This window comes from Notamacropus eugenii, chromosome 1 (genome assembly GCF_028372415.1).
Source record: "Notamacropus eugenii isolate mMacEug1 chromosome 1, mMacEug1.pri_v2, whole genome shotgun sequence".
Taxonomy (NCBI): Eukaryota; Metazoa; Chordata; class Mammalia; order Diprotodontia; family Macropodidae; genus Notamacropus; species Notamacropus eugenii.
The window spans coordinates 536426786-536715143 of NC_092872.1; the positions used below are offsets into that span (position 1 = coordinate 536426786).

Genomic DNA, 288358 nt, shown 5'->3' on the forward strand with positions numbered 1-288358 from the left:
AAGTAGGCTACAATTTCTGATTGGCGTAGTGTTTCTTTTAGTAATTTATTTTTTATTTAAATTTGGTTACAAAGACAAAAACAATCTCTCCCCACCCTCCTTTTTCTTGAAGTGATTATTTCAAATGCTATTAGAAGTGCCTCATGCAGATTTGGTAACCATGACAAAAAAGTAAGGTTGAAGTTTACAAATCAGAGCGACACATACAAAAAGATTCTGAGAGACAAACAAAAAAGGAAAAGAAAAGAATTGTAGAAGAGGAGAAAGGAAAGATTTTATCTGAGAGCAAATAAGAAATATTAATAAAGGAAACATGGTCTAAATAAGGCAAAGACAATTTGATGACTATGAAAACAGGATATACTCTCCATCCATAGAGGTGGGGTGGCAGAAGGCAGAAGGGTAGGGCAAGAAACTGGATTATTAGCTTTTAAACATAAATATTTTTAAAATTGCATGAAATTTGCTGAATTAATTCCCTAGAGAACACATTATAATATGACCTATTTAGGGGAACTACAGTTACAAAATGATCCAGAACTCCACGTTTCTCTCCATCATGCTTTCCTATAGTGCTAATTGAATAGCTGTACCATTTCAAGCATGGATTTTCAAACTATCAGCATCAGCATCTGGCTTGGGGCATTTTCTAACTTTGAACCTTCCTCTCGGATTGCCTAAATCAGCAACTGACCAGATCTGAGCATCAGGCTCAAAAATATCCCTTATATTTTACTGAGAACAATATGTGTGTGTATGTATGTATGTATAAATAAGCACTTGAAAATTACTGTGGGATGTGGGTTGAAAAGGAGAAGAATTCTAAAACTCTCCACAACTCTTTGCCAAGTGTTGGTGCCATGCAGCTTCTAGAAAACAGCCTGAAACGTTGACAGTGGTTGGCCTTTTAGCATGTTGGACTCAGCTGTAGTAATTTGGTGTGTTCTTAGAAAGCAGTACATGTTTCTATTTATTGTTTTTGTTCAGTTGTGTCCAACTCTTCATGAACCTTTTCTTGAAAAGATACTGGAATGGTTTGCCATTTTCTTCTCCAGCTCACTTTACAGAGGAAGAAACTGAGGCAAACAGGATTAAGTGATCTGGGGCAAGATCACACAACTGGGAAATATGAGGTTGAATCTGAACTCAGGTCTTCTAACTGTGTCATACAATCTGGATAGTAAGCAGTCTTCATCTACTTTCCCCTTATTGTATGATTTGTCTAAGCTTTTCTCAGAGGTTATATATAGACCTTATCCAAGAGGTTCTGCAGTACTACATGACTTCATTTCACCTGCAAATAGAAGTACTAGTCTCTTCTTTGTTTATTTTATAGGACTATAGTTTTAGACCCAGAAAGGAAATCAGAGGTCATTTAGTACAACCACTCACCCTCAATTTTACAGATAAAGAAACTGAGGACCAGAGAGGTTTGCTCACTAGGTTATAGGATTATAAATTCAGGACTCTTGCCACTGAATCACAGTACCTTTCTTCGTTTTTGTTTCATTGTTATCACTAACATATATAGCATTATACCAAACAGTGGTGAAGAAAGTAGGTAGCACTGCTTCACTTATTCTCTTATTGGAAAATAGTCTCATTTCCCCGTATTTTAAATAATTTTAGATTTTGGTATTAGATGTTTTTGATTATATTAAGGAAAATATTTTATTCTTATACTTCTTAGCACTTTTAATAAATGAGAGCTACATTCTGTTGAATAATTTTTCTTTATCTATTGACATGATTATGTGATTTTCATCATTTTGTTATTAAGACCCTAGGGATATTAATATTGTGAGTAATTATGTTTATAGTTTTCCTAATATCGAAAACTGATATTCCTTTTATCAATTTAATCTGGTCATATTGAATAATTTTAGGAATAATCTATGGCAATATTTTTGTTGATATTTTATTAAATGTTTTCATATCAATATTACTTAGTGATTTTTTATCTTTTTCATCTCTTCCTGATTTGGATAACAGAATTATATTTACCCTAGAGAAGAAATTTGGCAAGGATTCTTCTTTTTCTATTTTTTTAGCGGTACGTATAATATAGGATTTATTTGTTCTCTAAATGTTTGTTAGAACTTACTTGCAATTATCTGGACTGAAACATTTTCTTTGGGAATTAATGTATGTGCTAACTGATTATTCTTTCTGCAACCAGCGATTTAAACTGCATTCTATGATTTTTTTATAAATAGATGGTTTATGTCTTGTAAGCATTCATTTTATTTAAGCTTTCAGTCAGTCAACAATGACTAAAATATAATATCTATATTAATAATATTTATATATCATTAATAATTATTATATAATAATATCTATATTAATTCTAATATAGATATAATAATTCAATCCATGGTTGCTGATAAGATCATCAAGAGCTTTAATGTAGAAAGAAAGGTGAGTGGTCATGATATAGATGAAGAACACACGAAGCATTCTAAGAAGAGGTTAGATAGATAGATAGAAGAGACCAGTGTCATGAAAACCTAGAGAAGAGTTAGTATTCAAAAAAAGGTGATCATTGATGTCAAAGAGTGCAGAGACGTCAAGAAGGATCAAGACTTGGAGCAAGTCATTAGATATGGCAATTACTAGATCATTGGTAACTTTTTAGAGAGAGTAGGGTAATGTTAGAGCAAGGAGGAAGGAAAGTTCAAGCTCTTCTCATCCACAAAGGAAGAACATCAGGCAATTTCTTCAAAATTGAGGGGAATAGCCACCCTACCATACTGTTTCCTTATGAATTGATATTTCTGGTAGTAATACTCAAAAGAAAGTGGCCCTTCATAAAACTAATACAGAATAAAACAAATGAGGAATAAAGTAATGATGGAGGGAGAAATAAGTGAGATTGGCAAAGGCACTAATAGAAGGTTGGGATGAAAGATAGAATAAACTTTTGTTTTTTAGGAGCCTTGCCCCCTATAAAGTAAATAAAACAATTAAAGAGTAAACATGTAAGTAGTTAGCCCAAAAAGGTGAGAGTAGAGTTCAGAATTATTTAGATGAGGAAAGAAATAAGTAAAAGGACAAAATAAATCAACATTTATTGATGACGAGCATCACATACTAATGCTGATAAAATATAATAGGGATTATTAAGTTTTTTGCAAGAAGTATCTCTGATAAAGTTCTCTTTTCTCAAATCTATAGTGTATTGAGTCAAATTTATAAAGATAGAAGTTATTCCCCAATTGATAATGTTCAAAGGATATGAACAGGCGGTTTTCAGACAAAGAAATCAAAGCTATCTGTAATCATCTGGAAAATGCTCTAATCGCTATTGGTTAAAAGAATGCAAATTAAAACAACTTGGAAGTACCACCTCACACCTATCATATTGGCTAATATGACAAAAAAGAAAAATGATGGATGTTGGAGGGGATGTGGAAAAAGTGGAACACTAATGAACTCTTGGTGGAGCTATGAACTGATCCAATTATACTGGAGAGCTATTTGTAACTATGCCCAAAGGGTAACCTTCGATCCAGCAATACCCTTACTGGGTCTATATCCCAAAGACATTAAAAAAGGGGGAAAAGAACCTTTTTGTACAAAATATTTATAGCAGCTCTTTTTGCGATGGCTAAGAATTGGAAATTGAAGGGATGCCCATCCCAGATGGGGAATGGGGATATACGATTGTATTAATGGAATATTATTGTGCTGTAAGAAATGACAAACAGGATGATTTCAGAAAAACCTGGAAAGACTTTCATGAATTGATACATACTGAAGTGAACACAACCAGGGGAACATTTTACACATTAACAGCAATGTTGTTTTGTGAAGAACTGTGAATGACTTAGCTTTTCTCAGCAATACAATGATCCAAGACAATCCCAAAGGATTAACGATGAATCATGCTATCTGCCTACAGAGGAAGAACTGATATTGTTTGACTACAGACTGAAGCATGCTATTTTTCACTTTTCCATTATTTTTTTATTTGACTCTTCTTGTAGAAACTTATTCAGATGGAAATGTTTTATATGATTACACATGTATAACCTATATCTGATTGCTTACCATCTTGGGGTGGGTAGAAGAGAGGGAGGAACAGAATTTGGAACTCAAAACTTTAAAAATTGTTAAATTGTTTTTAACATGTAATGGGGGAAAATAAAATATTAAAAAATTTTAAAATGTAATAGAGATATGGTACATGTGCAGAATGTCTCTGATACCTCCCCACATGGAGAAGGTAAGGACCTTGCTTGTTACTTCCAGTAGAGTTGTGATGATGGGCAATGGAAGTGCCTTGGTGGAACTATTGGGCATACATCAACATTTTGTAGCTACTTCTGTGGTGACAATGAAACTCTTTGATTGGTCAGGCCTTTTCAGCGTTAGCCCCTTCCCTTCCTCACCCTTTCTGAGGAAGCACTCACTGCAACCTGTACAGAGAGTGGAGTTTGTGAACTTTTGAGAAGCTAGAGATTTCTTCTAGAGGCCCTGGAGGTCCAAGGAATATGATGCTGGGGCCTAGAGCCAAGAAAACCTGAGTTAAAAACCAGCCCTAGATATCTTCTAGCTGTGTAACCCTGACCAAGTCACTTAACCTCTGTTTGCCTCAGATTCCTATAAAATGAGCATAATACTAGCACCTACTCCGCAGGGTTGTTTTGTGGATCAAATTAGATGATATTTGTAAAAAGTGCTTAGCACAGTGCCTGGCCGCTATATAGAAGCTTGTTCCCTTCTCTTCAACATTCCAGAGTTTAGGTTTATAGTGAGTATACAGCATCAGTGTACCTGAGGAGGGGGGGAAGGGTGTCAATCTTCCCTCACCATCCCAGATTTCTAGAGTCTAGGTTTGCAGTCAGCAACAATATAGATGTCAGGAAGAGCAAGGAGTAACATTTAGGAGTGACCTTTAAGATCCCAGACTAGAAGTAGCTGAGGCAAAGACTTATCCAGCAGTGATGCAGCCACTGGATGTGAACTTGGTGGGACTAATGTTATGTAGGAACGGAAGTCTAGCTCAGAATGAACACTACATCCATTGAGAGGTTGTTCAGGAAGCCCAGAAGAGTAGAGGACCCGATAGATATGTTTCACTGAGTGAACTGTAATGAGAGGACGTCATGAGACTATATAAGGAGCTATGGGGCATGTGAATTCCCCCTCCGTGTGCGCTCCATACATGGGGCCCTCATATTAGTTATTCATTCTTTCTATTAATGGCAGATAGTTCTACTCTAAGATTTTGAAGAAATGTTCTAATGTTACTATACTATTCAGTGCCTTTTCTTTAAATGAATTCTATCTTCAAGTTGATTACTGAAAAATTAAAAATTCTTTGGGGGCTTGAGAAGCTAGTTTTAGAGTGAAAATCCACAAAGTACATTGAACCTGGGGTTGTCATCCTCCAATCCAACGTGTGAGTTTTAATTGAGGGGGTAGTTTCAAGGGGTATTATAAATGGAAATAACAATGATATAAAAGAAAAAGTCGTCAATGAATTATCTTTTTTTTTTCAAAAATAACAATTAGGTTTCAGCTCAATAGTTGTTTTTTTTTTTTATTTCACTCATCTCTTTTTTTTATTTTCAAAATATTTACTTTTACCCTTGTTTTGAAACTGCTAGTTTGTTGAAATTCTAGCTGTTTTATTTGTATTCTAAATGTATTAGTCTCTTTTCTATTGCACTCTGCTGTCACTGCTAACATTTATGAACTTAAATGGAAGAGAGAAATTAAAGACTTTCTGTTCTATTCTCATGCTGATCTTGAGTATTTTAGAAGTAGCCCAAAATAAATTATGTTGTGAATAAGGAAAAAGTAATCAAAGTTAAAAATATAAAGCTCAGCAGTAGTAGGCTCCTAATAATTCTATCTGTTAGGTCATCTTTTAGAGAAACCAGAATGTTGGAGTTTATGCAGAATGTTGTATAATATCATTCAAAGTACCTGATTTTCATTTTATAATTCAGCTACTGAACAGTATGTGGCTCAAAATATGGACTAGTCACTGAGAAGTGCACTGAGACAGAACTGATGCCATTTTTGCAAACAAGCTAAAATATGTTCAGAAACAACTGAGTCATAAAAGTGCCTGTGGATATTTTATGTCATTCTACTAATGGTTGTAGAACTAATTCATTCTATGCATGTTAATTCTTATGGCAAAGACCTGAAAGTTACATTATTTTATTTGGAGTGAACACACATGGTTGAGATAAGGGATAATATTGATTTTAATTACTACTTACAACACCTAGGTCTTTCAAGGCTATGTTTCTACACTTTGGTAATCTAAATAAAGCAATAAAATGCAGAATTGAACTGAAAGACCTTGTAAATACGTAAAGGCTATCTGACCAAGGAAGAGAAGTCAAACCATCTACTTTCTCATTCTGCTTACCTGGGGTTCTCTTAACACAGCCAATCTTCACAGTATTTTTTTTTTTAATTGCTATGTCATCCAGTTAAGTCAGATAGAACTTTGAGATAACTAAAATATCCAGATCTTTTTCACAAGAGTAATTTTCTAGCTGCAGTTCTTCCTATCTGTAATGTTAAGGAAATTTGAAGATCTTCCCTGCCCCTTAATACACCCATATGAACTGCTTTGAGCTTTGGCCCAGCCCACAGCTTGAGTCACATGTAGTCTATTGTGGGAGGAGCTCTCTGAACAGATGAAGGAGGAAGAAAGAGTGAGGCAGAGCTGAGAGAGAGCAAGGCAGAGTGTAAGTTAGTGTAAGTGAGAGAGGGAGGAATTTTGCCTGTTTGTGGGGAGCCCTCATGGAGGGAAGACTTAGGGATATTGGTGCTCCCTGGATTGATGGTGTGTATGAACTTAGTGGAATTGCTTTCTGGTATCTAAATAAATATCTTGGTTTCATCTTTGAGGAAGAGAGTTATTTATATTTTGTTGGTTGTTGTTGTGTTCGTCCTTCATTCTCGAAGAGGACCATGACGTCAAGATGATGACATGACTTGCAGTTGACTTTGATTTGAATGAGGGAGGGCCGTGCAAGGTCACTAACCTCACTTTCTCCTCCTGAGCCATCTGGGTTCAGTGGCCTCAGGATGGCTGGAGATGGTCCAGGATGCAATGTGAGACAATTTACCCTGGAAATAGACATGCATATTCATAGTGACTGGAGTCAGGAGGACCTGAGTTCCAATCCAGCCTCAGATATTTGCTATGTGACCCTAAGTAAGTCACTTAACCTTTATTTGCCTCAGTTTCTTCAACTATAAAGTGTGGCTCATGATACCCACCTCCCAGGTTGTTGTGAGGATCAAATGAGATAATAATCATAAAGTGCTTGTCAGAGTGCCTGGCATATAGTAAGTGCTTTATAATATTAACTATTACTCATACAAGAGGATCATGAGTGGGTCATGTGCCTTTGTCTTCCCCAAAATGGAAATAAATATACCTGCATGTATCCACACTCTCCCTCCCTATGTCTACTAGGTGACGAATAGCTTACATGTTAAAGATAGCTGGCCCATGTTCAGAGTGCGGTTTGTGGCTGTGGGTAAATAAAGTCCTTAAGAATCAAATTCATGACCTTGATCTCATTGGCACAGTGCTTTAAACACTTCAACTAGCTCAGCAGAGAAGCTCCCAAATGTGAAGGATGGAGCTTTTGTACTCAGGGAGGGGTTGCATTCATAACAGGCAGACCAGTATTTAATCTGTTTAAAAAAGATAAAAGCTTCCTTCTGCTCACATTTACTGAGCCCCATACTGGGCCAGACAATGAAAGCATGGTTTAGTCTGAAGACTCCACAGGGTTTCCTACTAAAGGATTCTTCCACGTAGGAATCAGGTAACCAACATAAAAGAGGTCTTTGTTTGCAAATCTCTCTTATAGAAAAGAGTAAGAGATAATTTTTCTGGGACCCCCTGCCGAAATTAGTTTGATAAATTCTTTGTGGTTCCTCTTTAGGAAATGGATTTAGAATAAAAGAATGTCACAGAAGGAAAGGACTTTTGGGATCATCTATTTCAACCCTACCATTTTAAGGAAAAGTAAACTGAGCCCAAAGAGGTAAGTGACCAACTGATCGTCACAGTATGTTATAGGCAAAGGTGGGACTGAAGTATGAGACTCTTGGCTTCTAATTCAATCCAATTGTCTTTCCATCATACCACACTGTCTCTCTTGAATAGACTTTCAGGAGGAGCTCTTTCCTAATTGATTCCTCACGCTACTGACAGATTTATTTATCTCCCTAGTTATGTAACAACACATCATCTTCATTTCTGAGAGATATAGCTCACAAGAGATAGCAGATGACTAATGACGTATGTAAAATGCTTTACGTGTGTCTTAACTGGACAGGGATTCAGGAAGACTCGAGTTTGAGTACTGCCTCAGACGCTTACTAGCTATGTGACTCTGGTCCAGTCATTTAATCCTTCAGAGTTCATTTTTCCTCATTTGCAAAGTATAGATAGTCCTACCTTTTTCACAGGACTGATAGGGGTTCAAATGACATAATGGCTATTTTAAATCACATCGCAGTACCATATAAATGTCATTTTAAAGTATTATCTGTTTCAAAGGCATTTTATTTCTCTTTTTAAGGAGCAGTCTCTTTTTTCTAAAGCTATTTTATTTTTATTTTCAACATTTACTTTTTTAAGTGTTAAATTTTTCCCCCCTTCCTCTCTCCTCCCTTTCCAAGATGGCCTGCAATCTGATATAGGCTTTACATATATAGTCCTATTAAACATATTCTCACATTGGTCATGTTGTATAGAATAATTATCATGAACAGGAGAAACCATGAGAAAGAAAAGACAAGACAAAACAGCAACAAAAAGAAAATAGTTTGCTTCACTCTGCATTCAGACTCCATAGTTCTTTTTCTGGATGTGGATGGGATTTTCCATCATGAATCCTCTGGAACTGTTTCAGGTCCTTGCATTGCTGAGAAGGACTGAGTCTATCAAAATCAGTCATCGCAGACTGTGACTGTTACTGTGTACAATGTTCTCCTGGTTCTGCTCATTTCACTCAGCATCAGTTTCATGTAAGTCTTTCCAGGTTTTTCTGAAGTCTGCCTGTTCATCATTTCTTATGGCCCATTAGCATTTCATTACATTCATATACCACAGCTTGTTCAGCCATTCCCCAATTGATGGGCATCCCCTCAGTTTCCAATTCTTGGCCCCCACAAAGAGAAAGCTATAAATATTTTTGTACATGTGGGGCCTTTTCCCAGTTTTATGATCTCTTTGGGAAAAAGCCCTTCAAGTGGTATTGCTGGGTTAAAGGGTAGCCCATTTTTATAGCCCTTTGGATATAATTCCAAATTGCTCTCCAGAATGGTTGGATGAGCTCACAGCTCCACCAATAATGTAGATTAGTGTTCCAACTTTCCCACATCTTCTCCAACAGTTGTCATTTTCCTGTTTTGTCATGTTAGCCAAACTAGGTGTGATGTAATACCTCAGAGTTGTTTTGATTTGCAATCTCTTTTAATAATATAGAAACCTGACCTGGGTTTGAATTTTATCTGTGGTTTTTATTGACATACACAAGTTCTCTTTGAGAATGTCTCCAAGTTTCAGTTCTCTTACTCATAGATTAAATAATGATAATAACTGTAATACTTACTTCACAGGGTGTTTGTTAGGTATATTGATGCAGCCCATGCTGGTAATGGAGTTAACTCTCCCAATCCACGCTTGTACAGATGGGTTGGGTCCCCAGAGTAAGGCAACATCTCAGGATTTGAGGAAACTACTAAGGGGTAGTTTCTATAACAATACCATTTTTGGGCTCTTATCTGATGTGTAATTCCAATAATGTCTCCCCAATGTAATCTAACCAGTGACTAATAACAACTGTAATGGCTAACATTATAAAGCAGTTACCATGTGCCAGGCACTGTGCTAAGCACTTTACAATTATTTCACTTAATTCTTGCATTGACCTTGAAAGCTAGGTATTATTATTATCTCTAATTTATAGATAATGAAATGAAGGCAAACAAAGTTAAGTGACTTGCCCAGGGTCACACAGGAAGTATCTGAGACTGAATTTGAACTCAAGCCTTTCTGACTCCAGGCACTACACTCTATCCATTGTGTCACTTAGCTGAGCCCAAACAATTAGACTCCAATATCATTTTGATCAGTTGATCTCTTCTCAATATCATTAATAGCCAGTTGACATCAAGTAGCTTTTACAAGGAATACTTGCTAAGAAGACAGAGCAACAAGTACAAAACTGCGGGCATACTCTACCCTCTAAGCTTTAGTCTCCGGGGAGAGTAGATACAATGAAAAATGATTGCTCCAAAAAAGACTCTGCTACGGACTCCCATGGCTGGACCTCTGGTGGTACTTTTGACCTTTTGAAATTCACAGGGTCATTCCATTTTTTATCCCCTTCTACCTGGATCAGAGAAGAAGAAGCACAACAGAGAAAAACAAAAAAATATAAAACAAAACAGAACAAAAACCAACATTGCTGTGCTTTCAAGGTCAAGTGGTTTTCTTGCTTGAAAGCAGATTGAAAAGAGAGAGAAGCTAAATTCGTCTATTGGAGTCCTTTGTATATAACCTCACTGGTTCAGCAGTCAATTAAAAAGCTTTTTGTCATGATAAAATAACCAGTCATTGAGTACTTTATATACTGTGAATTGACGATAGGAGTGTTCCATTATGTATCATTATGCATCTCTTGAAGTAAGCTCACCAAGCTAGGTGGCAGAGTTGAATGGGATTTTGGACTAGGAGTTAGGAAGATTCGAGTTCAAATCCAGCCTCATACACTTGCTGGATATATGACTCTGGGCAAGTCCCTTAACTTTTCTGTGCCTCAGTTTTTCATCTTTAAAATGGGGTACTTGCCAGGGTTGTTGTGAAGATAAAGTGAGTTGGTATTTGTGGAATCTCTTTTCAACTTTTATTGCTGTGCAAACACTATTGTTATTATTGTGAGTCTATACTCAGATTGCCAGCTGGCAGAGCATACTTCAGGGACTAGATGCTCATTGTTCAGTCCCTTCCTCCCTTATTTCCATTAAGCACTTTGCAAATTCTAAAACTATGAACATCAGCTATTACTATCATCCCAATTGCATTAATATTCTTTTTACTTAAAATATATTGCACTAATTGTTTTAAATTACTTACTGTGAGGTAGACTAAGCTCTATGAGGATGGGGAATTATTTTTTGGCTGTCTAGTGCCTAGTGCATAGTAAACACATCTTGTATGTAGCAGACGTTTAAGTCAATTCAAATAAATATCTATTAAGCATGCACTATATGCCAGGCATTGTGCTAAGTCATGAGAATACAAATATACCAGACAGTAGGAGAGAAGGTGGGGGGAGGGGGGAAGGAAGCCAGTGAGTCTCTGCCCTCAAGACAGCTAAGCATTGCAGTGGAGAGAGCACAAGGTCCTGACTCAGGAAGACCTTAGATCCAATGCAGTCTCCCTGGGCAATTTCCTCGTCTGTAAAGTGAGGATCATACTATCACTGACCCCCCAGGGTTGTGGTGAAGGTCAAATGAGATAATGATTGTAAAGTGCTTAGCGCAGGGACTGGCACATAGTAAGAATTATATCAATGTTAGCTCTGACTATTACTATTACATTTTAATGGGGGCAGACAACACGTCGAAGGTCACTGAAAAGTGTGCGGAGGAGAGGAGCGTACTCTGCATAAGGGCATTGGAGAGAAAATTCACAGAGCCAGAAAGGCAGCCTCGAGAGGAATGAAGAAATATTTTCAATTACCAATTTACTGAACAGAATATAATTAATGGTCATGCAGTAGCTATGACCGGTTAGTTTCCTACTGAAGTAGCAATGAGATCCCCTTATGAAACTGGTCCAGTTTCTTTTCTGTTTCGATCACTGCACAATCCTCATTCACAATATCTAATAAATGCTTTCGAGTATGCAAGGTCAACAGAGAGAATCAAACCAGATACAATCAACAGCCAGTCTTTTCGACTTGCAGTGGTTTATTCATTTGAAGTTGTATTTCCAGGGTTCTGCCACTTTTAGAACTATTTAGATACCTTGATAAATGAGTGGAAAAAGCGTTTATTAAGTGCAAGTTTCAGAGCGATCAAAATAGAAAAGATAGTGAACATTTAATGAGTGGCTATGATATGCCAGGTACTGTACCAAGCCATAGGTATAGAAAGAAAGGAAAAGACAGGCCCTGCTCTCAAGGAGCTCAGTCTGACATGCAAACAATGAAATAAATGTGAAATAATCAGCAGAGAAGAGTCAGTAGAATTAAGGGAGATCAGGTAAGGTTTCCAAAAGAAATTAAGATTTTAGCTGAAACTTGAAAGAAACTAGTAGATAGAAAATGAGGAGAAAGCATTCCAGGCATAAGGGATAGACAGTGAAAAGGCCTGGATTTAGGAGAAAAGTGTGTGTGTGTGTGTAAAGACTTGAAGCAGGGAGACCAGCCATCAGGTTATTCTAACAATCCAGATGTGAAATGAAGATACGCTGCATCACTTGGGGGCCACGTCACAGGAAAGAAGGGAGTGGATGTGAGAGATGTTAATGAAGGCAAATTAATAGATGAAGTAGAACGATGACAACAGTAATAATAACAATTAATATTTACGTAGCACTCCAGGGCATGCAGAGTGCTTCTTGACATCAACTCATCTGCACATGTTAAAATGAAAGCTTAGAGAGCTTAAATCCCATGCTCAGAGTTACCCAGCTGGTAAGCATCAGAGCTGAGCTATCAGGAAACTGAGGTTTCCTGATTTCAAGTCCAGTGCTCTTTCCATTGGAGTTCTACTTTAATTGGACTCTCCTTATATAAAAAACAGATGATGTTTTTTTTCATTGGTTGGACCAATGTGGTTTCCTGTATTAAGTATTTGCCAGTTGATGGCTGAATAACTGATGACACCGAGAACAGTAGATCTGATCTGAATGTGGAACAACCGAAATCATTAGTCAGGAACTAATCCGTTATTGGCACTTGACCATAAGGAGTAGCCTTCATAGGTCTTTGTCTCTGTTTCCTAATCACACCCCATTTACTACTTTTTTCCCCTTAGCCCCCACAGGTACACACAGGAATGCAGTGAGAACACCCATCCATGTACAGTTTATGAAGATTAAGATCATACTATGGAAATACCATGGTCAGAGACCACAAACTAAATTTCCTCCCTGCCCTCAGACAAGTGTCAGGCAAGGTCCTTATGATTATGGCCTGCCAACAGCTTTGTTTTTCAACATATTTTATTTCTGTTGGGACTCTAGACTTGACTGGCTTTCCAAATAGCACTTATGGTGGAAGTCCAAAGACTTTCCCCCAAGGGAACAAACAATTGGCAGAGACTAGAAGTAGTTTGATAAATATTTTCATGTTTCAGATGTCAGAATTTACCAGAATATTGAAGAGAATTTCCTTTTTGTTCCGCCTGGTTACATCAGAAGGACTGAACAAACCTGTAGTATTTTTATATATATGTATATTTTTTAGTCCTGGGCTTCTCTGAAAGAAATTTTCAAATATTTTAATCTTGAGGATTATGTGGTTATTTTTCAAGGTTAAGTTTTTGACCAGGTCCATAATGAAGCTAAAACAAAACAAAACAAAAAACCTCAAAACCAGAACCCCCCCCCCCCAAAACTCAAACTCACTAATGAACTACTTTGGAATTCAAATAAATGAGGGTTTTTATTATTTCTTATCCAAGGTCTGCTTGTTCCCTCAACAGAATTGATAATTAAGGATCATAGATTTCGTATTGCATAATACCTCAGAGATCATTTATTCCATTCCTTTCCTTTTAAAGATGAGGAAACTGAGGTCAAGCGAGAATAATTGACTTGCTCAAGGCCACATGGATGATTATCAGAGGTAAAATTTGAACCCTGGTCCTTTGTTGAGGACCCAGATCTTCTGATTCAATATCCAGTTCACTTTTCATTATGCCAGAGTTCCATGTCTTCCTTTTGTTTTATAAGAGAGAACTGCTTCCCTCTTTTCATAGTATTTTTATTATTTTTCTCAATGTTTAGAAGAAACCTGTAGCTGATACTTTCTCTGACATTAGTGAATCAGTCATTTTTCCTTTTCTTTCTCTTTTTCCCCTCCTTTCTTATTGTCCATTTTGCAGATGAAGAAACTGAGGCTCAAAGAAGTTTTAGTTACTCTCATTGAGAGTTACTCCCGATAATGATGAGATATTGAATTTGAACTTTGGGTCTGTTCCTGATGACTGTAGCACACTGCTTCCTTCCTCAAAGTAGGTCTCCATTTATAGTTTCCCTTCCATAGATTTTAAAAGAGAAAGAACCTACATTACCTTGAACATTGTAGGTGCAAAATACATGTATTATATGAGCAAAGAGATTTTTGCATACAAACTTCTAATCCAAAAATAATTTAATTCAATACTTTATTTTTAGATTGGAAGTTTGTATAAGAAGTCTTTTTGTTTATACATACTTTGTATATTTCATTTTGAAATATGGTATGCTTCTGGTTTGGTGGATAGAATAGACTTGGAGCTATCGTGTCCTGATTGCTGATTTCCTTCTGTTCCTACAGAGAAGTAAAAAAATCTCTACCTATTGTGCCTATCCTACAGTAAAAGTTGCTGTTCCCTCTTCCTGACCCAGTCATGTTAATTGTTCAACCAGTATTGCCATTGCAAACAAGTCAGGGGTATGAACAAACTGAATGAGCCCATCATCATTGTGACCTTGTGCAGAAAGTACTGACTTCGGGTTCAAGTCATGTCTCCAACACATACTAGCACTGTGATCCTGGGAAATTCACTTAGCCTTTCAGTGCAACTCTAAGATTATGACTTGCATCAGAGAAAATTTGCAATTAAGAAATCACAACTACATAGGCAGAATCATAGAACAGCTTCATTCCTTCTTAGTCTCTCCCTCCAAAGAATGAGAGAAAGGACTGAGTAAAGTACAGAAGAGGATCCTGAGAGGAATGCTGCAGAGAGGATTCTTATTCTGATATGGGTAGGAGTACAAGATCACTGGGTTTACTTCTAACCCTGAGATTCCATAAAGATGTAAATCCAATGATTAAACCAAAATATTATACTTTTCACTTTCATCTTTAATGATCTAGGATTTATCTTTTTTTTTAGTATTGTACAGTACAGTACAGTAATACATTTCAGTATTGCATATTGCAATCTGACTCAGGTTTAAATAGGGCATACAAATAGATTTCCAAAAGACTAGAAGGTATACAAAGTTAGCTTTGAGCCCACTTATTTATCACCACCATTCTTATCTGAGATGGACTTGAGCTGAAGAAGAGGAGGGAGGGATGGTTGCCTTTGGTAAATTGTACAGTTATTTGAATTTTTCCCAAGCTTATTTTTGAAAAGAAAATCCAACCTTTTAACACTAATATTTTTCCAGTGATGATGCACCATAATAAGTTGTGGAATATGTTAGTCTCAGAGAATCAAAGAATTTGAAAGTAGGTCAGGAACTTGTGGCCGATATGGTCCAATCTGTGCCTGAAGATAATAACCACTAAAATACACCCAAGAAATAGTCTCCAAGTAGTTTCCCCAAGGCAGAGGACCCATTACCTCCCAAAGTTGCCCCTTTCATATTTGGACAGCCCTAATTGTTTTCCAGAGATCAAGCCTCAATTTTCCCTTTTGCAACTTTCATTTATTGCCCTTTAGTAGCAGAGTTAGTCTAATCACTCCTCTAGATGACAGCCCTTTAAATACTTGTACACAATTATTGTTTCCCTCCTGAGTATTCTCTTCTCCAGGCTAAACATGCCCAGTTTCTTCAACCTATATTAAAGTGTCATGGACTCATAAAAAAAGAAAAAAAAAGGAGTCACCTAGAGAAAGTGAGTAATAACCTTTAGGCAATTCATATGATAGACATGCACTACTAAGAGAACTTGAGAAAAGCCTATTTATGTTGGGAAGTATTTATTAAGAACCTACTTTGTTCCAAGCATTGTGCTAGGAAAACAAAAACAAAACCATCCATGTACTCAGGGGCTTACATTTGATTGGATTTCTGGGAAGCATGGACAAGAGTCACACTTCAGGCAGACATGGGTAAGTTATGATCTGAATCAGTGGAAGGATATCCACATAAATGAGACCACAGAACCATCTGAGTCTTGATGCATTCTACATCCCTAGATTTAAGCAGATATTTTGACTCTTCTTTAAAAACCATCAGTATCTCATCCCCACTAGGCTTCTTCATTTCAGATGAATACATTATTTTCCCCATACTCTAAGGACTTCCCAAAAGTGGATGGACAATTATTACTATTACTCTTAACACAACAGTTTTCCTTCCCCTTTGCCTTCTCTTTCTTCTTCGGTACTTTTTTTTCTTCCTCCTCCTTTTTGTCCTCTTCCTTCTCTTCTTCCTTACATTATAGACATATAAACTTTTTGGTCCTATAAGATTATTATAATAATAGATTATATTTATTTCACTTTTTTTAGTTACAAAATACATGTCATTCAGTGTTGTTCCTAAAAGTGACTTTTCCTTCCCTTGCTTCCTAGAAAAAAAACCAGATAAAATGTCCTGAAACTGAATTATTTAACACATTCTTATGTAGGTGCTTTTACTTTAAGGTAAAACTCAAACGTTTAAAAAGTCTGTTTAAAATATCTTCCCACCTTGGCTAACAAAAACTTACTTTTATCAAATCTTACCTCGGAAGGTTATTTACCTGCATCAGAGTGAAAGGAATCAAGGCTAAAATTATTTTATATTAATTAACTTTCTACACAACGTGAACACCAAAATTTGTGTATTGGAAATTACAGAGAAGTCTCTGCCCTTTATTATATGGACTGAAATGCACGTATTTGCAACCGACTGGGGAAAAGGTTAAGCTTATTATTCAATTAAAATCCTAAGTTTATTCTACAATTCATTTTTAAAGATCTTTCTTTTTAATTCAAATTCATTTCCTGCCTTCTTCTTTCCTCCATACTGGGTTATAACAGGCCTATTTATATCCTAGGGAAGGAAAACACTCCACTGGAGGCAGGAAAACTAAGTTAAGAAAGAATAGGAGGAAGTGTGCTGGCCATTTAGCCAAACAATCTTTAATACATTGAGCTTAAAAGCTAGCAGCTTTACTGTACTGACTTGGAGTAAACAAATTGTATTTTTTCTTTCCCCATTTTTTAACGGGATTTGGATAATGGAGGTGATAAAAGTAATCAAAGTGAGAGAATAAGTTTCTAAGCATTTAGACATCCCAGAAAGAACCTCAAGCTGAAGAAAACTACAGGGAAATTGAGGCAGAACACCAAATCACCACGTCTTCAGGTTAAGGTAAGTGTTATGTCAGTTTCTTCATATCTTTGTGTGCATTATGGAACCTGATGACAGAAAACTCATGAGCTTCAGTCTCTATCACTAGATGTTATCTTGTATGAATTATTGAGATGATTTAGAAATAACTCCATTTTGTCTACTTTGACTCTAACCACAGGAGATTTCAAATTGAACAGATGTTGTTCTTTAACTAAGATAACTTTATCTGTATACATTTTTCTTGTCTTAGGTTCTAGTGCTAAAGGAGATGTTCTAATTCAATTAATGTATTTTTTTCCTAAAGTCGTCTTCCCAAAATTTGTCTTCCCTCACAGAATTGAAAACATCAGATTTTAAAGCTTTGTAATTATTATTTCGATAAATAAGGGTCCCAATAACTATACAATAGATGAGCAAGTCAGGGCTGTTTTGGTTGGCAAAAGTCCTATGTACAATTTAAATTTCATGAAATATTAAATGCACATGTAGATTACTAGATACATAATGATGTTACCTTTTTCCTTCTTATATACTCATCTGGAGATAAAGGGAAGCATGAAATTTTAAAAAGCATATGAAAATTTATGCCAAACACTCTCCAAAAGAAGATAATGAAATGTGACAATTGTTGAAATTTGAACCATAAATGTGACTCCAAAGAAAGATCATATTTTGTAAGAAGAAGAAAGGTGGAGAAAGAGTAAATTCAATTCTAGAGCAGTAGACACCACCCACAAGTACTTGGAAAACTTTAAGGGACATTTCCAGATTCTTTAGACTTTCCTCAATATTAAACAAGTACATTTGTTTACATAATGCTCTCTATATTACATCTGCTACTGATAATATTCACATAGGTTCCTTTGGAATAACTTGATTAATGTTCCTTTCAGTGACTCCCAAAGGACTTGGTAGCTTTTGTAAAGTCTTACTGCTGGATAAAGGCAAGGAAGAGGAGAAGGAAATGTATGTGTGTTTTTCTTTCAGCTTATCCTGGTATGAGACTGGTATGTTTAGAATCTGTTGCACTGAAGATAGCCAAGTTGGAGGTCTAAGGAGACACAAAGCAGGGCTGAGCCAGCCTGCTTCTAATGCTTCAAGTTGATTGCTACTGCTTCCATCCCTGCCTCAGCTCATTCCCTAGGCACACTTTTTTCGCTCTGGTTTTAAAAAAAAATCATTTGTCTTCCTTTATTTCTGAAGAGAGCATTTTATAGTGTTTGTGTGTCCTACATGTGTCCTGATCGGTTTACACTCACATATTTTGTGCATTTTGAAGTTATTTGAAGTGGTACTTTTTTTTCTGTTTCTGCCTCCTAGATTTTATTAATAATATAAAGAAAAGCTTGTGATTTCTGTGGTAATTATTTTGTATCCTGCTACTCTATTGAAGCTATTGTTTTGATTAATTTCATCATTGAAACTCTGGGGTTCTCTAAGTAAACCACTGTAGAGCTAGAAGACAAATTTTTGCCTTTTTACTCAGGCTTATTCTGTCAATTTCTTTTTCTTGTCTTAGTGCTATTGACAGCAACCACTTCAAGTATTCTTTCAAAAGCAGCATAGGCAATGGAGATCTTTTGCTTCGTGTTTGATCTTAGTGGAAAAGCTTCTGAAACTTATGTGTCTACCTCATGCAAAGCATATTCTAGGTTATTGGGATGCAAAGATAAAATGACTAACAGTCTGCTGTCAAAGAACTTATATTCTCCTTGGGGGTGGAGGTGGGGGTACAACATGGTAGTCAGATATCATGCATGCATGATATTTCCAGTTTCTACTTTCTTTGTAGTTCTTGACTTTATGACAATTCTATTTCCAAAGACTAGACCACCATAGCCATTTTCATAGAAGTTGTGGCAGATTTGGGATATTTTCCTTTATTAGGGAGGGTGAGGATATTTCTTAGTTCAAAATGTGGAAGAAAATGAAAATGAAATTAACTGACAAGCAATGGGCCCAAGAAATAAAGCATATGATGTTTTAGTATTTCTGGAAAAACAAACCAAAACATTATTATGTTACCTCAGAGACAAGAGTAATTTGGAGTTGATTTTCTTAACTTCCAGAGACTGAGCTCTGAAATAATATGATTTATTATCATAGCACATTGACTCTAATGTTGTAGGCATTTGGTTGCGATGGTACTGATTTCTGTAACATTTATTCATGTTATACTGATGTTCGAAATGTTCTCTTGTTTGTGTTTAGATGCTTTCTGTAGGGTAAGAACAATGATTTAATGTGATCAAAATGGTTGAAATTATGAATAAAAGTATATCACTTGATATATTTATTCCAAGGATACCTTTTGGAGTCAGTCTTATTCAATAGTCTTTTACCACCAGCTTTCTGTACAACCCTAGATCCTTCCGTACGATTTGTTCTCCAGTACTTTAGGCTATAATGAGAGACAACAACATGTAAACAGCTATATACAAACAAGCTATGTGTAGGTTAATTTGAAATAATCAACAGAGGGAAGATGCTACAGTTAAGGAGATTAGAAAAGATTTCTGGTAGAAGGTGGGATTTTAGTTGAAACTTGAAGGAAACCAGGGGAGTTAGAAAACAGAGATGAACAGGGAGAGTTATGGGAATAGGAAAGAACAAGCAAAAATGCTTACAAGAGGGAGATAGAGCATCTAATGTGAGGAATTGAAGAGGCCAGTGTCACTGGATTTGCAGAGGTGTATGGGGTACAGTGGTATAAGAAGCAAGAGGACTAGAAAGGTCGGAAGGGCCAGGTATTTTGACATTGTTGTTAAGTTGTTTCAGTCGTGTCCAGCTTTTTGCAACTCCATTTGGGGTTTTCTTGGCAATGATACTGGAGTGATTTGCCATTTTCTTCTCCATCCTATTTTACAGATGAGGAACTGAGGCAAACAGGGCTAAGTGACTTGCCCACGGTCACCAAGCTAGTGAGTTTCTGAGGCCAGGTATAGAGTGTTTTAAAAGACAAACTACATTTTATATTTGATACTGGAAGGTAAAGGAGGGGACATTCACTAAGTGCCTGTCATCTGCCAAACACTGTGCCAGGAAGCCACTGGAATTGATTGATTGTTGGGGTCACATGATCAAATTCGTACTTAGGAAAGATTGGTTTGACATATGAGCAGAGGATGGACTGGAGAAGGGAGGGACTTGAGGCAGGGAGGCCAAGCAGCAGGCTATTGTAATAGTCTAGGTATGAGGGGATGAGGGCCTGACGCAGGGTGGTAGCAATGTCAGATGACCCTAGACCATATCAGAATCTAAGAATGTAAAAAATAGGAGAGACTTCATTTTTAAAATGTGGAAACTAGGGCTTTGAGAAGTTTTAAGACTTGCTTAGGATCACTTAATCAGTGGCTGGAAGGAGATTCAAATCTAAGTCTTCTGACTCCTACATCTAGTGCTCCTCCCACTATACCATATTGTGTCCACAGGCACTATATATAGTTCAATAGTTTTTTACATTTCACAGGTGTTTTGTCTGCTAGTAAAGGCATGTCTTATCACCTTTTTTTATCCCTCAGTGCCTAGCAAATAGGTGTTGAATAAATGTGGAATCTGAATCACCTGAAATTCTGGCCTGGGGATACTAGGAGGAAAAAAACCACAGTCCCTGACTAGTTGGGAAAGAGCTCATCTGCACCTGTCTTTCCTCTATTCTTTTCTGTAGTTTGGCCTTCATTCTTGAAGAGGGCCTCACCTTGGGAAGTTGATATCATGACTTGCAAGTGAATTGGATTTAAGTGAGACAGGGCTATGCAAATTCACCAACTTTACTCTCTCCTCTGGAGCCATCTGTAATGTAAATATCTTCCCTGCCCATTAATGGGCCTCAGGTGAAGCCCTTTAAGGGAAGCTCGATTAGCAGAGGCTTATTTTGTAGGAAGTCCCACACTTTTTGTTAATTAATGGAGTACTAGGTCAGATGGGTCCTGGTGCCCTCTGGCTCTGAAAAGTGTATATATACTCTGAGGTGAGGTTTGCTTTGGGGGCCTACTCTTTGGAAGAAGATTCATGTGCCAGGTGAGACTCTGGGTAGCTGTTAAGGATGCTCCCAGTTCTGAAAACCCAGATGTTGGTGTTTCTCTGGTGACTGTATGTATGTAATGGTCAGACAGTTGGATCTGTCTGCTGAGTGTGATCTATGTATTACTTACGGTCAGACAGAAGCCCTGTCTGTTGGTCTTTATTTCTCTGCTTATATTTTCTCTGTTGATATATGTGATTAAATAAGATTGTTGACCCCTCAAAAGCTGCTTTCCTTTTAAAAAAGCAGATCTTAGAACCTGTGCTAGCAGGCCATCCTGGATATGTTACTTGCTGCTACACCATCTCAGTCCAATGGCAAGATAAAGATCAGGACTTTGTTTGAAAGACATATGACTCTCTTGGAGTGGTCATTCCATCCCTCCAAAGAAAATTGTGATGTTTCTGCAACTCCTTGTGGACAATATTCCAAGCATAGCTGTCAGTCAGTTGGCCAACAAGATTTATTAAGCATTTATTGTTACTAGGCATTGTGTTGTGGTAAGGTTACAAAAATGCAGTAATTTCCCTCCAAGAACTCACATTCTAATGTTGTGGGTTTTTTTTCACACCCCGCATTCCATCCTGATGATTTCTCTTAGTTTACTCACTTTTAATTTAATAAAGCTTGTCCTTAGACAACAAACAGTCCATTGCTGGTCTTGGACTTAGAACTTTTCTAGCCTGCTAGGACTTAGTTTGCCTTCATTGGCTTTATTTTTGAGAGCTCAGCATCAACTCTATGCCATGTTGATGCTCAGAGGAGATACAAAAGAAGTGGTGCTTTCTCCCTTCCTTTTTGTAACCTACTGAGTGGGTGGCTCTTTCTGGTTCAGTCACTAATTTTCAGTAAAGCCTCACAGTCACAGGGTCAAGTAAGGAACTGTTGAGTCATCCTAAAGCAGTGCTGAGCCAGAGAACATGACCAGTTTCATTGACCCCTTTATGGTTGTATTAAGTTCTTAGAGAGTGTTATAGATAATACGTGCTATAGAACATGCAGAGGAAGGAGAAGTCATTGGGAGGGTGGTGTGATTAGTGAACCAATGTGTAATGGAGGATGAGTAGAAGTTAGAAAAGCCAAGAAGGTTGGGTTGTCATTTCTAGGGAGGTGGGATTCAGTAAACAAAGACATGAGTGCATGTAGCTCATTCTGGGGAGCAGAACTAGCTCAATTTGACTAGAATTGATTATGCATGAGATCATTGTAAAAAATGAAGTTGGAGACATAGTTTGGCATCAAATTGGGAAGGTCCTAGATTGCTAGGTTCAGCAGTGTGGACCTTTTCCTATAGGCAGAGAAGTAATAAGATTAGAGTGGAATTATAAAAAGATTAACATAGACATAAGTGTATATGCTAACTCTAGTGTTGGCCAGCTCAGTAACAGTGGGCAGAATGAATTAGAAGAATAAGTTTGTTAAGTAGCAAGCATAGTTTTTAAGTTATGGTGATGAGGACCTAGATAAGGGCGCAGAAAATAGCTAAGTATTGATGTAGGAGATGCTATAAAGGAAAAGTAAATGGAATTGGTACACATTATAGACATGTAAATCTCACCTTGACACATTAGAAAAAAATACCCTATTAATAAACAGTGCTGACCAAAAGCTTCCTTAAGAGATTGAAAGCCCCCCATCACTGAAGGGTCTTTAAGCTGAGGTTGGATGACTGTTTTTTACTCATGGGGTTGTAAAAGGAATTTCTGATCAAGCACAGATTAGATTATATCACAGGATCATAGATTTGGAACTGAAAAGGACCTTAGAAGACTTTGATTCCAAAACCTTATTTTATAGATAAGGAAACAAGCTCCAGAAGTAGAATGGCTTACCCATGGCCACATGTGCAATCCTGCACTCTGTCCAGTTTACCATGTCTCTCAGATCCCTTCAAAAGTTGAGAATCAATCAACAAGTCAACACTGTGCTAAGCTCTGGGGATACAAAGAAAAAGCAAAAACATCCCTGACCTCAAGGAGCTTACATTCTAGGCTAGGACTTGCTAGCTGATTATATTAGGATGTTGAGTAAGATGAAGAAATAAAAAATGATTCTAAATTTTAGATCATAGTGACTAGGACAGAAGAGTTTCCAGCAATAAAAATGGGGAGGTATATAAGGGATATTGCTTTTCAGAAAAGACAGTAAGTTCAGTTTTGATTTGTGATAACCAGTGAGCATCCAAGGGGGAGCACTCTATAGGCAGAAATGTAAAACTGAAGTACAGGTTAAAGATTAGTAGTAGAGACATAAGTTCAGAAATTAAACGGACAAAATCTCAAGGCCAAATACATAAACATTTAGTTTAGTTACCAAGAATTTATCATTATTATTTACATAAAATGTGGCCATGTTTGGAGGAGGGAAGGTGAAAATGGATCCATTATAGGAGACAGAGAAAGAGAAGTTCAGGAAGTAGTAGGGCAAGACAATATGATGTGTCATGGAAAGCAAGAGAAGAAACAGATTCAAGAAACCAAAAAGGGATAGTGGTGGTAGCGCTCAGTAACATCAGATACTGTGGAGAGGACAAAGAAGGTGGGGATTCAGAAAAGGTCATTGGATTCTGAGACATAACATTAGTGTAGTATCATATATTGATGGTGGTACAAGCTAGAAAGGCATACAGTGGGCACGAGTAGGCTGCAGCATATTGCCAGCTAACAATTACTTGAGAGACATCTGAGAAATATGTGACTGTCAGGTAGTCATATGGCAAGGGCAAGGAAGTTTGTGCTTTTCACTGGTATCCACACAATGTTGAGAAAACTTAAGGTAGACTTCCAGCATATTTGATCATCCTGGTAAAAGATTTCGAGAAACAGCATGGAATAATGGCCAGAGTAGCCATTGGCCCCATTGGCCCCATGCCTGGGCATCAAAAGATGTGGGCTATATATGCTTTCTGACTGTGTGACTCTAAGAAAGTCACCTAATTTCTATATTTCACTTTTTCATCTGTAAAATGTGGATAACTATAATACCTACTCCAAAGGTTTCTTGTGAGGATAAAATGAGATAATATAGGTAAAATATTTTGCAAATGTAAAAGATTTATACACATTTTATTTAATATTATGTAATATAAACCAGTATTAAATATTTTTATTATTTATGGAAGGACAAGGGCAAGGATTATGCAAAATGAGGGGACATGAGTTGATTGTGATATACATTATAGGAGAAAAATACTCACATTTAAACTATCAGAGTAAGAATATAAGTGACAAGATGTTGCAGGGTTGAGCACTCTCCAGAACAGAGGGTTCTGGGAACTGACAACTCTGTGATGTGCGCTGGTGGAAAGAGGCCTGCCTTACGAATCAGGAGACTCAGGGCCTAAATTATAGTCTTCAAATTTTGGGCAAGCACTTAAGATTTCTGGGTCTCAGTTTCCACTTCTATAGAACAATCAGAGGAAGGAGAAGTCATTAGGAGGTGGACTAGTCTCTAAGGTCCCTTCTAGCTCCAGAATTCTGTGATCAAGTGTATTCATCAAATGCTTCTGCACCATAATATTCAAAATGGAAGCCTGAAGTTATTAAAGCTTAGAGTTAAAAAGGACTTGGCCTAAAATCTAGAACATAGGCAGCCTTTGAAATAAGCAATTCCAGATTGAAAATGAAATAAAAAATCACTACGTATATTTCTATATCTTCAGATATCCATAAATATATATCAGTCCTAAATACTGAGAAACAATATGGTATACTAGATAGATAGCTGGCCTCCAAGTCAGAAAGACCTGGGGTTTAAAATATAACTCTGAAACATATTGGCTCTGGGACCACTTGACAACTCATTTAGCTTTTAAATCTTCAAGGCAATCAAAAATCGCATCAGTGAGAGTTAGGCTAGAAAGAGGGTTAGGGAACTGCATTGGTAGAGGAAATCCCTTCACTTGGATGGACAGGTAGTTCATAAAGACAGATAGAGCCAATATACTAGTTATGAGATAGTTTGCCACAAAAGACAATGTAGCCCATCAAAAGATACACATAGGTATCTTGGTGGTATAGTACATAGAGTTGGAGTTATAGGCCTGAGTTTGAATCCTGCTTCAGACACTTACTAGCTGTATCACTTGGGCAAGTTACTTTGCCTCAGTTTCCATATCTGTAAAAATGCTATGTAAATGTTAACTATTATTATACTTAATATTTTCAACGTGATTATTCCTTTTGCTAACACACATTGAAGCCTCTTTGAGCTTTAAAAGATGATCTCCAAGAATCATTGTGGCTTAGAAAGCTGTGCAATGATTAGAAGGCTAGACCTGGCATCAGGAAGATCTGAGTTCAGATCAAATCTCAGGTACTTAATAGCTATATGATCCTGGCAAGTCACTTAGCCTGTCAACTACAATTTCCTCATCGATAAAATGGGTAAAATAGTACCTGCCTCCCCAAAGTTTTGTGAAGATAAATTGAGATATTTGTAAAGCTCTTTGTAAACCTTCAAAGAACCATATAAATGTTATCATCATCATCACCATCATCATTATGAATTATTATCTGCTGGTCATCCTGGTATTGAGCCTGTCTGAAGTTATCCAGGCTTGTCCTCAGACAGCAATCTCTGAACTCACATTCAAAGTTTTTCCAGCTTGCACTCCATTGGCAGAGCCTTCAGGAACACAAAGTGACTTTCATACCGTGATAAGACACTGCAAAAAAAACTTTTGAAAATATTCATATATACATTGTACATGAACAGATGTATACATGTGTATATATATGCATATTATATATATATATGTGTATGCATGTATGTATGTCTTTATAAGTGGACCTATGATTTCACCAGTGTGTAGAATTCCTGGCGAGGAACTTCTTCTCTCAATGTATATTGGCACTTGCTGTGATATTCAGTCTTAAGAGAATTGCCTGGGAGACTGAGACTTAATTTGTAAAGATGCAGCGACATTTGTGAATTGCTTAGTTTTCCTCCACACTACAAAACCTCTCATCTCCTTTTCCTTCCCTCTATTTTCCGAAGACAAGGTAGCTAATGTTTTTAGCCTTGCTAAGGCTACATACTCTTTCTACTTTCCCATACTCCCTAGCTTGATTGTTCATTGTATCATTGCCCACATACACATGAATATCTTTGTTCTTTCTTAATTCTCCAATTTTTAAAGACCATTTTCATTTTCTCCTTTGCTGATCTTTCTCCTTCCTTCTAAATCTGTGTTCCCAAAGACTGTTTCCTCTACCCCATTCTCTTCTTTTTCCATTCTCTTCCTTTGTAATCTTATCTACTTCCATGATTTTCCAAGATCATCTCTATGCAGATGATTCCCACTTCTATATATCCAGGCTAATGTCTTCTCTGAGTTTCAGTTTTCAGTGGCCTTCTGAACATATCCATCTGAATATTTCATCAGCATCTTAAGACTTGACATGTGCCTATCTCATCCCTCTACTCAACTTTCCTATTTTTCTTGATGATTAAATCCTAATGACCAAATCTCCAACGCTGGTGTTATTTTTGATTCTTCCTTTGTCTCCAACAATTACATCCTATAAATTGCCAGGTCCTGTCAATTATCTTCTCATAATAGCTCTCAAATTTCTTCCCTCTCATCTCTTGAGATTGTAGCCAGGTTTTGATTATTATGAGTAAAGAATCCCTTGAAGTAGTCATATCAATTCAAATTCACATTGTTTGAAATTTTATTATATACAATATGGCAATTAGTTCCATCTCAATGGAAATACACAGTGCAAACTCTTATAATGCAGACACTCCTAATCAAGTGTGACTAATCTAAATCCAAGACTTTTCTTACTTTTCTCCAACCTCCTAGCTGAGCTCCTGCTTTCTAGCTTCTTCTCTTTCCCATCTCTTCTTCACATAGCTTCTGACATAATCTTGTGTCTTTACCCTGTTTGGTCTTTACCCTGTTTGGGAATCTTCAGTGACTTCCCACAGCTGAATTGACAAAATGCCTAGTATCTACGTTGTCTACAATCTAGCTCCTGCCTACTTTATTAGCTTTCGTTTGATTCTCCTTCGCACAATCATGTTCCAGCCCAACTGTAATAACCGGCCATTCCCCAGAATCATGCAGCTCTCTACTGCCTCCAAAAGCACACCTTCCTTCTACATCTCTAACTGTTTAAATCTTTCTCTTTCTTCAAGGCCCATCTCATGCCACTTCATACTTGAAGTCTACCTTAGTCTCCCCCTTCTTGTCTATCTTCTAGCACTTTGTCTGCCTCTCACTCACCTTTCTCATATTCTTCCTTGTACCATGCTTACACATTCATCTTTTCTCTCTCTTGTTGAGTTGTACTCTTCTGGAGTGTAGGGACTGTGGGACTCTCCATTATGCTGACGCTAGTGCCTATGGGGCACAATGCCTTGACCATGCTACAGACTTAGTAAATGTTCATAAATTGAAATGAAATGCCCTTCTGATTCCATGTTCTCTCTACCTCTCTCGTTTGTTCCTAAATATTCCAGTCATTGATTGTTTAGTAGAACATAGACTCCATGAGGGAAGAAATGGTTTAATTTTTCCTTTTGTATTCCCAGTGCCCAGTATAGTACCTGGCATATATTAGGTGCTTAATAATGGTTATAAAATTGAATGTAATTGCTATGGTCAGTGATTAGAAGACAGTTATTATTGTGGGGGTCCCACATATTAGCAAGCGTAAAGAATTAAGGAAATGTTGCAGTTTGGGATTTTGTGCTAAAAATTTTTTTCACAAGTGGGCAAAGAGCCATGAAAATGGCTTTTTCCTCTTGTTTTTTTTTGTTTTGTTTTTTTTGGTGTCTCCTCAATTTATTCACACAGGAGATAGAAATGAACCAATAAAATCATCCACTATAATACTTTTCCCTGCCTGCCCTCTTGTGGGAGCATCAGTTATCACTCTTACAGCCAGATGGCAAGCTATGGAAGACCAGAGAATAAAAAGTTAGATTTCTCAGCAATTCTCAGATGGTAGAACTGGCCCTGGGATATATCAGAATTTAGCATCCTTGCTTCTTGGGTACTTGTTTGGTGTGTTTCATATGTTTTATACAATTATTTTTTTTCAAGTAAACAGTTTGGATATTGATTGTATTAAGGCGATTCTGAAAACATTTCTTTAGACTCATGGGTACCCCTACAACTGACTTCCCCTGAATGAAGGTCAGCAAATGGTATACTATAGATAGACAATCTACTAATCAGCAAGAGCTTATTAAGCACCTACTGTGTGCCAGGCACTGTGCTAGGTGCTAGGCATATAAAGACCAAAAGTGAAACAGTCTCTTCCCTCAAGAAATTTATATTTTCTCTAGGAAAACATCATGTGCAGACTAGTAAAAACAAATACGTACATACATACATACATAAAAATATATGTATGCATATATACATACACATGCATGTCAGTGCGCACACACACAAGCATAAAGATTCAGTACAATTTTGAAGCAGGGGGAGTGGGTAGAGGGAAATCAAGAAATGCTTTGTGCAGGAGGTGGCACATGATCTGAGGTTTGAAGGAAACTAATATTCATAAGCAGTAGATGAGGAAGTGTATTTCAGGAATGGGAGTCAGGCTCTTCAAAGGCAGGGAGACAGCAGATGGAATGTCACGTATGAGGAGCAGTAAGTAGACCAGCTTAGCTGGGCCATTTATTATTTAATAGCTAACATTCATACAGTGCTTTCTGGAATTAAAAGCTTTCCACACACCATTCTTTCATTTGATCTTCGCAACAACCCCGAGAGGTAGATACGATTATATTATTCCCACTTTGTATAGGAAGAAATTGAGACTAAGAAATATTCAGTGACTTGCCTGTGGAGACACAACAAAGTGTCTGAAGCAGAATTTCAAGCCAGGCCTTCCCGACTTCCAGTTCAGCATTGTAGTCTCTATGCCGTGTAACTGTTAGATCTATTTTAGGATTCAGCTTAAACTTTCCAGTAATTTTAAAAATGACTGATGAAAGATCAGTAATTGGAATGAGGTTCATTTTTGTTCCCTGCTGTCTTCCTGAGTGCTTATTCAAAGTGTAATTATTAAGCGTACATTTTAATGGCTTTCATTAGCAGAATTCTGCACTCTTCCTCCAAATGTTTTTCCAATGATTGTCACGTAATTATTTCAAAGTATATGATTTATTTTTGAGTCCAATGTGGAAAGCCAAGCCCCAGTGGGTGCTCTAATTTCTTGTTTAGGTGGCTGACAATAATATATTCTTGTGCTAATGTTGCCCCTAATAAATCATCTTCTGCATCTTTGCCCAACAAAACACTACATCCTGTTTGTGACAGAATATTTCGTTGTAATGGAAAAGATTATGATGGTTCTAGAAAGTGCTATGACTTCACTGTATCCACAAGCAACAGGAAACAAAGAGAGCCTTTTTTTTTCATGTAATTGTTTTAATAATAATCTACAATTGGAGGAAATGAATGGCAGAAAACAATTATGGGCAGACAAGATGGTCAGTAAATGAGATTGGGAAATGCATTTGAGCTGGCCTCAGCTTTGTTCATTCAAAGGTTTCGAGCATTCCCCAGATACTGTTGTTTCGCTCTTAATCTCACTCTAAATCACTATTGTTTTCACCAAGCAGTTGAACCATTCCTTGTTGGCAGGGATGTTTCCCAATGTGTTTTGAGTTTGGTCACATGGCTACATTGCATTAGGGATTTGAAATTGAACTTTTGATTTGATATTTATTATTGACTTTAAAGGTCATCGAACAGACTTCTCCATGCACATTACTGAAAATAACAACATTTTGCAATATCTTTTTTTTTTAACCCCATTAAATGGCTTACTATTGGATTAAAGCATTGGAAAGGAATGGATTTTATCCTTCCTGCCCTGCTCAATTAAAACTACTTTTTAACTGCAGCCATGTTTCTATGACTTGAGAAATTATTCTTTTTCTCCTTATGACATCAGCAACTAATTAAAAAGCATTGAAAGTTAGGAATTAAAAAGGCAGAATGGCATAGAAGAAAAACTTCTTGATTTAGCAGAGAACTTGGGTTCAAATCTTCCCACTCACTACGTTTGTGACGCTGAGCAAGTCAAGCTTTTGGTCAGTAAAATGAGAAAGTTGGACAAACAACCTCTATTTTCCCTTTCAGCTCTAAATCTATGAGTCTGTGATCTATGATTCAATAAAAGAGCTAACTTCCCTGCCGAATAATGAGTATAATTAGTGAAAATAAAGATTTTAAAACGATGAACACATTATAGGGAGATGGTGTAATATAGAAATATTCTCAATGGTATCTAGGCATAGATTCCTACAAAAATTAGACTATACGTAGCTAATTTTTCACTAAATGATGTATTCAGTCCAATATTTATTATATATCTATAACATGTAGGCAAAAGGAAGCTTGGCATAGTGGACGGAGAGCCAGCCACTGAGACAGTATGGTCTGTGCTTAAGTATGGCCTCCTGAAATATGCTGACTGTGGGACTCTGAGCACATCACTCTAAAACAAGAGATCTCCAAGCTGCTGTCTCATTGGTAGAGGGAGTTCCCTCACTAGGAATCCTTTATAACAGTGAAATCACATTTGAAAACAGAATGGGGCACTGGATGAGGTGCTGGACATACAGAAACACAAAGTCTTCTTAGGAGACGTATGTGCTCACACATCTGAGTAACTGCAAGATGATTTCATGAAGGATAGCTATTAGAATGGGGAGGTTTGGGATGGGCTTCATGCAGGAAATCATTCCTGAGTGTGCTCTGAAGGAAGCTAGAAATTCCATCAGGTCAAGTAGACATCATGGAGGAGCTTGAAGCTTAATGAGTCATAAAAAGCTAGTTTTAAACCCAACCTGGACACCTTTGTTCCTATAGGTAATGTAGCAATCAGCAAGGATGGATTCATTAAGAGTCCTTTGTCAGGGGAAAGAGGCACCTTAATGCCTACTACAGTATTTGCTTGGTCATTTTCTCTCCTTTTCTCATTTGGGAATGAGTTGTACACCAAATATCGAATATTGACTCCCATTCTGTGTTGTACTGGTAATTACCATAGTGGTACCCTAGAATGAACTGAACTAGCATTATAGATCTCTGAGTTGTGAGATAGCAAAGCATAATAGATACTGAGTAGAGTAGATAGAATGCTGGATTTATGTCAGGAAGACTCAAGCACAAATTTCCCTCTCAGACATTTATTAGCTGTGTGACCCCAGGCTGCTTATTTAACCTCTATGGGCTTCAGTTTTCTCATCTATGAAATGAAGATAATAATAGTATATTCCTTATATGGGTGTTATGAAATAGAGGGCCATTATTTTATCATGAATTTATTTATCTGAGTCCTTAGTTTTTCAAAAAATAAAATGTAAGTTTCTGGAAGGTAGGAACCATTTTTCCCCCACTATTGGTTACTCTGTGTGTGTATTTGTGCGTATGCATCCTACAGCTTATAACAATAAAGAACACAGTAGATATCTTAAAGAACACATGCTGAATTGGACTGAAATAATGTGCACAAAAGAGTTTTGTTACTATTAGTGAAAACATTGACTAGTAAATGCCAGGACTACAAGTTCAGAAGCCAAAGGAAAGTGAATAGTTGGCAAATGTCCAGGTTCTGTGAACAGCCAAGTTGTCAGGTCCAACATCATTATTGTTTGTATGGGTGATTTAGGCTAAAAACAAAGATATCCCAGAAATGATTTTTTTAAATCTAGAGACATTGCTTGATCCCATTAGCTGCTTAGTTCCTTATGTCAAAAAAAAATCACCAAATTACTTTGTGTTTACTTTTTATATCCCTATATGTGTATGAGGAGGCAGCTAGGTGGCTCAGTAGATAGAGTGCTAGGACTGGAGTCAGGAAGACCTGAGTTCAAATCTGACCTCTGACACTTACTAGCTGTGTGACACTAGGCAAGTCATTTAACCCTGCTTGCCTCAGTTTCCTCATCTGTAAAATGAACTGGAGAAGGAAATGGCAAACCCCTCCAGTATCTTTGCCAAGAAAACCTCATGATTTGGCATGCTATGGTCCACAGGGTCATGAAGAGTTGGACACAAATGACTGTAAAACACAACAAAAGAAGTGTCATGCGTGACCTGCTCTGATGGAATGTAAGCTCCTGAAGGGCAGATGATATTTTATTTTTGCTCTTGTGTCCCCCGTGCCAGCAAAGTACTTGATGTGGGCATTAAATAAATTCTTGTTGTGACAGATTGACCACTTGGTTATAGATTTGCCATGATGTTTTTAGTTGGAGTCTCAGGACTGGTGAATTGTCTGTCAAATATTTTAAATGATTTTACAGAGAGTAGCAAATGGCTTCAGTGTCAAAGGAATGTGGATTTAGAGCTAGAAGGACTCATCTCTTCTGACCCTCCCATTTGACACTGCAGGAACCAGAATCAGAGAGGTCCAACATCTTCTTGCTCAAGGTTACGCAGGTATTTCATGTCAGAGTTAGAATCTGAACCTAGCTTCTCCAATTCCAAATCCAATATTCCTTCTGCAAGCTCTTAAAATTTATGATTAAAGAAGTCTTGAATCTTAAAGAAGAGCAGAGGACTGCTCCCCTCCAAAAAATCCTAGCATTGTGACTTTTCTGCTGATGTCATTCATGCGAGACTGAACATTCTTCACTGTCTTCTGTATAAGAAGTGTGCTACAATGATTTCCTATGATTCTTCTGCCCTGGGGCCTCTCATGCAGATCAGATGGGAATGGTGAAGCTTGCCCTGTGAACTACCAAATGGTGAGCTATAAAAAGAAAGGCAGTGGAATTGGGCAGGACCAAAATACACAGGAGGTTCAATTTGCCATGGTCTACCAACTTGACCCTTTGATTGTCTGGGACCTAGAAATATTAATCTCTGGAGTCATTTTAAAGGAGTTGTGACAAATTGGAATGGCCACTTTTTTCCAGCCCTTCTTTCTTTACTATTTTAGAAATAGTCTCATAGGGTCTGGCCATGAAATTACATTGAAAGCAATAAGAGAATTACAATATCAAAATAACAATCAAATAAATTGAAGATTCAAAGAATGCATCTATGAGCAACCTTCCCCACAAATCCTTCACAAATAGACTGTATTCTGTTTGGACCTCAGAACATATTCTTCCATAGAAATATTGTTAAAGAATGATGGTTAGGTTTCCCATTTTAGGTTATATTCTCAGGAGGCTATAATACTGCTGAAATACTACATATTTGCAAAGGAGTATAGGAGAAAACACTGAGCAATAAAATAAACCAGAAAAGAAATCAGGCAGAGTATCGGAAATTTGAAGAGGGAGGTCACACATTTCTCTTACTCTTTGGTTATGTTGAATATTTGTAAATGAGATAATCATAATTCAAGGGCAAGAAATATTTATTGGGTTCCAAATTCTAGCCTAGATTTTGATATTAAATATTGTTCTTTCTTCTCTCTTCTCCCCCAAACTACCATCTCCTTCTTGGATCCAGTCTTTTGTCTGATAACTTGCTCCCATAATTATTCTCATTCTCCCCAAACAATCAATCAGCCTGCTTTTGAGTGTCTACTGTGTTTCTGGTACTGGTCTAGGTGCTGAAATATCAAGATCAAAATGGAACACTTCTTGCCCTCAAGAAGCTTACATTACTGGGGAGATGTTTTAGTATCTTCCATCTCTCCATTTCTACTGGCTCTTTTCCTTCTACCATCAATACATTATTTTTCATCACATATGCATGTATGTATGTATTTATGCATATATATGCACATATGTATGTATCTATATGCCATTCATCAAAGCCTTATGTGACCTTTCTGCACCATTTGGCATCTGTCCTTTTCTCTTTTCCTCTTTAAAAATTGACAAACTTTTCAAATACATTTTGCATGAAATCTATCTCAGTTTCTTCGTTGTGAATTCTATAATAACCTTTTATGATCTCACTTTTTCTCCCCTGTTCTTCTGAAAATCCATTTTCTTAATCAGGAATCATCAAATCCACTAGCTATTTCTCTGGGCTTCTCTTTGTTTTTATTCATTATTTGATACTTTTAATCATTTGAAATAGTCTACTGCCTTGCTTCTGTCTCTATCACCAGATCTTTATTTCTACCTCAGACCTCTTTTCTGAACTCCAGTTCCATACTAGGGTATAGTGACTGAGACTTTGTTCCATTGTACTGAAATTTGGAGAGTGCTGACAGGACTTAGACTTCTTCAGTTTGGAATTTAGAGAGAATTTATTTTTCAGATCTGTGATTTCATTAGTGCAGAGATCTCCCAATGAGTAACAATGCAGATAAATGATTTCTCTAAAATTTGTAATCTTGGAGAATGAGTTACCCAGGATCATATATCTATATGCCAGAGTCAGTCTTTTCAACTCTAAGGCCAGTTATCCACTTACACCATGCTTCCTCTTTATCAAGAATAATTGTTCAAAATAAGTACAGACTTTCTCTGTACTCTTTTCTATGATACTTCCTCTTCCCTACTATGGGTTTACACCCAAGTGAATTTCCTAGTGCTCTTGCCTCACCCTGGCAGGGTATGTGTTTCAGAGGGAGAGACTTTGTAATATCCTATGTTAGCATAGCTCTGTGTCTTTATCTAAGATCCCCTGCCAGAATGTGGGAATGGAAAAGCAAATGGTAGGACTGATTGAGGATTGAGAATTGACATGATAGACACAAGGTTGAAGAAAATCCAGTGTATTAATGTCAGTTTTGTTGAAATGGCTTGCCATGCAGTCCTAGAATCACAAAATTGATCTCACCACTGTGTATTTGGTTGTACTCTACTCCACCCACCTGGAATGTCCTCCTTCCTCCTAGTCCAACTTCATCCAATTCAAAATTCATGTTGACAACCCAGTGAATTCTATACATTCTCCTTTAACTATATCCATCTGTTAAGTGTTAGCTTGTAAAATCAAAGAAACATAGAAGAATAACCAGCATTTTTATAAGTGTTTATGTAAGTTATCTCATTTGGTCCTCACAATGATCCTGTGAAGTAGGTGCTATTCTAAGCACTATTTTACATCTGAGGGAACTGAGGCAGACAGAGGTCAAGCAACTTGCCCAAGGCCACGTAGCTAAGAAATGTCTGAGACTATATTTCAACTGACATCTTCCTGACTCTGGGCCCAGGGCTTTATCCACTAAACCACCTAACCTATCTAATCATAAATTTAGAACTGAAAGGGATCTCAGAGATCATTTAGTCCAATGCTGTCCCCTCCTCTAATATCAGGAAACTGAGGTCCAGAGAAAAAAATGATTTGTCCAAGTTCAAGTTTTCAAAGGTAGTAAATTGCAACCCTAAGTCTCCTGACTCCAAATGCAACATTCCTTCCACTATACACATGGCTGGATTATGGAAGTCCTTGAACACGTGAAAAGGGAGTTTGAACTCTATTCTGGATGCAATAAGAACTCCAGGAAGGTTTTAAGTAGAGAAGAAGGTACATGAATAGATCTATGTGCTAAGGCTAAAGGGTGAATCTATTGTGTGAAAGCTAAATTTTAGGGAAGAGATAATAAAGATGAGAGTATTTTTCAGTAGGCTATTTAGGTAGTGCAAGTGGGTGGTAATGGTGTTGTGTATTTGGATAGAGTTGGTTCTCCACTTCTTTCCATCCTAATTAATGGAAACACAGTAAGTAGGGGGCAGATAACAGAAGTAGTGAGGCAGCAATATGTTAAACTAACGGTAAAAATAATCCTATTCCTTGTTATCTGTTTTCCAAGTATGAAGCAGTGTTCCTAGGTAGAATTAGAGGAACGGTTTTCCAATAGATGGCCAAACCGACCATTTCCGTGGCAAGCTTCGCTCCCACTTGTCTTTCTAAGCTTATTACACATCATCCTGTTTTTATGTACATGATCAGCCAAAGCACCTTTCTTGCTATTCGTTACATATTAATCAGCCTCTCACCATATGTCTTTTCCAGTGCTATCCCTATGTCTGAAATGCATTCTTTCCTCACCTTCAGTTGGTTAGAGTCCTTACTTTCAATTCAAATATTTCCTTTTTCTTGGAGTTTTGGTCCTGATCCTCCTAGAAATTACCTCCCTCTCCTCCCTTCCCAATTATCTTGTATTTATTCTGTACAACTCACATAGTCCACAATATCTAGTTAGTCCTAGACCATGTTTTCCATGTTGTTCAATCATCAACTCTGGCTATCTTCTTGCTATCCACTTCTTATTAAATCAGTTCTGCCATTGCTACAAAAAGAATATATCAATCAAATCACCTATAGATACACTCACCAACCCCTGATTCCCAGATGAAAACACCATTCCCTGGCTACCATTCCCTTTTATGTTGTCTTAAAGGTAGAACTGATTTAATTTTGTATTTGTAGTACTGATCCCTACCACAGGATCGGGCAAATATTATGGACTTAATTTACTATTTTTTGATTGGTTGGTTTGATGTAAAAACAATTTCTAATCTGTTTGCTGAGTGAATGAATGATGCTGAGAATCATCCCTGTCCCTTTTTCTCTCCCAACTGCCATAAGTGCCTGAAATCCCATGATCAGAAATACATTCCTTACTAGCCATTTTCTTTTGAAATATCACCAGATTTCATAGTAGGAAGATATTTTTAGACATGGGACCATTTGGGCCATATGTGAAGAAGGTCTTTAACAATATATCTGACATGTTCAAAAACTGGAAACCAAAGGGATGCCCATTAATTGAGGAGTGACTGAATAAATTGTGGAATATGAATGTAATGGAATACCATTGTGCTTTAATAAGAAATGACGAACAAGAAGACTTCAGAGAGGCCTGAAAGGACTTATATGAACTGATGCTGAGTGAAAGGAGCAGAACCAGGAGAGCTTTGTACACAGCAACAACCATAGTGTGTGAGGAATTTTTCTGGTAGACTTGGTGCTTCATTGAAATGCAAGGACTTAAAAAATTCCCAGTGGACTCTTGAGGCAAAATGCCTTCCACATCCAGAGAAAAACTATGGAATTGGATCACAGAATAAAGCAGACCATTTTCTTTTGTATTATGTTTTGTTTTATTTTATGATTTTCCCATTCATTTCTATTCTTCTATGCAACACGACTAAGGTGAAAATGTATTTAATAGGAATGTATGTGCAGAACCTATATAAAATTGTATGATGTCTCAGGGAGGGAGTGGGGAGTGAGGGGGGAAGGGGAGAGGAAGGGAGGGGAAAAAAATCTAAGGTATATGGAAATGATTGTAGAACACTGAAAACAAATTAAATAATTTAATAAAAAAAAACAAACAACCAACCCAATATGCCTGACAGTAGTCACATAGCCTTTGTGTGAAAGTCTCAAGTGAGGGAAGACTCACTGCCTCACGAGGTGGGAGGCAGGGCATTCTACTTTTTTTATACAGTTCTAACTGTTAGGGACTTGACCCCTGACATCAGGCCAAAATTTGCCTGTCTTTTCACTCATTACTCCCCTCACCGGCTCCTCCTGGAGCCAAGGAGAACAAATAACAGGGATGTTCTGAAGAAGAGTAGTATGTTAAGCTATTATACTTTATATCTCGGTTTGAATGAGTTTTCTGTCAGTCTTATGCTGAAAAGATAGGGAGCAGGGTACTGAGGAAATAGGTCTTTGATGGAGTAGAGCTTAGACAGGCCTTGGTGGAACACCAAGACTTTGGGTAACCATTCCAGATAACAATGCCAAGGGACTTGATTTTCCCTTAGTTGTTAGAGGATACGTACTTATTCCTAAGTGCTGGAATCAGGAAGATTCATTTTCCTGAGTTCAAATCCAGCCTCAGTCGCTTCCTAGCTGTGTAATCCAGGAGCAATATGGAATATAAACAAGTCACTCAACCCTGTTTGCCTCAGTTTCTTCATCTGTAAAATGAACTGGAGAAGGAAATGGCAAACCACTCCTGTATCTTTGCCAAGAAAATTCCAAATGAGGTTATGAAGAGTCAGACACAACTGAAAAAAAAACCCCACTGAATAACAACAAAACACATTTCTCTAAAACATAAAGTAAAAGTGGCACCTCTACCCTGTCTCCAATGTGCTCTCCGAGGGAGCTAGCAGCCTGCATGGAAACAGCTACCAACCCTGATTCTTTCCCCAAGTGTTGTGTGAGTGGAGCAGGTGTCAGAACAAATGAAGAAATGCTTTTAGTACACTGTTGGGGGGAACGTTCATTCGTGCCTCCCTTCTCCACACCTGGCAGGAGCAGGGAACAGAGAAGTTGTGTTAGGAGAGAAACATTGTTTTCCTTTCCTACCTCCCTCCCTCCGTTCCTCTTTGTGTGGCTCTTTTCCTCCCCTGTCCTGTATTCATCAGCAGAGTATTACCTTTCATATGTTGAGATGAGCGTGGTCTCTGACTGGAAAAGCCTCAAGAAACATCTCAAACAACTGACATTTTGTTAGCTAGGAATCCAAGAAAGTGCTCCTGATGAAACTGGCATTGCCTTCATTACGTTCTATTTACACTTAGGAATGTTTTGTAATTGGAAGCTAGAGATGCTCTCCTAACCCATTCGGGCAGAACGGATACTGCAAAACTGCCCATTTGGAAAAACCAATCATTCAATTTACAGGATCATAGATTTAGAGCTGAAAGGGACCTTAGAGGTCCAGTACAATTCTCTCATCTTAAGGATGTAGAAACTATTTCCTAGAGATGTTAAGTGACTTCCCCTGGATCACACAACTAGTAAGAATCCAACTCTTATAGATTCCAAATCTAGTGATTGATCCACTGCACCCAGTTACTTTTAAAGTGGCATAGGAGGATGCAAGTAATCCTTTTCAACAAGATAAGCAATTATGAAAGGCCTCCTTTGTGCCAGTAGCTGGACTAGGCCCTGGGGATACCAAAGACTAATCAAGTAGCATTGGACACAGTTGTTAAAACACAAGCACTAAGCAAGCAAATCAGTTTGGCTGAAATGAGTACGTCATAGGGAATAATAATATGGATAGTCACTCTGGAAAAGATAAGTTACAATCCAGTTGTGAAGGAACTGAAATGACCCAAAGTGGGAATTTATATTTTTTCTTTGAGGGAATAGAGAGCCAGTGAATCTTCTCCAAAAGAGCAGTGATATGGCCAGATCTGTGCTTTATAAAGATCAATTTGGCATCCTTTCTCCCAAGGAAAAATGAAAGGGCCTTGTGCTGTGCTGATTTGATATCTACTGGAGTCCCCACCACAGGCCCCTTTGTGGAAATAAGCATTTTCCTGAAGACCTTTTTAGTTATCATACCTGTTATTAAGAGCTCTAGCGTCCAGGAAGGGAGACACTAGTTATGGAGAGCCATGAGACGAGGGCTCAGTGAAAGCATTCTTTTTTGAAATGATAGGAAAAATTGCTTAAATGTTGTAATTCATTTTTTGGTCACTTGAAAATAAGTAACATAGCATAGAAGGAAAAACAGACTGGATGACATAAGCATTGACAGTTTTTGGGAATGCAGGACATTTGGGAATGTTCTGGCAAGGACATTAAAGGATATGATTCATGGGAAAAAAAACTTTTATGGTTTTTAACTCAACTGGCTATTTTGTATTCTGGAAAATACTTTTTGTTCAGATTTTCTTGCAAAGGGCCACTGAATGAATGCAAATGAAACACTCAGCTTTCTGGTTCCATGAGATGTTGGTTTGAAGGACATATACTAAAATGTGTAAAACACTTATTGACATTTGGTTGGAAATGTCTTGATACTTAGGCTAGAAGGAACAGCTGGAGAAAAGTAGCCTATCAGTAAGCCACCACACGGCAGGTTTAATTGTTTCCTAGTTCATCAACCAACAACATTCCCTGCAAATCTGACCCAGCACCTGCCAAAGCAGTAGAGTGCTGGGTGAATTGTGCCAAATGTAGCCACCACTCTGAGTGGTCGATTCGAACTTCCTTCCTTCGGAGTCTGAGCAAAATCTTCATTTCTGGGAACAACCTTCCATCTATTTCCTAGAAAAGATTGAATTGAATTTTGAGTAGTTTTTCATATAACATGGAAGAAGAATGGGCAAATCACATAGTCTTGCCTGGTTTGACTTCCTTTAGATTTCCTAGAAAAAAATTTAACTTTCCTGGGTGAATTAGAACTTATCACCAATACCTGAAGCCTTCAGAGGAGAAAGGAAAGGACCAGTCCAATTGCTGGTCTTCCCATGTTCCTCTCTTTTGACTGGAAATTCGAATTCAATTCCAAGGAATCACCTTCCTTAGTTGTTAAGTCTCTATGCTTCCTCTAATTTATTGTCATGATTTTGTCATTAAATTGTCATTATTTATCTGTTTAAATTTATCTTCCCCTCATAGAATCTCAAGGAAGAGATAGTCTAAATTTATTTGGCACTTACTATGTGCTAAGTGCAAGTGATCCAAAAGTCACTAAAGGTAGTCCTTGTCCTCATAGAACTCACAAGATAATAAAACAAAGTTTCTGCCTCACAGCAGAGAGGTTGGGGATTTACTAGGACAGACTATTGTATATATCGTCAGACATAGTCTTATAGCTATTTCAGATATTGGTACTTAATTGTTTTCTTGATTTTAGTAGGAAAAAAAGGTTGGACTTATAGTCCGAAAGGCCTAACTTCAAATCCTACTACGTCTGTGATCATCTACAAGTCAATTAATGTCCCTCAGGCAGTTTCTTTATCTATAAAAGGGGGATAATAATAGCCACCTCTCCTCATAGTGGTGTGAGGATCAGATGAGGTAGTATATGTAAAACACTTTGCAAGCCTTAAAACTTTATAAATATTAGCTGTTGGGCATTATTCCATGAATGCGGAGACTGGGTTTGTATTTACTAGCAGGTACTTAGTAAATGCATGTTGAATGAAATCAAACATTGTTATTTAATTATAGATGAGGCGGCTTTAGCAGCTAGGTGGTACAGTAGAGGGTGGGCCTAGAGTGAGGAAGACCTGAGTTCAAAACTGGCCTCAGACACGCCCTAGCTGTGTGACCCTGGGCAAGTCACTGAAGCCTGTTTGCCTCAGTTTTCTCATCTGTAGAATGGGCTGGAGAGGGAAATGGCAAACCGCTCCAGTATCTTTGCTAAGAAAAACCCAAATGAGATCGTGAAGAGTTGGATGTGACTGAAAAAACTGAATAACAACAAGTAGTTTATCCACGTGCCATTTTCAAAATGTTCGTATTCTTGACTTAAACTACTTAGTCTCAATAACAAGTTTTGAAAATTGGCCCTTTCCCCATAGAACAGAGAAGAAGGTGACGCATCTAAATGGAAAAGCCTTTGAAGAGCTTAGGCAGTCCTCCTCTAATTCTGCTTCTCTGCACAAAAACAGTAGTTGGAAGATTTTTCCGTTTCCTATGCAACTTGTACCCAGTAGAACAAGGATGAGAAAGTGGGGCTGGTTCTGAGTGGCCCATTTTGTGTTCTGTGGGCTCATTCCAAAAGTAATTGTATCACTTCTCCACCATGTTCTTCCATACCAGGGAATGATTTTCTTCTAGGTTTGGCAAAACTTAAAGAATTAGCGCCTGTTTAAGAAGATTACAGACATCAAGCAAAGCAATATTTCAGCAGAACTTGTCCTTTTCTTCCATTGTAGTTACTTGGTTTCTATGGAATCAGAACACGGTGGAAGTTATGGCCCCAGGGGCAAGTTTTAAAAATAAGTTTTTTTAAAAAAAATGTTTGCGTCTTCAGTTTCCTTTCAACAGAAGAATCAAATGGGACAATTGTTGGGCTATTTATAGAAGGTGTTTTAAATACATTGGGAACAATTGAGGAATAGTTTGTCTGCCAAAGGCATCCATGCTTTGTTTCCTATATCTGGTACAAGGGTCATGGGATCACAGGGTCATCGCTTCAGGGTTGGAAGGAAGCTTAAAGGTCATCTAGTCCAATCTTCTCATTTTACAGGTGAAGAAACTGAGTTGCTGAGCTGTATCAGGTGATAGAGTTTGTGCCCCAAGAGTTCCCTACGATTATGGAATCATAGGATGAGACCTCCCCCTTCTGCCTCTCCCCCTCTCCCCTGCCCTGCAAAAAATTAAAAATTAAAAAATATATATATATGTATGTATCCCTATAGAAAAATCTGCTCTAGTGGAAGTCATGGGAAAACATTTTCTGAGTCACTGCTCTAAGACCTCAAAACTAAACTCCTCTTGCCAACCCTGGCTCTACTCAAGTCTCTCCTCTAGTGATTCCTGTAATTGCAATGTTCTTCTTCAATTATTTTGAATTCCTTCTGCGTATATTTGATATGTCCTACTTCTGACCTGAAGTGGTTATGTGACCCTAGGCAAGTCACTTAACATCTTAGTACCCCTTTCAAATCTAAGAAGACATTATATAGAGAAGGTACCAGTCTACATTGTTGGAAGCAATTTCTTGACCAAGATTTTAAATGAAATCTCAGGCCCTGTCCTGCCCCCTCCCTGCCTTCTTCCTCTTTCATTCCACATGCAGCCAGCTAGGTGCAGTGCACAGAGTATCCATGCCTCGGGTCAGGAAGACTCATTTTCCTGAATTCAGATCTGGCCTCAAACACTTCCTAGCTGTGTGACCCTGGACAAGTCACTTAACCTGTTTGCCTCAGTTTCATCACCTGTGAAATGAGTAAGAGAAGGAAATAGCAAACCACTCTAGTATTTTTGCCAAGAAAACTGCATATGGGGTCACAAAGAATCATACACAATTGAAAATGACTGAACTGAAATGTTTATATAAAAATATATGCAGATAAATTTTTATTATATATGTGTATATTATATATAGCTATTAGGTGTATGTGGATATAATATTTACTTAAGAGAATATATGTCATTTCCTCCCAGTGGAATATAAGATCCTTGAGGGCAGGTACTATTTAATTTTTCTGTCACTATCACCAGCAGCTTCACACAGTAGCTGATACAGAGAGCAGCTAAGTAGTGCAGTGAATGGAGTGCTGTACATGGAGTCAGGAAGATGTGAGTTCAACTCTGGCCTTAGATATTTACTAGTTGTATGACCCTAAGCAAGTCATTTGAATTCTGTCTGCTTAAGTCCCCTTTTCTGAAAATAGGAATAAGAATAACTCTTGGGAATAACTACTCCTAAGGATTCTTGAGAAGATTTAAAAATGAAATATTTGTAAAGAGGTTTGCAAACATTAGGCACTAGATAAATTCTAGCTATTGTTATTATTATATGATTAAGAAATGCTTAATGAGATGGATAAAAAGGCTCAGATTGGAACTAGATCAGCAGTCAGGATTTTGTTTGGTTAGCATTGTATTTTAAGCCACAAACACCCTCCCCCCCACTCCTCGCTCTCAGCAGCTAGGTGGTTCAGTGGATAGAGGTCAGGAAGTTCAAATCCAGCCTCAGACACTTACTAGCTATGTGACTCTGGCCAAGTCACTTAACCCTGTTTGCCTTAGTCCCTCATCTGTAAATGAGCTGGAGAAGGAAATGGCAAACTCCTCCAGCATCTTTGCCAAAACAAATGGGGTCATGAAGAGTGAGACATGACTGAAGTGACTGAATAGCAGGAACCCAACTTCTCTCCATACCATGACATTTCTTCAGGTAATCCAATGGCGTGTAGATTTTGGACTATTGCGGATTTAAATGGGTAGATCAGACAGCAGCACAGAAGCAGATGGAATGATCCTTTCTCTCACCGATGAAATTCCATCTGTTTTTATTGTAGTATGAGTCTTTGATTCAAATCCTGGGATGTATAGAAGCCTTGACAGGTCAGTAATTGATTCTATGGGTGGAATTATCTTTAAAGTGAATAAGATTTTTGGGTCATGCACTTATCCTTTACGATTAGGTAATTGTTGGGAACAAAAACAAAGCCCCAACTCTAAACCTGGAACAAAATAATTTATTCTGGTTACAGGAAGTGATTGTTAGTGTTCAACTTTAATTACACGAAAGAAAAGTTAAAATAGCCTATTGATTGAGAAGTTCAGAAGTTTAGCAACATTTTGTTTTGTTTTCATTCTACCATATTTACTTAGAAATTTCCTCTGCCACATTTTCCCCATACACATTGTGAGAAAAATTGAAAAAAAAATAATGCTGCCTTGAATAAATCTTTCCCAACCACCCTGTATCCTATTTTTCCCCCTTTTGCCTTCCCTACTAAACAACTGGGACCCAGTTAGTTCAAACAATGAATCTCCTGAAAAGTTCTCATTATTCAAATTCTCACTGCATGTTTCCATTGGATTGGAACCAATTGCCATATTTTACATAATTGTAACTTGAAATAGTGTGAATTCAATATATCCAAACACTTCAGGGGATTCATTATGCACACTAATTGGAACCTAGTAATACATTCTGCCCTAGCACTATGCATGGAACACAGTAGGAACTTAATGAGTATTTGTGTAATTAAATTGAAGCCAGGAAGAAGTGAATAATAAACCTGAAACTTGAAAGAAAATGAAATCCTAATGTAAGCATCATCCTCCAATTTTCCCTCTCTCTCTGTCCTTTAAAAACATAGATCCTAAAACAGACTTTACATAGATTTTTACTATATACAACACTTTTCAAGAACTTGAAGAATTTTTGAAGGAAAAGAGTAATTTTAGATGATATTTCAGTTAATTTCACCACTACTATCTCTAAATTTTGTAAAAATGGAGATGACTCTTCAAGTAAACACAGTAACTAGGGCATTTGGTAATGGTAAATGTTACTTTTTATATTCGAATTCAGCATTGGCTAGGGTATGTTTAAAAGGACCTAAGTTAAGGTTGTGTTGTAATTGAAGAGATGAAGGTGAGAAATGAAAAAGGAAAGAAATCAAGAGAAAAATCAAATTTTCAAAGATCAAATTCAACCAATATTGCAGGGATATATTTCAGAGCAAAGGAGAGAGGAGACACCAAAGGAATACTGATGTACTGCCTATCTGACATCTGGATTGACCTTCCTCATGTTTAGGAATGCGATACATTCTTCCATTTGGTTCTGCCAAGAGAGGAAGCAAAAGGGCATTAGATAATTCCAGAGTTTGTTGCTGACCCAGAAAGGGCTTCTTTTACTCTTCCTCCTAGTTTCATTTCCAGAAGGCTTTTAATTTACCAATGGATCGTACTTCTGAGGTCATACCTTATTGTCTCAATCAATAAGCATTGCTGATGGTTCAGTGGTTAGTTAAATAAGGAGCCAGAAATGTTATCATTATTGTTCAATTGTGTCTGACTTTCTGTGACCCCATTTGAAGTTTTCTTGACAGAGAAAATGGAGTGGTTTACCATTTCTTTCTCCAGCCCATTTTTGCAGATGAGGAAACTGAGGCCAATAGGGTTAAAATGACTTTCACAGGGTCACACAGCTAGTAACTGTCTGAGATGAGATTTGAACTCAGGTCTTCCTGATACCAGGCCCAGTGCTCTACTACTTTTTTTTTTTCTTGGATCACTCTTCAGATTTCTTTGCAATTGAATAGCACAGAATAGCAAAGTACTCTCACAGAGTCATCACTTCTTGTAAGCTAGTAAGTACCAAATGAGTGTGAAGTGATATCACTATCATTCCTTAAGTCATTAAAAAAAAAAAAATAAACTGAAGAACCTTCTCTTCCAGATGTTTCCCTCACTTTTGCTGTATTCCTTAGGGAACTACTACCTATGGACTGCTTATTCAAAATGCTCTGTTCTGATCTAGTCTGAGATGTATGCAACCTGTGTTTGAAAGCCAGCAATGTCATTTAATAGCTGTGTGACCTCAAGCAAGTTACTTAACTTCTGACTAGCTTCCTCAAACCAAGGGGTTTGGACCAGAAGATCTCTAAGATTCCTTCCAGCTTGGATGCTCTATGACTATATGATTGGTATCTCATAGACTTCAGTGTCCTAGTTGAGAACTGAACTTGAATAGAAAAAAATTAAGTCTCAGATGTTTTCAAAGCTGTTAAATTATGAAATTCCCTTTGTCCAACTCCCAGAAAACTAGGAAGAACTTTCTACTCCATTGTCCTTGTTGGTTTCTTCTCAAGTTTTTCTGTTAGGAGGAAGACCTGATGTTCCTAAAGGGATTTCCAGTACATCTCTATTTCTCTGAATATATAGGTTAGGTAGCTCAGTTTGCTCTCCCAGGGTTTTGTATTTAATTCTTTTTATAAAAGTATATTTTGTTTTTGATAAAATAGATGTTTCCCAACATACACTGAAACAAACAGCTTAATAAAGAACATTCCCTGAAAAAAAAAGTCAGGCAATTGCTTGCTAACAGAAAGGAAGAATGTATCTTCATTTTGGCAGCATGGTATGACACTGACCATTGCATTTGACAGAATTCTGTTGCCTTTCCATGTTGACTTTATTGCCATGGTTGCAGTTAGAGTTACTGTGTTTTGGTTTCTGCTATGTTTCCTTTATTTTGCATAAGTTCGTATATTTTCCCTATAAGCTTTTCTGAACTTTTCACGTGTGCCATTCCTTAAGGCACAGGTGTCATCTGGACCATAATCTTTTGAGTCATGCCAAGCACTGGGCATATGTTTTGGTTCCCGATTTTTGTCATCATTAATAATGCTTCTTTTCTTCCTGTCAATATTTTTATTATTCCCAATAGTAAAATCTCTGGACCAAAGAAAATGAAGACATTAATGGCTTTTCTTGATAAGTTTTAAGTTATCTTCCAGAATAGTTACCCCAAATCACAATACCAGCAATGAATTAATTAGTGCACCTTCTCCTGCCGCTCCAGCATGAATTCTCCCCCTATCTTTAAGCATCTTTGCTTGTCTGATGCATATGAGGTGATACCCAAAGGTTGTTTTCAAATTCGCTTCTCCATTTATTAGTGATTTAAAAAATTTTAGGTAGTTATTGATTGTATTTCTTCCTTTAAAATTAAATTTAGGTAGGTGATGCAGTAGATAAAATGCTGAATAAGAGTCAGGAAGACCCCCATTCAAATCCTGCCTCAAGTACTTAGCTGTGTGACCCTGGGCAAATGACTTAAATCCATCTGTCTCAGTTTTGTCATCTATAAAAAAAAATAATCGCATTCGCCTTCCAAGGTTGTTGCGAGGGTCAAGTGAAATAATAATTTTAAGGTGCTTTGCACACCTCAAAGTACTGTATAAATTAGATCTTAGAACTTTGGCAGAAGATATTTGTGTTCATTACTTACTTGCTTTGTTGTCTGATATGGATTCATTGAACACATATGCATGTAGTTCCTACTATATAGAATACCTTTACTATTCTTGGTTAAGCCCATGAATAGTAAATGGAATTGTATATCTGATACTAAAGACATATTATACATGTCCAGTTATTTCAAATTATCACTAGATCAGTTTCTTTTTGATGGATCTTGAACATTTATGCATGAGCCAAAACACCTGCGTAGAAAGTTGATGACATGGCATTTTTATAGGACTCTCATGCCTGTTACTCATGTTGTACTCCAGGCACGAGATCAGTCTTATGTGTTCAGATAGTATTGCTGCATTTCTTTATTGGCACCGCTAATCATTGTCCTGAAAATATGGATTTTGTTTGTTTTCTGTATTTTCTGGAACATTCTCTCCTCGATCAAATGGTAGAAATTTTTTGTTTAGATTTGTTTTAATTGTGATTATTAATTCAACTTTGAAGGAATCAATTGCCCTTTGTAGGCCTCATTTCATCTGATTCCTATCTAGTTGTATTTAGTTATAATTTCTTTTCTTTCTAGTAATATTTTGCCTATGCTTTTTTCACATTTTCTTACTGTCCATAGTAAGTGAACAATCGGTTTATCTTCCAAATTTTATTACTATTATTATTACATGGTTCATATTAAGAGAATAGGACTGGAAAAAGTAATAGACCCTTCTGACTGAGTACATTATAAATTCATGCTATCTAACTTCAAAAGGGCCTGCATTGATGCATGGCAATATTTTTGTTTCTCCTTATCCGATTCTTTATCTCACACACCTTAGAATTTATTTGAAACATCCTCTTCTTTCCTTAAGCCTTCCACAGATCCCCCTTCTAATTTAGCAGAGGACCTCATCTCCTACTTTGGTGATAGGTGGGTGGCTCAGTGGATAGAGTACTGGGCCTGAAGACAGGAAGACATCTTCCTGAGTTCACATCCGGCCTCAGATATTTACTAGCTATGTGACCCTGGGAAAGTCACTTAAACCTGTTTACCTCAGTTTCCTCATCTGTAAAATGAGCTGGAGAAGGAGATGGCAAACCACTCCAGTATCTTTGCCAAGAAAATCCCCCAAAGGGGTCATATAGAGTCAGAAACAATTGAAATGACTGAACAACATCTACTTTACTGAGAAAATTGAAGCATTTAACAGGAGCTCCTTTCATTTCAAAACTCCTTAACACCAATCCCCCACCTCCTCTCTCCTAGTTTCTGACAATAAAGAGGCTCCTTTCTTTGTCAAGGGTAACTCTTCTGTGTGTGCCCCAGACCCCATTCCTTCCCACCTTCTCTAGCAGATTGCAAGTTTGGTCATTCCCTCTCTCAAACTAATCTTCAGCCTCTTCCTATCCAGTGTTTCCTTTCTTGTTACCTTCAAAATGATACCCAAATCCTTAAATAATCTTCCTTTCACCCTACCATTTGTCCTTTCAAGCTGACATCCTATATCTTTTCTCCTTTTCTCAGCTAGACTACTAGAAAAAAAACCTGTCCATATTTGATGTCTCTACTACTTCTCTTCTTGCTCATATCTCAACCCTTTGTAATCTGACTTCCAGTCTTATCACTGAATTAAAGCTTCTCTCTCTCCAAAGTCACCTAATATCTCACCAAATCTGATTGTCTTTTCTCAGTCTGTTTCTCAACCTGTCTATTGCATTTGACAACAATGAATACCTTCTCTCTCTGGAAGCTCTCTTCTCTCTCTTGGACATACATGATACTATTTGCTCCTGGTTCTCTTCTCTATCTAACCATTCCTTTTCAGTCTTCTTTATTGGCTAATCATCCATGTCAAGCCCCCAATCTAAGACTTATCTATGGACTATCAATCTCTCTCTATACTCATTCTTGTTGACCTTATTATCTCCTATATGTTTGAATATTATCTCTATACAGATGACTCCATATCTATGTATCACATCCCAATCCCTTTCCTGAGCATCAATCCTATACCACCAGTGACTCATTGAACTTTTTGAATTGGATGTACTCATCGTGTCCAATACTGACCTCCTCATGTTTTCCCCTCTTAGACAATGTCCCTGTTTCTTCCTGTTGAAGGCACTACCATTCTCCAAGTTTCCTATATTCATAACCTCAACAATGTGCTCAATTCCTCATTCTCCCTCACTCCACATAGCTAATCAGTTGACAGATTTTGCCATTTTCCCCACATCTCTTGTACCTGACTCCTATTCTTTATTTAGTCATCAAATTAGTTCAGATCCTCATTACATTTCACATCAATTATTGCAAGAGCCTTTTAATTGATCTCCTTGTCCCAAACCTCTCCCAACTCCAGTTTACTCTTCATACTTTTGCCAAAGGGATTTTTCTTGAGCATAGATCTGGACATGTCATCTTCTTAACTCACTCAATTATAGCCGCTCTCTATTGTCTGTATCTAAAAGTTACTTTTTATTTATTTTATTTTTTTCAGTTGGGAAATACTAGAAGCTTTCCCAATAAACACAGGAGTAAAGTAAGAATACTACCTTTTCTTGCTGTTGTTCACCATAGTTCTAGAAATATTAGCAAAAGCAATAAAACAAGCAAAAAAAAGAAATTAAAGGCATAAATATCACTACAGGAGAAAAAAATTTCTATTTCCTGGGAACTTGATGTACTTAGAAGATCACATATCCTCAGGAAAGAAACAGATACAATTAATAACTTCAATAAAGTAAGAGAATGTAAAATAAAAATCCAGAAACCATCAACATTTCAAGATAGCTAAAATTACAAGAGGAAGTATAGGAGTGAGAACTTCATTCAGAAAAGATATAGAATATGTTGGAAACAATCATGTTAGGTACACTCAGTGTTTATACAGATAAATTACAACATGCTCTTTAATTGGCCATGGTTAAGCTGAACCAATAAAATAAATCACATATTAATTTACAGATGTTTGTGTTATAACAATAAAACAGGAGATACTTTGGTGTGAGTTGTTTAGTCATGTCTGACTCTTCATGACCCTATTTGGGATTTCCTTGTCAAAGATACCAGAATGGTTTGTCATTTCTCTCTCCAGCTCATTTTACTGAGGAGGAAACTGAGACAAACAAGGTTAAGTGACTTGCCAAGGGTCACACAGCTACTAAGTGTCTGAGGCTGGATTTTAACTCAGGTCTTCCTGACTCCAGGCCCTGTACTCTGTCTACTGCACGAACCATCTACCTGCCTATATTCCTACCTGGATATTTTCAATTTACTTTTTGGCCTGTGAAGTTTTCATTTATGATTTCCTGAAATGTAGCTCTGAAAAAAACAGGTTTTTAAAAAACCCATTGTATTTCAAATAGAGCTACATGACTATACCTTTAAATCCAAATCATGCTGGCTTTCATTGAATGCCAAAGAATAGCCCCCAGCCCAAGCCTCTTTGACTCATTGTTTAGATTTCCATAGTTTAGGATGAGTGTAAAAAGGAATTATTTTCTGTTCTGGTTGGAGCCTCTTTCCCTCCAGATTAATATTTTCGTGATTGTAAATTAGGCCATCTTTTGTCTCAGTTCTTAACTACACCTTAGTCATTGAATAGACCTTGCCTCAGACAAAGTGAGACCTGGGAAAGACTTTAATTTTGAAAGGCCAATGTCACCCATTGCATCCAGGGCCGTAGCCTTTGACTTTTATCTTGCCATTAGATTCTGATGACTCTAGAGGAGAGAGTGAGGCTGATGACTGCGCCACTCTGCCTCACTTAAATCTAATTTATGCATATGTCAAGACATTACCTTCATGGTGTCATTGGTCCTCTCTGAGAATGAAGGAAAAACAACAAACAATAGAACTAGGCAAAATAATATATGAAAATCCATTTGGAGGAACAAAAGATCCAGAATCTTAAGGGAAGCAATGAAAAAAAAGTTGGAATGAAGGGGGAGGATAGCACTTCCAGAACATAAAGTAATAAACATCTAAACTATTCGCTATTAGTTTAAAAAATAGAACAATAGATCAGAAAAAACTAGATAAAGAAAAATCAGAAACAACCAATATCAGAAACCCAGTGATGGATAAATGTAACATAAATTACTTGGAAAATAACTCCCTATTTTATAAGAACTACTGGGAAAATTTGAAAGTGGTAGAAATTAAATTTAGAGCCATGTCTTATACCATATACCACCACAAGCTCAAAATTGACATATGAACTAAATATTAAAGGTCATAAAAAAAATTAGAACCCTTTCCCAATCCTCCTTAATAATATTGCCTTCCCTCTGAGTCTGCTCCTAATTTATGTCATATGTAGCTTATTGACACATAATTATTTACATATTATCCCACATTAAACTATGAGCTCCTAGAGAGAAATGACTTCTAATTTTACCACTCTCCTTTCCTCTTCTCTCCTTTCTTTCCATCTCCTCTTCTGTCCCCTCCCCTCCTTTCCTCTTTTTTCTTTCCTCTTTTTTCTTTCCTCAGCTCTCCCCTCCCCTCCCATTTCTCTTTTCTCCTTTCCTATCCTTTCTTCCTTCCCCCTTCCTCTCTTCTCTGTTCTCCAGCTGCCTGTTCAATGTTGCAACAACTCCAAAGTTGAGATCATTATCTTTTCCCAAAAATCTAGCTCTCTTCCAGAATTCCCTATTTCTGTCAAAGACATTCCCATTCTTGTGGTTTTCTAGGTTCTTATTCTCTGCATGATTCCTGATTACTCACTCTCCTTCACCCTTACTATTCAAACATTTAACAAGTCTTGCAATTTCTACATCCATAACAACTTTTTGCATCTGACCCCTTCTCTCTACTCCCCTTAATGTAAGATTACACTTCAATTCTACCTTATTTAAGAAAGGATTTTTGTCATGGTATTTTTTCAGAAATACCTCTCTCTTTATTTCCCAGGTTCTTAAATTTTATATTGATTAATTATAATCAATTCATTGTTCTTCCTTTTTTTCCTCTACTCCATAAAATTTCACAGTCATTTAGTAGTTAACCAAAATAATACTATATTATTTTTATTATAATTGCCTTGATACAGTGGCTTGTTAATTACAGTTGTAAAACAGCTACTGATTAAAGCATTTTGTTTAATGGCCTGGGTTACTTCCAAGGACTGTTTTTTTCTGATTCTGTAAGTTAAATGTGCTCTATAAATTGCCCAAACTCATTTCAGTTTTTGAATGTCTTTCTTGTGTCTTCAAAAATAAATGCTTAGCTTTTCTAGGAATCCAATTTGGTAGAAAGTATCTGATATCTCCTAATTTCCATGATATCATATTAATTTCTTCTGTCCTTTACATTTTTTGAGAATGAAAATTTTGTAAAATTTGATTTTGTGCTTTTGATATGTGATTTTTCTTGATGACTGAAAGATAATTATCTGCTCATTACAGGTTTGAACCTTGACCAAGGTGAGTCTGAGTAAGTTCGATTTTATGCTTGCCACCTGTTGGAGTACTGTGAATTTGACTGATTTGCAAAATTTCTGGAAAATTTTATGTTGTTTTCTGAAATAGAGTAATTAGATTCTTTACTCCACAGTTTTCAAGAAGTTTGATAGTTCTCAAATTTTGTGTCATTGCTCTGTTCTCCTGGGATACCACTTGTCTGTAATGCTTCCAAATTTTTTTCAGTTGTATAATTTAGTGGTAAGAATATTTGACTTGGATTTGAGGAGACCAGGGTTCACATTCCTCCTATGATACTTATAAATTGTGTTACCATTAGAAAATCTCTTATTTTCTATCAGCTCCACTTTTCTGATCTGGAAAATCAGAATAACCCACAGAACCTATTTCATTGGGTAGCTGTGTGGATTAAACGAGATAATGCCTGCCAAGTGCTTAAGGCACCATACTAATGTCCGTTATTGTTATGATCGTAGTGATCTCATTCTCATCTTTTTGGATGGACTTCAGTTAGAAATGGTTTGAGGATAAGTGAGTAGCCTGCTAGTCTTTTATATGTAATGTTCTACGGATTATTATGTAGGTGGATAAAATGAATCTTTATAATTGGATGAAAATATTGAAATATAAGTTCATTTTATGATTAGCCTGCAATTTATTATCTTTATTACAGCATTCTGTCCAGAGAAATAAATCTCTTAATCTTCCTAGGCCTTCAATTTCCTCATCTGCAAAACAAAAAAAAAAACAAAGACTTCGAGGCTATGATTCTGGTTTTGCCTATTGTTTTGCTGATATTTCACACAGATATGTCTAAATTGTTGAGTTTCATCATCACCTTGAAAAAATGCATGAAAACTCTTTCCTTAAGCACTTACTATGTTCCAGGCACTGTTCTAAGCACTCTTCAAAACACAAAAACAAAAATGAGATTATTTTTACCTTCAAGGAGTTTACATTCTAATAAAGGGAGACAACACTTGTAGGGGAGTGGTGGCTAGAAAAGGGTGTTTTGAGTACCTAAGAACAGTGGACAAAGTCATGGGGCACTAGGTTGACCTTTCCAGCAAAAATGGCAGTATTGTTTTGATTATTATTTCCATAGCAAGACATAGAAAAAGGGAAACAGGGAATGCACAGGACAGTACTGCAGAAAGATGGCAGGCTTGAAGCATAGTTGGGAGACTGGAGTCAATCAGTACAGTAGATTCTCACTAACTGGGATTGCATAGCCCTGGGACAGGAGTTAAAATAGCAGCCACTGTTACAATAGTAGGACAGGGTAAAAAGATTACTTAGTTGTATTAAATTCCATCCCTATTTTGTTCAGTCTTATGATAGTTTTACAAAATTAATTTATTCAATTTCTTCTATGTTAATTACCCATTTTGTTGTATCTTAAATAACTTTTTGCTTTGTTTCTCATGCTGCTATTGGAGTTAGTTCATTGCTTTTTTCTTTTGTGTTTTTTTCTCTTAATACGTATGAATATGTATTAATAATGAATATTCATTAGGCTGACACTCTTATTTGGTTTATTTCTTAAAATAATTTAAAATTTATTTTCTGATCATTTTCTTCCTTTGGGACATTACTGTATTGGAGGGGGCTATTAAGAAGTCAAAATCCCAGACAACTTTAAGAGTTCCGTCTGCAGCTCCCAACACCTTCATTTGAATGTTGAGGAAACTGAAGCCTCCTAGGTTTAATGACTTGCCCAAGGTCGCACAGGGAAGAAGTATCAGAACTGGGATTTGAAATTACAGCCTTTGATTTCAGACTAGTGTTCTGTCCGACTCCTATAAACTTTTCCAATAATTAGAGGACATGGATACAAATCTTGGCTCTTACTTTAAGAAGACCTTAGTTTCTGTATCTATGAAATGATTTCTAAAGTGCTGTCCAACTCTAATTCTGTGATTTTATGAACTCCAAATTATGTTTTTTCTTTTTTTGCTGTCATTTTGTAATAACAAGATGTGTTTTTAATGTTATAGTAATAATATGTGTGTTTTTATGTAGACATACACATATCCATTCAAAACTTGCAAAGGACTTTCTGAGAAACAAACAATTAGACTAACAAAATTTAAAGGCCCCTTGACTTCTAAGAGCCTAGACGTATCTGGACTGGGTTCAATTTGAAAGATTGACTAGGTGGTTCCTATTCTGTATAATATGGGAAATAAATATGCACAATAAAAAAATTTACATGCTTTGATCAGGGTTAAGAGTAAAACTAGATAATTTTGTCCAAAAAAACCTTCTGGGTGACCTAAACTCACATTTTTTGGCTACCTATATTGATCTAAGGAGTTAAATGATCTGATCCTCACTTCTCATTGTGTGTTTAAGCCCATCCATTATCTGTTTTAGGACAACTTGTCCTTATTTATTATAAGAAGTATCATTATTTAGTGGGGAATAGGATTGCTGCCATTAGACCTTTGATTGACTGCCATATTGTAAAAGAATTATATTTATTCTGTTTGGCCCTGGGGAATAGAATTATGAGCAATTCACTGATTTGTTCATTCATTACACAAGGATTTATTAGGCACATACTATGTCATAGGCATTGAACTTGACACTGGTACAAAGACAAAACTGAGCAGACCTTGCTTTCAAGGAGCTCATATGAATTTTACCGAGGCAGGATTACACTTAATAATAACTAACATTTATATAGTTGTTTCAGTGTTGAAAAGAACTTCACAAACATCTCATTCTATCCTCACAACAACATTGAGAGGTAGAAGCTATTATTATCCTCATTATACAGGTTAAGAAACTGAGGCAAATAATGGATAAGTCACTTAATCAAAGTGAGCACAGCCAGTAAATGTCTGAAGCAAGATTTGAATTCGGGTTTTCTTGCCTCCAACAGTCTGTCTACTGTATTACCTAGCTGCCTCCACACAAGGAGATATCTTTCCAACAAATAAAGCTGCTGAAATAGAATGGGATACCTTGGAGGGTCTTGGTTAGGGTCTCACTAGAAAACTTCAGGCAAAGGCTGGATGATCACCCATCTGATAAATTGCAGACAGGATTCTTGTTAAGATATGGGTTCAACCACATGGTGGTTGATGTTTCTTCCATCTGAGCTTCTGAGATTTTGTGCATTCTTTGGGTATCTCTCTCCCCTCCTCTCTTCCCCCATGAATGAGAATCAGTTGGCACTAGAGGTTGCAACTACATTGCATTTTGGATGGGCTGCTGTTTGGTGCCTTAGTTGGAAGGAGAATGAGCCTAAAGATGGCAGGCTGCCTTCTATTATTACACCTAAGGGGGCAGTAGAACATCCTTAAAGTGTATTATAGGAGAGGAAAGAGAAAGGGCAATTGAAATCTGTTTTCATTAACATCAATGGATGGCCTTAATCATTTCATCTAATCCTGATTTTCTCCCTCCTTGCCCATCCAACACACACACACACACACACACACACACACATTATACATACCGCTATTTTTTCATATATATGTATTCTATATACATATATAAAATATATATATTTATTTTTCTCAGAAAATCTAGTCTTTTAAAACACCAAATACCACCTGCATGCGATATTCTCCTTTGTTAAGAGAAGTCATAGCTTTTATATCCTCTAGCAACCCTTCCCTCTGGTTTTCTCTTATTTTATCTCCCTCTTGAAAAAGATTAGGTTCATGGCTCTGTCCTTGTTATGCTTCTTTGGATCTGTGGGGTCAGCGACCTTTTCCTATTTTTTCACTGCTAGAAGAGCTTCCCTATACAAACCTTAAGAGAGAAATGAATCAAAATGAAATTGACCTTAAACTCTTATAGGATGATAAATGTAGAGTTGGAAAGGCCCTCAGGCAACATGTGATCCAAATCCCTCATTTTACACATTAGGAAACTGAGGTCTAGAGAACTAAAATGATTTGCACAAGGTTCCACAGGTTCCAAGTGACAGAGCATGAATTGGAACCTGGCAAAGGGAGAAAGCTGATCTGGAAACTACTCCCTGACTTGAAAGCTAGTAGTGCTCTTTCCTTTTCACTAGCTGAGTTATGGGTCTGGATTCCTGCAGGCAAATCCACTCCATCCCAGGAAATCTCTATACAACTGGAAAACTGAGAAGTAAATTAATTAAATCAAATGTGAAGACACAGATTTTCCTGATGTGAGGTGGTGAGGGAGGAGAATACAAAAATGTTTCTGCTTCTATCTAGTGCGTAATTTGCATTTTGTCTGCCTGCTTGATAAAAGTCCCCAATATGCCCAGATAAGGTGAGTGCGGTGAAAAACTCCCCTTTATCTTCCTGTATTCTCCCCCCACTCCTCAACCATCAAACTTTGAGCCATTTCACTTGGCACATACTCAATGAACTTTCCATTTTCAGGGGCCCTGCCCTACATTATGACTTATCAGCTGTTTGGTGCTTGTCACTAAAAGAAGCAGGGATTGGTGAGAGGGAAAGGGGGAAGGGGAGCCAAAGAGAAGAAGCAAGCTGGGGAATGCATTCCCCTGTAATTGTGAAATGCCAAAGCCACCCCATGTGTTAGCAAAAGATTATCTAATAAGGAGAATAATGAACTTCAGTTTCTGACCTCCTGGCACGACAGCAGTATTTATCAGAAGGGGCATGTGACTCGTTAAGACACACAGCTTGGACTTGAAGGAAACAGCTGTTCGTGCACTTCATGCTTTAGCATTTGGCAGCTGGACAAGAAAGGGTGATGTTTGCGTGGAATACCTCTGCAGACGGACTCTAGTTAAGTAAGTAATTGGAGATTTTGTCTTGTTTTTCTACAAGCCACCAACGGTTTCTTTTTATTTTTTTTCCTTCCTATTTCATGACACTTGGGAGAAAGAGAGATTTGATTTATCCCTGGGATTAACATCCACTTGTATTTTTAATGGCATTCTTGAACCTGTTTTATCATTTCAATTTACACCAATCTGTCTCTCTGTGCCTTATTTCATTTGATTAATATTTTCTCTAATTGAGGGAATGAATGGGCTATATTGTTGAAGCCTAGTTACAAGAAACAGGATAGTCTGTTGACAAAGGATAGGGTTGTTTCCCCCTCCAGCCTCCCCCTCTAATCTAAGGGGGTTGGGTTTAGTTGTAAACTTTGGGTCATGCTGTGAAAGACTGGAATAGGTTACTGAGGTGTATGCATGAAGACGGTTGACTTTGAAAAAAGTTTACTACTGGGAAAGAAACCTTAAAAAGTAATCCAGGCAAGTTCAGTTTCATTCCTGTGTCTGATCTGAAGCAATTCCTTCTAAATGCTGGCATAACACTCAGGTTGACCAGTAAAACAACATGCCAATAGGAAGGAAGAGGAAAACCAGAAGGTCATGGCATTGATAGACATGCAGTTAAATACATAGGTCACCATCTGACAGGTGTTGCTATCTGTACATTCTCTAGTAGATATTTTGCCTTCATTGCTTGGAACCTGAGGTTTTAAATGCCACAGGGCTTCTCCTTTAAGTGGGGGTGGGGGGGAGGATAATATAGTGAAAAAGGTTGCTTTTTTTGGTGTTTTGTTTTTTGGTAATGTTTAAGATTTTCTTTCATCTTTGTACCCCAGAAATACTGCATATAGCTGATTAATATCATATATGTGCTGGGATACAAGGTATTGAAAGGACTTACCCATCCACAAGACTTTTATCAATAAGACACATTCTTTGGGAGACAGTAAAGAGCAGAAGCCATTCTGAAAACAAGACATTGGTTACGAGCTCTTTCCCTTTCTAGGATTCTGACTACACATGATGCATAAAAGGAAAGGCAAAGTGCAGAGTAGAGGAAAAGGAAGATCATTGAGGATGACATAGAACCACTTGGAAGTAGCAGCGTCCTGAATCAGACAGAGTGCTGCAGAGTGATAACCAAACACTTCTTGGCTATTTCCTTGATTTTATTATCTACATAGAGTCAGTGTCCGGGAGTAAATTCTTGACCTCCACTTAGATTCTGTGTTTCTGCATTGCATAGATGTTTGAGTTCTGAGTAAGACTACTTCTGGAATTCATTGGATTCTAAATAAACTATATAGGATTTGATATCAGAGGTCCTGGGTCCAAATTCTTGCTATCCTACTATGTGTGTATATATGTTTGTGTGTGCGTGTGTGTGCGTGTGTGTGTGTGTGTGTGTGTGTGTGTGTGACCTTGGTCAAGTCAATAGTCCTCTAGGATTTTTTTCACTTAGAATATCAGGTAAATGAACTAGCTAATCCCTTTAAGTTCAAAATCCATGATCCCATGATCTCATTTCCAGGGATGATCTAATGAATTTTCAAACAGGGCCAACATCTAACCTTTTTCTCCCACTTTTTCACTACTCTTTTCTATGATCATTTACCTCTTCTTGTATACCTTCATTTGCTCAATCCATATCTTTTTTCCTGCTCTTAATAATAGTCACGCATTTTGTGTGTGCACTTTACAAAGCACTTTGTTATTGTTGTCCATTCATTTTTCAGTCCTATCTGACTCTTTATGCGCCCATTTGGGGTTTTCTTGGCAAAGATATTGAAGTGATTTGTCATTTCTTTCTCCAGTTCATTTTACAGATGAGGAAACTGAGGCAAACAGGGTTAAGAGACTTGACCAAGGTCACATATCCAGTTAAATGTCTGAAGTGGAATTTGAACTCGGGGAGAAGAGTCTTCCTGACTCCAGGCCGGCACTCTAACTGCTGTGCCACCTTGCTGCCTCACAAAGCACTTTACACTCATTTATTTAATACAGTGCTGTGAGATAAGCATTGTAAGATGGGATCATGGGATGCCTTGCCCTAGATCCAAAACCTATGTAGAGCTAGAAAGGACCTTAGAGATCATTCAGTTCAACCTACCCATTTCTAGATGAGACTAAGAGAATTAAATGATGCCCAACATCACACAAATAGCTACAGAGGTAGATTTTATGATTCCAGGATTCCAAATTACTATTTCCCTGCCCCCTGATTTTACAGATGAGGAAACAGGCTCAGAGAGGTTGTTATCCTTGGTCATGAAGCTATTGCATGGTGGGATGGGTACTCAAAGCTAAGCCTTTTACAGGACAATAGTGGCTTGTATGCGGGACTTGGAGTCAGGAGACCAGGATTGCAGATTTTGCATCAAGTATCTATTAGCTGTGTGATCATGGGCAGGTGACCCCACTTCTGGGAGCTTCAGTCTTCTCATCTATAAAAATGAGTTTAATAATATTTACACTATTTACTTTTGGAGTTCATAGTTTATGGAGAATCATGGATATAGAGCTGGGAGAGACCTCAGAAGTTATTCAGTCCAAATTCCCCATTTTACATAGAGGAAACTGAAATCCAGAAATCCAAGTCAAGTGGTCTGTCTAAGGTTACACAGCTAGTCAGTGGGCAGAATCCAGATTTGAACTTAGGTCCTCTTATTCCAAATTCATCACTATCTACCTCCTGCTCTGAATACATTAAAACATGCCATGAATTGGAATCATAAACATTATTTTGGCTCCAACTTCAGATCTTGTTCCTTTGGATTCTTTTCTTATATCCTTATATATCTAGAGAGTACATTAAATTCATCTAGGTAATATTGAACTTTCTTGTCATAAAGGGCTCCCCTGCTTACTTAATGCCTGAAATACTGATGAGGAAATCCTGATTTGCCTTGGCTACCAAGGAATCTTGAAGAGCTGCATGAAAGGAACCTTTCTGGATGTCTACAAGTGACAAATGGAAATTACCCCTTTTCACTAAATTCCCAGGGGAAGCACAGAATGTGAAAACACTGAGGAAAAAACCATTTCCGAGTCCTCCATTGCCCAGTTGTTTGACTTCTACCATCTATGGGAGGTTCTTTGGTCAGCCCATAAATCAAGTTTCCATGGTATCCTTTGTCTGAATGGTAGAGAAGAAAATACTGTGTTAAAGCATTCATGGATCTATAGTGTACAACTTCCTCTTTGTCTAGAGACTGTAAGTTAAAATCTTTGTCAAACTGAGTTTTACCAGTAGTACTCTGAGTAACATTCACCAGGGCTAAAATGCTTGAACCAGGCTCTAAACCTCCAATTAATTCTCTGGATGGACACCATAACATAATTATAATACTGAAGTTAGAGACTTGTTGATCATTCACAAATCTAATGACACCTCAGCCTTTGAAACAGTAGCCTTCCTTGAATTTATTGTAATATATCCTGTTCAACAAATATTTCTTAAACACCTGCTCTGTACAGAGTATGGGCTACACTCTGGGGGAGGGGCAAAGATAAAATGTGGTCCTTGTTCTCATAAACTTGTAATCTAGTAGAAGGAGTTAGGATATTTCAATATCTTATTAGATTTATGATCTCACTGGTATGGGTACACTTCTTGTGGTACAAATAACAACCCATTCATGCTTTCCCACCACCTTCAGCAAAAGACTTTTCCTGGGGTCTCCCCCCCAAAATGCTATTGCCTTCCCCTCTAAGGTCATCTTCCATCTCTTCCATATTGACACACACACATTTTCTCTCCTATCAAAAAGGAAGTTCTTTGAGTGTAGGACCATTTCTACCTTTATCCCTAGCACTGAGCACAGTGCTTGCCGCATAAGAAACATTTAATAAATATTTGCTGATTGATTGAGTGACATATCAAGTTTGGAGTGGAAGATCATTCCCCATAAAGATGAGGAGAGAAAGCATAAAGGATTTTAATAGAAACATTCAGTTTTAAAGAGATCATCTAGTTCAGTCTTTTCAGATAAGTCTATTGAATATCAAGAGTAATGGGTAAGGGTTGGGGGGAAGAATGTGCATTTATTAAATCTGCTATGTTCCAGGTACTGTGCTAAGTACCCTGAGGACAGAGACTTTTTTTTTTTTTTTGAGGGGGGGAAGCAAGGCAATTGGAGTTAAGTGATTTGCCCAAGGTCACACAGCTAGTAAGTATCAAGTGTCTGAGGCAGGATTTGAACTGAGGTCCTCCAGACTCTAGGGCTGATGGTCTACTCACTGCACCACCTACCTGCCCTAGAACAGGGACTATCTTGAGCCTCTTTTTGTATCCCTAGTGCTTAGCATAGTGCTTGGCACATGGTATCACTTTAAAATGTTTATTGATTGACTGGCAAACACTTTGAAAATATTTTATTTGATGAAGTAGGAAAAGGGAACTTCCATGACATGCACATTTAATTACTGACAACAACAGAGCAGAGGCTAAGCTAGAACCCTGCTCCTCTGATTCCCACCATATCATGCACCTTCTTAGAAGGTATTTTATGTAGATAAATGCTATTCTTTTTTTGCAACTCTTCTGACATTTTCTACTCTATGAAGGCATCATAGGGCAGAGAGGGTAAGAATGCTGGAAAGGAGAATCCCTTAAGATAATGGGATCATGGATTTGTATCTGGAAATACTTCACAGGCCATTATTTCACAGATGAGGAAACTGAGTCCAAGACCACCACTTAGAGTTCTAGGGCACAAGCATTAGAGCTGAGAATTGAACTTTAAACTTGAGTCCAAATGTTTCAGTCTTTCTCTAGTAAGGCATAGTCTCTGTGGGCAGGCTGCCTGATCAGAGATCTTACATAATGCCACACAACCACACACTGTGATGGACCTTTATTTGCCAGGGTGATTTGGGCTGGACACTGGGAGAATGGTGTCCCCTTTCCATTGGAAGGAAGAAAGGAAGCAAACATTTAGGAAGTGCTATGTGTCAGGCATTGTGCTAATCTCTGGGGATACAATTAAGAGCAAAAGGAGAGGGTGCAGTGGATAAAGCACCAGTCCTGGAGTCAAGAAGACCTCGGATACTTACTAGCTATATGACCCTGCACAAGTCACTTAATCCTGATTGCCCTCACGAAGGAAAGTCTCTGCTTTCTATGAACTTATATGCTTACATTCTATAATTCTAATGGGAAAAGACAATCCAAAAAAGGGACAGAGAAGTGTGTGTGTGTGTGTGTGTGTGTGTGTGTGTATGTGTGTGTGTGTGTGTGTGTGTGTGGGTGTGTGTGTGTGTGTGTGTGTGTGTGTGTGTGTGTGTGGGTGGGTGTGGGTGTGGGTGTGTATGGGTGTGTGGGTGGGTGTTGTGGGGGTCGGGAGGAGAACAGGGGCATAGTTTGAAGTCTGAAAGCCTGGAACAAGGCTGGGAGGGGCCCTGCTTGAGGCTGGATGATGAAATCACCAATGAGTGACCCAGGCAGGTCTTACTTAAAGGTATTCCAGTTTAAGAAGGCTGCTGGGGTACCTTAATGTCCAAGTCACTGAGGAAATTCCAGTCTGAGACGGTAGATTTTGAAGTTTGGAAACCAAGGGTGAGGGATAAAGGACACTGTGTCAGGGGGCATAAGGATGCCCAGCGCAAGACCTCTGTAATAGCTCTCTTCTCATACAAATAATGGAACTGGGCTCAGTTAGTTTAGATTAGTTTAGATTTGATTAGATTAGTTTAGATCAGTTAGTTTTCATTAGCTTAGATTCCACGTTCACCCTGGGGGAATGAGAGGAATAGCCATTTTACAAAGCATCTAATTCTCCTTTCCTAAACCCCTCCCCTCTTTCTGAACTTGTGAACTACTGAGGACTTCATCTCTGCATTCCCTCTGCCTGCCAGGCACTCCCTTTCTCCCCTGATTATTGGAATCCCTAGTTTCTTTCACATCGCAGGTCAAGCCAGTCACCTTCTCTGTGAGGCCTTTCCTCATGACGCCAGCTATTGGTGCCTTCCTCTCCCCTAACTGCATTTTGTGTATATGTATTTAGGATCATAGCATCAAAAGGTCCTAGAGTTGGTTAATAAAAGTATAAACACAGAGCTGGAAGGTACTTCAAAGGCCTTCATAACAGAGTTTAGGAGACTAAGGTCTTTGAGTGACTGGCCCAGCATCACACTGCCTGAAAGCATCAGAAAGGCATGATTTATACCCATGTCCTCTAATTTCACATCCAGCACCTTTTCCACTGTACCACATGTATGTATGTATACATTACTTGTCTAGATAGTATGTAGGCTTTTTGCAGACAGGGTCTGCTTTGTTCTTGCCTGTTTATCCCCAGTACACAGTGCATGGCATACATATACTAGGCCCTTGATAAATGCTTGTTGATTGATTGATTGGGCTAGGAGTCAGAAGATCTAGGTTGTTATGGAAATTAACCTGCTTATTAGCCATATGACCATAGTCAAGATACTTTATCTCATTCAGTCTCAATTTCATCTATAAAATATTTGTATATTTTAGCATATTTTAGGAAGGACATTGATATAAGCTAAAGAGTGTCCAGAGAAGGGGAAGAGGAAAGGGAAGGAACTTGAGTTTATATAATATGAAGAAAGGTTAAGGAAAATAAGGATTTTTAGCTGGGAGAAGATAAAGCCCTGGAGAAATGCAGTAGCTGTCACCAAGAATTTGAAAGGCTGTCGCATGGAAGAAGGTTAGACTTCTACTTTTTTTTCCAAAGGGGAGAGGCAAGGGAAATGGATGGGATTTGCAAATGGGGAAAATCTGGACTTCATGTTAGGAATGCATCTACAAAGTACAACTATAATGTCTTATCATGATGTTATGGACATAACCCTGGGTTCTAAGAGTTTTTGTCATCAGAGCACCAAAGAAAGAAGTTTCCTCTATGCTAGACTTTGCAGAAACATACTATCAGCTTTTGGAAGGGAAACCTAACTAAGCATGGAGAGGCTCACCACCAAAATTACAGAAAAATGACCCTCTATCCTGTGTGGGCCACTCTGGTTTCTTTTATAAAGCTGATTTTTTTCAGAGCTATATTTCAGGAGATTATAAATGAAAAATACACAAGATAAAACGTGAATTGTCTCAGCTTTTTGAAAAACAAGAGAAAAATTAGAAACATTATAAAAATTAAAAATTTTTTAAAAGGAATCGATTGCTAAGTGAAAGAATGTTTCTCAATTTCTTGAACAGGCAAACATACAGGTTTTTAGAATAGATTTAGTCATGTACCCAAAGGCAAAAAGTAACATCATTTCACAAGATATTTTATCAACTTGTTCTGAAGTGCTTGTGATAAGTATTTGAAAAACAATAACCTTAAAAAATAATTGCATCTTATGTACCAACATGTTATAAAATGTTTCATGGAGCCCTTTGGTAGTCTGAGTAGATGCTTCATGGAATGTTTTTAATATAATGTTTAATAATGCATAGGATTACAAAAGAAACCACTTCTACTACCTGTATTATCTACCTGTATCTATCATAAATTAATCTATCAATTTATCTAACTAGCTATCTAGTCTACACATCCCAGATTAAGAACACCTGTTGTAATGGATGAGGAACCACAGAAATCTACAAAAACTCCAAAAGACCCTCCCAGTTACTTATTTTGGAATTTGGTAACTTGAATATGTAAGAAATATTTTGCAAAAATAGGAAAATTTGGACCCAGATTTTTCTGTTTCTTCTTTCTTGTGGTTTCTCCCATTGGTTCTAATTCTTCTTTACAACATATCTAAAGTGAAAATATATTTAACATGTGTGTGTGTGTATATATATATATATATATATATATATATATATATATATATATATATATATGTAGAACCTATATAAGATTACACACTGACTTGGAGTGGTGGAGGGGAGGGATGGGGAGAAAATCTGGAACTCAAAACCTTATGGAAGTGAATGATGAAAACTAAAAATTAATTAATTAAATTTTAAAAAATATTAGAAGAATTTGAAAAAAGGATTGAGTGTACACCAAAGACACAGATGAGGGTACACAGATGTTTCAGGTCTATAAATCATGAAGACTTTCATACGGAAGGTCAAGGTAGGAATTGAATAATATACCACAAATGAAATTGATTAACTTTTAACAGGTAGGAGATGACATAACTAATTCTCAAATAATTTCTTAATGCACCTAAGTGCCTTGCTAAGTACTTGTAGCACCAATGCAATATTCACAGCACGGCAATTCTGAATCACTAAATACCATGGACTCTCCACGTGGAAGACACAACCAAAACATTGATTCAGACACCAGAAAGCCAAATCCATCATAGTAACAAAAATCTATGCACGATAACAATGTAGAGAACATCATCCCCAAGCCTTCCCCCAGCCAGCCTTCCCACAAGCCAGTTCACTTAAATAAATCACAAGCAGAACCCCCTAAGTAAAATCACAAACAAGCTCTTTCACTCACACTGGCCAGCTGCCTGCTTGCCTGCATCCTTGCTAGCTCTGACTGCTCTCTGACTCACTTCCTCTCAGCTCTGCTTTAGCTCCGCCTCTTCCTGCTCCACCCATTCAGCAAACTCCTCCCAGCACAGGCTCCATGTGACTCAGACTCATGCGACTCAGGCTTCCATGTGATCCAGGCAGGTCCCATGGGCCTTTTAATGAATGAGAAAGGTCTTTTTTAAATTACCATGACAGCACTTTATAATTTTTATCTTTATAATATTACAATTATTATCACAACAACTCCGAGAGGTAAGTGGTATAACTTCCCATTTCACAGATGAGGAAACTGAGGCAGAGGTTAAGTGACTTACTTGGGGGTCACATAACCAGTAAGGCTCTGAAGTTTGATTTAACTCAGGTCTCCAGACTGCAGGCCTGATGCTCTATCCACTGTGCTCTCACTGCCTAGGGAGAGCTGTCCTTGTTTATTAATTATTAAAAAAAAAAGATTTTGATTCAAGAGAGCAAAGCACCTTCTTAAAGACTTCCCTTCTGCAAGATGCCTCCCATCCATACCACAAAATCATTCAAGCTTCCTTTAAAAATGTTAGAGAAAACCTTGTCCAAGGAGTGATCTTCTCAACAGCCTTGCCAGAAATCATTCTTTGGAGGCTTTAACCCTTTCATCTTCCTTACAGCTCTTTTAGTGTCTTCAATTTCTCCCTGAAATTGGAGTCTTTTGCTTTTTAAAATCACTAATAGTCTATCAGTGGTGATTTTGGATAAAATTCATGGAACATCATAGTCTATGAATTAAGACTGAGTATCACTCAGAGGGCAGTGGAGACGTATCTGGTAGGCAGGATCAGGTTGCAACATAACAAATAAGGAACTAGGAAGAAGAATTCAGGTTAAACATATAGGGGAAAATGGATGAGAGGAAAAGATGATGATGGACTGATCTCATGGGAGACTAAGGGTTCGTGTTCATGTGTATTTGATGTAAGGAGAAAGAAGGAAAGCCACTCCCTACCCCCTTCCTTCCACCTCTGCCCTCAGCATGTTAGAGAGGATCCACTATGACAGACTTATAGGAGAACATGAACAGGAATCGCATGGGATCAGCAGACCTGGCAAGATTGTGATTTGTACTGTTGGAGAGAATATCCATAATGATGATTTTAGAGTATTTGTGAGTCAGAAATGTAAGATGTTACAATAATCTTGTATTGAAAATAAAAAAGCATTTGGTTAAGTAGGTAAGAATAATAACTAGAGGCTTTCCTCCAATAAGTTGGCTTCCATGTAAATCAACAGTTAATAAGCATTTATTAAGTATTTAAAGTATCCTAGGTATTGTGCTAAATCATTGGGGATATAAAAACAAAAACATCGTCTTTGTCATTAGGGAGCTCACATTGTAAGGTGGTGGTGATGGTGATAAAATGAATATTACCATGTACACACGAGATAGGTACAGTGCAAATATTAAAACTGAGCAAGATTCCTTAGAAGATTTGATAGCAAAGATAGCTTTAAAAAAATCCTTCTGGTTATTTTCAGCAAGCTAGCCCTTATCAGTAAGAGGAGATCTGCTTCTTGAAGGTTGTGCGTGTGGATATGACATATCTACTTCAGTTTGTATCCAGAGAGTTAGTACACAGGTTGGGAAATTTTTTATGCTTTTTTCTCCCCTGGATTAAGCAGTTTGCTTTTCCTTCCTTGCATACATAAAGTGTGCATCTATCTTGTACGTGGGACCTAGCATTTGGCTTGTGTGTATGTGATAGCTGCCTGCGGCTCTCAGTTTAGGAATCAAATTAATGCGCCTCCCAGGTTAAACTCATCACCTCTAATCTCATCAACATGCTGCTATCTCAAGCCTTGCCTAACACCTCTTCCCTTAGCCTTTTCTGCCTTTTGATTGGAGGGCTTGAGGGTGGAGTACCAAACTCCCAATGCCTTCCTTTATAAAGGGCAGAAACTGGACTTTTCAGCTCACTCCACTCTACATCTCCAGTTCTGCCTGTGTTCAACTCCATTGGACTCCATGTCAGGTACTCCCTGGTCTCCCTGCCCCTCCTTCTCTACCTCCTTTTATGTGTTGTCTACCTCATTAAATTATGAACTCTTTGAGAGCAGAAATTGTTTTTGTTCATATTAATTGTACCTCTAGCACTTAGCATAGTTCCTAGCATGTAATAGGTAATTTATATATATTATATTGGATTGGATTTAATATAAATTGTTTCCCTGGTTCTGTTCATATTATTCTTTTATCAGTTTATAAAAGTCATAAAAATTGTTCATTTTTTTATATCAACATGATATAATCATAAACTATTGATACAGTATAACAATATAGTATAACTGTATTGCTATTATAGCAATACAAGTTGTTCTGTTTCTGCTCACTTCACTTTGCATCAGTTCATATAAGTTTTTTTCAAGTCTTTTTGAAATAATCTATTTCCTCATTTCTAATAGCACAATATGCTATCTCAGTATACTATCACATTCATATATATTATTCAGCCATTCCTCAGTTGATTGGCACCCCTTTATAGTTTTCTAGTCATCACAGAAAGTTGATTTAAATATTTTTGTACATAAATGTCTTTCCCCTCTTATGATTTCTTTAGGGTATAATACTAGCTGGGTCAAAATTCATGCGTTGTTTAACAACTTTTTTGAGTGTAATTCCAAATTGCTTTTCAGAATGGTTGTACAGATCAATCAAACATACTTATTTCCCTACAGAATCTCCATTTGTTATTTCTATTTTTGTCACTCTTGCCAGTCTGGTATGTGAGGTAGAATCTCAGAACTGCTTTAATTTGTATTTTTCTAATTAGCAGGATTTTTTCCCCACACAGCTTAGATAGCTATATAGATAGGTTGGTTTTCCTGCCTTAAGAACTGCATGTTCATTTCCTTAGACCATTTATCAATTGGGGAATGGGTCTTAGTCTTCTAAATTTAAATCGGTTTTTTATGTCTTAAAAAATGAGTTTTTATCAGAGAAACTTTATGCAGAGATTTTTTCCAGATAATTATTAATTTTTAATTTTAGCTTTGTTAGATTTGTGAAAAAGCTTTTAAATGTTATGTAATCAAAATTATCTCCTGATATTTTCAGTTCTTTAGTCATGAATGTTCTCATCTATAGATGTGATAAGTATTTTTTTCATGTTTCCCTAATTAGTTTATGATGTGACCTTTTATACGTAGATCAAGTACACATATCCATTTGGACCTTATCTTTTTATAATATGTGAGGCTTTGGTCTTCATATAATTTCTTCCATACTTCTATCTAATTTTCCAGCAATTTTTAAAATATGTTATAGTAAGTCTTTATTCTAATACCTGGAGTCTTTGTGTTTCTTGAATTTTAGAATATCAGGTACATTTGCTTTTATATCTTGTGTACCTATTCTGCTTCATTGGTAGATCTTTTTTATTTCTTAACTAGTACCAAATTATTATTATTATTAAAAACATTTTCATGTAAAATTTTGAGTTTCAAATTCTGTTGCTCTCTCCCTCCCTCCTTCTCTTTCCCCTTCATGTGCAATCATGTAAAATATCCATATTAGTCATTTTGTACAAGAAGATTTGAATAAAAAAAAAGAAAGAAAGTAAAAAATAGGCATGCTTTAGTTTGTATTTCTGTTTTTCAGTTCTTTATTTCAGTTCTTTCTTTGGAGAAAGATAGTATGTTCATCAATAGTCCTTTGGGATTATCTTGGATCATTTGTTGCTAAGAATCGCTACATCATTCACAGTTATTTATCAAATAATATTGCTCTTACTGTGTATAAAATGTTCTCCTGCTTCTGTTTACTATGCATCAGTTCACATAATTCTTCCCAGATTTTTCTGAAATCATCCTGTTTGTTGTTTCTTATAGCACAATACTTATTCCATTACACTCATATAACCATAGCTTGTTCAGCCATTCCCCAATTCACGGGCATCCTTTCAATGTCTAACTCTTAAACATCATGAAAATAGTTGCTATAAATATTTTTTTACAAATAGTTTCTTTCCCCTTTATTGGATGTCTTTGGGAGATAGACCTAGTAGTGGTATTGCTGGATCAAAAGGTATTCAGTTTTATAGCCCTTTGGGCATAGTTCTAAATTGCTCTCCAGAATGGTTAGATCAGTTCACAACTCTACCAGCAGTGAATTAGTGTCCTAGTTTTTCCACATTCCTTCCAACATCCAACATTTTCCTTTTTTTGGTCATATTAGCCAATGTGATAGGTGTGACATGGTAACTCAGAGTTGTTTTAATTTGCATTTTTCTAATTAACAGTGATTTAGAGCATTTCTTAATATGACTATAGATGTTTGACTTTTTTGGGTCTGAAAACTGCCTGTTCATATACTCTGACCATTTGTCAATTGGGGAATGACTTGTACTTTTATAAATTTGACTCAGTTCTCTATATATTTGAGAAATAAGGTCTTTATCAAAGATACTTGTTGTAATTAACCACCCTCCCCCCCCCACCAGTTTTCTGCTTTCCTTATAATTTTGGTTGCATTGCTTTTGTTTGTGCAAAAACAGTTAAATTTTATATAATCAAAATTATCTATTTTTTTACATTTTGCAGTGCTCTCTATATCTTCTTTCATCCTAAACTCTTCCCTTATCCATAAACCTGACAGATAATCTATTCTATGCTCTTCATTTTCTGATTTTGTGTAAATTATGTACCCATTTTGACCTTTTCTGGGTATATAGTGTGAGATATTAGTCTATAATTAGTTTCTGTCATACTGTTTTCTAGTTTTCCCAGCAGTTTTTGTCAAATAACAGAGTTTTTGTTCTGAAAGCTTGGATCTTTAGGTTTATCATATACTAGATTATTATGCTCATTTACTGTAATGTAATTTGTACCTAATCTATTCCATTGATCCACCACTCTATTGCTTAGCCAGTAGAAGAATGTTTTGATAATTATGACTTTATAATAGAGTTTGAAGACTGGCCAGCTTGATCACCTTCTTTAACTTTTTTTTCATTGATTCCCGTGATATCTCTGAGCTTCTGTTCTTCCAGATGAATTTTGTTATTTTTTTCCCTAGCTTTATAAAATAATTTTTGATAGTTTCATTGGTATGGTACTAAATAAATAGGTTAATTTAGGTATTATTGTCATTTTTATTATATTGACTTGTTCTATTCTCAAGCAATTAGTAGTTTTCTAATTATTCAGGTCCATCTTTACTTCTGTAAAATGTAGTTTGTGATTCTATTTTTATAGTACTTGTGTGTATAGAAGGTAGTCTCCCAAATATTACTTAAATTCTGTGGTAATTTTAAATGGAATTTCTTTTTCCATCTCTTCTTGCTTGGTTTTATTGGTATAATATAGAAGTACTGATTTTTTTGTGTGCATTTATTTTATATCCTGTAAGTTTTCTAAAGTTGTTGATTGCTTTAATTAATCTTTATTTGACTCTTTAGGGTTCTTCAAGTATATTATCATACCACTGGCACAAAATGACTATTTTGTTTCTTCTTTATAGTTATTCTCTCAATTTCTCTTTTTTCTGGTCTCATTGCTGTAGCCAGCATTTCTAGTACTATGTCAAATAAAAGTGATGACAGTGAGTATCCTTGTTCTGCCTCCATGTTTATTTTAAAAGATTAGTCTATCTGTATTGCAGTAATAGCAGCTGTAGGTTTTAGATACATGCTGTTTATTGTTTTAAGGAAAGGTTTATTCCTGCATTTTCTAATTTTTCTTAAACAGAAATGGGTGTTGTATTTTGTTAAAAGCTTTTCCTACACATGTACGATTTAATCATATAATTTTTGTTGATTTTTTTCTATTAATCTACTTACTTAAGTTTATAGTTTTCCTAATATTAAACCAACCTTACAAAGTTGTTGGTTTTGTTGGTGTATAGTTGGGCAGAAGAGTTTCTAAAAATATCCTTTATCTCTTTATTGTGAATTCTTTTTCATTTTTGATATGGGTAACTATTTTCTTCCTTCATCAAGTTACATAGGGTTTTATCAAATTAATTGTTTGTATTCGACTGTATTTACCCTTACTGAATTTAATTTTATTAGATTTGGCCCAATCTTCAAATTTGCCCACAAAATTCACCACTTGAATCAGATTAAAATGTAATTGGGAACTGTGTAACAAAATAAATAAAAATACAATAGAACTTAGATAATTTGTGATTTTTGAAGTTAATAAACAGTTATCAGGAATCTATTTCTATTTGAGTTTTTCATTATTCTAGCTTCTTCTTCCTAGGTTTATGTCATTTCAAATGTGTACATCTCACTGATATCTTTAAGTCATTGGTAAAAGTGTGCACAGAGACATGATGAGACCCTTGGGCTACTCCACAGAGGACCACCATTTTGATATTGAGCCGTTAGCAACTCTTCTTGTGTTCCAACTTCTCCAGGAGTTCTGAATACCTCTAATCATATTAATGTTCCAGTTCACATCTTTTCATCTCCACAAAAATAATAGGAGATACTTTATCAAAAGTTTTGTTAAAATCTAGGTAATCTCTATAACATTGACTTCATCTACTCTTTAGTAGTCTTGTGTAATGCCAGTGTGATACCCATAGCAGCTGCCATGAATATACATGCTATTTTCCATGGTTAGTTCACAAAATATAATAAGCTCTCTTCCTCCAAGACAAAATCAAAATATTTGTTTGAAACATCCCTATTGGGATACCAGAAGGCAAGATTTAGTAAGATCCTCATCACCAACATTTCTCTCCCTCAAGCCTCCCTGGAGCAAGTTCCCCTAGGCAAGTTCTTCCCTCATACTGTTTCTCTCTCTCTGCTTGTTTCTCCCTCCGCCCACAACTTTCTTTTCAAGCAGTACAATATATACTGTTTCCAATCAAAGATTGGGCACTTGATTGGCTTAGAGAAGCTTGGAAATCAGCACTTAATTGAGAAGGTGTGGGAATTCCTGAGGCCCAGAACCTAATTGGCTCGGTGCCAGGGCTCCATGCCAGGCCTATTAACTGGGCGAGAAAGATGTTATATCCCGTTAACATTACATCTTGTCAAAAAGTGGAGATGAGGTTAATTTGGCATACTCTAACTGGTTCTTTGGAAATACTGTTTCCCAGTCCAGAAGTTCTCAATCATATCTATAATGCTCCATTCTTGGAGTTTCTCCAGAATCAAAGTCAAGTTCATTAGTCTGTTGCTTGCTGACTCTTCCCTTTATGAAAATCAAGACCTTTGTCCTTCTCCAATCTTGATTCCTTTTCTGTTTTCTGTAATCCTTCAAATGTTACTAACAGTGGCTCAGCAATCATATTCCATCTGTTTATTCTCTAATTCAATAAGCATTCATTTAACATCTATTCTGAAGAAAAAGGGATTATAGATCAGTGTGCTTGCTAGCATGAGAAACATTTTCCACTGTGCCTGTTTAGCATTATTTTCCTTTGGAGAGTCACCCACTGAGAACTCACAGATCATAGTCTGGTATAGTCATTGAAAATTGCTTTTTCAGTCTCTTTTCTTTGATAGGGATCCAGCTCATTGTGTGGTGACATTTGGTCAAAGTCATGAAAAGTGACAGTGGATAGTTTTCCCTTGCACCTGCATATTATGTTTTCCAAAGCCCAGTGGCAGGGAAAATATTCATCAACAAATGGGTGTGTGATCAGTTTCATATGATAGCTATTCCATAGTTATGTTACAGCATGAAGTAGACTTTTTGAGTTGATGTAATTTTTTCAAAGAGAAAACAAATTTTTCAAATGTAAACCAGCCCAATGGATGTGTTGTCTGTGTTGTAACCTGGATCTCTTATTCTTTCCTGGTAGTTGGAAGAGGAAGAGAATAGGCATAAGGGAAGAATAACTGTTCTCTTTTGCTACTAGTTCAACCCTGTGCATTTGTCATCCTGGGGATTTGATGGCTTCATAACAATTGTCCCTAGTCTTGGTAACACTGATATTGATGTAAAATTTAAGACAACCCATAAATTATTTAAATTTTAAAGTGGTTGATAATCATGGTAAATCCTGATCCATTTCCCCCACTCTAATATCGGTGGACATTCCCTTCCTTTTTGAAAGTTATAGCTTTTTCTTGATGAAATAATGGTTTATACTAAGGTCAGTTGAGGGTTTGCTTGTGTGGAAATTGGCCATTTAAAAGCATAGCACAAATTGCTCATGATTACATTGATTTGCTGCTGAGAATTACTCTGATTTCAAATGTAAACTATAATCATAGAAATAAATATCATATAGTTGATTCTCTATTATCTATGCTCCAATGAGAAAGAAAATTTGGAAAAATGAAGTATACAGATAATTTTCTGGCCTCTTTTTGGTTTGCTAGATATGAAAACTGCTAGAAAATAACCCCAGCAACTTGGCTTTAGTGGAAAATACACCGGAGTGGAAGTCAGGTAAAACCTAGTTTCAATCTTGCCTCTAATATCTACCTTTGTGACCCTGAACAAATCACTTAAGTTGCCCAGACCTCAGTTTCCTCATCCATATCAATCAATCAACAAAATCTATCATATACCTACTATATGCCAAGCATTCTGCTAAGCATCAAAAAAAAAAAAATACAATAAATAAAACAAACTAATTGCAAAGAGCTTATATTCTAATGGGAGAAGTAACAAAGATATTTAAGCATGTACAGAATATACATGAAGAGAAGAAATACAAAGTAATTAAATTTAAGCAAGTTTGAGAGAGAGGCTAGCAACATTTGAGAGGATAGGGCTAGATGACTTCTAAGGTCCCTTATAGCTATAGACCTATGAGCCTATGAGTCTATGGTACTTGGCTCCAATAATTTTTAGTTATCTGACTAGATTATCTGACTAGCCTCTCTGAGTCTCAGTTTCCTCATCTGGAAGTCATGATAATATTTGCATTGACTTATTTCAAAGAATTGTTCTTAGAAAAAAAAATATCATTATTATTTGAGTAATCTTTTCTTCTGGAGCTTAAAAGTATTTAGTAACTTAATTCAGAATGAAAAATTAACTTAAGACAAAAGAGCTTACAATGATCCCTGTATTTAGTATTGGAAAAGTTAGATCATAAATCTAATTATTCTTATTTCTCTTCTAATATGGTATCTTCAGCCAAATGGGACAACTTGTTCTTCCTCAATATTGATCCTCTGTTTTCCAGCTCAGTGCTTTTGCACAGACTGTCCTCCATGTCTGGGAGTACTTTTTCCTAAACTCCATCTTTTTGAATCCCTAATTATTTTTTTTTAGTAAGGAGCAGCTCATGTACTATTTGACATCTTTATAGGTTCCCATTAGTTGTTAGTGCTTGCTCCCTTCAGCTCAAATAATCATTTATATTTTTATATGTCTAGATGTACATCCTTCCCTGCAGCTGTTCTTTTGTTGTAGTATCTCCGGTGCCTTGCATAATACCTCTCCAGTTATTAGTTGCTTAATAAATGCTTCTTGGACTGGATAGGATTGAATTGAGCTGATTTTGAATTCTGAGCTGCTTTGAATTCTGTTGTTTGTGTTTTAAGTAAACTGTTTAGTTTACACACCAACTACATAGCATTCAAAGTAATATGTATGGCCAGGACGTGTTAAAGGGCATCATTTTATGGTGGGATTGAGGTTCAATTGGAATATGGCACTGAAGGATTTTATGTGTGTCCATGCTCTCACTCTAGCTCCCTAGAGAAAAGTCTGTTTTTTACAAAACAGTTTTCTTCAGCTGTTGTCGTTTTTTGTGGACTTGGTTTGCTCCTAGAAATGTTATCCACTGCTTTAGCGTGCTGCAAAGTACTTTGATCATGTGGTATCTGTAATAAGTATAACTGACATTCAACTCAGACTTGCACATGCACATTCACCTCATCCCTCTGTTAGACCTTCATAGAATCAAAGAAATATTCCAGGACCCTTTGGATAGAGATACTTATAAGCAATAATAATCAGGGCAACACTGCTCTCAGCCCTCCCAGGAAGAATTCATTCAAATCTGTATCACAAAGATTGTGTACATCTGGCAGGATTGCCCTCAGGGATTGCTAGGGAAGTAGGCTTCTAGTCATAGCTGACATCAAATCTCAAGGGGCTGATATGCATAAAAACTACCCTGACACTAGAGCTGGTTGATGAAACAGAACTGACAGCTTGCTTCAGATTCACCATCACCCATATAAGAAGTGTCACAATACTGACATGAAGAGGGACAGCCATGCCCTCTGTAACATTGTCCTTGGTGCCACTGTCAAGAGACTAGCCGGACCTGATGCACGGCAACAATTCTTAAATTCTACCATATGTTCCGAGTCTTATAGTGAAGATTTCTCTGCAGAACCCTGATTCTTGAAGCTGCATGCATGAGGCTAATTTGTGTTCTCGATAGATGTGTCCTATGCTGTTCAGGCCTCAGGGTCTGTCATTTATAGCCATGAGTAGGAAAGATAATGAAAATCCTGATTTATTCAGCAAAATGAGGTTTGCAAAACATTTTACGTAGATTTGATCCTCACAACAACTCTAAGATGTTATCCTCATTTTTCAGATGATGAAATTGAGGCTCACTATGGTTAATTAATTTGTCTGGGGCCACAGTTTCTGATGAGGGACTCAAATCTAGGACTTCCTGATGAATGGAAGGAGTTGAGCAGCTCTATAGAAAATAATTTCTTGCTTTATTTCACATCAGGAATAGTGAAGAGAGGCTACATGGTTTGATATAAATCATATATATGTATAATGATTGATTACATTATTTTAATTAATTAAATATATATGTGATTAAATTATTTTTCCCAAGATGCAGCACTTGGTCCCCTATATAAACTGCTACCAAAATTGAATTATGCATTTATTACATTTTCAATAAATGTTTATTGATGCACTGAAATTATTTGAACATCCTCCAGTTTTATCATATTAAACATTTTCTCATTGTCATTTGACATAAGTCCCATTTACATATGTGTTTACACATATATAATAAAGTATATATGTGACAACAGCTGAAGAAAACTTTTGTAGAAAACAGACTTTTGTCTAGGGAGCTAGAGTGAGAGCATGCACACACGTAAAATCTTTCAGTGCCATATTCCACCTGAATCTCACACACACACATATTCATAAGAGGATTAATTTTGAGCAATGAAGTATAATATGAGAAATACATTGATAGTAATTTTAAGCATCTTCCTAAAGATATCTATCTAATGTATGACTATTTTTAAGAAATACAAGGAATGAATGTCAGAATAATACCTTAGGTTTGCATAGTGCTTAGCAATTCACAAGCATTTAGGAAAGTGTCTGACATAATAGCAGTATTTAATAAGTGTTTATTGATTGACTACTTTCACATATGTTATCTTATTTAATTATTTAAAAAATATTTTATTGGTGCTCTTCCTTAAAAATATTAGTCACTTCCCAATGACTCCCCTCTCCAAACAGGATCTTCCATTGTAACAAAGTTTGTTCAAGCTGTTCAGTTGTTTCAGTGGTGTCTGAAAACCCATTTGGGGTTTTCTTGGCAAGGATACTGGAATAGATTGCCATTTCCTGCTCTAGCTCATTTTACGGAAAAGGAAACTGAGGCAAACAGGGTTAAATGACTTCTCCAGGGACACACAGCTAGTAAGTATCTGTAAGAAAATAACAGTGAAGCAAAATGAATGAATGACCATTTATACACCTATATTCTACCTCTTCTCTAGGAAAAAGTTAGAGCATGCTTCACCACTAGTCTTCTGAAGTCACAATTTGTCATCGAGGTCTAAGGTTTACAATGTTATTTTCCTTGACATTAATGTCATCATTGTGTTAATTGTTCTAGTTCTGCTTATTTTGATCTATATTAATTCATGCAAAGCTATTCAAGTTACTCTGAATCTTTCATATTCATAGTTCCTTTGAGTGCAAAACATTTTCCTTATATTCATATACCATTATTTCATTTAATTCTTTTTTCCCCACAAGTTCATTTTTTTATTGACACAAAACTGTTTTGCTTAAACTTTACCATAGAATCATTATAGACCACCCAGAACAAAATCTAAACAGAAATTCAAAAGACATGAAAAATTACCACTAAACTACATTACATATCACATGTATACCACCATTATCCTGGCTTAGCTAGAGAACTTAAAAAAATTTTTTTTAATAAATTAATTTTTTTAGTTTTCAACTTTCATTTCCATAAATTTTTAATTTTCTCCCTCTTTCTTTCCCCCTCCCTAAGACAGCATGCAATCTGATATAGGCTCTACATATACATTCCTATTAAACATATTTTCACATTAGTCATGCCGTATGGAAGAATTAGAATGAATGGGAGGAACCATTTAGTTTTTATGACACTTCTATGAGGTAGAGAGAGAGGGTGTTATGACTATTTCATTGATGGGGAAAGCTCAAACATCACCTTCCACATCAGTATTTTTTCTAATCATCTCAACTGCTAATGCCTTCTCCCTAAATTTCTATTTATCTAGTATTTTGCATTCATTTATATTTACTGCATATGGATTTGAATGTATATGTATATGAATGTATATGTATTTCCTATATTCAGTTATGATATGAACTCTGTGATAGCATAAATTGTTTCATTCTTTTCCTTTGCATCATTAGTGTCTAGCATTATGCCGGACAGCTGTTTGTCCATTGACCTATTTTCTTGAGTTTGGTTGGTTGGTTGTTTGTTGTCCTCTGTTTTTGAAGAGGACCAAAATGACATCACCATGATAAAGTCAAGTTTCAGTGTGTCTAACTGTGGCTGATCATACCAGTATGAACTCAGGATGCTCTACCACAGCTTGGGTACAAGTCCGTGTGAACATTTGGGGTGGATACTCCAAATTTGCACATCCTACATTTCCTTTAAGCTGTTTCAATTCTGCTTTGCTCATAGAGCACAGCACCTTCTCTGATGTGGGCACGCCATGCTGAACGGTCCTGTGATGTTAATGTAGGAGCCAGGATGCAAACCCAGGTATTTTGACTCCAAGTTCAGGACTTTTTCCCTATATGTTACTTTTGTGGTCTGGACTGTAGTTGATGATATTCTTCACCACCTATTGTCTAAAATTTGCTGTTTTTCCATCTCTGTTTCAATGTGATCTCTGGGGTTGAGGAAACTTGTACTGATCAAAGCCATAAAGCATGATCCTTGCTGCTTATGCATCTGACCAAGGTACTGAAGTGTCCTGAGTGAGAGCTAAATTGGTTAGAAAGCATAATTTTACATGGAGGAGAAAGTGTCTTTGTGCCATTATAGATAATGAAGGAAATGCATAAGAGAGGAATAGAAGTTTCTGAATATCACTACTCAATTTTGTAGTCTCAGGTCATTCATAACTTTTTGGGAGGGAGTGGTATGATTATAATAGATGGAATTTTAAAACCACTTCAAGTTTACAAAATGTTTCTATCAATGCTACCTTATCGGATCCCCACAACAATATAGTGAAGAAAGTACTACAGATATTAGTATCTCCAATTTATGTATCAAGGAAACTGAATTGCAGAGGTTGTGACTGATGTATGGTCATATATCTAAAAAGTATAAGAGATGTGATTTTTAAATCCAGGTCTTTCTGACTTAGTTCATTATTCTAACCATATAGTCATGCTGCTTCTCAAAAATAAAAGAGGTAGACTGCTTTTTCTTTCTCTTTTAGCTTTAGTCAATATCCTGTTATCCATATATAAAAATAATGCCAAGGGCTTAAGGTACATGTACTAGAGGAAACTGTATGTTAATACTTGCACAAATAATGCAATCTATGTCTCCCAAATGCCCCAAAGAGGAAACTCCCTTTTCTTCCTTTCCCCCCTTTCTCCCAAACACAAGGCTTTAGAGATCAGCCTGACCATCTCAAGAGCATGCCTATCCTGGTTGGCTCACAATGGGCAATTCTCCACATGTTTTAAAATTCACTAAAAATTTTTGAGTCCTAAACCTCTCCCCTCTCCCACCCATTGAGAAGGCAAGTAATATGTCACTCATACATATGAAGTTCTGCAAAACATATTTACATATTAGCCAAGTTACAAAAAAAAATAAAAAAATTCACAATCTACACTGAGAGTTCATCAGTCCTCTCTTTGGAGGTGGTTAGCACTTTTGATCATGGGTCCTTTGGAACTGTCTTGGATCATCGTGTTGATCAGAATAGATAAACCTTTCAGAGTTGCTTATCATTACAATATTGCTATTACTTTGGTTCTTCTCTTGACTCTCCTCACTTCGCTTTGTATCAGTTCATATAAGTCTTCTTTGGCATTTGTGAAACCATCCTGTTCATTTCTTGTGTTGTTGTTGCTTAGTTGTTTTCAGTCATGTCTGACTCTTCATGACCCCTTTTTTCTTTTTTTAAAATTTTATTTATTTATTTTTAGTTTTCAACGTTCATTTCCGCAAGATTTTGAGTGCCAAATTGTCTCCTCATGTCTCCCCTCTGCCCACCCCAAGACAGCATATGTTCTGATTACCCTTTCCCCCAATCTGCCCTCCCTTCTATTACACCCCTCCCTTCCCTTATCTCCATCCCTTCTATTTTCCTGTAGGACAAGATAGATTTTTATACTACATTACCTGTATATCTTTTTTTCCCAGTTGCATGTAAAAACAATTTTTAACATTTGTTTTTAAAACTTTGAGTTCCAAGTTCTTTCTCTTCCTCCCTCCCCATTCATCTCCACTTAGAAGGCAAGCAATTAGATCTATGTTATACATGTGTAGTTATGCAAAACACTTCAATAAAAGTCATATTGTAAAAGACTAACTATATTTCCCTCCATCCTATCCTGCCCCCCATTTATTCTATTCTCTCTTTTGACTCTATCTCTCCTCAAAAGTATTTACTTGTAATTACCCTTTCCTACCATTTGCCCTTCCTTTTATCATCCCCTCTACTTCATGCTTATTCCTTTCTCCCCTACTTTCCTGTAGTGTAAGATAGATTTTCATACAAATTGAGTGTGCATGTTATTTGCTCCTTAAGCCAAATGTGATGAGAGTAAGGTTTACTTTTTCCATCTCACATTCCAACTCTTCCCCTTCATTGAAAAAACTTTTTCTTGCCTCTTTAATGTGAGTGATAATTTGCCCCCCTCTATTTCTTTTTTCTCCTCCCAATATATTCCTCTATCACTCTTTAATTTTATTTTTTTAGATATCATCCTTTCCTATTCAACTCACCCTGTACCCTCTCTCTATATGTATAATGTCTATGTATATAATCACTCCAACTACCCTAATACTGAGAAAAATCTCAAGAGTTACAAATATTATCTTTCCATGTAGGAATGTAAGCAGTTCAACTTTAGTAAGTCCCTTATGATTTCTCTTTCCTGTTTACCTTTTCATGCTTCTCTTGATTCTTATGTTTGAAAGTCAAATTTTGTTATTCAGCTCTGGTTGTTCCAACAAGAATGCTTGAAAATTTTCCATTTCATTGAAAATCCATTTTTTCCCCAAAAGTATTATACCCAGTTTTGCTGTGTAGGTGGTTCTTGGTGTTAATCCTAGCTCCTTTGACTTCTAGAATATCATATTCCAAATCCTGCAATCCCTTAATATCGAAGCTGCTAGATCTTGTGTTATCTTGATTCTATTTCCACAATACTTGAATTGTTTCTTTCTAGCTGTTTGCAATATTTTTCTCCTTGACCTGGGAGCTCTGGAATTTGGCCACAATATTCCTAGGAGTTTTCCTTTTGGGATCTCTTTCAGGAGGTGATTGGTGAATTCTTTCCATTTCTTTTTTACCCTCTGGTTCTAGATTATCAGGGTAGTTTTCCTTGATAATTTCTTGAACGATGATGTCTAGGCTCTTTTTTTGATCATGACTTTCAGGTAGTTGGATAATTTTAAAATTTTCTCTCCTGGATCTATTTTTCAGGTCACTTGTTTTCCAATGAGATATTTCACATTGTCTGCTATTTTTCCATTCCTTTGGCTTAGTTTTCTTGGCAAAGATATGGGAGTGGTTTGCCATTTTTTTTCTCCAGTTCATTTTATACATGAGGAAACTGAGGGTTAAGTGAATTGCCAAGTTAAGACTTGAACTCAGAAAGATGAGTCTTTCTGACTTCCAAACTGATACTCTATCCACTGTACTACCTAGCTGCCCCCTTCATTTCTTATAGTACAATAGTATTCCATTGCAGTCATATGCCACAACTTATAATCCCCATTCCCCATTTGATGACCCTCCCCTCAATTTCTAATTTCTTGCCACTGCAAAAAGAGCTGCTATAAATAGTGTGTGTGTGTGTGTGTGTGTGTGTGTGTGTGTGTGTGTATGCATTATATCCTTTCCTCTTTTCTTTGATATACAGACCTATTAGTGTTATTACTGGGTCAAAAGGTATGCATAATTCTACATTTTTTTGTGCATTGTTCCAAATTTTTTTTCCAGAATGCCTGGACACCAGTTTGCAACTCCACCAATAGTGGATTAGTGTCTTTTTTTCTACATCCCCTCCAGTATTTATGATTTTCCTTTTCTGTCATGTTAGCCAATCTGATAAGTGTGAGGTGGTATCTCAGAATTGTTTTAATTTGTATCTCTCCAATCAATATTGATTTAGAACATTTTGTGTATGTGTGACTATTGATAGCTTTGATTTATGAAAATGGCCTGCTCATATCCTATGACTATTTACCTATTGGAAAAAGGCTCTTATTTTTATAAATTTGGCTCAGTTCCCTATATATTTGAGAGAGACAAAGCTCAGCATGTTAACTGATTTATATGTGCATAAACACTGTCCTGGGGAGAATGTAAGCCTTACTATTGTTAGGAATTCAAAGAACACACTGCTTTCCTTGATAATTTTTTCCACTGTTTTCTGACTACAGTCTAAGTATTGAGCACAGTATAAGTAGTATACCTTGATAGGACTAAAGACTCACTATCCCTTCCTTTTCTCCTCCAAGTGCTATTAGCCCTGCTTTTTTCCTTCTGAAAAAGATAGCACATAGATGACCTTAAGAAGAAAGAGGTCAGAAACAGGTGATCTTGAGCCACCCACCCACAATTAGTCCTGCCAGCTGCTAGGAGTAGTAAGAACTCTTTCCTCCTGCCCCCAATTTCTTTTTCAAGTTAGTTAATAACATAGAAACAACAATGGCAGCAAAAACCACTTTCACACACAGAGTCATGGCCTAAACAAGGGACAAAATTCATCTCACCTTCTGCCTGGGACCATGAAAGCAAGGTCAGCTTATCTGTTCCTAGGTTTAGTCACAGAAAACTAAGTCACATGCCCTAACAGAGGAAGTGTGAGCAAATGGGAATTTATTCACCGTAGCATTTGGGATAAAGTCAAAAGGCACCACCACCCTTGTAGAATGAATAGGTATGTATTTTTTGAAGCACATTTTACCACATATTTCCTTTCCACTTTTTCCAAATTCTTAAAAGTGAACCTGTTTGAATGTGCAATAGACCCAACATCCAAATTTTGTGGGAATTATTGAAGTAAAACCTTTTCACTAATTTTAAGAATTTTCCTAAAGCAAAGAAAACAAAATTAAACTGAATTTGATGAAAGAGTGCTGAATTCGGAGTCAGAAAACCTGAATTCAAATCGCAGTTGTTCATTCTATTCAGTAAATGTCTGACTCTTCATAACCCCATTTAGGGTTTTCTTGGCAAAGATAGCAGAGTAGTTTGCCATTTCCTTCTCCAGCTTGTTTTACAGATGCAGAAACTGAAGCAAACAGGGTTAAGTGACTTGCCTAGAGTCATACAGTTAGTAAGTACCTGAGGCTGGATTTGAACTTAGATCTTCCTGACTCCAGACCCTGCACTATATCTACTGTGTCACCTAGCTGACCCAAATCCCACTTCTACCACCTGTATTGCTTTGGAAAAGTGATTTAACTTTTCTGGATCTCAGTTTACTCATCTGAAAAAGAAAAGTATAGAGTTAGGTGATATCTAAGGTCTTTTCTGGCTCCATATTTATGATATGATTTATAACGTAGGTAGGCAATACAATAGATGGCATGATGGGCTTGGAGTCAGGATAGACCTGAGTTCAAATCCAGCTTCAGCCACCTGTGTGACACTGGGCAAATCACTTAATCCCTCTATGCCTCAATTTCCTCATCTGTTAAAAATGAGGATAATTATAACACCTACCTTCCAGGGATGTTGTAAGTTTAAAATGAGACGTTTGTAAAGCACTTTGCAAACCTTAAAGTGCTATCTAAAGTTTAGCTTATTAGTGTGCTCCTGTGAAATTTTTAAACTCAAGTTGTTCTAGATTTTTTTTTAAAGAAATTTGTAAAGGGCAGGTAGGTAGTGGAGTGAATTGAGCACCAGTCCTAGAGTCAGGAAGACATGAGTTCAAATTTGAGCTCAGACACTCCTTGGCTATGTGTCCCTGGGCAAGTCCCTTAACTCCGATTGCATGGGGTGGGGGTGGGGAGGGTAGAGAGGAAATTTGTAAGTAAAGAAATCGTAACTGTCAGCCTAAATGAGCCTGACTATTTATACAACTGTAACTGCCACCACTCTCCCATCCCCTCCATCCAAGATGTGTCTATGGGGAAGGGAAAGCTATGGGGAAACTTAGAAATTGCAAGACTCCAGATATCAGCTTAGTGGGTTCCCTACAGACACACAAGATGAGCGACATGGAGATCTGAAGCATTGGAGAGAGTGTGCACTGGGGAGATCACAGATTCATTTAACTCACATCTTAATTGCAGGTTTAGTAATTGGTTCATGAGAAAGATCGCAGCTGGTGCCCATTTGAAACTGCAGACTTGTGAAATCCCCGAAGATTACCACAGAAGCCTGTGAACTTCTCATTCTAAATTTAGTCTTTATGTAAGTTTCACTTACTATTCCGGGTCTTCAGCATCTCTTTTTGACTGTTGATATACACTAGCAAACAATGGTGTAATATTTCTACATGATAATTCCTTTGGGGTGGCTACTAACATTTATAAGAGGCAAAATTGGGTTGGCTGAAAACCACAGAACTGGATTCTGGTCCGGGTTCTTCCATGCATTAACCATATGTCTTTTGGCAAGCCACTACTTTGAATTCATTTTCATAATTTGTATAATAGGGACAATGTTAACTGCCTTTTCTAATAAAGATATTCTGCAGGTGTAATGAAATGACCCATAGGTAGGAATTTTAAAGTTATTTATTCATAGGATCATAAATTGAGGACTAGAAGAAACCATTATGGGAAGTATTATTAATAATTATATTTAGAAGACTCAGTACTTTCATGATTCTAGGGTAAGATTGTGCCCATAGACCTTTGACATTTTGGAGTGATTCTGTGTGAATTGACAAGAATGTAGGCTCTTTGAGGACAATGTCTTTATGCAATATATCCTTATGCTCTCTACTCAGGGATGTTCTGAGGCCTAAATGAAATAATGGATATGAAGCACTTTGCACACTTTAAAGTGTTTTTATAAACGTTAGTTGTTGCTGTAGATTTTGTCGTGGCTGTTAGCTGGCAGTTACCAGGCCTCCATTCTGGTGATGACTTCATTCTGTGACCCTTTTATTGCTCTACTGCAGGACTTAAATGTTTATCAGGCAATACAGGGCTACGTTAGGAATGTTTGACAACCAGGATAATGGGCAGGGGGTGGGGTGGGGTGGGGGGTTGCAGAGGGGCGGAGGTTTATACATACATTTTCAAGTTCAATCTGTATTAACATTTTCCTAAATTTAGACAATCAACAATACAAGAAATCCAGTGGTTTCCGATGTGTAAATGTTCTGATTGAACATTTAAGAATGGCTCACAAGCCAATCAGCCTTGGCTCCAGCACATTCCTGCCTCTTCCATAGGTACCATGGTGCCTTAAATATAGTCAGTGTTGAATAAATGTTCATTGAGTGAATGGTTGAGTTCTAATTGATTGAAGTTCTAATTGATTAGTAACTAGCTAATTGTCACTAAATAGGAATAGTCTAATTTCCCATTGTGCTAAATTAATCAGTGTGGATCGTAGAAGCCTCAGTTTAGAGGTGTGGAACTGAGACACAGACTTTTTGATTCAAATGGAGATCTTTCTCAGTGTGCCATTTTCAGTGGTGGTATTGTCACTTGGCCCTTAAGACCCTTGAAGCTTTTGCAGAGAAAGCCTGTTTTAATAGTTACTATACAAAATACAAGTTAAGCAAACCATACTCAGTGGAAGCAGTATAAGAAAAAAGGAATCGATTAAAATCAGATCTTCTGTCTGGGACAATAAATGGATTAACAGTAAGAATTTATTTTGAGTACTCAATAGGACAAAACTCATTGGTATACTGCAAGCATTGACATAGGTGTTCTAATAACCATAAAAATGAAAACAAGTTGTAACTAACATATTTTAAACCTGAGTCAAATCATAGAAAATATATCCAGGACAAGTGGCATAAAATGAGCCCTCAAATGCTGCTTCAGAAACCAAGGGTAGAGTTGTATAAGATGGCTAGAAGTTCATCTGGGGTTGTCAAAGTTCAGGTCAGAAGCGCACCATCTGGTAGCTTTCCATTTTTATCTAATTATTCTTGTACAATAAATACTGAGCTCAATTGTTTCTAAGCTGTTGCATGTTTGCAAGTGTTGTCAATACCTCTAAATTTTGGTGCCTGAAGTCACCTGTTGCCCCCACCCTAGTTAAGGCTCCAGAATAGAATACATCTTATAGTTTCCTTATATATTTTTTCCTGACAATAAGGAGACCTACAATGGAATTATTTTAGAGAAGTAAAGGATCATTATAGTCTGTTTTTTTAAAAGTCTGAATCAAAGAAATTCTACAGCCTCCAAAATATTGGTCCACACCAATATTTAAATAATATTATAACTCCTAATCTAAATACCTTTTTGCAGTATCTATTTTCTTTCCCATCCTAATTGTAAGCAGAAAGTAGCATGTAAATCCTCTCCATGGATTTGTACGGAGAGAAGATTTCATGAACAAAATAAAACTAGTCATCTCCTTTGAGGGAAACTGATGGTGAAATAATCATAAATCATATTCGTAAAAGACTTTAAAAAGCACTTTATATTTTTCATCAGCATCTCTTGGATATTTCTCTATAGCACTCATTCTTTTTTTTCTTAACAGTATTTTTTTTCAGTTACATGTGAAGATAGTTTTCAGTATTTTTGTAAGATTTTGAGTTCTAAAAGTTTTCTTCTTCCTTTCCTCCCCCTCCCCAAGACAGCAAGCAATCTGATGTAAGTTATACATGTATAATCAAGAATTGTGTTGTGAAAGAAGAATCAGAACAAAAGGGGAAAAAACCACAAGAAAGGGAAAAAAACAACAAAAAAGTGAAAATAATATGCTTTGCCCTGCATTCAGACTCTATAGTTCTTTCTCTGGATGTTGTTAACATTTTCCGTCAAGAGTCTTTTGGAATTGTCTTGGATCTTTGTATTGCTGAGAAGAGGCAACATACAATGTTGCTGTTACTGTGTACAATGTTCTCCTGGTTTTGCTCACTTCACTCAGCATCAGTTCATATAAGTCTTTCCAGGTTTTTCTGAAATCTGCCTGGTATTGATTCTTAAAGTATGATGTGAGGAACAATAGAGGTCCCCAAGACAATTTTAGGGGGTAATTAAGGTCAAGATTATTTTCCTAATTCTAAGACATTTTAATTTCTAACATGATAAACATTAGCAGATAGAACTTGCATAAACAAAAGCTCTTCAGAACACTGTATAATTTTCAAGAGAAGGAAGGGGTGTTGAAACCAAAATGTTTGAGTACTCTTAGAGCAAAGAGAATAGGAAAGAAGAGCACAGTACTAGGCTCTGTGGATATAAGGATGAACAATAACACAATTCCTATCCTCCAGGAATTTATAACAGTGCCATATGCATGGTAGTTTCTGCTACAAAGTAGGTGCTTTGACACTTTCACCATATAGACATAGCCTAAGTGGGAGATACACTAATAAATGAGGAGATGAGGTTGAAGCTCATTTTAAGCCTCAGCTTAAATACCTCCAGTGAAGGAGAGCCCACTATCTCCTGAGGAAATCCATTTCACACTCATGGATGGATGTTTTGGGGTTTTGAGCATTTTTTGTTTTTGATACTTGGTACTGGTAATTCTTCTGATTTAACAGGCTTTTAGTGGACAGATTGATTGTGTGTGTATATGTGTGTGTTTTGCAAAAGCCACGGGATGGAATATTTTAAAGATAAACAAGCATGCAATAGTGAGTATATGTGTTTGGAAATTAATCCATGCTGCCAATATAAGCTCAGGTTGAGTGGCTTCATATCTATGAATACTTCTCTGCCCTCTCCCATCACTATTTTGTTATTTTTCCTTTGGGGATCTATTCCCTTTTTCCAGAAACAGGAAGTTTTTCTATTCTGTGAGAAAGGATTATAACTTATCTCTTCAATTCAATATATACCCATGAAATGTCAGCCTGTCATTAAGCATTTATTAAGTTAACCTACTGTGTTTTAGGACCTATGGTAGGATCTAGATATGAAAGACAAAAGCAAAATAAAACAGTTCCTGCTTCCCAGGGGCTTTCATGCTATTTGATAGAAAGAACATGTACATTTACTCTTCAATTTCCTTATCTGCAACATGAAGAAGTTGGACAAAGGACACACAAAAATGGTTTAGGAACTCAAATGCATAAAATCTATGTATAGTACTTAACATTGACCTACATGTGGCCATATTAAGTATAAATACTTAACCCAAATTTTACAGTAAGTTACTGAAAACACCCTGTGAAAGAAAAAGAAAAAAACAACAGACTTCTCTGGTGAAAGGGAGGGCAAAACTTTTTACATGAATTTTCCTTATTGCAGGAATGCCTCACCCCTGTGGAAGGGGTAACTGTACATAATTCCAATCCACCAGCTCATAGAGTGCCCTGAGATTGAAAATTGAGAGTTATTTTTATTGTTTTGATCAAGACCTGGGTATGGTGGGAAATCTAAAATCTTATTTTATTATTGAATTGTTTTCAGCTCTTTGTGACCACTTTTGAGTTTTCTTGGTAAAGATGCTGGCATTATTTGCCATTTCCTTCTTTAGCTCATTTTAGAGATGAAGAAACTGAGGCAAACAGGGTTAAGTGACTTGCCCAGGGTCACACAACCAGTAAATTGTCAGAGGCCAGATTTGGATTCAGGTCTTCCTAACTCCAAACCCTGCACTCTATCTACTGTGCCACCTAGCTGCCCTAAGTTCTTATGCCTTGCTTTATTAAAATAAACTATTGATATACTCTCCTCTTAGAAAACAGCCATTTCCAAATAAATCCTTCTACTCTCCTGGGTACAAAAAATAAAAAGAGAGAAAGAAAAACAACTTAGCAAAATTAACCAAACATATCACCTAAACTTGAGAGGCTATGAAATGTTTCATACCTATAGTCCCTCACATGTGCAAGCAAGGGGGAGGGAAGGTGATACCTTTATTTTAAGCATAGCAAGTTCTCCCTTGATTGATGAAGCATGTGTGAAAGTTGTAACACATTGGAACTTAGATGAGCAGGGACCTCAGGCTTTATTTCCCTGAAGGATAACATCATTACAATTGACTAGCTTCACATGCTAAACAATGTGTCAGGTTAAAGATGTGGCACAGTTTTTAAAGTGATGAGAATATTTTGGTGGGGAGTGATGGAAAGAATAGTTAGTTAATGGAAGGGAAATAGGAAGGAAAAGGAGGAAGTGAAATTAATTCAAAGAGAAGACATAATGGGAAGAAAGATTAGCACTGAGATGACACATTCAAGGGGTGGAAATAGTAGGAAAAAATGTTATTTTTTTGAAATCTTCATGAATTCTTTTTTAATTGAATAGATAATCTGGATTTGAATCTCGAGTGTTAGAAACACAGTATACAAATGGAAAAGGATTGGGGTAAGATGAGGAAGGAGATGACTGAGATTGTGACAGCCAGAAGTAAATAGACTGGACCAAGTAAATGAGTGAGAAAAAGAGTATGGATTTTGTTTTGTTTTGTTTTCTCCCATGATACCATCATTTAAAAAATGTGTCTTTAGCCTATACTCATGGTTACAATCAAAGTTAGACATAACACTTGTTATCCAAATGGGGGATCCATACTGATCAGGTATAAACCCCGCTTCATTTCCAGGGCTGTTTATAAAATTTTTTTCCTTGATTTTTTTCCTGCTGAAATTATCTTGCAGATTATATGATATGTTCTAGGATAAGGCTTAGACTGTAGAAAGTCAGAACTGTTCCCTTCACATAAAGCAACAAATTGTTTTAGTTTTTTTAAAAGTCATCTACATTGTTCTGGAAGATTACATTGGAAGTATTTCAAGAATAGTCTTAAAACTAATGAACTAGGATCCCTTGGATAAAAAGCCAGCTTTGAAGTCAGGAAGACCTGGTTTTAAGACTTGCATTTGATACTTAACTATCTGTCTTGAGCAAGTCATATCAGTTTTCTGTCTCAGTTTCCTTATCTATAAAATGTGGATGTTGGTTGAGTGGCTTCTGAGATCTCTTCAAACTCTATAACTAGGATCCCATAGAAATTCTGGCTGGACAACTTGTTAACCTCTCAGTGCTTCTGGGAACTCTCTAAAACTATAAGTTACACCCTTATTTATTGCTAAAGGAAGTTGCCTCATTGGGAGTTCCCTATATATCCAAACAAAAAATAACTCACAGTTATATAATGTCTTAAGGTTTGTAAGCATGCTTTTTTTCTGATCATCAAAATTGTCCTAATATTTTTTTAATATCTTTTTCTCTAAAGAAATAGCCCTTAGGGGTCTCATTTTCCTTATGAGACATCATGGTGAAGCAAGATAGTTAGCAAAGGGGTTAGAATGCTGGGGCTGGTATAAGGAAGATCTTTATTCAAATTTCCCTTCTGACGCTATTTGTGTGACCATGGGTAAGTCACTTAACTTATCTGCCCCATACTTTTTTTTTGTTTTTTATGTTAATTAGGCTGTGGTGGGGAGAACTCACCCCAACATACAGATTCACCCATATAGATGCCCCACAACCATAATAGGCTACTGAAAGATATTCTATCCTTTATTATCTTCCCCCTCCGATACAGATTTCACCAACCACACTCAACACCCTTAGCACACAGATCTGGTCATGTTACTCCTCATTTGCTTAAGACCTTTGGGTACCTTCTTGTCATCTTCTGAATATGGTTCAGACTCCATTGCCAGGTGTTCAAGATCTTCCACAAGTCAGCACTGTGGTGTATTAGGTACTTCATAAATGCTTGTTGATTTGACTATCTAAATGAGTCATTATTGTCTTCGTGTTGATAGTTTCCTAATCTTTGTTCCAACTTTGGAATCCCAGAAGCCAATATCTATCCCTAGAAAGGAAAAAGAATGAGTCTGGAACTCTGCCAGACCAAATCCCTGAATGATACCTTAGTGTCCTGGAATAGTCAGTACTACCAGGCAATTGTTTAGGCGTTGAGAAAACCACCCCTTCATCTGTCTGAAAGCCATAGAGTATGCAGAGAGGTGGTTGAGAAAAGTGATAATAGGAATGTAAGAATGTGTTGTTCTTAATATACACAGTAGGCTATATGTTTTGAAGATAGTTTTCACCATAGTAACTACACTGTCATCCAGAACCTCTTCCTTCATCCCTCTTTGTATCTGACTTTTCTTCAATATTAGAGGTTAGGGATGTGAGTGAGGAGTAGAAACTCAAAGCTCTACTCTTAGACATAGGCCCATTTAGACCAGACTAGGATCACTACTTATATAGATCATAGGTCTAATAGATTTTGAGATTGAAGGGACCTTACAGGACATCTAGCCTAACTTCCTCACTTCAAAGGATGATGAAATTATGTTTTAACCTTACTTTAAAAATAATTTTTATTGTATCTTTTATATTGTATAATGTCTATCCCAATATATGTCAATCCCTTTCCTTCTCAGCGATTCCTTTCTTATACCAATGAATAAAAAAAGAGGGTGATCAATTCAGTAAAACTAAAGGATATATTGACACAATTCCATGCCCATGATCTCCCACATCAGCCAATCTCCTCATTTGACAGATAAGGAAAATGATAGATTTATTAACAAAATATAACTGTGAGGAATAGTTAATATGATAAATCTCAGAATCATAACCCAAAGTAATCTTGACAGATTAGAGTAAATCCAAACCAACAAGATAAAATTTGTCAGGAAAACTAAATGTAAGGTCATAGTCAGGCTCCAAAAAATCGATTGCACAAGTACAAAATGGAGAAGTTTTGGTTTGGCAGAATTCAAATGACAGACGGTTTTAGTCAATCACAAACTTAGAATTTGCTTGTAATGTGATATAGCAGCTGAAGTGCTACCATAACTATGGTACCCTTATAGTAAGTAGAGATTTACCTGTCAGCAAATGTTAGGCAATTTATAACAGGGGAAATACATGACCCTCCCCATAGTGTCCAGGAGGTCTGATTGTAGGCACTAGAATCAGGTACAGGTATTTGGGAAAGAAGCATCGAGGAGATCTATTGACAAGTAGTATAGACCAAGATGCAGCATTGGTTTAATAGGAGAACTCCAGACCCTGGAAGTCCTGGGAGGTCCATTTCCAATGGAACAGTCAGACAATTGAAGGTAAAACTTGTTTTTTCTCTGCACATGATAGGTACTTAATACATTTTTGGTTGAATGGAATTAGCATTCTGTGAAAAAATTAAAAAAAAAAAAAAAAGACTGGGACTCATTCCCAAGCCCTTCATCACTTGTCCCTTCTACTTTTTCAGTCTTTCTAGAACTTACTCCCAGTCATATTCTGCAATCCTGGCGTTCTTGCTGTTCCTTAAATGAGAAACTCCATCTCTCTACTTCAGCCATTTTCATTGTCTTTCCCCCCCAGCCTGGAATCTCACTCCTCTTCTCTGCTTCCTGTCTTCCTTCAAGTTCCTGCTAAAATCCCAAGTTCTACAGGAAATATTTCCTTATCCCCCTTATTCTAGTGCCTTCTCTTTGCTAATTACCTCTAATTTATCCTGTATGGAGCTTGTTTATATGTAGTTGGTTGTGTGTTGTCTCTCCCATTAGTGAGTGAACATTTTGAGAGCAAGGACTGTGTTTTCCCTTCTTTGTATGCCTGGTGCTTAGCACAGTGACTAGTGCATAGTAAGAGCTTACTTAATGAATGTTTATTGAATAACTTACTAAAAATTATAAAAAAAAAACAACAGAAAAACAACACAAGGAGACAGGCACAAGTCAGTGATAGAGAGACCTAGTTACTACTAATGCTTAGCCACAGAGTAGGAACTTGGTCATGACAGAGCAGGGACCGGGCTAGTAAAACAGGAATTTAATCTAGTTTACTCTAGGATTGACAGCATCCCTGAGACTCTAAAATTCCTCTCCTAAGGTGAGGCCAAGATCATTCTATGGCCTGTAGGGTAGGTTTGAGCCTACAGTTTGGGATTTAGAGGCTGCAAATACAAACAATTAGAAGTATGTAAGCTCAGAGATTGAAGTTTATCATTTCAGATTTGTTCACAGTGATGAACAGGGATTAACAGTTTCTTTTGTAATTAGCTAGAAAAACATTGGCTAGAGAGTTGGACCTGGATTCAAGGCAAATCTCAGTTTAAACCCAGCCTCACGTGCTGACTGGCTGGTGTGGTGGGTGAAAGATGAAATGACTGAGGAAATAAAGGTTTGATCTTCTGAGCACACTTTATTAAGCACAGAATATCAATTGCTCAACAAATTGGGACCAGGTCCCTCAAATACGGGAGAGATAGACTTTTATACATTAAAAATAATTAATTAAATAAGGCCAATTAATTAAAAAGAAACAATGCAACATTAGGTAATCTGATTTCTAGTTGGAGGGAGGACTTTCCAAGTTGGGAGGGGCAAAGTGAACAGGTACAATTCAGAAAAAGGTGTTCCACTCCCTTCAAGTGTCTGTAAATAATCGAAGAATATGGAAACATGGATAACTAACTGATCAGGATGGGGTCATAGATAAGGGTTGCTTGAGATGTATAATTTCGAGAAAACTCCTTGCATCAATCTTTGGATCTGACTGGGTTTCTGGTCAGCGTAACCTAGGTCCTTCCAGTTTCTTAACCAAGTAGGCAAGGTTCAAGCAATGTAATAAGGTTCCTCCCAATTCTCACAATTGAATGAAATTTTCTCACAAGATAGAAATTGGACTAGACCCATAATTGGATAGAAAGCATGCTAGCTCCAAAAATGAGTCACAAGATGGAGTCAACATGGTTCGCTCAATTTCTGTAATTAATCATTTGCTGTCCTAATCCCTTCAATTCCCTCACTGGGTGAGGGGAGGGAACAAGTATTTATTAAGTACTATTTTGTGCCAGGCATTATGACAAGAGCTTTATCTCTGACTCTCACAACAACCCTGAGAGGTAGCTGTTATTATCCCCATTTTATAATAGTGACTTACCCAGAGTCACACAGTGAGTAATGTCGAAGGCTGGATTTGACATCACATTTTCCTGATTCTAGGCTCAGAATTCTTTTCACCGTGAGACCTAGCTGTGTGATCTTGCGCACAACACTTAACTTCCCTCAGCCTCATTTTCTTTATATAATGTCAATTATAATAGTAGCCATCTCCTAGGCTTGTTGTGAAAATCAAAAGTGATAATATTTGTAAAACTCTTTTGTAAACCTTGAAGTCTTACATAAATGTTAGCTATTGTTTTTATTAAATACAAGTCATTAGTTAAATAAGTCATTCTAGAAGTTTTCTGGTACAATCATCCCCTCTCTGTTCTTCAGAATAAATTCTTCCCTCTTGGAAAATTGACATCTTAATTTTTCTACTATCTGTCCTATTCCTCATTATTTCTTAGACCTTATAAATAGCAACTCTTAGATCATATCTACAAGCATCTATCGCCTTGGTTGGAATTCATCTGGGTTTGAATAGTTGAACTCATTTAAGGTGGATAGATAACACACTCATTCTCTCCTTTCCTGTCTTAGGTTATGGTTTCTTTTTGCATTTTACTCTGTTCAGGTTAAAGATCATTTATCCCACTGGAGAAGATGCACATGTTACAAATAAATATTTTCCCACCCTGGTCTTGGGAATAGTTTGGAACACGAGGCAGTCAAAAGGGGTGTGTGCTACAAGTACACAGTTAATCATCAAATACCACACCCCATTACACCATAAGGGGACTCAGCCTAGGACTATCAGTCAATCATTACTTGTCAATCGTTGGTTCTTGCCAAACCCATTGGACACTCCTATTCTTTACAGATTCAGTCTGCTCTTAAATCATTTAAAATTTAAGGTCAGGATTAAGCAATTTAATTTAATTATCTAGAGGCATAGAAAAATTAAAAGCATTATATACATCCCATCAGTTGCTTCAATCCCCCCAGGCAAAAAACATTTCAGATGTAAATCTGATTCTTTCCTCTTATGTCTCCCAACCACAGCTTGAGAACAGGAGGCAGGAAGTTTAAATTCATGACAGGTTGTAGCACAGGAATTCTTTTGGAAACACAGGAAAGGGGAGAGAAAATGTCAAAATCTTATACTGATCTCTGAAAGAGGGAATTGTGTTGTCCCTGCTTTTGTCATTGTTCTCTCTGTCCTTTCACCTTCAACCTTTGATCTACTACCTGTATCCCTTGTTATAGTCACCCCACCAGTTAGTACATCTGATCCAGCTCTGTGCTGGGCAGTTTCATCCCTAGTCATCTGATATTCTCACTCACTGCCTGGCCAGTCTCTGCCCTCAGAAGGACATGCAAAGATATATTGGAATGTTATGGCCTTGGGACAGGACTTGCGTCTACAGAGGAAAGTTGCAATTGAACAGCTTTGACCTCCATCAGTATCTCTTTAACCTCTAACCTCTTACATGTTAATGTTCACCATCATTAGGGATCCCTCCTTTGTTGTACTTGCTTTGAATTTAAAAAGTCCTTTTTATGGTTTCTTGTACATTATTAAGAGATAACTCATTTTCAAATTTACTCATTCATTTACTAAACACTTATTGAAACTTTGTTATGTATAAGGCATTGTGTTAGGTGCTAAGGGAGGCAAATAAAACATTGCTATGGAGGCAAATAAAATACAAAACATCTCCAAGGAGATTAAAATCTAGTAGGAAAGATATGAAACACCAGATCATTATGATAACAGGGAGAATATAGCAAGTGCATAGAAGAAATAAAAACTAAATTTATAGCAGTTCAGAAGAGGGATAAATTGTGCCTAAATGGAAGATTCTGGAAAAAGTTTCATTTTAAACATAAGTTCTCAAAGTGGACGACACTACCTCCTGAGGGGTACTGAAATGATCCAAGGGGGCAGTAGTAGCCTCGAGTGCAATTGAGGGGGGCATTGAATAAAATAAAAGGGCGGTGGAAGCATAAGGAAAGAAGAGAAGAAAATTTTGAAAAAATTGATCGTACATGATTCATCTGTTGTATAACAGTTAAAGTCATAGTGATTGCGTTACTTTCCAAATAAACACACAAAATGCAAAACCTATCAGTGGTCAAGTTGACGAATAGGTCTTAACAAGCAAGTATTAGCAGGCAAGCATATCATGCATTGTCAGAAGTCCAGCATGCATCAGTAGGAATATATGCACGTAATGATTTGTTTGCAATACTGTATAGTTATGATGCAACATTGCATCATCAAGATTTTGATGTAGGAAAAAAATCCACAGATTTATGATAAATGATTAAATCCAAGATAAATTATTTAAAAATATTTTATATATATTTTCAAATACTACTAAAAAATGTAGAAAGTAGATTTTCAGGGAGGCGCTGAGTGATTTTTTTTTTAAAAGAGGGTGTTAGTGGAAACAAGTTTGAGAACCTCTGATTTAGAAAATGACTTTTGGACTTTTATTTGGCTCTAGTTCCCTTAACACCTAACACAGTGCTTTACACATAGATAGAGCTCAATAAGTGTTTGGTAAATGAATTAATAAATTTGAAAATGAGTTTCCTCTTAATAACATACAAAAGACCAAAAAAAAGGAACTTTTAAGTTCAAAGCCAAATATAGGAAACTGTATAAGCACCAAAAGCAGAAAAACCCAGTATAAATTCAAAGAAAGATGAGTAGTCACTCATAATGTGACTAGAGCAGAGGACTACTCCTTTCTGTTTGGTTTTGGTCAGGGTCCTATGAGTCTTATCTTTTATACATGCCCTTTTAAACTTTGAATTTGTCAGTTAGTTCTCTATTCCAATACGCTGGTGTCTTTTAGACGCTGTCTCCTTTTGATATTGATTGGGGTAATCTAAGATGAGATAGTAAGAATTTCATTTTTAGAATTCCTATTTTTCTCAGGATTTTTCCACAGATGCTTTCTTGAAGTTTATAGAGTATATCCAACTGTTTTAATGTTCTTGTTTCTCACTATTTCAGTTTCAGCATGGTCACTTATTTCCAAGATTTCAGTCACTTTTACTTCAAAGCTAGTTCCTCCTTGTTGATCAAAATTAGATTCAGAATAAGCAGTGCCCCTCTTTGTCTTTACTTCCTGAGATTTTTTTTAATTGCCAACAAAAATGAGATGGTTTTGCTACTAAGAGTCTGAGATTAATTTGTAGCCGGAAAGGAAAGAGAATGGGTCTGTTTAATATAAGGATAAAACCCACAATTCCTCACCCTTCTAATGAACTGCAGAGGGTAGGACTCAAAGTATCACTGACCTAACAAATTTACAGATTAGCATGATCTTTAAAATCTGGAAGCAACAGATCCATAATTACAGCTAGTGGGTATAAATCATTGACCCACATGTTGAAGACTGAATTTGTATGAGTGGAGGATAAATCAGTCAGTCAACAAGCATTTGTTAACGATGCACTTATTATCTCCCAGACACTGGGCTAAGCTCTGGAGATGAGAATGCAATAAGGTTTTGAAAACTGACTGGTCTCTTGAGATTTTTAGTCCAGAGAGACAAGTTCTCAGCCCTGGGAGCAATTTTGGATTATCACAGTCTTTGAGCCAGAAGGTAGATGAGTCATGTCTGGAAGTTTTAAAAGAGATACATGCATATAGTCTTTGATGTGGCAGCTACATGACACAGTGAACAGAGTGCCGAGCCTTCAGTCAGGAAGACTCATCTTCATGAATTCAAGCCTCATCTCAGACGCTTACTAACTCTGTGACCCTGAGCAAGTCATCTGACCTCTTTGCCTCAGTTTCCTCATTTGTAAAATGAGCTGTAGAAGAATATGGCAAAATCATTCCTGTAACTTTGCCAAGAAAATCCCAAATGTGGTCACAGAAAAATGATGGGATAACAACAAATACGGTCTTTGAGAAAACAAACCGAAAGGAAGGAGCTAGGACTGTGTGAGCTGAGCTTCAACAGTCATGTGTCCACCCAAGACTTATCAAGTCAACTTGGGCAGCTAGGTGGTGCAGTGGATAGAGCACCAGTGCAGGAGTCAGGAGGACCTGAGTTCAAACCTCACCTCAGACACGTGACACTCACTGGCTGTGTGACCTTGGGCAAGTCACCTAACCCCAATTGCTTCATCCTGGGTCATCTCCAGTCATCCTGATAAATATGTGGTCACTGGATTCAGATGGCTCTGGAGGGGAAGTGAGGCTGGTGACCTGCACAGCCCTCCTTCACTCAAAACAAAGTCAAGTGCAAGTCATGTCATTATTTCTCTCATGACATGGTCTTCTTCAGCAACGAAGGACGTACACACACGCAGTAGTCAATCAAGTCAAGTTAGAATTAGTGACACAAAGAAGGGTAAGAAAAAAGAAAAATAGAAAGGAAAGCTGAACTTCTGCAGTGCAGGGAGAGGTAGAAGTGGGCAGTCAGGACTCTGTAGTAGGCATTTTGAAACAGAAAACTCGGACTGAAACCATTAGTGGCAATCACCTCTTTGAAGATTCGGGGAAATTCCAAGAAGTCTACTTCACCAGCTTTCCCTCCCTGGGCCTGTGCCCTGTCTCCCATGTTCTGATTTTGTTTCAGATTTAAAGAAGCCAGGGGTTAGGTGGAAATACACAAAATTTAAATTAAAGTACCAAACCTCTTGTCCTAATGGAAGGGTCTGAGTTATTGTGATTGTACTGAGAAGTTTTTCAAGTTAAATAAACTTCACAACATAATAGAGAAAGGGGTTTTATGGATCTGAGGAACATTATAGTGTCCCAAGGCTAAAGGTGAGTTCATTATTGCAATAGCTCCTTCTCTTTCTGGAAATTTAATCATCCTGTTACAACTATTAACTCGCTTGCAGCTTAGTCCCTTGGCAAGGGACAGCATGATGTTTGTCTGGAAGGATTATTGTAACCTCAACAGTAGTAGGGAAATTCAGCAAATGGGCAGGTTTTGAGAAAAGAAGTAAAGATAACCTTCTTTGAAAGACTATGTAAAGTTATTTCTCGGCATTACAGAATTGGAATTGAGAGACTAGTGGATTATAGCTATAAATCTGAACGCCAAAACATGCTATCATGGGAATGGCACAATTTATCAGCTAAATCTATTTATAAAGTACTTTAATGTTTACCTTGCTCTTTCCTAACATCAGCCAGTGGAATGAGTAGCTTTTTTATGTTTTTTTTCCCTAAATTCATATTAATTGCATCAATGTCATGAGATTTCTAGTACTGAAAATTCTCCCACTGATATGGATCAGTAACTATCTTATGATTTTGTTTTACATGTCTGTACAAAACAATGAAAGGTTAAATGTTTTCACCAGAGTCACAAAGGCAGCATGTGTCCGAGGTAAAGCTCAAACTCAGGTCCGTCTGACTCCAGGGCTTGGCCTCTAGCCCCTGCGCCATGCTGCCTCTTACAGCACATAGTACAAGTATTCTTTGTAGTATTCTTTCTGTGTCTCTGTCTGTCTTTCTTTTTCTCTCTCTCTCTCAGAAACAGACTGAAAGAAGTTAACTGAAGTGTGCAAAGTCACACAGGTAGGCAGTGGCAGAACTCAGGCTCTGACCAGTGTCCTCAGACTCTAAATTACTATACTGTACAATATCACTAGTTATCAATAGATTAAAAGAAAAATTTATTTTGGTCAAAACAACATGAAAAAGATGTAACTTTGGCCATGTTGAGTGAAGGAGATAGTTTTTATGTGTGCTAATCATAAAATGGATTGCTCTTGCCCTTTTCAATGGCTTCTTGTTCAGCCATTTTAGTCATGTCTGACCCTTCATGACTCCATTTGAGGTTTTCTTGGCAAAGATCCTGGAGTGGTTAGCCATTTCCTTCTCCAGCTCATTTTAGAGACACAGAAACTGAGGCAAACATGGGTAAGCAACTTGCCCAAGGTCACACAGCTAGATAGATGTCTGAGGCCAAATTTGAACTCAGGAAGATGGGTCTTCCTGACTCTAGCCCCAGCACTCTATCCACTGCCTAGTTTCCATTTTCAATGGCTACCCATTGCCTAAAGGAGAAAACCTAAATAGATTTTCCCTTGTCGTTTAATGTCCACATCAATTTGGCCTTATCCTATCTTTCTTTCAAGGCCACAGGTTCCCCACCCCTGGTTTGGTCATTTAGGCTCTTTCTGGTTAACTTAAGCCAGGGATATTGTGATGATAAGTGACATTCCAGTAGTGTTGGTAAAAATTCTTTCAGTTATAACATCAAGGCATTTAAAAAAAACACCAACAGACACTGTAGTCATAAAAAAAAATGTAAGGACCTCTTCTATGGTGGTAATTATGAACTGGAGAGAACTTATAATTTTATGAGTCTTTGAAGGCTTCTTGGAAGAAAATATTTGCGATCAAAATGACAAATCTTTAATGTACCCAGGATTGATGTCTTGAAAAACTAGGGAAGTGTCTTTTAAAAAAAAACAAAACTCAAAACAGTGGGAAATATTTGACATTCATCTTTCATTTTATTTGACTATCACAGACCTCTTTTGCATGAAGACTTTACTAATCTTCCCAGCTTCTAGTGCATGTCATCCTCAAGCTACCTACCTATCATATATTTCTATGACATCTCTCTGATAGAATATAAGCTCCTTGAGGATAGGAACTGTTCATTTTTTCCTCCTTGTATCCATAGCACCAAACACAAAACTTGTTAATCAAGGGATTACAATGTCCTTTATATCAAGAATGTCATTTAAATTGAACACCAACACCATAAAATAGGTAGTATGGGAATTATAATTACTATTTCAGAGATGAGTACTCTGAGGTTCAGAAAAGCGATGTGTCTTGTGCCCCAGGTTGCCTGCTCCATAGGTGACAGAGTTGAAGCTTAAACCCCAGTCTTCAGATTCCAAAGTCGAGTGCTATTTCTACACACCATAATGCTTTTTTCCTTGATTGACTGATAGTCATGAGTGATAATGGTAGATGCTGACTTTTTCAATTAAATTCAACAAATATTTATTCAATATCTAGCATACGCAGGGCACTGTCCAGGATTCTTTTTTGATACAAAGACAAAAAGTTCAGCAATTTCTGACCTAAAGGAATCCGCATTCTACCAAGTGTGTCTACTGTAGTACGTTTGAAATGGAGAATATATATATACATATATATATATATATATGTATATATATATCTACACACACATATATATATACACATACACACACATAAATAGATACACAGACATGCGCACTTACATCAAAATGTTATTTTAGAATTATGCTATATAATTATGTACATATACAATGATTATATTTCCTATATACAGTATATTAAAGTTTAATGTTTCCTATAATACCTTATTTATAAATTTAATGTAAAGTTAAGGAAAAGCCTCTGGAATGAGTGATTTATTCACTGTTGCTTTTAACAAGCATATTTGAATTGGTATGGTACTTAAGTTGTGATTATTCAGTTCAAGTCAATTCCACAAAGTATTTTGGTGAGGCAATGTGGTTTAGGGGAAGAGTCAAGAAGTCCTGCATTCACACTCCGCCTTTGATACCTACTAGCTCTGTAACCATGGGTAAGTTTTCTGAGCCTCAAGAAACTCTCTGGAACTTATTGTTAGGTAGATTATTTTTTGCATTGATAGAAGGAGTTTCTGCACTGGCCAAATTAAAAACCTTAGTGTCGTACACAAAATTAGTTTCAATTACTATTATTGCTAATAGTAATAATAACTATCCCTATTAGTAATGGTGCTTTGTAGCTTACAAAGTGATTTTTTGTCTCATGACAACTCTGTTGTTAAGTAACGATTGTTATTATAATTCCTGTTTAATTGATGAGGAAATCAAAGTATAATAAAAGAGTAAGTGGCCCAATGTCACACAGTTACCAAGAGCCTGGGCCAGTTCTAGAGCCCAGGTTCTTTTGGACACCAAGGCCAGCACTCTTGAAACTTCCCCATCATGCCTTTGAGTTATGAAGATGCATTTTAAGGACAAATCAAGTAAAACAATGATTGACTTTTAAAATCAGCATCATGCCCAATAGGCATGTCCTAGTGATTTTATTTCCTGCTTACTCACTTAGGTGTTGTTCATATACAATCTTCAATGTAATTTATATTCTTTAGAGTACTTGGAGAACAAAAAATACGAGAGGATGTTAGCATCTTAATTCCTTAATTTTTCCCTTGGTGGTTTCTTTTTCTTTTTCAGGCCCATTCCTCCATTTGTTTTGTTTTCTTCAAGTTTCCTTCTACATGCCTAAAATAATGATGGCAGCGTCCATTCATAAAAGTTCCAGTGCTAGAAATCAATCTTGAAATCATTAGGTAAAGTTTTTCTTTTTCTTTTTTTTTTTTTTATTAATTTTTAACATTTATTTTCACACAATTTTGGGTTACAAATTTTCTCCCCTTTTCTCCCCGCCCCCCAAACCTGAGCTTTCTAATTGCCCCTGTGACCTATCTGCTCTCTCCTCTATCCTCCCTCCCTGCCCTTGTCTCCGTCTTCTCTTTTGTCCTGTAGGACCAGATAGCTTTCTTGACCCCTTAACCTGTATTTCTTGTTACCCAGTGGTAAGAACATTACATTTGGTCCTAACACTTTGAGTTCCAACCTCCTTAGCTCCCTCCCTCTCCACCCCTTCCCCTTGAAAGACAGGCAATTCAATATAGGCCATATCTGTTTAGTTTTGCAAATGATTTCCATACTAGTTGTGTTGTATAGGACTAACTATATTTCCCTCCATCCTATCCTGTCCCCCTTTACTTCTATTTTCTTTTGGTCCTTTCCCTCCCCATGAGTGTCGACCTCATATTGCATTCTCCTCCCCATGCCCTCCCCTCCATCCTCCCCCCCACCCTGCTTGTGCCCCTGTCCCCCACTCTCCTGTATTATGAGATAGGTTTTCCTATCAAAATGAGTGTGCATTATATTCTTTCCTTTAGTGGAATGTGATGAGAGTAGACCTCATGTTTTTTCTTGCCTCCCCTCTTTATCCCACCACTAATAAGTCTTTTGCTTGCCTCTTTTATGAGAGATAATTTGCCCCATATAACTTCTCCCTTTCTCCTCCCAATATTTCTCTCTCACTGCTTGATTTCATTTTTTTTTAATATACGATCCCATCCTCTTCAATTCACTCTGTGCACTCTGTCTCTATGTATGTGTGCGTGTGTGCATGTGTGTGTGTGTGTACTCCCACCCAGTGCCCAGATACTGAAATGTTTCAAGAGTTATAAATATTGTCTTTCCATGTAGGAATGTAAACAGTTCAACTTTAGTAAGTCCCTTATGATTTCTCTTTGCTGTTCACCTTTCCATGGTTCTCTTCATTCTTGTGTTAGAAAGTCAAATTTTCTTTCCAGCTCTGGTCTTTTCATCAGGAAAATTTGAAAGTCTTCTATTTCATTGAAAGACCATTTTTTCTCCTGAAGTATTATACTCAGTTTTGCTGGGTAGGTGATTCTTGGCTTCAGTCCTAGTTCCTTTGACTTCTGGAATATCCTATTCCATTCCCTTCTATCCCTCAATGTAGAGGGTGCCAGATCTTGTGCTATCCTGATTGTATTTCCACAATACTTGAATTGTTTCTTTCTAGCTGCTTGCAATATTTTCTCTTTTACCTGGGAATTCTGGAATTTGGCCACAATGCTCCTAGGAGTTTCTCTTTTTGGATCTCTTTCATGTGGTGTTCTGCGGATTCCTTGAATATTTATTTTGCCTTCTGGTTCTAGAATCTCAGGGCAGTTTTCCTTGATAATTTCATGGAAGATGATGTCTAGGCTCTTCTTTTGATCATGGTTTTCAGGTAGTCCCAGAATTTTTACATTGTCTCTCCTGATTCTATTTTCCAGGTCAGTTGTTTTTCCAATAAGATATTTCACATTATCTTCCATTTTTTGAATCTGCGCGGTATGTTCTGAGATATCTGTCTTTCTCGAAAAGTCCTTAGCGTCCATCCGTACCATTCCAGTTTTGAAAGATCTATTTTCTTCAGTGAGCTTTTGAATCTCCTTTTCCATTTGGTTAATTCTGCTTTTGAAAGCATTCTTCTCCTCATTGGCCCCTTGGGTAAAGTTTTTCTTTAAAGCTGTTGTAGATATTATAGAATATAGCCAAAAGGGTAAGGTATTAGTACTATAAAATTTTATTTCTTACAAATTTAATATTAAAGAGTGAAAACTGCAAAAGCAAATAGTAGTCTAATAAAACTCACATGCCCATAAAATGACAATTTTCATATGCCCCAAATAAAACTTCAAGAAGTTTGAAAAGAATTTGCCACCAAAATATTTCATATTCATTTTGATAAATTCAACACCCTCCTCAATGCTGCTCCTGAACATTTTTTATTTTAAAATGAGAAGTCAGTCGAATTGGTTCAAACCATCTGGTTCTCTTAGAGTAAAAAAAAAAAGGACTTTTCTTGAGTAAAAAGTAAAGTGTAGGAGTGGACAAATCTTGAATTTCACCATGACCCATGGAGTTCTTCTTGACTTGGTCTTTGACTTGGTGAAATCCTGAGATCTGTTGATGTTAGGGAGCAAGTCACTTGGCAAATGAAACCAGAAAAATTAATAAAACTCAAAGAAATATCTTTTCTACTAAGGTTTCAATGGGTTAAAATAAAATTTAATAAAGAAAATGTTTGGAAATTTGGAAAGATGTGCAAAAAATTCAAATATTTCTTTGACTCAAGCAACTATTAATATTAATCCTTCGTCAATCATTCTTAGGCAATCACTTCAATTTAATTAAATCATTGAAATGCTATTATTCATACTTGTTGGAAGAAGTAGAATAAGTACAAATGTGGATCTTGTGTAGAAGTAATGTAGACAGTGACTCATTATTCCAGAAGGTGTGGGAGTAGTACAGACATTGAGTTAAAGCCATTGATGGAAACTCCATCATGTCTCAGTGTACTGCAATATTATTATAAACCAGCCAGATGGGGATCTACATGGACCAAAGTCACCAGATCTTTGCCAAGTTCCCCACATCATCAAGACTGAGAATATCTGGCTTCAGAGATACATTTGTAAGATAATGCATGGAACTCCATGCTCCAATTTGGGCAAAACCAGCACAAATTGCTTTTAGGAGGGAAAATAGTTCATAACCACTGCTTTGCTAGATGTAGTCAGCTAGCAGCAGAACGAATGGATTTGAAAATGATCACAGATATTTTATAACTGTTTCTTCCTTGTTCTAACCTCCACAACCCCTAGTCCACACCCTATCTGATCTGAGTAGGAAAGAAGTGATTTTTCTCATGTTGATTTAGGAGACAAAAGGATGACAATATATAAATCTATGTGAGGGGGGTGGCAAGAGATGGTTGGGGGCAAAGGCAGAGAAGGGAAATAATTGAAATCTGTCACTCTGTCTTCTTCAGAAAATGTAGGAATAAAAACAAAGTTAGGTTTTTTCCTTTAATTTTTACTTATTTTTATATATTAGTATTATATTAATCATTTTAACCATGCCTCCTTAAAAATTAGATTTTCCCTAGGCAATCACTATTATAGTATACTCTATACCAAATGAAATTATGTTGGCCATATTCTTAAGTATCTTGCCTATATTAAGAAAAATTAAGAAAGCATGGAGAATCAGTTATGACAAAATCTCAACCATAAAATATATTTGATGTAGAACAGGAAGTCTCTGTGGGCTTACGGTACTAAGCATTATCTTTGAAAAAAGGGTTCTCTATCATCATTTTGGTCAAAATAGGCTTTGCCAACTTGGTATTTATTTCACAGGTAGAGACGATGATTTTTGTAAAGAACCTTGGGCCAATTGTATGGTCTATGACTGGGTATTGCATATTTGATGTATTTAAAAGTGATTTTTTTATTCTACAATTTGTCTCCTCAGTTTTCCTGAAGGACACCTAAAAATGAAGCCTTCCCTTGACTGCTAATGGCACTCACTTCGATAATTATGGAAATGGTCTTCCTCTTGCTGAAAATGTCTCTAGTTCTTTGACAACGGCTTAAGAACAATGGGGTCAAGTACACTTGGGAAAGCGGCGACATTGGATGAACTGTTAAGCACATGCATCGAAATGTTTGGTAGGAGTCTCTCCCATCTAATTTCACACAGAAGTGTCTCATTAACATTGGCATTAAACAAGAAGAGTGGGGCTTATTCAGCTTAACAGGAAATACTAGAAAAATGGCAGATTTAAAAAGTAGTATTATGGGTACTAGGCAAGATCTTTCTGTGCTGATAACATGCAGTGGATGTGGGAGAAAGAGAAGGGAATGAGGAAAATACAACAGTACCTTTTTGAAACTTTTATTTTTATTTTACAGATGACAGGGGAGAACTGAGCAACAGTTATTTGCCAAGAATCGTTCTTTTGATGCACCGATGGTATCTATCATCCACTGAGCTGGCAGGAAAACTTCTCTCAATATATCTTTGCCAACTATTGTGTCTTTCTCACTAGGCCTTGGCAGTATAACAAATACATTATAAGCAATGTATTTGGGCATCAATTGTGTCTAACAAACACAAAGAAGTCATGATTAAAACAGAAAACTTTAGTCAGCCATCCAGCTGTTTTGTGTATACACTTGGATGTTCAATCTAAACAAGACAACTGGGTAATGGACTGAATTTATTTGCTCTTTTCATCTAGTTGGTTTAACTCTAGGTTTTCTTAGAGATTAGCAGGTAAAATGGTGAAATGATGAAACAGTAGCTAAATTTATAACTCATCCTACCTTGTACTTAAATGTATTATTGTCTTCAAAGCAGGAATACCATTATCAATTGATTCCAAAAAATAACCATTAAGGGCCATGATTAGGGGAAAGGAAGTAGGGTATATGGTATGACTATCACCACACACACATACACACATATGCTTATACACACATACAAATATAATGTACTTTCCATGTTATGCTATTTGTTCATATATTCTTGATATTACATATAATTTATATATTATAAAGTGTGTGTGTGTGTGTGTGTGTGTGTGTGTGTGTGGAGCACTGACAAGTTCAGTGAATTGCCCAGCATGTCCGAAGCAGGATTTGAACCAGATGTTCCTGATTCCAAGACCCTCTTTTTATCCTTGCTGCTTCTCATAAATATAGTTGTTTTGTATGCATTTTAATTTTCTTTCCATGCTGCCTCTCATAGGTGTTTATGATCTTTTACTCAAAGCATATAGCTGATGCATATGCATATTAACTTTTTTTTTCCAAAAATTTTCCAGAGAGGCAATATGGTAGAGGGGAAAAATGTTGAACTTAGAGTGAAGAGACCTGAGTTCAAACCCTGCTTCTGTTACCTATAAGCTTATTGTTTGATTGTGACCATAGGCAATCCATAACATCCCTGAGCTTCAATTTCCTCATCTATGAAATGGGTCTAATGTTTTATAAACCTCGAAGTGCTATATAAATGTCATCTCTTAATATCTGGAATATAGTACTAGAACCCAAGAGATTGAAAGCATTCTAAAATAACAAATGAACAGGAATTTCCAGAACATTGAAACTAATTACCCTTTTTCTAGTTATCTGATAACACAACTCATTTATGCTTGGGGTACTTAAAAGCAGAGTTGTTTCATTTATAAGCAATTGTGTTAACAAAGAACATTTATCCTAAATATCTAATTTGAACTTTACAACACCCCCCCTGAGAGAAGTGCTATTATTATCCCCATTTTGCAGTTGGGAAAACAGACTGATTGAGGTAAAATGATTTGTATCACACAGTATCACACAGCTAGTAAATGTCTGGAGCTGGATTTGATCTCAGATTTTTCCTGACTTTGGGCCCAGTAATATACCTCCTTTGCCATCTAGCTACCATCAAATGAGATAATATTTGTAAAACACTTAGCACAGTTCCTGGTACATAGTAGGAACTTAATAAATGTTTATTCCCTTCTACTTTTCTTCCCCCTTCCCCTCTTAATCCTATATGCACAATTATTTTCCATACCCCCCCCCCACCTTTGTTATAAAAACAAGTTTGTATTTTTGGCTCAGCTTGTGTTTGAAAATTCTCCATTTTCCATCTGGTTTGTCAATCTTATAGATTATCTGCAGCATGTTTTTAATACCAGATGCCTTGAATTAGAGTTTACTCAGGGAAGGTAAAAATATTGTTATCAGTGTGAAATAAATTATCACAGGTGTACTCACAGCACTTTTTCATTTTTTCACTCTTTGTTTTGATTTGATAGCAGTCTTTTCTCACACCCTAAATTAGATGGATTGTTGGGACTGGAGTAGAACCAAAGGCCCATTTCAGCTGGGTTCATAATGAAGAGATCTTGGGTGATCCCTCAAGGAGTAGGAGATGCTACATAATTGGATAGGCATCTAGAAACTCTGGAATAAATCAAACAAAAGTTGAATAATAACACACTTTAGTCAGTGTGAGTTTCTGAAAAGAGCTCACTCCAAATCTGAGCTCTACCTTTTACCAGCTGTGTAAAATTGGATGAATCATACTATTTCTCAGTCTTTTACTCTTACCCTATAAAATGGGTATAATGCTACTCTCCCTAACAACCTTGTGGGGTTATTGTGAAGCACAACTGATATATGTGTGTGTGTGTGTGTGTGTGTATGTGAAAATCTGTAACTTTAGAGCACAATGGAAATATGAACTGTTATTATTTTCATTAACAAACATACGTACCGCGATGCTTGTGGGGAAGGATGTGATGAATTCCGCCTAAAGGTCTGCTACTTCATGAGGTAAGTATTACTTTACATTTCCCAGTGCCTTCTCCTATTGGGAAATAATTTTAGGTGCTGCTTAAAGAATCTGAGGGCTGCAGTCTAATCATCATCTTCTGGAGCAGATCTTCTTACACCATCCTCCCTTCCAGATACTCTGGGTCCAGTGACACTGGCCTCCTTTCTGTTCCTCACACATGACACTCCATTGCCCAACTCAGGAGTTTTCACTGACCCTCCCTCATGCCTAGAATGCTTTTCTTTATCTCTTCCTCTGGCTTCCTTGGCTTCCTTCATATCTCAGCTGAAACCCCATCTTCTGCAAGATGCCTTTCCCAGGCCTCTGTAATTTTAGTGCCTTCCCTCTGGGACCAACCCTAATTTATACTTGTACATACTTGTTTGCATGCTATCTCTCCCATTAGGCTATGATACTTGTTGTGACCAGATGAGACTTTTTTTGCCTTTCTTTGTACCCCAAGTGTTTACATAGTGCCTCGAACATAGTAGGTGCTGAAAAAATGCTAGTTGACTAAATGACTTAGTAAAGCTTCTTTCTACTTGGAATTGTACCAGGATTTCCATTAATACTATGGTCTATTTAGGCCTTAGATCTGTTACTTAAAAAAGTGCTTTTATTGGCTATTGTTGTTTTGCTTGGGCAAGAGACTATTGAACTTGGAGTCAAAAGACAGGAATTCAAATCTTGGCTCTGTTGCTTGCTATCTACTGCTCACTTACTTAAGCAAATTGCTTAACTTCCCTGTGCCTCATTCCTTTATCTGACCTACTCATTGAATGGGTATATCTCACTCAAAGAGAGAATCTGAAAAGACCTTAGCCTAAAAGGGCCAGGGTCTCATATTGCATCCTGGGCCACCTCCAGTCATCCTAATGAATGTCAGGCCACTGGACCCAGATGGCTCAGGAGAAGAAAGTGAGGCTGGTGACCTTGCACAGCCCTCCCTCAGTCAAATCAAAGCCAACTACAAGTCATGTCAAGAATGAAGGGCACACACAGTTTCTTTATCTCTACTATGAGGTTAGATTATATGGCATTTAGGTCCCTTTCACCTGTAGATCTATAATCCTCTGGTCTATCTTATATATATAGTATTTAAGGAAAAACAGTTTTCATCCTAATTCTCTGACCTATGAGTGGGAGGTCAAATTGTTTTAAAAACATGTTTGGAAAATAAAAATAAATCTTGGGAAGGGAGAGTTTATTCCTTTCATACCTTTCCTCCTCCAAATCGTTGGATACATTCCCACACTGCCCTCTTTGTTTCTGGTGTAGTAAAGGGTTTGCTTTGATCTATGGCTCTGTCTGGGGCAGCTAGGTAACTCAGTGGATAGTGTGCTGAGCCTGGAGTCAGGAAAACCCATCTTCCTGAGTTCAAGTCTAGCTTCAGACACTTACTTGCTATGTTACCCTAAGCAAGTCACTTAACTCTATTTGCCTCAGTTTCTTTTATCTGCAAAATGAGCTGGCAAAGGAAATGGCAAAGCACTCTAGTATCTTTGCCAAGAAAACCCCAAATGGGGTTACAAAGAATTGGACAAGACTGAAATGACTAAACAGCAGGAGCAGTGGCTCTGTCTAAAAGGAGACAGTTTTCTGTCTATGATTCTTCCTGGATGTCGACCTTCTGGTTGTGGCATTTAAACCTCATGCTCTGTGAATATGAAACCATGGGTCCACTTCCTCACCATGGAAACCAGGGATAAACATCTCCATTTACTTAGGCCTTTATCTTGTCCTGGAACCCTCCAAAAATACTCGCTGCCTTCTCTTGCATCAGCCCTGTGATGAGCAGCAGCATGGAGCGCAGTCAAAAGGCAGCCCTGTTTCTCAGGCCCTTGGGGGTTGAGCCCTCAGTCCAACTTTCTATTTATTTTATTTAAATGTTGTATTTAATTTTATTTAGATATATTAAGTGTTTAAATATGTTATTTAAATAACAACCACAAAAGTAACTTGTCATTTTGGAGTGGGAAATAAGGGAAGAATTCAGTCATGGAACTGATCTAATATCCTACAAAACCAGAAGTATCTGAAGACTGAAGTATTCACTTTTAACTATTTGGGTGGGCATTGTGTACAGACAGCCTTTATCTGACTGATGTTTTATATTAAATATGTTTTTGCACAAAATATATAGAGCCATGTGGAAAAAATCACAGAATAGCTCTATTGCTTAATTTCTTATATTTGAGATATTCTCTGAAAAACATAATTAAAAATATTGGCATGTACATATATGGGCCATATGTATTGAAACCAAATTTTGTGGATTTTTTCATTTATTTGTCTCTAAAATTTGTAGAAATAAGTCATATAGATAGACAGGTGATAGCTGATATTAAGTACCTACTGTGTGTCAGACATTGTTCTAAGCAATGGGGTACAAATATTCTCTCAAGGAGCTTACATTCTAATGGAGAAATAAGATATCAAGGAGTGCTGGACTAACTCTCTGAAAGTATCAAAAAATCCTGATTCATGGCAAGCTAAGGCAAAAAGGCTCCTCTACCAGACTCAGGGAGAAGCTAAGGGTGCTGTCTACTTTTCTCAGTATGGAAATGCTTGGAGAATGGGGCCATACTCAGAAAACTTTATTTCAGGATTAATTTTAAAATGAGATTTTTCTTTATCCATAAGAAAATTGAAATCTAACAAGGAAAGAAAGTCAAGAAAAGCTATCATTATTTATCTAAAAGTAGGAGGAAAATGGACTTTGATCTATGATTCAAAGGACTGCAGGTCGAATATGGTACATAGAGAGAGGTAGATTATTGAATTCAATGAGAGCTCTTGGGTAGAAATCTAAAGAGTGGTATAGCTTCCCCATAAGCCTAGCCTGAGACTATTACTTGACATTCCATACCTTTCAGATACTGGATTTTGGAGTTCCCAGCAGAATTTAACCTGGATCTTGGTTTGATTCATATGACTGAAGAGTTTCAGGAAGTAGCCAGCCAACTGGGATATGAAAAACATGTCAACCTCATTGACATATCCAGCATGTAAGTAGGGCCCATGTGCCCATCCATCAAATGTGAGGAATTCCTTCTTAGATTACTAGTGGCTGGGCTAACCTCATTATAGATCAGTTAAGGACTTAGACTTAATGCTCTCCGTTTGTAGAGCAACCACATTGGACAAAGCTATAAGATGTAGGTTATGCAATTTCATTATACTTATTTAACTGTTATACAATGGGAACTCATAAATAATGTCAGTCCTGTCTTCCACATGCTGTCAAGATGGCCCTGAAAAACTGGATAGACTGGTTTTTAATCATGTGGTTAATGCTTAAGGATTATATTCATCCATACAAGTTGACTGACACATTCTATAGCTTGATATAGAAAAACAAATAATACTTGCATGAATTTTTCCACCTTAGTATCTTCCTGATTTACATAGAAATGTAGCCATGCCTGTAGGAAAAGGTGTAATAATATTAATTATTACAATAATAAAAGGTGTAATAGAGGAACAAAATAAAGGAACAAAAACATGCCAGTGAAACAAACTCTGCCCTTTTCCTTCCCTACCCCAACCCCCCATTGCTGTTGAGGTTTGAGGGAGTAGGGTTCTAAAATAAGCAGAGGTGACAGAAGGCTACCATTCTGTATCCTCACACCACATCAGGAAATGCATTAAAATAATCATTCCCGTAGGGGATAAGGGACGATTCAAATGGTTGAATGTGAGAAGTAGTGAGATTGAGGTCTATATCATCCCTTTCTGCTTTTAGGGGGTAGCAAAATGTAGTGAAAAGAGTTCAGGATTTGGAGACCTGGTTCAAACACTGGCTTCACCAATGACTACTTAAATGACCTTGGAAAAATCTCTTGGCCTTTCTGGGCCTTTCTGGGCTTCAGTTCCTCCATCTGTAATATGAACGGGATTAAGGTAAATGACCTGAAAGATCCCTTTCAACACTAGATCTATGATATTATAGTAATTAAGAGATACAGAAAATTAAGGTCTATATATAGTTATCTCACGGAGAACAAATTAATTCAATTAATTTATTGAATATCTACTGTGCATTTAACAGCACCCTCTAGGCTGCAGTCAAGCCAGATTAGTCTCTGTCCTCTGAGTATACTTTATGTCATTTCTTAGATACTTTCTTTTGCCCTTCCCCTCCCTTTTTTCTGTTGTACCTTTTGCAAAAACTTGAAAGTACAACTTAAATTGTACGACTCGGTGAAACCTTTCATGACATCCTCCCAGGTCTCGTAAAGCAGTGGATTTTTTGTCTTTCTTATGTAATTATTTATTATTTTGTAAAGTAGTTACCATTGTATGTGCTATGTTCCCAGATTAGACTATACATGCTACATTATGGCTGGAATGGTATATTATCTACACTTTGTATCTCACAGTACTCTGAACCTAGTATGCTTAAAAAAGTTTGTGTAATTGAATTGAATCAAAAGACACATACTAAATAAGCCTCTAGTGCTAATCAACAAGTATTTAAGTACCCACTATGTGCTAGGAGCTTTGCTAGGTGCTAGAGATACAAAGACAAAAGTGAAATAATCCCTGCCCTACAAGACTGCATGAATAGCAGTGATTATTATAGCAAAACAGACAAAATGGGAACAGAGAAATATTGAACACTTTTTTGAACTATTGATCAGATCAGACCCATGAGATTTAATATGGTTAATCTATTATGGAACTTGCTGGTGCTGCCCCTTGGCAAAATTGTGTAGGGTGGGTCATTTTCCTTTGCTTCACCTTTTCTCCCTCATCTTTATGTGTCTGGCTGAGAGCCTGATTCCTTCATGATCAGACCTCTACATCAATGTTCCATGTGCGTTTGCCCTTTGCGGTAGCACCTCCTGCCTTAGATATTTCCTATAACTTCAATCTCCATAAAAATATATTTGCCCCGAGTTTAGTCCCTGCAAAGTCCATCCTTCATGGTCACCCTAGGCTATGATGACAACCCTAAGTGTTAATGATGTTGACGGAGTCCTGAATCTGGTCTCACCTCAGACACTTACTACATGTAGACACATGCAAGTTATCAAACTGTTGTTTCAGTTTCCTCATTAGCAAACTGGGAATAAGAATGCAAGGGGATGTTTGTGAGGATCGAGTGACAGGGGGAATACTTTGCAGACCTGAAAATGTTATATCAATGCTGGTTATAATTATTACCATCATTATTAATAACTGACAATAACTATAATCTTTCCAAAGGGTTTTTGTATTGGTAACAGGGACATGAAGGAGATCTCTTAATCCAAAGGAATGACTTTAATGTTAGGTTGCCAGATATCCCGGCAAATCTGTTAGGAAGATTATTTAGTGGCAAATAGGACTTTTCATGTCCTATAATAATGCTCTGTAAGAAACTCACTGCTTTACATGCACTGCCATTGGTACCCTTTGTGCATAGTAGACATTCAGTTAATATTGAGAGTCATTTGGAAGGAATCTCTGATAGATTTCATCTAGTCCAATCTCCTGATTTTACATACAGAGAAAATGAATCTCAGAGGGGTGAAGCAATTGAATTAAGATCACCATGGAGTGTAATAGAGGCATGTTCAGAACTCAGGTCTTCTTATTCCCAGACCTATCAGTTCTCTTTCTACTATACCACAACATGTCATATTGAATTTAGTTTTGAGCTGAGTAAAATCTGAATTTTTAGTTTGATGTCATGTTATTCCATCCAGATAATAACTTTCATGATCTGCCTCCTATCATGTGGTTTGGCAATTTCTGTAGTAACTTTCTTTAACTAACACTATTATACTATGTGTTGGCCAGAAGTCAGAGTATGGTATAGATTAGCTCAGGGTTTCAAGGGAAAAGTCACAGATAAAAATTTGGGGAGCCATCTGCCAAATGCATCCTACTTATAATTTTGGCTTACTAGCTATTGGATGGACTTTCCAGCGATCTGGGCGTAATATCTAAATCAATCAACAAGCAGTTGTTACTCACTTGTGGGCTTTTTATTAGGTGATGGAGATTCAAGAAGCTTACAGTTCTACTGGGGAAACAACAGGTCCATATATAGTATGTATAGAACAACAACTATTGAACACACTATTCTTAGCATGGGCCTGGACTTTGTTGACTAGACTTTCATTTCATGTAGTCCTTCCTATGACTGGATGAGAAGAGTCACACAGAGAAAAAAAGTGTCTAAGAAGGGAAAAGCCTGTCTGCTGTTCGACCATCTGGAGCCCATTGAACTGGCTGAGCACCTCACTTTTCTGGAGCACAAATCTTTCAGACGGATTTCAGTAAGAAACTTGATATTTTCTGTTCCAAGGATAACATGCCAGCTTCCCCAGGAACACCATTTCCATCCTTTGAAAGAGTTGGCAGCCTCTGTCACGGTACCCCCCTGGAAACTTTCCCATAATCTCACAAGAACAAGCCCTTTGCAACAAAGAGGAGTATTATCCTCTCATTGTTTGTGGCTAAGAAGTTAAACTTCTGCCCATTTTTTCAACATCTTCTTTGTGGGACTACAGTTTGGTTTTTTTGTTTGCTTTGTGTTTTGTTTTGAGATATGCTCTGGCGTTTGTATTCAAAGTTAAACTACATTCATTTAAATGAAGATTTTTGCTCTTTTGAAGGGAAAGAATGATTCATTTGGATTTGGGTTAAATGTCTAATTGTGGTTGGTAGCTTAAATCCGAAATTGGAGCCTTCGGGGTGTAGTCCAAAGCTGGGCTCTTTCCTTTCCTGGGATCAACACCCTGAACCCAAACCCCAATTTCCTACTCATCTTGATACTGCCTTCTTCCTCTTTTCTACATTCTTTTTCTTCCTTAAGCCCTGGGTCCAGTTCTTTCAAGGGGCCTACTCACCGTTTGCTATTGTTCTACTTCCATAATCCTCTATACTTAGTCATTTTCTTGTGCAACTTCTGGCAGTTTTTGTTTGCCCTCCCATGCTTTGTGACCATGTCAGTTGCCTTCTTTTCCTGTACTCTAGCTGGAGAGGCGCTGACATCAGGACCCTTTGGAGCAGTACTTTCACTGCTGAAACAAAAAGTTTGTGTAGAGTGGAGCATTTGGTGATAAGCATGCATTTCTGAAGGATCGTTTCCTTCACTACGTCATGCGCTCCCATTTGCAGTGGACGTTAGGGATTTCCTGTAGGCAGATACACAGTGGGAGTCAAAGGATCCCTGCACGGACTTTTCTGAAGGTGCACAGATATTTGATGGCATTACTGTTGACTATCTGAAAGTATTCCTGACTTGCAGTGTTTGCTTAAGTGTAGCCCTAGTTCTTTCTGCTTTCATTTCTTAGTTTTATCTAACCAACAGTTTTTAAATTTTTGGCTATCTGTTCCTTGCCCTGAAAGGATATTGATTTCTTCTTCCTTGGTATAGGCCTGTTTCTGTTAGACGTGAGAGTTTTACTATTCTTTATATTAGCCTTTATGTAAATACACGATGGAGGAACTGTGCATATTAAGGAAAAAATGTCAAAATTGTAAGTGTGTTATGGAATATAAAAAAATATAGATGATGGGTAGGTGGATGGATGATAGATAAAAGATAGTTTGATGAATACATAGACAGATAAGTAACTAGAACAAAGAAGTCACTTGTCTAAGAAGCATTTTGATATTCTACTCTTAGCATTTCTAACTTTTCCTTTACTAGTTCACAGATTATCAAAGCTATGTAATTCATGGCTGCCTGGAGAATAACCCAACCCTGGAAAGATCTATTGCTTTATTTAATGGGATCTCTAAATGGGTCCAACTGATGGTTCTTAGCAAGCCAACTCCACAGCAAAGAGCCGAAGTCATCACAAAATTTATAAATGTTGCCCAGGTAAGGACACTTTTCTCTTTTCATATGTGTCTAGTAATTAAGCTTAATGTAAGAAGATATTCTAAACCAGGGATGCATGAACTTTAAAAAAATTATTTTAATAATTTTAATTTTATGCATTTTATTTTAATCATTTAAAAATCAGTCTGAGAAGGATTGATAAACTTCGCCAAAGGGTCCAAGGCACGAAAAGTTAAGAACTCCTGTTCCAAATGTTTTTTCAGAGCATTCTCTGAGAAAGGCTAGTGGACAAATTTTATTTGTCATTGTAAACATGCTGAAAAATGGAGCTTTCCTAGTGGATTTCTCATGGTTACATTAGGCATTGGTCATTTGTTCAATCATTCATTCAAGTAGTAAGTATTTGTTAAGCCCTTCTCCATGACATTTGTCTTTTAGAAACTCCTTCAGCTACAGAATTTTAATACATTGATGGCCGTGGTGGGAGGACTGAGCCATAGTTCTATTTCTCGCCTCAAAGAGACCCATTCTCATCTTTCTTCAGAAGTTACAAAGGTAATTGTGGGATATACTCAAATTTAGAACAAAAGATTTGTTTTCCAGAACTTATTTTTTATGTACAGTAAATAGATGTATATTTGTTTGTAGGGGGTTTATTTTCTTCTGTAAATGGAGACTGTGAAAAAATTGCAAAATTAACACTATTCTGTGAAGATAATCTTAATAAAAAGAAAATTAAGTATTTTAAGAATGAGCTAAACTTCCCCCTGGACATCTCCTATTCATAGTGCAATGGGGGATGAACTTTCTCATACTGCATGTGACCAGAGTAGTATAAGAAGGAATTAGAGTCCTGATGGTCATTTTAATGCAGTATCCCAGTGTAATATGTATCATTTCTTTTAAGCATCATCAAGGTTTCCTTCTCATTCTATTTCTCCAAGGTCAAGATTTATCATCCATTTTTCTTTCTTTCCTGAAGAGTGCCTTCTCATTTTCTGCTAAGGTGAACATCACCTGATCTGGAGAAACTCTCATTGCATTCTGTTACCGTATCTTAATACATTTAACTGACTAATTGAGCCAGATTCTAGTTTTCTCATAAAAACTTCTACTTTCTTCTACTTACCTAAAATACATTCTTGTATAAAAATTATTTTTTATTTCATTAAATATTTCCTTAATACATATAAAAGAATTGCTAACAGTCCAAATTCTCACTTTCCTATCCCTTCCCGGTCTTTGAGAAAACAAGCAAATTTATTTTGATTATACATATAAGGTCATGTCAAAACATTTCCATATTATCCATATTGCAAAAGAAAACACAAACAAAATAAAATAATAAAAATAAAATTAAAAAAAGTATGTTTTGATCTGCATTCAGAGCTCATCAGTTCTCTCTCTGAAGGTGAGCAGCATTTTTCATCATGGCTCCTTATGAGTTATCTTGGATCCTTACATTGATCAGAGAAGCTACATTTTCACGCTTAATCATTCTTGTAATCCAGGTTCTGCTCACTTCACTTTATACGAATTCATATAAGTCTTTCTAGATTTTCCTAAAATGATCCTGCTCATCATTTCTTATAGCACAATAGTAATCCATCACAATCTTATACCACAACTTGTTCAGACATTCCCAGACTGATGGACATCCCCTTGATATCCAATTCCTTGCCACCACAAAGAGAGCTGCCATAAATAAATAAATGTAATATAAATATAAATTACATATAAATTATTGTAACATAATACTGTATATATGACTATATATAGTATAATAGTTTATGCACACACATACACAGATACACACAAAACAAATAGGTCCCTTTCCCTTTCCTTTGATCTCATTGGGTTACTGACGTAGTAGAGGTATTGATGGGTCAAGGGGCATGTACACTATTGTAGCCCGATGGACATAGTTTCAAATTATTCTCCAGAATGGTTGAACTAGTTTACAACTCCACCAACAGTGTATTAGTGTCTCAATTCTAAAATGCATTCTCACCTCCCTACTGAACAAGCTGGGTTAGGGGTTATGAGAGACCCAAAAAGAATAAAAGTCCCCATCCTCAACAAACTTACAACTAGGTTGAGGAAAGTAAGAATTATATACATGAGAAATTACAAGATAATCCCTAAACCAGGCCTTTATGTTACATTTATCCTGAGATTCATAAGGACAAATTTTTCCCTCATTGAGAAAGTGATTGTAAATAAAGATCATTTCATTCTTTGTATTTTTATTCTGAGTACTTAGCATAGTGTTTGGCAAATAGTAAATACTTAGAATAAATGCTTTATGACTGACTGATTGAAAAGATTTTCCAGACATGTCATTTCATTAATTTAAGTTATGCTTCTACAGATAAGTTGAATGCTAGGAGTCATAGAAGCCAGTCTTCTGCTCCCACATTTCATATCCAATTCCAGTCTCCTGGAGGTCATTGTCCCAAATAATTGTTTTATTACCCATTTTCTCAGTCACTTTTTTCTAGTTCAACCCAGCAGCCTCTCTGACTGAACCTTGACTGCCTCTGTGGAGGATTTTAGAACTCCTTAGCAAAATATACCATCACATCTCCAGAGACACGACCAGCAAGAATATAGGAAGAGAGAGACGCAACTTGGAGACATTAATTCTGTATCTGTTTTCAGGACTGGAATGAAATGACTGAACTCGTCTCCTCCAGTGGCAATTATTGCCGTTACCGCAAAGCTTTTGCTGACTGTGAAGGCTTCAAAATCCCCATCCTGGGAGTTCACTTGAAAGACTTGATCGCCGTTCATGTCATTTTTCCAGACTGGACTGAAGATCATAAAGTCAATATTGTGAAGATGCACCAGCTCTCAGTGACCTTGAGTGAACTAGTCTCCCTCCAGAGCTCCTCACACCACTTGGAACCTAACATGGATTTAATCAACCTCTTAACAGTGAGTATCAAGAACATTTATGCCTATATTAGCTCTTCCTTCTTTCCTCTCAGTCTAATAAGCCCATGAGGCTCTGTGACAAGAACTGGTTTTGCTGTTGGATTTAATTCAGATAAATAAATGTTGAGTAGAAGTGCAATGGTCACTAAACTTGTTTTTTAAACATTCATCTCTATAAACAAATTCTGAGCCTGCACTCCAATTATTATATGTTTATGTATATATGTATATACACATACTTAATATGCAAATATTTATTCATTTATGTAGAAATTATTATATAGGTATGATTATACTAATTATGTATATTATCATATACACAGTAGAAATAAAAGAAGATAGGAGAAAGATGAATTATATTTAAAATAATACTTGGTGTATTTATGGGGCTCTGGTGTGGGTAAAATGAGGGGGATGGGTTACCAATGGCACACTCACTGTTGGTACAGGTGCCAGGGTCATGGTCTACTCTGAGGGACCTTAGCACAGAAGAGGAAAGGTTTGGAGCTTTCACATTTTGGGGGAGAGGGGGATATTGATGGACAGCTGCAAGTGGGAGTAGGGTTATGTTATGCCATAATGGGTAAATAGTATAGTGTAATTGTATTGAAACAGTCATGGAAATTGGCAATTATAGAAAGTGTGTGATATGACCTGTCTTCCCACCCTCTGACTGGGGTCCTGTCATGTTCCAATGGAAATGTATAGGCCCTACTTTGGAGGCCTCTAGCATACTCTACAAACAGCTGGATTCAGAGTTGGGAAAACTTCTAGCACTAGGTCTATGATCTTATGATCCATTGGGTACCATGGCTCCTCTGGGAGTTGGATCTAGACTTCAACTCAGTGTCTGCATAGATCTCTTTACTTCAGACTCATGGAACATAAGAGATAGTACTAGTCAAAATCCTGTGAGGCCTCTGGGTAGCACCTGCCAGACTTGAGCTTCTGTTTTGTTCTTGTGGAAGTGGGATGAGGCCACTTCTTGTACCACCTCCACAACTGCCTCAGCTCCTCACCAGGTTGGTATCAGAGGTCTCCTTCCCATACCATTGGGAAGGGCATTCTCACTATCAGAGGAAAGAGTACTTCCCTTTCCCCCCAGCCTACTATTTTTGTCCTCAGTGATAGTATACAAAAATAGCATCTATTCCACTAATGGTTATCAGGTAACCCAAGAGGATAGAGACCCCAGCTTCTGAGTAGAGAGGGAGAATGCTTCTCTGGCTCCTGTCACTACCATGGCCATTGCCACTCTTGCCCCTCACCCTGGTGATGATGGTATTCCCAGAGACTGTGGTGATTCAACAATGGAAGATGTCCCTACCACCTGTGGATTGGAGCTAATGGCCATCCTAATCACATGATGTGCTATTACTATACACTCTCCTGGCTCCAGTAGGGCCACCTTGCAAGATTTATGATAGAATCCCGGAAGACTAAACTGGACATCTCTGATTATTGGACTTCTTTAGAGAGGGTGTTGAGGAAGAAAGCAGGGTTTCAGTGAATAACAAAAGATGGAGGGAATGTGAGAAGATGTCTAGCATGAATTTGTTGTTGTTGAGTCATATTTCAGTCATGTTCAACTCTTCATGGCCTTGTTTGGGGTTTCTTGGCAAAGATAGTGCAGTGGATTGCCATGTCCTTCCCCAGCTCATTTTACAGATGAGGAGGTGAAACATACAGGTTGAAGTGACTTGCCCAAAGTCACACAGCTGGTAAGTGTCTGAGTGAGTGTTAGATTTGAATTCAAGAAGATGTTTTCTTGACTCTAGGGCTGTCATTCTATTCACTGTGCCACCTTGCACCCCAGCATGATGTAGAGTTTGTTAATAACAGAAGGTTTTATAATAATCATCAGAGCTAACATTTATATTGCATTTCAAATTTTGTAGAGCACTTTACAAATCAATCCTCATAACAACACTGGGAGTCAGGTGCTCTTTTTCCCCCCATTTTATAGATGAGATGACTGAAACAGACAGAGGGTGAGCAGCTTCCCCAGGATCACACACTCAGTGTCTGAAAATGAATTTAAACTCTGGTCTTCCTGACTCCAGTGCTTTATCCATTGCACTATGTAGCTGGGAGTAGAAGGCAGAGAAAGACTGGAACTGGAGAGGTCTAGAGCTGACTTTATTCTGGGTGCGTGTGGCCACTGCACTGTTCCATCCTTGCTGACTTCTGTCTCTCCCTCATATTGACCTGAATTCTCACCCAGTCCTAGGTGTTCTGTATGACTTCGGGGTCATATGAACTAACCATGTGAACCGGTTCATTGGGAATGATCCACAGTTATGGCAGAGGGGATGCTGAAGAAAGTCATAGCAACTAAGAACCCCAGTGGGAAATTAAAACAGTTTAATCTTCTTTGCTAGAATAGTGTAAATAAATTTCCTCAGGCAATTGGGTTCAAATTGTAAAATGGGTGGTCCTGAGACATTTGTTCAAAGTGTTTCCAAACCATATATTTATCTACCAGATGATAGGATAATATCACATGTCATCTGGGATTCCGGGAGGGACAAGCAGTTCAAGGTCCAGGCGAGATAGAAGGCTGGTTGGGTCTGCCAGGGATATCAGGGTTCTGCGTGAAAGAAGTAGCCCAACCCCGCCCGCCCCCCCCCCCCCACTCCAACCATGAGATGTCAGTGCCACTGACAAAGGAAAGTTCTGCCCTGCCCATGTTAGTTCTGCCTTTTTCTGGCTCACTTTCACAACTAAATCTTAATAAGGTCATTGAGGGCAGGGACTGATTGGAATTCCTCTTTGCACATCCAAGCACACTGTGGGGCAATAACTTCATAGAAATTTAATCTTTGTTTAATTGAATTGATTGGATGTAGTGTCATTGGGGATGGAGTCACCTCTATTGCTCTGCACACTTAGGCAGATTCCAGGTGTTTTAGGAGTCCTAAACATTTCTTAGAGATGGAGTAGGGGAAGGGTCTCCAGAAAAGCACTGGATTTTTGTATCTCAAGGATTTACAGGCTAGGAAGGACAGCTCTTGCCCGGAATCAATTGCTAAGCAAAGATATCAGGATTAGAAGTTCTCAGAGAGGTAGCATGGCATGGCAGACAAAGCGATGAAATTGGAGGCAGGAAGATCTGTGTTCAAATCTTGCTTCTGACACTCACCATGGGAAGAGGAACAAATCACATAATTTCACTGAACCCTGGTTTCCTCATCTATGAAATGAAGATAATACTTGTAGTAGCTACTCTACTGATAATCAGTCATCAAGTATCTATCCACTAAGTACTGTGTGCAAATCAAATATTATTTTTATAAAAATTCAATATAAATGACTGGACAACTTTAAAGTGCTATATAGATGCCAATTACTGTGGTTATTGTTACTGTCATCATTGACATTCTCTCTGTTCCTGCCTTTCCCAAAAGTGATAGGAAAATCACACCATCGGCTCCAAGAGAACCGCAATTCAATCCAACAAAAGCGAGTTGCTTATTCATCTTTTTTCATTTTTTTTTTTTAATTTGAGGAAGAGGGGGAGACGTAGGCCTGTGATTGCTTCCTCTAGCAATGCACATCAGCAAGTTGTTTGTAATTTATAGTCTTCAAGTTGCCTGGGGCAAAGTGACAGATAAATTTAAACCTAGGTCTTCCTGATTCCAAGAATGCTGCCTGCTACCCCATGCAGCCTGTCCATTCATAACTTGATGCTTATTTGTACAGCCTCCAGTTTGTTGCTTCCGTCTCCTTAGAGTCCTGTGTTGCAGATTCTGAAGGTCACTTCTGCTTGGGGAAGGGGGTGGGGGAAAAGGCAGCTAAATTCCCCTACCCTTGCATAAGCTGGGTGAGGGAAGAAACCCCTAATTGGATTTATACAATCTCAGCTCTGAGAGGTGGCTTTCTATTTCCAACATGTTTTTGTGGCATAGTTTGTTGTCAAGTCAAAATGACTTGGATTCTAGCTCCAGCTCTGCTTACCTATAAACTATCTGATCAGCCTCAGATGCCTTATCAGTAAAAACTAGGGGGCTGGACTAGGTGATTGCAAAGGTTTTGTCCAGAAATCATTGCTGGTATCCTTATTCTTATTGATGAAGGTGGTGATGGTGGTGATGATGATGACAATGGTGAGGATGATGATGGATAGTTTATTGTAGTAGTTAGAGGATTGAGACTCATAGTCAAAAAAATTTGATTCAATACCCATACAAACTATTTGACCAACGGTAAGTCACTCATTCTCTCCACACACAACTCTAAAGACTTTAAGTAGCAGAAAATCAGGAAAAAAGAGGTCTGCATTGTAGAGGGAGTGTTTGTGTTTTTTTGGGTGGTATTTCCCAACCCCAGTGAAATCACAGTTCTTCAATCACCCTCCCTCCCATAAGAGCATTATTATATTTTCCAATGATTTTACATAGGAAACTGTAACAGTGGTCTCCTTATCTTCTCTGCCAAGGTGATGTAAGTAAATTTCCTCAGGCTGCTGGATTCAAATTTTAAAATTTATGATTTCAAGACATTCACTCAAATGATTTCCAGACTATATATTTGCTGACTAGAGGATGAGATTCCCCTGAGAATAGCCCCATATGCCAGTGAGGTCCTTAGCATTTCACAGAAACAACCAACCAGTGGAATCTTGTATTTCTCAGGGGTTGAAATCATGCATCATATTTTACACACAGAGACACTCTTGGTTGGAGAGGAAAAAATAATCTAACAAATTGCATACACCTGCATCAGTAAATCATTTGCACATGTAAATTTGTTTCTATGAATAATTGCCCAGAGCAAGAAACTTGAATCTGGCCCAAACCCACATGCACATGTGATGTCTGCCCACCAACCACAAAGTAATGCTTTGGTTTTCGAAGCATTCAGTGAGGCTGTTGGAGAAATCAAGACCGTAACTTCATGTCATGGCTTATTCTGATGGGTTCCTCATCTAGATGAAGATCGTACCCTATTAAGAAATTCTTTTTGGAATACAAATGTGACCAACAAACCTGTAACAAATAAGTGTCTGAGTGGTAAGGAAAGTTGAATTTATTAATTTTATTATCTCTGTAAGATCTAGGACAGAGTAAGCGGATGACAAAAAAAAATTAGGACTAGTCAATCTTTTAGTTGAATTTAAGCATTTGGAAACGTGAGATGATATATGGACCAACAAATGTATGAAAACCCACAAAAAGTTGAATAGTGTCTTTTGTTGCCCAGAAAAGAAAGTGAAAATTTTGAAATCTGCCAAAAGTCCTTACATGTTTATAAGTACTGTCCCCTGTATTAACCATGAAAATCTTCTAAAGTAACAGAATATGGAAATGTTACACGTGCGTATAAAATGCCATACTAGAAAGAGTATCACTGGGAAAGGAGTTGAGAACCACATACTAATTCTGCCTCTGAAGCTAAACCAGCTATATGACCTAGAGAAAGGAATGAGACAATAACCGTATCACCCATTCAGGTCTAGATGAGACCTAAGATGGCATCTAGACTAGCACCTTCCTTTTACAGACAAGAAAACTAAGACTCAGAAAGGTGAACTTTCGGTTTGCTTGTCTTGTCCAAATCCCTAATTTGACAGATAAGAAAACTGAGACCAAGGCAGGTTAAGTGAGTAGGTCCCATGGGTAATTAGTGACAGAGGCAGGATTTGAACCTATGTCCTTTGGCTCCGGGCCAGTGCTTTCTTTAATTCCATTGATCTACTCGTTAATCTCCAAACACATATCATGGTACCCATGCCTCCATTTAGATTACCTACCCTCTTATTCCCATTCATATAACTCATACACTGCTTTCTATATGTGTAAATTTAGGCAATTTATTTGATCTCTGTAGGTCTCAGCTTTCTCTTTTGTATAATTAAGAAAGGTAGACTAGATGGCTCCATGACTCCTTCTAACTTGAAAACTATTATCCCTAAACAGTAATAAGTTCAGAAGAAGGGTGGGCTTGGGGAGAAATGAAATGAATAGTTTTTGAATATTTTGAATTTGATCTATGAAACATCTAGTTCAAAACGCCTAATGGGCAGTTCAAAATATGAGGCTAGACCTCAAGAGATACATGAAGGATGGATGTATAGATTTGAGTCATCTGTATAGGAATAATAATTGAACCCTTGGAAGTTGTTTTTAGTCATCTAATGTGAGAGTATTTATATGGAGAGAAGATCCAGGATGGATCCTTGTGGTATGCTCAATTAGGGGGTATAATATAAGCAATGAGCCAGAAAAATAGACTGAGAAGGACCAATCAGGCAGGCAGCAAGAATAACAAGAGAGAGAGCTTTGTCACAAAAACCCAGAGAGGAAAAGGTATTCAGGAAGAGAGAGAGTCAACAATAGGGTTCAATGCTGCCGATAGGGCAAAAAGGATGAGAACTGAGAACAGGCCCTTAGATTGCTCATTAAAGGACTTGCACAAAGTAATGAAGAGCCAAATGAGCAGAACCAGGAGATCATTGTATACAGTAACAGCAATATTGTTTTAAGAAAGACTTTGAGTGAGTAAGTTATTTTGACTGCTATAAATTCCCAAATTAACTATAAAGGACCTATGAAGAAAAATAACATCTGCATCCAGAGAAAGAACTGATGAACAGAATGTATAGAATAATTTTACATATATATATATATATATACACACCCATACATATATGTAGGTGCATATATTATATATACATACATATACACATATATCTATTTGTGTCTAATGGTAACCATCTCTAGGTGAGGGTGAGTGAAGAAAAAAGAAATTTACACAATAATATTGTTGTATAATTTTGTTTGTATTTTTAAAGGGTTAGCAAGTTGTCCATAGTAGATCTGCAGTTTCATATACAATCATCTGTTTATTGTACTGTTATGAAATGCTCGTTTCATTCCATAAATTCAAAACAAAATAAAACAAAGCAAAACTGCAACCTGTGAAACAGAAGGCTGAGAGTTTGTTGGAGAAATAAAATGATCAAATACCCTTAAAAAAAAAGAGACAATTGGTACTAGTATACTTTCAGATGAGTGACCAGGTTGAGAACCAACGTGGACAGTTAGAAAGAGAGTTAAGAGAAAATACTTTTTCAAGATTTTTATTGAGAAGTGGAAGAGAGATATAGGACATGAGTTAGTGGTCAACATGTTAAGACTACCAATTTTCATATAAACCCGCACTGGGAATATAGGATGGTGTAGGTATAAAGCTCTAAATTGAGAGTTAAGAAGCTTGAACTCTTATCTCACCTCTACCATGTATCTATGTGTAACATGTATACCATTTTTATAGGGCCAAGCAGGCTGTATCTCCCCTCAGGGTTCTAGGGTGTCCTAAGGGGCTGGAGTTCCATCTTTCTCCTACTGCCATAGGTTTGAGCCCCACTATGTTCCCCCACTCTTTGTTAGGGGGTTGTTAGTGGGTTAATGACAACATTAAGTAGTTTTTACAAAGAGTAATTGACTTCAAAGATGCAGCAATAACAAAGCATACTTCCCTCCAAACCTCAGGGGCACAATAGTGTCCCCACCACCACCACCTTGATGTGGGAGGGATGGGGATTAGACTTATAGTTTAGCTCTGTTCCTATTTAGGATTGGCCTCACCAAACTCATGTCCCCAAAGTGGAATCACTGCTAGATGGGTGATTATTTGGTTCAGTTTTCACTGGCTTAGGTCCAGAAGGTCACACTTGATCACCCCTGGCCCCTTGAGGAATCAGTGCTGGGCTGGCCCAGATTTTGATTCTGATTCCTGTGGCTTGATCATTCTACTCCCTATGCCTTATGTTATCTCACTGGTACTCTAAGCAAAAGTCACAGAACTTCCCCAGACACAGAAAAAGCCAAGAGCTGCCCAAAGCTCATTTCTGACTTTTCAAGGACACTGAAAGTTCTTACTGTGTAGTCCTTCAAAAAGTTTCTTCCCAGTCCCAAAGTTAGCCAACCAGAATGAGTTACAGGATATCTATTCATGATCCCCAGCTACTTCACTTACATATAATGATGATTCTCTCAGAAGTGGTTCCCTATTGTCCTCCATGTGGAGAGCTGCCATCTGAGGCACTCCTTGCATGCTCCAGACCCTTCTTCTCGATGACATATATATTCACTTTACAAAAAATAACTCTCAATTACATAGTTATTTTTGGTACAATGTTATTAATCTGACTCAGTGAGGATTTATTAAACACCTACTACATGTATCAGGCTCTAGACACAGTCTAAATATATGAGTCAACCATATATTTTTATACAAAACTTAGCATTGGTGTTTCTAAAAACTATATAGAAAGTCTTGCTGTGTTAGGAATGAAGAGACCAGACTCAAAGGCTTTAAAACTTCAGGCTCAAGTGACATCAACCAGCTAAAAACGTAAAAATAACAACACAAATTTAGCCATTCTGAAGAGGAAGTGTGAATTGGTGGCTAAGAAGTTTATTGGACTCGTCATCAGAAGATCTCATTTTTTTTTCCTGCTCCTATCACTTGTATAATTAGGGGAGGTAGAAGTGACTTTTCTTTCCAAAGCCAGTCCCTCTACCTGTGCCCTTGATCCCATCCTCCTGCTTTCCTCCTGAGCCCTTGCCTCTTTGATCTTCTCTCCATGGCATTCTCTATGCCTACCTACTTTTACTTAGTACTTATCCTCCTAGGTTTTGACACGAGCAACCACTCCTTTTCTAAACTGTCCTACCTAGATTTTAGGACATGTCACTCTCTTGGTTCTCTTTCTACCCGTCCAAATACTTTTTCCTCCTCAGTCTTCTTGCTATTAAACTTAGTGCCAAAGAACTTCAGGATCTCACAGATACTGCAATATGCCTCAAGTTAATATTTAATGAAATACAAAACCAAATTTATTTTTTCTAGAACCCTGAGAGGAGATATAGCCCGCCTGGCCCTATAAAAATGGTATACATGTTACACATAGATTTTCTATATTTTTTAACATAAAAATAATTTTATATTATTTTCTAGAGGATTTTCTATCCTCTATGAGTATGTTGAAAAGCAACTCAATGTCAGAGCGAATAGCCAAACATTCCTCTATTTTTCTGGATCATAATTGATGTGGATATACCCTAGGATTTTTTTTCTCCTAGACCCTCTTTGCTTCTTTCTCAAATACTCCTTCTTTGGTATTTCATTAGCTTCCATGGATTCAATTTCATCTCTGAAGATAAATCCCAAATGTACATATGTGGGTCTCATCTATCTCCCAGATTATAATCCTATGTCACCAATTGCCTGTTAAATAAGTTCACTTAGAGGTCAAAAACATATCTCAAATTCTGTCTGAAGAATTCATTATTCCAAACTCCTTCCTACTTCCTGCCCAATGAACCCTTTTCCATAATTGCCCTATTTCTGTTGAGGGCACCACCAGACACTTCGGGTTTGGAACTTCGGAGTCATTCCTGATACTTCTCTCTCACCACCCTCTCCTTGTTCAATAACTTGCCTAATCCTGTTGATTTTACCCCCATAGCTTCTGTCACATTTGTCACCTCCCTTTCATTCACACAGCACCATCCTAGTTCACACCCTCACCATTGCACAATGGACTACCTATAATATTCTTCTAACTAATTTCCCTGCCTTCAATATCTCCCTTCTTGAATCAATTCTTCACATAGCTGCAAAACTGATATTTCTAAAGCATGCATATTTTCTAGAGGCAATTAGGATTAAGTGACTTGACCAGGGTGACACAGCTAAGTAAGTGTCTGAAGCTGAATTTAGACTCAGGTCCTTCTGACCCCAGAGTCAGTGCTCTGTCCACTGTGTCACCTAGCTGTCTTTCCCCTATCATTTAAAGCCCTTCATAATTTATTCCTAGTCTCTTTCCAGAGTGATCTCACATTAGTCATTGTTATATATTCTATGTTCTAGCCAAAGTGAGCTATTTGTAGTTCCCTACATAATATACTGTGCTTTCTACTTCCTCGTCTTGGCGATCTGCCTCAAATGCCTGGGAGGCCATCTATTCTCACATGTGCTTCAAAGAATTCCTAATTTTCTTCGGGGCCCAGTTGAATGAGATACCATCTCCCCATAGGATGCCTACCTTTTTTTCTCCCCAGTTGTTACTACTCTCTTTTATCTGAATTTGCTTTGAATCAGGCCAGGGCCCCAGGGAGTAGTTAACTACTTCTTCCTTCAAGGTTCTAGAGGCTAGGAGAATCCTAGTACTATGATTGTTCACAAGCCCCCATCCAGTGTGTTCATTACCAGTTGACATCAATTAGCTAGCTAAACCTAATTAGCTTTTAGTTGGTCTGAAACATTCCCCTCTAAAAAAAATTTTGGAAAACTCTTCCATAAAAACATACAGAGTCAAGGAAAAATGAGCTCAAACTTTGGCACCTTTTCTCTTTTCATGGAGGGATGTCCTTTTCTTTTTTCATGGAGTTGTCATAAAGTTCCTGAATGATATGTGCTACTTTCTTCTGACCCCTTGTAGAGTCCTGCTGGTACTTTTCTCTCCACCCTAAGAGGCCATGCTCCCTAAAGCTACCTTTCCTCACTAAGTCCAGTTTGTCATTTTCTACCTTTTGCCCCAGTGCATTTGAGGTTTGTCCATTCTACCTGATAACATGGTTGTTTGGGGGAAAAATATGAAACTCCCTCTCTGAGCCCCCCTGCATCTTGTCCTTTGGTTACAGGCAAAAGGGTCTGGCTCCTTAATGTGATCTCAAAATTTATCTTTCAAAGCAATAGCTGAAAGTATCCTGCTCATATATTCTTCTCTGTTATAAAATGGCTAAAAGCATGTCTCACAGTTTCAACCAGTCTCAGAATATTTTGACATTTAATTTCATCCAATGTCTGGAATCACGCCACTTTTTGTATCTGATTTATACTTTTGATTGATTGACTAATTTAAAAGCAGGGCCTAGTAATTGTTCATCTCTGCTTTGTACATTTGATTGATTCTGTAAGGCAGATTTTAGGTAGTGAAGTGGTACAATAAATAGAGTGCTGGGCCTAAAGTCAGGAAGATTTGTACACAAATCTGGCCTCAGCTGTGTGATCCTAGGCAAGTCATTTAACCTCTGTCTACCTCAGTTTCCTCAACTGTAAAATAGGGTTAATAATGCCACATACCTCACAGGGTGGTTATAAGGATACAATGAGACAATATTTGTAAAAGTGCTTAGCATAGAGCCTGGCACTTAGTAGACATTTCATAAAGCTCTTGTTCCTTTCTTTCCCTTCCCCTTCTGTAAATAAATCAAAGAGGTATTTTCACCTGAGAAAAGTATCTGGAGATATAGAATCCTGTTACTTCTATTAATTGAGAGTGGGTGTGTGAATCACTATGTATGAATATTTACACATGCGCACACATGTATGATACATGCCTATTTACACAAATATATGTGTATACACACACAATGCACTGTATAGATTTTATACAGACTGATCTGTAGTCAAGTTGTTTCCTCCCAGTAGACTGTATTCCTTAAGGGCAGAGGTTGCTTTGTCATCTTTTCTTCTGTCCCCTAGTGCCCAGCATAGTACTCAACAAAAGCTTGCTTAATTGAATTAGAAAGCGAGAAGGGATACAAGTCCTAAAAGCAAAACAAAACAAAAAAAAAGAAACCAATGAGAGGGGGAATCCCCTTTATCCTTCATTTTTTTCTAAAAAAAAAAAAAAATTTTGGGCAAGCATGTTTCTTGACCCCTGATTATTCAAGCCAGTTTAAGAACCTTAAACAAAAGGTTGTAGAAAGTTTATCCTTGTGGTCACAGAAACTGAGTCAGAAAGCCCCAAAGAAGTCACCTAGCCCAATTCACGCCTAAACATGAACCCTGTCTACAGTATTCCCAACAAAGCATCATTTAGAAGAGACGTGAAAACCTTCCATCAAAGGAAATCCATGGATTTCATTGTACTAATTCCGTGTACATCCTACTTTTGCACAGCTCTAATTAATAGGAAATCCCTCTTCTTATCAACTATGCATTTTTCTATGTAACTTCTATCCACTAATTATAGTTCTAATTTCTTGGCTAAATTGAACAAATTTACTTTTTCTTCCATGTTACAGCCCTTCAAATACTTAAAGACAGCTTGTATTTATCCTTTAAGTTTTCTATTTTTCTGGCTAAATATCCCAAATTCTGTCAACTGATTTTCATATGACATAGTCTCAAATGTCCACAATCTTGGTTACCCTCCTCTGGATGTGCTCCAGTTTGTCAATATCCTTTTTAAAATGTGGTACCTGACACTAAATGCAAAATCCCTGATGTTGCTTGACCAGAGCAGAATATGGTGGTCTTATGGTTTCCCCTTATCCTGAACTCTCTGCATCTTTTACTGCGTACTAAAACTGCATTAGCTTTTGTGGATGCTACATCATGCTGTCTACGTATACTGGGCTTACATTCCACTATTGTCTCCCAAATCTTTCAGACAAATTATCTTCTACATACTTGCCACCCCCCTCTTGTTCAACCAATTTATTTTGAAAGCAAGTGTGGGGCACCCTACTTATCCTTATTGAGTAATTTAATCTTACTAGATTTGGCACTTATGTCTAGCTTGTCAAGATCTTTTTGGATCTCCATTGTCATCTACCATGTTAGCTATATCTCTCACCTTTGTTTCATCTTCAGATCTGATAAATTTCCTTCTATGTCTTCATCCACACAAATAGCAAAAGGTTTAAAAAGTAGAGTCAAAGTCAGATCCCTGTGACTGTTCACTAGAGATCTACATTCTAGCTAACATTGACCCATTCCATTCTGGATTCACTAATTTAATGTATTCTAAATCCATCTGACAATATTATCTACCCTACATCTTTCCATTTTGTCCAAAAGAATAGTATTAAAGACTTTGTCAAATGCTGTGCTGAAATATGGGCATACCACATTTGAACTACTAGTCTAGTCATCCTTCTTCTCACCCCAACATCCCCCCAAAAAGAAATTAGATTAGTTTGACATGTCCTGTTCATGATCAGCTTTTCTAATTCTTAGTGATTACTGCTTCATTTTTAAATATTCATTAGAATCTATTTGACAATACTCTCTTGAATTTTTGTCAGGAATCCAAGTCAAATGTGCCAACCTGTAGTTTGAAGTTTCTGCCCTTTGTTTTCTCTTAAAATCACACTTCTCTGCAACTAAGACTTCAGATTTCACAGCTTTATATATTAAAGTGTTTTGGGAAAGAGGGAGAAGAATAGTTAAACGTACATATCTGTACGTGTAATTTACTTATCCTGTTTCCAAATGCGGACTACATAGAGAACTGCACTGTGAACTTCTCAACTGTTTTTCTCTTGCAAAGAAAGACCAGATGAAGATGTCTTTAGCCAGAATCACATTTTCATCATAGCCCAGAGTTGTTGTTTTTTAAAATGTTTCAATTTCATAGTATAAGAAATATTCTTTCAGTTTTTTTCTTGATATTTTTAGACCTTGCAGTTACTTTTACCATTCTGAGTATATGCAAATTACTGGAAAGTACCTGAATTTTTTACAGTCTGGTGGGGAAAAATTCAAAAATTGGTTTACATAGAGTAAGCCTGACTACACAGTTGTCTTTCCCTCCCCCCACAACTGTGCCTAGGCAAGACAATGCATATTATATACATACACAAATTCACTCACACACATGTATATATGTATATGTATTAGAGCCTGGTCAGTGTTAATATGCTCAAATGTGGGGACATGTGGTTACTGAACACCTTTTCCTAAATCTAAATAAAACAATATAAAAAAACTTACAGGAATCAAATAAGTTAGCCTTAAAATCCAAACAGCATGCAGCAGCATCTGTTGGCAAATATAATATTAGGAAAGTAAAACCAGTCATTTATTTGGACTTGAGCATAATAGCCAATAGAACTTTAAGGGATGAAGCGAAATGATGGATGAGAAAGGGCAGCCTCAACACTGCAAAGAAAACAAGAGGCTTGGTACAAAGAGATAATGGCTCAATTCACTGAAGTTCTTTAGAGTTATGATAAGGTTAGGTTCTCTCTGACTTCCTCCAAATAGGATTGTGGTATTTGAGAACAGGATAGGACTTGAGAGATTGTTTTATTTACCTTACCCACTATTTAACTGAGGAGTAACCATAGGACCATAGAGGAAAAAGTGACTTGTCCAAGGTCATATGTAGCAGAGCTATGATGCTTCTTCAGGCTAAACATCTAGGTGAAAATCTAAAGATGCAAGCAAATAATTAGAAATTTGAATAGACATACATCCAAATAATCACCTGAGTAGGTTTTAATTTTTAAAAACTCTTTAGTTAATTAACAAATGCATTTTTTGCCTACTCTACGAAAGTCATCCACTATGGAGGATATGAAGAAATTTGAATCATAGCTGACTTCTTGCCCTCCCAAAACTTACAGTCTAACTGGAAGTCTAAACTGATACATATGAAAATTAATGATTGATTAGAAGTTACACTATATGGTACTGGCTATATGTGCAATGGGAGTTCAGAGATGAAAAAATTCAGTTTTGACTAGAGAAGCTTTATGAAGGAGTGTGGTTAGTATTGAGGTGGGATTTGGAGGTGAGGAGGGAGGGCTTTCTAAATGGAGGGAATAGTGTGAGGCAAGGGTATGCTGTGGTCTGCTAGTTGGTTTTTTGAGGAGCTTTGCATTGGTTGAACATATTGTGAATTCTACTGTTTGTCTGATTTATTTTTAGGGTTGTTGCATGTCAACAAAGTTGGGTGTGTCAATCCTGCACAGACTGTTTCATTATTTATATCATCTTGGTTAGAACTTCTAGGCAAGGCAAAAACACACCTTTGTAGTCAATCTCACTTCATTAACAGTTTGATAATTTTTGTTTACAATGGATTGTAAAAGCATGAGCATGAGAGTACCATATGTGGTAAGTGGTGGAGAGATTTGCCTGACTAGTAAGGAGCATATATGTTGAGGAGGAGAGAGAAAGATGCTCAGATGAACAGATCTGAAAGCCAGATATCACAGTTAACAGGTCTTTTTTCCCCTGATATCAAGCCTGCATTTGCCTCTTTGCAATTTCTATATACCTTCAGGGAAATGCAAGAGGAAGAGAAGATGTGATCATGTGGCAAGGGTGATGGAAGACAGGTTGACAGCCCAAGTGTTATCCTCATGATTAAGCTTGCAGTCCACTAAAGCCTATAGATCTTTTTCAGAAAAACTGTTAGCTAATAATTTCTCCTCTAATATACATGTAGATTTTTGAACCCAAATATGAGGCATTGTATTTACCTTTATTAAATTTCATCCTATTAGAATTATCTGAGTATTATAGTCTGCCAAGACTTCTATGTATCTTGTCTCTGTCACCTATTATATTATAATCCTTTTTCCTTTTTGGGCATTACCTGCAAATCTGATAACTATGCCATCTATACCTTTACTCAAGTCACTGATAAAAATTTTTAAAAGCACACGATTTCTGTCCTAGTGGCCTGTAACATGTGCTACAATGACAAGTTGACTTCCATTTTCTCCTCCATTTATCATCACCCAAATGTTCTCTACCATGCTTCTCCACATGAATATATATGTATGTACACATATATGTATGTATGTATGTATGTAATCATCATTTGCAATGTGGCATGGCCCAGTTACTGATCCAACTTTTTTTTTTTCAGTTTTATTCATCCAGAATTAGTCTAGTCATGGGTTTTGTCCCACCATCCATGTCTCAGTGATTCTTGAGAGGTCAAGTGTCCCTATTCCATTACTTCTAGTTCCTCTAGCTTATTGCCTAAACTCTGAGCAAATAGATATTTTATCTTGGCTTCTTTCTTATGGTTTCCAGTAACCTTATTTTCAGATCCTCCACCATTGAAGGATACTACTATTCTTTTCTTTTTTTTTTTAATGGAAGCTATTCTCAAAGGTGTCTAGTTTAGTAGTTGTACATAGGCAATTTTCTCCCTCCCTTATTCTTTTTAGTTTAAGCTCTTTTAAATTAGCTATACAAGGATAGGGACAGAGACTAGAAAGAGATCGGACTTGTCCTTTCATTGGTATGGGAGACTCACAAGTGAGTTAGCGCATTCTCTCTAACTTATGGTCTTAGACAGTTGCCTGGACTATTGTCAAGTTAAGGAAATCGTTCAGTCATCCAGTCATTATTTATCAGAGTCCGGTCTTCAACTGAAGTCTTTCCAGCTTTGAGGTTGGCTCTCTATTACTACTGCTTCAAAATGTCTTTCAGATTTCCAAGACCAAGATAGATGCCAGTCTGTTAGGTGCCCTCCAACCTTTGCCAGGACTCTGTAATTTCTATTTTTGAATCTGGGCCAGAACTCTAAATCTCATTATCTTACGCCACTTTCTTAGCCATCTACTCATTCCTCAGGGTGCAGTCCCTCCAGGGGACCAGGATTCTATGGTCAGAGGTTAAAAAAAAACAACTAGTTCTCTTCTGGTCTTATATTTCTTGTCCAATACTTTGTAGCTTCCCTCTTGAAATATTATTACATACATTACCAAAAATGCATACTTCTTATCTTTTTTTTTTTTTGTGACAAATCTTGGCAGGTGCTTTGTTATGTCTTCGATAGATTTCATGGGGAGAAAAAGAGTTCTCTGTTGTTGCTGTCAGTCCATACGTAGATGCCTCAGTACCTCTGAGCAGGAATTCATCAAACTCTACTACTTTACTCTTTCTCTGATCTTAACTGGAGAATTTCTGATAATCACTTTGAGAGCATCTGTGGAACCAACCATTTTGTCATTCCTTGAAAGATAAGTAACTGCTTCTTCCTCAGGGCACCCATCTTTCTTCTTTTCCTCAGGAAGAACTTCAAATTGCTTTCAGGTACAAGTGTATAGTAGCACAGAAATTGCACCTCTTCTGAGGTCTGCATCTCTGATTGAGTTGCTCTAATTAATTAAGCCAGTCCCATAGGCCTTCCTTTCTGTTGCATTTCAGTAGGCAGGCCTTCCTCACATTTTGTTCAGTCATTTCAGTCATGTCTGACTCTTTGCGATCCCATCTAGGATCTTCTTGGCAAAGATACTGGAGTGGTTTGCCATTTCCTTCTTCAACTCATTTTATAGATGAGGAAACTGAAGGAAACAGGGTTTAGTGACTTTCCTGGAGTCACGCAGCTAGTAAGTATCTGAGGCCAGATTTGAACTCAGAACTGTACCACCCGCCTGCCCCCATATTCCTTTGTAAAATGCATCCTGGCTACCATATCTGGCTACACTGATTGATGACCAACTGGTACCAAGGTAAGGGACAGCTCAAGAACTCTGAGAACAGCAGTGACCTCTAGACCACTGTCTCTTTTAGCCTGGCCATCAAAACCATCATCCAGGGGAACAATTTCTACAGAAAAGGGCCTCTACTGTAGTTGCCAATACCACTACCATTAGCTGCTGAAACAACAGCAGCCACTCTTCCTCCACCAGCCCTGCTTAAAGCCCACTCTGAGGCCATTGTCCAAGAAAGCAATACCTATAAGGAAGGGGTCCACCATTCCCCCACCAACATCAACTACCAATTAACTGCCACTGGTAGATCAGGCAAGCTAGCTTAGATGAAATATCAAGGGAGAAAGAGGACATGGCATGTACTAGGTGTAGGGGAGGGCAAACCTCCACCACTACTTTCCCTCAGACATTGGTGGAGACAGTTCAGGAGCAACATAAAAGCACCTCATGACACTGGCCCTGGTAGTCACCATCTAGAGAAGTATCTTTTCTGGAGATGTGACCTGGTAACCTGCCTCTGTATATGCTGTTGCCTCTGTCTCAGCTGCCATAGCTATTGAAGATTCAGAAAAGTTTTCATCACTAAAATCCTTGGCATTATCAAATGATTCAACATAAGAAATGGATATGATTTTATCAATCATTAACTTAGTAATTAACCATTAGATTGTAAGACTGTAGATTCTTTTTTTGGGCTTGAAGCTGGAAGCACTTAATAAATACTTTTTCATTCATTCATTCATTCATTCATTCATTCATTCATTCATTCATCCATCCATTCGTTTACTCACTCCTAAGCCCATACTCAGAGTCTTTCCATCTTGGTAGGACCAACCACAGCTTGTTCATTTTTCCCATGATCTTTGACTTAACTATCGCCTTTATGATGAGGGATTAAAGTAGAACTTTTGAAAAAGAACAGAATAATTACTTTTGGGAATTGTTTTAGCTGATTTTGAATGATAGACCTATTGGAATTTAACAAAAGTGTGGAACCATTTTTGAAGGTAATGGACAATTTTTTCCAATACCTCAGAATTGTTGATCTAGATGGACAGTTTTAAACATATGGTTCATGGATCCCTGGGGACCCTCAAGACTTTTTAAAGGAGTCTACAACAAAACTGATCTAAAACTGCAATATAAAGTTGTTATTTGCCTATTAAAATATTTTTCCCCTTTCTAACTACATATCTATGTGAGGTTGAATTGTCTTCATACGCTTTAACCAGATAACATATTGCAATAAACTGAATAATATGGGAACCAGATATGAGAATCCAGCTACCATCTATTAAGCTAGACATTAAAGAGACTTTCAAAAAGGTTATTTTTCATTTAAAATATGTTTATATCAACATGTAATGGATTTATGATTATTTAAAATGACTAACATTAAAAATTTTAAAATTGATGTTTTAATTTCTAATACAGTAAATATTGATGAATATAATACCCATAAACAAAAATCTTTGGGACCCTAAATCATTTTTAAGAATTTCTGAGACCAAAAGGTTTGAGACTGCTAGACTAGATCATTCTTCTTTTTGGAAGGCCCCCTTTCTTTCTTTCTCTCCATGATCAAATGACCTGGAAAAGTCACGATACCTCTTTTTGACTCTGCTCCAGCACCAGCTCATTATTCCTTACTCTAAACTCCTTCTAATGGAACCACTTACCCGACACTTAGCATTCTTCTGAAACTTTCTAGTTAGGTGAGCATGGATAAATCAGTTTCCTTATTGGGAAAATAAGGATAATAATTTCTGCTTATTTAACTGAAAGCATTATTGTGAAAATGAAGATAAAATATATTGCTTTGCAAACCTTAACATACTATATAATGACAATTATTGCTATGGTGCGACAGAGTAGACAGAGACCTGTCCTCAAAGCCAGGAAAATCCATTTTCAATCCTACTTCTCACATACTGGTTGTGTGACCCTGGCTGAGTGACTTAACTTGCGTTCGTTCCACTCAGATTCCATATCTCTTAAGTGATGATAATAGCAGCTGCCTCCCAGGTTTGTTGTGAGGATCCAATGAGACAGTATTTGTAAAGTACTTTGCAAACTATGGTTTACATAAATTCTAGCTATTATTATCATATCCCTGATTATGACAATTATATTGTGATTTTTTACTTATGTACATGACATCTCCCCAACTAAGGGAGATAAACTCTCATAGGTACAAATTGTATCTGATTATCTTTGAAATAATGTCCAGCATTTCAATAGCACTTTTAAGATTTTCAAAGCACTTAATATATTATTTTAACTTGATTTGTATCCTCAGTCCCTGGTAAAGCCTACAGTTGGAAATTCAGGCAATATTTATTATTGTTATTGATGAGGAGAATGATGATAACAATACCATCATCAATTTTTGTATTTATGCTTATTTCATATTTTGCCACTGTATCATCTTCTTAACTAGCAGAATGAATAAATTGTATTAAATATCAGATACCTATATTGTAAAAAAAACCCAAACACCTCAGTCATGTAAGACAAATGTATATTCATCCTTCAGTAATATTAAAATTCTAACCTAACATTATTGATTTTTTTTCTCCTTTATTTTGTAGCTTTCTCTTGACCTCTATCACACAGAAGATGATATTTACAAACTCTCGTTGGTTCTGGAGCCCAGGAATTCTAAATCAGTAGGTATATTTTTTAAAGTAGGGAATAGTATTTATTTGGTGTTGTTGGCCATTAACATGGTGCTTTGAGATCTGAAGAACTAAGAATTTGCTTTTTTTCCCAAATGAGAATAATATAATATTTATCTCCATTTTACTTTTTGGAAAGCATGAGAACAAACAGCTTAAAGAATAAGTTCTTTCTTTATTATTCTACTTTATATAGTGGTTATATTTGTGATGCCTTTTATTATCAGACAAGACCCTAGATTTTTTTATTCCAAATACTTGGACACTGGGTTCCTAATTCTGTCAGTTACTACCTGTGTATTAGTAACAGTCATTTGAACAGCTCTTTTCCCTCTCTTGTCTTTCCTTTTGTCCTCTGTAAAATATGTGTGTGTGTGTGTGTGTGTGTGTGTGTGTGTGTGTTGGAAAACTGGGGGTAGAAGGGACAGAAATAGATATCTGAGGCACCTTCTGACTCTAAATCTTGAGAAATCATATGAAAAGGATGCCAAAAAAGACTAAAAAGTATAATTCCTTAGTGTTAAACTTATTAATTATTCATTAGAATAGGCAACATGTCCTCAGGGGACAGGGATATTTCTTTTAAATAGTGGGGGATTTTTTTGTCTTCAAAATAAAACGAGATTGTTTTCCTTTTTAGTGACCACTGATTATAGTTTCCAAATTTCTGTAATAGTTACTTCATTTCAGCTCAACAGTGTGGACAGAGCATAGATACTTCCTGCTTAATTTGCTTCACTGAATTTTGAATGGTTGTGAATAAATAATATATAATGCATTTAAGGATATCACTTCACAAAATATCCATTAGTGGTTTTAACAATTCAGCTCACATTTAAATATCTTTGGTGATATGCAAATAAAAGCTCTTATGAATATGAGAGACACTGGGGATGAAGTTTAGAGAATGAGAAAGAAAAACCTAGCTTTTGTTCTATAGAGGCACATCCTTTCTATAACTGTGTCTACATTTGCCAGTTGTACTGTCCAGTATGTTTATATCATCTTGCTATCATCCACTATATGGTGTTTGCTATAGTATGAAGTTCATGGGACTAGGGGAGTCAGGAGATTTGGGGATGTTTCTGATACTAAATGAATAATGCATTCAATTCCAACAGCAGGATGTGCATTAAGAATATATCACATCAGGATTTCAAGAAACATTCATTAATAATGATGATAATCCCATGACTAATTTTTACACTGGTGCTTATTTCACATTTTATACCATCTCTTTCATTTTCTATTCCTTCCTCTTCTGATCTTCCAACCCTCACAAGCCTAGAAAGGAGGAGAAACATGTCCTTATCTTGTCCCTACAGTCAGAGTTGATCATTATAATTGCACTGTATTTCTTACATTACCTTTTAGACAAATGGCACTGATTGATGTGAAAATCAGGTAACTCTCGGAACTATCCCACTACAATACATGCCACTTAACTTCCTGGGCCTCAGTTTCCCCCTCTATGAAATGAAAAGGTTTGACTAGATGTTCTCTATGGTTTCTTCTAGATCCAGCATTCTATAAATCTATGGTTTATGAATTTTATAGTATACAAAGACCTTTACTATCCTGATAGTCTGTGACACATGTGATGACCTAAAATTGGCCAGAGTATCTTTACATAGTTGCGTGTGTTTGGGGGGTGAGGGGTTGGAGTGGAAATTACTCTAATTCCACTGTACATATGGAGAAAAACATTCTGGGAAGGAGAATTTGAGGGTAAACAGAAGACTTTTTAACCTTTTTTTTCAAAAGGCTCATTTTTAGTCCCCTTGTGTTCTAGTGAATCAAGGAGATAAACTCAGATTGTTATACTTATTTTTCAAAAATCGCTCTTTTCAAAATTCAAGAAATTTTGATGTTATTGGTGGGGGGTGCTGCTATTACTTGTGACAATTCTTGTGAGTGTACTAGATACTTTGTGAAGCTGTGGTTTGACTTTGTGGTATCCCACCTAAGAGTTAACAAATAAGTTAGAAGATGTAGCAAACAACAAAAAAGAGAAATCAACTCTATATTAAGAGCCTACCATGGATGTAACTTACCACAAGGTATTAAAATCCTGGAATGCCTGCCTTCTACTACTTACTCCTTTACACTCTGTAGTTTCTCTGGAATACAATGACAATGGAGTACACATCTTGAATGGTAATAATTAGATAGACATGACAGATGGTTAATGAATTGGACCCATAAATGAAAGGATAGCTGAGTGGCTTATCTTTAGGAAATTGAAAGTTCTTCTAATGATCTTATTCTTCTCCTTGAAATAAAGGCCCTTTTTTAATGCCAATACTATTCTGGGGTAGCTAGGTGGCAAAGCAGATAGAGTTCTAGGCCTGGGGTCAGGAAGACCTGAGTTCAAACGTGACCTCAGAATCTTAGTACCTTTGTGACCTTGGACAAGTCAGTTTAACCCTGTTTGCCTTAGTTTTCATATCTATAAAATGAGCTGGAGAAGGAAATGGCAAACCACTCCAGCATCTCTGCCAAGAAAACGCCCAATGGTGTCACCAAGAGTCTGATACTACTGAAATGACTGAACAACAACAGATTATTGTACAGTGTTACACAGTTACGTCATAGAACAGAACAGCCTCTGAAGAAGTGCAGTTAAGCCTCACCCACAGGGCAAAGGACAAAGTGCTTAGCAGCAAAAGCAGTTTGCAACACATTACAAAAGTAGAAATGAATTGGAAAAGTTGTTTAAAGGATATCACCAGAGAAAAGTATAATTAGAAAAAAAAGAGATGGCCTGGTCACATAGCAAGAACAAAGGATAAATGATATATCAGAAGACACAGAGTAGGATCACATGAAATAAATGCTACATGTGAATGTGGAAGAAAGTAAATTCTCAGTTGAAAAGCAGGAAGTTGTTTCTAGCAGAAAAGAAGTCATGTTATCAATTAGGATATAAATTAATTATTTTCTTTAAATCATCTCAGAATACTTATTTCTGTAATAAGCTTGTTAAGTAAAATATGGATAATAAAATGTTATTACATAAGACAATTTTAAAATAAGCTGTAACATGTGGGAGGGGGAGTCAACTATCACTTTCAGCAGAAAACTTCCTTCATGTTAGGAAATGCTTATGAGACTTTTGCCAAAACAGAATGTTTTAAGATGTGAGGAATTTGTGTGATAGTTCCCTACCTCGGTCCAACATGCAATTCCAACTCTGTCTTTGAATTTTTAAAGAAATTGTGATGGAAGGCTGATGTCAACTGAAGTCATAAGGGCATTAAATTTTCCAAAACCTGAGTCTTTGAAACTGAATAATTTAAGGGATGGTTCAGTTTCCTTGAATGATGACTATTAGAGGGTTATACAGAAAAGTCAGAGGCATGATTGTTTCCACTGCGCCTTGAGACTGTCTCCACTGACTAAGATTTTTGTCTAAACACCCCCTCCACTCCTCATCCCCATACAATCAGAAGGAAAAGAGAGAGATACATCTCGTCATTCTGTTTCCAGGGCCAATATTTGTCAGTACAGCAGCACCCAATTGTTAGTTATACCGCCTTTTAGATGAATGGCACTGATTGAGTGACAGACAAAATGACCCTAAGAACTCTCCCACATGTAGATGTTCACATCAGATGGCATTTCATAGAAGATCACCTTTGAAGGGTGAGTTTGAGTTAGATGATCTCCAAGGTCCCTTCAAACTTTGAAATTTTGTGAGTATAAATTTGGTTCACTAGTTTTTAATCTCTTCCCCCTTCCCAATTTCCCTTCCTCCTTTTACCCTCATCTCTTGACCTTCTCACATTCTGACTCCTGGAAGCTTTGCCAGGCCCAGCTACAAACCTGTGTTAGACACTGAAGAAGTGGCCTATAGAACAAATAGAAAAGGGAGAGGAGGGAACCCTATCCCTCTCAGCTATCAATGATATGCTGATTTCCAAGAGGTTCACTCTATAGATTAAGCAGTTAGAAAACTATTTTGCCTTTATGACTATGAATACATTGCCTTAGCCACACAAATACAGTCAGATAACATGAATACAAAGATTCTCATGTTCTTGATCATTTCCCATCAGCTGATTTAGATACATAGAGCTCCATAATGAAAACTTCCATTGAATACATACACATATATAAATTTTTGTTTTAAAATTTTATCTTTTATATTTATATGACTTTATTTCTTCTGAATGTATTCTCTTCTACTCATTGAACTTGTCCTTATAACAAAAAAAAGAAAACAAAATCCAAAAAAGCAGCTCAGCAAAACTAACCAACACATCAACTAAGGTTAATGGTATATGCAATGTTCACCTCTTCAGCGAGGGGTGGGAGGTACATTATCTCACTCCTTCTTTAGACACAAATAGCTTAATGTTTACAAAGCACTATTCACCAATTATCTCATTTTGCAAGGCCACTCTGTTAGGTAGGTGCTATCATAAACCCCATTTTACAGAGGAAGATACCGAGAATTGGAGGGGTTAATCAACTTGCTAATTGTGCAGCTGATAAGTGTCTGGGACTAAATTTGAATCCAAGCCTTCTTGATACCAGGTCCAGAATTCTGGTCACTATGTCATGCTACCTCTCCATAAATCTATAGGGGTATAAGTTTAAAACTTAATTCATCAAGCTTAACTTCAGCCCTGGTATCCTAACTTAAGTGGGAGAGTGGGGAGGAGGGGAGGAAGGAAGGAAAGAAGGAAATGATTTATTAAGTGTATACTATGTGCCACGCATTATGCTAAATACTTTAAAAATATTTCATTTGATCTTCACAACAATCCTGGGAGATAGGTGCTATGATGATGATCTCCATTTGACAGTTGTGAAAACTGAGGCACACAGAGGGTAAGTGTCTTGCTCAGTCACATAGCTAGTAAGTCTCTGAGGTTTTCCTGACTGCAGCCCCAGCGCTCCATCCACCTCTCTGAGTGAGATAAAGTCAGAAAAGGCTACAAAGGCATTGAAAAGAATTGCTAAAGCTTCTCACCTTGCTTTTTAAACCCCTGGACTCACTCTCCGTGACAATTCTGACCTTTACTTGATTAAATCAGCCTGCCCTTTTACACCTGTATTTTCACAGCTGCTTGCTACCTCCCTTTGTTCATAAGCAGCCTCCTTCCTCCTTGTGCCAGGAATATGGCGTGAATTTTATCATTGTTCCCATTTTCAAATTTACTTCATCTCTTTATACTTCATTAGGATTAAATTTTAGTTACATCCAGAGAAAATCAAATATAAAGCATAAGAAGGCATGCTACTTTTCTAACTCATTGGTTGGGCAAATCAGTCAGTTTAGCTCAGAAGATGGCAAACTGAGGCCTGTAGCTGTACAAAAACAGGTAGTGGGCCAGATTTCATCTGGATGTGTCGCTAAGTCAGTCTTTCAGACTTCTTTAAGTCTGGTATTATTTTAAATCTACAAGATGAAAGTAACCACATCCCACGTGTATGAACCAAGACATCTATCCAAATGAGAGGTCCTAGTTTTGCTTCTAGTTGACCATAGACATATGTACATATTTCAGATATCATGTTTTTATGGTGTCCTCCACATAAGAGAGTATTTTATTCAATGATCTTTTGAGTGCCACTTCTGTTCTGCTTCATACTCCATACATAGTTTCATTTAATCATTAAATGATTCTAAGGCCTATAGTTATGCTTCTAAGATTTTATATCCTAGTGATGAAATGGAACTTCTTTCTGTATAAGAGTTAATACTGAAAACTTTTTTTTGTTTTGTTTTGTTTTTTGTAGCCTACCTCTCCTACAACTCCTAACAAGCCAGTAGTGCCACTGGAGTGGGCATCAGGAGTGATGCCAAAACCTGACCTGACCATTATTAACAAGCACATAAGGAAGTTAGTTGAGGTAAGTTGCCAAATAACAAAAATATACAGTATATTCAAATTCCTTTGACCCCTACAAACTTTCTGTCATTTTTTAGGTATAGGAGTAATTCATGGTAAGAGACTTCCTCAAGACAGGCTACATCAATTTTCTAGATGCCAAGTCATGCATGACTTCCCAAAGGGGCTTTCAGACCTTGAGTACCACCTTTCTCTTTCATCATGTCTTTTCATTTCACTTCACCCACCCATTCATTCTCCTTTCTCATAGCTTCTTTCTACTTCCTGTTTTGAACACCATCTTTAACGTCCAAGTCACTGTCACTGGGGCTCAGAATTCTAGGGTTGTTTGGGGGCTAAGCACAACTTTTAAAAAACCTTCACTAAGGAATACATTCTGTAGAAATTTCACATATTTACTTATCTGAATCAGAATGTGGTGGACAAATCTCTTAATTCCCACAGATTGAATATAAATTATTTGAGGACAGGGAATGCTGAATTTTCCTTTAAAAAAAAATTTTTGTCTTGAATCCCTGTGCTTAGCATAATGCCTTATACACAAGGCATGGTTCTTGAATATTTATTGAATTGAACAGTTTATGCTATTTATGTTTGAAGTTTACTGTACAGAAATGCCATTTGCAAAGAGAAAGATCTTTTAATGAAAGATGAGGTTTTGTACATGTTTACTGTGGTCTGCTGATGCCACATTGTTTTCCAATAGCAATGGTACCAATGAAAAATAGAAACATCTTGGGAGTTAGAAACCATGTGATGATAAAGCATTTGGTTTAATTGATTGTTACATACTTTGGAATGATAAGGTTAAGTCTTTGGGATAAAGGATACTTTTATAATAATTTTTTTTAATTACAGAGAAGGTATTGAATATTGTGCAATCCCCCCAAAATTGGTGTTGAAAGAAAAATCTAAGTAAATGTGAACTTGGGAAGAAAAAGATTTTTGAGGGTTGCGCAAGGAGAAAATTTTGTATCAGGCATGCCATTAAGAGGGAGATCAAATGGCCTTATGGACACAAAATATTTGAATGACCAATACAAATGTCCTTCTACTTTTAGTGTGTAAAAGATACAAATGCCAGACTATTTGCAGATATTTGAAAGTGCATGCTGAATTGTTTTATTACTGGAACATGAAGAGCAAAATGGGGTTTCATGGAAGTTTTGGTAACTTGTGATATCCCTACTCTCCAAGGGCAAACCAGACAAATATATATAGATGCACACAGGCAGTAGAACAAATGGTCAATTTGGTTTCTAGAAGAACATTTTGAAACTCCCAGAGTTTAGGAGGTAAGCTTGCCTCTCAGCTAGGTTTCCTGTTGCCATTGGGTTGGCACTGGTAAACACACATGTTTTTACTTTGCAGTCTGTTTTTAGAAACTATGATCATGACCATGATGGGTATATCTCCCAAGTGGACTTTGAAAGTATCGCCGCCAACTTTCCTTTCTTGGATTCCTTCTGTGTGTTGGATAAAGACCAGTGAGTTGCTTTTGTTTTTATGTTTTAACTCTGTCCTTCTCCTCCTAGCTCCTCAAAACATTTTAGAGACCAGAACAGATTATTTCATCCCTAGTTCATGTATTTATAGCTTTATACGTAACACCTTAATGAGGAGACTTAAGCTTGCACATCTAGTTTGCTACTGGTACTTGTGAATCAAGGCTCATCTAAATTGTACTATGTGGTGTTTTGTTTTTTTTTTGTTTTTGGGCAGATTTCATTATCAAGATGTGAAATGGTCAATTTTTATATTATCTGGGCTCAGGACTTCCCCTTTGTTTTCCTCCTGATGAATTCAGCTCTTTCAATGACAACATTTATCAGAAGAGCCAAAATAGGAACGGTAGTGAAGGATGAATCCCAATCCTAATCACCAAATATGTGATATTTTGGGCTAATCTATGGAACACACCTACTCAGGTCCTATCTGCCCTTGATAATCATAGATGGCCAAGAAATAATGGTTGACTTTCTCATGAATAAAAGTGAATTTTCAAATCAATTTTCAAATGATTTTTAAAAAATAACTCTAAAGTTGCTATGGGGTTAGAGAACCATTTCTATTGAAGAAATATCCAGCATATATTACAATACAACCTCCTCAGCAATTTTCCTAATGTAAAAATTTTCAAAAACATGATTTGAAATTTGTTGAGCAGGTAGGGGGCCCAGTTGATAGAGTGCTGACCTTGGAATCAGGAAAGCCTGAGTTCAAATCAGGCCTCAAACACTATCTGTGTGACCCTGAGCAGGTCACTTAACCCTGTTTGCTTCAGTTTCCTCATCTGTAAAATGAGCCGGAGAAGGAAGTGGCAAACTAATGCAGTATCTCTGCCAAGAAAACCCCAAATGGGATCGCAAAGAGTCAGATAGGACTAATCAACTAAACAACATTTTGGAATTTATTTAACATGCCAAAGAAAAGTCTTGACATTTTATCACAAACCTCACATTCATCATTTGATGTTTTAAGTATGGAACATTTGATATTTTAAGTATGGGACAACTCATTTGATAGATGGAAGTATTAAATATTAAAATGAACAGTAAAGAAAACATTCTTCATAGGGTATGACTACTTGGTTCATTAAGTCCTTCATAAAACATTAATGTTTGGTTCATTATCTACTTTGAAGTCACTTCTTATACTTCTTCCTTCCCTGGATGAACTAGAGAATATTTCTTCAAGCATGAAAAAATCCACACCACCATAGCTGCCAAAAAGAGAGTTGACTCAGCAGCATCCTTGACCTGAGAGTCAAATTGGAAAACTTAATGGTCTGCCAAATCCTTCATCACTTCCATCCCTCAGCCTCCTCATCTACTGCTCAAAGTGGTGCCTTAGTACAATTACATGCTTTTTCCCATTATCCAGTGGGATTCTCCAGCTGGAACCTCAAACTCTGATATTTTGGATGGGACAAAACCACAACACATCTATGAAAGTGATAGCTGCCATCAGGGGTTTCAATTGAAGCCTGAAAGATAGGACACAATTTTTGGAGCCACCTAATCCATCCTGAAAGCATGGCTGAGGATTTCTAGTGGAAAAGCTCCTGACAAAATACTACAGAAAGTCAAGTCAATAAATTCTTGTTGACTTGACTTGACATAGAAAGTGACAGTCTCTCTGGGGAAATGGAGCCATACTGCTTCTGTGGACTCCCAGGTTGAAAGCCCAAACAGATACCATTATCCTTATGCTTACTCAGTTCCCTTAGAAGAGACCAAGTTCTTTATGTATATTAGCATGAATATTAGTTTCAGAAATCATTTTGTTCCTGTGAAGATGGTTTGAATGGCAGACTACTTTTTAATTTTGAATGTCTAAAAACAGCAATGAATTGTTAGGATCTTTTAAACATATTAATCTTAAATATGCTAAAGTTTATTAAAAAAAGACAACATAGATCTTTAAAATCAGAAATCAACTAACTGAATTCTGAATTTAATTGTGTATTATTAATTACATATACATGTATATGTAATATATACACATGCATGTATATAGATACATATACACTTATCTAATAAAAATAAAATCATAATTCAAATCATAGTAATAAAAAGCTTAAATTTTAGTAGGAATGAAAGCCAACAGCACATTTTCATATGATCATCCTAATTCAATAAAATTTAACAAATATTTATCAAGTATTTTCTTTGTACAAAGCACTATATCAGATTCTAGGGATACTCTTCAGAACTCAAAAATAGATTTGAGAGTTATTTATCTTTATACAAGTGAAAGGTAAAACCAGGAAAATAGATGAATTCTCCAAGGAGAAATGCCATAGATCATAGAAACTGAATTACCTACACTTATGAGATAGGAAGAGGAAATACGATAGGAACTGTATGCAGGTTGGATCAAGACATAGGAGTGTAACTAGAATAGTGAAAAAGAATGAGGATTCAGATAAGACCACTGATTTTATGAGAAAGAAGTCATTTTTGATCCCTAATGACTGTTTTGGTTGAGTTGTGTGGTCCGAAGTGAGACTGAAAGGGATTTACTGGTGTCAGTTGATGAGGACATAAAAAAAAATAGAACATCAGCTTTTGAAAGATTTGATCGTGAAAGGAAGGAGATAAATTGGCAGCTACCCAGGAATTGTTGTGAGGTTCAAATAGGAAAATAGATATAAAAAAGGATTTGCAGATCCTAAGACTCCATATAATTTTAGCTATTAGCAGCAGCAACAGCAGACCTGAGTTCAAATCCATCTTCAGACACATACTAGCTGCATGCATCTAGGCAAGTCACTTAACCTCTGCTTGCCTTATTTTCTTCAACTGTAAAATGAACATAATAATTATAGCACCTCCCTCCTGGAGTTGTTGGAAGATTCAAATGAGATAATATTTGTAAAGGACTTAATACAGTGCCTAGCCTAGTAGGTGCTTAATAAATGCTTATTTCCTTCCTTCTAGCATACTCCTGATTGTATGGTCAGAAGCCACGGAGAAAGGGATTGAGTAGTAATTAGTTGGTGAGGAAATGGAGGCAGGAATTAATTTTCCTTTGGAGGATTTGTCAGTGAAAAGAAGAGAAAAGCAGGCAGCAGGAGTTAAAGAAAAGGATGAATGGAAAGTTGTTCTAAGAGTAGAGGAGAATGGATCATGCTTTTACGCAGACAGAGCAGAATCGGTGGAGAGAGAAATTTAAGATGCGTAAGGGAGGGGATTAATTGAACAAGGTCTCTAAAGGAGATGGAAAAGCATGGAATCAAAAGGACAGGCAGATTGATTGGCCTGAATAGGAGAACTGACAGCTGGAAAGGAGGAGAAGATGAAAAATATAAAAATATTAAGGAAGATGTGACTAGAGAGATACAGCGTAACAGAGAAGAGGAAAATGAGGCAGTTTATTCTCTGTAACCTTTCCCTTGGTAAACTGTGGCAAATTTGTCCGCTAAAAAAGAGAGCTAGGTCTTGAGAGTTACATGAGGAAAGTGTAAATGGCTTAAAACAGCATCTGAGACTTGCATAGGGGAAGCAATAGTAAGTCAATAATGAATAAAGATTTCAAGGAGTAGTAAGATACTAGGTGAAGTAAGATTGGATAAGTGTGAAATGGACTTACCAGCTCATTCTATTCCTTACACTACCCTGAGCCCCCAGATGCTGTGGGAAAACACAGGGAAATAAAGTTGTGGGAAGCCAGGAACCCTACACAGGTGGTAGAAATATTCAGAATTGGAAACGGGCTTTGCATTTGCTGGACACACATATAAAGGCACAGAGTAATGTGCATGGACACCTCCTCATAGCTTGGTGGGTCACTGCCCTCTCTCAGGTTTTTTTTTTTTTCCTGGAAGGTGGACCTGCTCTCAATTGTTCCAATTACCAGGGGCAGGAGGGAAATGAATGGGAAATTGGTACCAGAGTGGGACAAAGGTGAATGCTTAAATTGTCAATATTATGTTAATAGGAATTTTCCCTTCTCTGATTGAATAGGGATGGCCTAATTAGTAAAGACGAAATGATGGCTTATTTCTTGAGAGCTAAATCCCAACTTCAGTGTAAAATGGGACCAGGATTTGTCCATAATTTTCAAGAGGTGACCTATCTCAAGCCAACTTTCTGTGAACATTGCGCAGGATTTGTAAGTTTTTAAAATAATTTTTATGCTTTCCCATTTATGTGTATATTTCTGTCTCTTTACCTGTTTCTCACTCCATTTCTGTCTCTCTCTTTTTTGATAATTTGCTTTGCAGTCTGGGGAATTCAGGGAAAACAGGAAAATATTGTTTTAAAATATGCATTTTAAACTTTAAAATTTTAAGTCATTAGACCTGGCAAGAGTGTAGTTCACAGATAACTTAGTGACCAATGCAAGATCATATGGTTTATATGTGTGTGTTCTTAAATATGTAGCTCACATAAGCAGGTCAGGCATGTGAGGCATGCCTCCAAAAGCATGATGGTTTGCCCAAAAATCTTAATTTTAGAGACATGCACCAACTGAACAAACATAGCCATGCTTTGTGTAGTCCCATACTGCCAGTCATTTAGAATCCAGCTTGACTCAATGCAAAGATCACTAGTTCACACAGCTGCTTCCAAATTTAAAAAAGCTTTTATTTGAGGTAAATAGTAAAACTTAATGAAAATAGTGTGCACTTTGTTGTTCTTATAGGTTTAAAATTTTTTGTGGATTAATAGGCTAATGAGAAAATGAAGTCAAACACTTGGTTTCTCCATATTTGAACGTGGAGGGTGATAGTGGAGTTCTGATACTATGGTGCCATTGGTCTAGAGAATTCATATTGTAGAAACTTTCTCATCTGTAATAGTTGTAGAGAGTTGTCCTAGCTACTGAATGGCTGAAATCACTTGTTCACAGTCACACAGTCAGTAGGTATAAGAAGCAGAACTAGAATTCAGTTCTTCCTAACTCCAACGCCAACTTTCTACCAAAATAAAACACTATGTCTCAGTCACCTTATTATCTTATAAATAAGTGAAGATATATTTTGATGCACTCAAAGACAAAGGATCCCTATATGTTTATTACTGGTTAATTGATAAATATGGAAGAATACTTTAGGGAAAGAGAAACATGGGAAAGAAGTGACAGTGATATTCAAAATAAAATTGATCTTATAGAATAAATGAATAAATCATTCACAGAATGTGAAATAGGAAAGAATCCTATAAAGTCTTGTCATTTGAGTCCTTGATTTTATAGGTCAGGCAACTGAGGCTCTAAAAAGTGAAGTCATGTCACACAAATAGGTAGATATGGGTTTGATTCCTCATTCTGTTATCGGGGGGAATTCTAGTGTCTAGCACATAGTAGGTGATTAATAAATGTTTGTTGATTAATTGAAGTCACGCATCTGGGTTTTGGCTTTCTCTTTTGTGGAACTTGGACTCAGAGATCTCTATGGTTCCATTTAGTTTTAAATCCAGTCTGGATCTAGAATACAGGTCTTATGGCAGACTCCCAGTCTTATGCATTTTCTATCACATTATGTTGCCACAGTAACTTTAGTGCTCCGGACTTTGTCCAAAATTGCATACAAATAAGGATAGCTTTGTGTTGGTAAAAACCATTTTTGATTTTTATAATGGGTATCACCATGTCCATTTAATATAAAAAGAAATTGATTTCTAAGTAAATTATTTGCCTTCATGCACAGCAAATAAGAGGCAAAGATGGGAGTCCAAAGGTTCTGTCTCATGTCCTTCTGAATACTTTTTTGCCCAGTGCTGCTTCCATTGTATGACATTCCTTCCCCTACATATATATGGGTGTATAGTAAATGAAAAAAGATACTCTCACATATTAAACAAAATTCAATTGAAGAAGCACTTACTAAGTTCCTAATATATACCAGTGGGGCAGCTAGGTGGCTCAGTGAATAGAGAGCCAGGAAGACTCATCTCTATGAGTTCAAATCTGGCCTCAGACATTTACTAGCTGTGTGACCCTGGGCAAGTCACTTAACACCATTTGCCTCGGTTTCCTCACTTGTAAAATGAGCCAGAGAAGGAAATGACAAACCACTCTGGTATCTTTGCCAGGAAAACCCCAAACGGGGTCATGAAAAGTTGGACACAACCGAAAATTATTGAACAACAATAATATGTTGTTATTAACAAGATGAGGGGCCCTGGGGATAAAAATACAAAAATCAGACAATTCCTGCCTTCAAGGAGCTAACATTCCACTTCAGAGCAGAGGAACAAAACCTAGACAGATAAATAATTACAAAATAAATGAAAAGTAACCAAGTACTAACAATTAGGGAAAACAGCTCCCAAAGTGTGTGCTGTTGTGTCATCCTGCAGTTCAGTCAGAAAGTAGCTCTTTGGTGCTGGTTTCTATATGAAGGCCTTCATTATTTCAAAAGGTTTGGACTCTATTACCAAGGCATTCATTCTCTTTCCCTCCCTGTCAGTTGGCCATTGTTATTGCTGTTGCCCAGTCATTTTTCAGTCCTGTTTGACTCTTTGGGACCCCATTTGGGTCACTAGTGGAAAACTACTGGAGTAGTTGTGCCTTTTACTTCTCCAGATCATTTTACAGATGAAGAAACCAAGGTAAACAGGGTTAAGTGTCTTTCCCAGGGTCATCATATAGCTAACGGAGTCTGAGGACAGATTTGAACTCAGGTCCTCCTGACTCTAGGCCCAGTGTTGTATCCACTGTGTCATGCTCGCTCTGTTCTAGCTGAATTGTTTCTCATCTATGACATTCCATCTGCCACCCCAGACCAGGGTTGTCCTCTGTGTCTAGAATATTCGTCCTTTCTTACCTCAGCCTCATGGAATTCCTAGCTCCCATAAATACCCAGCTGAAATGCCTCTTCCTACATAAGACATTTTCTGATCCCCTCCTCTCATTATTTGCATTCCTCTTTTTCTGTTTTTTTTTTTTAATGTACTTATTGTTTTCCCCAGTAGAATGAAAAGGTAGAGACTTTTATTTTTTATTTTTTCCCCCAACACTTGCACAGAGCCTAGGCTATAATAATTAAATAAATGCTTGTTAAAAATTGACTCCTCTACAAAGAGGGAACCTGAGGCTCAGAGAGATGAAATGATTTGCTCATATACCCAGAGACAGCAAGCAATAGGTCTGGGACTCAAACAATTCATGTATGAATTATAGCTAGCACTTATACAGGGTTTTTAAGTTTGTAAAGAGTTTCACAAATATCTCATTTCATCTTCATGACAGCCTTCATAGGTAGGTACTATTATCTGCACTTGATTGATGAGGAAAGTGAGGCACACAGAGGTTAAGTGACTTGCCCAGAGTCTCATAGCTCATAAGTGTCTAGTGTTGGATTTCAACTCAAGTCTTCCTGGCTCGAGGTCAGACGTTCACTCTATCCATTGCTCTGCCTATCTCCTTCTGAATCCCAATCTGATGTTCTTTCCTTAGCCCTTTTAATCATTCGGGGCAAATGGTTCAGAATAGGAGAGAACATGATAGATAGAAAGGAAGAAGAGCTTTGCTTCTCTGCTGACCTTGGAGTCCTGGGACCTGAATGTGAATGCCAATTCGACTACTCACTTCTTCTATGACCTTGAACAAACAGCGCATTCAGGCGCTATGGACATTAATTTTGTCATCAGCAAGATGAGTTGGGCTAGACACTAAATGATCTCTGGGCCCCCTTCCAACTCCAAATCCATGATTCTGTGATTGATTCATAGACTCCTTTTTAACTGAATGATATGAATGGACAAAGTAAACACACAACCCAAGTTTGCCCAATCACTGTTCCTGTGTTTCGATTCATCAGCACTACCTGGAGCTAAGATACTGATGAAAAATTACTCCCCCCTCCAAAAAAACCCAAAAAACCAAGGGGGTTAGATTCCATTATCTCTAGAGTCTCTTCTAGCTATGCATACTAGAACCCTAGGATCCTCTCTTCCCCTAGATTCCCTCCTTCATGCTAGGACGAAGGGGAGGACTCCACTATCCTGTTGTTAAGAGGAGGGGAACTAGGAATGCCCTAGGCTCTCAGCAGGCACCTACAAGGGCTGAGATGGGATGGTGCTGCCTGTCAACAGAATGCCAAGCACAAAGTGACTCAAGTTGGTCCTAAATATAGAATAATGCTTTCCAAGCAAGCTATATATTTAGAACGTCACATGCCTTGAACATGTATTTGTCTTGATGCTGACTTTCAGGCTAGTGCCTTTTTCAAGTCTAAGGCTGCACATGAAGGCCATTGGGTAACGAAAGTAAATTGGGTGATGAAAGTAAACTGTGGCATGCATATTGCTAAGCAGGTCCAGGTTTTGGCAAAATTAGGAAGTGGGAGTAATTCAAGTAACTTTTGATAGAGTGCTGAGCTTTGAGTCAGGAGGCCGGATGTGACTATGCCACCATTTAGCTAGACAACTTGCCCTGTCTCTCTGGGCCTCACTTAGAAAATAATAAAATAATTCTCACTTATAAAATGAGAGGATTGAGCTATATGTAGTCCAAGTTACCTTTCAGCTCTAACACTAATAATTCTACAAGATTCTTTTTGCTTTCTTCTCATTTTAAATGTATTTCTGAGTCCTGAAAAGGCTTTTATGGGCCAAAAGAGTGAATTTCTAATGATGGAATATTAGGTGATAGGTAAGATCATTTTGGGAAGAGGTTTTCCTAATGCTCTACAAATTATACTGTTAAAGTAATTGATTGAAATTATCTTTGGAGTTAAAATGATTGGAAGTATCAGCTAAATTACCCACTTTAAGGTATGCATCAGATGGTTGTGTGATTTTCCTTACACTAAGATGACCATACTGGAATCGAATAGAAAGGAAATTTTAAAATTCTTATGATAATACTACAGAGGCAGCAGCCTACTTTAACTCTTCATAGCCCTGTTTAGAAATAACCACCTGGTCGCCAAATGATGAAGTAAAATCAGTCAGTCAGTCCAATATTAATTGAATAACTACTGTGTACAAGGGGGCCATCTCCAGTCATCCTGATCTATATCTGGCCACTGGACCCAAATGGCTCTGGAGGAGAAAGTGAGGCTGGTGACATTGCACAGACCTCCCTCACTTAAATCCAATTCACTTGCAAGGCACAGCATCCTATTCCTGATATCATGTTGCTTTTCTAGAATGAAATACAAACAAGATCAACAACAACATGTACACACATTATTATAAAATCTCTAGGGGGAGGGGAAGAATAGTAGATTAAAAACCTCCTAAGGCACAGTCCTTGACTTCCTATGGCATCTAGGCTAATTGCTGAGAGAGAGATAGAGACCAATTAATATAAGATTTAAATCAAGAAGAAAGTTTGCAGGTAATATAGACCAATACCCGCATTTAAAACATGAAGAAACTGAGGCCCAGAGAAGAGATTACCATGCCCTAGGGTACAGAAGAACTAAAAGAGCTCCTTTGAGTTGAAACCTGGGGTGCTTTACCCTATACCAGCAGTTCTCAAACTTTTCTGGTTTCAGGGCCCCTTTATACTCTTAAGAACTGAGGGACTCCAAAGAGCTTTTGTTTATATGGGTTATATCAACAAGTTTTAAAATATTTATTCATTTAAAGATAACAATAACAAAGACATTACATTTTAACATAAGTAACATTTTTGTTAAAAAATACAATATTTTCTAAAACAAAAAAAATGAGAATAGCATTGCTTTCTATATTTTCACAAATCTCTCATGTCTGGCTTAATAGAAGAAAGTTGGATTCTTATATGTGCTATGGCATTGTCTGTTGTAAAATGTTTTGGTTGAAGTTTATGAAGAAAAAGCAGCTGGGTGACACAGAAAGCTGTCCCTGGAGTCAGGAAGACCTGAGTTCAAATTTGGCCTCAGACACTTACTAGCTGTGTGACCTTGGGCAAGTCACTTAGCCCAGTTTGCCTCAGTTTCCTCATCTGTAACATGAGTTGGAGAAGGAAATGACAATCACCTCAGTATCTTTGCCAAGAAAACCCCACATAGAGTTATGAATAGTTTCCCTAGGCAAGTTCTTCCCTCAGCCTGATTTTCTTTCAACCTGCTTCTCTCTCCCTGCCCATATGTTTACCTCCAAGCAATACATTATGTACTGTTTCCAATCAAAGACTGAGCACTTGATTGGCTTAGTGCTGTGAAGATTGAAAATCAGCACTTAATTGAAAAAGTGTGGGAATCCCTGTGACCCAGAGCCTAATTGGCTCTGCTCCAGGGTTTCATGTGAGGCCTATTAAGGGGTGTGGAAGATCTTATATCCCATTAACCTTACAGGGTCATCTAGCCTCTGCTTAAAAGACTTCAAGGAGAGGCAGCTAGGTGGTACAGTGGATAGAGCACCAGCTCTAGAGTTAGGTGGACCTGACTTCAGATCTGACCTCAGACACTTACTAGCCATGTGACCCTGGGCAAGGCACTTAATCCCAATTGTGCTCTCCCCAAGACTTCAAGGAAGTCCCACGGCAGCCCATTCTATGCACATTTCCATTGCTTTGTTATTTTTCCACATGTAATAGAGTCTGGGTCCTTCTTATGACTCCTCTGTTGTTCAGTCATGTCCTATTTTTCATGACTCAGGTAGAGATTTCTTGGCAAAGATATGGAGTGGTTTGCCATTTCCTTCTCCACATCATGTTATAGATGAAGAAACTGAGGCAAACTGGGTTAAGTGACTTGCCCAAGGTCACTCAGCTAGTAAGTATCTGCTGTTCTTTGCAATCATGCCACCAGGTTACCTTTCTTCTCTCTAGTATACTCTCTCCTCTGAGTTTGTGTGGTATATTATGCTGCCAAAATAAAACTACCCCACTGCAGGAATTATAGAGCTAGAAACCTAGGTTTTATAATGATTAAACATAGGTTTAAGATTTCAAAAAGTTAACCCTGATTGGAGTTTCTGAAAAGCTTTAATAGAGAAAATTATGATAGAGAAACAGAAAAAGAAATCCTTTCACACATTGCAATATCACACTTTTAGGCTATGAAGGTTAAAAAAGACATTCATAATCCCATGGTTGCTTCAATGTCATAGAAGCTGAACAAACTTAAACAGAGTCTTGATCTCATATATCCCTTAAGGAAACAAACCTACTTAGACCCTGTAGGTAAACTAAGGTTATTGAGTAAACTATTTTAGGAAATTCATTGTGGTGTGGAGAGGGGAGATTTACATATGGATAGTCATCACTATAATCCATTCCTTAAGTGAGGTAAATCAAATTACTTTGGGAAGCTGTGGCTCCCTTTTTTGGCTTTTCTTTCCTGAAGAATGTTTGAGGCCATATGTTAATTATTACAACCCATAGCACAGGTTTCAATCAGTTCAACCACCTAACTAAGAGTAATGGTCCTGACCTCGCATTCTCAATCAATGAAATCAACAAAAGGAAATAAAAAAGCAAAAATTTTCATAACACCCCAATCCAACTTTATGACTTTTTTTTGGTGTGTTGTCAGACTTGAGTCAATAGACATTTGCTAAGTATTTGCTGTGTGCCAGGCACTGTGCTTAGTAAGCACTGAGAATGCAAAGAAAGGTCTAGGACAGATCCCTCAAAGAGTTCACCGTCTAATGAGAGAAAACACATAAAAGGAGATGAAAAGAGAAAGTGACGGGGAGGTTTACACAGTGTGAAGTCCTGTAGCTGGGGTGGGAAATGATTTGGAGAGTTTAGAGTTTCAGAGTTGATTCCATCTTGCAGAATGTTGAATTTCTAGATATCATGTAGCCTAGGAAAATAGCCAGGTGGTAAACGATGAGGTGAATTTCCTGGAAGGCCTCCTTAAATAGTAGTAGATGTGAGAAGAGTTCTCTAATATCTACCTTCCCCCCTCTTCAATCAGAGGGAGGGAGTGGGCCCCCAGGGCAAGGGGCCCGAAAAGGTGTCAATTTCTGAGGTGATTTCATTTTCAGAATGATTAATTTCTGGAGTTGATGAAATCCAAGAAAGCACCCTGGTAGGAAAACATGTTCCATGGCAGAAAGGAATGCTCTTCTTTTTTACTTGTAGGGGTATCCTCACACATAGTGAGTGTTTAATAAATTCTTGCTGCCTGCCCATGTAGATGAAATCACAGTTTTGGTTTGTTTGTTTTTTAAGATGAAAGGTAGAGAAATAAAACTGACACCTAATTTCTTGAGTAGCTTTGGAGGCTATCATACCCTAGAGAAAATAGTCTTACTTGTCAGTCTCTTCCTAAAATGGCACTCTCTGCTATAACTAAAAAGCAGGGTGAAAAAAGACCAGCCTCCTTCTGTCTAGCTCCCAGAAAACTGATCAAGTGGTCATTATAGGTTGCGTAAATTTGATGCACTTTTAATGGTCTGTGATTTATATTTAATTTAATTTCCCTTGTTGGCTTAAATTTCTCCCTACTCTTTGAATCAGATCTTACTTAATAGAATGTGGAATTAAATTCCCTGAGAGAAGGGTTTGTTTAATTATTTGTTTTTTTGTATCTTTAGTGTTTATCTCAGTGCCTGGTACATAAGAAATGTTTAAGAAATGGTTGTTGATAGACTGGTTGATTAATTTAATCATCATCGTGATAGTATTTGAAAGCCTCCAAGCACCATACCAAAAGAAGGATTGATTATTCTTTTTTTGCAAGTGAATCTGTAGTTAAATTCTTCCCTGATTGATAGAGACTTGACTATTCTCCTTTCCCAGGTGTCAAACAGGAAGCCCAGACATCTGAGGCCTGAGCCAAGGTTGATGTTCAAAACCCATTCCAAGAATAGAAGGTCAATGAGCAGCTGTAGACAGGGCAGTAGCTATTAAAACAAACAAACAAATCCCTGATAATTGGTGAAGCTATAGAAATGACTCACCCTTTTGTGCTGAGTTATATGCAATTGGACTTGATTCTTAAAGTCCTAGAGACACAACTCAGCAACTAAAAATAGAGCAGTGCGTGTTCTTCCCATAGCCTTGTATCTCTGAATTCTTAGTCCGAAGAAAGGCTGTTGACAAGGGCAGTGATAAACAAAACCCATTTAGTTTACATGAACAAACCTATAGTTGCATCCTCCTTTGGCTCTTTTTTTCCACCATGGGGAGGTGGGTTAGGGAGAGGGAGCAGTGATATAGCTGGCATTTTATCAAAGAAGACAAGTATGGAATGAAATAGAGTCCATGGCAGATCACCGACAACTCAGTGTGCGGTAAAGCTGCTGTATTTCCTAATGAACCTTTCTTAGGGTAGAGTGCTGTATATTGTGCCACTTTAAGAAGGACATTGACAAACTGGTAACAAACTGGTTGTCCAGATGTAATCAGGATAATTAGGATCCAGGAGATGATTCAGAAGGAGAGCTGGCTGCAGGAAATGTGGATATTAAGCCTAAAGAGTAGAAGAGATAGAGAGGGAGCTGTCTTAAAATATTTGAAGGCCAAACATGAAGGAGAGGATTTGACTTGTTCTTCTGGAATTAAGAGGACTGAAGCAGGGGCAAAAGGTGGACACTGCAGAGAGGCTGATTTCAATTCAATCTAAAGAAAAGCTTTCTAAGGATTAAAGCTATCACAAAGTGAAATGGGCTGCCTTGAGAAGCAATGGGCTCCACAGTAGAAGGTGAGGGAAGGACATTCCAGGCGTAGCAAATGGTCTTAACACAGGTAATGAAAAAGGAAAGGACAGAAGATGTACAAGAATATGATGGAGGAGATACGGTTAGACAGTAATTTGTCTATTGTCTACAAAGATCTGTGGATTTTAGTAAAGAATAAGCCCAGGGGTGTGCTGGTAAATGTTTAAGAACTAAGTCTCTGAAGAAAAAACAAAGTATGTGCTACACTTTTAAGTTTTATCTGAATATTTTGTTTAGTCGTTTTTCAGTCATGTCTAACTTTTATGGCCATATCTTGGTTTGGTTTTGCTTTGTAAAGATGCTTAGAATGACTTGCCATTTCCTTCTCCAGGTGAGGAAGCAGAGGCAAAGAGGGTTAAGTGACTTGCCCAGGACCACACAACTAGGAAGTATCTGAGGTCAGGTTTGAAGTCAGAAAGAAGAGTCTTCCAGGCCTGGCACTCTATCCACTATGCCATCTAGCTGTCCTGGGTTTCACATACCAGGCTTAATAGTACAAATATTATTCAGGCAATGGAAACACTCTGAAGACCCTTGGGCCACAAAGTGATGTGCTCAGAACTGTTTTAGAAAGAATTTGAGCATTTTAGGGCAGTATGGCCCAGTGGAAAGAATGTTGAACCTGGAGTCAGACAGATACCTATGTTTGAATCCCAGTCATTCTATTTACTCTTGGCAGGACCTTGGGTAAATCACTTAAATTCTCTGGATCTAAGTTTCCTCATTTTTAAAGTGAAAGAGTTGAAATCTATTCATTTTAAGTTTTCTTCTTTCCCTAAATTTTTTAATGATTTCTATCAAAATCTAGAAGATCACTTAACACACAGAACCTGGCGTTAGCAGATTATATAAATACTTATTGATTAGATCAATAGAAGAGATTCTTGATCAGGTGAAATTTGGACCAGATGACCTCTTTCTTCCAATTCAGAGATTCTGTGATTATTTAACTTATATTTGAAGATCAAGATTTGAGATCTTGATGCCAGATGAGATACTTTAAAAACGAGAATAAATGTATGTTTTACCTTTCAAAAGTCACAATGACTTTTGAGTCCTACCAAAGGTATAAAGAGTGAGGGCATTTGGAATTATAGGTTCTTTCCAAGTCCCTATTGTTTTCAAAACAACATAATAAATAATGACGCACATAGAAAAAAGATACTTTAATTGAACTGGCACAGGTTTTTTCAATGTCTGTTTGCTAGTAATCCTATACAGAGGTAGAAAAATGGGTAATATAACTGTTCATAGAGTTAAGTTCAGATTAGTTGACTAGACTGCTTTCTCATTTTTCTTGGAAATGATATTACCAGGTCAATGCAGTGTGTCACTGTAAATGAGAACCTTTTAGACTTTTTGACTTTTGACCAAACAGGGTTTAAACTAATGTGCATGGATGAACCAGTTCTGACCCAGGGAAAACCTGATTTTTAAATTTTTTTTCTTAAAAGAAATTATTTATTTTTAACATTCTTTTCTTTTTCAGTTTTGTATTTCAGATTCTTTCCCTTCCTTTTACCCCTCCTCTTCCCACAGAAATGGCAAACAATACAACATAAATTATAGGGTGAAATCATACAAAATATTTCCATATTAGCCATATTAAAAAAAAAGCCAGAAAATTACACTTCAATTTGTATTCCAAGTTCTTCAGCTCTCTGTCTGGAGGTGGACATCAGTTTTTCATCATGAGTCCTTTGCAAATGTCTTGGATTATTGTATTGATCAGAGTAGCCAAGTCTTTCACAGTTGATCATCGTTACAACATTGCTATACTGTTCACAATGATCTCCCAATTCTCATTTTACTTTGCATCAGTTCAAATAGGTCTTGCCATGTTTTTCTGAAACCACTCCCCTCATCATTTCTTATTGCATAATAGAATTCCATAACAATCATGTGCCACAACTTGTTTAGCCATCCTCCAATTGATGAGCAATCCTTCAATTTCCACATCTTTGCCACCACAAAAAAAAAAAAAAGCTGCTTTAAATATTTCTGTACATGCAGATCCTTTCCATTTGATTTCTTTGGGATACAAACCTAGTAGTGGTATTGCTATGTCAAAGGGTATGCACAGTTTTATAACACTTTGTGCATAGTCCAGATTGTTCTAGAATGGTTGGACCAGTTCACTAACCTATTTTCCTCATCCCCTCAGCATTTGTCATTTCTGATAGGTGTGAGGTGGTACCTCGGAGTTCTTTTAATTTGCCTTTCTCTAATCAATAATGATTTAGAGCATTTTTTTCATATATCTACAGATAACTTTGATTTCTTCTTCTGAAAATGCCTGTTCATATTATCCTTTGACCATTTTTCAGGTGGGGAATGACTCTTATTTTGGAGGCCCAAATTTAATTTGAGGAATTATTTTAAAGTTGTTTGGAGGGGAATACTGAGAGTTCATCTGGGTCTCTATCCTCCAACTGATTGCTAAATTTTTGTTGTTGAGTATCTACATTTCAGAAATCAACAATTGTTGATTTATTGTATTGTTGGTTATTTAGATTTATGAAAGGGTTAATAATTTGTACTTATTTTCCTGAGAGTGGGAGGTTTTTACACATTTACCAGCATACCCTTGTCTTGCTCTAAAAATACTGCTTGAAGTCAGCAGAAGGGGTCGTAGAAGGCCCAGAGAATGAAGTCATCGCTGTTAGAACTAATGCCTGTAGAGTCTATAGCATTAAATAACAACCACTGGCATTTATGTAGTCCATATTCTTTGACCTTGGGGAGTGGGGTGGGGGAGAAAGTCCAAGATATACCAAAATATTCATGGCAACATTTTTTTATGGCAGCAAAAAAACTGAGAACCAAGTGAGTACAGGATAGTATTGTACAATTAGAAATGAATACTATAAGGAGAAACATGGGTAGCTCTGTATGAATGGATGCAAAATGAAATAAGCAGAACTAGAAGAAAAATATATACAGTGACTACAATATAAATGTCATAATTACTAAGAGGAAGGTAGATTGTGAGAAATACGCTTTTACCTCCTGACATAAAGGAGGGAACTATAAAGGAAGAATGTTGTGTATGTGGTCAGATATGGTAACTATTGTCTATTTTGCTTAATTTTTTTTCTTTTGTTAAAAAACAAAGAAGGATTCTGTTCAGAGGCTGGGGGATAAAAGGGATCAAAGTATTTCCTGAAATATATAACCAAAAGATATCAACAAAACATTTTGAAAAGAAGTGAAAAAGAAGGGAAGAATTTTAAGACTGAAGGGGATGGCAAGGGATTTAAATGACTTAAGAAAGGTAGGGAAAGAACCATGATAGTTTAGGTTTGTGGAAGCCAAGAGAAGGGTTGTAAGGAAAGGACTGGTTCACAGTATTGAATAATGCCAAGAAGTTAAGGAGAATTTAGACTAAGAAAGGCCCACTGGATTTTATAATTAAGAGGGCATGAGTGAACTTAGAGAACAGTTTCAATTGAATGATGGGGTTAAAGAAATATTTCTTAGTGACAACTGGTGACAACTATATAGCTTTTACATTTTACTTTAAAAAAATTTTTAAAAATCAGATCAAAAGACATTTTAAATGATTCTTTTACAAAAGGGATTGTAAAGTGAACTGGAGAAATTCATCAATTGGGTCTAGTTGGTGTTCTGGTTAAAAGAAAATGATAGTAGGGCTAAGAATCGAAAATACTCCTCCAGGACCCTAACTAGGAACTTTCTGTACCAGGGTCAAATACCATAAAGCTTGCCTTTGATTGAGAAGGTGGAGGGAATGACAGGATGACAGCTTTCTTCATAGCTAATTATTTTTTGCCAATACCAGTGTTAAGTTCTGTTGTTCATAAACTACTGAAGGACTGCAAATTCTTTCAACATCTTTAAATTCAGTGCCCTCTGAATTTGTTGCTTTGGGCCAAATGCCTTATTTTCTTACCCTGGTTATACCTGTGTATTCAAAAGCTGTTAAATCATCCCATTGACGGTATCCTATGAGTGTTTCTATCCACCTGGATTATTGGACAACAAATCAATTTCTAATGACAATCTAATGCCATATTGATTGGTCCCACTTTGAAAATACTCCCTAGTTAAAGGAAAGGCACAGCCAGTTTTATGCACAGGTAGAGAAGGCAAATCAGTCCCTTGAGTGATCTGATTGGAGGAGCCCCAGTAAAGTCCCTGAATTATCTCTCCAAATGATGTTTCCTCATTCCCATCCTCATTTTTCTGAGTCGCAAACTACTTTCTCCCCTCAACTGCAAATACTTCTAAGGAAGGTTGGAGGCAATATGGTTCCATGAAAAGAGTATAAACTTGAATTCAGTCTTAGGATCAGAGTTTAAATTCCATCTCTGCCATATACTTACCTGTGTGACTTTGGGCAAATCCTTTACGTTCTCCACACTATAGTTTATTTTTAAAAAAATCAATTTCACTTCATTTTTACAAAGATCTGCATTCTCTCCTTTCTATCTTTTTCTGTCTCCCTCATTGATTAAACAAGAAAAACAAATCCCTTGTTACAAATATGAATAGTCAAGCAAATTCCTGCTTTGGCCACTGGGCCATAATTTTGTCATCATCTGTGAAATGAGTAGGTTGGATTAGATGACTGCTAAGATTTCTTCTCAGCAGCTGGTGATGCTATAGTGCATGGAGTACTGGGCCTAAAGTCAGGAAGACTCATCTTCCTGAGTTCAAATCTGGCCCCAGACACTTAGTAGCTGTGTGATCCTGGGCAATTCACTTAATCCTGTTTGCTTCAGTTTCTTCACCTGTAAAATGAGTTAAAGAAGGAAATTGTAAACCATTTCAGTATCTTCGCCAAGAAAACCCCAAATGGGGTCACAAAGAAGCACACAGGACTGAAAAGACTCCAAAACAACAAAAGATTTCTGACAATCCTACGAAGAAGGGACTCCCCCCTCCCTCCCCATATTACTTTCCTTTCCCACAGGAGACTAGTCAGATCGGCTAGGGCAGGAGTGGGAAATCTGAGGCCTTGAAGTCTTGGGTGTGGCCTTTTGACTCAGTCCAAGTTTTTCAGAACAAATGCTTTTATTAAGGGTATTTGTTCTGTGAAATTTGGATTCAGGCAAAGGGTCACACTTGAGGACCTAGAGGGACACTTGTGGCCTTGAGGCCACAAGTTCCCCATCTGCGGTCCAGGGTGAGAGGGTGGGGTGGGGATGGGTTAGTTCTTGAATGAGAGCCAGGAGGCAAAACTCTGCAGACTTCACTACTTTGCCCCGAGTTAACAAAAGATACAGTTTTCCTTCCAGCTTCAGTTTTCCATCCTGGCTGCTACTCACGTAGTTGCAAAAAATCAAAGAGAAGGGGAGCTAGTATTATCCCCCCACAGCTGGAATGGAATGGGAGGGGTGCAAGGGTAGATGCATGCATCCTGTTTGTGCTTAGAAGCTCCTGCTACTTCCTCCTGAGTGACCTAGTTTCTGTTCCAGCTTTCCTTTCTGACTCCCTGACTATTATGTCTTTCTTTGCAGCTCTGGGGCATAATCAAGCAAGGATACAAATGCAAAGGTAGGTCAAGAAAAAGTGGATCTATGTTCTGTTCTAGGCAGGCCAGCAAACTGTTGTTGTTCTTGTTGTAAACTGCCAATAAAATTCCAAGATTGCTGTGTTTTGGCAGGAGTATAATTTGTTCAGCCAAACAAAAATGCTCTGGCGTCAAGGATGAGTATTTTGGCCATTGGTACCTAGAGCTCTGCTGGTGCCAGGTGCTTGACAGGTACAGGCAATCATGGGAAGAGCCAGAAGTTTAATGTTCCAAGAGGATCCGGTTTGATGCCAATAGATGAATAAAGAAACATCTGTCAATCACCTACTAGGGGCCAAGCATTGTTCTTGGCTAGTAAAAGAAAAAAAAAGAAAAAAGCAAAGACAAATTCTGCCCTCAAAGAATTTACTTTCTGATAGGAGGAGACAATTACTGATAAGAGGCTGGTGGCTTTGGAGGGACTCTTTTCACTTGACAGTTCCTCACTGAGTAAGGCCAAGAGAGCAGAATGACCTATGCTATCCAAGAACATTGACAAAGTTGAATTGATCATGTTTCAAGACCAGAAGGGAGTGGGATGCCTGTAAAAGCCACTTGTAGAGGCTGTGGAAGAGAGGGCCAGAGAGTAAATTGTTAAATGAAACATTACTGAAGATTTCTTGAAGTAGTAGACCAGAAGAGGCAATCACCAATCCATATATCAAGGTCTTTGGAGGGACAGAGACAGAAGAGTTGAATCCTCCAGAGCATGATTTCTGATGTGAGTGGCAAGGTAATTGTTGAAGTTAGAGGGTATAAGTTATAAATGAGGTGCTGATCTACATCCTTGGAGAAACTTTCCATACTGGGATTCCCCCATCCAGAAAGGATGAGATCATAAATCTAGACAAAAACAGGCAAACAGGTTAAATTTCACATTTATATAGTATTCTAAGGTTTGCAAAGCACTATACGTTACTGTGTTTGATCTGCTTGACTGACAGCCTTGTGTGTAGTACAATTATTACTATCCCCATTGTTAAGTGACTTGCCCATTATAATATATCTCATAAATGTCTGAGCCCCATTAGCAGATCCCTGGGCTTACTATTGTAATAAAAAGACAAAAATGAGATTATCTTTATCCTCAAGCATCTTATAAAATACAAGATTTTTAATATGGCATCCACAAATTTTTTAATTCAATAACTGTATTTCCATATGATTAGTTTCATTTGTAGTCATATATATTTTACTTTATGCATTCAAAAACATTATTCTGAGAAAGGATCCAAAAGTTTTTCCAGACTGACAGAGGCCTATGATACAAAAAGGTTAAGAATCCTTTTACAAGGAGAATGTATGATTTACAGATAATAAAAGAATTTATAAAGCACTTTAATGCTTTACAAATATTGCAAATGCTTTACAAATATTATCTCATTTTATTCTCACAATAATCCTGGGAGGTAGGTGCTATTATTATCCATTTTTAATAAATGAGGTTTATTGACTTACCAGGGGTCACAGAGCAAGTAAATATCTGAGCCTGGATTTGAACTCATCTTCCTGACTCCAGTTCTAATGCTCTATCCACTGGACCACCTTGCTACTTCACAGGTTTTTGTACAGGTTATATACAACATGAATACATGAGGACATTAACATATGGTAGGCCGTAAGAAAAGGCCTCCTGAAGGAAGTACACACAGATATGCACATATGCCATATTTAGTTTTGACAAGTTAGTCATCGGGAGCAGGTTATATGTTTTCAGTGAAGTATTACCTTAGGCACTAGGTGTATTGAATTAATTACTAATTACTAATTAGTACCTCAGTGACAGCTAGGTGGCACAGTGGATAGAGTTTGAGCTTGGAATCAGAAAGGCTCATCTTCCTGAGTTCAAATCTCCCCTCAAGACACTTCCTAGCTATGTAACCCTGGGCAAGTCACTTAACCTTGTTTGTCTCAGTTTCCTCCTCTGTAAAGTGAGTTGGGGAAGGAGATGGCAAACCACTCAAGTGTGTTTGCCAAGAAAACCCCAAATGGGGTCATGAAGAATCAGACATGACTCAACAACAAAAACCCAGTGGTCTCAGAATTGACTTCATATACCTCCATTTCTATTGGAGCAGTATTTAATTTGGCTTCCTGAGCAAATGCTCAGAATAGGATTACAATTTCACTATTTCTGCCTTTATTAGAAAGACTATTCAGCTAATCAATCGATACTTATTTTAAGAGCCTCTGTGTAGCAGAAGAGAACTAGGAGGCCCTGTAAGAAGATACAAAGGCAGCTAAGATCCTGTCCCTGCACAGGAACACAAACACATACATAAAATATATACATGCTAAGTTATTATTACAGTTATCGTTGTTAATTGTTTTTCAGCAGAGGATGGTAGCTATATAAAACACGTCTTTCTTGTTGCACTAATACTGGGTTAGTGGCATTCATAATGCTCTTGGGTATGTGGTGGAGCTGCTGTTAATTTGGCTCTGGCTATAATCAAAGACAATAAAAATGATGGAGCATTTGAACAGTGAAGTGCGCAAGGGAGCTCGCAGACTTCTGTTTTTTTTTTTCTTTGGCCCTGGGCAGTAGGACCTAGTGATGTCAGAGCAGATCATGGTATAAGCCCACCTTTCTGGGCTCATTGCACATTACCCCCTTTCGTGCACTCTAACCGGAGCCAAACCAGCCTGCTTGCTGGTCCTCACACTTAACATTCAATTTCCCCTAATTCTTATCTCCTGGAATCCCTAGATTCCTTTACTGCCCAGCTTGAAAGCTATCTCTTAGAAGATAAAGCTTTTCTTCTCTCTCCCCTCCTCCCCCATTCCCATGAATAGGGCTGCCCCACCCCCATATTACTCCAAATTTACTTTTAAATTTTATTTTATATTTACTTATTCTTTCCTCCAATAGAATGCAATTTTTTTGAGGTAGGAACTGTTACTAGTTTTGCCTTTATGTTCCCAGTGTCTAGTATACAGCAGGTGCTAAATAAGTGGTTGTTGAATGAAGGAATGAGATGTACATGTTGAACTTTTATAGACTGTGGAGCCAACTGTCACAAGCAGTGCAAGGACCTCCTTGTGCTGGCATGCAGGAAATTTGCAAGAGGGACCTCCATGGGAAGCAGTCATGGTTCTCTGCCAGGCAGCCCGTCACTGCCTCCAGGTAAGTACACTTCTGTTTCTGTTGGTTGCTAGATCTAAGCCTATTCGATCACTCAGATCCCAGGAGGATGAAAAATATATACCATATTGGTCCATATATAGGCTATCCTTTCCTCCCTAAATTGACTCATATAGTACCTGAGAGTAATATATGTCTTCCCCCCCCCCCCCATATGTAGCTATATAACCTATATATGCATGTATTGTTTCCCTTTCAAAGAGACATAATTTTAGGGGCAGTTCATATGCAGTCTGATCCTCTAGACCAAGACTCTTAAACTTTTTTTGTGTTTTGAACATCTTTGGCAATCTAGTAAGACTAGATAGATCTCTTCTAGGAAGAATGTTTTTAAATGAAGAAAATAAAATACATAGGATTACAAAAAACAGTTCTCAAAATATTTAAAATAACAACTTCATGGATCCCATGTTAAGAACTTCTCCAGTCTAGAATAACATCAGTATATTATAAACTTTTAGTAAGTGGCAGCCTGATGCTGGTTTATGTCCTAGTCTTGTGGGTATAGAGGTATCAGGACATGGAAGTATGATTTTTGTGTGTCTTCACCCCTGAGATGCCAGGTCTAAGCTAGAAAGCATCTAAAGGAAGGAAGCCAGATTGCCAAGGTCCTTGAGTCAGCATGCCCCCTGAGGAGCAATGGAAGGCACAGTAGATATTAAGCTCAGAAAAGAGAAGGGGATAGTAAGAAAGGGGTATGATATCTGTCTTCAAATATTTGAAGGCCTGTCATGGAATTAAAACAAAAGATTAGACATCTTCTATTTATCTCTAGAGGATAAAACTAGGAGCAGTGTGTAGAAGATGCAAGGAGGCAAACTGAGGCTTGATGTTCGGAAAAACTTCCTGAACTCAGTTCAGAAAATGGAATAGGCCGGTTCTATGACCGGTAGGTTCCTTCTCACTGGAGGACTACCAGAAGAGGCTGGAAGATGACCACTTGTCAGGCACGATGTGGTGGGGTTGGCCTACATGGTTACTGTGGTCCCTTCCAACTCTAAAAATTCTATAATTCTGTGATACTGTATATTAAATAACATCAGACCCTTTTCCCTTTACAGTTCAGGATGAGGTGTTTGAGTTTCCTGGTGTTGCTGCTGGACATCAAGATCTGGACAGCCGAGCCATCACCCTGGTGACAGGCTCCTCTCGAAAGATCTCCGTGCGCCTTCAGCGGGCCACCACCAGTCAGGCCACTCAGACGGAGCCCATGTGGCCTGAGTCTGGATGGGGTGACTCAGGATCTCATACCTTCCCCAAAATGAAATCCAAGTTCCATGGCAAAGCTGGAAAGGACAAAGGCTTTGCTCGGTGGGAGAATGAGAAACCTGGGGGGCAGGTCAACATGAACATGGTGACTCAGAGCACAGAATATGAACTGGACCAGAATGGAGCAGACACCAATGAAGCCAACCAAGAATGTGAGGTTGGTGTTAGTGATGTATAAAAATGGAATTAAAGTCATAGGATTATAGATTTTAAAGTCAGAGAGGACCCAAGCAGCCATCTAGTCCAACTTCCTTATTTTATTCTTAAAATTAAAAACAATTAAGACTGGGCCTCCTTATCTCACCCAGGCTGACAGTCCAGGTACTACTTAGGGGCTGATCCCACTACTGATTGGCACTGGAGCTTTGACCTTCTTTGTTTCCAACCTGGGCCAGTTATCTTTCCTTAGGTACCCTGATGCTCCATTCCTCCTCAACTCTTACTTCCTGGGACTCACCATACTGATTTAGTGCAGGAATCTGATCACCTTCGCCCACTGTAGCTAAGAAATCCCAGGCTCAAGAGATCTACCAGCCTCAGCCTCCCTGGTAGCAGGGATTATAAGCAGGTACCACCATGCCCAGCCTAGCCCTTCATTGTCCAGACAAGGAAATAAAGACCCAGAGAGATTAAGTAATTTGCCCAAGGTAATAAGTGAGAGACAAATGGAGGATGTAAAGCCAATTACTCTGATACCAAGCCTAAGGCTAGTCAGATTTTTCTTATGGAGGTAACGAGAAGATAAGGCTATCTGAATTCTAGCCCTCTCTCTGCCCACTTACTGAGTGGCCTTGAGCGAGTTACTCTTTGAACCTCAGTTTTCTCAACTGCATTCTAAGAGTATTGGATTAGAGGATTTGTAATCGTGCAGATTTCTAAGGAGAGTCATGTAGGTTTCATGCATTTATTATCAGTGGATAATGTTGGATTTCAAGTCAGGAGGACTCAAGTTTGAATTTTGTCTCAGACATTAACTAGCTGTATAACCCTGGGCAAGGAACCCTCTCTCAAGTCTATTTCCTTAACTGCAAAGTGGGTAAGATAGTAATACCAACCCCCTTGGGGCATTTTGAGGGTTTGATGATGCCTCCTTAGAACTAACTTAGTACCTGGCACACAGGCCCAGCGCTTAATAAATATTTGTTGAATAGACTTGAATGTCCTGGGATGTGAAATAATCAATGTGTAAAATACTTAACCTCCCCAAATGCCATTAGCCTTGCCTGACAGGAACAAACAAACGAGGCTGCCTTAGATGTGAAGTCTCCTTTGTCTGCTCCCACACACAGCTCCATTGTCTGCTCTTTCCTTTGTCCCCACCCCTCTCTTTGTTGGCCTCCTTTCTATTTGTCCCCCTGATCTAAGTTGAGGGGGAGCCTGTTTATTTTAAAGTGTCTGAGAATTAGTCCTGCCCTTTTTCTCAGCCAGACAGATGTCCTTTTATTTATCAGACTGGTGTGAATTTATTGATTTTGCCTTCAGCACAGTTTGGAAAGAGATCTTGGGTTTGTTTTTTGCTCTTCTCCTCAAAATATTTTAGATAAAAAGAAATTCATTATTCAATGACTTTGCCCTCCTACTCCATGAGAAGCTCAACACCCTGTAAACATAGTTTTGAGGGAGAAGGGCACTCTCTACCAAACCTTGGGTGTATAAATCAGAGGAGGTGGGTCTTTGAGTGGAGAGAGGTCAAATGATTGGTAAACACTTGCTAGATTTTGGGGATCTGGGCATCTCACCCTGTACTAGACTGTTACTTGTTTGTGGGAGGCTGCGAATCTTCCAGCTGTCCATCAAGTATTTGGAGGTCAATCAGTCACCTCATAGATTCCCAGCACTGTTAGGTACTGGGGTGGAGGGGAGTAGTGAGATTGGGACTATATGTGAAAGTCTGAAAGTCCTTTCTCTGAAAAAAAAAGTTTAGAATTATGTATTACTACTTATCATTATACATGATTATAATTATGTAATGTATAATACATATTGATCTTCCATTAATTATTTTCATGTATATACCCTCTCACCCAAAGAACCCTCCCTTGTAACAAATACAAAATGTTAATTAAACTCAATCTTTCTAGTGATTCATAATGACTATGTGTGTGGCATTCTATTCTGTAGCCTCTTACCTCTCTACTGAAGGAGAGATTTGCATTTGACTGAGGGGCATTTGCACAGCAAGAAACTATAATTGTTTCCCTGGAATTTGTCTAATTATAATGTAGGCCAGTTTGGTGAAGTGGCTGGACTTTACCTGCTAGAGAATTTGCTTCAAATCAAGAATTACTGGGGTTGAAGTCCTACCTCTCCACATATTGGCTGTGTGGCCCTGGGCAAATCACTTAAAACATTAGGGTTCCAGACAGCTCTCTACAACTATAAAATGCTGATCTACAGCTAGGTGGCACAGTAGGTAAAGTGCTGGGCCAAAAGTCAGGAAGATTTATGTTCCAGAGTTCAAATCCAGCCTCAGACACTTACTTAGTTGTGTGATCCTGGGCAAGTTACTAAACCCTGTTTGCTTCAGTTGCCTCTTCTGTAAAAGAGTCAGAAGGAAATGGAAAACCACTGCAGTATTTCTGCCAAGAAAACTCCAAATGGGGTCACAAAGAGTCAGACATGGCTAAAAACTGAACAACAACAGGTAGTTGGGGGGAACTTCCTAACCTATACCAATGAGATCCTTTCCCAATCCCTAATTATAATGGATGTCACTGACAAAAATTGATCAAAATCAAGCATCTACTCTGAGATTAGTATTGCCCTGGGCACTCAACATCTTTTTCCAAAACACTTTTTTTTTTTTTTTTTACAAATTTTCAGGGGAAATGCCTCTTATGTTAAATAAAGTTCACTAATATAATCAGTATTTCATTTGGTTTGCAGGATGGCTGACCCCTGAATGGGGAAACTGAATGTCTAATGAGTTTGGCAGTTGCATAAAGCAAGATGAGAAATCCTGAAGACCATGTTCCAAGTCTGGGAAAATGATCAAAAAAATATTCCTGTCCCAATAGTGTGATGGAAGGTCCCTGTCTGTGCAGCAGCAAATCAATGTACTATTTATTTCTCCTCCTCTCCCTCCCCCCCAGTGACTGATCTGTTAAGTATTTCAGAAACAATAATGAAGACTACTATATACCAACCCAAATACTCGTTTTTTCTTTCTTTGAAGACATTTGTGGGTGAAAAGAATGCTGTTTGTGCATGCCGTACCCATTCTCCAAACTGATTGTATTTGCTTTTTTTTTTTTCTGTGAAAATATTCTTTTACCATTTTTATAAACTTAGGGTAGAAATCAAACAAGTGTCAAATCTCTTTTGAGGTGAAGTAGAAGTCTAACTGGCAATTCTGACACCTGGGGGGTAAGGGACAAGTCAAATTTAGGTGGGCTGGGGTAGATTGAGGAAGAGACTTTGAATTGCAGGGTCTCCCATAGTGGAAGAGATTACTACTCAGAAGGCCACTGTCAGGACAGGAAGAAGGGCAGGGAAGGGCCAAGGAAAAATTCACCAGGGGTAGAGCTGCCTTTGCATTAGGGAGTCAACCCATGATCTGGTAGCCTCCTATTCTAACCAATTTGTTTTGCTAAATAAGAGCTAAACTCAATGATTGCTACCTGCTGGAGGAATACGAGTTCTGTCAGCACACTCTAAGTTTTGGCTCTGGACATAAACCTGTGCCACTCCACCCTCATTAAGGCTCTGGGTGGAATCCTTTACCACATGCCCTTTTAATATTCATTTTGGGGGAAACCATAATTTTTTGGTTCTTCTTTGGAGAATCCTAGAACAGAACTAGCAAAACCTAGAATATAGCATTTCTTCTATGCCCTTGTCGACACAGGTATTAACAAGTTTACTTTGTCTTTTTTTACGTTTCTATCACTGTAAGTTGTAGCATCTGAAGCCTCTTTTAAATCAAAGGTATGGTCTGCAAGAACTCCCTAAACATACTCACTCAGTACCTTATAAAATAGCATGATTATTCTAGTAGAAAATTAACTGTCCTCAATTATACTGGGTTTAGAATTTTTTTTAAGTCCTCAAATGGTCTTAGATGATGAAATTGGAGGAGGGGAAAAACAACAAACCTTAGCTACAGACAAAACAACGACAATGAAAGCAAACTTTTTTTTCTTCCAGGAATCTTGTTGCTAAAAAAAGAATTCTTGGTCACTGAAAGACAATTCTCAGTGTTCTTTGTAACTGATTATGTAATACCCATAAATAAAAATTAGTCTTTGGAGAGAGATGATCTTCATTAATCATCACCATCACGAATCTTTGAAATAATATGGGTATTGAGACATCAGAATCATTGTATCTCAATTATTATAATTGTCAAGGACCCAAAAGAACTAAAGGTTAATTTGTTTTTGAGACTATATTTGGGGAAAGTGGGTTCCAGGTGCCCAGGAGGGGAGCCACATGATTAGTTCTGAAGATTCTCTTACAGAATGTGCTCTTCACCAAGAAGACAGTGAGAAATCTTAATCACAGGATCATGATTCTAGAAGAGACCTGAGAGAAACTGAGTGATTAGCCTAAGGTTGCACAAAGATGGTATGCAGGTAGACTCAGATTCAAACCTGTGTTGTATGACACCAAATGCAACATTGTTTTTTTATCGCACCACCTTGGCAAAGATATAACCTTGGAGATAACTTTTCGATGACCCTCTTGTTTATATCAAGCAAAACACAAACTAGGGAGAAATACGTTGGTTAAAGATGTTTGCTACAATTATGGAAGACATCCATCAGAGTCCAACTGGAAGAGTGCTTCTCTGTAGGTGTTGAGGTCTTTCAGATGCTCCTATTTTCAGACAATATTGTGCTGATTACTTCAAGTTCCAAAACACTGCAAAGCCTGTTAAATGGAAACTATAATCATTCAAAAGATTTGGTCTAAGTTCCACAAGGAAGAATCAAATGGATGAAGAGTAATTATTGTCCAGACTATGATCTAACTGAGGCTAGTATCTTGGGAGTTTAGGGTCATGATTGAATGAAGAGACATTCATGGAACATTTAGAAGGTAACTAAAGTTTTGTCTAGTTACAGAAAGAGAAGGATATTCAACAAAAAATATGCAATGAAGACACCATATTAATTAAGCTGAGCATTTTACCCCAGTGTTGTTCATGCTGTTCGTCCATGATCAGAAGACAAAGAAAGAGAGCTGGAGTCCCTTGGCCTGCTGCTCTCAGCTGACTAGGAAGCCTTGACAACATGCCAGGTATTAGTCCCCTGGGTCAGTAAAGTCTCAAGGACAATTTCAATACTTTTTAAGAAAAAGAACTGTAACTAGGTCCCTGATTAATTAAAATAACGAATCCCTTGGAGTGGCTGCATGTATTCAAATTTGAATTCGAAGTTATAATTGTGAAAAATACAATTGGTTCCAGCCCAGTGTGTGTTGTGAATTCAAGTGTTGTTACCACTTCAGAGTATTCAGTATTTGCACTGAGACCTAGATGTACCTTAATCTGAGTGGAGAAAAAGCCCCATAAAAAGCTAGGTCAACCTATGTGGCAGGGCAATATAGGCTGGCCCCTAGGAAACACTCTTCCTATCATAGGTGTATTGTTAGATGGACAGCCCAAAGCCCATTAGTACATATATATGTTGGAGAGACTAGACCTGTGATTTCATTGGTATAGGCAACTCATGATGAGGAAGCTTCCTCAGTCCATGTAAACTGGCACCTGCTCTACAACTTGCAAAGTGTAAAGAGTTGCCTCAGTAGTAATGAGAAGTGACTTGCCCAGTCAGAGTATGTTTCAGAGACCAGAGTTGAAGCCAAGTTTTCCTGACTCACAAGCTGCTTCTTTATTTACTATACCATACTTCCTTTCATACACTAAGCAAGATTAATGTTTAATATCTACACTGTAAAAAAAGAAAGTTTCTATTTGTGTCCATCCCTTCAACAAAGGCATTTTTTTTGTTTTCTTGCCAATTACATTATGGATTTAATAGCTTTAATTACATAAAATAATTTTTAAAATGTATATAATAGATGTAATTGGACTAAAATGATTCTAAGATAGAGAAAATTAAATTGTAGAAAATTATTTAGATTTCTTTTGATAAAACTAAAAATGAGTATTTTGGATCTTTAAGCACCTAATTTACAAACACTTAAGGAAAGCAGCAGTCTGAGTGCTTTGGTACATGAAAACTTTCACTTTTTACTTGGTTTCTTAACTAGAATGAATTCGTGAGAAGGAAGAGATGAAAAGTCTCTGTTAAAAAAATTTATAGAAAACTAAAATAACCAATAAAAAGAAATAAATTTTAAAAAGCCAGTTAAATAGAGAATTTCTATCTTTCTTATAAAATAAGGGATAACTATGTAATCTATGATGTATTGCTTTTGCCAGAAATATGCATACTTATTGGGATCAATATTAAGTTATCATAATGAAACATGACAATTGCTATGTCCCTTTATGGATAAGGATTAGATATTCTATCTCTCTATCATCTCTTGTCACTATCATACTCGAGCAATATGAATTCAGTTTATTGATATGTACCTATAGGGACATGGTCTTATGTTGCAGATCTCTCTCTTCATTGTTTCCTTATTTTCTCAACTTCCCTGGGGCCATTCTCTTTCTAGTCTCTGTCCATTAGATAAATCTGAATACTGTTGCTGGTATTTTCATTTTTTTCCTTAAATTTATTTTAGTTTTCAGCATTAATTTCCACAAGATTTTGAGTTCCAAATTTTTTCCCCATCTCTTCCCTCCCTCCACCCAAGACACTGTGCATTCTGATTACCCCTTCCCCCAATCTGCCTTCCCTTCTACCACACCCCTCCTTTCCCTTACTGCCATCTTCTCTCTTTTCTTCTAGGGCAAGATAGATTTCCATAGCCCGTTACCTTGTATTTCTTATTTCCCAGTTGCATGCAAAAACAATTTGTTTTTGAACAACATTTGATCCTAAAACTTTGAGTTCCAACTCTCTCTTCCTCCCTCCCCAACCATCCCCACGGAGAAGGCAAGCAATTCAATATAGGCTATAAATGTGTACAGTACAAACTTTTCCCCTAGAGCTGCATCAGGTCAAACAGGTCTTCCTAAGTTTTTCTGAAACCATTCGTCATTTCTCAGACCACAATAATACATCATTACGTTAATTTACCATAATTTGATTATCCATTCCCCAAAAGATGGTTTTGTATATATTGATCCCTTTTCTCTTTCTTTGATGTCTTTTAGCATACATATAGCAGTGATATATATAGTCAGCCCTAAAGGTAAGAACAGCTTAGTTATTTTTTAGGATTTAGGACATCAGGATTTGGTGTGGTGTATTTTTTTTCTACATCTTTTTGGAGAAGTTTTATGGTGAGAAGATTGCTGCTCTGCTTCCTTCTACTCTGCCATGTGGCTCCATTCCCTCACAAATCTTGAAAAAGATCTTCCCAACTTTCTTGAGGCCTTCCCTCCAGATCTTTAGACATTCTGTAGACAGCAGTGTGGCACTCAGTCTTTGCATTTCCTATCTTGCTCTTTGCCACACAACTAATTTGCTTTTTTTTTTTCAATCATACATTTTGATACTTTTCCTATTTATACACAGAAAGACACGTGTGCTTACATATTTATGTACACACATAAAAAAAGCAAATCTAGAAATGATAAATACCTTAAACTTTTCTTTGCAACTCTATTTCACTTAACATTTTTAAAAATCATGTTCAGTAACATTACTGTAATGTTAGGTATAATATTAACATCAATTTAAATTAGAACTCAAGCACTTTCATTTAAAAATATGATTACAGTTGAGGTTAACAGTAGGTATTTCTGTGCTCTTTTTTCTTCTATTTTTGTACTCATCTTTTGTAAACAATTTACATAATATTAGAATTGTTCTTTCAGTGTCTGATAAACTAATTTATAAATCCATCTGGTCTTGGAGTCCTGTTGAGGGCAAGAATGGAGTGCGAAATCAGCTCCAGGCCAGATGTGAGGAGAAGCCTGCTTTCTGAGACTGCGCTCGTTATCATCTGGTATGGCTCTCCATGACCTCTGGATTTGCTGTACCTGTTAGATAAACAGAGAATGTGCAGAGTACAGGAAAATAGGTAAGGTCAGCAGATGTCCTCAAGGATAATATTCCTGAGAACAAGGAATTAGCCAAGAAAACAAGGATGGGGGACTGGCAGCTTATCACATATACTTATGGTTTTTGTCTTTAAATACCCTGACCCTCAGATCAATAAATGGAGCTGTTCTTTCATCTCCCGCCTGACCCGTGTCTTTCTTCATCACTGCTTCACGGAGTCGACAGGGGATATGGACTGCCCCCTGCAGAGCCCTCTCCCAATTACTTTGAATAGTTCACCTGTAGTTTGTTCAATTTACTTTTTGTGTTTTCGATAAAAATGTGATAATTTTTTAATGAGATTAATCCATTTCTTCTATTAACCTCAATATTTTATATTTTCAGTATTCATTATCTAAGTTATCAGTTTTATTGGCATATAATAATTTCTTAAGCTTCCATTTTTTTCTTTCACTTGTGGATTTTTGAAACAAGCCCTTTGCCTGTCTTACTGAACTTTCCTTGAAGACAGAGCTCTCCTTAAGAGAGATGTTTGTTCATCTTCTATTAGCATGTATTTGATTTATCCTAACATAATCCCTTCCAAATGAAAAAAGTGTATTTTTCTATTCCTCTTGTCTGCTGGATTTCCATTTCAAAGTTGTCTATTCACCTCTGGGCTCTCCATCAGGAATACTTGGCAGTCTATTTCATTTCAACCTTCCCCCCCAAGCCTCCCTCCCATCATACTTGTTTTTCGGACAGATAGGTTATTTTTGTTGTAAGTCTGTTATCATATCTTTTGAAATATGGTCCCATCTTATAAGAGCTTACATTCTATGGGGGAGTTGGAGAAGGGGGGTATATGACAGCTAAACAAGTCTTACGCAATTCTGCCTGGAGCTCCCTAAACTTTCTTTTTGGCTGTTTGCAGTATTTTTTCTTTTTAACTTGAAGCTGTGGATTTAAGTTATGATATTCTTGGAAGTTTTCATTTTGAGCTTTCTATAAGGGAATAACTACCGAATTCTATTTTCACTTAGCTGTCTGATCCTAAGAGACATCAGCAGCTTTCATTTATGACTTCTTGAAATAGAGTTCTTGAGATTTTTATTTTTGGTCATTTTTAGGTAGTCTGATAATTCTTTGATTAATCTTAACCTGTTTTCTAGGTAAGTTCTTTTTAATACATTAAAAAATCTTTTGATATTTTAATATTTCATGTTGTTTGATTCATTCTAAATTTTAGGAAGTTCAAATCTTGGCTAAGAGTTACCATTGTCTCTTCTAAAGTGTTAATTCATTCCACATTTCTCTCTTTGCTCTTTCATTTTGTATCTTATTTCCTATCTTCCAGGCACTCTTATAGCCCTTGACAGGTCATAACTTTCTTAGAGGCTCTTAGATTTGCTGTAGTTACCTCTATGGGTTTACCCTTTGGGGCCTTCTCAGTCTTAAGATATGTGTTGTGTTTGGTCATTTCTTCATATTTATTAGATTTATTCATATTTCCAGCCTCAATTTCAGGATTAGGGCCATGTGCTTGGGTCAAACTCTGCTTCAATACACCTAGATGCCTTGGGTAGGACCTGTTTGATCTTGAGTTGGGTGGCTAAATATAGGCTCCGCCTTCTGCAGAAATTGTATAGATTTGTCTCTGTGGTAAGGTCTCAGCATGTTGGGTTCAGCACAGGCTACTTTGACATTGGTCTAGCCCTATCTCTTGCTGCAAAAGAGAGGTCCCCTAGACTTCTCAGTGCTAGAGAGTAGTGTGACCTTATCTCCTGCCACAGAAGGGGAACACCGTTATCCTCATGAGGGATATTGGTCTGGCCCTGTCCACGGTTGTGGGACTAGGCTACTTTGTAATTTGCCTTCTACCTTCCCTGAATTATGTCTACTCTGCACTTTCGTAGGATTCCTAAGATCTTTTTTTTTTCTTCGGTTTTAGTTTTGGATTGGATGGAGTTTATAGCTAATTCTCCTAGCTAATTGTGGCAAATTCAAATTTCCCACAATGTTTTTAACAACATATGTTGCCATCTTCTGATATTCATAGAATGCATGCTAAAAGCATGATCCTGAGCACTTAGAGAAGTAAACATTATTAAAATTTTGAAGCTACAGTCATTTTTAGATTTTTGTCTTTTTAAACATTTAGGGAAGGAGGAAGAATGGAACCATAGAATCTTACAGTAAGGGTAACCTGATCCATCACTCTCTTTTCTCAGAATATGGCACAAGTTCATACAAACTTTTATAAGCTCTGTTAATGTATGAGATTTTATTTTGAACTAATTCTTTATTTTTTCACCTTCACAAGCTTTCCCAAACTGGTGGCGTAGAAATTAAGATAACTTTTTCTATTCTAATACATCTAATCCAAACCACCAAGCAAGATAAAACCAACAACCAGACAAAAGTGGGGAACCTGTGGCCTCAAGGCCACATGTGACCCTCCAGTGTGGCTCTTTGACTGAATCCAAACTTCACAGAACACATCCCCTTAATAAAAGAGTTTGTTCTGTAAAACTTGGACTCAGTCAAAAGGCTGTGCCTAAGGACCTAGAAGGCCAAATGTGGCCTTGAGCCTGGAAGTTCCCCACCTCTGGACTAGGTTTGAAGGGAAAAAATTGAGGAGGTAATACATGTCAGATATGGGAAATAGCCAATCTGACTATTTTTGACAATGCATTTCCAAATATATACTAATTGTATCCAAAGCAGAACAGAAGACTTGTGCCATGTAAAATCCTTGCCACCAGCTTGTAGAAGTTATCTGGAGAAAACTGGATTTCTATGAAAGACATTTGAAGATACTTCTTTTCTGTGACATTCAAAAACAATTCTTTCAAATGCAATAGAAAGTTCTGCCTTTTGGATGCTATATCCAAGAAATGTATAGCACATGACAAAATACTTGAAAAGTCTTTCACTTTATTATCTATTTTACTTGTCTTAGGAGATATAGCTTAATTATTTATTGTCTACCAAAAACCAAAATGAACTATTTGATTAAGAAGCAATGATGCTAAAATCAAGTGACAACAAAAAACTGGCTTCAGAATCTAAATATAGTTGAAAATAAAACACATTCTCAGCTAGTATACTCATATATTTCAGGGTTCTTTAAAATCCTCAATTATTACTTTCTTGAAAAACTTTGTTTCTAAGTATAGATTAGACAAGATAGTCTTTCAATTCAGCTTCTGCAGATATAAATTCTCAAAGGACAACAATTTCTTCCCATAAAATTTTTCTCTCTTCTTTTTTTCTGTACTTTTTCCTGAAGACAGATGGATGTAGCATCTGTGTTTCACTATTTTGCTTAAGATTTTTTTATACATGCAACTTCACATGTCATAGAAGAATGTCTAATTTTGTAAAGTGTCATATTTTCAAGAAAATTCCTTGGAGCAAAAAACAAAAAAGTAGCTTTTTCTCCCTCTCCAAGACAGGAATCTTGCTATTAAGATATTTTAACAGATAATATAATAAATCATTTTAACCATTCATCTTTCTCAGACATATGTTCAGAACCTCTAAACCAGGGGTGGGGAACCTGCAGCCATGAGGCCATGTGGCCCTCTAGGTCCTCAAGTGCAGCCGTTTGACTGAATCCAAACTTCACAGAAGAACAAATCCCTTTTCTTCTGTGAAGTTTAGATTCAGTCAAAGGGCGGCACTTGAGGACCAAGAGGGTCAAATGTAGCTTTGAGGCCACAGGTTCCCATCCCCTGTTCTAAACGTTTAGATCCATACTTAATAGAGGATACCTTTAAACAAATGTACTACTCTACCCTGATGTGTGAACATACACTTTCCTCATGTTCTGCTTAAAAAATACCACAAACTATCAAAATGTATAAATAATTTTTCTAATATGCAGATGAGATGAAACTTATGACATCACTGAAACCACATGGAGTTGAAACAACATGGAAACTGCCTGAACTTTATTACCTCTGCTTAGAATTTGCTTACATCAATCACTCAATAGGTTTTTTATTAAGTATTTACTACTTATGTGCCCAGCACTGTGCCAAAGTACTGTCAATACTTTAGGTTGGCTATAAGATATGACAAAGCAAGCAGACTTAGCTCTTAAATAATTTTCATATAAAATGTGAGCATCCTGTTTTAATCATTGATATTAGTAGAAAAAAAGAAACAACAAAAAAAGTTCAGCTTGTCCTGGTCTCATGTCTATTCAAGAGAAAAAAATTTAACGTTTCACATTTCCAGAGACTTCCTACTAGGAAATACATACTTCTGGTTTCCTCATGAGTATTTTTTCTGAAAATGCTGTTATTACAATGTAAAGGTCTTCAGACAATTCCCTAATACTAATATGTGTACTCTATAATATTAAAAAAATTGACAAGAAAGTGAGATCTTGAATAGGCTGAGAAGAGTTACTACTTTTAGAGAACTGGAACCATATAAAAAAGGCAGAAAATGGCAGGATCACAATACATTTTCTGTTGAAAAATAGGAGCTGTAGATGTAAATTTTTCAATCCATTAAATAAAAATCTTGATCATTTTTCTTCTCAAATGTTGTCCACATTTGTAACACATAGTATACCATATTAGTTTCTTATCCATAAAACTAGATAAGATACATCATCCTTTAAAAATGTTACTTGCTAGAAAAACACTTTATGTTGTAGAATCTGAGAGAAAAAAACTGCAAACCCAATTGAGTATTGCAGTCCTTTGTAAGTGCACCTAAAATAAAGTAAGTTTTACATCTAATGTAAAACTTTCAACTGTAAATACAATTTTAAGAATTTAATGAAAAAATATTAACAGACCAAAAATGGAGACTCAACATAGGGCTTAAAGTCAAGTTATCTTTCCACAAGTCATACATCTGCACATTTTTCAAGTCATGACCACTTGAAAATAGTAAGTCTTTGGAGAAAACACAAAAATACTTACAATAATTATAATTACCCTGGCTTGACATATGTGTCGATAGCTACACCCAGTGGCCACAAAGCAGTTATTAGATTATTCTACTTTGGAAAGTCCTAGGAAAGGTATTAGATATAGGCTCAAAAAAGAATTGGACACTTATTGTATATGGCAGCCTAGCTACACTGGAACAGGTCCTCAACAAAAGGTTGGAAACGAGGTGATACATACTTTTCACTATACCTTATAAAACCTGTGTAATAAAAGTAAAAGGGGGTTAGAATTTGTATTGGTGTTTTTAAACAATGGTGGCAAACATGGTTCAATGACGTCAATCAAATGGAATTACATTAAAAGCTAAACTTACAGTTTCAACTACTCTCATTTGAAGCTTCTGATAACTAATTATCTTTAAATGCACCACTTTTAATCATTTATAATGAAGGCAGCTTGGTAGAGTAGATAGAATGAGAGAGACAGACCACCTGAGTGCAAATCCCTACTCTGTCAATTACCAGCTATGTGCGGGAAAGCTACTTTGGCCTTGGTTTTCTCATCTGCAAAATGGGGTAAAGAACATCTACAGTATCTATTTCCCAGGGTTGTTGTGAGGCTCAAATAATCTATGTAAACTCCTTTGCAAACCTCAGAGAGCTATATAAATTTCAACTATTACAACTAAAGGAAACACACAGGATACTTAATGTACTGTACTCCTATGCGGGATAGTAGCATCTCTAGCTTTTTCAGTAACTATTTCAAAATAACCCATTAATTACAATTAACCATTCAAATAAAGCTCAAACAAAACAGAGAACACACGGATACTTTATTGCTCACCTTTCATACAAAGCACACCTTCAGCCATTTTCTTTCACAGCTTGACAATGTTTATGTACACAAAAACCCAGCAAGAAGCATCATGTGGATTTCAGTAAAGAATAATGTAAAACATCAACTCAGCCAGGCTTTTGTTTCTGCAGCAATAATAAAGGGCCTCCTCCTCCACTAGGCAACATCCATCTTCCTACTTGGTAGTGCATTTCTTCAATTACAAAAAAACAAAAACAAAAACAAAAGAAAAAGGCACCTGCCCAAAACAAACTCTCTTGTATTTGCGGAGCCAGTGGTGTTAACTCGTGCATAAGACAGATTTCAGTTTGCTGATCCTTCTAGTTAACTTCAAGTAAAAATAAGGTTGTAGGAGGAAAGTGTTTTGGATGGATGCAGGTCAGTTTGAATTGCTATACTTAACTACATGCCTACACACTAGAAGTTCACAACTTAGCTTGATTTAATTATCTTTGCAGATTTTGGCCATGTTCAAGGTCTTTCGAGTTGAGCAAATGGTAGTTTTTAATTAACAGAAGATAAGGCTACTGAATGTGCTATATGCAGAAGAGCTCATATAACAGAAACATACCTATCACTTCTACAGTGAAGCAAATGTTTTATAATTTCACTCTGAAAATGGAAGGCCAATTATTAAGAGCAGAACTGTACTTGGAAGATATGTACCAGAATAGATAAGCAAAATATGTAAAAAGAAATTATTGATATAAACAAAGAGGGAGGGTTTCCTAGTGAAAAATCTATAAAGAATCTAGGAGAATGCTTATTCTTAGAAATGCACATTGAATCCATTACTGGCACTTTCCAAGTAATTTCTTCAAAACATTATGCATGTTCTGACTCTGATATTAGTCTAATCAATAAACATATATGGCTATGTGTTTTTTTGGTTAATTTTTGTGAAAAGTATGCATTTCTCAAATGAAGAGCATTAACTAAATCCATTAAAAAAACCAGAATTGCATATCAACCTCTAATTTTGTGTTTAAAGCAGGTATTTCTGCCCATATGTGGTCACATATTAGTTCAACTAGATATTTACCAGGCCTCTAAAATGAAGTTTCTATTACTTGAGCTCTGCTGAAATGTAATCGTTTGTAGCCTCAACTAGAATACTGTCTTCCCTGTCCAAATCCAGAATGATTATATTGATAACCTCCATGCTGGAAATGTTGCTCAAATTGACCTCCCTGATTATAATTCTGGCCCCCTCTTCCTCCCCAGCCTCCACCTTGACCTCCACGACCTCTGCCTCCTCGACCACCCCTCCCTCCTCGACCACCACCACCTCGTTCACCATGATGCCCACCACCATCTTGGTATCTAGTGTCCTGTTGGTATCCACCACCCTGATATCCACTTCCTGTATATGAAGATGACTGGAAGCCAGCATAACCACCTCCTTGGTAGCCACCACTGCCACCATGGTAGCCACCTCCTTGGAAACCTGAATCTCGATAACCACCATCTTGATAACCACTTCCTCCTCCACTCCCTCCATCTGTCCAGCCTCCTTGATGTTTATTTCCTCTTCCACCCCCTCGACCTCCATGGTCATAACTACCACGTCCACCTCTTCCTCCTCCTTGTTCGTGACCTCCTCGTCCTCCATATGACTGTTCATGACTTCCTCGTCCTCCATATGACTGTTCATGACCTCCTTGTCCGCCATATGACTGTTCATGACCTCCCCGTCCTCTGTATGAATGTTCATGACCTCCTCGTCCTCCATATGATTGTTCATAACCGCCTCGTCCTCCTCCTCTGCCTCCTGTTTGCTGTTGAGGTCCATCCTGTCTTTTTTGCCAAGGTGGCATCTCTGGGGGTGGAGGTTCAATTTCATTGGGTCTACCACCTCTGTCGGGTACCCTGCCCATCAATACCTAAAAATAAAACATTACTGTAAACTATTTTATTTCACAAACAGAAGATGGCTATTAAGAAAAATGATCAATTTACATTTTCATGGTTATCTCCACAATGCTACCTCCTAAATTCTTGATATTGAAATTCACCATAATAACAGATTACATATGTAGTACTTTAAGGCCAGCAAAGTGTTCGTATGTATCTTCTCTGATACTTGCAGTAACACTGTGATGTAGGTGCAATTATCATCGCCACAATTTTATAGATAGGAAACATAAATTGAGAAAGGTAGGTGACTTACCCAAGGTCAAATAGTTAATAAGTATCTGATAAGAGATTTGAACTCAGGTTTGCCTAACACAAAGTACAGTGCTCTGTTCACTACACCATGATGGATTTCCTATTTCATGAGCAGAATGAAAAATTGAGTTCTGAAACAACACTATCGCAACTCGTAGAGTAAGGCCAAGGAGGGGTGGGGAAGGAGCCAGTTGTTTAATTTATCATGATGGAAAACTAGTTTGCTGACTGTTACGGGATGAAGAAGGGTGGCCCACAGCCTTTTTAAGTATCTGATGAATAAAAATTCCCTTAAATTTTCTTGGATGAGACTGTAATTTAATATTTTTCTGATAATATAAATGCTAATAATTTTTTTTCCAATAAGATTGCTTATAAACTTTCTTACATACAACGAAAAAAAACTGGCTCAATAGTCTATACACTAGAAACTAAGTGGATAAAGACTATTTTTGGGGGACAGAGTGGAAGACAATTGGTCTTACAACCAGGAAGACCAGGGTTCAATTACTGTTTTTGATACATATGATCCTAGACAAGTCACTGTATCAGTACATGTATACTGAGCAAATGTGAACAAGGTCCACAATTAAATAGGAGGAAGAGAATTGCAACTAGGAAACTGTGCATCACTTTCAACGAATCCAAGATGTTCCCTGAAACAAAAAGTCATCTGTTAAAAACCAATATTCTCCCAGTGATGTTATGTTGCTAAAAATCATGGACCACCATAATCTCTAGAGAATTAAAATTCTAAATGCCTCAGATAAAAAAAAATGGTAGGAAAAATTAGATAACAGAATTACAAATTTAGAGCTAGAAGATACCTTAGAAGCCCATCTAATATACTTTCTACACTACTTTATACATAAGGAAATTGAGGCCAAAGAGGTTAAATGATTTGCCTATGACCATACAGACTATTAAGTATCAGAACTGTGATTACCAACCATGTTTTTCTTATTTCAAATCCAATGTTCCTTTTAAAACTTGAAGTGAGGTAAGGTAATGCCAATTCAGTGAACAGGCCTCTTTAAGAAGAAGTCAGGGGATGGCCCCTTTAAATAGAAAAGAATAAATAAATCAATAAATCAAGCTGGGAGGGGCAGGAGTCTCAGAACCCTCAGCTCATCCTCGCTCTCAACCTCTCCCTCTCCCCTTCTTTCTCCTCTCCAAAAGAAGGTAAATTTTAATGCCCAGAAGTTGCCCAGTTAACTTGGAGTTTACTGGCTAGATTTCTTTCTTGTCTTTCCCTTCCTAAAATTTTATACTCAGTACACTCTGAAGCCCATAGGTTGAACAACAATGGGTCCCTACCCAAGCTCCACTCAATAGCTGTTTCTCTGACACTCCTGGCTTAGAACGAATGTGAATAGTAACTGCTTCTCTTTGAAACAACAACCCTGAGGATCCTAAGGCTCCTGCCTCTCCAGTTTGATTTATTTATTTTTCCTTTTCTATTTTAAGGGGCCATCTCCTCACAACTTCTTAAAGAGGACTATTCACTGAATGGGCATTACCTCACTTTAAGTGAGTAACTGAAAAGGCCTTAGCCTAAAAGGATAAGGTCTCCTACTGCATGCTGGGCCATCTCCAGTCATCCTGATGACTATCTGATCACGACCCAGATGGCTCAAGAGGAGAAAGTGATGGTTGGTGACCTTGCGCAGCCCTCCCTCACTCAAAATAAAGTCAAGTTCAAGTTATGTCATCATTTCTCTGATGTCATGCTCCTCTTTGAAAACGGAGAAACAACTACTCCATGCTCATGGCAAATAAAGATATTGCTCAAAAAATGTATAACTGGAAAAGGAGGTGGGCCAATCACACCTCAGAGTGAGGGATAACAAATGGACAGTTCAAGTGCTGCACTGGTATCCACATCATGTTAAAAGAGCAGAGGAAAGCATCTATTACATTCATAAACTCTTCATTAAGAATTAAAGGAGGACACAGAATCGCATAGGATAAGAATATGAGGGAAGAGTTGTGATCTGCAACACTGATACATAAATGAACTCACAGATAAATACATGTATAAGATAATTTTAGAAAGGAAGCTACTATAATGGGAAAACAAAATGACTTATGGTAGCATCTTATTTGTGAGTGGAATGTGATCCACCAAATCCTTCAAGATATATTTTTTACAACTACAAGGCCATAAAAAGCAATAAAATTGTCAAGTATTTTCAAAATACAAAAAACTATTGATTTCCACATTTTGCAAGTTGTCAATTAAAAATAGGAATCACCTAATTATCATTTTTACAACATATTTTAGGTGAGAAACTAATGAAAAAAAAGATACTTTATGTTAATAACTTATTTTGAGACAAACCTATCACAAATACCTTACCTTATTGATGGCACAGGCAGTTTTTTCTCTAATAGATCCACTGCTTGTCCTTAAAATCTTTGAAAGATCCTGCCGAGCAGCCAAGAGATGAGCAACAGAAATAGTACTTTTAGCAGATAAGAGCGTACGTTTTGGTTGGTAGACCTTTGCTAATTTTTCTGTTTGACTCTGTTGAAAGAAAAGAAAAAGACAAACTTGTTTTCAAAATAATAGATGTACTAAAGAACCTCATGATTAAAAACAAGTTACATATGTCCAAAAACCACAAGAATATTAAATTATGAACAACTTCTTAAGGGCAAGGTTGGTAGGCAACTGAAGGAACAGCACAGAATAACAGAAGATCTGAGCTAGAATGATTCTCAGAGGTCATTTAGCTAGTCTGACTTGTCACTTCATAAATGAGAAAAGCAGGACTCAAAGGGTAAGTGACTTTCCCAAAGTTAAATTGGGAAAAAAGAGGGAGGGGAAATATTTTCCTGGGAATGAGAGGGTATAGTCTGAATTAGGAGGACAAATATAAACCAAAAATCTAGGCAGGGTGTCAGAATACCAAAATCCAAGAACTAAGATGAGTAAGAAGACAAGTTCTAGGTCAGTGATGCAGGTCTAGAGTAACCTAACAATAACTGATATAGTGCTTTGATGTTTGCAAAGAACTTTACATACATTTTTTTCACTTAAATGTTAAAAAAGTCCTATGAGGAAAATAAAATGATTATTATTACCCCCATTTTAAAAATAAGAAAAAAAGTCAAGAAGGGGTAAGTGATTTGCCATCAGTCATAACAGACAATAAATGAGTATCTTAGGCAGAATTTCTACCCAGGTCTGAATCCATGTCTAATACTCTATTATACCACGTTACCTCTCACTTGATATTAGGAAGCCAAATATACAAGAAGTCTCACGGATGGCATTAATGCCCAATTCAATCTGATTCCCTTAAATTTTGGTACGTTTCTACTCCTTACATATCTGACTGGATGCCACTGCACTTATGAATAACATCCATCACACCTCATCCTTATTCATTCACTTCTCTGGGGCTACCTAGATAGCATTTCTGCCTCCATAATGGCTGCTAGATGTCAAGGATTAGTGAGTGAAGTGGCAAGAGTGGAAAGCCTCTGTCAAAGCCAAGTCACTGTTTGCTGCTGGCTCCCAAGACTTCTTTTGGGGAATTTACCTCTGCCATTCTACTAGGTACTACTAGAGATAACATGCCATTCACTCTTTACTGTCACTGTGGACAATAAAGGGGCAATGCATTCCCTTAGTCATATCCTTCCACACCTAAAAACCAGTTCTGATTATACACAGCTCCTTCTTTCAAGGTACATAATTCTTTAGTCCACTCAGCTTTAGGACTCTGCTCTGGGATTGAGTTACCTCGACTGGTCAGTGGATGAATGAAAACTCACCTAATTCACTATATATGGGTAGCTCCAAACCATGTGTGACATCCCAACTGGCCATCCATAGGACACCAAGGCCTACTCCACTGGAATCTTTGTACCTCTGCCTTGCCCCACCCCCAAATCTTCCCCTCTTTGCACCTCTTGCTCTGGAAACAGTAATTAAAATGATCTATTATTGCCACTTAAAAGGGTATGATGATATACTATCCTATGGTTCCATTCATAACGTATATGACTACCTAGATCAAAACTTCCTTCTCTGGCCACTATTTCCTTATATGAGTTATATCTTCCCATCAAACCATAAACTCCTTAGGAACAATGATTATCTCATTTTTTTTGTTTACTCAGGGCCTAACATAATTTAATAATTATGACATTCATTAAATTTATGTTTATTAATACTTGTCTGCACCAGATAACAAAGACAAATGCACAGGTCTGGGTCATGAAGAGCAATATAGCAAGAGATGTGCACAATGGGCTATTGTTACTGTATATCTGATATTTAAAGATTGGAGCTAAGGTGAACCAACTTTTCAGAACACTAAATTTGCCTGCCAAATCTAGCGTTCACTGTAAAGCTTTTGTGGGCATTTCAGCAATAAATAACAGGCATTACCAAGAGATAACTTTTTGAAACCAAGAAAATACTGAAGGTCTTTTGAGAAGGTGTGTGTATTGGCAGAGGTGGGGGATAGTTGTGCTTATGACATATTCTATGCCGCAAAATTCTACCCTTTCAAGTTAGCATTTCTTCAACTTGGCAAAGAGTTAGTCCTGGTGGAGACAGCAGAAGATGACTTGGACTAATCTGATATGGTATGCAGGACTTGTAAAAGTCGAGGGGATAATACAGAGACAAATCACCAACCAACTCATCTAGTAATTCTTGAAATACTGAATCTGTTAACCTTTCAAAAACTGCCAGGATGCTCAAATGATAAGGCCTAATATTCATACAGATCTCACTGGATCTAGAAAGCATGCTTCAATTGAGCAATTAGTTTTTAGAGGTTGGGGTGGAAGAGTATGGAGAGACTGCCACACCACCATCATTGCTGAATATATAATTAAGTGTACACACACTGATAAATGTGCAGTCTGGTGGCTACATTCACTGAGGATAATTAATTCTAGAAAGTCACAGCTAAGACCTCCAAAACTTGATCCTCTAGAATAGGGCAAGTTCTGACAAAAGGTACAGAAGGGGATCACAAAGTCTATAATGATTTCTGATATCAGGACTCACAGTCTTGGTGCAGAAAATAAATCCACTGATTAAAAATGCAATTTGCAAAATGAAAGGAGAATCAAATTTCTCTCTAAGTTCTTGAGGGAACTCGCTTTTCCAAGTTGTCCAGAGGCCAGCCTGATCGATCTATTAGACACAGAGCCATAAAGTTAAAACCTTGGTCAGCTCTGTGGGAAATTTCTGGTAAAGGTGGAGATGCACAAAGAAATTCTTTTGGAAGAGAATCCTGCAAAGTTCTTAGTTGGCCTGACATAGGAATATAAGGAATTTCAGGGGCTATCCAGGGCAAGGGCCACTTCTCTGAAGACTTGCCTAAGTTAAGAGTCTCACAAACACCTTGCCAGAGCTATGAGACAATAAATAACATGGCTCCAGTTGCTGAAGCAGAAATACTGGAGTTTAAATTTTGGAAAGCAGATTTGCCATTGCAGTTTTAGGCAATGTGTTTCTGGAGTCAGATAATATTTAGTGTTAGCTTATGTATGAGAGAGCTAACATGAACCAGCAATAAGACATCTCCTTGGCAGGAGTAAAGGCAATCTTCAATTAAAGTTGAGAAGGCAGGTACCATTTGGAAGGAGAGCTATTGCAAAACAAAAAAATGAAAACAACCCCCTCCCCCCCCCCCACAAAAATGAAAGGCCAGATTGTAAATATGTGCATGTGGAGATACAAAGGCTGAAATCTGGCAGGCCAGTAACTAGGCTGGGAGTCCATACGATATTAAAAAGTCAAAGTTTAGGGAATAAAAGACAACTGAGTTTTTGTATGACTTGACCTGTTTTCCCAGAGCTATCATCTTTTATAACAACTGCTTGTGTTTTCTGCCCCCTGCTGGCATTAATAGGCTGGCATGGTCATGAACCAAGTTTATTAAATCTTCTTACTAAGCTATTCTCATTAAGCTATGATAATGTACACATGCATATAACATGTGGATACAGACACAATTCCAAACAGTTTTCTTTTTCTCTCATCTTTATGTTTCTGTGAAGTAGCAGCTAATTTTAGAAGGGACAACACACGGGCCTTCACTGTTGTTAACATTTACTCACACCTATACAGTACTTAGTGGACAAAGTATCTTTTATATGTGTGTGAGTGTGTGTGTGTTGTCATGAATTTCACAAAACTTCTTTTACATTCTCTTACCTTAAAATAATAATTAATAACAATGAAAGGTCCATTTTACCAATAAAGCTCTTCCTACAGTCTAATTTTACATTGTAAACAACTTTTCTTTTCCAAATTAATACATTAAACTTAAGCAAATCACTGAAGTGCTGCCTGATGCTTCATCTTCAGCCCTAGACCTAACCATTTTCTCTTTTGATTTAACAACAAATCACACTACCATCCAAGTATGCAATTCTACTGATTTGCATGAAATAATAAATGAAGAATGTTAAGCTTTTCTTTTGGTATAGGGGAGAAGTATAGTTCCAAACAGGTAAGCTGTCTTCATTTTTTCAGATTGTAGAAAGAATCACTAAAGTACTAATCTGAGATTCTATCACAAAGAATTCTACCACAAAGGTTGCTACTACTCCACCAACCTCTTGATGACCAACAGTAAACATTTAACTAAGTGCCAGGCACTGTTGCTAAGAATGAAAAAAAGGGCCAGTCCTTGCCCTCAAGGAGCTCACAAATCTAAAGGGGGAGACAAAAAAAAAATACAGAAAAATGAGCTGTATGCAGGATAAATAGGGAATAATTAACAGAGGGAAGACACTAGAATTAAAAGGGATTAGGAAAGACTTCTTGTAGAAAGTGGGTTTTTAGCTGATTTATCCCAGAGAAAGAGTTCAAATGGCAGGGCAAAAGCTTTTCTCATCCCCAGGTTAAATTTTACCACTTCTTATTTCACAATCTGTTTAACATGACACATGCATGTGAGCCCTCAGAGATTTTATGTGCACTGTGTTTTTTTAAAATTCCTTCTCTGATGGATTTCTCAGAAGATATTTCAAAGCACTCAAGCACATTCTGCACACAGAACATGTGAAAGTGCAAAACTCCACTTCAAACTACTCATTAGTTTTGTCACAAATTCTTAAGCATATGGCTAGCTAGGAAATGAAGTAACCATGTTCTGGTATGATTTGTTGTTTAATCAAAAGAGAGTATGGTTAGGTCTAGGGCTGAAGATGAAGCATCAGGCATACTGTGACATCTCATTGTGGTGGGAAGAAGGGCCTGGATTCTTGAAACCTATACCAGTGATATATCACTGATATCAAAAGCCTCATTTCTTTGGATGCAAGGACCAGTCTAGTTAAATTTAGACAAGTTCAATACCAAAACTTGGGAGAAAATAATTAATTTTTTCACCCACAGCAATTCATGAAGATCACCTCTTAAGGTACAAAGGGGCTGTGATTTCCACTGCTGAAGGACTTATACACATTAATGATATCAAATTTACGGGAAGGGTAAGTTTTAATACAATGTTGGTACACAGTGGAACAATTAAACAGAAAGTATTATTTATCACCAGCTATGGGCCTAGCATTGTGCTGAGTATTTTAGAATACGAGAAAGTTCAAGATCTGACCCAGGTCCAGACTACTCAATTTAAGAACAAATTTCTTCAAACACCCTTAAAATATTTAATTACATACTACTGATTCCTAATATAAAACTTCACTTACCTATGATTATTGCATAAAGATTTCACACCTGTTACTTTTGTAGATAACCAAGATCTATGTATGCCTTCTAGTGCTAAATTGTGTATTTTCAATTCTTTTTCATGAAGTTTCCCCCCCCAAACATTCATTATATATCTTTGCTTTTAAAAACCAGATTTAGGACAATTTAATCTTTTCTTGATTCGGCTCATCACAACGAACATTCATTATTTTATGCAAGACAATATCATTTTTTTGTCTGTCTTCGTGTTTTCAATCTCCTCTCTGTTAAGGCCATTATTGTCACTTGGGCCTCTTACAAAAGCACCTAACCCACTTCTAGTTTACTTCTTCCAATCACCGAGGGACTGGGACACCGCATAACTAATCTTGATAAAAGGTTCAAGTCAGATAATAATAATGATAATTGACATTTACATAACGCTTTAAGGTTGGCATTAAGTACCAAGAGTCAACAAATGCTTTGAGTAACAGACAACAGGTTAATGGGAATACAGACTTTCACTACTAGTTAAAAGCTGAATCCTGAAAAGCTGAAGGTTGTCATAGGTGTGATCATTGCGATAATACTCTACTTTATGAAGACCATACTATCTTTATAAAAGCATATAAGGTTTTAATATGCCTGCTACTATATTTTTCAATAGATGGAATTGAACTCGGAGGCTCTGATCTTATATTTTTTTGAAAGTCCCTTTAGCATAACATAATGCTGGGCCCAGATTAAGTGTTGTTCAGTTGTGTCAGACTCTTTGGGAGCCCATTTGGGGTTTTCTTGGGAAAGATACTGGAGTGGATTGTTATTTCCTTCTCTAGTTTGTTTCAGAGATGAGGAAACTGAGGCAAACAGGGTTAAGTGACTTGCTCAGTTAAGTGACAAGCCTTAACTTAACTTCCTGTCCCTGGATAAGTCATTTAACTTTTCTAGTCTTTGGTTTCTTTATCTAAGACAAGGGCACTGGACTAGATGATCTCCAAGTTTTCTTCAAGCTCTAAAATACTATAATCCTATACATATCCAGGCATAAAACATTTGAACAACTAGCTAAATGTCATTATGTGAAGGCTTTACAGATTTAAATAAAAATAACCTAATAGTAAGATAATTATAATCTCTGCTTCTTAGTAGGCTGGTTTACTTTCAGAAAGGAAAACTAATTAATATATTGGCAAGAGTTAAGAGAATATACACTTGGAAAAATTCAGGTATGAATAAATAATGCATTCCCCAATTCAAGGTTTGGAGGAAGAAAACCCCTAAATTCCACCAGATTATCTTCTTTACAAATAAATTTTTAAATAGTAATTACTAAATAAAATAAAAATTTAAACTTAAAGAGTTTCAAAGAAACTTCCATTGCTTCATTTTCCCCCCTCTGAACAGTTCCACTACTGACCTGAAAATATCTATTTTGAAGAGAAATAATAATAATGTAAAGAAATTGGTTACCATACTTAGAGGTCATGTCTTTCAATATTTTGTTCTTTTATAGTGCCATGTATACCTTAGCTCTGTCTGACCAGCCAAATGACTGTACGGTGACATCCAGACGTTTCACTAAAAGCTTTCTTCGAACTTCATATTCATTGGTTATGGCTTGGTTAACTGCTTCTATTTTTTCCTAGGAAGAAAAAGTCAGTATCAGTTGAAATGCTCAACTTAGATGTTAATTGTTTTGATTTTCTCCTTGTAATAGATCAACTGAGATAATTTAAATCCTAACAAATTACATCATGATTACACTTCTAGTTAAATTAAAAGCACAAGATAACAAGAGTTTACATTTATATAGCAATTTAGGGGGAGAGCTATCCTCTCCAAACCTTGAGAACTGATTGGTATCAAGCACTGCTGAGTAACTTGTCCAGAGTGATACAGATGGTAGCTACTACACTAACCTCAAACATGTTGCTCTTGCTATTACACCATACTGTCTCTCAGGGTGATGAAAGAGACTGAAGAATGAGAACATTAAACTTCAAACAACAGAAATAAAATTAGATTTTTATGCTTCTTATTAATTTGTAAGTACTGTCTTAAGAAAACAACAGGTAACACAACCTATTGTGATTTAAATTTCTTATACTAAACCCTTATAAAACATTTTAAAATTACCTCAAATTTTAACTCTTGATATTAGGGAGCCTAGGTAATTTAAATTTACACAAAATTTTAATGTCTAGTTTACCTATTATTAGGCATCTATTTTTAATGCTAAAATAAATGAAAAGCTCAGGGAAAATACTTTTATAAAAGAAAAAATATCTTTAGGCTAGATTTAGATGCAGTACTCATTAAAACAGATACTTTAAGAAAAAGTTCAAAAAGCATGATTTCTATTGTCAAAAATGTGAAATTCCTCAGGTCTACAAATCAACTCCAAATTATTCCCTACATACCCAGTGAGCTGGTCCCATTGTTTTCTTCAACAAAGGCTTTCCCACATGATTAGGAGGAACTTTTGCTAATGTTTCCTTTAACTGAAATAAGTAAATAAATAAAATGAGTTAAAGATTTTCCCCACCTTCAAAAAGCTTCTTCACATATCCTTACAATAAAAGATCCTGATAACGGAAAGGTGGTCACGATTAAACTAACGATCAATGAAGGCCCTAAGGGAGGTGGAAATGGGGGCAACCAGAAAGCTGGTTATCCTGGCTCTTGTCCCACTATTTATTTCTTGGCACAATTACCAGAGAATATGTATATAACATGTAACATAGATAAATTAGGGCTCATAGTTGTACTGGGAGCCACTCCTGCATTACTTTATTATAGCACTTCTTACTGTACTTTTATTTATACTTAATTTGTAGACCACAAGTAGTGCATTAAGAAAAGCATAAGGAGAAAAAGTGTGAGATCAATCTTTATTTTCTTCTGTTCCATAAATTAATACAAATGTTCTGTGATATTAAATATGTTTGTTTATAGACCAGGTTGTTACCATCTGAAAAACCTTATTCATAAATAAAACATATAAGACATAACAGTGATTGAATTGAGAAATGTAAGTATTAACATCCTAACTACTTCTACCCGCGAGGAAGAAGAAAACAAAAAAGATTTTTTGCATGTTTTTTCCTTTATAAATTTTAAAATTACAGCATGCAGGGAAAACTGTTTCAAAGTCTAATCTTAGTATTTTAAAATAATGAAGATGACCACTAAACCAAACACTATGCAAAATAGAGTATCAGTGAATTTTGATTTTGAAAAAGAAATAATACTATAAACATTCATGTTATAAGAACCACAACAAAAATAACAACTTGTTTTTAATATCTGAACCCAAAATTCACTAAAAGATAAAAAAAAAAATTCAGTCTCTCTGGAAAAAATTCATTGATTCATTTCAGACAAATAAATAACTAGATTTCCTTTAACACACTGTATTTTGGTACAAAAATCTTACTTTTTTTTCTATGCCGCTGAAGAACTGGAACATGGTTATATTGGCTGGAGGTTTGGACATTCCTAGAGCAATACATATGCCCTTCAACTCTTGAAAAACCTCACTACCACCTCCTTCTTGTGCTTTTTTGGGGGGAGAATTCACACACAGCATTCTGGCAGCTTCTAGTTCTGATATGAGGTACGCTGAAAGAAATAAAACCAAACTTCACAACGAGATAGTTACGTCAAGCATGATTAAACTTTGGTCAGAACTCTATGGTACTTGTAAAAGCTACTTCAGAAGACTCTAGTAATCCTCAATAAATCAATATTTTCAACGCTTATGACTTTAGAAGTAGACCGTTTTTGAAAATCTGACTCCTACAATTCAATTTCTAAAGCACAAGTCAGCAACTAATCCTTGTGTGCAAGAACCCTAACCTCTCACCACTTCTTGTTGTCAACCCCTACCAGATTCAAAGGCATACTATGTCAGCACTATTAAGCAAAATGTCAAAGGCCGCAAAGTTTGCTTTCATACCTCCCTCCCTCCCTTTGTGTGTTATTTCCTATATCCCCAGGGCTTCATGAACTAAAATTATCTTAGAATCCCCACAAATCCAAACTTTCCTTCTTTGGTATGCTGAACTTAACTATGTGTTAGAAGACAGAAATTTGTTTAAAATAATTTATACTCATGATGGATAACCTTCCTTTAATTCTTGAAAAGGAACACCTTTAAAAAGAGGGCGACCCAAATGAACTTTTAATTCGTAGGATTTTAGGCTAAGTGAAAGTTTTTAAAGATTTAGGTAATATTTTCTTGCTCCCTTATTTCTTAACATGAAGATCTAAGCATAAGGTCAACTCTGAAGCATATAAGCAGTGTTGTGAATACAGTGTCAGACTTACAAACAAGAAGACTGGAGTTTAAATTCTATCTCAGACATTAGGTAAATCTCTTAACCTCATTCAGACTCCTCTTTATCATTTCTAAAATAGATAATAGCATCCAACTCATACGGTTGCTGTGAGGGTCAAAAGAGCTATGTAAAGTGCTGTATAAATCTTAAAATGCTTTGTAATTAAATGTTAGCTAGTAAATTATTATTAACTGAGTAACCCTCTCCTTACCCTCAATCTGAGCGGTCAGAAGAACTAGTTTAAAAATCTTGACATTATAGTTTTGAAAGTCTGCCAATCCTTGTTGTAGAGACAAAAGGTCAGTCAAATTTTTAAGGGAAAGTTCTTTAAGACTGTATGTTTAAGAATCTCTAAAAAATTTGTGTACAATATTCTATACTTATTTACTTATTTATTTTAAAGGGGATCTATAAATTAAAATCCCACAAATTTTTAAAGTATTTGGCACATCTAATTTGAGAAATATCATGCTTACTATTTAGAACTGCATTTAATTGTTAGTTTTTCATTGGTCAAATCAAATAGTAATCTTTAGGAATATCATGAGCAGTTATGAGTATATGAGAAGACCTTAAGGTATCTATGACATTTAAGTAAATGGACTCTGATATTACGTTAAAAGAACAAATATTCATGACATTTACCAGTTTATGGACATTTAAGCTTAACTATTTAGGACACAACTAGAAGCAGGGAATGAGTAAAGAAGACCTCTGAACAGCTTAAAAATTTCTCAGTTCATGCTTCAAAGTTATTCAGTTTCCACAGCATATTTACTTCTAAATGACAAAATTATAACAAGGTTTTCATATGGAAATATTATATGAAATTAACTCATTTCCAAACTCACTGAATAGATCAAAAGTGTAAACCAAGAGAAGCAGCAAGGAAGTAGACAGAAAAATCACAAAAAGTTTTACAAAAAGTCACAATAACCAAACATGGCCAAGAAGAGATGAAAATATGTACCTATCTCCTTTCTTTGCAGAGATAAGTAAGAGCAAAAATTCCTAAGTAACTGAATATATTATGAGGGTATCCAGATCAATACACACCTATTAAGAGCCCTCTATATTTAATGTACTGTGCTTGGCACTAGGAATAGAAAGATGAAAAATTATTTCATTTATACCTTAATGGAGCTTACAAAATTTTAAAGCACACTACAATAACTGATGTTTGTATAACAATATAGGGATAGCCTGAAGTCAAGGAAAAGCTTATTGTATTCTTTGCAGAGAAATTTCTATGGAAAATGATAAAAATATCTCTTCAACCCTTCTACCTTCCAACCCCACTCCTAAAACAAAAATTCTAGTATAAAATGAACACATTTTCAATTGTCTAGAACACTCAGCTATCCAGAATAACTACTTCACCAAGTGTTCCTGGTATCTGAAATTTTACCATATTTGGTTTTGTTTTTCTGTTGTTTCAGACTCTTCGTAACCCCATTTGGGATATTCCTGGCAAAGATACTGGAGTAGTTTGCCATTTCCTTCTCCAGCTCATTTTACAGATGAGGAAACTGAAGCAAACAGGGTTAAGTGACTTGCCCAGGGTCACATAGTTAGTACATGTCTGAGGCTGGATTTAAACTCATGAAAATGAGTCTTCCTGATTTCAAGCCCAGTACTCTATCCACTGTGCCACCTACCTGTGCCCACCAAATGAGGTACTAAATATCAAACGGTTCTTGTACTCAATATTGGTGGTTGATTTGTGCTTTAGGGACTTTAGAGATTTCAGAACCAATTAGTGACATCAGATGGGCTGTGCTTTTAGTTTTGTAGAATTAAGGCAAAACTAAGACTTAACCACACTTGAAGAACTTGGGCTGCACGGGAGAACCAAAATGTTTAAAAGGACTTTATAGGCAAGACAAGCTGGAAAATAACAAGTAAGCAATTAGCTGTCTTTGATGAATTCCAGGCACCAGATCCAGCTAACCTTCATCCTAGTGTGCTAAAACAACTGGTGATTATAATTTGCAGTTATTGATGACTTTTGAAAGAAGAGTAATAAGAGGTACTACAGGACTAGAAAATGGCAAAGGTCCTGAATTTCAAAGAAGAGAAAGGAGTAAACAAGCTATATATAAACTAATGAATTTGAGTGATTCCTAGCAAAATTCTGGAATATACTATTAAAAGAATACCTACTTAACCTATTAAAACAAGCTATGGATGCTGAAAAAGGGGAAATAAATAGCGACATAGAACAAGCTCATTTCCTAAGGAAGTTTATCTAATGTAAATCAGTAGCCATAACAGTCACCCTAAAACTGCCTCAGTCCAATAAATACTCAATCATTTTGCCTACTAGAAAGAGCTGGTAGCTAAAGGTCAGTTTAGAATATAAATTTATTTGCATAACTTCACGTAGAAAAAATAGAACATCAAATTTTAAGTTAGAAGACCTATGTTCACCCAGCTCACCATTTCCTGCATGTGTGAGGTGTAAAACATATATGGCCTGCTGTTGTTTTATCCTCTAAGGTTCTTTTCTAGATCTGTATCTATGATTCTAAGGATGACAGAGGACTACAAAATAAAAAAGTGGAGGAAGAAAAACAAATTCACAAAAGGTCTGGCAGGTACCAAATTAAAACAGATTATTCCAAGAACAGTTAAGGATGATACTGGAAATGAGAAAATGAAAAATGGAAAATATCACAAGATTCTCTTATAACAAACTTTTCTTCACTAACAGTGAAGTCACCTTATATTCTAACATAACAATTTCTGATATGCTATATGAGGAAAAAAAAATGCTAGAGAAAACAAAGATGACTCAAGTAACATGCTGTGCCAGGAATATATGTCCACAGATAAGACAATACCAAGAAGTACAAAGTAACTAAAGGTAAGGACTAAAAAGCAGGAAATATCGGGAAGACCATTTTGAAAAGGGCATTATTTAAGGTATGCCTTGAAGGGCATTAGAAAATTTAAAAAGGAAACAAAGGGAGGGAGAGCATTCCAGGCTTGAAACACAGCCTAGGCAAAAGGCACAGGTATAGAAAATGGAATAGAGTTTACAGGAAACAGCAAGTAAGTTAACTCAGCCTAGAAAGACAGGATGGAGTCAGAATGAAGGGCCTTAAATGCCAAAGAGGAAGTTGTATTTTATTTGAAAGAAAATGAAGAGCAACCAAGTTTTTGAACTGGAAGTAACATGGTTAAAACCATGCAGCCAAACATGGCAGCTGTGTGAAAGCTGGATTGAATATGAAACTGAGCCTTATCTCCCTTACTCTCAGCAAATAACCTCAATTCCTACTTTACTGAGAGGATAAAGACCATGCAGTGTGAGTTCCCTCATTCCCCTTCTTCTCATTCAAAACTTCTGTGTCTTCAATTCAAGTTAATTCAAAATTAACTTTCTATTTTGTACAGAGCACTGTGCTAGGTGCTGGGAGGAGATACAAAGTTTAAATAAGACAATCCCTTGCCCTCAGGGAGCTTATAGTTTGGAGGGGATATAACACATATGGCAAGCAACTAAAGTATAAAATTCAGAAGTACATGACAGACAAAGTTCTACATGAGATTCAAGGAAGTAAAGACAATTACTGAAGTGGAGGGAGGGTACAATAATGGAGACCTTCCTAGAGGTGAAATCTGAGTTGGGTAGGGTAGGAATTTAAAGAAGCGTAGGAATTCAACACGCACTTCAAGAGGGTACTTCACACACAGAAAACATGTTGAACAAAGACAGAGAGATAGGAAAGTATAAAAAATGTACCAAGGTTGGCAAGTTTTCCAAACTGGTGGAAGTATAAACTAAGTAAAGGGAAACAGAATGAGAGGCTAGAAGTGCAGACACTACTGGAGGGATTTACAACAATTGGGATATAATGAAATCTATGCACAAGGAAGGTAAATTTGGCAGCTACATGAGTTCACCATTATCTTTCTTTGCTTCTATTGTTTTAGGTAGAGGTCGTTCTTCTGGCTAACATTTATTCTTCTTCTATGCTGTGATTCTTAATCACATCAAGCATTCCATTTTTCTTTCATATCTTCAATGGCTCCCTCTCCAATGGCTCCATATACTTAAGTCTCTGCATCCTTTTAAGAAAAAAAAAGTTTTCCTCTAGAGCCACTGCACAAATCTTTATTGCCATTTTCACTACATCTCTGCAGTGAACATCTTTGAATAAGTGGTCTTAGGCTGTACTTTCTTAACTTCCTTTCACTCCTCTAAACTTTTTGATATGGCTTTTATCCCCACCAAACTACTAAAAATGGTTTTCTCAAAGGTCAAGAACAATTTCCTAAATTTAGAATTCAAAAGACTTTTCTCACTCTTCATTCTGTTTGACCTCTTGGCAACATTGACACATTAATTATATTCTTTTCTCTCTTGGCTTTTATCCGAGCTCTGGACGTTATTCACTTCTCACAAGTGGTCTTGTTCTCTAAATCCAATCTGTCTTACATAGGAATAAAAGAATAGTAATATTTCTAATATATTCTAAACAAAGAATTCACTTCAGAGCTGGAAGGGATCTCAGTGGTCATTTATTCTAACCCATACACAGAAAAGAATTCCCACCTGAGGAATGGTCATCTAGTTTTTGCTTGAAGATCTTCAATGAGAGGAACCCACTATTTTCCAAAACATCTCACTCTATTTTTGGACAGTTCTAGTTGTTAAGCAGTATTTATTTCTTAACAGTTTTTGAAGTTAAGATAGATGAAAATAGAGACTGTTTCATTCTTATCTTTGTATGACAGGTTTAAAAAAGACTTGCTGATTAAATTTAAACCTATAATTCCTACTCTTTACTCCAATATCTGCCCTTTAAGGTCAACGGTACAAGTCTAATTCCTCTTTTACATCATACCCTCTCAAATACTTAGAAGAAAGATATTATCTCCCTCTTCCTCCCCTCTCAACTCAAATCCCCACTCCATAAGCCTCCCCTAAGGTAAACATCTCTAGTTTTTAGTTTTAGTTTAACATCACTAGTTAAAGGGCAAGGATCTGAGACTCTTCATTCATCTGGTTGCCTTCTTCTGGATATTTTCCACTTTCTACATTTTCTAAAGTGTAGTGCGCAGAATTTTACACAGTATTTCAGGTATGTAGTTTGACCAGAGCAGTATACAGAGGAACTATCACTTTCCTACTTCTAGAAGTATACCTCTTTTAATATATTAGCTTTAACGCATTAGATTTTTTGGCAGTCAACATTTATTATCTACTGTGTGCACAGCACTGTCACATAAGTGTTCTCTTCCCATGCAATTTCTATGAAATATAATGCATTTATTTCTGTACATGCATTATCATCCCTACTAGGCTAAAGGGGAGTTATTTTTTCTTTGTAATTCTTTCAGATGCTCTCAGTTCCTAACAGTACAATACACAGAATGGATGTTGAGTAAATGCTGAATGAATGATGTCCACTCTCATTAACAATAATTACACTGAATGGAGTTTAATAGTTAAAAAAAATTGTCACTGTGTTAAACTGAGAAAAAACTATCAATTACACAAGAAACAATGTTATCTATGCACTGGCATTAAAATCCTCTTACACTTTGCAGTTTAAGAATATTTTTCCTTAAAAAGAAAAGTTTTTTTCCCCATGTATAACAAGTATCAGTCAAAGAACATGTAAAATGCTACATAAACGTAGCCCTGAACTTACTGAGCAACAGGAGGCAATTCTTCTGGTTGAGAAGGCGCTTTGTCACATCCCCAGATGTCAGTGAAATATATGGACAGTTCATTTCCCCAAGCAGCCCACTCACCTCAAGCTGGAACTCATCAGCTTCATTTGGGCCTTTAAAAACAACAAAACAATATTTTTCATGATAGTTGTATTTCTAAAATAAAGATCATATAAACTAATTCCAACTGGAGTCCCTGAAGCCAGCTTCCCCCTTCTACACCACAAATTCATATATTCTTAAATATCACTTTCATCATGTTACTCTCCAGCTCAAATATGTTTAATGACGCCCTATTTTCTATCACGTTACATCTTCTTGGTATATTTATAATCCATTCTTCCATATGCCTATCCAGTCTTTTTTTCTCCCAACTCTGAAATACATATTCTTTGCTCTACTCACACTAGTCATAATGCTTTCTGTCATGTTGTATCTTTTTCATGGAAATCACCTTTCTTCTCATTTCTGCCTATCCAAATCCTTTAAGATCTAGCTCAGTGAAGCATTCATTGCCCACTCCAACCCTTATTATTCTATCTTCTGAATGTTGACAGCATGTATAGTGCATACCACAAAATTTAGCACTCAATTATACTATTTTAGTTTAGCAGAGAAGAGCCATTTTCCTCGTGGTGACTTGCATAAGCACCATGTATAATAAATATCTGAGCTGAAATATCACATTGCACTGCTTTCTAATTACTTCATGGGATCTGCTCTATCCAAATATACTATAAACTTTGAAGTCAGGGGTCATGTTTTAAGCTCTTTCTATATATTCAGAATCTAACAGCTGAATGTAAGTGAGGTACATAACAAATACTTGCTAACTGAACTAAATTAAAATTTATGTTGTTCTTTTCCTTCTACTTTAATGATTCCCTACCAAATACGGTACAGTAAAGATAGGAATTGTGTCAGACATAGCATATCTTCTCCAGGTGGGGGCATCAGTTTCCTCATGTGTAAAATAAGGAGGCACTCAATCAGGTCACGGTTCAATAATTTCTGAGTGCTAAGAATTGGAGAACTAAGCAATTTTCGTTTTTTAATAATATTTAAGACACCGTAATATGAACTTTCATGTATAAATTCTGACATTGAATTCTATGTATTAGGATGTTTATTTGACATTTGAGGTAGGATAATGACTCTGGCTCTTGCTAGGAATGGCACCAAGTTGGAGGGAACGGACAGGGCTGCTTAGTTCTCACTTATATTTCTACCTCCTGCTAAGCCAGTGGCAGCAGCTAAAGCAGCCAGGCCTGAAAAAGTCTTGGGGGCTAGAGTAAATGAGGATAAAGCATAGCATTTTGAATTGGAAAGAATTTCAGAGGTAATCTAAACTTAGGCTCAATACATCTGCTTTAAATCTAAAAGCCAAATATTTGGAATCATTTTAATTTATTAAATAAGTCATATTTAAAAGTGCTTTCAATGGTTAAATGTCCCTTATTTCATTTATACAGTTGGGGTGAGAGCAGTGGGAGTCTTCAGGGCTGAACCGCTATTTGACCCAAACTAAACACAAAATAATGGAGTTTTTCCTTTGTGGAGAAAAGAATCTTTTTTTTTTTTTGGCAATAGCATGGAGCAGACTATGAGGGGTATGGTACAAGAAGGCTTTCACACAGTTTTCCCATATAATCACATGTTGGTACAAGATATATAGTATGAAGCAAAATGAAACTGAGGGCAAAGGGACAGAAATTGAATTTGTCCATTATGTCTTAACTATACTGATGCTCACTACAAAACCTGTACAGAATCTTCTTACCCTAAAAAAAAATTCCCAATATACCACACAGATCTATAGTATCAGCTACTATTCACCTATACGCTAAACTCTCATTTTCCACATCTTCCTGTTATTCTGACCTTCCAACACTGCTTTATGATTAGATGAAGAGAACCTACTGGAAGAGAATTGTATGCCTGAATATGAAATATCTTTTCCTGTATCACAGCCCTGTTAGGCTACCTCTTTCAGGTTTGGTTAAGAAAATGAGACTGTCCAAAAGGGGAAATTCCAGTATTTTATAGTTTGGCTCTAAGTCAGGTTGCATTTCAGTCCTGACGCCTTTCCCCTCTGATCCTGAACTATATGCATGAATTAAAATACTTTTAACCATCTGAAAACACTTAAAAATAATAACTTAATAAATTAGTGGTTCATAAGTATTTGGGTTAATTTCTAGATTCAAAGCAAATCTAATAAATCTAAGTACTAAATTATTTCCAAAGTACCTTCCAGCTGAGAATGATATATTTTGTTTTCCTTTTATCAATTAGAGCTATTAAAGGAAGTAGTTTTATCTAAGTGATCCCCAGAAATCATTATGAATCCCAAACATGCAAAACACTGGATTTCCTCAAAGTGTGCTACTCTGTACAATTCATATAGATAAAGGTTGGGCACTTTGCCTTGGACACTGCAGGCTTCGATCTCTGGAAAAAAAAGACAAACTTGACTAGTAAAGTGTTAGGTTGCAGGCTCTTATCTCATTTGCAGAGAAGAAAATGTACGTGCTAAAACTACACTAATCCTCCATTATAGAACCTCTCAATTCTATGGGTTAGATTATAATGTAGCTCCAAACACATTCACTTTGTATATAGTAATACACATTATTGTAATGAAAGCTTTTATAGAGGATGTTCTCTCAAATACTCCAACAAAAGCATTAAATGAAATTGTACTGGGTTTACTTTAGCTTTTACACAGGTCTCTAGATCCTGTCAGCTCAGCTTACAAAAGACATTTAAAAGTAAAGAGTAACCACTGGACAGTAATGAAATCACGTAATTTTTAAAGTCACGTAAGTCTCCAGAAGCTTTTGTTTAACTTTTTAAGTATCTCTTTTAGACTCTAACTTCCAAATATCTTTTCTGTAGATATGTATGGGGAAAAGTTTACTGCTTCCAAATAGAAAGCAAGAAAATTGACAGTTTCCTTGTATATGAAAAACGAGGGAAATGACAAACCAACTCTATTAGAAAATGTCTGTTTTTACTGATTCGTTCCACCTAGGGGTACTAATATTTGCAAAGAAAAGCGTGGTTTAACAACTCAAAATGCCTAAATTTCATTTCATATTAGGCATCTAAAAATAAATGTTAACTTTTAAAAAATGGGTCTGTTACTTACTGTTAGTTGCTTGAACATTTTCTTCTAGTTTACAGAACAATCTTAATTCAGATACAAGCCAAGCACAGAGTTTGGTGAATTCAGGGGAACTGGCTCCACCAGTAACTGCCTGAGACAAAGCTCCATCTTCTAACAAAGGACCTTTGTAACTGGTGAGTAAAAGAAATTATACTTAAGATAAATAAAATAACTTTTTAACAAATCACAGATAACACATTTATTTATAAGTAAAACAAATTTAACTGGAAAAACTATAAACAATTACTTGAATATAAATTATAAAATATGGGACTATATTGAAGTTTTGGAAATTATACTACTTTGAAGGACTGGCAGTAGCAGTGAAGTCATGGAGCTAGGTGGGTTGGTGGAGAGGGTAAGGTTGATCACAGTGGCAACCTAGTCCATCAATAACTTTACTCTGTGCCCTCTTCTCTGTAATTGTTCCTCATGTCTGTGAATGTCCATTACTAGTGGGGTAATGCCAGGTTGGGAAGAGGATGAAGGAACGTACTCCCTGGTTAATCAAAAGGAGGCTACACTTTACTCATTTTTCACATGACTGTTTTTTGGGGGCCCAGGAAAGGTGGTTGAGAGCTATTCATTTCAATCTAACAATCTATTAAACACCTTCTGCATGGTCCTATATACAACTTTATGTCTGGTTCAAGAGGTAAATAGATGAAAAGCTACATAGAATAGCTCCTAAAGGAGCTCAAGATCTACTGGGGTTGAGGGAAGGAGGAGGCAAAGAGAGAAAACAAAGGAGAGGTGTGTATACAAGAAATTGTTAAGTAAGAAACTGATTAACAAGAGGTTAGACTGTGATATTAAAGTTGAGAGGGAAAAGCAGAAATAAGGGAAGATTTCATGGAGGTTACATAAGACTGTGGCACTGAAGGAAAGACAGGTTGAACAGAGGATCTGCCTTCAAATACCTGTTCTGCTGATTATTACCTATAAGACCATGGGAAAGTCATTTCACCTCTCTGAGCTTTAGTTTCTTCAACTAGAAAATGAGTTTGGTCTAGATGGCCTTTGAGGTCCCTTGCAACTAAACATCTAGGATTCTATGGCACAATTTTGGTGACTTTGTTTAAAAGTTTAAACAAAACACATATAAAAAATACTGAAGTATGTGATTTTTTTCACAGGACCAACTTATTTTTATAGTCTATTATAGGATCCTATTATATAGTGTTGTTAAAATATTTATTGAAACTTGAATAATAGACAACTTAATAAAATTAGTTACTTCAAAGGTAAAACCAAGATTATCTTTCTGTTAACTATGGAAACTGAGAAGACTATAAATATAGTTTTTAATGAAAGGCAGTTTTTTGGATTACAAATATGCAATTAACAGACTGCATCAGGAAAATAAAGCCATTGGACAGGTCACTGCCTTTTTGAATCTATAATGTCAAAAATTCAGTTTTAGAAGTGTTTCTATCTCCGAGACTAAGGAGCCTTACTTCAAAGTCTTCCGCTTATAAACAGAATAGCTTAATTTTCTCCCTGACTCTTGATTCAAAGAATAGCCACTGATCCTGTTTTGTTTATAAAGTAGCTGGGCTTCAATCGTTCATCACTGTTAAAAGAACGAGGCATAATTTCCCTCACAGAGAAATAAGATTTCTGTCCAACTCTTGTCTTAGTTTCATTAGTAAAATGCTTATAATATTCTTAGTCCTGGTTCAGCATTAGTGGGGCCAGTCCTTTGCCTAGCTAAGAGCAAGAACTTTTAATTTCTAAAGTCAAGTTTTTCATGGTTTTTTTCTTTGTTTCTCATGCTGACACACAAAACAAGTTAGAGCTTTAATGGGACCCTTTGGTGTGAACAAGCAACTTGGCTTAACTAAATGAAAAGGTTAGTCAAAGGGTGTGGTATGAATTGCTGAAGACATTTTAACTGGCTTAAAAAAAGGTATATGTAATAGAAGAAATTATGAATGCAATGAAGAAACTATGAATTATAGTAAGGATGCATTCCTAATTATTTATTTGTACTGCCTGATCAGATGTTGTTTAAGATAGAATGTTTCTTCTAATGGTAGATGAAAACCATAACAAAATACAATGACATACAAATTGATAGTTGTAGGACAAAAACTGGTTTTTCATTATTTAAGCTGGTAGCCTCATACTGTTGAAAATCAGTCTGCTACTTCAGTCAGTCATTTCCAATCCTCTCCCCTCAAGGAAAACACTCCTTACATCAGATTTTTAATTTCTGGAGGGTTCATAATTCTCCATTGAAGATCTCATTCAATAAACAAAATAGCATATGCTCATGCTTCTATTGTAGCCTCATTTTACTTTTATTTCTGTAGAATACTGAGTACAGTCATTTCTTCATAGAAAGACAGTAACTACTTAGAAAAATTGAAGGAGCATGATGGTTCTGGAATTGGAGGACCTGGGCTCATATCCTACCTCTGACACTACTTGTGAAACCCTGGACAAGACACTTAATATCCTTGAGTCTCATTTTCCTCATTTACCAAAAAGTGAAGAACTTGAAGATGGCCTCTGAAAGCCTTTCAGCTACAGATCTCTGATTCTATGAAATAGTAGTAAGAATTCTTCTTTTTTTGTGTGGGATTTCATACTAACTCCTTTAATCAATGAAATTCAGCAAGTAGCTTGGCACCTCATTATATAGTCTAAGAGTTGCCTGAAAGCACTGAAGTTAAATGATTACTTGTCTAGGGCCATATTGCCAGAATACAATAGAAGCCTACTTCAACCAAGACATTCCTGAAGGAGGCCAGCCCTTTATACCCTGTAACAAGATGCATTGCATCAACAAGCATTAAGTTGGGTTTGTTAAACAAAGATATCAATAACTTTCCATTTATTTTCATACTTTTAATGAATTGACAGCACAAATAAAACAGCAGCATAGTAGACTGTTGTCAGGTTTGTCTTGGTAGACTACTGTGATGTATTGCATTTTGGATAAGAATTCAATTACAAGTTTAGAACCCAGTCTTCATAAATGATTATTTTATAGGATTTAATGACAAAAACTAGGAAAAAAAATGAGAGTATTTTTTAAAGACCACTAAGCTTAAATAATTTCACTGGCATAATATTTAGAAGACTGCTTAAGTTTTCCAGGGGCTTGAGAATGTCACTATTTGTTTCCTTTAAAAAGGAAGCTACTGAAACAATATCACAGGATTAGAAATGAGATTTCCAAATATAATGAGCAAAGGAAAGTTTCTAACAGTTGTCTTATCTTCTGTTTGACCTCTTTTGTGACATGACATTTAGGTTTTCTGGATCTAGAATTAAGACTATATATGAACCAAAGTATGGATTATGGTCTGGGTTTAAGATACTTAGAAAACCAAATAAATTCTGTGATTTTATTCCTCCAGTTAATCTTTCAACAGCATAATGATACCACCATGCAAAGCTGCATTTTAATGCTTGAACACTCTGCCCTCTAAAGTTAAGACTGACTGTAGTGTATTTCAAAAGTGCATTATAACTCGTATCCTAATGAACTGCAATGACCATCAATATTATAATAAGTAGTCTTATTTATATAGGTGGCCCAACTCTGTAAAGATATGCATGGAAAAAAATAGTTATTGAGCAAGAAGATAAAAAAAGTTGGAAAGAAACTTTCTACTGCATATAAATAGGAGCATCTATGTAGAATGAGTATATTTAGAGAAGAGTAAAATAAGACATCTTACTAGCTAATTGGTTTGATGTGATTTAGTCTGTGATTCCATTAAGAAATAGGTATTTCTCAGGAGGACTTTTATCTTTACATCAAAGGAAACCAAGCAAATTCAGAAAGAACACTAAAGGAACAAAAGTTGATAATACTAACACTTTAAGCAAAAGAAAGTAACAAGTAATATCTCTGTCTTTGCCAAAAATTCCCAATAGGATAGCAAGCTACTCCAAACTGATAAAATCAAATGAAGTAACTTTTTTTTTCTTCTGAGGGAAATAAGCTCCCTAAATCATATGGTGGTAAAAACGTGTATAAATAATTTGTTACTTTGCAAATGCAGTAAAGGAATATTTGTATGCTGTCTCTAAGTACACATTTAAACATAGTTTCTTAAACCATATTTAGAGTGTTTCTTCATTCTCAAGTTTTAATGTTGGACATCCATCTGATTGGTCTAATAAGATAACTAGTACCTTTTTCAGCTTATTTATTGTTGAATAAGAGTTCGGTAAAGCTAGCAACTATCGGCGGGGGAATGAAGCGGACAAGACCAGATGTAAAATAAATATGAAGAAAATTTTGGTGATTGAGTGGGGGCCAACAAGTAGTCTCAATCTGCAGTAAGAAGTCGGGGGAAACCATCAATGTATATTGATTAACTGAGAACAGGAGGTGGGCTGACTACTAAAGATGACTGAAGCTAGGTAGAGATGGAGGAAGATGGTTGGGGCTGAAGGAAATTGTTGGGGATAAGCGGTGGGAAAGGGGCAGAAGGTTAGGGGATAGGAATGGGTAAGTAAGATTAAGAGCCTAGTGACTAGGCAAAACATGAACTGAGTGAATGGGGACGGCGATCCCAGCGAACACATCCAGGAGGCGGAGAAGGGAGGACTGGGGCTCCAGGATTCAACCAACACCGAATGGATGGGACGAAGGGGTGGTGGTTGGGGAGGAACAGCAGGCCCACGCGGAGACAACGACAAGAATGACTGACAAATTCCCAAGGTCCAAGTCTCAAGTCCTAGTGACGTGACCGGATCCCACAAGGTATCAGGAGGTTGACACGAATGCGGAGAACAGAGAAGGACGAGTCTCCGCCTGGGGAGCAGGGCAGAAGAGCAGATGAGAGGCAGGGGGTGGGAGAGGGGGAGCTGGCGAGTGGAGGGTGGGGGGAGGGAGGAGGCAGCATCGAGGAGCCACGGGGCGCGGCCCCGGGAGGGAAGAGGTGGCCCGGCCAGGGTGAAGGGCCCGGATAACGGAGGCTGCGAGGTTCAGGGGTCAAGTGACCAGGACTCTTACCCCAGATCCTCCAACGACTCCAAGATGTCAGTCTCCATGAGGTCACACTCCATGCTACTGTGGTATTCAAATTTCCTAGTCGTCAGGCTCCCCTCTTCCCCGGCAGAATGCAGATTTGCGCATGCGTCACTTCCTCGAACTTCCAAATCGACAGATTTTTGCCTCGGATCTGGCACTGCGCATGTCCGAGCGTGCGCGTTAGTCCCAGTTCTTTCTTTGACCACGCCCCCACTCTGCGTGGAACTTCCTCGCCGAGCAGACTGCACATGCGTACTAAGGGAGAACGAAGCCTGCTGACAGGAGACGGGCAAGTGAAGCATGGTTGCGTGGCGGCTGGCCTGGGAGACCAGACCCTGCATGCCGGGTGGCTCCCGGAGCACCCACTCCCCCACCCCCACCCGCCTTTTCCAGTTGTGCGTGCGCAGGCTGTGGGGGCGGGGTAAGGGATTGTTGCCTCTGTCTGGGAAGGATGGGAGGGACTCTCCCTGCAGAAACATCTGGGGCTTGGGGATTGCCAAAATGAAACTCTTGGAGAGGGCTGTGAGCCGGAGGTGCTCATGGGAGAAGCCGCACAAGATCTCCAAGCACTCGCAGAATTGCTGTACCTCTGGTACGTGAGCACGAGACGGGGGAGCCTTAAATGCCCTGTCAGGTCTCAGGTAGCCAAACGTTAGATTAGATCCAGGAAAATGTGGCAGAATCGCAGAATCCTAACCAGAAAGAAAAGCCCTCATGTCAGTCCCCAGGGAAGCGGCGTGAGAGTGAGTGCTGGCCCCCCTGCAGTGTAGCTCCTTTTCTGTTACTGTGTATCAAAGAAAAAGCGAGGATCAGAATTACAGATTAAAGGACCCCAGAATGACATCTTGTCCAAACTTTATCTGGGCATCTCCTCTACTCCCACCACATCCCTTCTCTTCCAGCAGATTGCCTCCACTGTCATTACTTCTCTAATCTATACTTTTTCCAGCTGCCTACAAACAGGTCACAAGTCTTTCTCCTTAAAAAACTGAACCCTACCACCCCATCTCAGAAACTCATTATCATAAGGCTTCCAGCCGGGAGGGACCTTAAAGATCAACTAGTTGACCTCTTCCCATTACAAATGAAGTAACTGAGTTAAAGGGATTTACTTACCACAGGGGTAGCAAGTAAGTGGTATGACTCTAGGTTCTCTCAAGTCCTATGCTTTATCAACTATAGAAACTCTCAGCTGTCTATTTTCCTTGAGTCCACTTCCTCCCCTCAGTCAATTTATTTATTGTCTATTATGTGCCAGACACTGTACTAAACTCAGGGATACAAAGAATGGCAAAACACAGTTGCCGCTCTCAAGGATCTCCAAGTGTAATGGCGAGGAGGAGACATGTAAATAATTATTGATAAACTATATATGGGATAAATTGAGAATAATTAACAGAGAAGGCACTAGAATTAAGGGGGGATCAGGAAGGGATTCCTTTACCCTGTAGACTGGCCTCCAATCAGATTTCAAGTGAAACTACTCCCTCCCAAGTTACCAATGACAAATTGGATAGCTTTTTTTTTTTTTACTCTTCTTTCTTGATCTCCTTTTAAGCATGTGTCAAACTAACTACACTCTTCCATTGGATGATCCCTGTCTCGGTTCTCTCCTCCTGCCTGACTGCTCCTTCATAGGCTCCTTTGCTGTATCATCGCCCAAATAATCCCATTAGCTGTACCCCTAGAGTTCTGTCACACACACACACACACACACACACACACACACACACACACACACACACACACACACACACACACACACACACTCTCCTTTGGTTACCTCATTGGCTCTCATCAGTTTATCATTTCAACGCAGATGACTCCTAGATGTGTAACAAGCTCTAGCCTCTATTAGCTCTAATCCTATATCACAGCTGCCATTTAGACATCATGATTGCTTGGTCCTAGCTCTACTGTATCTTTCACATTCATCCCTTCCTTTCTCACAATCACTTTCTGTTCAGTCCCTCATCACCACTCTGTATCTAGATTATTACAGTATTTTCTTTATTGGTTTTCTCAAGTCTCTCCTCTTCAGTCTACACTACATACAATGCCATAATAATTTTTATTAAAGTAAGGATCCCACAATGTCATTCTCTTGCTCAATAAACTCAAACTGAACCTCATCATATCTGAGATCAGATGTAAATTCTGCGTTTGACATTTAAAGACCTTCACAATCTGGCTTCAACCTCCCTTTTCAGATTTAACAGTAAGATGCAGTTAACCATCACTTGTCTCCCAAGTCTAGAAAGCCACTCCCTCCTATCTCCCATTTAGATTCCCTTAATTTCTTTCAAAGTTAAGCCCACCACCTTCTACAGATGCACCTAGCTGCTAATGCTTCCTCAGGAAGAACAAAACAAAACAAAAAAACCTCATCCTATTTTATATATACACATCTATGAACATGCTGTCTTCCTCAACATAATGCAAGCTTCTTGGGAAGAGTTTCATTTTTGTTTTTGTCTCTCCAGCTCCAGGCACATAAGTGCTTAAGCCATATTTGGTTAATTGACTGAAAATGGCTTTTAGAATTGTCAATTAGGAAATGGTTACTTTGCAGAGAGAAGTTTCAGTAGAGTGATGAGAGTGGAAGCCAGATTGCAAGGGGTTGTGAAGAGGAGAGGAGAGGAGAGGAGAGGAGAGGAAGAGAAAGCAAAAAAACCCCAAAAAAACAAAAACAGTAGATAACTCCCCCACCTTAGAAGTCTGGCTGTGAAAGAGAGAAGAAATGAGGAAATGGTAGACTGAAGTGAGGATTTTTAAATTTGTTTTTCCAAGAATGGAAGACACCTGTTCTGTTATATTTTAGGCAGTAGAAAACAAGCTAGTAAATAAGGACAGGGGTAGCTAGGTGGCTCAGTGGATAGAGCACCGGGTTTAAAATCAGGAAGATTTATTTTCATGCATCCAAATCAGGTCTCAAATACTTACTAGCTGTGTGACCCTGGGCAAATCACTTAACCCAGTTTGCCTCAGTTTCCTCATCTATAGAATGAGTTGTCAAAGGAAAAGGTTATCAGCATCTTTGCCGGGAAAACCCCAAGTGGGATCATGAAGAGTTGGACAAGACTGAAAATAACCAAACAACAATAACAACAAAAACAAGGAGAGGGATGATTATAAGGCACTTTGCTAGATGAGGTGAGGTTAAGGACAGAGAGGTGTTGGAAAATATTCACAGCAGCATTTTAGTGGTATGAAACAATGGATACCCATTGAGGTATGGCTAAACAAATTGAAGTATGTTAACATATTTGAATATTAGTGTCTGTAAGAAACTGTGAATAAGAAGAATTTGGTGGAATACTTATATGAATTGATACAGAATGAAGCAAGCAGAATCTGGAAAACAGTGAGCACAAATATGACATCAATGTAAACAGACAGAGCAAGAAAAAGAAATTGAACATTGTATAATTATAATTACCAAGCCTGGTTCCAAAGAAGAAATGAGAAAATGTACCTCCCTCATTTCTTTGCTGAGGTGGGAGCTATGGGTGTAGAACATTAGATATACTGACTCAGTTATGTGTGGGTTAATTTTGCTAAACTGCTGCCTCCCTATCTTCCCCTCCCCCCCCCCTTTTTTTTACAAAGATGACTCATTGGGTAGGGGAAGAATTTATTGAGAGAAGAAGGTGATATAAACTGTAAGAATAATAAAAATGATAATGATGACAAATCAAGGCCTTCATCTTGACTAGAAAACAAGACCAGTTCTTCATGAGTGATCAGAGTTAAAAGAAGTGAGAGTAGAGAATGATGTCAAGTCCTATCTCTACTTCGTATCTGACTACTTTCTATTTTTATAATTTTATATTCTGTATATACATACATATATATACATTAACATGTAGATATACATACATATATACATATACATATACATACATGTACATACACACACATATATATATATATATACATGTGTCCTCCATTTGAATATAAACTCCTTGACTGTACTTTTTCCTTTTTCATATTTTCATCCCTAGGGCCTAGCATAATGCCTGATATCTTAGGTGCTTAATACCTATGCATTGATTAAACCATTTTGATATGTAAATTAGGACAAAAATGAATGGCCCTTTATTTTCCCAAAATATGAGGCAAAGTTCTTTGATAGGATGAAAGAGTGGTATGAGAAGTTTCAGGAATGATGAGATTATATAAGCCTTTTGAGGACAGAGACTGCTTTCTTTGTATCTCTGGCACTTAACACACTGACTAGCACATAGTGCTTATTAATAAATGTTCATTTAATTATCTAAATTTCCATTGAGCAGAGCTTCCTTAGACTTCATTTGCCTTATCTGTAAAATGAAATGTTTGAACTAGGCCATATTTTCAGGTTATTTTTCAGCCATTAAAATCTCTGATTGTAAGGAATAGCCCAATCATATAATGACCTGACTCAAGGTCTGGAAGGGTGTGCAGCTCCTCCATCCTTCATGGTAGCAGACTCTTTCTAACTTTCTATTCCATTCTAGGACTGGACAACTTTGCCTCTTACACAAATGTAAGAGACAATATTATCTAGTCTGTCTCTATGAGATAGCTGTTCTGAGCAACTTTCCCTAGGGAAATGAGAATAATGTTGACTTGAAGGCAGGCTTTTTTAGGTTCTCCTGGGAAGAGTAAACAAAAATTCACCTTGTTATGTATGTTAGAAGAGCAGTTGAATTGGAGAGTGGTTGTCTTAGGAACTTTAGGTGTGAAAACCGTCACAAGTTTGTGAGAAAAAGTATTTTTATATTCTACATTACTTATAATACTACTACTACTACTATTTATAATACTAAATGACTTAGGGAAGTTACTTCAAAAATTTAAAGTAAAAGTAATTAACCTGTGTTTGTAAAATTAAAAAAACCTTTTTTTGATAACTGTTTTCAATGTGATTGGTTTCCTTTGATGTACTTTATACATTTAAAATTATTTGTTGATTAATTGGTTGTACTCTCATGTAATAATGGCTGCCATAAAATAAAATAGCCATAAAATAATGCCGTACAAATCAGTCACTTCATTTTTCTGTGCTTTTTGTTTCTTCATTGCTAAAATGGAAGTAATAAAAAGCACACACTACCCAGGCTATTGTGTGGATCCAGTGATACAAGGTATGCAAGAGTGCTTTGCAAATCTTAAATACTTAATTATCCTGCCATTACTATAAAATGGATCATTATTAATTTCCCATTGCCACAGAATAAAACCTTCCACATCAGTCACTCCCTGCCCTCCCACTCCCAGACCTGTTTCCTCTTCTGCATAATGAGGGGATTGGACTGGATGCTTCCAATTTCCCTTCAAGCTCCAGATCTATGATTTCTATTACACTGTGGATTAAACTATGAGGAGAATCCACAAATAGGATAAAAGAGTGAGCTCGGAAGGAGAGGGAACGTTCTGGAAAGTTCTCTGGGCAGCCTCCTGTCAGGGACAGGTGGGTGTGGCAGGCCTGCCTGGCCTCTCACCCCGGCTGTGCTGAGGCACAAAGGCAGGGGCCATCCCCACACTCTCCCTCCTTACTCCCCCTGTCGGCCCAGCCTCCTCATGATGCACTGCCTGGGGTCAAGGTTGTTCACTCTGTCCATTCTGAGGCGACCCCTCCCCCCCTTGCCCTGCAGCCAGCTCAGGAGCTGTGTTAGTCACGTGAGGTCTGCCTTGGCTGCTGGTTCTGGAATGACCCAGGCTAGAAAGGCAGTCAGCCAATGGAGAGACCTGATTCTGACTGTGCCATTATATGGAAGGCTCCCTTCCCTCCCCCGCCCCCTCCCCCGCCAGGGAATCTTGGAGTATAAAAGGGGGGACTGCGAGCTAGCTACACGTGCTGGTGGGAACACAGCCTACATCAGAAGACATCTGGTCTATGACACTGTCAGCTATGTGACTGAAAAGTTGACTCATCTGTAAAATGGGGATAATAATACTTGTCATTTTTGCCTTATTTAATTTCTGCCTGTCTTTTCTCCCCAGCTGCTTCTTTGCATAGAAACCATATCGGTTTCCCCTATCCCTAAAACAAACAAAAAAACCTTCATTGTAAAAACTGGTGAAATTTCTTAGAGTTCTGTAGCTTTTGTGACCCCTTGCTACCTTTCCCAGGTTGACTGTGGCTTGTTTGGCTAATCAGTTTTACAAATCATAGTTCAAGGCATCTTCCTGTAAAACAATATTACTAGACCATGTAATAGTGATCAATCTAATAGCAAAACCTGTTAATGAAGATGCAAAAGTAATGTAAGAGTAAATCAGATTGTAGAACCATTCTCTACCTCCATCTGCAAATTGGATACAATCTCCTGAAATTCCTGAAGCATTGAATGGAAATAAAAACGTGGGGAAAGTCCAGAAAGGGAAAAGGGAAGGGGAACCCGCAGAGCTCATCATTAGTTATTTGTGAACTGGGCTTGTGAAAAGGTGGGCAGGAGGCACCTTCATTTGTGGAGGGGACAGGAATATGTACTAGAGCTGTGGAACCTGTGCACAAGAGCTGATTGTTAAATTTTCAGTGGAATTGGAAATCAATGCATGTCACAAGTCTGGGCTTGATTTATTATTTTGTTGTCTAGACTTAAAGTAATGATAAAAATGTTAATAATGCAAATTAAACTTAAAAGAGTGATATGTATGTATACGTACATCTTTGGAGAGTATTTTATTAAGCACTTCCACACCACTAATTGTCATTCACATTATAGTGCTAGATCTGTTCTGCTTTGCCCTAGGTTGCAGAACTAGGAGCAAAGGAAGACTATTTAAAATAAACAAATTTAGGGTGCCTACTTCTTTTCTTTTCCCTTTTGTCTTTTTCCTCCTTTTGACCCATAAAAGCTCTGGTCCCCAGTCCTCTTGATCACAACCTCTTCTTTTCATTACTTTTCCTCTCCCCCTATTATTCCTTAGTGATCTTAATCACTTCAATTACTTCACTTATTAGACCAATGTTGTGTATCTCCTTTGAAATGCTCTGTCACCCACAGTTGAATTCATCACTTTCTCTTCATTATAACTATACTCTTCCTCCTAAAAGACTGTTTTTGTTGATAGTACCAGTTTTTACCAGTCCTCTTTGACTGTTCCCTCTTACCTCATGCATCCAGGTCCAACATTTGCTATGTCTTTTAATTTTTTCTTATATCTTTCAAATCCACCCATGTCTTTTCAACTCCTTCATCTACCACCCTAGGTTAATATCCTACCTGTTCCACTGCAATGATCTCCTTCTAATTGTCTTCCCATCTTCAGTCTATTTCTCCTCAGATCTTTCAAAATTACAAATCTGACTATCTTGACAAATTTAGGATCCCAAATAATAAAATCTCATACAAGAAAACACTGAGCTTACACAACAGTTAGGCTATACAGTTTTCCTTAGCAGGGAGATAGTCACAAATGAAGGAGCAGTCAGGGAAAATGATGATTGAAGAATACTGATCAAATCTGCTGACCATCCCCCTTACCCTAGTGGTAAGAACACCTAGAGGAAATGTAGCACCTACTAGTAAAGTCTTGTAGGTTTTTTTTATAGGATTCTTATTTGGGTGTAGCAGAATTAGGGGAATTAGGGGAAGGGACTGAGGACCCTGCATCTAGGACAGGTTATGATTCAGACTTTGGAGTGTGGGGGAGGGAAAACTACTGAGGAATTGGAGGCTAGCTGATATTCAGACCTCCTGTTTGGCTGGAAAGAAGCATTGGAGTTGTTGCTTCCCTGTCAAGGATTTTAGAGCTTCCCTGAGACTAGGTTGAGGAGACTACTGTATTCCTTATATACTCTCCTCCTCAAAATTCTTGTTGCTTCCCATTACTTATTGAAAATACTCTTTAGCCTGGCATTCAAGGCCCTTCACAATCTGTGTAGCTACAATTTTTTGTTTTTAGCCTTGTCATATTCCATAACTCGAATATACTCTACATTTCAGTCAAACTTACTCATTGTTCCCCATCTTGTACTTATCCTTTCCCATCTCAGTTTCTTTGCATTTGCAAAAGACTTGAGATAGTTTCCCCCTACTCCTATACCTGTTGAAATCTTTCTCTCAATTGGAAACTGAGCTCAGGTGCCTCCCTCTTCAGAAAACCTTCCCAGAGGCCTTCAGCAAGATAAGGTCTATTGAATTGTTTTTATTATTCTGTTTAGGCCTCTCCTATATGCTTATCATATTTGTTTTTGTTCAGTCATGTCTGACTCTTTGAGACCCTGTTTGGGGTTTTCTTGTTAAACATATTAGAGTGCTTTGCCATTTCCTTCTCCAGCTCATTTTACAGATGAGGAAACTGAGGCAAATAGGGTTAAGTGATTTGCCCTGGATCCTATAGCTAGTAAGAATCTGAGGCCAGATTTGAACTTGTGAAGATGAGTCTTGCTGCCTGGCTTATTATATTAGATTATACTTAATTATGTTTGTCATTCTCTTCTCCAAATAGATTGTAAATTCCTTGAGCAAAGGGTACTATGTCTTGTTTTATCTTTGCATCCCCAGTGCCCAGGGTCATAGTGTTTGTGTGTGTTTTTGCTCTGAAACTGGGATTTCATTTATGTAAGACAACAGGTGAGAAAACTATTGATACAATCTGCAGCTGCTCTTCAATGTGTAATAGTCCAGGTGTTGCTAGGTACACTGAGATGTCAAGTGGTTTGCCAGGGTCACACAACTAATATGCTTCAGGACTTGAATCCAGTTTATCCAGACTCTGAGCCCAGCTCTATCCAGTAGGCCAGGTTCGTACAAAATAGTGCCTTAATAAATTTCTGTGAAGTTGAAGTAAATTTAAAGAAAATACTAAGACTTTGCAAGGATGGAGATTGGCCTAGTCAACCTGACCGATTACTTCCCACCAATGCATGCTCTTTAATTAATCTAATTCCCTAATTCCCTTCCCAATGGGCAAACTATGTTTAATTACTTTAAACCCATTTCTTTTGGAAGAATATCTCTTGTTATTAGCAAGTACTTTAAACATTCTGTTTTTAAAATCCTTTAATCCTATTCTATTCTGAATAGTTATGGTTAATTCATCCCTGCTCTTTGTAATTAATGTCTCAATATCTAGTTGATATAGTTATCATGTAACAAGTCTAGATGCAGTTACAGTATGCCTTTCACATTCTTATATATTTATATTAGTGCTGTGGTGTTTTAATCCAGCATATTCATTCTTGACTGCCCAAAACTTAAAGTGAAGTTTCACCATTCACTGCCTGGGATGTTAGTGCTGTGACAGATGCCTCCAGAGACAAAGGGACAGTTGCTATAGGGTTAGTTTCCTATTATTGCAGAATATTTGGGGGTGGGGGTGGAGGAAGAGGTTAGATCGCTGCCTCTGAAGGCTTCTGTAAGCAAAGCTTATGTTTAGTTCACTTAGATGCTATATGAAGGAGAGTTGAAAAAGGCCAAAGGGGGCTATTCTGGGCAACTTGAACTCTTAGTGAACCAGATTTATTGAGTTATTATTCTTCTCATTCTCCCTGAGTGCTCAGTGACAAAGGTTTTGCCTGTCCATAGGTGGTGAAGCAAGGTCAAGAGTGTTGTCTGGGTAGGTGTCATACAGAATGTAAACTGAGGCAGATGTATGTATATGACCAATTTAATGTTGTTGGGTTTTTTTTGGACATATCCAAGTGTCCTCCTCTGTTTAAGGAGTGGCAGGTTGTGGCAAAAGACTGTGGTTCTTTTCTGTCTTTCTCAGTAATTCTCAGGGCCTTGACCTGAGTCAATTAGTGGTTTCTACCAACCACTGAACTGCTAGGCACGCTAATCTCTGATTCCAGCTAGCTTCCTCGTTTTATGCAAGCTCCCCCACAGTGTCTAAGCAAGTCTCTCAGCCATTCTGAATAGATGCCATAGAATAAATGTGTCCAGCAAAACTAAGCATAATCCTGTAAGGTGGGGGTGGGGAACAGACTCTTAATGAAATAAATTTCCAGGAAGACCCAAGTTCAAAAGTGACCTCAGACGTTAACTAACAGCATGATTCTTAGTGCTGTTTGCCTCAGTTTTTTGTAAATGGGGATTATATAACAGCACCTCCTTCACAAATTTATGAGGATCCAACGAGATAACTGGCACTTAGTAGGAGCTACAGAAAATACTTATTCTGTTCCTATTCCTGGTGGAAAGGCCAGAACTGAGTAGGTGTTTTGCAATAGAAATGTAAGGAGCCAAAAGAAACATAGATGGGTAAAAACATTTGTTTGATTGGAAGAAAATATATGGGGATGAATTATTTACATGGTAAAGGGGGTTAAGAAACAAAATGTTTTCTCAGAACCCCAATATCTTTATGCAGGGTAGAGAAAGGTAAATATGACAGAGGACTGTGGCTGTTTTCCCTTTGTTTTGATGGTCTCAGGTGAAGACACAAATGGGAGGGACAGAGGACAGACTGTGAAACAAATAAGGAATAAAGGAAGGAAAATCACGACCACATAAGAGAAGTGGAAAGGATGAAGAGTATTTAAATATAGAGGAAGGGGCTGGAGGAATGGGTATTCTGTGGAATCTAGTTTTTATCTGAATCATATAAAGGAAGAATGAAGATAATAAGACTCCCTCTACCTACTTCCCCCACACTCCAAACATAAAGATCCTAATATAGAAATACATTAAACTCATAAGGGAAATAGAAGGGCAGAGGAACAAGAAAGTGTAAGGGAAGGCTTAAAGGAGTAGGGCAGAATGGGTCAGGGAAAAGTCATATTAAAAATAAACTCTAATGTTGGAAAAAGGAATGTCAAGGGATAAATTAGCGAGAGAACTCCAGGCATGGGGGAAAGGCAGTAAATAAAGACCTGGCATTGGTTTTAGAGGTCAGAAGAACTCTGGGGTATGGTTTAAGGTTCAGGACAGGTAACTGATTCATGCTAAGGGGGAAACAGTGGGGAATTTGGGGGACAGTTGAAATTCAAACTCTTTGCCTTTGGGAAAAGGGGCTTTGGGTCATTAGTGCTGGTTTTATTTCTAGTCTGGGCTCTTCCTGCTAGCAGGGGATCAGAGATTCCATCAGACATACTATGCAAAATTCCATCAGACATAGTATGACATTCTCTTAATCTGTCCTCTTCCTGCGTACAGAAGATAAGAAAGAGAAAAAAGGAGATGAAAACAGTGGAGGGAAGGTGAAGGAGCGGGGTGGAGACAGGGAAAGAGGGAAAGGGAGAGAATGGGAGTAGGGAGGAGAAGGCAGGGGTGGTAGAGAGTAGGGACTGTTGCTTGCAGGTCTAGGCCTGCAGGAGATCAGAGAGACACCATTCTATCAAGTGCCAGTCTCCTAGAAGAGTTTCCTCTTCTGCCCTCCTCCTCATCTCATATCACCTAGAAACCTTGTGCCATCACGTTTACCCTTTTACCCATCTCAAATGAAGTAGTCCTTCTCCACACCAAGCCAACCCCTTCTATATGCACAAAGAATTTTGTTATATCCTGTGTTCTCCAGCTGATTGTGCCCTACTCTCACTTATTTTCTACTCCTGGTGCACAATCTTCAAAATACTGCACTTGATCCAATATCCCAGCTAGCTATCATTTCAGATCTCTTCTATCTTTTTTGACTAAACCCATTGAGAAGGCTGTCTGCAATTGATGCTTCATTTTCTCTCAGTCTGACTTTTATCCCCAACATTCAGTGAAAACTGCTCTCTCCAAATTTACTAATGATGTTAATTGCCAAATCTAATAATATTTTCTCAGTCATCAACCTTACTGACCTCTCTGCCACCTTTGACACTATCAATTACCCTCTTCTCCTTGATTCTCTCTTTTCTCTAGGTTTTCTGGACACCCTTGTCTCCTGGTTCTCTGCCTACCTATCAGACCAATCCTCAGTCTCTTTTGCTAGATTCTCATTCAGGTCATTATCACTAACCATGGGTGTCCTACAGAACTCCATCCTGGGCCTTATTCTCGTCTCCATCTATATTATTTCAGCTGGTGATCTTACCTGATCCCACAGCTTCAGTTATCATTCTATGATGGTGATTCTCAGATTTATTGATCCAACCCTACCCTCTCCATTGACTTCCAGTCTTGCCTTTCCAAATACTTGTTGGACACCTCACCTGCATATTCCATATATCTGTATTTCTTAAACCCAACATATCCAAAACTAAACTTATCTCTCTGTCCACCTTCCTAAATTCTCTATTACTGTTGAGTATATTACCATCTTCCCCATCATCCTGTCACCATCACTCTCTCTTACTCCATATGCAAACTGTCATGTCCAATGATTTTACCTTTCATAACACTCTCTATGTTCTTTTCTTTCCTGATACTCACACCAGACTGGTACAGGCCTTCCTTATCTCATGTTTGAACTATTAGCCTGCTGACTGTTCTCCCTACTTCAAATATCTTCTCATTCTAATTCATCTTCTATTTAGTTATCAAAATGATCTTCCTAAAGCACAGATCTGACCTTATCAAAATCCTCCCACCCCCACCAATAAATTCCAGTGTCTTCCTGTAATCTCCAAGATCAAATATAAAATTCTCTATTTAGAGCCCTTCATGACCTGCCTCCCAAACCCCACCTTTCCAATTTTCTTATGCTTTACCCCCTCCCCCCTTACAATGCCCTTGCTGTTGTTTCTCACACAAGATTTCCTCTCTCAACTTAAGGCATTTTCACTGGCTGTTCCCCCATGCTTGGAATTCTCCATTTTCTTCATTTCTGCCTATTGGCTTCCCTGGCTTCTTTTAGACTCCAACTAAAATCCCACCTTCTTCAAGACATCTTTCCTAATCCTTTTTTTAATTTAATGTTTTATTTCCGCCAATTATGTGTTAAAACAATTTTAAAAACTTTTTAAAGTTTTGAGCTCCAAATTCGATCCCTCCTTCCTTCCTTCCCCTCTATCCTCCCTAAGATGGTAAGCAAACCAATATAGTTTATACACGTGCAGGCATGTAAAACATTTCCATATTAGTCATTTTGTACAAGAAAACTTGAATAAAAAAAGAAAGAAAGAGGACAATAGCACATGTCAGTTCTTTCTCTGGAGGCAGATAACACGCTTCATTATGAGTCCTTTGGGATTGTCTTGCATCATTGTATGCTGAGAATCAGCTAAGTCGTCTACAATTTCTTCATCGAACAATATTGCTGTTACTGTGTACGTGTTCTCCTGGTTCTGAGGGGCCTTCCTTCTTTTGATTATCTCTGATTTATCCTGTATATCTTGTATACACATAGTTGTTTGCATGTTGTCTCTTCCATTAGACTGGGAGCTCATTGAGAGCAGGGACTGCTTTTTCCCTTTGTCTCCCCAGCTCTTAGTGTAGCTCTTAGCACATAGCAGGCACTTGATATATATTTATTGACTGACAGAGTGACTAAGTTTACCTCTTCAATGTATTTTTTTTTGAGCTTCCCCCAATGCTTCTTTATTTAGTCGACTAGGAAGGCTACTGTATTACTTACAATGATCTATCTCATTAATGCATTTGCACCCTTGGTTGGTTTAGATTTATTTGAAACACTTTAGCCTATCAAGTAACTTAAGGTTTTGCTGAACAGATTCATTTGCTGCTCCAGTAAGCAGTGAATTTGTTGCTTTGAAAAAGTGAATTGCTGTGAAGATGTTAAAGACTTTCAGGATACTGGGGAATGCTCTGATGAGATCTATTCCAAAGAGGTTAAGTAATTCAGTAAGCTGGTGATTATACAACATTTCATTTTGTTATAAAGTATGGTGAACAGCTGTTCTCTATCAATCACCTCTGAAAACAGAACAAGGGAACAGCAGCTTAAGTTACAGGAGGAGAGATTTAGGTTAAGTGAATATGGTTCCAAAAATCTCTATCTCTCTAGAAAATACTTTAAACTGGATTTTTGTATGGACAAAGGAAATGCTTTGACAAAGCTACAATGCTACGTAACATAGATAAGCTAAATTTCATGAAGAAGCAACATAGAGAATGGAGATCGTACCCAATAATTCCCAGGTGAAAATAATAAGGAAGTTGGGTGAGAAGAATCCTTATGAAATCTAATCAATCCATAAACATCTAAGTGCTTTCCATAAAGGCAGCATGGAATAATTACTGTTAACAATTTATAGTGTGCTCTAACTAAGGTGCATAAAGCACTTTGCATATCTAATTCCATCTGGTTCTCTCAACAACCCTGTGAGCTAGGTATTTTTCAGATGGGGAAAATGAGGCAGAGAGTGGTTATGTGATTTGACCAAGGTCATATATCTAATAAATGTCTGAGGCAGAATTTGAACTCAGGTTTCATGACTCCAAGTCCAGTACTTTATCTACTATGCCACCTAGGTGGCCTCAAACTTCAAAAGACCTGGATATAATTCTTGCCTTTGACACATATTTGCTAGATGACAGGCAGAGAGAAGTTGGTGACTTGCATTGATGAGAGAATTTCCTATTCCATTGAAATCACAGGGATAGCTAACACACTGGATAACAGAGTCAGGACCCAAAATGATATAAACAGGCTAGAGCACTGAGTTCCATCTGAGATGAAATTCAATAGGGATGCATGTAAAGTCTTATATTATACCTGGGTTCCAGAATTCAACTTCACAAGTAAAGGGTTATGATAGCATAGTTTATTTTATTTTTTTGTTTTTATATTTCTTTTTGTTATTATTTTATTTGTTTTCAGTGTTCTACAATCACTTTCATATAACTTAGATTTTTTTTTTTCCCCTCCCATACTGTCCTTCCCCCCTCTATCTCCCCACCCTCCCCAAATCGGAATACAATTTTATACAGGTTCTTCACATACATTCCTACTAAATACATTTTCACCTTAGTCATGTTGCGTAGAGGAATTAAAATGAATGGGAGAAATCATAAAACAAACCAAAACATAATACTAAAGAGAATGATCTGCTACATTCTACGATCGAATTCCATAGTTCTTTCTCTGGATGTGGAAGGCATTTCGCCTTAAGAGACCACTGGGAATATTTTAAGTCCTTGCATTGCAATGAAGTTCTAAGTCTACCAGAAAAAATCCTCGCACACTGTATAAAGTTCTCCTGGTTCTGTTCCTTTCCCTCAGTGTCAGTTCATTTAAGTCTTTCCAGGCCTCTCTGAAATCTTCCTGTTCATCATTTTTTACAGCACAATGACAGCATAGTTTATATAGCAATAAAAACATCTGGAGGCTTGAGTGGATTGAAAATGCAATAGTGCAGTGTGATGGGCTATCTAAAAATCCTGATCATGGACAATCTTAAGCTAGGACTAGCTTCCTGTGAAAAGTAAGAAGGTGATAATCTTTTGTTCTCTGAGCTGGTCAGAGCACAATTGCAATATTATGCTCAGTTCTGGGTGCTATTGTTTGTGAAAGACTCGTAATCAATAGGGAGTCTAGAAGAGAACAACCAGGATGTTGAAAGGTCTTGAGTCCGTGCTATATTAGTATTAATTGAAAGAACTGGAGATGTTTAGCTTGGGGAAGAGAAAGTGGGGATATGATAATCATCTTGAAATATTTGATGGACTATCATGTGTAGGAGGGATTAGACTTATTCTATTTGGCCCCAAAGGGAAGAGCCAGGAGATATAGAGTTGAAAGCTACAAAAAGACAAATTCAGGCTTGCTATCATGAGAAAACTTCTTAAAAATCATAGCTATTCAGATGTGGCTGCCTCAAGAGATGGTCAGGAGAGCTGAGTGGGACATAAACACTACAGAGATAGGACTAACTTGGATGTGAAGGAGTAGAAATTGGTAGCCAGGGAAGGGAATTTTTGCCAATGTAGTCTAAGACCTTTATGAATAGGAACTCTTTGCATTGTCAGAGCAGCAAATTGTAGCAGTAGAAATGTTGATCTGATTATCATTGCCACAGCAAGAGCTGTTTGTTGGGATGGGGGATGCTTGGGTAATGGCAGTCAAGATGTCTGTGCCCAGGATGAAATATTGATGTAAAATCATGACTAATCCTGATGAAAGAGGAAAGGTAAGGCATTGTATTCATTCAGCCACTTGACAAGGTTTGTTAGTTTGTTTCTGTATGTAGAGGACTTTGCTAGTTTTAGGGAGAAATGTATAGTTAGATTAAACATGGTCCTTGCTTTCTGGAGCTTATGGTCAAGATATACAAACATTTCTATAGTAAGCAATATGATGACACAAGGACTTATGAAAAGTACTATCTACCTCCAGAGGAAGAACTGAGTCTGAATTCAGATAGAAGCATACTTTTAAAAAACTTCCTCCACTGCTTCTCTCTACCTTATGGGATGATACTTTTCATAATCACACACCTTTTTTTTTTTTTTTTTATTTTAAGCTGTTATTGACTTTGGCCACCAGATTTCTTGAGTTTGCAAATAAGCCAAAAGTATATCAAGTAGGGTAAACTGACATTGATTTGTTTGGTCTCCTTTTTGTAGCCATGGAGTGCTTAAACTTCTGTATATAATTATAATGGATGTTAATTGTATTTTGGTTGTCCATTTCCCATTTTCTTTGCTAATTATTGTTTAAATGGTTCAAATTTGAGTGATTGTATTTCTTATCTTTTCCTCATTATCATTCTTTCTTCTTGATTTTCTATAATAATTTTCTCAGACAAGTCAATAGTCTGTATATGGACGACTGATTGAGAAACAATTCTCACATCAATACGTGTTTTTCTTGTATGTATTATTTGGTACTTATTAATATTTAGTACCTACCACTTTTTTTTTTAAAGAAAGTGGTTATGATATAAAAGTGTGGAGCCTCTATAGCCTCTTTCATTCCTCTCATGGTTTCCTTTATATTTCTTACTCTCCTCAATTTTTTGTACCTTTCTATTGAAGTCGCCAAGTATCATAGTTTATGTTGATTTTATTTGGGGGTCTCTTTCTTTGTAGAATTTCTCTACCTCTTTTTTTATTCTTTCTGAGCAACTATTATTGGCATATAAGCTGCAATTATTTTCGTGATGTCCTTTTGCAAATACTTCTCATCATAACTGCAACATGATGTAACACAAATATCTTATGAAATAATGTTCCTCATTCCCTTTGGCTGTGCAATACAACTAAGTATTTGTCTTTATCTTTCCAACGAGTCTCTATGAGCTACCCATCCATTTGTCTTGAACTTTCTTCATTTCTGTGGTTTTGTTTATAGTAAGAATTTCAAGATTTGTATGATTCATTTCTTCTAGTATAGTTATTAATCATTGATCAATGGAGAAGACTTACATCTTGAATATCAATGGTCAAATTAAAATTTATAGATGACTTGAAAGTTTGATTCTTATCACCTTTTTCCCACATCAGTTCCACTCTTCCACCACTACTAAAAAAGCAGAAGGGTCCATATAGTATTGAGGGACATTTTTTTTTGAATTCTTAGTTTCATGCTTTGTTATGGGCAAATTTTATTACTTAGCATCTGTCCTTTTATGACAAACTTCTTTGTATTTAGCTAGGCTCTGACTTTGAAAGGACTAGTCTATTGCTAGGAGCATACTTGAAGTTTATTGCCTATAGTGTTTAATTTCTCATTTTGAATAGCGTCATTGGATCGGTAATTTAAACATTTGCTCTATTGTATGGTTTTCATCTTATTTTATCTTCACTGATTTTATTTGTATAAAAACAAAAAAATTAAAAAAATCTATTTTTTACTATTCACCTCTCTTCCTTTTTTGCTTAAGAATTCTCTCCTTAGCCATATATGTAAAAGGTTCCTTTCCTCCGCTTCTATTTTTTTTAATTTTTGTATTAAGGTTATTTTGAACTCCTTGTGGTATATGTATGTATGTAATATATAATATATAATATTGTGACATACCTAATATATGTAATGTATTCATATTATTTTTATTACATATTACAAATATATATATAATATACCTAAACTTTGCTTTGGTCAAACTGATTTATAGCTTTCTCATTCTTGTAGAAAAGGCAATTCTTTCTCCTAGTAATTAATATTAGCCATCTTATAAAAGACTGAGCTACTATTTTCAGTTGCTTTTGATTATGTTTTATTTAGTCCATTCTTCTGATGTACTTTTCTGTCTTTTAACCAGTAACAAATAATCTTGATGAATAATTATTTATAATATAGTTTGATGCCTGGTAGTATTGTGCCCCTTTTCATATAGATTTTTCCCTCATTATTTCTCTTGAGATTCTAGGCAGATTATTCCTGCAATTTGTAGATTTATAAAGTATATCCTTTAGTGCTATTGACATAACATTAAACACATAAATTAAATACTAAACCCAAAATTAATTTAGGCAATATGGTCATTTAAAATAAATTGGCATAGACTAGCAACGATCAGTGAATACTTTCTCACTTATTTGGGCATTTTTATTCCTTTAAATGGTATTTGTAATTATATACATTATATATTAGATAATTATATAATATATAATTATCTAATATATAATGTATATAATTATATAATATATATTATATATAATTTATATAATATATATATAATATAATTATATATTATATAAATTATATAAATCTAATATGTTAACCCTCTATATTTTATACATTATATACTCATTTCTGAATGTAATTTCCTTTATTGTTTCTTCTTGGGTTTTGTTAGTAGTCTATAGAAATGGTGATGAAATTTGTTTTACATCTCGCTAATTTATTTGTTATTGTTTGTCTTTCATTTCCAAAGAGGACCAATGACGTCACAGGGTCATGTCTTGACTCATGGGTTTGGAATTAAGTGAGGCAGAGATGCACCAAATTTATCAGCCTCACTCTCTGTTCTAGAGTCACTGAAGTCCAGTGGCAAGATAAATGTCAGGATTACTGGCTATGACCTGGAATGCAGTGAATGACCTTGGGACTTTGATATCTGATCAAGCTCTAAGTCCTCCACAGTGCCTGCTTTAGCTGCCTTCATGGTCACTGGAACAAATTGTTCTCATTTGCTCATTCCACTGGGGGAGTCTTCACATGCGTGGGGATAGATACCCCCCTAACTTACTGATGGGTTTGTGACCCATTGGTTACCCTCAATCTGGGTTAGCCTGTCTACTGAGACAACTTCCTGGGACATGACTGTGGTGCATGCTACAGCTTCTTGGAGCCACTGGTGAGAGTTGAGTGTGGACACCAAAAGTGGATGAGCAACCCTTTTTAGGGTTTCAGCAAACCCCCACATCAGAAGTGCTAGTCATTCTTGAAAACACTGATATACCCCAACTGATTTATTTCAGAGGCAGCTAAGTGACTCAGTGGATAGAGTGCTTGGCTTGTACTTGGAAGACCTGATGAGCTCAAATCCAGCTTCAGACACTTATTAGCTATATCATCCTGGGAAAGTCACTTAACCCACTTGCTTCAGTTTCTTCATCTGTAAAATGAACTGGAGAAGGAAATGGCAAAAGACTCCACTATCTTTGCCAAGAAAACCACATGCACAATATGGTCCATGAAGAGTTGGACGTGACTGAATAACAAGAACAATTTGTTTTAAATATTAATCATCTAAATTTGTTTATTGACTGCTATGGTATTTTAAAGTATACCATCATGTCATCTGAAAATAGAGATAATTTTGCTTCTTCATTAGTAATATTTAAACTTTTGATTTTTGTGAGATAGGGGTATCTTTACTTTCTTCCTGTTTGTACTGGAGAAGCTTCTAGGGTTTTCCAGTTGTAAATAGTGCCAACCCTAATTTTAGATATATTTGTTATTCAATTATTCAGTCGTGTCTGAGTCTTTGTGATCTCATGGACCATAGCATGCCAATGTTGTCCATGGGGTTCTCTTGGCAAAAGTATTGCCATTTCCTCTCCATTGGATTAAGGCAGAAGTTAAATGATTTCTACAGGGTCACACAGCTAGTAAGTGTCTGAGGCTGGATTTAAATTCAGGTCTTTCCAACTCCAAGCCCAGTGCACTATCCATTGTGCCACCTAGCTGTCTTTTTAGATACATACTTTTGATATTAACAAAGAAGAGTCTTTCCATATGAATGCTTTTTAGCTTTTTAAAAAATAGATCAATGATATAATTTGCCAGAGGCATTTTCAGCAGCTATTGAGATAATGATATGGCTTTATTATTTTTATTGTTTATATAAATACTCTTAGATGTCTACACAAGTTATAGACTTGTAATCTCAGACTCTAAGTTACGGAGAAAGTGCTGGCTTACGTTGACAGAGTGCATTTCTTCACTCAGGAGTTTCCTATTACAATGAAATTGTAGGTCCAATCTCTATCCTGAAATCAAAAGAGCTTAGACTGAAAAAGAAATGATGAAGGAGGGAATAAATTGCCCATATATTCCTTATATGAGTGCAGTTACAGGCACATTGCCCATACTGTCTTTATATGATTGTTTTGACTAATTATTTTCCTGAGGTTGAACCATCCTTCTATCCCTGATATGAATCCAACTTAATCATAGTGAATTATTTTCTGCATGTATTTCTCTAGTCTCCATGAAAGAATTGTATTTTTTAAAATGTTGGTTGGTATTCATTAGTGAAATTGCTATATAATTTTCTTTTTCTGCCTTTTCTGTCATTGGTTCAGCATCAAGGCAATATTTGTCTTATGAAAAGAATTTGATGAAGTGGCTTTTGTTTCTTTTTTTCTTTAGATAATATTTTATAGCCTATATATTAATTATGTGATTATTTGTAAATCCGTATGTCCCATTGGTGTTTTTCTTTGGCAGTTCAGTTATGGGTTGCTCTATTACTTTTTTGGGGGTGTAGATTGGGTTGTTTTAGGTTGTATTTTGTTTTTATTTTGCGAACTGAGATAATTTATATTTCTGTATGTGTTTATCTACTTTTTTTGAATTCTTAATTTTGCTAGTATAAATCGCATATAATAGCTTTTGAAAATTAATCTCTATTTGGTTGTGAATTTACCTTGATGGATTTTTATTTTGGTAATTTTATTTTCTCTCTCTTTCTGTCTCTGTCTTTGTCTGTCTCTCTTCCCTTCTTTTGTTCCTCTCTCTTGCTCTGCCCCCTTTCTCTGTCTCTTTTCCTTCCTCTTACTTAGAACCTTGCCAATTTTGTCATTCTGAAAAATAGCTTTTAGGGTTTTTTTTGTCCTGTGGTTCTATTTTGAAATTACTTAATTTCTCCTCTAATTACCAAAAGATAACAGTCCCAAAGTTATTTTTGTACTTATTTTAGTTATTTTAGTATGTTTAGTCATTGAAACTCATTTTCCATATTTTGTTAATATACTTTTTTAGGGGCATAGATTTTCCTTTGTGGTTTATTTGTTTATATGTTGTACTCATTGGCCCATGTATTATTCACAGTGCTGTTACATAGTATTCATAATGTCTGTATTTTCTTTCATATTTCCCTTATTAGTATTTTTATTGCATTATGGTCTGTAAAGCAAGTGTTCAGAATTTCTGCATTTTTGCATCTGTTTATGAATCCATTATACCTTTACATAAGATCAGTTTTTGCAAAAGTACAATGAATTGCTGAGAAAACAAATTTTCTTTCACATTTTCATTCAGAGGTCACTATAGGTTGGTGAAATATTTTTTTACAATAATATTTTCAGGTCAATTAAAATTTTGGGGGGTTTATCAAATTCTAAATGAGGAATGTTGTTCTCTTATGATTGTTGTACTAGTAGCAATGACTGGCTAGTATTTTTTAAGAGTTTAGATACTATGCCATATCATGTATATGTGTATACATGTACATAAACATATAGACATATATTATATGTTTACTTAATACTGTTTTTTTTTTTTAGTATTGAAACTTTTGTTGTCTTTGACACTTTTGAGTTTAATCTAGTTTCTTTGTCTCTCATGAGATTACCAGTTTTTATTGTTACCTGATGTAAAATCTTGATGGAAAGTCAGATGGTAAAATCAGAATTGAGAAATATCAGGGTGAGCCTTAAAAGAAATTACTTTTTGGTAACATTGTTGGAAAAGTCAGTTCAAGTCTGGGAAACAAACTTTTCAACACTAACAGAGTGAAGTTATACTTTGTCAATGTACAGAGAAAACAACCATGAAATTTGTGGAATATCGCTTAATATTTTAGATCAGGTTAGAAGAAAAGCTAGTCTTATTCCTTGCCTACAAGTCATCCAATAGATTATTATCTTTTTTTTTTTTTTTAAGAAATAACTTAGTACTGGGAGTTTAGAAAATTCTTCCTGATTGTTCCTAATCACTCTTTTTTAAAAAACACAGCCTTGAAGTTTACATGGTAAGTGAAATTCCAGAAAGAGTTAAATTGGTTGTCTCCAAACTTGGCTTGAGTTTTCCACTGTTGTAATCTTTCTAAATCTTCTAGTTTTCATGTTTTATAGACTCATTAAAAAAAACATCCTGAACTTGACAACCACCAACAAACAAGCATTTCTATATAAAAGAACAGAAAAAAGACTAAGTATAAAAAGCCATGAATCTCCATTATATAAAGCTTGATTTTTTTAATGTAAGAAATTCAGAACACTAGTTTCAAAGCTGTCATATTTATCTGTCTTTCTCTGAACTTCCTTCTGTTATTCTCTGTCATTAAAAAAATGATTTTGGTGCTTTTTTCTTCCTTCCTTCCTTTGCTATCATTAGCTTCCCTTTCTCTCTCCAACTTTCCACCTCCCCCTTTTCCCCCAAAAAGAAAGTCTCTCTGATCAAGCAAAATAAATACAGATATTGGTCATGTCTAAAAATGTACATCTTATTCTGCACTGCTGTCAAGAATTGAGAAGCATTCTTCTTTGTCATAAATCATCATTCTTCAATACCCCATTAGATCTGCAGTTTCATTGATGTAGTCATTCCTCCCAATGATACAATTGCCTTCTAGCCATCACTGCTCATCCTGTGTCACTCTTGATCAAATCCTTCAGCAATTTCATTTGGCAACCACCAAAGGTATTGGGTTATTCCTGATATTCTCTTGATATGATAAGAATATCAATGAAGCCCTAAGCTTTCACTGGCTTTCCCTCACTCTACTGTAGCTAGTCTATCTTCTTTTTGGTCATGGATTTCTTTGGTGATATCCTTCACATGACTTTTCCTGTATGAGTTCTTATTTGTCATACGTTATAGCCTGCTCTTGCCAATCATGCACTTTTTATTGCTGTTTGGGCAACCCTCAACTTCTAGTCTTTGCAGATTATAATTTTCCTTGTCTTGCAGTAATTGAACTTTATGGAGGAATACTGATATATAAAAGATGGGTCTTTGTTTTAGGGAAGAGCTTGTAATCGTTTAATGGCTTTGCAATTTTCAATGACCTTCATTTTGTGATATTGAAAAAAATCCCTGTAGTTTTTTTTTTAATTAAAAGATTGTTCATTCTTTCTAAACACAGTATTATCATTAGTGTTTATTCAAAAATTTAAAGCTTTGGTGTTGGACTGAGGTAGAATTGTCCCAACACTCCAGTCATCCATAATACTCATGAGAATGACTAAACCAGATTAAGATGTAATTCAGAAATATTTAAGAAAGTACTTAAAAATATAGTAAAACATATATAATGTTAATATGTGATTTCCCGAGTCAGTATGCACCTGTAGGGATTCTTATGTATGATTTAATACCCATTTCTATATGAGTTTGACACCACTGATGTAGACTGTCAGTTACTGAAAAGAAATATGAATGAACATTTATTATCCCTATTTCTTAACTAATATAAAACCATTTCTATAATGAGAAGGCCATAGAAGTTCAGAAATTGCTTCAAATAATAAACATTTGTTAAATGAAGAGATATAGCAGTCAAAGGCTACAAAATACTACCCAGTAGGACATCAATAATGGAAGATTACGTGCAATATTGCCTCACAAATCAACAAAAAGCCATGTGTGGGGGGTGGAGTGGGCATTGGGAGATTGGTAGTGGAGAAATGAACTTGTGGAAAATTTAGTGTGAGAACCTACCAAATCAGATCATCTCAAGAGTTTAAATCACTTCATTAGAATGTAATTTCCCTCACATTCTAACAAACAGTTTTTTCTTTGTGTTTCTACCATCTTACATGGGGCCTGGAAGTAGTGACTGTTTATTAAGTGCTTATTGATTAATTAAGTTGTTTTATTTTAAATTAGATTTTATTATGCTATTGCTTTTATTTTATAGTTATTTGTAGATGATATCAGTTTTACCTCCAGCATACCCAGTGAGTCTTCCCTTAAACAAAGAAAAACAGTGAACTAAAACCAACCGACACAGAGACCATATCTAACAAGTTATATAATATTGTGCCCTCATGGACTTTCTCTGAAAGGAGGAATTTTAAAAAAAATCTCTTCTTGGGCTCAAGATTGGTCATTGCATTTACATAGCTTTCATGAGCCTTTTAATGTTATGCTTAATATTTTTCATGTATGCTGGTGTCCTGTGTCACGTTACTACAAATATAACATGGATTCATTCTTAACATAAAACAGAAAAATTCTAATGAAGTGAAAGTTGAGTTAAAACCTTGGTAGAGTAGAAAACATTTGTAAGTATATCAGCATTCATAAACACTACTATCTCTACGAATATACTGTGCTAATCTGTCTCCTTATAGCCTTCACTCTGCAATGACCTTGAAATAGTGAGCTTGTCCAATGTCCCCAAAAGGTCATCTTTCCTGTGACAGATGGTATTTTATTTTAAATTGGTTTGTAACTTAATAGACAAGGACCAATCTCCCCCTTCTTGCGTCCCCCCATGATGATGATTTCAGGAAGCCAGTGTCCTTGGTAGAATATTTATTAAGGCAGATTTGATTTTCCTAGCTCTCCTAATTGGAGGGACTGGGAATAATGACTATAAGTTACCAGCAAATACTCTCCATGTGGGAAATATCTACACAGAGCTGTGGCTAATGATGTCAAGGTCTTCAATTTCTTCCACAACCAATGATTATGTCTGCTGTTGGTAGAAATGCTTTGAAGACCCATTTTTCCTCTGCTAATAGGAGGCCCCTAAACCTTGTATAACTGCTATTTTATATTCATTGTACCTTGGTGACTCTCAGGAGCCAAAAACAGCATCTGTTCCTACAGTTTGTGGGATCTTAAAGAGCTCTGGAAACACTGACATTTGCTTCCTATCTGGCTGCATGTTAAGTAGGTAATGTCTTTTTCATTCCTGATTCCGTACTTCCCTGGTACTACTTGATGGCTGCTTTTGCTTTTTCTCATCAGAAAGTCACAAGAAAATTAATTTGCCATTAGGTAATAGTACCAAAGTATGACTCTCTCCTTGCATAGGTTTGTTTTTATCTGCAGAAAAAGGTTTACTGCAAGCCTGCAAAGTCCAAGCTATACAGTGGAGGACATTAGGGAGATTCTTCCAGAAGAATTGAGAGGACTGGGGCATGTAACCTTTCCCAGTTACTCTACTACATCCTTGGGAGGAGCCTACTTCCATTGGCTGTGTAACCAGTACTGTCTGCTTCTTAAAAGCACCCTAGCCAGCACAGACTGTGGTTTTGCTGAAATTATATCTGACAGAATGAGATGACTCACTACCAGCTTCAACTTCTGGTGAGAGAAGCATGCTGCAAAGGGAAGGGCTGTGGAGTCTTCAAGAAATGGGACTGAATTGTTGGCCTTTTCATTCTAGGTACAGGAGTGAAATCTCTCACCTGGGTACGGAGTGCTAGTCACCAGGATCCTGGAGTTTAGGAATTCAGGCCAGATGTTGCAAACAGTCCAGCATTCACACCCCTTAGAGCTAGAGCTGAGATTCTTTGCTTAATTTTATTGTTTAGCCTATTGAGATATTTAGTAGACTGACAACTGTTGTTTTTTTATGTTTACTTGTTTTTGTTTTGTTGTCATGCATGTGTTTGCTGTGAAATGTGCATGTGATATATCCTGAATGTAAATGGAACCCACAGTCACTGAAATAACCTGTAAGGTGATGCTCTTGATTATTCTATATCTGTTGCATGTTTTTTAACAGCATTTTTGCTGCTCATGGTGTTTCAAGGTGACTTCCTGGGATGTTAATTAGTAACCTGTACTCTATTATTTGGTTCTAAATACAGGCAGGTTGCAATTGATTTTTCAAGAGACTGCAAAATTCCCAAACTAGGGAATTAATGTCATAACCTCTGCATAGCTTTGGTTGACCACAAAGACCCTGGGAGTTGTAATTTTTTTGAGCTTAGAAAAAGAGAGAACAGCTCTTTTTTATCTTGCTCATGGATGACACCTTTTTAGCAAACTGATGGGATCTGCACATATACCAGATCTCCATTACACTTATCTCTCATTAAGCATTCATTTATGGGTTGTTTTCTTATTTTTTGCTGTTATTTCTTTATATTGAGTTTACTTTCTCCATTTATAGACACACACACACACACACACACACACACACAAACACAAACAAACCACAAAACATTTGTTCAACCCAGACTCCTATATGTTCATGTCCAATGGTTAGTGGTATGAGTTTGCAGTAAGGCAGTTAGGGAGGGTCAAGAAGTTGACCAGCAAACTTAGACTTCTCTTCCCTAGGCTGAGATTCCAACTCCCACTCTTTTGATAAAGAAACTCTCTCTAATTGGGTACATAATTTACAAGCCATTTATCTTGTATTGTTTAGGAGCAATAGGCATGTTGAACTGAACTCTCTCCAGTATTCCTGATGCTGGAGAAGAGGTGGGAGGAAAGAAGAGAGAAGGGAAAACTAGATGAAGAAAGTCCCACTTGTCAGTCAACCATAAGAGACAGGGTCAGAGCTCTCTCTCTCTCTCTCTCTCTCTCTCTCTCTCTCTCTCTCTCTCTCTCTCTCTCTCTCTCTCTCTCTCTCTCTCTCTCTCTCTCTCTCTCTCTCTCTCTCTCTCTCTCTCTCTCTCTCTCTCTCTCTCTCTCTCTCTCTCTCTCTCTCTCTCTCTCATATTCTTGCAGAAAAAAAATTGTCCTACTAATGATATGCTCTGTGACTTAAGCTCAACTCTGCCAGAAACAATCTTATTCATCTAAATCCAAGTTACAAGCCATTTCTAGCTTGGAGAAAAAGAGGTCCAACTCTACTCCAAGACTATCTGAAATAAGAGTAAGAAGAATCTTAGACAAAGAAAAGGTCATGATATATTAAAATATAATAGCATTCCAGAGTAGTCACCATTCTACTTCTTCCAGTGATCAATGTATCAATCTTGAATTTCAAAAAGAATACACTGTCCTTAGATAAGTCATAGCACCAATAAATTAGGGAGGTATGGAGGTGATGGTCTTATCTAAACAAAAAGACTTGTTTGGTTATCACTGTACTCCACACAAATGAAGACCTTAGATCTTTTTCTTCCCACTTTTCTAAAGGGAAATGAGACTGGAGAAATAGTAATTCTTAGTATTTAGTGAAACTAAGAAAGTTGCATTTCATTATTTTTCTTGTTGTTTATTAGATATCCTCCTGTCTCTTTTGTTTCTGCCTGCCCCTTTCTGATTGGGCAGAAGAGGTGAGCTAGTGTTCCTTCATGACATCTAGTATTACAAAAGTCATAAATATGTATTTAATTAATTTTAAAATGATAAAAATGACTTGCCTAAGATTATATAGGTAGTGAGTAACAGAGCTGTGCTTAAAACCCTTGTTCTTTGTCCCAGATTGAGGAATTTTTTCGCTGCTCTATGCTATACTGCCTCCTGATTCCCAGAGTAGTACTGTTCCTTTACACCACATTGCCCCCATTGAGTCATATTTCTTTAGAAATAGGTACCTCATTAGAAAACCATTTTAGAGGAATTGTAGTATTTTCCAGTTGCCTGAAATTTAGCAATAACCCAATTAATTAACATGATTATAAAATATGAAAATAAACCAGGATTAGATCATCATATATTTTAGAAACATTTTTGAATCATGGAATAACTTTGGGGGCTCTTCATTTCAATTCTCCATAGACAAAATGATGAAATAGATGATGTTTGTCTTTGAAAGCTCCTGCCTTGACCTCTAAATATACACTGTGGCAATGTAAAATGCAACAAAGAGACCATTAAATAGGAACATTGGATGAATGTTACAAAAAGTCAGATTTTGGTTTGATGTGCTAACAGTAGGAGATTGCTACAAAAGAGGAATGGATTACCATTGGAGGTAACAGGGACATGATTGTGGGTTTTCAAGCAAATATTTCTTGTCAGGACTCTGAAAGAGAAATTCAAGTACCAATTAGACTGGATAACTTCTAAGATCCCTTCCAACTCTAAGATTCTGTTTCCCTCACCATGGATCTGAATATATCCCTCAGAGAGTCTGAAGACAGGTTGCAAGTATTGGGAATTCTTGAACCAAACTTTATACTAGACCAGGGTGGAGAACCTGTGGCCTTGAGAGCACATGTGGCCCTCTAAGTCCTCAAGTGTGGCCCTTTGACTGAATCTAAAGTTCACAGAACAAATCCCCTTAATAAAAGGATTTGTTCTGTAACCAAAACAGTATTCCAAACAATTGTTTGGGGGGTGGAAGAAGGGTAGGATGGGAAGAAGACAGACTTTGAAAGTGAATTTTGTAATTCTCAGACCCAAATCCAACAAAGTACAATTTTCAGTCATTCTGACCACGTGTTCCTCTCCCTGCCCTTTTGTAAGAAATAAATTTTGTGCTTAAAGAAATACCTTTTTAAAATCCTCAATAGTGATGGCTGTATAACTTGTCGAGAAAAGAAACACATTTGAAAAGCCAAACTAGAATAGAAAAAGATGCATTAGAACACTGCTCTGTAGACCTACAATGGGAAAGCAAGGGTACCAATGATAAACATATATTCTGGAGTCTGAAGAGCAATTTTATGGCTATTTGGGAAGGAAGCATTGATTCCCTCTCTCGCTTGGAGAGGAACTTGGAGGGCATGGTCTCTGTCTTTGGCTCTCTTTATCTTGGGAAGAATTCCAGAGTTCTTCCTCTTCAATCTTTTCAGCTGTCTGTCCTTTCTGTCTGTCACTGTGTCTATGCCTCTTTCTGTTTCTCTTTGTCTCTCCGACTTTTCCCAGCCCTCTCTTTTGTGGTTTGAGGCTTGAGAAACTCAGAGATTCTCTTGCTTTCTTCCTGACAAGAAACTTTGATATACCCCAGCAAAAAATAGTCAAATGGGATCTTCTTCTCTCCCAGCTCTTCTTGCGACTCTTCAGACTTTGCTACCATGTTTCAGTTGTTTTTCCACCTTGGAAATTCCTTTCATCCTGGCACATCACTTCTTCCACTGGTGAATTCCTCCTACAATCTTCATTTTGAGGAATGGCCCAGGACAGCCATCCTTCATTCTTCTCCTGACTCAACTTTAGAATCCGCTGGGTGATTTCCCTCCCACTCCACACTTCCACTCCTTTTCAACTTCCTTTAATGTGTTGTGTTCCCCCATTAGAATGTATGTTCTTTGAGAAGAGAGATTGTTGTACTTTTTGCTTATATTTATATCTTCAGCACTTGGCATAGTGCCTGACTCATGGCAAGTATTTAATAAATGCTTGTTGACTTGACCTTGGAAAAGCTATCTCAGTTTCTCTGCCCTGCCTTCTTAGAGGTACTTTGCCTGAAACTTTCTGCCTTTACTTCTGTCCCCAATATTTTATCTCTATGTGTCAAAGAACCTCTCAAAAACCTTAGCCCTCTTTATTTCCCTTCTGTGTAAATCTCTTCTCTTTCTTGACATGTTGTGTAATTTACTGTTAAATGTTATTACAACTCAGTTCCTAATGCAAAGTAGTTATCTGATTGAGCTTATTCCCACTTTGCTGAACAATGATTCACATCATTTTATGAGTTCAAATTGAATTAATGCATTTTAATTCTGTTGGCTTACTAAATTGACACTTGCTTCCTTTTAAAAATGTAATTAATTTTTGAAAATTAATAAAATGTATTATCTCTTCAACCTTTGGAAAAAAATAGAAAACAAAATCATTGTAACAAATATGCATAGTCAAGAAAAATAATTTCTGGCATTGACTATGTCTGAAAAATATATATCTCATTCTGTACCATGACTCCATCACCTCTCTGTCAGGAGTTGTATGCTTCATCCTTTGTCCTCTGAGACAAATGACTTTGAGAGACTTAACTCTGATCAACACTATTGTTTTAAAAGAGAGACTGTAAGAGTTTAAGCTATTGGATACAATTGGCCACGGCATACGATTGGCAAGGCTGAAATATACTAAGACCATTAAGAGTCTTAGAATACATGTAAAAGAATCACATCAGTGGAGTCTTCCTGACGGTGAGGTCTTTTCCAGCTCTAATGAACAGGGGAAAGCATTCACTAAGTGATTAGCATGTTCCAGGCACCGTGCTAAGTGCTTTAAAAATATTATCTCATTTGATCCTCACAACAACCCTGGAAAATAGGGATTATCATTATCCTCATTTTACAGTTGAGGAAATTGAGACTGAGGTTAAGTGATCTGTCCATAGTCATGCAATTAAGTGTGCTGGCCACCTACTTTCCTCTAACATTCCATTATTCCTTTGGTGAGCTGAGACAATAAGTTTGTTTTGCTACCATTTCAACCTTATTTTCCAGCTTTCTTAAGATTTTCTCCCTCCATCTCCCAGGAGCCCAAACCTGATAAGTTCATTTTTTCAGTGCTTGATAAACCACAGTGGGGTTGGAGGTGGAGCAAAGGGCTAGTGGTGCCATGGGAGCTTTTTATTCATTGAGCTAAGGATCTGTGCAAAAGGAAATTGGTAAGTATTGTAGGACTGGTATTGTTTGTACGTCAAAAGAGTTCAGTGGTTGGAGAAGGAACAGAATCTGGCTGAGTTAAGAAGGAATCAATGCCATTGATTATATTATGTGGGACAAATCCTTAATCCAAATACCAGTTACCAATAGTTCAACTCAATTCAACAAGTATTTACCAAATACTTTATTTCTGTCTTCTAAGTATGAATCTAGGTGCTGTGGATTCAAAGACAAAGCCCAAAACTGTCCTTGTCCTTACTGGATTCTCACATTCCATGGTTGGGGGTGGGGAGAGGTGGTGTTCCAATAAATACAATAGATGCACACATAAGTAAATATAAAGTAATTTGGGGAGTTACTAGTGGGATCACAAGTAAGGACCATATATGGGAGGTTGTACTTGGGCTGAGGTAAAAAATGGCAAAAGTGAAGAACCTTCTAGGCATGGGGAATAGTCTGAAAAAGGTGAGAAGGGGATGAATGTCATGTTGGGGGGAGAGGAGGAGCAACAGATATGTCAGTTTAGTAGGAATGTAGCATGCATAAAGTAGGCTAGCATAAAGACAATAATAAGAATATAAGTTTTCTGACTAGAATAAAAGATTATTTTTTCTTCTACTCAGTAATATGTGAAATTGAGACTGTCATTGAAAAACTAGAATAACTGCATTCATAGAATCCCAAAGCTAGAAAGTACTTGGTAGAGATCACTAGTAGTATAACAAATATAACATTATTATTACTATTTTTAAAACAGATGAATAATTATTAGATTATCAGAAGTTTATCCAACAAAATGATAATTTTTTTTAGCCACAACAACTCAAAAAGTCTGTCTAACATTAGCTGTGATCTAGCTATACTAGTGGAGGGAAAACCTTCACGGATGGAATCTTAGATTCTGGAAGTATTGCAGTAACTGCTACATAAGAGGAAACTGAGATACAAAGAAGTCAAATGAATTAAGAGACAGGTAAGTGGTGGGATAGAGCACTGAACCTGGAGTTAAGAAAACCTGTATTCAAAACCTATCTCAGACACTTACAAGCTGTGTGATCCTAGGCAAATTATTTAACCTGTCTGCTTCAGTTTCCTCAAATATAAAATGAGGATAATGACAGGGTTGTTGTCTTCACATGGAATAATATTTGTAAAGCAATTTGCAAAGCTTCAAGTGCTGCATAAATGCTAGTGATTGTTACCCTTAGCTATATTTGGTCAAAGTCATGTGGCTAGTTAATGGCAAATCTAAAGTTGACCTTATTTCTAGGCTGTGAGCAAAAGAAGCAAAATCCATAATTGGCAAATAGATTTTTGACTTAGGAAGAAAAAGCAATAGAAAAAGTCAGTTACTACATTTCTGCCAAGGAGAATTCACTACTATAAATGTATAATCTTTTGGTGATGAGCTGCAATACAATAAAACCAAGCCCATCTTGTCTGAGTTGAGCGATAAAGTGATCATTTGCTTATTTCACCTTCATTTCAAATGCAGAAGTCTTATACCTATAAAACTATGATTTTACTAAACTGTAAGGATGATAAAAATACATAAGACATACCATGCATATTTCCAGCTTAAAGATATGCCTTTAATAATGGTGAAATAAAACTTTCAGTGCTACCTGATTTATGAACTTTTCCCAATCAGTACTTTTCACCCTTCTGTTTTGTGGAGGTCAGACTAATGTCAATTTTAGGCATTTGACTAATGCTTGATGCATAAGTTTAAAAGGAAAAAAAAAAGGAAGTACATCTTTCAATGATGAATTAGTTTCTAAGCTTGGAGTATGGGGACCAGGATCCTGGTGATCCCAATATCCATGGCATGATTCACCCCCCAATCCTGTGCTCTCCTGGTTACAATGAATACTTGTAGGACCATGGCTGGCTATATCAGGAAACAGTGATTTTAAAAATGACAAGGAATAAACAAACTACACTTGAATCAAAATTTCCCCTTAATGATGCTTGCTCATTCATACTTCCCAGGCTGATATTTTTGCCTCCTTGACTCTAGATCACTTTTTTTTGGCTTCAATCTGTAGCCCTTGCTTGCTCTTCGCTGGTTTCCCTGGACTTGATGTGTTGCCCCATTAGACCCCCCTGACCACTAGATGACCAATAAGACTTACAGTCTAGTTCCTTCCTGGTCATCCCAGGTCTGTTGCTGCCAATATTCTAGATCCCAGAATTCTTCACAGGTCTGACTATGCTACTCCCCTGCACAAGAAGCTTTAGTGACTCCCTGTTGGTCCTAGGACAAAATACAAATCCTTTGGCTTTTAAAGGTCCTTGCAACATATCTTCAACTTGGCTGTCTATACATTATTCTTCACCTTTATGTACCCTATATTCCAGCCAAAGTGATTTGATATTTCTCAAATAAGACAGCCCATGTCCTGTCTGTGCCTTTGTCCAGTCACTCATCCCACACCACCCAAAGAATGTAAGCCCCTTGAGCACAGGGACTGTTTTTTTTTTTCATTGTGTCTCCAAGACTGGCATAGTGCCTGGCATGGAGTAAGTACATCATAAATGCTTCTTGAATTAAACAGAGTTGACTAGACCTTAATAAGCAGTACCATGAACTTGGCAAGCCACTAGATTCTAGTTTGTAAATACCCAATTCTGTGGTCTGAGATATATTCTGTGCATAGCAACTATTCAATACCTGCATTCCTGCCCTGGCTTTCAGATCATACCTCCTTGTCCATTGCATGCTCTGTTTTGATGGAAACTTGGAGGAGCTGGATATATTGATCAATGCAAACTATTCTGCGTCTGCCCTCATACCATCACTTGTGCACAGTCAGGTAGATCTTATAGTTCTGTATGACTCCCACTCCTATTCATGTTCAGCAGAATGGGGCTAGAGGAAGTTACCCAGCTGTGCTGATGGGGTACCATTATAAATTTCTGTTACCCAACTTTAGCTGGTCCCACATTGCAGCAATGCAATCTTTTTATTTTTTCAAATTGTTTCCTTATTTTCCTCCCTACTGAAGCTATTCCAAACCTTCTACGTTCTCTTCAAGCTTCCCACATTTCACCATTCCTGTTTTCCCAGTTGAAGACCTTACCTCTTACTTGATGATAAAATTGAAGTCTTTTTACATGAGCTTCCTCCTCTCCTCTTCTCTTCATTTCAGAACCTCTTAATACTATCACCCATTCTCTCTTTCCCACAATGGCTGATGAGATAGCCCTTCTTGGCCAAGTTCAGTCTCTCCATATGTGCCCTTGATTCCATCATCTTTTCCATCATATTCTGACCTCAGTCATGCCCTCTCCAGTGAGGGCATTTTCCCTTTTCACATTTTCCCTTTTCCCAATTCTTTCTCTGTGGCCTTCAAACATGCTCAGTCCCCACATCTCCCTTGCTTAGGAGTGCCCTCTCACAAGCTACCTTGTATAAACTATGTAGTTTTTATTTATAATTATTTTCTTGATGTTAATTTTATATATACTTAAGCGTGTACTTCTGTGTCCCCATTAGAATGTAAAATTATTTGTGAGTAAAGATTATTTTATTGTCTGTATCCCTAATGCCTAGCACAATACCTGGCACATAGAAGTCTCAATAAATGCTTGTTGATTGATTGTTTGATGGATAAGTAACAACACAGAAATGGTAAATTATTAAAGATTTAAAAACAATGACAGAAATAACAGTGTAAAACCTCTTAAGGTCAGGGGCTGTTTTTATCAATTTTATCCCCGAAACCTAACAGTACCTGGCACATATAATAAGTGCTTAATAAATGTGTATTGGATTGAATTGGATAAATATGAAATTTCATGAATAAGATATTTCAAATAAGAGGTTTGAATAAGATTCAAAAATCCAACCCATTTTCTATGTTACATTAATCAAAAATTATTCAACATATAAGTCAAACAGTGACTTCACTTTGGGGCCAGAATTATTCAATTTCAACTGCATGTTGTTGAAGTTAATCTGATAATCTTTTTTCCTTTACATTTTGTGCTGTAGGCATAGTCAAAATCTCATGAAAACACATACTAGGTGAAAATTTGCTTTTGTCAAGACAAGTAGGAGCTATTAGGCATTAAATGAGAGGCACTTTTCAAAAGACGGGCTGGTAAGTTGCTGTAGATCACTAGTATTAACTACACTTCTTAAACACTGAGACAATAAACAATATGACTTCATCCATTTGTTCAGTGAACACCACAAATTGCTCTAGACCAGATGGGATAACTGAATTGTGAAACTGTGACAAGATGGATATAAAGGACTTAACTAGACTATAAGTTGTTTACTTGGGGGAGGCAGTGATGTTGAATTGGGGAGGAAGCAGTTAAGCAGTCTGCGGCTGATATGTTTAAAGTAGAGACAAAGGAAGAGGTGAAAGCAGAGTGGATCTCATGAAGTTTCAGGATGGATCTATCTTAAGGACAGGACAACATGCTTTAACTTTATATGAGACTTCACAGAAAGGCCATCTCTATGTTGTCTAGATGTCTTGTGGAGGGGCAGTCTTTTTTTTTTTTTTGTTTTGTTTTCATATTTATTTTTCTTAAAAGATCCAGAATGGATCAAAAGAACAATTATCAAGGAAGTAGGTAACCAAAGCAAAAGCTGGAAGGTAGAGAAAACGATGGTTTGGGCAAAGTTGAAGAGTCTCATTAATCACCTTGTTTCAAATAGAATAGTTCTAGATAAACTATCTCTTTCAATCTAGTTTCTCCCTTCTCTGGAAATGAATTGGCCCTGCATGGGCTGGGGATAAGGAGTCCATCAGTTACAGCTGATCGTATTTGGTCAACTAGAAGGACCTGTCCCTATGGAGTCTTTTAAGGGTTATGGTCCCCTACCCTCAATTCTGTCACATGTCACCACTGTAGACAACTGTGTCAAGGCCTTATAATGATCAGTGAATCCTTCCTGCCCCTTACATGCAGCTGGAAAATAAAGATAGGCTGGGGGTGAACATTTAGAACTCTCTATTATCTGAATTACCTGTCAAATGATAATTAGCTAATGCACTCACTAGATTTATATATTAAGGAAATTATATATAGAATACTGCAAAAACACAGCAAGACTGAAGTTTGCCCATTTCTGCTAAGGAAGGTCCTTTTGTCCCTTTGTTCCCAAGCTTCACAAATGTTTTCCCAATTTCTGCTCCAGTCAAGTCAACTGGTGACATTACTGCTTCCCCTCCTTCTGATCTTCCTTCTGTTCCCAGAAGTAGAACTTTCAGATCCTTCTCTCTCCGCTGTCATCTTTTTATATGCCATTTCAAAGAGCTTTAATGATGCTTGCTGCAGAGTAGATACTGCCAGCCTGATGTTTTCCCTTGTTTCACTATCTTTGCAAGCCAAGAGTTCTCTCATTCTAGAGATTTCTTCTTTTAGTTTATTGAACTCATCTGCTGGAAGTTGGTCTTTGAATCCTTCCATCTTTGTTTCAGTATCATGAATAATTCCTTTTGCCATATGAACAGTTTCTGCACTTTCTTTCTTCCTTCTGTCTTCCTCAGCATACTTCTCTGCATTCTTAGCTATATTCTCAGTCATCTTTGCTTAATCCACCAGAAGACTGGATCACAATTTGTTGTTCACGTCCTGTGCCTTTATCCTTTGCAGAAACATGTACAATCCCATTAACATCAATGTCAAATGTGACTTCTATCTGTGGAACTCCACATGGGGCTGGTGGAATTCCAATCAAAGTAAATTGTCCAAGAAGCTTATTGTCTGCAGCCATTTCTTTCTCTCTCCTTGGCACACTTTAATTTCCACTTGTGTCTGACCATCAGCAGCTGTAGAAAACACCTGGCTCTTCTTAGTTGGAATAGTTGTGTTCCTATTGATTAGTTTAGTGAAGACACCTCCTAATGTCTCAGTGCCCAAAGAAAAGGGAGTGACATCCAGAAGCAGCACATATGTGACATCACCAGCTAACATGCCTCCTTGAATGGCAGCTCCCATACCCACAGCCTCATCAAGATTGACAGCTTTACTAGGGGCCCGGCCAAAGAGCTCTTGTACTGTCTGTTGAACCTTGGGCATTCTGCTCATGCCACCATCTAGGATGACTTCTCCAATGTCACTCTTGTTGACTTTAACATCTTCCATGGCCTTTTGGCATGGGGCAATAGTTCTCCTGATGAGATCAGTGACAATGCCCTCAAACTGAACTCGAGTTAGCTTCATGTTCAAGTGCTTGGGCCCAGTAACATCCATAGTCAAATATGGTAAGTTGATGTCAGTCTTCACAGAAGAAGAAAGCTCATACTTGGCCTTCTCAGAGGCCTCCTGTACTCTTTGAAGAGCCATATTGTCTTTGGTCCAGTCAAGTCCTGTCTCTTTCTTGAACTCCTTCACAATGTGCTGGAGCAAGGCCTGGTCAAAGTCTTCACCACCCAGGAACATGTCCCCATTGGTAGATTTTACTTCAAAGACACCTTTCTGAATTTCCAGGATAGAAATATCAAAAATTCCACCACCTAAGTCATACACAGCAATGATTTTGTCTTCAGATTTGTCTAAGCCATAAGCCAAGGCAGCAGCTGTAGGCTCGTTAATCACTTGAAGGACATTTAGGCCAGATATTTGCCCAGCATCTTTGGTGGCCTGTCACTGAGAATCATTGAAATAAGCAGGCACAGTGATAACAGCATTTTTTGCTCAATATTCTAGATAGTGTTCTGCAGTCTTTTTCATCTTCATCAACACAAATGCACCTGTCTGACTTGGGGAATATAGCTTCCCATGGGCTTCTACCCAGACATCACCATTGGAGGAATGGATAATTTTGAAAGGAACATTTTTAATGTGTTTTTGCACTTCAGGATCCTCAAATCAATGGTCAATGAGGCACTTGGTAGCATTGAATGTGTTATTTGGGTTGGTGACTGCCTGTCATTTGGTAGGCATGCCAACAAGACGCTTGTTGTCTGCTGTGAAGGCTACGACTGAGGGAGTGGTTCTGGCACCTTCAGCATTTTCCAACACCTTTGCTTGTTTCCCTTCCATTACTGCCACTCAAGAATTAGTTGTACCCAAGACAATACCAGTAACAGGCCCCTTGATTGCCTCAGATGCATAGTCTTGTCTTGAAATGATTCGAAAAGCCTTGTGACTAAGACCATTCCAGCCATCCTGGCTCAGGCTGGTAACCAGGCCCCAGCAGGCAGCTCTGGTGAGGCAGGCAATGGTGGTGTGGCTGGTGCTGAGTATGGCAGGTGGGCAGGCTGGGGTCGGAGGCAAAATGGACAGAGGGGGCCGGGAGCGAGGGACAGTCTTAGGAGCAGAAGTATTGACACTAACTTCTGGTAAACTTTGAGGTGAACAAGTTTAGTGGGTCAACAAATATTTATTAAGTATATACTATATGCTAGGCACTATGGTAAGTAAGTATTAGGGATACAAATACGAAAAAGAAAGCTAGGTAATCCCTTCCTTCAAGGACTTTACAATCTAATGGAGGAAGATAACACCAAAATGGAAATTAAGAAGGGAGAGGGAGAGGGGAAAGTATGAAAGGTAGGCATGATGGATAAGTTGAAAGGAGTGGAGTATTGCTGGGTGGGACATCAAGAGAGGACTGGCCTGGGTGCTCTCCTTAAATGGAGGTTTTGACAGAAGCTCTCTGCTCTGCCTTCTAATCAGAGAGTTGGGGAATAGTTATTAATAAGGAATAATTAAAAGGCATGAGAATGAGGATTATGGAAATAGGCAATAACTTCCCAGAAGCCATCTCTAGGACTATATCTCTATTAGATTTTAGGATTCCTATCTAAAAATAGTCACTTGCTTTGCTGTAGCTGAAGCTCTATCAGAGTGAACTGCCCCATCTCCAAGATATATAGACAATACAGACTCCCTAGTTATGTTGACAGAAATCTTGGGTGGGAGAGTAGTTCAGATGCTATGGATCAGGCTTTTACTTTTTCCTCATTGGAGATAATTTTATGCTTCCTCCCAATCTTTTTTTTAAAAATAAGATTACTAATCTGGTAGGTCAATGGAATGTTATAACTATAATTTATCTAGATTTTCATGAAACATCTGGAAAAATGTTTCTTAGTCTTTTGGAAAGGATTTGGAGATGTAAGCTAGATAATGGATAGTTATATGGGTTAGAGTATTTAGGAGGAGGGGATGGTTAACAGTGGTAAGTGTTGCAGGATGAGGACTGAGAAATGAACAGCATGTTGGAGGCAATCCCAGTTGCACAAATCCAGAGAGGCTAGACTAGATTAGAGGCAGAGCTAGACTAGAAATGACTTTCCAATTTCATCATTATCGGCTTCCCTTACAAGTACTATACAAATATGCACTATAAGGAAGCACTAGTGCAGAATAAACTAATATAGATGCCCTTGGATGTTCCCACATCACAATACAAGGAAAGGAAACCAATGGTTTCACAGTACACTTTCTAGCCCCCAGCAATTCCTTCTCTGAAAGAACTCCACTGATTTCCATATGTTCTGTCCATGCCTCATAACTGAGACTCTACTATATCTGTACTATACCAAATTATAGCCTGTGTCTCTGTTTACCAAACCACTTGCACACCAGCATTCTTTCTACTTCCCAGGACCTCTAAATAGTCCAAAAGATCCTATCCATCATCTTCCACCTGCCTTAGCTGTTCCCCAAAGCTGTATGAGTGGCACGTGTAGATCTTCACATGGCAGTCTCTGTGCCCACTTACACTATCTAGACTCCTAGACAAAATTATAAAGCAGTCAAAATTTATCCTTTGCAAAGACCTTATTGCATTGATACCAGAGCTTATACCAGTTCTTGTATAAATGTGTGTTTTTGCTGGTTGGGGCCTGTTCTCTCTCTAACTCTTACTTGGTGACCACCCATAGGATCAATTATCTCTGTGCAGATGACTTTTGGATCTACTTATCAAATCTTAGATTCTCCTTGAACTTCAACTGTACATCTCCAATTATGCTTTGGACTTTTAAAATTATATCCCATAAATACCTGAAAGTCAGAATTTCCCAAACTGAAATCATCATCTTCCCTCACCCCTAAGCTCGTGCCTCTTCTGAATTTCTCTCTGTTAAACCTTCCTACCAGCCTTCCTATCACACAGGTTTATAATCTCAGTATTATCCTTGACTCCTCAATCTCTCTCACCCCCCATATCCTTTCACTTGCCAAGCTTTGTTGTTACTGTTTTCACAGTATCTCTTCCATCTGACCCTTTCTCCCTATTCACATGGCCACTACCCCAGTACAGGTCTATATTACCTCTTATTTGGACCATTGTAATTACTTCCTTATTGATCTCTTTATTTCAAGTCTCTTCGCACTCCTATATATTCTCCATCCAGATGCTGAAGTGATTTTCCTTGTGCTCCTTTCTGACCGTATTCACTAGATTCACATGGCTCTCTATGATCAACTATAAGCTCCTTTTTGGCATTTAAAGTCCTTCAGATCATGACCTGAACCTAACTTTCAGCCTTATTACAAACGCTCTCTTTTCTATACTCAACAAAGTAGCCTTCTAACCATTTTTCATATATGTCTCTCTTCCCACCTCTTTGCTTTTGCCCTGGCTGTCCCTTATATCTAAATTGAACTCCCTCCTCACCTTAACATCTTAAAAAGCCTTGTTTCCTCTAAAACTTCAGCATTATCTCTTACACAAAATCTATCAGCTTCTGATGTTCTCCTACTATTTAATTACTTCACATTTATTTTGTATGTTTTCTATGCATACTTACACATCTCCCCTGATAGAATGCAGTCTCCTTGGGAGTCGGGAATCTTCAATTTTTGTCTTTATGTCCCCAGGACTTAGTAGAAGCTTAATTAATTCTTCTTGATTGACTGATTGTGAATTAATGATTAAAGCTAGTTTGGGGGTAATGGAGTGGCAAAGTTTTCAGGATACAGCAAGCTGGTTTGAGAAACTTCTCTCTGATAGAGTAATAATTTTAGCTCCTGAATAGATTTTAAACATTTCTAGTTATTGGGAACATATAGATCCAGAAGTGGAAGTATACAAAGAAAATGGAAAATTATCTCTTTCTGTTTGTATTTTCTTTAGATCTGCATATTTATCTGTTATGGAAACCACAGGGCATACTGGCCCCACTAAATGAATTCACCAGGTTTCAAAATCCATCTTGATTGTTAATAATTTTTTTTCCAATTGATGCAGACAACCTGCAGGTCAGTAAACTAGTGGGAAAAGTAGAAACAATGGTGAAATGGTCCTAATTCCTGATGACAGCTCATGTGAAAATGTGGACACTATTCACTTCAGGCAATGCTGCCTGGGTCAGCCGGCATCCCTTGCAGTCAATGGTATTCATAATCTGAGTAGCCTTTTTCAGAGCTGCTTATCCACCGTTGGTATCCACTTTCACCCAACTCTTCCCTTGGCTCCAAGAAGCTGTAGGATGCACAGCAGTCACAGTCTGCTCAAACCATCTCAGCAGATGGGCTAAATCATGTTGAAATTAATTGACAGGTTGCAAACCTGTTGGTGACTTAAGGGGTTGTCTATTTCAAGCATGTGAAGAATGGTGAATGAGAACACTTTATTTGAATGGCCATGAAAGCAGCAGAAGCAGGTGCTGTGGAGTGCCAACATCATCCATTGCATCTAGTACCATCACCAGCCATCTTGACTTTTGTCTTAACACTTTACTTTGATGACTCTGGAAGAGAGAGTGAAGCTGATGACTTTGTGCAACTCTACCTCACAAATCTAATTCATGTGCAAGTGAAGATGTCATTGGTCCTCTTTGAAAAGAAGGACAAATAGCCTACAATTGAAATAATAATAAATGAGCAAGCCTGCACATCAAAGGCTTGCTGCATTTTGAGGTTTCCCTGGAAAAAGCCAGTTATTTGAAATCAAATTGGTCAGGGCTAGGGCTGGGAATGAAAGAAAAAAACTATGAGATGAAACAGGACAGTCACAGACATTTAGAGGAACCTTAAAGATCAAACCCTTTATTTGACTAATAAGAACACTGGGCCTCAAAAAGGGTAAGGGAGTTGCCCAAAGTTACAGTAGTAAAGGTAAGTCATGAACTTAAATGTCCTGATGCCCATTTCAGCATCCTTGCTAAGTGATAGTCCTTTAAATTTTTGAAGATCATTATCCTGTTTCCTCTAAGTCTTCTCTTCTCCATGCTAAATATACCTAGGGCCTTTGGTTCATTCTTATATAGCATAGTCTCTTATCATACTAGTCAGCCTCTTTTGATTGTGATATAGTTTGTCAATGACTTTCCTAAAATGTAGCACCCAGAAATCAACAGTTCTGTAAATATGGCCTGAACAAGGCAGAGAACACAGTGGACTATTGTTCTCCCTCTTCTGGATACTATCTTTTTAAAAATATATATAGTTCAGTATTGTAGAAGCCCCTTGGAAACTGTTGGGACAAAGAGTGTGAGCAAGTTTAGAGCCTTAAAGACTTTATCAGAAATTTTGGTAAAATCCAACTTTCCCTTCTATAGCGTTCCCCTGATCTAATAAACTATCAATAAAAAAAAAATAAAATTAATTTAGTTTGTTTTGAACTGTTTTTGATGAAGTCAATACTGGCTCTTGATCATCACTATTTCCTTTTCTTGATAATAACTCACCAATCACCTCTGTCAGATCTTTCAGTACCCAGAGGTATATTTGGCTCAAGCCCAGTGGCTCAAACTCATTGAGGAAATCTAGGTATTTTAAAAAAAATATCTACCTATTTCTGTTCCTTATTAACATTTTATTTTTCTTCTGCCATCTCACCCAGTTCAAAGATGATTCTTTTTGATAGAGAAAACAGTACTTGAACAACATGAGGTTGAGCTGTTTTTCCTGTCCATTATCATCGGTAGTCATTATCCTCTCCATTCCCTAGTAGCAGTCTTAGTTCTTTGATCTTCTTGCCTCCTATAAAATCCTGTTTGCTGTCCTAATATTTATTACTGGCTCCACTATTTTTATAGGATTGTGCCTTGTATCAGTCTTTTGCATCTATTGTGTATTTCCTGCCCTTGTTTCCATCTTCTAAATATACTTTAAAAAAAATTTAAGCTACCTGATGAGTTCCCTGTGCATTCATATTGATCTCTAGTTCTATACAGGATCATAGATTTACAACTGGGAGGGATTCTAGAGGTCACTGATTTCAACACCTTCATTTTCACATAACAAAACTGAGGCCCTGATATGTTCAACTTCCCCAAGGTCAAAAGGTAGTAAGTGTCTGAAATGAGGTTTGAAACCAATTCTTTCTCACTCCAAGTCCAATTCATTTACTATGCTTCACCCCTTTCTTCTTCAATAGAATAATTTGCCTTTGTGTCATCAATCAACTGGCATTTATTAAGTAACTGTTATGTTTCAGGCACCGTGCTAAGCACTGGGGATACAAAGAAAGGCAAAGAATAAAATGAAAGAAAATGACAAACCCCAAACTAGTCCATGCTGTCAAGGAATTCAGTCTGATGGGGGAGATAGCAAGTAAACAACAATGTACACACAAGGTACATAACTGGATGGTTTGGGAGTAGTCTCAGAGAAGACAAATTCAAACAGGATTGGGGAAGGCTTCTTACAGGAGGGACTTTATCTGAGACTTGAAGGGAGTCAGAAGAGTCAGGAGGCAAAAATGAGGAGAAAAAGAGTTCCAGGTATGGGTGACAGGGAAAGTGATTGGAGTCAAGACATGGAGTGTTATATGTGTGTGGAACACCAAGGAGCTAGTGTCACTAGACTGCAGAGTATTTGAAGGGGAACAAGGTGTAGGAAGGCTGGAATAGTAAGAAGAGGTTAGATTATGAAGGGTTTTAAAAGCATTTCATAATTGCCCTGCATTATTTTAGGCTATAAGACTTAATATCACAGACCTACTCCCATTACAAAGAAGCATGGGAGTTTTATCCTACTACATTTCCCACATGTGCCATTTCACCCCTCCTTAGGTAATCTAGTGGTCCATCACTAGAGTTCACTATATTAATGCCTAACAGAGAAAATGTGGGATTGGCATAGTCCACCGCAGGGAAGGGAGCAAGTCTGTGAGATTGTTTTCTAACTACAAAGGAGGAATTGGTTGCTGAAGTAGAAATTATGATATAACTTAAAAGAAACGACTATCTGATCCAAGAACAAGTGATAAAGGAGGAAAAGAAAGCTAGACATAGATTGGCAAGTCCTATGGATTTAAAGAGAAAATATTTCAAAACATTCAGAGAAAGGGAACATAATGACCTAAAATAATACCTATTCTTGATCCTGTTCAATAATAAAGATCCCTCCTGTAATCCCAGCTACTAGGTAAGCTGAGGCAGTTGGATCTCTGGCTCTAAGCATCTAGTGAGGATGTATTGGAGAGGAGAGAGATTTGAGGTAGAGAAATGAACTGGGAAACTATTGTCCTATTATGATGGGTTTATGGAAAGACGTAGTCACGAATTGCCCAGATTGATGATCTATGAAAAGATTCCAATCTGTACTGGAGAATTCATATCTGTGGGCTCATAAATCCACTAAAATACCGAAGTAGCCTATTCAGAGTCTTTCTGAGAATGAATTCTTTCAACTTTGCAGACGACTCCTTATGTCTCTTTAGCATTTGTGTCAGAAAATTCTACCTCATACTTATTTTAAATCTCGTATTCGCTCTTGTGGTAGCAAAGAACTAGAAACAAAGTATAAGGCCAGAGACTGAGGAGCGGCTAAACAAATTGTGGTACTTGAATGTAATAGAATGTCATAATAACACTATACAATTTAGAGAAGCATAGGAAGACTTACATGAACCAATAGTCAATCAGTCACCCCAGGTTGCATTGACTGAGCACCTACTATGTGCCAGGCACTGTTGTTGTGTGTCAATTCACTTTTGCAAGTGAATTGGATTTAATTGAGACAGAGTTATATACAAAATCACAACTCTCATTCTCTCTTCCAGAGTCATCTAGAATAGTAAAGTAAGTAAAACCAGGAAACTATTTAAATTCAACGTTAAAGTACTATTAAAGTTTAAAACTGAACTAAGACTTTTTGGGATACCCTGTAGAAGAACATAAAAATGAAGCTGAATATTGTACATTAATATTGTAAAATAATAATGACCATATTTCATCCTAAAGAAGAGTCAAGAAGCTGCATTGCATAGGTGGGACACTATGGATGTGGAATATTGCACATTCTATCAAACACAGTTTATATGCTGGTTAGTTTTGCTAAGTGGCTTGTTATTTTCCTTTCTTCTTTAATCTGTGTTATAAGTGATGACTCGGGCAGAAAGTGGGAATATATTTAGACGTGGAATGAATGGGAAATAATAGCAAAAAGCATCAATATTGAAGAAAAAAAGGAAAAAACAATTAATCTTCCATGTGGAAATGATATCCCAATCTTTAACAGAGGTGATTGTCCAGGTATTTTCAGCTGGGCATGTATTAATACTTTTAGTTTTTTAATTTCCCTGTGATATTTATGAAAATCCACTAGATGGTGATATTCCACAACTCAACATAATTGATATGTTCATTCTAATTTTTCATTTAATAAAATAACTAGTGAAATATGTTGTTTCAAGTAGAAATCTTCCAGCTTGGATTAATGATGTTATTGTGTCAAGAGTGAAAAAGTAAATTGTCACTATTAAGATTTATAGCAGGTCACCTGCAAAAATAAAAGAGTAAGGTAAACATCTAGTGGTTTGCATTCTTGTTTGCACATAAATGGGAGGCAGGATGCTGGTGGAGTGGGTGAGTGTGTTTGTGTGTGTGTGTGTGTGAGAACTGATGCCAGCATCACTTGATAGCTAAACTTCTTTTCCTTTTTTATCAGGAAAATGTAATTTGAATCTTCAAAAAGGAAAAATAAATTACTTTTGCTATCCAAATATCTGAGATTTTCTCCTTGTTTTTGTTTTGTTGTTTGTTCTTCCTTTGTAAACATTTAAAGGTCAGACTAGGTAATACTAAACTCACATATAGGTCATACTAAGATCAATCAGTTACACTGCAATTGGCTCCTAATTTGGTCTATGGAGTTTGCCATTTCATGAACTAAGTATCCTGAAAAGGAGTCTAAGTTGAACCTATCTTCTACAGAATTCTTCTCTATAGTCAATAGCATTTCAGTGGTTTGCACAAGATGTTTAAAGTTTCCCACTCACGTACTTAATGAATGAAATATGGAGAGTCCAGGAGCCTAAATCTAAAGGCAAGCTTTGCAGCTTCCTTAAATTCAGCAATACTTTATATCAGCATCAAGCACAGCAGTTGGTTTGGACTTAAAATGGTGTGAATCTCAGGCCTACAGGCCTTTGCTGGTTGGATTTAGAGAAAAGGGACTGAGAAATTTATGTATCTTCAGCTAGCATATAGTGCTTTCCTTTAAACCATGAAATCCCTCTAACTCATATTTGGAGAGAGAACGTTCTGGCCAAGATGTGGATAGTTCTTTTCCTGTCAAGGAAAGTTCTCTATCCTTCAGACAGAACCTTGATATTGGTATGAATGGCATTTCATTAAAAAAAGATGCATGGTATGGACTAAACCATATTCATATCATTCTATATGGGATGAACTTGGGAGGTCAGGATTTCAAGCAAAAGTCTTTTGTGGTTTCCTGAGAAAATGCAAAAAAGCTTTTTAAATGCAGAGCAGGAGACTCTTGACTGTCTGAAGTAAATAGGATTGAGAGCTTTACAAGATAGGCAGAAGACTTTTTCTTGGGCTCTACTACCTTGAGAAGAGAACAGATGGAGGCCGACAGTGCTCTGGGTGTTAACTACTCAATTAACAGAAAGGCCCAGATAGTCAAGAGTTCTTTCATCATAATAGGAGTGAGTTATCAAAATATTTCTACTAGGTCTTTTCATAAAAACAGGTATTTTGTATTTCCCCAGGGAGGAGAAAAAAGTAACCTAGAAACACACAAAAAATGTTAATTTATAAGTTACTCACTAATAAAGAATTGGAAATTACTTTAATATGGCAGACTTATCATTGAACTCTGTCTATACAGGAACAATGCTTATGGGTCTAATGACTATAATGTATGTTCACCCACTGCCTATATCTCATTCTAATTTGACTCTATAAGTTGGCAGCAGTAAAGATTTATATGAGTTGTGTTTCCAGTGTGGTCTCCAGCTCATCTCCCTTTCTTGATAAAAATGTCAAGGTTGGATAAATAATTTTTCTTTAAAAGGGTTATACTTGAGGTACCTTAGGAGAAAACAGGGGGCAGGGAGGAAAAGATGTGAGCCATCTGATTAGTAGAAAAGATGAAGGTACCTTTTCTGATTTTCCAAAAGACCTTTAAAATTAAAAAGAATTAAAATTGTGAATGATAGTGTCCATACATAAAAACAAAGGCATGTTTCTGTAATCACCTGGCATTCTGTATAGTTCACAGATGGGAGATTCTCAGCCATCTACCTTTTATTTTCCTGGCCACTGCACTTCATTTAGGAAAATCTGTTGTGGGAGGAATCCAGGCATGAGAGCTTTAGGACATGTATACTCCTATTCTGATGTAGGACAACCTCCTGTGCACCATGGCTTAGCTATGAGTAGACAATTATCAGTTCTGTCATTCATGCTGTAACTTTTCTTTATTCCAATCTAGCATTTCGGCTGCCTTCAGAACTGTTGATTCTGCTACTTTACATTCAACATGCAAGAGCTATGCATCCTTCTCATGAATTCTTTCCTTCTGCCTCTTTCACTCATATGTTTCTCCCTTTCACCCTGTCTTGGAAATTTCCTTTTACCTCTTAATACAGAGCACTGAAGACATATTTTACTCTCTATTCTTACTCATCTTCTAAAATTTTAATGTTATTTGGTTCCCCCTTTCAGCCTTTTTCTTTGCTGTCAAATCTGATTCCCTAGACCCGGTTATCCCCTACCTAGAATCATACCCATGGGGAACAGTGTGAACCTAAAATTAAGAGCAAAGATACAACTAGAAATTCAACTACCTAGGGCAAAATCCACTGGGGGACATGACTAAATATGTGTGTGGTTGGTGTTGATTGGATGTAGAAGTCATCCAAGTTGGAGAAGATTAATGACTGGAAGGATGGTGTGTAGGAGAATGGAGTAGAAGATTATGAGCCAAATACTGATATAATTGTCAAAGACTCAGGTAGCTAGTACTTGTTCTAACTCTGGGAAGGTACTTGGTTTTAAAAGGATTACACTTGAAGCACCTTAGGGGAAAACAGGAAGTAGGGAAAAAAGAGATATGAACTGTCTGATTAGTAGAAAAGATGAAGGCACTTTTCTTGATCTTATAAAAGACCTTCAAAACAAAAAAAAATTGTGAATGACAATTTCTATAAAGAAAAACAAAGCACATGACTATAATCACCTAGCACTCTGCATAGTTCACAGATGAATGTATGACTTATGAAAGCTAGTCCCATGACTTTATATTCATAACTCCTAAAATAAAATCATAGATTTAGAGTTGGAATAGATTTCAGGTCCTTTCTAGTCTAACTTTTTCATTTGACAGGTGAGGAAACCAAAGCCAAGAAAAGTTAAGTTATCTGTCTGAGGTTATGTAGGTAGTAAGTATCAGAGGGGAATTTGGACATAAATCCTCTTGATTCCAGAGTCAGAGCTCTTTCCCTATACCACACTACAGAATTCATTCAGGGATTCCTTCTTTCCCCTTTCATCAAAACTGATACCTACCATCACTTGAGGACATCAAAGCTTTGCCTTTCCTCAAATACTAAAATACATATGGGATCTTATCAATGTGGATATTCCCTTCAAGGATGAAGATCCCAATTCATCTATCCCCATCCATCTTGTAATGCTTATAAACTCCCTCCATCAAGTTCACACTATAGGAAGTCCACATCATTTGATCTTGACTTCTGTGTCATGAAATATGTGGATTGTTTATTGATCATCCCTTGCTCTTGGTGCAATATCAGTCCATCTTCCTTTTTTGTATATTTATTTCTTTGATGAATTCTTTAACTATTTTTTTCTTCATAGCTTCTTTTTTTTTAATGAATTACAACCTGCTCACACTTACCATATCAGTCAATAAACATTTCTTAAATGCTTACTCTGTGCCAGGCACTGTGTTAAGTGCAAGGGGTACAAAAAGAGGCAAAAGATGGTCCTGTCCTAGAGGAGTTTAAAATCTAATGGGGGTGAAAGCATGCAAAGAAATGTATATAAAGCAAGCTATATGTAGGATTAATAGGAAACAATTAGTAGAAGGAAGGCACTGGAATTTTGAGGGGTTGGGGAAGGTTTCTTTTGGAAACTAGTATTTTAGTTGGAATGTAAAGGAAACTGTGGAGGGGGTCATATGCATTTCCATCGCCCTCCAAATGATAATTCTTTTTAATTAATTGGAAACTATAGTGTTCCAGGATTCATAGCCACTCAACCACAGAGGAATCACATTGATATTAAAACTATGGACCTTTGTTTTTTTGAGGTAATTAAAAGAATTTTGCAATTTCCCAAATCAATCTATTTGTCGTGTCCGACCAAGATTTACATATTGATGGACAAGTTCTTTGGACTGAAGGAACAATAGGTATTCGTCATTTATTTGGTTTCTGCCTTATTTACCTTCTCTTATATCTCACTTGCTATTTCCCTTTTTCTTTGACTCCTCCACATCTCAGCTGGAAGCTATTGCTCAAATGGCTTCCTGCATCTAGAAATTTTTTTTCCCTACATTTTTCAACTCACAAATATATTTCTTCACAAACACTTTCACAGTCAGACAGAAAAAAGAGGCAAACCAAGAAAACCTCATCTAATGAGCAAACATATTTCTCCATGAAACATTCCTTCCCCTGACCAGTATGTGGAGATAATTTAATTCATTAAAAAACAATATTAAGCACCTACTCTATGTAAGCAGCGTGCTAGGGGCTGGGGAGGCAAAGACAAAAGCCAAGAACTTACATTTTGCTGAGGGGCTGCAGCGTATAAACAAAGAAGTATAGTGTAAGGCAAATTGAGGAGGGAAAGAGCAATATCAACTGTGTGCATACATGTGAATATTTATTTGTATACATGTGTGTGTCAATGTATGTGGAAGGCTTTGTGGAAGAGGTAGCACCTAGTTGAACCAGGAGCTAAAACAAGGGTTCTAAGAAGTGGTGATGAGGAAAAAAAGCACTTTCCAGGGATGGGGAAGAGTTTCTGTGAATGTCCAGAAGCAAGAGATAGACTTCCAGAATGTTGCAGAGAAACGTGAAATCATACAGATACATTTGGTATTATTTCCTCTTTAGGGCAACTGTTTCCACCTCATTAACTAACAAAGGCATTGGTTTATTTCTTAGAGGAGAGGCATAGATTAAATGCCCCATTCTAACTATCAATACATAATTCTTCAGATTCATAGATAACCTTTTTTTACTTCTAGGCAGATAAATGTTGCAAGGTAATATCACATTTTATGTCTCTCCTACCTCTCACTGCCTAAAAGAGCACTATATTCATTTATCACTATGTCCACATTCTATGATTGTGACAGAATGGAAATTCACTTTGCCAGCAACCAGTTAATAGCTTGGTAAATAAATCTTAGTGAGTTGCTTTTGGATCAGAGAGATTAAGTGACTTGCCCATGCTCCCACTGCTAGGAAAGTGTCAGGATTTGAACTAGGGTCTTCTTAAATTCAAATTTCAATACTCTAAGTCATGCCACACTGCCTCTCAGTTTTACACTTAGTCGTTAGTTACTAGAAATTTGTAATGATTGAATTAATGAATGGATAGATGAATAAAATTGGAGGCAAATGGATATTTGGTGAAAGAGTTGATTAATATTTGCTGAGAATTAAAATATATGCTCACCAAACCTTTAGCTCTTTGTAGATTAGAAAATAAGTCTTGAGAATAAATAACATGCCATAAAATAATATGTATTAGCTCTCCATATGTAGTTGCAACTGCAATGCATGATATATTTTTCAACCCAATACCACAGCATTAAACAAAAAGTCATGTTCTCTAGAGGTTACTAATCAGTAATTATTGATGATGACCATGAGAGTATCTGACCCAGCCTGAAGAGCATCCATTAATGAACTTTGAGATTTATCTACACAGTTTATACTCTCTTGGTTTGTATTTTCCAAATTTCAAGTGCAAGGCATAAGAAGACAGCTTTTTATTTTTGTTATTTTTAAAGATCTAACTTATGTTTTCCTCCACTTTTTCAAATGTGCAGGAAACAAAATATACAGCTATATCCACAAGGAGGAGCTCTGTACTTTCCTAACGATACGTGTCTGATGTTTTGACTGAGCCTTGAATCCATAGAGAGAAAATTTGTCTTGAAGTATAATTAGTTCCCTGGTAGAATTTTATCAGCTGAGTCTTTGGGGAGTGGTAGCGTGTAAACACTTATTAAAATGTTATCTTTTGGGGGGGCATAATTCTGTCAAACTAGATAGATGCAAATAAAAACAGAGGCTTTCCATCCTCTGGGAATACTGTACTTCCGTGGAAGACATACGTCACAGAATGGATTTTCATCCAAGTTCAGAGACAGCAAGAAAAGAAAAAGGACATTTTTTTTTCCAGTTTAAAAGTATATGTTTATGCTCAGGCAAACAGAAATAGGGTAATCCAGTTCTTGGAAGGGAATATGGGGTAAAAGGAAGTGGATTCCCAACATGACTGACTTGTCTGCTCACTAAAGACTTCAGGACCGGATTAAAGAACAATTAGTAGTAGTCTAGTTTGCCTAGCATGTGGAATTTGTGAGGAATGGAAAGCAGGCTAGAGCCAAATTGGCCAAATTTGGCCAAATAGGTCAGGTCAAATTGGGCCTGGTGATGCTTCTTAAAGAGTTTGCATATTTTTCTTGGAGGCAACAGTAAGCCATTAAAGGTTTTTTGATCAGGTTAGTGAATGAGCTGATCCTGCCAAAAAAACAAAGAAGTGGATTTAAAAAAATTATTCATAGTTATAGTTCTTCTCCTATGCTGAAAGGGATGATTACAGACAACTGAGAAGGTAGAGTTGTTCCACTTGATTTTGCTCCTGCTAAGGAAAATAATATTTGAGTTGAAAAAGAACAAAATCACTAATAGGAATCTTGATGCTCAAGATAATTAAGGATATAGTAAGAGCATATCTAGCTGCCCTGGATGAATTCAAAACCCTTCTTAGGTCAGATGAACCACATCCTTGGTATGGAAAGAATTACTGAATGAGGTTGCTAATCCATTCATTGTCATTGATATCTGGAAAAACCTGGAAGAGGATGGGAGAGGTATCTCAGGATTGGAGAAAAACAAATAGCTCTCATTTTTTTGTTTGTTTGTTTTATGTGAGTGAATGAAGAATACTATTTAGAGACCAGTGAGCTTTATTTTAATTTCTTAAAAATTTCTAGAAAGTTTTACAAAAAAGATGTTTAGTTAATATCTTTAAAAACAAAAAGATGGGCAGCTAGGTGGCACAGTTAATAGAGCGCTGGGCTTGGAATTAGGGAGACTCATGTTCACAAGTTCACGTCTGACCTCAAACACTCACTAGCTGTGTGATGCTGGGCAAGTCAGTTAACCCTGTTTGCCTCAGTTTCCTCATCTGTAAAATGAGCTGGAGGAGGAAGTGGCAAACCATTCCAGTATCTTTCCCAAGAAAACCCCAAATGCAGTCATGAAGAGTTGGAACCAAAAGGAAGCATGACGGCAAAGAATGTGGCTTCATTAAAACTAGGTCAGTCTAACCTCATCTCCTTTCATACTAGATTGGTAGCTCAGGGGAATGCTGCAGGTATTGTTTATATTAATTTTTCATGAAGCATTTGACAGAGTTTCATTGTAGTGTAAAAAGATAGATTTGGGCTAGGTGATGGTAAAATTAGGTGGATTTAATGTGACTTCCTAGCCACATTCATAGAGTAGTCCTCAATAGTTCAAGTTCAAGTTGGAAGTTAGTCACTAGGAAAGTGTCCCAGGGATCTGTATTTGGTCTGGTACTGTTTAACATTTTTGTCAGATGTAGATAAAGGCATAGACAAAATGCTTATGGAATTATCAGATGACACAGTACTAAGAGACATGAGTCATACAATGAAAGACAGAATTTGGATCCAAAAAGATCGTCAGGCAAGAGCGTCAAATTTAAGATTAAAATAAGATTAAATTTTATAGTGATCAAGATATACATGGGTTTAGAAAATCAACTAAAGAAGTATAAGAATGGGACATAATATTTAGACAGCAATTTATCTGGAGAAGACCTGGTCACTTTAGTGGACTGAAAGTTTAATATAAGCCAACAGTGTATTATGGCTATCAAGAAAAACTTAATGCAATCTTGGACTGCATTGAAAGACATATATTCTAGAAACAATTATCCTACTGCACTCTGTCCTGATCAACACCATGTATATTAGTAGTACCTTTAGTCCTAAGATTACAATTAAGGAGGTATGTTGATACCTCTACAGAAAACACAGATACCTCTACCTACTTCAAAAGCTGTTTTCGGGACGAAAACTACAGTCTACAGAAAGATAACCAATGTGGTTGTGTGAATTTCATGCCATATACAGGTCTTTTAAAGGAGTCAGCAATCCAAAGGTGGAGTGCATTGACTTAAAAGATAGTGTGCTTCCTCTCCCTGAAAACTTTTCAGCAGAGCTGGATGATGGATTACTGGCAATGCAGTTTGAGGGTATCCTTCAGGAATGTGTTCAACTAGTCAACTGCTGCGGTTACTTTCAACTCTGAGATTTGGTGATTTTTGAATTTTTTTTCTGTATTTTCAACATCTAACTCAGGGTCTTACAAATACAAAGCACTTAATAAATGTTAGTTGAATTGTATCAAAAGTGGAGTTAACAATATTCTACCTACTTCAAAAGCTGTTTTCGGGACTAAAAAAAATGCCTGTAAACGGCTTTGTGCATTTCAAAGCACTGCAGAAAGCAAATATTATGGAAAGTTTTTGTGGCACTTGACCCTTTCTCTATTTCCCACTTTAAAATGCAAAACAGAGGAAGACAGAATGACAGAGGGGAGAAGGGGGGAAAGTGGGACATAATTCCCTGTTGTCATTCAGGTCTTCATTTATCCATTCTCTCTATATTCAAATGCATTGCTTTGGTGCTGGCCTCTCTCCTCATGAGCTCCACTTCTTTATTTTCTTCATCTTCTACTCATATATTTTATTTAAACCATATACTAAATATAGAAAATGGTCAAAATCAAATAATCTTACAAGTTTCTTTGAAAGATTTAAGCAATGGCTTTTTTTCCCCCTGTGACTAAGCCTCTCTTGATATATAGAAAGATTTTCATTGCTTTCTTGGACTTTTTGGGGAAAACGGCAGTCCTGATTTATATTCCTTGCCACATTTGAATGTGAACTTTGGGAGTCAGTATTAATTTGCATGGCCTTAAACTTGATCTTGCAAATGGTTTCTTCCCTTGCAAATGCATCTCCAGGAGATGCCCACATTGTGCATTATGGGACCTCCTTTCCTGTCATTATCTACTTCCCGGATATTACAGAGGGTACTTGGAAGTAATTATGCTTGGCAGAAAGGATCTATGTTTTAATAAGTATCATCTGATGCAGATGCAAAAAGGTGGTGAGGAAAATGTGGAATATTGGAAATTCCACATGTCCCTTTATTGTTATCTCACACCCACATATTCATAGGAACACAGATTTAGAGGTAAATGGTATCTGAGAGGCCAGCTGTCTTATTTCACAGATGAAGAAACGAAAGCCCAGAGAAGTTAATGAACTTGCCTGTAGTCACACAGGTATCAGGTAGAAGATTTGTGTTTTGAACTTGATTCCTCAGACTATAAATTCAGTGCCCTTTTCAATGTAGTACACTGCTTTCTTTGAGGTCCAGGTACATAGGTAGTTAGTGGTATAGTTAAGATTTGAACTTGGGTTCTCTGACTCCAAATCCAATACCTTTTTCACTTTATCACCTTCCCTAGGTAAATATTATCAGGTTTGATTACATTTATGTGTTAGATTATGTGTGAAATAGATTTTTCCAATCACTTCCTATCTTAAATGGTTTTTGAGGACAGGGACTTTTAGGTTCAGTGCTAGTTTCTGAGGCTGTATTATACATAAATGTTTGAAATTTGAATCATTTGTGGTTGTGTCTTCCATAGCACACAGAATCATGTTGAATCCTTAGTAAGTATTCAATATATAACTGTTGAACTGAAAATACAAAAAAACCCCAACAACCCCACCAGACAACAAATAATCATTTGCAAATTTAAATTATGAATAATAAGTAAACAAAAAATGTAAGGCAGAGAAAAATGAGAGGAAGCTGGTCTAGTGGATACAAAGCTAGCCTCAGAAATAGGGAACACAAGTTCAAATTTTACTCTCTCTATATCGTATGACTGTGGGCAATTCTTTAACCTCAAGGTACCCCTAGAAAACTCTAACAATATAAAGTGAGAAGAGTGATTATTCTGCATTAGTACATAAGTTTTCTGATGGGTGTGGGGGAGGGGTGGGACTGAGGGTGGGGACCTTTTATATTGATGAAATCACAGGTCTGATCCCCTTTCCTGTCCTTCCCCTGCCCCTCTAACCAACATGCAGGTTTAATATACAGAATCATTCTGAGAAAATCAACTTTTAGGCTCGAAACTGAATCCTGCCTCATGCTTACAATCTGCGTGACGGTGCAAATTACTTCATCTTGTTGGATCTCAGCTTCCACATCTGTAAATAGAGAAGATTCATCTAGATAAATGCTGGGATTCATCCACCTCTAGATCAATGATTCTATAATACCATAAATGTCCTAACATTTGATTCAAAAATTTTAAATTCTCCCCCCTCAGACGTCTCAGTTTAGTGAAGTCAGGTTTAGCTAGAAGACCAAACTCATATTTCCTCTCTGGAGCTAGGCACAGGACATCTGCTCAGCTAGAAGAAGCCAGTGAGAAAAGTCAGCATCTTTGGGGCTCCATTCATCTCCTCTAGGGATGGCCATGCCATCTTTCCTCAGAAGAAGAAAAACAGGTTTACTGTTTTGCCTGGCAGGGATATACAAACTGAACTCCAGCTGCCTTTGTTTGGTTGTGCAGTCTGGGATATTAGTTCATGTAAATAGCTTTAGTGTCAGAATCCCAATTGAGTCTTGCTGGTCAGGCTGTTGGCAGTGCTGACATATATAGAAACACAGAGTTTTGCATCTTACAAGAGAGAGGATACAGTGTGGAACCCAATCTAATGAGAACAAGACTATTAAAGTCTGCAGTAAATTAACCAGGGTTGACATGGATGTAATAAGACACAGATACGTGACATCCAAGTTATACTTGCTAGAGTAGGATTTTTTTTTTTTATTTTAACCGGAAGCATAATAGAACTTAGTCTATTTGTTTATCCTTTGAGACTATACAGAATCACATGCTACTGTTATTTCTTCCCCTGAGGTCCCTTTGGGTCCCTAGGTTTACCTGAATTTCAGCTCTGCTGCTTTTTCTACATAATCACATATCCAGAGCTTGAGCCATGGGTATTGTTTAAGCTGGTAAGCATTCAGAAGATGCTGTAAGCCTCTCTTTGGGGGAGCTTATCTTCAAAAACAAAACCAGAAGCTACTGCAAGGCAAAAGCTGGTAAGGACCATCTGATCTTGGATTAGCTTTTCCTCCTGCTTCCTGTGAGGTGGCAAAATCTTTAACAGCTGAAAGCAAAATGTTAACAGCATTGATCTTCAGTTCTAACACATAGGCCTAACAGCCAGATCAAGCCAGGATGCCTAATGGAGATTTTTAACTACTAGTAATTTTGCTGAGATTTGTTTTTATTTCAACAGTTTTAAATGTAAGAAAGTAATACTTTTTTTTAAAAACAATCTTGCTTTTCTGAATTAACTTCTTGCCATCTCTGGGCCCAGCTTAATAGAACCACTATTTCATTTTGTTTTTATTTTTCATTAATTGTTTTTATTAATTTTATTAAATATTTCCCAACTACATGTAAAAAAATTAACAATTTTTTCTTTAAAATTTGGTGTTCTAAATTCCCTCTCCATCCTGCCTCTCCCTGCTCTTGAGAAGGCAAACCATTTTATTTTGACTATATGTGTGAAGTCATGTAAAATATATTTCCACACTAGTCATGTTGCAAAAGAAACCACAAACAAAATAATACAATAATAATAAAATTTTAAAAGTATGTTTCAGTCCATATTTAGAGTTTATCAGTTCTCTCTCTGTAGTTGGATAGCATTTTTCAACATGGGTCCTTTGGGATTACCTTGTATCATTACCTTGATCAGAGTAGTTGTCATTTACAGTTGATCATTATACAATATTTCTGTTACTGTGTACAATGTTCTCCTGGTTCTGCTTCCTTCACTTTGCATGAGTTCATATAAATCTTTCCAGGTTTTTGTTTAACTCCAACTGCTCATTGTTTCTTATAGCACAATAGTATTCCATCACAATCTTATACTACAGCTTGTTTAGCCATTCCCCAATTGATGGGCATCCCCATAATTTCTAGTTCTTTGCCACTGTAAAATAAGTGCTATAAATATTTTTTGTATAAATAGGTCATTTCCCCTGTTTATTAGGTCCTATCCTGTGAGATATAGACTAAGCAGTGGTATTGCTGGGTTAAAGGATATGTACAGTTCTATAGTCCTTTGGGCATCTTTCCAAATTATTCCCCAGAATGGTTGAACTAGTTTGCAACTCTACCAACAATGCATTAGTGTCCCAATTTTTCCACAACTTTTCCAGCATTTGTTATTTTCCCTTTCTGTTATGTTAGTCAGTCTGAAAGGTGTGAGGTGGCATCTCAGAATTGTTTTAATTTGCTTTTCTTTAAAAAGTAGTGGTTTAGAGCATTTTTTATGTGACTTGGTAGCATTGATGTTTTTCTTCTGAAAACTGCCTTTTCATATCCTTTGACCATTTATCAACTGGGAAACGGCTCATATTTTTATAAACTTGACTCATTTCCCTATATATTTGAGAAATGAGGCCTTTATCAGAGAAACTTGTTTCAAATTCCCTCTCTCTCTCCTTACCCCCACCAGTTTTCTATTTCTCTTCAATTTTGGCTGCATTAGTTTTGTTTGCATAAAATAATTTAAATATAATATATGTATTATACAAATTATTATATAATTATACATATATTATATAAATATATAGTATATATAAATATAATGTAATATAATAAAAATCCATTTTACTTCCTGTAATCTCTTTTATCTCTTGTTTGGTCATAAATCCTTCCCCTATCCATAGATCTGACAGGTTCATATTTTTCCATATTCTCTTAATTTACTTACAATACCACCCTTTATGTCTAAATCATTTAACCATTTTGAATTTATCTTGGTATATACAGTGTTAGATGTAGGTCTATGCCTTGTTTCTTTCAAATGACTTTCTAGTTTTTCCTGTAGTATTTGTCAAATGTTGAGTTTTTTTTTCTTCAAAAGCTTGGACCTTTGGGTTTATCAAACACTAGATTACTATGGTCATTTGCTACTGTGTATTGTGTACCTAATCTATTACTGTCATATACCACTCTTTTTCTTAGCCAGTACCAGATTGTTTTGATGATTGCTGATTTGTGATACAGTTTGAAATCCACTAGGCTACCTTTCTTAATTTTTTTATTAATTCTCTTGATATTCTTGACATTGTGTTCTTCCAGAATTTTGTTACTATTTTTTCTAGCTGAATGAAATACATATACATTTTTAGTTTGGATGGTATAATATTGGATAAATAAATTAGGCAGAATTATCATTTTTATTATTTTGGGTTGGCCTACTCATGAGCAATTAATATTTTCATAATTATTTGGATCTTTCTTTGTGTGAAAAGTATTTTGTAACTGTGTTCATATAATCTCTGGGTTTGTCTTGGCAGATAGACTTTCAAGTATTTTATATCATTTGCAGTTACTTTAAATGGAATTTCTCTTTCCATCTCTTGCTGCTGGATTTTGTTGGTAATACATAGAAATACTAATGGTTTATATGGATTTATTTTATATCCTGCAACAACTTTGCTCCAGTTGTTCATTGTTCCAACTAACTTTTAAAGTTGATTCTCTACGGTTCTCTAAGTATATATCTTTATCATTTGCAAAGGGTGATAGTTTTGTTTCTTCATCACCTATTTTTATTTTTTCAATTTCTTTTTCTTGTCTTATTGCTACAATTAAATTTCTAATACAATATTGAATAATAATTTTGATAATGGACATCCTTGCTTCATTTCTGATCTTACTGCAAAGGCTAAGTGTTTATCCCCATTACGGATAACGCTTGCTCTTAGTTTTGTATAGATACTACTTATCATTTAAAGAAAGGTTCCATTGATTCCTGTGCTTTCTGGCATTTTTAATAGGAATGAGTGCTATATTTTGTCAAGAGCTTTATTTTGGCATCTATTGATATAATTATATAATTTCTGCGGGATTTGTTATTGATATGATTAATTATTCTAATTGTTTCCCTAATACTGAACCAGCTCTGATTTCCTGGAATAAGCCTTACCTGATCATAGTGTGTCATTTTTGTGATATATTGCTGTGATCTCCTTGCTTCTATTTTATTTAAATATTTTGCATCAGGGTGGAGTCAATATGGTGGAGCAGAAGGATGGATCTGCTGTAGCTCTCCCCCTACAGCCCATAAAATACCTGTAAAAATGACTCTAAACAAATTCTAGAGCAGCAGAAGCCACAAAATGACAGAATGAAAGAGATTTCCAGTCCAAGGCAGCCTGAAAGGCTAACAGGAAAGGTCTATTGCACTGGTCTTGGAGGAAAGCACAGTCCATGGAGTGCAGCCCAGCCTTGGCTGTGCAGTGTGGCAGGAACAGAACTGGAGCAGGGTTCAGGGGGTGGAATGCCTGGCAGCAGTTGTGGTTCCCAGATTTCTCAATCCACAAACACCAAAGACAGCTGCAAAGATCAGTGAGAAAGTTTTTTCACTTGGGTGAGAAGGGAATGTGGTCTGGCCTGGGCCCCTGGTGCCTACAGTATCCATTTTTGGAGCCCTCAGGCTGAAGAGCCTGGGGGAATCGAGCTGCTGATCTGGATCTCAGTTCTGAGTGGAGGTCCTGGGGTGAAGAGAAGCTCTGGCCTGCTAGAGCTGGTAGAGGCTCTGGAGAGGGAATTCTACTTGCAGATCCTAGGCAGAAAAGCTTATGGTTGCTTCCAGACCAGAGTGCGGGCCAGGAGAGGAGGAAATCTTCTCCCTTGATTGTACCACCTTGGAGGAACTGAGAACTTATAGGCTCCTAGAGTATACCCTCCAGTTGACAAAGGACTCAAAAGTCAGAGGCTGAAAAAATGCCCAAAAAAGGGAAAAAATAAGACTGTAGAAGGCTACTTTCTTGGTGAACAGGTATTTTCTTACATCCTTTCAGATGAGGAAGAACAATGGATACCATCAGAGGAAGACATCAAAGTCAAGGCTTCTGCATCCAAAACCTCCAAAATAAATATGCAGTGGTCTCATCCATGGAAGAACTCAAAAAGGATTTTGAAAATCAAGTAAGAGAGGTGGAGGAAAAATTGGGAAGAGAAATGAGAGCGATGCAAGAAAATCATGAAAAGCGAGTCAGTAGCTTGGAAAGGAGACTCATAAAAATTCTGAAGAAAATAACACATTTAAAAATAGATGAACTCAAATGGCAAAAAGGTCCAAAAAGCCAATGAGGAAAAGAATTCTTTAAAAAATAGAGTTAGACAAATGGAAAGGAGGTTCACAAGCTCACTGAAGTAAATAATTCCTTAAAGATGGAGAAGATGGAAGCTAACAACTTTTTGAAAAATCAAGAAATTACAAAACAAAACCAAAAGAATGAAAAAATAGAAGATAATGTGAAATATCTCATTGAAAAAACAACTGACCTGGAAAAATAGATCTAGGAGGGACAATCTGAAAATTATGGGGCTACCTGAAAGCCATAATCTAAAAACAAGCCTAGACATCAGCTTTCACGAAATTATCAAGGAAAACTGCCCTGATGTTCTAGAACCAGAGGGCAAAATAAAAATTGAAAGAATTCACCAATCACCTCCTGAAAGAGATCTGAAAAGAAAAACTCCTAAGACTATTATAGCCAAATTCCAGAGTTCCCAGGTCAAGGAGAAAATTGCAAGCAGTTGGAAAGAAACAATTTGAGTATTGTGGAAATACAATCAGGATAACACAAGATCTAGTAGTTTCTACATTAAGGGATCACAGGGTTTGAAATATGATATTTCAGAAGTCAAAGGAACTAAGATTAAAACCAAGAATCAGCTACCCAGCAAAACTGAGCATAATACTTCAGGGGAAAAATGGTTATAATGAAATAGAGGACTTTCAATCATTCTTGAGGAAAAGACCAGAGCTGAATAGAAAATTTGACTTTCAAACACAAGAATCAAGAGAAGCATGAAAAGGTAAACAGGAAAGAGAAATCATAAGGGACTTACAAAACTAAACTAAACTAAAGTTGAACTGTTCACATTCCTACATGGAACAATAATATTTGTCACCCTTGAAACTTTTCTCAGTATTTAGATAATTGGAGGAATTATACACACACACACACACACACACACACACACACACACACACACACACATATACATAAAATGAAGGAGTGAGAGAGGATTATATTGGAAGGAGAAAGGGAAAAATAGAATGGGGCAAATTAGCTTTCATAAAAGAGGCAAGAAAAAGCTTTTTGAATAGAGGGGAAAAGAGGGGAGGTAAGAGGGAAAAAGTGAATCTTACTCTCATCAGATTTGGCTTAAGGAGGGAATAACATGCACACTCAATTTGGTATGAAAATCTATCTTACACTACAGGAAAGTAGGGGAGAAGCAGATAAGTGGGGTGTAAAGGTATGATAGAAGGAAGGGCAAATGAGAGGAGGGGGGCAATTAGAAGTAAACACTTTTGGGGAAGGACAAGGTCAAAAGAGAGAATAGAATAAATGGGGGGGCAGGATAGGATGGAGAGAAATATAGTCTTTCACAACATGACTTTTATGGAAGTTTTTAGCAAAACTACACATATATAACCTATATTGAATTGCTTGCCTTCTCAGTGGGGATGGGTGGGGAGGGAGGGAGGGAGAGAAGTTGGAATTCAAAGTTTTAGGAATAAATATTGAGAATTGTTTTTGCATGCAACTGGGAAATAAGAAATACAGGTAATGGGGTATAGAAATCTATCTTGCCCTACAAGAATAGAGAGAAGATGGGGATAAGGGAATGGTGGGCTGTGATAGAAAGGACAGAAGATTGGGGGAAGGAGTAATCAGAATGCATGGTGTTTTGGGGTGGGGGAGGGGAGAGACGGGGAGAAAATTTGAAACTCAAAATCTTGTGGAAATGAATGCTGAAAACTAAAAACAACTAAATTAAAAAATATTTTGCATCAATTTTCATTAAATAAATTGGTTTATAATCTTTTCTGTTTTTGCTCTCCCTGTGTTAGGTATCAAAACCATATTTTTGTCATGAAAGGAATTGATAAGATTCTTTTGCCTATTTTCCCAAATAGTTTATGTAGTATTGGAGTTAATTATTCTTTAAATATTTGGTGGAATTCACTTGTGAATCCATCTGTTCCTGGAGATTTTTTCTTAGGGAGCTCATTGATGGGTTGGTTCAATTCCACCACTGCCCCAAGATAAGGTTATTTAAATGGGCAAAATAACTCCTAATATTGATTTAATTTCCTCTTCATTGTCATGCATTCACCCTTTTCATTTTTGATACTAGTAATTGGTTTTCTTCCTTTTTAAAAAACCAAATTACCCAATTATCTTTTTTATTTATTATCTGTTTCTCCCCCACTCCCCCAAAACCAGCTCCTTGTTTTATTAGTTCAAGGCTTTTTACTTTCAATTTCATTAACCTCTCTTTTGATTTTCAGGAGTTGTTTTTTACTTGGGAATTTTTAATTTTTTCTTTTTCTAGTTGTCTGTTGAATTCAGGCAGAGGAAGCCATGTCTGTTGATCTTTAGAATTCTCTGCATTTTCTTGGAAATACACGGTTCTGACTCCCTGAACTAACTGAAATATATATATAAAATTTAATCTATTTATATAGGGGTTGGTGGGAGGTGAGGGGTGGGAACAGCATTGAGTCTGGAATCAGATGACATGTTTTCAAATCTTGCTTCTGACACAAACTATTTGCGTGACCTAGGCAAATTACTTGATTTCCTGGTCTGTTTCTTCATTTTGTAAATAAAGAGGTTGGACTAGATGAGTTAGTTTACTTCTGTGTCTAAATGTATGATCCTATGGTCTTATCTATGATCTAGATTTTTTCATCTCTATATTTTCTCCTGGACTGGACTGACTGCTTTATCAGTGAAGGTAATTGCTTATGGGCTATGAGGCAGACTATATTTTGCTGGTAGAATGGGTAAAGGTGAGAACAGGAATGACTTAACCCTCTAAGGAAAATGTCCATTGATGCTATGGGAATTTGCGCAGCCTGCTTCTAAGAGTTATTCCAATCCAATGATCAAGAGTCATTCTAATTCCAAAACAAATTTATACTGCATAAGTGTCAGGCCAATGTAGTAAATAGCAATTTTTTTGAGGGTTGAAGGAGTCTGTCACATGCAAAATTATAAGTTGTTTTTCCACTGTCACTCCCTTACCTCTAGTTCCCCCAAATCCCTCCCATACACTTGTTATAATATTCTATCTTCCTTCTTTTTAAGCTGTGGAAAAGTACCATTCCCAGTATCTTTTTTGCAACTTCAGACTCCGCATGAAAGGCAGTTAGTCCAAGTCTTGCCAGAATGACTGCTATAGTATAAAAGTGTTAGAAACACTAGCAATGGGTTGTTGCCTATGAAAAGGGAATGTGGAGCATACATTAGCCTCTATGATAAATATGTAGTTAATTCTCCATAGTGGAATGGAGCACTAACAAAAGGGCAGATGATAAAAAAAAATTTGAAATGTATCATGTCTATATATGCAATCATTGATATTTTTAGAGTTAAAATTAAATCTTAAATATGTGCTCTGGACACCTGATTCAGGAAGAGCAAGAAAACTACCCCAAATCCTCTTCTTGTTCCATTGTTCAGATTTCTTTGCCTTCCATGTCATTGCTGAATGTGAACATCACCTCTGAAATTGCTGCAAAGACCTAGGTGAAAACAAAGTTGGTCTATCTATATTTGTTGGTTTCCTAGGATAGGGAGAAAATGAAATAATCATTTTGGTTTAAAAGAGCTTTTTTAAATTCATGTTGGACTAGAGTAAACAAAGATCCAATTTTTTTTTTTTGTCAGCAATGAGGTTAATTAAGCAGAGTAGACAATATTGTCGATAAACACTTGAAAGATAGATTCACCTTTCTTGGAGCAACAGGGTTGACACAATCTTATGTAAATGTGATGCCTAGATAATAGGCTTGGGCAAAGCAAAAAAGAGGTTTTAGATTTTTAAGAAGAAAAATAATACCCTTTTTCTGTTTTGCCTTTTTATTTTTTTTGGTCTTTACCCTTCTCTCCTTTTCTCATAGGATTTAACAATAGTAACATGAAGACAAAGATGGACAGCGAATTGAGAGGAAAAGATCATCTAAATATATCTTTTGGTTTTGTTTGACCACTTAGCAGCAGACAGTACTCAAGTGGTTATTCAAGAACACAGTTTTACCAAGCATGCCAACACACAATCTAAAAAGCCTGAACAGATCTTTAAAGGAAGAAGGGTTTTTTTTTTGCCCTTGGGTATGACTTTCATGCTTAACTAAATTAGCTTTTCTTCCCCCTTTTCTTTTCTTTAGGCAGATTAGGGAAGAGTTTTAAGTTTAACTGTGATTAGGACTTTCTTTTCACAGTGAACTACCCAGACATTTAAGATTGACCCTTTCTTTACACAGGAAGTTTTTCCATTAGATTCTTCTCCTCTCCTTCCTCCCAGTTACCACCTTTAGCCCTCTTTCCCCAGCCCCAAACAAGTAGCATTTATTTCAAGAGGAACTAAGATCCAAAAGAAAACTCTAACAGTTCAGCATAGGGGATTAGTTCTCTGACCTTTGAGCCAGAAAGACTTGGATCCAAGTCCCGTCTTTGGTATATGTACTCCAGGTAACTTTCTAAGAGTGTAAATTACAGATAAGTTACTGAGTTTGCATCAGCAGAGAGAGGTTTGTCTGCATAGGTAGAATGAATCTCCATATCAGGAGTTTCCCTCATCTCCTCAAGTATACTCTATACTGAATTTTCTTATTACACATTTTCCACCTATAGAAAATAAACTCCTTGAGGGAAGAGGTTCTTTCACTTTTATTTTCATTGTCTAGCTTGTTACTTAGCACAAAGTAGGTGTTCAATAGATAACGACTGAACAAATGAAAACCCTGGACTCCTCCCTACTCCTTTCCCCACTCCCACCAAAAAAAAGAGTAGACTGTCTTGAATGGCCTAATGATACGAAGATTAACCTGGTAAACTGAGTACCTGCAATGCCACCTCTTTTTAGTTGAAAGTGCATTTATAATGGAAGATGTTATGTTAAGTCATACCAAACTCTTGTTTGCCCTGCTGCTAACACAGGAGGGAACACTTTGAATGAGATGACTCAAGTTTGACAGCTAATTTAAAACCAAGGTCTTCACTGTCCTGAGATTTATTAGGGAATTGAAGAGTCAGTATCTTTTATGACTGGTACCTCTTCTTATTTAGGAGGCAATAAATTAAAAACATATGGAAAAGGGTGATGCCATCTTCTGCAGCTGTGTAAGATAATATAAACACCACAGCAGGCCTTTCATTAGAATGCCTCCTTCTTAGTTGATTACTGTCAGTCTTAAGTTATTGAGCTAGGAGCCCCTTAATACTGCACCATTTATTTTGGGTCGTAGTCTGGCATCACTAAAAGTGTAGTGTATGGCCAAACCTTCACGGACTAAGCCTTCTATCTAGGCCTAAACAAAAGCCTTTATAAACTATGTAATCTGTACTCAGCAAGAGCTTCACCAGAAGCAGATTAATAGATTCTTATAAAGATTTGTTCTCCTCAGGTTCTCTTGATGTAGCTTATCATTTTACATATGAAAAGAAACAGACTCTAGATTATGTTCCATCCAGTTGTAGTGTTGTAACTGTTAACTGGACTAACTTTGTACTGAGAAAATCACGTAGGTTTAAAAAAAATAATAAGCTTGACATTTTAAACCCAGACAAAGCTGAGTGTCCTAGATTTTATGGTTGCGCTAGGGAAGTAAAGCTTTAGGTTGTGTCAGTTTTTATGTTTCTCTCATTTGATTCAGTATGCTGTCTGTTTTGAATCCAGTTGTATTTTTGAGACATTGAGTATTTAGGTGGTCAAGCCAAATGTGATTTCAAAAATTCAAAATTACTTTAGTCTGAGAAAGTATTTTTAGAGTTACAAAAAGATATAAAGATGCAAACTTTCTAAGATAAATGGATTTTCTTTTTTAAATGTCCAGTTGTCATCAGGAAATAGCTAACACTTAAAAAAAACCAAAAAAGTGTACATGAGGCAAACATTTGAAATTTACCATTTGATAGCTGGTACTTTAAAATCTGACTTTAGAAAATACCAAAGTGATATCAAAGTAAGAAAGTTTAAGTCAGGATGTACTAAAGTCAAGGAAAGTAGAGGGTGCAACATTAATCTGTACAAGCTGATCACGACTAATATTCTATACCTGGATATCTGAAAGTAGTTAATAATAGTGTGTGATAGTTGCCAGAATTGATTCAGAAATAAATATTTTTATTGTCAAAATCATTGTGGTCATGAGGAGCCAAATAAACTTTAACTCTGGACTCCTAGTGGAAACTTTAGAAAGATACCCACTGCTATCTGTTATTTTTTAAAAATATGCTTTATTGGAGACTTTTGTCTTTGCATCAGTTATGAACTTTCACTGTGACAAAGGAAAAAAAGCTAAATATGTGGTAAAATAAATAAAAATAAAATAAATAATACTGAGGACAATAGTCTTAATAGTCCCCTGCCTCTCTGCCTTTGAGGGAGAAGGCAATATGGCTTAATGGGCATAGTGGTTATAATGTTAGACTCTGAATCTAGAGGATTTTTGTTCAAATACTTCCTTATACATTTTTGGGTTGTGTCGTATTGGAAAAATAATTTAGTCTCTTTTAGACTCAGTTTCCTCCTCTATAAAATAGGGTGTTGACTTCTACAGTCCTTTCCAGGTCTGATCCTATGTTTAATGGTTTGTTGTTCTGGATCTTATTTGCTTGTCACAATTATTCAGATTTCAAATTACTTTTTAGTATATTTTAATTTATACTGTTATAGTAGCATTTACTATTCTCTTGGTTCTGCTGCCCTTTCTTAATTGAAAAAAAGAGAGATCTTTTGAGATTCAAGGGCTGCTGGAGCAGTATCTTTATTCTTATGGAGAGAGAAAACTTAAGCTGCTGGTAGGAGATGCTATGACTCTTGTTCCATCTTCATTCTCTTCACTTTTCCTCATGTAGAATAGATCTATATGAGTAATCAAGATGAATAATTATTCCTCAGAGGTAGCCTTATGAAGTGATGTAAACATTGAATTTTGAGTCATGAATCAGGTGTTGGTCTGATTAGCCACATGGCACTGGGTAAGTCCTCTGAAAACTTCAAATTTCTCATGATGAAAATGAACAGCATTGTTGTGAAGAAAGCAATTTTTAAACTTTAAAGTGCTATGAAAATATAAGATAGCATTTAATTTAAGTCACACCATTTATTAGAAATCTACTATAATGTGCTAGGTTAGGTAATATAACAAAAAGTCCCAGCTTCCAGGAGTATGCGTTTGTTTTAGCACAGGGACTGCCTCATCGTAGGCACTTAATAAATGCTAATTGTTTCTACTTGGAAGAGGCAGGATACAACACAGGCAGGGATAGTTAAACGCAAGATAATCTGAGGAAGGAGATAACAATAAAAACTGGGTGGATTAGGAAAGGCTTCCTGGAGGAGCCTAGTTGAACCTAGAAGAAAGCTAGATGAAGAGGGTGTGGATTCTGATAATTTCCAAACCATGCTGTCTACTTTCTGGCCTTCTCCATCCTTCACTCTTTCTTCACTCTGTCTTCCCTCTTCCCTCCTCACCAATCAGAGCTGGAACCCTGGGCTCAGATAGGTAAGATTTTGTTTTTAACCTGGATTGAGGCTACCAACACCTCTTCTAGATCATTTCTGTGGTATTCGTCTCCCTGTTTTCTGGCTCTTCTTTATTTGCTGTCTTCTCTCATTAAAATGAAAGATCTTTAAAGTTAGGGACTGTTTTGCTTGCTTATATTTGTATTTCTATCAAATAGCTGAGTGCCTGGTACCACTTAATATTCCTTTTATTAAAAAAATTCATTCATGCATGCATTTATTTATTCCTGGCATGATGATAGCTTATGCAAAGACTTGGAGGGAGGAGATTTAATGTCACATTTTGGGTCAGCTAGTTGTTCAGTTTGGATGGAACATAGAATCTGTGAATAGTAGCAATATAAAATAAATCAGGAAAAGTACCCAGAATCCAGATTGTGAGGACTTTGAGTGCTAGATTGAGGTGTTCTTTAGGATATAATCATCCTAAAGGCTAGGGGAAATCATTGAAGATTTTTGAGCAGGGGAGCAACATGGGTAGAATTATATTTTAGGATTATTAATTTGAATGCTGTGTTGGAAGATTGATTAGGGAGTAATGAGAAAATAGAAGCTAAGTACTCTTAGAAGCTGAGTACACTTAGGCTGAATTAGTTATAGAAGTGCTATGGAGCCTTGGAAGTCTCTGATGACTCTTTGTAAATATCCCCTATTGAATTGTAATAACTAGCAATGATAATTCTATATTTTGACTTGGATTGTGCTTTGGGACATCCTCAGATCCTCCTATACTTCCTAATGTTGAGGTTGGCAACTGATAAATCCTCGTTATTTTCACTGAGATGAGAGTAGTAGAAGAATCAGTTCTATCTTCCATATAGCTCCTGTCTGTAAGAAATGTTCCTCAGTAGGTCAACTTTCCATTGTCAAATGGAGTATATTATGGAGTGTGTATATATATATATATATATATATATATACACACACACACAGATGGAGTACTCTATATTCAAAGATATATTCCTCAAGGAGTCATCTGGGCTTTGATGGAAGGAAGTGACTTAACGGAGATCAGATACTCCTTCCAAATTGAATACTTTCTCTAGTACACTTTTTAATGAAAAAGGAGTATTGTATGGCAGAAGAACCGACGTGATTATGTGAACATCCAGCTGTGTACCTCAGTCAAACAGATGGAATACAGAAAATAAACGGTGATAAGTATCAAGCACTGAATTCTAGACTTTTTTTGGGAAGACTTTGATGGAAACTTCTCTTTGATGAAATAGCCAAAGGTAACAAAGGGAAAACAGTTGGTGTTTTCTGCTGCAGGCCCAGTTCAATTTCCAAGACTCTTCATCAACTGAGTAACAAGAACAATGTTTATGGGACAAAATTTGAATACAATAACTCTCTAGTGAATGAGATAGAGCTAAGATAGAACTTTGCATCTTAGTATGATTTGGCCTTTGTTCTTGAAGAGGACTATGACATCAGGGAGTTGATGACATGACTGGCAACTGAATGTGATTTGAGTGAGGGAAGACTATGCAAAGTCACCAGCCTCACTTTCTCCTTCAGAGCCATCTGGGTCTAGTGGCCAGATACTGATTAGGATGGCTGGAGATGACCCAGGATGCAGTGGGAGACCTTGGCCTTTTTAAGCTAAGGTTTTTTCAAGTTCTTACTTTGAGTGAGGCAATGCCCATTCAGTGAACAGGCCTCTTTAAGAAGTGAGTCAAGGGATGTCCCCTTTGAAAAAAATCAAACTGGGAGGGGAAGACCTGCAGCATGACTGGCCAAAAGAGAAACCATTACTATTTGCATTCTCTCTGAGCCAGGAGCCCCCCCAAAGCAAAACAAAACAAAAACAAAAACATTAAGTGATGCTTGGGCAGGGCCAGGATCTATTACTGTCCAATCAATGAGATCCAGAGTGAATTGGGTTTAAGGTTTGATCTTTGGGAAAGAAATCCAGTCAGTAAACTGCAAGTTAACTAGATGGGTTTCAGCCATCAAAATTTACTTTCCTTTTGGCAGAACACCCTCATGTAAGGGTGTGATATCCCTTGTGAGGAGAGGACAGGAGAGAAGGGAGTAGAGGGGAGGAGAGGAGTTGCCCAACTGGAACTGGCCAGCTGGGTCCCCAATAGGGCAGCTTGGACCATGAGCTCAGGGAGGTGATAAGATGACTCAAAACTGAATTTCATTGAGTGAGGGAGGGCTGTGCAAAGTCACCAGTCTCACTCTCTCCTCCAGAGCCATCTGGGTCCAGTGACCAAGTACTGATCAGAATGACTAGAGATGGCCCAGCAGGATAGAGTGGAATAAGCAATGGCTTTGGATCAGAGGACTTGGGTTCAAAACTTCCCTCTGATTCTGTGTGATCTTTGGCAAATAACTTAACCTTCCTGGGCCTCAATTTCCTTGAGTGTAAAAGGCAAGGATAGGACTACATGTCTTTTGAAATCCCTCCCAGTTCTAGATCTGTGACTGAACATATGACCTAGTTTGACCAAAAGTAACTAGAGGGAGTTTGGTTCTTTGTTCTTTCTTCTATCGTCTCTCTTTCCCACAGTTGTGATGTTAGTCGCATCTAGCTGCATTTCTTCTTTACCTTGTATCCTTACCAATAAGTCATGTGGTGAACTGACTCCCTAGGCGTGCATAGAGGATAGACAGGCTATGCCCCCTCAGGGGCAGGGGAAAGAGTTAGCCTTGTTTATGGCTGGTTCTAGGTCATTGGTTCCTGATTCCTCCTCTGCCAAAGGATAGCACAGCATATAGAAGCTTGGAGGCATCACCATTTCTAAGGCTGAGGTGTGTGAAGGTTGTTCTTCTAGTGAGTGGGACAGCTCTCAGGAATCTCTTTCTTCCCTCTTCTCCTTCTCTCTCTCTCTGAAAGGAGGTGAGAAGGCCATATGCTCTCATGTTCAGGGAAGCTGCAGGGGTTCACCTCTATTGTAATTTACAGGGATAGCTATGAATCCTGTTCTAATTTCATTATATAGGAGTTATTTTCACTAGATTGTTCTGGTCATTACTGAGGTAAATTTGAACTTTAGTATATATGCTGATTATCCCCATTATAAATTTCTCTCTAAAGCAAAAGTGTGTAGTTGGATTCAGGTTTACAGGTATGCTATGCTGAAGGCTGTAGGATCCCGACAGATTTGGAGGTGCAAAAGACTCAAACCTGGTAGGAGTTGAGGGTCTTCCCTTTTTTTTTTTTTTTTTTTGAAAAAAGACTATTTCTGACTTTAGGCCACCAAGTTTTACAAAGTATATAGGGTAGTAGTGACACCTCTGTTATACATAATGTTGGCCTATATGTCCCTTGAGTGATTTTAGTCATGCTAACTTGACATTTACCCTTTGGGTAATGAAGAATACACTAGGTTCTTTCACCTTGGATTAGACTAAGAAAGCACATTATTTATTGACATTCTGCAAGTATACCTCTTGACTCTGAATGCTTCACTATGACTAGGTAAATAAAGTCCTATACTATTATGTAATGTATATAAATATATGCATATTTATGTGTTTTAAAAATACATTTACAGATATAACACTAATACATTCTATTAAATGATAGTTTAGATATTTAATAAATATTAATTTAAATTATTTAAAATAAAATTTTAATATATATTATTTATAAATAATATAGTATGGAGATATATTGTGTATAGAATATATACATATATTCATATGTGTGCATGTGATACATGACTTTTGCTGAGGAAACTACCTCTACCAATGCAGATTGTCACCTGTTCTGTCTTAGAGAGGTGCCTGGGACATTGAGATGTTAGGGTACATGCCTAGAGTCACAAAGACAGTGTGCATTATCAGAGTTGGGACTTCAACCTGGGGCTTTCTAGGGATACCTCTCTATTATGATGTGCTGCTTCTTGATGTACTGTTACATTTTGGCATAAAGATGCGGATTAAGGAATGCTTGACTGCCTCAAGAGAACTGAATTTGTGGTCAGAAGGTCTGAGTTTGAGCTATAACAATGATACCTAGCTGTGTGGATTAGTGGAAGAGCAAGGTAATGGAACCAGAGAACCTGAGCTTCCATTTTGGGCTCTGCTTTTCCTAAGTGTGTGACCTTGGAGATATTACTTAACCTCCCTTTCCTTCAGTTTTCTTTTTGGTAAAATAGGAATCATAATAATTGCTGCTATTTATAAAGCACATCAAGTTGCCTTTACTTATGGAGTCTTATTTTGTTCAAAATGCCCAGTGCTACCTCCTTTAGAGTGGTTGTTTTCTAGATCATAGATCTAGAAAAAGAGATCTCAGATGCTGAGATTCTGATTCAGGCCCATCACTTTAGAGATGAAGAATGTGAAATCCAAAGAAGGTAATGCACTTGCTCAGAGTCACAGAGGTTGCAAAAGTTCCAAGAAAAATTGCTAATTAAATGGAACTTTTATTTTTCATTCTCCACCTTTATTTAAAGTCGAGAACTTAATATGATTAACCAGAGACAATAAAAATTACTTATGGAAAATCTTCAAAAAAGACCAAACTCCTTTTATTGCTGATTTAGTTCCCTAAAATACTAAGCTTAAAAAATGGGCAGCATGAGAGTCAGAACTTTCTCCCATCAGATATCCTACAAAATGTTTGCTCTCTGCTTTGACAGTAGTGAAAATTAGCTCAAGGTAAAAGGGATTGTGTCTCATCACCCCTGCATTTTCTCATCATCACCCACAGAGAACTATTGGGTGGAACTCTAGATCATGCGAAATGGATAGGCCCCTGGCAAGAGTTTAGCTATAAGATCTCACATTTAGCTTCTTCTTCTTCTTTGCTTCTGGGTTTAAAAAAATCAGCTTCAAGCCAGGTACATAAATTATCTATCGTTGGAAGATATGGAATTTTTACATTAAAATTATGAAATTGAAAGTTATGTAGACTGGATAAGCTACTCCTCTATAATCACTTTAAGACTTCTCCTTCCTTCTGAAGCAAATTGAAAAATGTCATTTTGGTGCATGTGGGCTATAAGACATTTCAAATGATGAAAATATTTTCTAGAAACATTTATTTATACAATTTTACTTGATCTCTGAGGATTAGGGAGGGTGTAAATGTACTCATCTGGAGCAGAGGTTCTTTAAAAATTAAAAAAAATTATTTCATTAACTATTTTTCAATGATATGTAAACATTTTTAACAATCATTTAAAAAAAATTCTGAGTTCCAAATTCCCTCCCTCCCTCTTCCTTGAGAAGGCAAACAATTTTATTTTAGAGCTAGCCTTGAAATCAGGAAGACAACTTCATGAGTTCAAATATGGCCTCAGACACTTAGTAGGTGTGTAACCCCAGGCAAATCACTTAATCCTGTTTGCCTCAGTCCCTCACCTGTAAAAATGAAGCAGAGAAGGAACTGGAAACCACTCCAATATCTTTACCAAGAAAACTTCCAATGGGGTCACAAAGAGTTGGACACAACTAAAATGAATGAAAATACACATGACATCATGCAAAATATATTTCCATATTAGCCATGTTGCAAAAGAAAACAAAACAATAAAAATAAAGTTTAAAAAAGTATGTTTCAATCTGCTTTCTGAGTTCATTCATTTCCTCTTTGGAGATAGATAGCATTTTTCATCATGGGTTCTTTGGGATTGTACTGGATCATTGATTTCCTTAGAGTAGCTAAATCATTCACAGTTGATCATCCTTGCAATATTGCTATAACTGTGTACAATGGTCTCCTGCTACTGCTCATTTTACTTTGCTTGAGTTCACATAAATGTCTCCCCAGGTTTTTCTGAAACCATCTTGCTTGTCATTTCTTAAAGCACAATAGTATTCTATCACAATCATATACTATAACTTGTTTAGCCATTCCCCAATTGATGAGCATCCCCTCAATTTCTAATTATTTACCAGTACAATAAGAGCTGCTATAACTGTTTTTGTACAAACAGATCCTTTTCCTCTTTTCTTTGATCTCTCTGGGATATAGACCTAGTAGTGGTATTGCTGGATCAAAGAGTATGTACAGTTTCATAATTCTTTGGGAACAGTTCCAAATTGTTCTCCAGAATAGTTGGACTAATTCACAATGCCACCCACAATGCATTAGTGTCCCAATTTTTCCATATCCCCTCCAGCATTTGTCATTTTCCTTTTCATGTTAGCCAGTCTGATAAGAGTTATGTAACATCTCAGAGTTCTAATTTACTTTAATCAGTAGTGATTTATATCATTTTTATGTGATTATTGATTGCTTTGATTTTTTTCTTTTGAAAGCTGCCTATTCATATCCTTTGGTCATTTATTAACTGGAGAAAGGCTCCTCTTTTTGGAAATTTCGCCCAGTTCCCTACATATTTGAGGAATGAGACCTTTATCAGAGAAACTTGCTATCATTTTCCCCCTCCCATTTCCTGTTTCCATTCTAATTTTGGCTGCATTAGTTTTGTTTGTGCAAAAGTCTTTTAATTTCATGTAGTTGAAATTATCTATTTTATTTCATGTAATCTTCACTATCTCTTGCTTGGTCATAAACTCTTTCCTTATTCATAGTTATGACAGGTACATTTTTTAATGCTCTTCTGATTTACTTATTTTATTACCCTTTATGTATAAATCATTTATCTGTTTTGACTTGGTATGTGGTGTGGGATGTTGGTCTGTGCCTAGTTCCTTCCTTAAGCCAAATCCCATGAAAGTAAGACTCACTTATTTCCTTTCATTTTCCTCCTCTTCCCCCCGCCATTGTAAAAGTACCTTCTTGCCTCTTTTCTGTGAGATGATTTGCTATATTTTACCTCTCCCTTTCTTTTACTCCTAGTACATTCCACTCAACAGTAAATTTTATTTTTTAGGTATTCTCCCTTCATATTGTGCCCTCTGTCTATGTATGTATGTATATATGTATGTATATGTGTATATGTGCATATGTACATGCACCCATATACACATATACACCTACACATATATAATATACACATACATACATACATACATGCCCATACATACCCTACATATATATTCCCTGTAACTACCCTACCTCTGAAAAAGGTCTCATGAGTTACAAATAACATTTTTCCATGTAGGAATGTAAACAGTTCAATTTTAATGAATTCCTTAAGACTTCTCTGTCCCGTTTATCTTTTCATGTTTCTCTTGATTCTTGTATTTGAAAGTCAAATTTTCTATTCAGCTCTGGTCTTTCCAACAAAAATGCTTGGAAGTCCTCTATTTCATCTATTACATTTTTTCCCCTGAAGTATCATACTCAGTTGTGCTGGGTAGGTGATTCTTGGTTTTAATCTTATCTCTTTTGACCTCTGGAATATCATATTCCACCCCTTAGATCCCTTCATGTAGAAGCTGCTATGTCCTGTGTTAACCTGATTGTATTTCCACAGTACTTGAATTGTTTCTTTCTGGCTGCTTGAAATATTTTCTCCTTGACCTGGGAACTCTGGAATTTGGCTACAATATTCCTAGGAGTTTTCCTTTTGGGATCTTTTTCAGGAGGTGATTGGTGAATTCTTTCCATTTCTATTTTACCCTCTGGTTCTAGAATATCAGGGCAGTTTTCCTTGATAATTTCTTTTTTTTTTTTTATTTTTTTTAATTAATTTATTTATTTTTTATTTATTTTTTAATGTTTAACAATCACTGCCATACAATTGTGATTTTATCCCCCCCACCTACCCCCTACTCCCCCCCTCCCTCCCCACGACTGCATACAATTCTGTATAGATTCTACATATACTTTCCTATTGAGTATATTTTCACTATAGTCATGCTATGTAGTCAGACTAAGATAAATGAAAGAAATCGTATAACAAATCAGAACATGATACACAAACACATACACATACACAAACATGATCTGTTACATTATGTGAGTGACTTCCATATTTCTCTCTCTGCGTGTGGAAGGCATTTTTCCTTGAGAACCACCATTGGGATTTATTTATTTTTTTTTTTGTAAGAAGTTCTTGTGTTATTACAAAAATCTAGGTCTACCAGAAAAAACTCTCACACACTGTGGTCGTTGCTGTGCATAAAGTTCTCCTGGTTCTGCTCTTTTCACTCAGCATCAGGTCATATAAGTCCTTCCAGGCCTCTCCGAAGTCTTCTTGTTCATCATTTCTTATGGCACAATCGTACTCCATTACATTCATATACCATAATTTATTCAGCCATTCCCCAATTGATGGACATCTCCTTGACTTCCAGTTTTTG

The 288358-nt window shown here is 37.1% G+C and overlaps 2 protein-coding genes and 1 pseudogene across 4 annotated transcripts; 1 reads left to right on the top strand and 2 right to left on the bottom strand.

Moving 5' to 3' along the window:
* The first annotated feature begins 17035 nt into the window (after positions 1-17035).
* RASGRP3 (RAS guanyl releasing protein 3) lies at positions 17036-174787 on the top strand. 3 transcript variants are annotated; one of them, XM_072634145.1, is made up of 20 exons: positions 56536-57532; positions 74300-74369; positions 84670-84790; positions 102546-102661; positions 106218-106414; positions 106658-106760; positions 109010-109072; positions 111950-112081; positions 115195-115342; positions 116722-116895; positions 117295-117411; positions 119518-119793; positions 139586-139663; positions 145421-145534; positions 146905-147020; positions 151002-151149; positions 166070-166106; positions 169124-169249; positions 170329-170693; positions 173423-174787. In XM_072634145.1, the coding sequence occupies exons 5-20, from the start codon at positions 106345-106347 to the stop codon at positions 173429-173431; spliced, it is 2076 nt and encodes a 691-aa protein (XP_072490246.1). In that variant the 5' UTR covers positions 56536-57532; positions 74300-74369; positions 84670-84790; positions 102546-102661; positions 106218-106344; the 3' UTR covers positions 173432-174787. The 3 variants fall into 3 exon arrangements, with proteins under 3 accessions (XP_072490245.1, XP_072490246.1, XP_072490247.1); XM_072634144.1 differs by lacking the exons at positions 56536-57532; positions 74300-74369; positions 84670-84790; positions 102546-102661 and adding an exon at positions 17036-17308; XM_072634146.1 differs by lacking the exons at positions 56536-57532; positions 74300-74369; positions 84670-84790; ... (1 more) ...; positions 106218-106414; positions 106658-106760 and adding an exon at positions 106936-106951 and having other exon boundaries at positions 109033-109072.
* A 9544-nt stretch (positions 174788-184331) lies between these two features.
* Positions 184332-212671, bottom strand: FAM98A (family with sequence similarity 98 member A). The gene is made up of 8 exons (XM_072634143.1): positions 212384-212671; positions 207388-207536; positions 204215-204349; positions 197648-197832; positions 196632-196712; positions 195737-195853; positions 188902-189069; positions 184332-186256 (listed from the first exon to the last, which is right to left on the bottom strand). The coding sequence occupies exons 1-8, from the start codon at positions 212434-212436 to the stop codon at positions 185477-185479; spliced, it is 1668 nt and encodes a 555-aa protein (XP_072490244.1). The 5' UTR covers positions 212437-212671; the 3' UTR covers positions 184332-185476.
* A 35538-nt stretch (positions 212672-248209) lies between these two features.
* On the bottom strand, positions 248210-249852 carry LOC140527331 (stress-70 protein, mitochondrial pseudogene; annotated as a pseudogene).
* Positions 249853-288358: the final 38506 nt, after the last annotated feature.

Excerpts from the sequence above, each read along its gene's own strand:
- RASGRP3 (XM_072634144.1), top strand. The coding sequence starts at position 106,345 with ATGGGGTCAAGTACACTTGGGAAAGCGGCGACATTGGATGAACTGTTA. Across the intron at positions 117,412-119,517 it reads TTTCTTCAGAAGTTACAAAG|GACTGGAATGAAATGACTGA; the intron begins GTAATTGTGGGA and ends ATCTGTTTTCAG. Across the intron at positions 119,794-139,585 it reads ATTTAATCAACCTCTTAACA|CTTTCTCTTGACCTCTATCA; the intron begins GTGAGTATCAAG and ends TTTATTTTGTAG.
- FAM98A (XM_072634143.1), bottom strand. The coding sequence starts at position 212,436 with ATGGAGTGTGACCTCATGGAGACTGACATCTTGGAGTCGTTGGAGGAT. Across the intron at positions 207,537-212,383 it reads GAGTCGTTGGAGGATCTGGG|TTACAAAGGTCCTTTGTTAG; the intron begins GTAAGAGTCCTG and ends TTTACTCACCAG. Across the intron at positions 189,070-195,736 it reads GCTGGTCAGACAGAGCTAAG|AGTCAAACAGAAAAATTAGC; the intron begins GTATACATGGCA and ends TTCTTTCAACAG.